This window comes from Harmonia axyridis, chromosome 1, assembly GCF_914767665.1.
Source record: "Harmonia axyridis chromosome 1, icHarAxyr1.1, whole genome shotgun sequence".
Taxonomy (NCBI): Eukaryota; Metazoa; Arthropoda; class Insecta; order Coleoptera; family Coccinellidae; genus Harmonia; species Harmonia axyridis.
In genome coordinates this window covers 2,587,245-2,875,602 of record NC_059501.1, presented here as the reverse complement: position 1 = coordinate 2,875,602, position 288,358 = coordinate 2,587,245, and the positions used below count along the sequence as shown (strand labels likewise).

Genomic DNA, 288,358 nt, shown 5'->3' with positions numbered 1-288,358 from the left:
TATATTAATAAAAATGAACTGTTTCCAAACATGTTTTCTTGTGGTCTAGCAGACAGAATATGAAAGAAATTATTTCTTATCAATTTAAAAAAAAACATAGTCGTCTAGTTTTTGTGAAATGTCATTATTTGTTTAGTATTTGGTGTTCAATGACAGTTTAGTACTAGAATATTTTTGGTATTCGTGAATGTTTTAATTATTGCTTAGACTTAATTTATTATTTTTGTCCACCCTGTTCCAATTGAAATCAACATGTGATACATTTTTGCAATCAGCTCAGCTAGAGTTCTCGGAAAATTGAGACAAAATGTGGGTGTTCCATTTGAAAAAAAAATTACGGTGACGTCATTACTCGAAAGTAATTCACCCTGTATATTAGACTATTATTTTAAAATATGGTAAATTAAAATAAAAAAATCTACGTGTTTCAGGAATATTTCTTAAAATGGTCTGTTTAGCTTAAAATGAATTTGTTCCATACTTTACGGACACAGTGTATAGAGGCAAAAAAACTAGAAAAACTGAAATCGTCGTCATCTATGGATGATTTGATGAAAAATTGACGTTAAAAAGTGTATCTTTGATTTAAATTCTTTGTATTAGTTAGCTCCTACCTCTCCTAACCTCTTTTAATTATCAGATATTATTTTCTTAAGTTCGAGTATGTTTTTATGAAAAACACATTAAGATTTAGAGCTCCTTAAAGGCTGAAAAACAACATAGAATATCTGTTAGCAAAATAAGAAGCTACGATCTTATTCATAAAATCAAAATGAAGGCTATACCATCAAAAAGTGAAAGTTATTCACAAAACAACAAAATAAAAATGCAAATCAAATTACAGTCCACAGAATCTGAATGCTGATGAGCAAATACCCTTTGAAGACGGTGTAACAGAACCAACGAGTCCAGCATCATTAATTAACTCAGAGTGGTACATCATTAACGACATTTCCTACTAGAAAATCACAAGAACCCTAAGGGTGATTATTGCACTTTGTGCGAGGGTAGAAAAAAAGAACAGAAGTCCAAACGGTGACAATAGAGGATGATGATCGTCCAGCTAAAAGGGGTAATAAATTGTCCGAACTGTCGTGGGCAAAATGAAATCAAAAAATCGCTTAAAGAATGGGCTACCGTACAGACTCTGGGTCAGTCGTTAAAGTCTGCATTTGAAGAATTATTTAACCCATTGTGTTGTTTGGTATATCTGTTGAATCTGCGATTTCTGAAGACGCACATGGTCAGCCGCTGTCTGTATGACGCCATTCAGAGGGTAGATTTATGTGATGTGCGCCCTTTGTGTCGATATTCGATCTGTCTTTGGTCTTTGGTACCTTCTTGTGTAGTTTTGGTCTTCGACAACCTTCTCGGTTGCAGGTTTTTTCAAGGAATTTGTCCTGGTCGAGAAGTCGGGTTTAAGGGTTGGTAGGGTGGGATGGCTTTTTAGCCCGAGGTGAACCTTTGAAGTTGCGTAAAAAATTGAAAAAAGAACTATAAAGAATTCCTTGAGAATCAAGAATTTTCTTTGGGAAAGTGTAAAATAATTGGTTTCGCATAACACAGACCGAAAAAACTTAATTTAACAAATAAAATGTTAAAAAAAAAATATTTCATTATAAAGCTCATAAACAGAATCCCAAAAAATTTCACCCAAAAAACTAGGATAAGAATGTACCATTTTCGAGATAATCGAGTACAAAACGAACATCATCCACAAAAATCTACAAAAATTAATTCTTCAAATTTTCCCATTATTGATAAATGAAACTACAAATTTGGCGTTGTGTGAAATGTTTTTAAATGGCATTCAATTGAACATTTCAGAGAGAAAATTTATCAGACACTTAAACAATGAGAAATATTCACAGAATTTTGTTTATTGTATATATTATTATAGTATATTTCAGAAACGTTCAGTTAAATGCCATCTGAAAGCGTTATAATACACTACGTCGATTTTTAATTTAAATTTTCATTTGAATTTGAAACAATAATTTCTGTAGATTTTTGTGGATAGTATTCACATTGTAGGTACTCTATTATCACGTAAATGGTATATTCTATGGAAATAATTCAGACATCTGTTTTTTAATGAAGCTCTGTTGATTTCAGAATTGAAACAATTTTTCCGAAAAAAAAAACACCGTGGTGTAGATTTTCATTAAGAAGAGTATCATCGCACCCCTATATCTACGCCAACGAACAGTTTTGGCAGAAGACACTTAGCTAATTTGAAACATAACATCATCAAGACTTCAATATCTAAAAATTAAAACGATGTATGTAATGATACTAGAGTTATAAGGAAAAAACTATTTTAGATATTTCAGTAAAATCTAGACCACCCTGTATTTTTTACCGAAGTATCCTCATTTTCTCTCTATGACAACCACAATCTTCAGTAGATATTGATCTCGAAAAAATTTGACTGTATAAATGAGGAAAAACATCTGTTATTGAGTTTTTATTTTACCTACATTGTAACTTCAATAATAATGTTGGAAATGAATTTCAATTTAGCATGACGATCATTTCATTTGTTTTTGACAAGCTAATTTGATAGCTCGAGTATGATTGATCGAAATTGATACCCAGAAATAAAGCATATATTCGTGAAAAAGGGAATATGAAATTAAATATTTCAAATCGGAAAGAAATAGACTCAAAATAAACAGTTATTTATTTTTGTTACTTATTAATGTATTCTGAGAGAAATTTAAGAAGGATTATTGGGCGAAATTCTTCAGGTAATTTAATTGATTAACCATTCGTGAAATTGTAGACAAAAATGGTAAAACCAAATACTGTTCAATACCTACCTATTCTTGTATTATGTAAAGAAAATTCACTTTGAAATTTTTCTACAATAGGACAAACAATGAGTCGATCATCTGAATAATGAGCATTGATTTTGGTAAACAATTTAACAATTTCCAAAAGATGCTGAATCATGTATCTCATCATAAGAAATATCAAGTTTTAAATTTGAGATTTCGATTTCGATTTGTATGTTTTCTATTGGATAATGTTATATGAGTATTCGAAATAAATTTAAACAACAATGATATACTTTCAATTTCAAATTAGAACGAAAAAATTGAAGGAACTCATAAAAATATTTTGAATTCGATTCAATGACAAAATTCATACTTATTTTGATTGTCCATTTATGTTAGTTCGTGCTTCCGATGGTCAAAACATGCAAACACCCAAAAATAATTTATATGTTTGAAGAATAATTATCTTTTTCCCCATTTCATCATGTTGTTTTTATGGTCGTGTCCTCAGACCATAAATTTTGGCGTTCTGTTACACCTCATAATAATGCAAATTCTACCAATACAATCAAATGTCCTTGTAAAGCACAAAAACATTCAAAATTCATGCAAAAAACCGTCGAGAGTGAATTTTGACATTCGTCATGTTTCCTATCTTCTTTTTAGCGATGACCTCCAAGTTTTTGTGTAAAAACATTAGCGAGACTGTCTTGCATAATAGAAAACTTTTTGACTTCGTAACTTCGGCACATAAATAAATCAAAGAGAATAACGACAATGCAATTTTTTCATAAAATACCCAAATTGTTGGAACCACCCTCAATAAACAGCTGTCATAAAAAAACCTCGAATTTGCATACAACGCAAGTCGAGTTAGGTTTATGTAGAGCAAGGATGGTCCATAAATCACCAAAACTTTTACCCTATTCTTGTCAGTTTTAAATTGTAGCACTGTCTGGTCTACTATTGCATCACAAAGGGCTGAGAGAAAGGCTGGTACAGTTTAATACCTTGAAAATATGGGAATTCGTACTTTTGGAACGGTTAGGGAGAAAGCTTATTCTAAGAATTTCGCAAATTTCTTTTCTTCGACACCTGACATAGTTTCAGAAATATTGTCGGGTTGTTACAATTTTGCATAATACTCTCGAGCCATTTTCGGAGATAAATTAAAATATATGGCCGTTTGAAGTTTATGGATCTTTTTTTGCACGCGCTGGAAGTTTTCAGTTTTCTTAGAAAAATTTTTGTGAGAAAGTTCCTACATGAAGAATTTATACCATTTTTCCAACTGATACGAGTATGTGGATTACAAAGAAGTCTGATGTTCATCGATTAGTCCATTATTTCAGAAATTATAAGCTGAAAACTGAAATTTTCAAAAAAATTTCAAGAATTTTCTCAACACTGCCAACACTCCTTGAGACAAGATACGGACTAGAATCTTCGATATGACTGAGATCAGAGCTAGATCATTGAAAAACGATCAAGTTCGAGGGTGCTGTGACCAATATTTTAAGATATATAACGTAGTAGAAATTAGGTTTTTAGTGTTTTTTTTTCCAAATTTCAAGTTGTAATTTTCATGAAGCTTGAGGTTGACGATGAATCTGTCAGCAGAATAAGCATAAACGAAACCAAATCAGCTGATTTTCGTACTCAACCGAAAATTTTTCGGTCGAAAAATTGCACTCAAATATTCAATACCTAGACCTCACAAAATTCTTTTTGAGAAAGTTTCTACATGGAAATTTATACCATTTTTCCAATTGATACGATTACTTAGATCACAAATAAGCTTGAAGTTAAGCGATTAGTCCATTATTTCAGAAATTATAAGCTGAAAACTGAAATTTTCGAAAAAATTTCAAGAATTTTCTGGATGCTGCCAACTCTCCTTGAGACAAGATACGAACTTGAATCTTCGATATGACTGAGATCAGAGCTCGATCTATGAAAAACGATCACATTTGAGGGAGCTGTGGCCAATATTATAAGAAATAACGATTCAATAGTAAAAATTAGGTTTTTACTATTTTTTTCAAAATTTCAAATTTTTATAAAGCATGAGGTTGACTATGCATCGGTCAGCAGAGTTAGCATAAACGATGCCCAATTAGCTGATTTTAGTACTCAACCGAAAATTTTTTAGTCGAAAAATTCCACTCAAATATTCAATACCTTGAAAAAAATTTTTTTTGAGAAAGTTCCTACATGGAAAATTTATACCATTCTTCCAAATGATACGATTACGTAGATCACAAAAAAATATGGAGTTCAGCGATTAGTCTATTATTTCAGAAATTATAAGCTGAAAACTGAAATAAAAAAAATCATAATTAGTATCTATTCCTTTGCCCCTCCTTTTTGCATTTTTTTTAATAACCAATTTTCTACACTTGAACATAAAGTGAAAACACTAATAAAAATAGCGACTGGTCTTCTATTATGTCCAAAGTCCATCAAATGAAATGATACTAATGAGTATTCTATTACCATTACCCTTTATTCAGATAACATAGTCTCTTCTCTCTTACACAATGGTTTCATCCCAATTACTGAAAAGTCAAAAATCACGTTTCTGCTTGATCAGTTTCGGTGAATACTTATTGCATGCGGCTTTACCAAAAACAATTGCACTATTACCATTACCCTTTATTCAGATAACATAGTCTCTTCCTTCTTACACAATGGTTTCATCCCAATTACTGAAAAGTCAAAAATCACGTATCTGCTTGATCAGTTTCAGTGAATACTTATTGCGTATGGCTTTACCATAAACAATTGCACTAACTATACTTTTTTGTTTAATTGTATGAGTCATTTGGTTAATGGTTATTTCCGGTTCTTAATTTCTTTGAAATTTACTAGATGTTAAAGATATGTCAAAGACGTCGATAGGTACCTAATTAAGACGTCGGTAATAGTTATCTCTGTAGCGAGTTGAGAAAAGTATTGATTTTCTTAGCCAAAGTTTCGAAAAATATTTTTTCCCAATTTCTTTTATAATTTTGAGTATAATGTGACTTTTCGTATTTAATTTAAGAAGGTACTGTTATGCATTTTTTTAATAAAATATTTAGAGTCAGTAATAAGACATAGTAAAGTTGACATCACTTGAATCAAGTTATTAAATATCAAATCAGAAAATATAAAAATGGAAGACGTCAATAAGAAGAAACAAATAAAAGGGCAGAAGTTTAAAATTAAAAGAAATTGAAAAAATTACATATTTACATAAATAATAATATAAAAGGAACTGGAAGCGATTCATGTTGGTGGAAACGATCAAAATATACAGAAATCCATAAGGAATAATTCGACGAAATAGAAAAGGAGATTATTTTCAATAATTTTTTGAGATAAGTGATTTTATTGTTTTGTTGTTATAATATATGAAGTTTGTTAATTCTAATTTAGAGTAGGTTGGATTGGTTGATTGTTATTGTTTCTACAGAATTTTTTGTGAACCCAACTGAGAGAAACTGAGAACTGAGTTTAGCATATTTTTTTTAGTAGAAATTTGAAATATCAAAATTTATTTTTGTTTGTTATTGGATATAATATCAAATTTTAAATTGAATAATCTATTCGAAAATATAAAACAATACGGTCGATACATAACAGTACCTACTTAAAAAGTCCCTAGCAGCGTACCTCCTTATGTGCTTCAAAATTTTCTAGTGAATTTGGATATATGTCTTTATTTGTTAATTAAATATGGTAACAATGCTTGTTTAGTGTCTTGTTTCGTATCTTTAATTGACTTAAGAAGATCGTTACATACCGGCAAAATCAAGAAAACGGATAAAAACTCAACAAACTTTGTAGATTATTCATTTTAGCAATTATTGTTTTGCATTGTAGCACGATTCCTTGTGAACATTAGAAACCGTCCTCAGTTACTTGATTTTTTTGTTTTTTTATAGGGTGTCAGATGAGAATGTGTACGAATATTCAGATGTTGCCTCATATTTTCTGAAAATTTCCTCTTTTTATTAATTTTAATTTTGAGAGAACTTACAGAACTTCTTATGGTATCCTAATTGAACGAGAAATTGCAATGTTTTGGTATGAAACTATCAATGATAATATTTATGCCAAATTTCAGTTGAATATATTGTGAAGTGTAGATACTATAAGAGAAAAACTAGAAAAATTTTCTAACTTTAACACACTATATCTCGAAACCAAATGAGAATCGTATAATAACATATGAGTTTTTGAATTATTTTCACCTTCACAATACGCTCCTGGAATTTGACCCGTTCCTCCCCACTCCCCCTGTATAAAAAAAACGAAGTAGTTACTTAAGTAAGTTTTTTTTAAAAGGACGTCATCTGAACAGTTATGTTCATGGGAAATCAAGGTAACGGGTGTTTTTTTTCGAGGTATATAACTTTAAGATGGCATTATTGTTCAAGATGGCGACCGATTCAACAGCTGTCTAGTGATTTATTCTCAGTTTGGTTTGGCAAACGCCTGAACAATGCTTGCAAATAGTGCAATTTTATTTCGAAAATAATAGTTCTGTGCGGAATACGTATCGCGCACTTCGTCCATTTTATTTTGTTTAGCGATGAAGCGCACTTCTGCTTGAATGGCTACGTCAACAAACAAAACAGCCGCATTTGGAGTGAAGCTAATCCTCAAGTGTATGTCGAAACACCGTTACATCCAGAAAAACTGACTGTTTGGTGCGCTTTAAGGGCTGGTGGAATCATTGGTCCGTACTTCTTCAAAAACGATGATGGCCAGAACGTTACAGTCAATGGTGATCGGTATAGAGCCATGATTACTAACTTTTTCATTCCTGAATTGAACAACCATGATGTCCAGGAGCTGTGGTTCCAACAAGACGGCGCAACATGTTACACAGCTCGTGCCATAATCGATTTATTGAAATACACGTTTGGTGACCGCCTAATTTCACGTTTTGGACCTGTGAATTGGCCTCCAAGATCTTGTGATTTAACACCGCTAGACTACTTTCTGTGGGGCTATGTAAAGTCATTGGTCTATGCGGATAAGCCACAAACCCTTGACCATTTGGAAGACAACATTCGCCGTGTTATTGCCGATATACTGCCACAAATTTTGGAAAAGTCATCGAAAATTGGACGTCCAGATTGAACTACATCCGAGCCAGCCGTGGCGGTCATATACCAGAAATCATATTCAAAATGTAATGCCACAAGATTATTTTGCGGATAAATAAAATTCATGTCAATCGAATAATCCATCGTTGTTTTATTGCAATTTAAAGTTCTATAGCTCTAAAAAAAACACCCTTTACAATAAAAAAAAAGGACCAATATTGACCGAAGGGTTCAAGAAAAAATGAACTATGAACTTCGTCGAGATTTTGTCAATCCCCATAATTTTGTCAGTGTATAGGTATTAGGCTTTTCATTTTTGGGAGCTTCATCGCCATTATCTAAGAATAATATATTCATTTTTTTTAATGCAATCCAAATTCGATAAAATTCGGTAGACAAATATTAGCATTATCAAACTAGCTTTCACTATAAAAATTATATATATTTTTTTATTTGAATTAACGTGTCTCGACACTTAGGCAATTGACACATGGTACAATTTTCTTTTCCTCTGAGTATAAGAGATATAATTAATTCATAATTAAAACTGAAATTACACATATCAATTTCGATCCAACCTCATTTTAATTCGACCCATCATCATTATCAGGCATACTTCCTCACGTCTTATAAACACCAACATCCATTTAATCTCTCATCCCCTATAAAGCCCAAGGCCTGGCGCGTGACCAGGTAAAAAACTGCCAAAAAACTTATCGCACCGTAAGGGTTACACACACCAACCACCCCTAACTAACCGCCACCGAAGACACGCTGTATCGGTGGCTCCTTTTTATTAAGTTATTCGAGGTTAACCGCTTATTACAAACTGTAGTTTTATAGCGCGGGTTTTCAGGGCACGCGACCAGGTACAAAAGGGGTTGTTTTCCCTTTTTTTACGCACCGGAAGAGTTTTTAATGAATCGGAAGCCTTTAACCCCATTATTTGGCGTAATGGACGCCATTGAACGTGGAGCGTCTAATCGAGAGTGATTCCTGTCGATATTTTCCATTTATTTCCTACCCCCTTCGACAGGAAAGGGGTTGTTTGGGCCACATTAAGACATTGTTACCCGTGTAATGGCCAATTGAAAGGGTTGATCTGGTTTCATACGGATCTCTTTTGACGAACGACATTTCGACAGCCCCGAATTGACTAATGGTAGATTGGAATTGATGGGTTTTTGATGGGGGTGAGTTTTAATAGACGTGGATAATTTTTTTTTTTTTTACTTTCGGTTTGGGTGGTTAATTGGGCAAGGTGTAGGTATGTTACCTCCATCTTTCCTATTGGTTTTTGTGAATTCGGGAAATGAGGTAATCTTGGCTAATTTTGAAAGGGCGTAGGTATTTGAAATTCAAAATGATTCAACTTTGAGTTGGCAAAATTAACAGATTATTTCGTTTTCTGTAAGTTATTGAGTTATTACAATTTTTTTGACTGGTCAATACTTTAGTTGATTTCTTGTACTGAAGGCCAATATTCAATTTTATGTTTTCAACAGAATATAATTTTATTTTTAGTTTATCGTATAATTCTCAAGAATTGTACTTTTTTTTGTTGAGGTTGAGTAAAAGTAACTATGCTAAACTTCGCCTCTTGATATGTATTTTTCCTTTCTTTGATGAAGGCAATTTATTATTATTATATATGCACAGGATGTCCCAAATTCAAGGACCCTTGCTTTATTTTTTTTTGATATATAATGAGTTATCAGAAAGCAGATAATTGATATCTTGATTCGTTCAAGAGTAACAGAGTTTTTATTAAATATTTCGCTATATTTGGTTCCTTTCGAAGATATTTTAAAAATTCAGTAATTTTCTAATTTTCAAAATATTCTTTTGACGAAATAATTAACGTTTTCACCTTCCAAGGACACAAAATAACTTAAACTGTTTACCCTGAGAAAGTATAAATTACAACTTTATTTACCTAACCCAGTACTTTACAAACTATCTTTCGGTATCAATTACAGACAAGCAAATACAATAAACATGTCTAGTTATGGCACCCTTTTAGCTTGAATTTTCGTTATTGGGGTATGCAAATTCTTTGTAAAAGAAGGTGTTGTATTGCGGTCTTCGAAATTGGATTAGAGTTTCTTTTTAATAGCCCCCCATAGCGTCTCAACCTTCTGTAAATTGGTTGACAAAAAGGTTGAGTTACAGAAGGAAGGGTTTGAAAATCACCGACAAATGAGATACTTTTATTGGGTATCTTTGATATTGGCAAGTTTGCAACGTTTCGTGCTCAAAACTAATTTAAATGGGATCTTATGATTTGCTACTTTGGTAAAGGGTTGGGAAAATGGGACATTTTTATTATGCAAAGCAATAGCAGACAGTTGAGAATGTTGAAATATTGGTGTTAGGTTGGTTGGTCGAAACGAAATATTGTTACCTTTTAGATTTTTAAATAAGTTGAAGTGCTATTTGAGTAAAATTTGGTGAAGGGTTGAAGAAATGAGACATTTCTATTTTGAAAAGCAATAGCAGAAATTTGTCAGTTGAGAAAATTGAAATGTTGTTGAAAAATATCAGTCAGGTTGGTAGAAACCAAATGTTACAATATTGTTACCTATTCGATTTTTATGAATAAATTGAAATGCTCTTTGGCTTGAAGGTAAATGATGAAAAAAATAGCAACTCTTTCAGAAAAATTCATTATTTCCTCTTTTTATCGCAGAAAACCTGTGAAAATAATGTGAAAAATACATAAGATATAATAACCCGTTTTAAAATCGATATCAATTACAGACAAGCAAATACAATAAATATACCAGGTACAGAACCCTTTTCACTACAATTTTCGTTATTGGGGCATGCAAATTCTTTGAAAAATAGAGTGTTGCATTGCGGTCTTTGAAATTGGATTAGAGTTTCTTTTTAATAGCCCCCCATTGCGTCCTAACCTTCAGTAAATTGGTTGACAATAAGGTTAAGTTATGCAAAGAAGGGTTTGAAAATCACCGACAAATTTCCAAGAAACTTTTATTGGGATATCTTTGATATTGGCAAGTTTACAACATTTCGTGCTCACAACTAATTTAAATGGGATCTTATGATTCACTACTCCGGTAAAGGGTTGGAGAAATGGGACATTTTTATTTTGCAAAGCAATAGCAGAAGTTTGACAGTTAAGAATGTTTAAATATTGCTGTCAGGTTGGTTGGTCGAAACCAAATAATGTTACCTGTTAGATTTTTTAATATTCGAGTAGAATCTGGTAAAGGGTTGAAGAAAATAGACATTTTTATTCTGAAAAACGAAAGCAGAAATTTGACAGTTGAGAAAATTGAAATGTTGTTGAAAAATATCAGTCAGATTGTTCGAAACCAAATGTTAGAATATTGTTACCTATTCGATTTTTATGAATAAATTGAAGTGCTCTTTGGCTTGAAGGTAAATAATGAAAAAATAGCAAATCTTTCAGAAAAACTCATTATTTCCTCTTTTTATCGCAGAAAACCTGTGAAAACAATGTGAAAAAATACATAAGATATAATATCACGTTTTAATTTAGATATCAATCACAGACAAGCAAATACAATAAATATGCCAGGTACAGAACCCTTTTCACTACAATTTTCGTTATTGGAGCATGCAAATTCTTTGAAAAAGAGAGTGTTGCATTGCGGTCATTGAAATTGGATGAGAGTTTCTTCTTAATAACCCCCAATTGCGTCTCAACCTTCAGTAAATTGGTTGACAATAAGGTTAAGTCATAGAAGGAAGGGTTTGAAAATTACCGACAAATTTCCAAGAAACTTTAATAGGGATATCTTTGATATTGGCAAGTTTACAACGTTTCGTGCTTAAAACTAATTTAAATGGGATCTTATGATTGACTACTTCGGTAAAGAGTTGAAGAAATGGGTTATTTTTAGTTTTCAAAGCAATAGCAGAAATTTGGCAGTTAAGAATATTTAAATATTGCTGTCAGGTTGGTTGGTCGAAACCAATACAATATTGTTACCTATTAGATTTTTATGAATAAATTGAAGTGCTCTTCGGCTTGCAGGTAAATAATGAAAAAAATAGCAAATCTTTCAGAAAAATTCATTATTTCCTCTTTTTATCGCAGAAAACCTGTGAAAATAATGTAAAAAATACATAAGATATAATATCACGTTTTAATTTAGATATCAATTACAGACAAGCAAATACAATAAATATGCCAGGTACAGAACCCTTTTCACTACAATTTTCGTTATTGTGGCATGCAAATTTTTTGAAAAAGAGAGTGTTGCATTGCGGTCATAGAAATTGGATTAGAGTTTCTTTTAAATAGCCCCCCATAGCGACTCAACCTTCAGTAAAATGGTTTACAATGAGGTCAAGTTACACAAGAAAGGGTTTGAAAATCACCGACAAATTTCAGAGAAACTTTTATTGCGGTATCTTTGATATTGGCAAGTTTGCAACTTTTCGTGCTTGAAACTGATTTAAATGGGATCTTATGAATCACTACTTCGGTAAAGGGTTGGAGAAATGGGACATCTTCATTTTGGAAAGCAATAGCAGAAGTTTTACAGTGAAGAATGTTTAAATATTAGTCAGGTTACCTGTTCGATTTTTAAATAAAAGTGCTGTTTGAGTAAAATGTGAATGATGAAAAATATAGCAAATCTTACAGAAAAATTCATTATTTCCTCATCTTATCACATTGTGGAGTATGAACCCTTAAAAATATTTTGATTCCTTATGCAATATTAAGACATTTTTGGATAAATCTCAAAATTAATGATGCAATATAACCGGCAAAGATCTACTACAAGAGTTACAATTCTTGCGAAGATAATGTCGTATATTCTCTTATCAGTTTACTGCAATACATTATTGAAAATAATTTACAACAGTTACATAGCTAGGTATAGGAATATTCTTGACTATGTCAGTTTCGGTAGCGACAGCGAAGCTATCTTTTTTAAAATTAAAGTTAGGTATAATCTCAACTCGAATATAAACATAATATTTTCAAATTATTGTTTCATTAAAGAATCACTTGGTGAAATGAGAATTTTAGAATCTCTGCATAATAATTACGTAAAGGCAATTTTTCATTTACCATCTTTTAATTTTGAATTTGAGTCACCATAAATAAAAACAAAAAGGGACGCAATTATAATAATTGCCCAGTGGCGCAACTTATGCTGGGCGCAGCCCTGCTAATGATTTTCTGATTTTTATTGGAACCAGAAACGAATCGATACACATTAATTTCATTTCCTATTTTTTAGTAATTAGGTGGAAATTATTTCTTTCAAATCAAGAGAAACCATTGGAAAATGCAAAAATGGTTCATGAACGTGAACAGCAATAACTGTTTTCAATCGGTAAAATATGCTGACCGTTCTTGATTCTTGATATACTATTATTTTGGAGATTACCTTTTTTAAATCATTTATGAGTTCAGTTTAAGTTCCTTTTAGGATTTACCAAAACTCGTCTTTATCGTTATTTTAATTTACCTACAGTGTAACACCAAAATTCCATATTTTATTTCATCCATCAAAATTGAAAGTTTTCTCCATCAATTCTCCATTCAGAAACATTATATTCAGAAAAATTATGTGTTCGTTCATTTCGCCCAAAATTTGATTTGAATTTGAAGGTAATAAAAAATAAGGTTAAATGTAACGAAGTCACCGTTACCTCTGAACCTTTCTTTTCTACTCACCTCTGTTTAGAGACAGCTAGGTAGGTGAGTAGAATAGAAGGTGCCTACAATTGTAACCACGCCGGAAGGGTTGGTTTCCACCCCTTTGCTCCTTTTGTATGAGGCTAATAGCCGGAAAACATTGAATGGTACAGCTATGATGACTATAATGTGCAACAGAAGGGTTTCATCCATTGTACAACGTTTAAGGAAAAATAGGATTAGGTAAATGCTTTCTGTTGTTGGTGTTCCGTTGAAAATCGAAGATTTTATCTGGAAGGTATCCGTTGATTGTGAATCTGTATGGGAGAATACATTTGAATGAATTTATACATTTTGAACGTTTGTTCACCTAATAGATCGCTGCGTTATTTCATCCTAATGTTCATTATCAAATAAATCACAACAAAATAATTTCTATATTTGTGGAAATTATTTTGTTTTATTTTATGTGTTTCTAAATTTAGTATTTTGAGCCGTGAATGTCTCAAACGATGATTTTCGAATCAATATCCAATGGATTTTGTCTTTACTTATACAAATTAGTTAGAGATATAATAAAAAGAAGTCATTTCCACTGATCTTAAGATTAGTGGAAATTTCTTTTCATTTCATGTCAAATTTTGGGGGGGGGTGGCAGTCCCCCTGCACCCCCTAACATCGCCATCGAATCAGAACCTCATTTAACAAAATTGAAAGAAGAAAAGTTGGAGGAAAAATAGACAAATGAAATAAAATATACAATTCACATATTTAGGGATGTAGTCCCTACTTGATGGAAATTTATTATCGAATGAAATAAAACAAAATTAATCTCAAAAAATATAAATATTTGCGGAAATTAATTTCATTTTATTTCTCTACTTTTTTGCACGTCAAACTTTTGCCCTTTTACATTTGAAAAAAAAAAAACAAAAAACGAACACCCTAATTGCACTAATTACAAGCCGTCCATCAAAATAAATTGGCCAAAAACACATGTTGGTCCAAACTTATCAAACCGAAAATGACCAAATTCGCGATATCAACAGTCAAAGACAGAAAATACAGGCCCACATTAAGATTACACAAAACCAAGCTGCTAGAACCATTACAACCCTCGAAAAACCCACCCCAATTTGGACCTTTGATAAACGTCCTTCTTATCTCCGACGTAAACATTCCTCAAGGAAGCCAGGAAGAGAGAGATGCTTGAACACACGTGTGTGTGTGCCGAACATACGCAATAGGTGCTGCTCCGGCAGGTGGCCAGAGGGGTTGGAGGGTTGAACGGGGGTGTTTGGCTTTCCTGGAAGCCCTTTCGGCGGGTCTGACGTCACTTCCCGTATGCTCTGGCCCTCGGCCAACGTAGGCAAAGTTGAGGTTTGCATATTCACGTGTGTGTTAGAGTGAGGGGGTGCAGAGGGGGTTGGGGATGCTGGGAGAGCGAAGGGTGGTGAAAGTGGAGCGCCCAATTCGACAGTTCGATGGGTTGAAGGTCAGGGTTAGATTTTGTGGTGGTTGGTGATTTGCATCATGAGCGTGTTGAAGTTGAATTGTTTTGTTGGTTTGAATAAGGGATGATTATTGATTTCGAGCCTATCGAAGCGTTTTTGTCACTATTTCCACTAGCAAAAGGCGTTTCAGAATGTCCTAAACAACTATGTACCCGTATTATTATACAGGGTCGTCCAGTATGCTATAATTTTGGCATATGAGCAACTTTTTCATGATAACAACTTCCTTTAAACATATATCCTATTAAAGGATACTTTTCGATATTGATAATATTCAATTCCATGAGATCCTTCAACATTATATTTCCAAAAATCAGTCTATATATGTATTTAATTTTTGAGGATGTTGTGTCCTCATTTATTCGGTCAAATTTCGCAAGACCAATATCTGGCTACTGAAGAATTGTGGTTGCTATAGAAAGAAAATGAGTATTCATCGGTAAATAAAATATACAGGGTGGTCCAGATTTTAGTACAATAACTTTGGCATCGGATAGAACAAATTTTTTCAGAGCTTCAGTGAAAAAAAAAGGTTTCTTGAATTTTTTTCATAGAACCATTTTCTAGATAATCGAGTACAAAGCAAACACTATATCCACAAAAATCTACAAAAATTAATTATCTCATTAGATAATTAAACATGTTTGTGAATGTTTTTTATTGTTTTAGTGTCTGATAAATTTTCTTTCTGAAATGTTCAATTAAATGTCATCTGAAATGAATTCATGACTTATTTAATGTGTTTGAATATTTTAAATCACCCTGTATAATGTCATATATATCGAAAGCGGCAAAATAACAGATTTTCAGTATGCTTTAATTATTTTTATGTACTCATTCCCAATTATCAGTGTTTCTGACTTTGAAAGTCAATTGAGTTATAATTGTGAATTTTTTACTTCAGATTTTTGTTCAGAATTACCTTGGAAGTTTATGGGAAATACTGTGAAAAATCTCATTAATAAGTTGAATCAAGTCAGTATTTTTTCATTTCATTATTAAACATATTATACAGAGTGATCCTACATTGGAGGTACAAACGGAAATGACAGATTGCTCGAATCATTTTGTGAAGAAAAAAGGTTTATGAACATTGGACAGCAAATGTTTTGTTTTCGAGACAGAGAGTAGGTATTGAAGTTTGATTTTTTTCAAGTTATTCTTCTGACAGCACCTTCCCTTCAAAGATATTTCACTTAAATTTGGCATAGATATTCCAATTCAAATTTGGTGTAATTTTGAATTCAAATCTACAGAATGCTATTTTTTCTGGAAGAGTGCTGAACCACTGGTGGCTTAGGAAAATGTTAAAAGTTACTTTGGTCCAGTACTACTTATTTTAGTTTCCTGTAGTTTTGTCGTATCTGCTTTCGATTTCAAGAAAAAAAAATTCAAAATCTCTAGTAATCAAAAAAATCCAAATTCTTATAAATATCTAGTTAGTAGTAGTGAATTAATTATAAGTTTTGGTGATTGTCCAATCTGTAGCGAAGATTTATCAAGATTCGATAAACAGGTATGATAATCACAAAAAAGGAGGAGAACAAGAAACACCCTGTATCTTGAAAACAAAGCGTTTGATTATAGGATTTTTTATTAAAATTAACCTAGAAATCTCTCATTCTTGTTTGTGAGAATATCTTATAACCTTAGTCCATCCTCACTAATTTTCCACAAGATTTTATATTAATACTAGCTGCCCGCCCCGACTTCGCTTGTTCTGATAGGCAACCCAAAAAACATCCTGCGAGGTATCAAATTATACTCTATGATTGTTCACTCAATCGGAGGAAAAAGGAAAGCCTGTTTTTTTCTTTTCCGTACGTTTTTTCCGGAAATATTTTGTTGTATAAACCCTCACATAACAGTAATGAACACAACAAAAAACGATTTATCCAATTTAGTTCAGTCGTTCGAACGTGATTCTCTTACATAATATCCATATCTTTCATATACTAATATAGATTAAATTTTTTTTTCTGTATATAAATAGGTACGTTCTCGACATCGATATTTCCATTTATCAGCACTGAAAATACAGTGAAATTTTTATTATGTATAAAGCATAAAGATATTCTTGTGAAATCCAAATTAATGGAATCCATATATTTGATATCTCTACTGTTATTAGATTAAATTAAGGGGACTGATGAATTATAACATTTCATTTTACTACCGGATACATAAAAATATGATTATGCAATTTTGAGCTATGTATTTTCAACTGCCTACTGAAATTAACATGAATATTACCGAACGAAAATATCTGGGTGCACAAGCCACAGAACTTATTGAGTGACTTGGCAAAATCTAACTAAGGTTTCGTATATTTGGCCTTTCAAGATTTTGTTTTCTTGATAATTTGAAAGCTACGGATTCGATAGAAATAAAATTTATCATTTAAAGACAGAGTACCAATTCAAACCTACACGCAAAATGTTGCTCTAATAATAATTGTGAATTATCTTTCTCACCGCATTGTTTATTGTTCTGATTTTAATAAAGTGACTTCACAATAGACTTGATATTGAAGCTCATTGCAATTAATGAATAATTTTTTCTTTTAAATAATTTGAGGAGTAATCATCATTTTACAATAGAGTTTTATTCAATAAGTTACATCAGAATGTGCAAAATGAATGATTTTGTGTAAAAGGTAACAGAATCAGTTTTTCACAGAAATGTTCCATTTTCGACTAACATTTGAATATCTTTTTTTCTGAATAAGATTATCACCTATATTTTACCTTTTCGAAATCCTCACAGAAAAGGTAACTTTTCAATTTAATATGCACAAAAGGTCCAGTGCTTTTTTTACATCACCTAACATCGAATTCTCCAAAACGTGAAATTTAAACATTTTTTTCCAGAATCCCTGCATAATATTTTAGCTATTTTTCCAAGCATAAATTGAAGCAATCATTCAACAATATTAACGGAAAAAAATGGTTCGAAAAGTATTTAATTATACCTATGGCATGAGAGAAAGTATTTACAGTGAAAAATTCAACATTTTCATCAACATCAAATATCTCGAAAACTGACTTTCAAATGAACGATTTTCTCACATCAGGTAGAGCACATTCTATCTACATTCCGTTTTTGTTTGACGTGGTCTTTTTGGGACACCCTGTATATGAATAAAATTATTCATGGATTGAATCAAAGTGAAAGCCCCTAAAAGTCTTCCAGGACGATTTTCAGCTATTCCTTACCATAGTATATACTATGTCCTTACCTCACCAATCTGCAGAAATCGATCGGATGTGAGTAGCAACCTTCCATTCCTGAAGAGGAAGCGAAAGCCATCGAAACACATGTGCTATCCATACCATTGACCTGTCGCAACCCTTAGGAGATTTACCACTTTCCCTGCTCCACTTTAGCCTAATAATATGTCAAGAAACGTTTCTTCTGTTCTTTCGGAAGAGATCAACGGTTCCGAAGTCGAACCAGTGGCGTTACTAATCTAATTTTCCACTTCATATGTTGGAGTTTAAGGAGGTTTGATACTTAGGAGTTTATAATTAGTTATAATCAACTATTTTTCAAGGAGGAAATAAAAACTGAATGAAAACACCTCAAATTTTTCACGATGATATTCTCCTCTTTCGACGCAAAATAATTCGACATGAGAGAAAAAAGAATTGTGAAAAGGAGAGCTTCAAAGAAGCTTTGAATTTAAAGTTGTTATTACGCCATCAATATGTATCATTTTTTGACATATCTTATGTAATTTGAGTCATTTAATCTTAGAAAGATAGACGCTCCAACAAAGTTAAGAAAGTATTTCATCAAAATTGTACCTACTCGTTTGTGAAAGCTTGGAGGAATTTAAGAAGAAATCATGAACGTTATTATTCAGTTAATCAACTCACTATTCGTCTTATTGTTGACAAAATTTAAAGTGAATTTTCCTTACACGATACAAAAGTACTAGTACGACAAATAAATACACACACATAAGAAAATATTGAATATTTTCCATACATAACAGCTTAATATAACATTTCGAATTGAAAAAACCATAATTTAAATATTGTATTATCGCTATGCGAAACCCAATTAAAAACTTAATATAAATTTAGTCCAATTAGTGATTAGAGAAGTAGGTATAGGGAAATTTTCCGATGTTCTTATAATTAAATGTTCGTATCAGATGTTTTATTTTAAATTCTACTAAACCTTGGATGTACGACACTGGAAGACGTGTTCCACTTTGCATTTTTTCTTCCCCAATATGGTTTCTTATTGACAACTCATAAATTAGATTTTATTTACCAAACATACTTCAGAGATGGGACACATTTTGTTATTTCAACCATTTGTACTTCTCTAAACATATCTACATATTTAGTCATAATTGCCTAAGTAGCGTATGATATGTATAACTGAGGGCAATATGTTCCAATTCAAATTAAAAAAAAACATTTGTTATACATGCAATAAGTTAATATGAATCATAAAAATTCTGCATTTTAATTTCAGTTTTTATAACTTAGCGTAAAAATAATAAATATCTCATAAACTAAATGAAAAATGTCTAATTGACAATGATAATGATAATAATCCTATTATAACTTCTTGAAAAAAAAATCATAGAAAATATATGTTGAACTATATATTAAATTAACAAAACAGTTGTAAGAATTTTTTACCAGGAATGTCCAGAAGTTCATTATCACGGATAATAAACCATTTTTATGGACTCATAAATCATAAGTTATTTTCTACCTGTTTTTTGCTCCAGAAATGTTATGGTGCATACCTTATTGAATAACATCTTATTTAAAGTACACCTAATTATATTTTCAACAAGAAGAGAAGTATGAACTGGAGCTCTGAAGGATCTTTTCAAGTTGTGAACTTTCCACATAATTGGGGTGTTTATAGCCAAATTGAAGGTGATAATTCTTCAATCCACTACGATAAATTTGATAAAAGTTGACATCGTGTTATTTTTCTGATCGTTTCGTTAAAAGTTGAAAATTTCAAGTTGGGCAATTATTAATTCGATAGGCCAATGAAATCAACAATTCAAATTGAAAATATCAGTCAAGTTCAATCCCTTTTTTCAAGTGGACGAATATAGCATTAATGTGATCACTTGAAGTTGGAAATATCTCCATATCGTTGCATCGTTATAGATATAATTAGCAGATAAAATAGCCAATTTTGTTATAAGTTGAAGATTTCACAAGTTGTGCAATTGATACAACAGTTTGAATAATTATAAACTCCATACACTCTGCAGCCAAAAACTGGATTACCTACAATTTTTGAACCATAAACCAGACGCCCTTAAGATTTATGGACCAATTTTGCATATTTATTAGTTTAAATCACCACCATATTTTTGGGCAACCTTGTCGAATATACACATTTGTTTAAACTACTACTTCAGATCTAATCAGTAGATGAAAAGATACAGATCATGTATCTTATATCAATGATCAAAAGATACAATAATAATAACAAATCATCAAGATAAGATTTTTAATCGATAATTTTCACAGGAATGACACTTATGGTATCCTTAAGTACATAATTGATAAAGACTTTTAAGCCCAAAAACTGGTCCACCTACAATTTCTGAACCATAAAACTTGACGCTCCTAAGATTTATAGACCAATTTTGCATATTTATTACTCCAAATCACCAACATATTTTTGGGCAACCTTGTCGAAGTTATATAAGTGTAAAAATTAGATCATGTCAATGGATGACAAATCAAAGAATATCAATGATTAAAAGATATTAAATTAATAACAAATCAACAACATAAGGTTTTTAATCGAAAATTTTCACATGAGTGACACTTATGGTATCCTCAAGTACATAATTGATAAAGACTTTTAAGCCCAAAAACTGGTCCACCTACAATTTCTGAACCATAAAACTTGACGCTCCTAAGATTTATAGACCAATTTTGCATATTTATTACTCCAAATCACCAACATATTTTTGGGCAACCTTGTCGAAGTTATATAACAGTAAACATTAGATCATGTCAATGTATGACAAATCAAAGAATATCAATGATTAAAAAATATCAAATTAATAACAAATCATCAACATAAGATTTTCAATCGAAAATTTTCACATCAGTAACACTTATGGTATCCTCAAGTACATAATTGATAAAGACTTTTGAGCCCAAAAACTGGTCCACCTAAAATTTCTGAACCATAAAACCGACGCCCTCAAGATTTATAGACCAATTTCGCATATTTATTACTCCAAATAACCAACATATTTTTGGGCAACCTTGTCAAAGTTATATAAGTGTAAACATTAGATCATGTCAATGGATGACAGATCCGCAACTTCAAAGATAAAAATCGCCATGATGATAGCCAACATTCTTAAAGGACACGGCACATAAAGAAGAAGAGAATGGATAACAAATCAAAGAATATCAATGATTAAAAAATATCAAATTAATAACAAATCATCAACATAAGATTTTCAATGGAAAATTTTCACATCACTGACACTTATGGTATCCTCAAGTACACAATTAATAAAGACTTTTAAGCCCAAAAACTGGTCCACCTACAATTTCTGAACCATAAAACTTGACGCCCTTAAGATTTATAGACCAATTTTGCATATTTATTACTCCAAATCACCAACATATTTTTGGGCAACCTTGTCAAAGTTATATAAGAGTAAACACTACACCGCTCTTTCCCAGAGCTGTTATGCTCCAGTTAGAGAAATACTTTATTACACGAAAAAAAAAGTTATTTTTACCTACGTAGCCAGCTTTTAGGGGCGGCAGCGATAATGAGTGAGCTAACGACGAATCCAGTGGACCACCCCCTTTTCAAACTTAGGCCTTTTGAAGTGCCCGACCAACTGACCATCACGAATTATGGTATAATTTAATGCAGGCTAATTTAACAGGCCTCTGATGGTATTTTGGCGTTCTAGGTGCGCTGTGGGGGGCACACACAATGCCAGATTGATAGGTTCGAAGATGAGCTTGGCTGAAAAGCTGATAGGAAGGTAGAAAGACAATTAAATTAGACAATTTGGGATGTATGGTTTTCTTTTGTTGTTATTCTCGAGAATTGTGTTTGTTGTCTTTCCGGAGAAGTTTGGAACCAATATCTTTTCTTGGAGATCGATCAGCTACTTTTTTCTAGGTGATATTTAATATGGATATTTTTGAATATTTTAGAATAGTAAAAATGAGAATAATTTGTATATTTTTTTTAATATCAATTAAATGTAATTTCTACCAAAAGTCAATCAAATATTTTTTATATTTATATTTACATATTGAACTCCGTTTTAGATTTAAGCTATCAATGATTGAAATCTTAGTCTGATTCTTCAACAAAACGGAGAGTCTTATGATGTAAAACAATAGAATATGACGAATTCAGGACTAAAACTACAATAACTTTAATTTCATATAGAAGTGTGGATACTTTTAATAACACCAGCTGGAAGAGTGCGGTCGATAGACATTTGATTGCAAGATCAATAAATTTAGTTTATCTCTCTCTCTATCCCTTTTAATAAGATGCCAACTATTTTACAAAAAGAGAAAGAACTGATGTGAAGTAGAACTTTTCACATTAGCAACTGATTTCTGAATTTCAGTTCGATATCCTATAATTATACAGGGTGTTAATGAATAAATGCTACAAACTTCAGGTGGGGCCCATTCTTCATGAAACAGTATTTACAGTTCGCTAAATAATTTTTGTTCGTAAATGCTTTATATTCTGAAATACGGGGTGTTAATTTTTCTCTTGAAAACAGGCTATTTATTTGTTGCTCTTAAACCGGTGTTTCAAGAGGTAGTTATTGTGCTTCTATTGACATTCATTGAGAATTTTATGTTCATCATTGGCGGACATAGTGAGACTAATTCTCTTTTTGTTTTAAAGAAAAATTGACAAGCCAGTGAGATATTTCAAGCTGAAAATCATTTTTGAAATCCTCGTTCAATTTGTGACTATAAATTTGTCATGGTTTTTTTGGTATTGGTTGCCATTTTTATGCAAAAAAATAAAACATCTTAACGCGTATTTTTTTTATGAATTATCTATTATGAGATACTTCTTGATGTATTTCAAAGTTAAGGTGTATTATTTTTTGCCTAAAAAAGGCATCAGATATTTTTGTCACAAATTCAACGAGCTATCCAAAAATGATTTTCTGTTTGAAAGATCTCGGTGGTGTATGTTATATTTGTGTATTATTCTTTTCGGTTACTCATTCTGATCCATGTAAACCTTTAAAATTTATCAAATTGTTATCTTCCACTCAAAATATTCAGTTTCAAAGTTAAAACAAGGAGCAAGAATTATGATAATGACTGATGAACGACGTACACTAGGTATGGTAGATAAACAAAAATTCGAAATTGAAAAAATCTTCACTTAATAAACAGAATAAATGGTATTATGCAGAGTGTTCCAGAATAACTTCAGAAACTCTATTTGGGTCTTCATGGTCCTAATTGTATAACTTACCATCTAGTGAAATAAAAAAGACAACTAATTTGAGAAGCAAGAAAAATAGAAATTATCAAAAATAAAACATTAATTGAACTGGATTGGTATGAGTTCAGAGCAGTTGTATAGGACAAAAATGTTGATTTCCTTCTTTTTATTGTGGATATTTGATTTAGAGCAGTAGAATGTAAAATTTCAGTGAGAATTTAGTCTCTCTGTTTTTGCACTGTGTGGTGTGCAAGCTTGCCTAGTCTGAATACTTTTGTCAAATAAATTGAGTTCCCGGGAACATAAATCCGCAATAACTTACCAAAATACAGGGTGCACTCCGAAAAACTCAGAAGTCAAATCCATTTTTAAAAAATTTTGTATTTTAAAGATTTTGTTTATTTGTTTTGAAAACGCTTGGGAAAATCAAATTGAAGAAAACGATCTTATTCAAAACCAAAAAAGGATACCGCACACATTATCAGATAAAGTGGCTCATTGTAAAATTGGCTGAATTTTTCATATGTTATCTATACATCAAGTCATTCCAAACACATTGTTCAATAGGCACAAGTTTTTCTGTAGGCTAATTTTGATACTAGAGGCTCTGAAAGCTCTCATTTGTTCTCCATTGTTAAACAAAACAAAACGTTATCCTCGATAATCTTCACTATTCTGAGTAAACAACCTGTGAACGGTCTTAAATATATGATATACTATTAAAAGCATTGTTCTTCGGTGTTCTTTGGTACATTTGGTCAGTTATACAGTGTGTCCCAGATTTGTTAAGTTCAATTATTCGAAAATGGTTACAAATTGCCTTAGCGATCTTTAATCAGAAAATCTTTAGGAATCCTATTCTACATCACATTCGAAAAAATTTACTCACTATTCCTTTCAAAAGAATAATTCATATCTTAAAAATCCCTGACGTGACAATAATAGATTTTAGAAGAGAATCTTTTCAAGGACATATTATAGATTAATTGAACTTAAAAAATTGTGAATAGCTGAGACAAACTGTATAATTAACCAAATGTAACATGTTTCTGACTTCATCTCGTATAATTAATTAATTTCAATTCCCATCGACTCGACTCATAATTATAATTAATGTCGTTGATACACGTCAACCAAGACCATAGAATAACATACATCCAATTCCAATTCACCACCTCCTCTAATGGCCTACGAAAAAAAACCACCCCCATCGTTTTTTGATGATCTCCATCAAACTCATCCCCTTACAAAAGAAACATTAACCACATACATCCTTGTCCTTAACAGCAACAACAGCGTCGTAAAGGGCAGCCTAGACTGCAAAAGGAGGACGCGTGTAGAAAATGGCAGTTGCAAGTCGAATTGCATGCTGCCCCCCCCCCCCTCTCTAGCTCTGGCCTCTGTCCACTTCTGCCCTAATTTATGGCCTTCTCTGGACGCGGTCCACAAAGGGTGCACCACGCAGGAGACGTAAATTGCCTGCAGCCGGCCCATAAAAAATTCACGGACTTGCCGATACCTTCATCGATAATCTTTTCTCATTTTGGACGTGTCCGATGGTTTTTCGTTTCGATGAATGGCTAACACATTTTTTTTTTTTTTTTGAAAGGGTCGCTGAACGAAACGGTTACGGAGCGGCTTAAAATGGGTCAAATGGGCCCCTTTTGTTGCACGTTTTGATGTATATGCAAGTTGAGGTGGTCAGCGGAGAGAGAGTTTTAACCCTCAGTTTGCAACTGCAAAGTTTGAAGGTCTGAAATGGGCTTGATTGTTGAATTCGTTTCTGTAATGTTAGAATACGTCTACTATTTAAAATTAAAAAACCATTTAAGAATTAAACACAAGTTTTAGACAAATTATGGCACTTTTTGAGTAACATTTCGTCACAATTTTTGTATACACACCGGCAAAATTAGAGGAAAAATTTCTACGAAATTTGTAGTTCATTTTTTCTTGAACCTTTTGGCCAATTTCTGCAAATATTGTTTTGAATTGTTGCTTAATTTATCAGGAACATAACTAATTTTTATGTATGTAAGTTAGGATGGTCAGCAGAGAGAGAGTTTTAACCCTCAGTTTGCAACTGCAATGTTTGAGTTTCTGAAATGGGCTTGATTGTTGAATTCGCTCTTGTAATGTTGGAATACGTCTATTATTTCAAATTAAAAACTCATTTAGGAATTAAATACAAGTTTTAGACAAATTATGGCACTCTTTGGGCAACATTTCGTCACAATGTTTGTAAACACACCGGCAAAGTTAGGGGAAAAATTTGTACGAAATTTGTAGTTCATTTTTTCTTGAACCTTTTGGCCAATTTCAGCAATTATTGTTTTGAATTGTGGCTTAATTTATCAGGAACATAACTAATTTTGATGTATGCAAGTTGAGGTGGTCAGCGGAGAGAGAGTTTCAACCCTCAGTTTGCAACTGCAAAGTTTGAAGGTCTGAAATGGGCTTGATTGTTGAATTTGCTCTTGTAATGTTGGAATACGTCTACTATTTCAAATTAAAAACGCAGTAAAGAATTAAACACAAGTTTTAGACAAATTATTGCACTTTTTGAGTAACATTTCGTCACAATTTTTGTATACACACCGGCAAAATTAGAGGAAAAATTTCTACGAAATTTGTAGTTCATTTTTTCTTAAACCTTTTGGCCAATTTCTGCAAATATTGTTTTGAATTGTTGCTTAATTTATAAGGAACATAACTAATTTTTATGTATGTAAGTTAGGATGGTCAGCAGAGAGAGAGTTTTAACCCTCAGTTTGCAACTGCAATGTTTGAGTTTCTGAAATGGGCTTGATTGTTGAATTCGCTCTTGTAATGTTGGAATACGTCTATTATTTCAAATTAAAAACTCATTTAGGAATTAAATACAAGTTTTAGACAAATTATGGCACTCTTTGGGCAACATTTCGTCACAATGTTTGTAAACACACCGGCAAAGTTAGGGGAAAAATTTGTACGAAATTTGTAGTTCATTTTTTCTTGAACCTTTTGGCCAATTTCAGCAATTATTGTTTTGAATTGTGGCTTAATTTATCAGGAACATAACTAATTTTGATGTATGCAAGTTGAGGTGGTCAGCGGAGAGAGAGTTTCAACCCTCAGTTTGCAACTGCAAAGTTTGAAGGTCTGAAATGGGCTTGATTGTTGAATTTGCTCTTGTAATGTTGGAATACGTCTACTATTTCAAATTAAAAAACCATTTAAGAATTAAACACAAGTTTTAGACAAATTATGGCACTTTTTGAGTAACATTTCGTCACAATTTTGTATACACACCGGCAAAATCATGAGAAAAGTTTCTACGAAATTTGTAGTTCATTTTTTCTTGAACCTTTTGGCCAATTTCAGCAATTATTGTTTTGAATTGTGGCTTAATTTATCAGAAACATAACTAATTTTGATGTATGCAAGTTGAGATGGTCAGCAGAGAGAGAGAGGTCTAACCCCCAGTTTGCAACTGCAAATTTTCAGGTTCTAAAATAGGCTTGATCATTGAATTCGGTTCTGTGATGTTGGAATACGTCTATTATTTCAAATTTGAAACTTATTTAGGAAATAAACACAAGTTTTCGGTAAATTATGGCACTTTTTGAGTAACATTTCGTCACAAGTTTTGTAAACACACCGGCAAAATTAGGAGAAAATGTTCTACGAAATTTGTAGTTTATTTCTTTTTGAACCTTTTGGCCAATTTCAGCATTTTTTTTTATTGTGGCTTGATTCATCAGGAACATAACTGATCAAATGTTGTCCTCAGTTACTTTATTTTTTGTTTTATACAACAAGTAAGTAGACGTGGATCTTTTTTTTTGGAGTTGGCGTGGTAATCGCAAAAAAAATTCGTCAGGTACAAATGAATCGAAGCGTAGATTTCTTTACCTTGGGGGGGTAATAAAAAAAATTGACTACAACGTTTACTTATATCTGTAATGTGAGAAAAAGAAGTTTGATGAAGAAGTTTGAACCAAATTACTCCAAATATTTTTTTTTATTGCCAATTCGGTTGTTCTTACCTTATACTGGATGTTCCTAAATTAGAGATACAGAGGAAAATGAGAGATTCCTTGGATAATTTCAAGAATAAAAAGTCCCATGAATATGGGAATATAAAGCAAACGCTTTATTTTCGAGATAGAGGGTGTTTCTAGAGTGTCGTATTCTTTAGTGATACCATAGTATAAGTCCTTATACTATGGTGATACTTTATAATAATTTGGATTTTCCTGAGGATTACTAGAGAGCTGTTTGGAATTTTTTTTTCGAAATCGATAGCAGATACGATAAAACTATAACAAAACAAAAAGTGTAGTACTGGACCAGAGTTCCTTTTTACATTTTTCTAAATTACCAGTGGTTCACCAAAAAATAGTTCTGGAGGAAAGAAGCAGGCACCCTTCCAGAAAAATATCACCCTGTAGTTTTGCATTCAAAATTAGCATATCACATGATGAAAACTATAAATTGTAATATCTATGGCTAATTCGAATTAAATATTTTGTGAAGGAAAGGTTTTATGAGAAAAAAACTTGAACTTTAACATTAACATATGATTTTCCATAAAGAGATCACATTGATTGCTTTGCAATTTTTTCATATTTCAAGCGTAGTCTTCTAATAGGTACTTCTACGTTCTACAAGTCTTTCTGGAGTTGTTTTCCATCTAAGGGGTAGTTTCTGTTCAGCAGGAATACCGAAAACAGATTTCATAGAGACATTCTGAAAATAAATAAATTTTATATCCATCCAATCTAGACAGGGAGCACCTCTTCAATGACCTATTTATCTCAATTGACATTTTAAGTAGATACACAATTGATATAATCAGAAAGTAAATTTGGAAACATAGGGTAATACAAATCTATTTTTATTAGTCAAGATAGCAGTCATAATGAAATGCATATTTTTTGTCATTAGTTTTCTTCATCAATCAGAACTATCATTGAATGTAATCATGTACCTAAACCTAATTATTATCGTTGGTACTCGAATTAAGTATGTTTATTCAGATTATGCCTTATCTTTAAACTATATTAGTATTAACAGATTAATGTTCCTATTGGTATGATCTGTAGTGTTTTCATACGAAATTCAAATTAATGAATAAAAATAAAAATATTGTTCATGAAAATTAATGTTTCAGAATAAGAACTTCTCAAATTTTATATTCTTGAAATTAATTCTCGATGCCTCAGAAAACATTTGTGACACTAGGCTGAAATTAAAATAAAATCGAAAACATTAATTACATACAATTCAGCTGAATAGTTCCTTAATTAGAAAGAAAAACAAGATTTTCCTGAATGTTTCTTCTGTGCTCAAGACTAGTATGAATTGATTAGACGTCACTTTGACATGTAGCATAAAAATTGGAGAACGTAGACAATCACAGAAATGATTATAATAGAAACAATCATCGTAATCTTCAATTTAATCAGTGTAGTGTATTTATAAAGGGTGTTTTTTTAGAGCTATAGAACTTTGAATTGCAATAAAACAACGATGGATTATTCGATTGACATGAATTTTATTTATCCGCATGATAATTTTGTGGCATTACATTTTAAATATGATTTCTGGCATATGACCGCCACGGTTGGCTCGGATGTAGTCCAATCTGGACGTCCAATTTTCGATGACTTATTCCAACATTTGTGGCCGTATATCGGCAATAACACGGCGAATGTTGTCTTCCAAATGGTCAAGGGTTTGTGGCTTATCAGCATAAACCAATGACTTTACATAGCCCCACAGAAAGTAGTCTAGCGGTGTTAAATCACAAGATCTTGGAGGCGAATTCACAGACCCAAAACGTGAAATTAGGCGGTCACCAAACGTGTCTTTCAATAAATCGATTGTGGCACGAGCTGTGTGACATGTTGCGCCGTCTTGTTGGAACCACAGCTCCTGGACACCATGGTTGTTCAATTCAGGAATGAAATCCTGGCTCTATACCGATTACCATTGACTCTAACGTTCTGGCCATCATCGTTTTTGAAGAAGTACGGACCAATGATTCCACCAGCCCATAAAGCGCACCAAACAGTCAGTTTTTCTGGATGTAACGGAGTTTCGACATACACTTGAGGATTAGCTTCACCCCAAATGCGGCAATTTTGTTTGTTGACGTAGCCATTCAACCAGAAGTGCGCTTCATCGCTAAACAAAATAAAATGGACGTAGTGCGCGATACGTATTCCGCACAGAACTATTATTTTCGAAATAAAATTGCACTATTTGAAAGCGTTCTTCAGGCGTGAGTCCATTCATGATGAATTGCCAAACCAAACTGAGAATAAATCACATGACAGCTGTTAAATCGGTCGCCATCTTGAACAGTAATACCAACTTAAAGTTATATACCTCGAAAAAAAACACCCTATAGAAACGATCATCGTAATCTTCAATTTAATCAGTGAATATACGAATTGTTATTCGAATTTGAATTTTAAACGCAAATTAAAATAACAAATCATCTCAAGAACAAAAGCGTCAACTTCATACCACAGAATAACGAGGCGAAGGCAGATTTTTACCCCCCAACATCACGAAATTTACGATTTGGCTCGTGCTTTCCATAGCCTCCTATGCCCTACACGTTGCGAGCCACCCCAATCGCTTTTTTTTAAAGAAAGACCCGTTTTTTACCGAAGTTCATTCCTCACCTGATATCATTTGAATACATCCGTCACAGAGGGTCATATTTTGGCTGCAATGTGCTCGTTTTTTAGCTTCAGCACGGGTCTTTTGTGTCCTTGGGTCGGGACAAAAGATATGATAATAAGATAGCGGTCTGAACATTTTTTTTTCACGGATCTGAGTTTTGAAGTGTAGCACGTTCTGGAGTGGGCAGGGTGTAACGGAAAAATAAATTATTTTTGGCGATTGTTGGTGTTGCAGAAGTTTAGGTTGGTAATAAGGGATGATACCCTTGTTCCGAAGTTATTCTTTAAGGGGGATTTTAAATTTTTGAGTATTTTTTTGAATGCGAATAGATTTGTTTGATATTTTGAAAGTGGTTGTTCGGTAAGACACAAAAATAACTGAAAAGTTTACACTCTAATATTAAAATTGATTATTCCTGATAAAACTTATGTTCCTGGGAAAGTTGGGCATACTAAATGAAGTACCTATAAAAACACGTTGAAAATTTTACAAGAATTTTTTAACCTACGCATTACTATATCTATCTTACTGCCTTGTAATATTTTCCTAATAAATGCTTTTCAATAACTTTCTACTATAAAAAAGTAAATATTTCTATACAAAGAGTATCTATATCACAAAAAATTTAAGTGTTATTTTAAGAATGAAAAAAATTTCGTAATTGTTGTGCCATAATTTTTTCGAAAATATAAAAAACAATTTATCATCACAAATTGACTGATTATAAAGGATTTTCAATGAGAGGTTCTATTTTGATATTAAAAAAAAACGAGAATATTTTAAAAGAGATCAATGAATGTTGATTTCATTGTAAGTGGGAAGGTCTGCCATTAAAATGGAAAACGATATTACCAAAAGAATGACAAGGCTACACTTGTAATATAACACCATATCCTTGTCATGAAATTTTCTATTAACAATTCGCACATTTCTGGCTGAAGCCCTCGATAAATCCACAAATTCTTTCTTAAAGGTCTTAAATTGATTGTAGAGCATTGGTATAGACCTTATTTATCACGTGGCTCTAAATGAAAAAACCTAAAGGTGTTGTAAACAAGATCTTGGTGGCCAATTGTAATTACCTCATCGTGAAATACAACAACCAAGGAACTTTTCTTATAAAATTACAACTATTTCGCTGCTTGTGTGACACGTAGTGCCGTCTTGTTGAAACATCCACATCAATATTTTTCGATTACGGCAATAAAAAATCATGAATCCTAGCTCGGTAGCAATCCATTCACAGTAACACTTGCATCAGCCTCATTTTCGAATAAGTAAGGTCCCACTGGCGCAAAAATCGCCATCAAACAGTGACAGATTTATAATGGGGAGACTTTTCAAAAATCATTCTTGGATTGTCCTAGCCCCAAAAGCAACAATTCTGCTATTTTAACGTAGCCTCCGAGGTAAAAATGAGCCTCATCACTCTCAGCCGTTCTTGAGCGACGCTGATGGTTTCAATTCTTCACATCCCTAACTTGTCCCAACAACTCAAATTATTTCACCAGTTTCACTATTGCCAGCGGAGGAGCAAAGTAAAAAACCTAAAAGTTCTCTAGTTTTGCGAATAGTGATCGCAAAATTTTCACCATTTTTGTAGTGAATTTTAACAATTTCTGTGCGTTGTTGAAGCGTATATCGTTCTATTCTTAGTAATGGCGTAGTGTTCATTTATCAGGTGTCAAAACATGACAGATTCAAAAGTGACAGCTACCCAGATAGCGGACTATTCAAAATGAAACCTATAATTGGAAAACTTGGTTCAAAATTCGAAAAACACAGACATTATGACCAAATTATAGAGCAATTGGTTCGAAGAGAAAACTTTCCAAAATACAGAAATGGAGATCGTGATAATACAGGGCATTGTTCGGGAAACAAGCGCTCAAATGGAATCGCAAAAATTATTGAAAAAAAGAAGATATTTCAATCATTTTATATTTATTTTACAAAAGTGCGATAACATCAAGTTAAAAAGCATACTAAATTTTTATCAATAAACAGATAAAAAGTAAAAACAACAAGATTAGATTCAATAACATACTCTTCAAAATTCCACGTTCTTGAACGGATATTCATCAGACTCCATCAGATCCAGGGCTGGCACGGCCCTATAATCCATATTCATCGCATCTATAGCTGCAATATCCTCATCATCCAATTTAAAATCGAAAATATCCAGATTCAGCCTCAACCTCTCCTTATTCGTTGATTTCGGGATAGGTACACTCCCTATATCAACCAAGTAGCGAAGAATAACTTGCGAAGAAGTTTTACCATGCTTTTCTGCTATTTTGACAAAGGTAGGGTGATCAAAAGCTATCTCCGGTTGACCTGGTTTGGCCCAAGTTCTTGCTGGAGACCCGAAAGGGCTATAAGCTGTGATCACAATGTTGCGGTCTTTGCAGAACTTTGTCAGCTTCTTCTGGTTGAGATGGGGGTTCACCTCCACCTGTAACAATGAATTTTTTCATCAAGTTTAATGCCTAAACTTCGAATATAATTGAAAACATGATTCTTTTGGAATTAATATATAAAGGGTGTTTTTTTTTAGAGCTATAAAACTTGCAAAATTGCAATAAAACAACGATGGATTATTCGATTGACATGAATTTTATTTATCCGCAAGATAATCTTGTGGCATTACATTTTAAATATGATTTCTGGCATATGATGCCACGGCTGGCTCGGATGTAGTCCAATCTGGACGTCCAATTTTCGATTACTTTTTCCAACATTTGTGGCCGTATATCGGCAATGACACGGCGAATGTTGTCTTCCAAATGGTCAAGGGTTTGTGGCTTATCCGCATAGACCAATGACTTTACATAGCCGCACAGAAAGTAGTCTAGCGGTGTTAAATACAAGATCTTGGAGGCCAATTCACAGGTCCAAAACGTGAAATTAGGCGGTCACCAAACGAGTCTTTCAATAAATCGATTGTGGCACGAGCTGTGTGACATGTTGCGCAGTCTTGTTGGAACCACAGCTCCTGGAAATCATGGTTGTTCAATTCAGGAATGAAAAAGTTAGTAATCATGGCTCTATACCGATCACCATTGACTGTAACGTTCTGGCCATCATCGTTTTCGAAGAAGTACGAACCAATGATTCCACCAGCCCATAAAGCGCACCAAACAGTCAGTTTTTCTGGATGTAACGGTGTTTCGACATACACTTAAGGATTAGCTTCACTCCAAATGCGGCAGTTTTGTTTGTTGACGTAGCCATTCAACCAGAAGTGCGCTTCATCGCTGAACAAAATAAAATGGACGTAGTGCGCGATACGTATTCCGCACAGAACCATTATTTTCGAAATAAAATTGCACTATTTGCAAGCGTTGTTCAGGCGTGAGTCTATTCATAATGAATTGCCAAACCAAACTGAGAATAAATCACTTGACAGCTGTTAAATCGCTTGCCATCTTGAACAGTAATGCCAACTTAAAGTTATATACCTCGAAAAAAACACCCGTTACAACATATTCTATTGGAAATATGTATAATTTCGATCAGGCTCAAGATATTCAACACTTGTTTGCTGTTGAAGACAATTCTTCATAGGTGCTATCAAAATTAACCTCTCTTGATGATGACTAAAGATTGAAAATAATACCTCGACGATAATTTTTTTGGAAGGAATACATATACAAAAATAAACTTAGAAGCTAGACAACAGCTTACCTGATTGGTAACAGGTAATATTTTAGCCATATCCAAGATCCTCAACACCTGCTTGCTGTTGAAGTTAGACAACCCAATGCTTTTAGCCAAACCCAACTTCACACACTCCTCCATGCCTTTCCAAGTCTCTGTAAAATCGTGCTTGATGACCTCTGTCTTCCCAAATGGTTTTCTTGGGTCCATCTCGGTCTGTTTCTGGGCCACAGGCCAATGGACGAGGTAGAGGTCGACGTAGTCGAGCCCCAGGTTCTCCAAGGACTTTTTGCAAGTTGGCACCACTTGGTCATATTCGTGGAACGTGTTCCAAAGCTTGGTGGTGATGAAGATGTCTTCTCGTTTGACTGTGCCGTCGTTTATTTTGTCTCTTATGGCCTCTCCGACCTCTTTTTCGTTGCCGTACAGCATGGCGCAGTCAATGTGGCGGTAGCCGATGTCTATGGCGTATCTTATGGCTTCTTTGGCTTCGCCTTCTAGGGACTGAAAGGAAGGAGTATGATTGAACATGAAAAGAAATGTAAGGTCAATGAAATCAAACTGCTTGTTGAAAATTTAGGATATTGCATTAAAGTTTCTGTTACCTTAAGAAAACCCTAATTTCGTGAATGTAGTGTGTTTCAGGTTGAAATATATAGATGTCAAAAAAATTTTGTAGCCACAATTACAAACCTACAATATTTGCAAGAGTAGAGGTATCTACATTTTGGCTAAAACTAGAACTTCTAAAAATTTCAAAAATTCATCATACTTGTGACCACTATGTGTATCAACTGCTTGGTATATTCTCTGCATGAAGTAGGAATATTTTATATTTACAATTCCACCCTATATCCTACTCAGATGTCGATACCAATATTTGGACATTTTAATTGACTTGGAACTATTAGGGTACAACTTTGTTTCCCGCTTTAGATGGCTTTAGCGGTAAGTGTTAGTTGAAATAAATACATCATAGATGTCATCAAATAAGTTTAGATATTTGTAAACATAACGTCATCGAAATATTAGTCGATTTGTGTCTGTATAATAAAATTATTCGCGATTAACTAGCCAAATTCTCTTCATTTGCGGGTGGTTTTAATTTTCTGCTTTAATATGGAGAAATCTGCAGCTGAGGCTCATCGAATGCTCTCAAATACCTATGGTGAGGCCGCTATTAGTGAAAGAACGTGCCGAGAGTGGTTTCAACGCTTCAAGAACGGTGATTTCCACGTCGAAGACCAGCATGGCGGTGAAAGAGAGAAGGTTTTCGAAGATGCAGAATGGGAGGCATTACTTGATCAAGACTCGTGTCAAACCCAACAATAATTAGCAGGATCATTGGGAGTGACGCAACAAGCCATTTCAAAACGCCTGAAAGTCATGGGAATGATTCAGAAACAAGGAAATTGGGTGCCGTATGAATTCAGCCAAGAAATGTTGAACGGCGGGTATTTTCTTGTGAACAGCTGCTTGCAAGGCGAAGACGGAAATAATTTCTGCATCGCATTGTGACTAAAGACGAAAAATGGGTTCATTACGCTTATCTCAAGAGCAGAAAATCATCGGTATATGCCGGCCATGCTTCCACGTCGACGGCCAAACCGAATATTCACAGTTGCAATATCATGCTCATTATTTGGTAGGACCAGCTCGGCGTAGTGTATTATGAGTTGTTAAAACCGACTGAAATAATCACAGGCGATCGTTATCGAAGGCAATTAATGCGTTTGAGCCGAACATTAAAGTACAAACAGCCGCAATTCACCGAGAGACATGATAGAGTGTTTTTTCAGCATGATAATGCTCGACTCCATGTTGCGAAAGTGGTCAATACATACTTGGAATCGTTTAAATGGGAAGTCCTACGCCACTCGCCGTATTCTCCAGACATTGCTCCCTCTGACTATCACTTGTTTCGATCAATGGCACACGTCCTGACTGACCAGCAATTCCGGTCTTATGAAGAAGTAAAAAATTGGATCGTTTCGTGGATCGCTTCAAAAGATGACCAGTTTCTTCAACGCGTTATATACGCTGCCCGAAAGATGGGAGAAAGTAATGGCTAGCGATGAACAATACTTTGAATCATAAATGTATAACCAGTTTTTCATAATAAAGCCTCGAATCGAAGTGACTATTTCGATTTTGATGAAACTTGCTAAGGATATTCACTTTAGGGTATAAATGTCAAATTTCAGCCCTTTTGAATATAGGCACACAAGGATAAATTAGAATTCCAATATAAAATAGCTGACATATTGCAGCTTTTTTGTGATCAAAAAAAAAAATTTGGAAGTTATTAAATTTCTTGTGTCGCTACAAGATACGAGGAGTTGCTACAAAACATCAGTTTTAAAAGCATTCAGGTTTACTTACCAACCAAGTTCCCAAGCCTAATTGTGGCATTTTCCTACCGTTATTCAAAGTAATGCAAGGTGCTTTACCAGTCGCCATCTTCTGTAAATAAATGAGAAAATAAGTGTAAAACAAGAATTAAAATATTCATCTCTTTAAGAGTACAACTTTCCAAACTAAAATCTACATTAAACCGGAAAAAGTGATATTGTATACCAATTTATAATTTCTGCACAATTCAAAACCTAAGTAATCTTCCTTTTGATACCGCACTGACTAAAACCTGTTGAATTAGATCCGACAACATAAATAAAACGATTTTAACTATTTGACCTTGTCCATAACACATGATTCATTCTCAGAAACGCGTTTCAGTTTAACTAAGTATGTACCTATGTAAATTAACTTACATTTTGTTCGTCAGTTGAAATAAATTGTAAATATTGAAGGAAGCTCTCATCTAGCTCTCTCCAGAGACTGAATGAGAGATTCTGTTAGTGTATTACTCAAAAACTGGAATGAATAAGACTGAGTAATACTCGATAAAATTACAATAGAAGTAATCAATACATATAGGAGATAGTTGAGATTATCAACTCACTTGTGGGTACACATTGGCGTGGTTATAAAATTCCCTAAGAAGTAAAAAAGAGTTCATATATACTAATATAGAGTTTTCCAATAAAAAGTTTGATTTTAATAATAAAAAAAAGAGTGAATCAATGGATATTTATTCCATTGTAAAGAGGATGGAAAACGATTGTTCCTAAAATTGGAGGTACGAAGAAAAATGAAAAATTCCTTGCATAATTTTAAGAATTGAATGTCATTTGCATAGGCCCGCAAATGTTTTATTTTCGAGATACAGGGTGTGTCTTGTAGTCCCACTTTTTTGTGATGCATATAACAGTTTATGGAATTTTTATTGATCTTCTCTACAGATTGGGTAAATAAGTACCAAAACTTATAATCAATTATTTATTCATCACAGCACACTGGATCTTATGATAATTTTAATTTTCCTAAGAATTACTGAAGAATTGTTCGACAAGAACCGACAAGAAACCAATAAGTGTAGTACTGGACCACAGTTTCTTTTTACATATTTTTTTAACTACCGCAGTGGTTCACAAAAAAAAGTTCTGGTGAAAAGAAGCGCGCACTCTTCCAGAAAAAATATCATTCTGTAGATTTGCATTCAAAATTAAAATATCACATGATGGAAACTCCAAATTGGAATATCTACCAAATTTAAGTTGGATATCTTGTGAAGGGAAGGTGCTATGAGAAAAAAACTTATATATTATTATTATATTAAGTCACTGTATTAAGGATGAGTTGGAGGTGCCATCTAATGATAGCCATCGAAATAATGACTTATTATTCATTGTGATGGTTTTTGGAAATGAGCGATAATTTCAGGTTAACATACTAAACTCAATCATTGAATTATTCGTTTACTCTTCTTTGTTTTTATTCGATTTCTTTTCGATCCTATAATTTAAAAATCTTCTTAGTCATTTCAAATTTACGGTGACTCGATGAACCTTTATTAAGTCATTGTATTCAAAACTACAATGACTTAATTATAATTGAGAAACTGCATTCAAAATTATTGATAGCTGCTATCTATTGCTCGGTAACCGAACTTTATAGAAGGACATTACATCTTTGTACAGTTACCTTCTTCTTCAAGTACCTATGCGTACAGTTACCTATAAACTATTAATTAGTTCAGGTTGTTTTGTCTAGAGGACGACATAATAGCCTGACGTTTACATAAACCTATAATAACATTAATATATTGATTTAATTATTTACCCTGGTCACTTTTCATTGTATGGTGAAATTTGATTTCAGGGTTGTTTCTGAATATATTTATTGTTTAAAGATTTAAACTGTCAATTGATAGGCAACGTTTCGGGCAGTGCCCTTTTTGTCATTGATCTATGTTCTTTGACAGTATATATAACCTTCAAATTCAAAACAAACCTAACCTGAATAAATCCAAATTTCTCAAATTTCTACTTTCAACTTAGATATTAATGTTCTAAGAATTTCAACCATATCTTGGAAAGATAATCGCATATCATTATCTTCCTCCATTTCTTATCAGAATGTCTGCCAATACTGGATCTGAAAAAGTTCAACGACAATGTAGTTTTTATGTTACCAGGAAAAAACGCAAATGTAGGATGTTGGTAAAAGAATCTGAAATATACTGTTGCGAACATCAACCGATCAATGAATCCACATCGATAAGTGCTGATGAGCCTGGGGTCAGAATTCCTTGTCCTTATGATAGAAAACAGTGAGTATATTCAGTTTCTTGAAGAGTTGAATAGTTGCATTTTGAAGAAACTTAACTTACAACTTTTTCAGTACATGTTATGCACATAAGTTGAGGAAACATCTAAAAATATGTAATTCGAGGCCAAAGGAGAGTCAGCCATTTATTGTGAAGGGTATAAATTCAGGTTCTCCTGAAATCAGTGAAAACAATGATACAATTACATTATCGAGTACACCGGTTGAAGAAATAAAAAGCGTAATTGAGAAAATGAATAGAATATGCAAAGGTGGTTTCTTATTTGATCCAGTTAGAGATTATTACTCCAATAGATTTTTATTGTAGAAGAATCAGTGAATATAGAAGAGAAGATATGTAAACACAAGGTGGTGGAAGATGAGATGATGAACCCTATTTATGGAGACAAAACAAAAAAACATTTAAAGCAAGTTTCTTCAGTATTAGGTTTACTTTCTGAGTATGAATTGCTGAATCCGAAGACATGTTATATTGAATTTGGAGCTGGTAGAGGTAAATAAATACTCTTGAATAATCACATGGACCAACAAAATTTCAGATTCTGCACCCAAAAATTAACAAGAAGCAGTTGAAAAATGGCAGATATCAAAATGTGTCTTGGCTTATCGACGTCTCTCTCTGGCCTCTCAATCTCCTCGTTCTAACTCACTTTTTGTTTATACAGGTGCTTTGAGTTACTGGATTTCAAAAGCAACCACTGATGAAACAAACATTCTTCTTATAGAGAAAGCTTCACCAAAACATAAAAAAGATAACAAACTGGATAAAACTTCAGATAATGTTCAGAGAGTTAGGGCGGATATAAGTGATCTGGTTCTAGATGAGTTGGAACTTGTGAATAAATCTGAACATATAGTTGGAGTAACTAAACACCTATGTGGTGCAGCTACAGGTAATTTTCAACAATTTTTCTGTGTATAATATTCCATTTTTTCATAATGTAATCAAAACATCCTTTAATAATTACACTATGCTTTGGTTTCCTGAACAGACTGTACATAATGCAAGAAAACTTTAATTTCAGATTTCACAATAAGATGTTTGGCTCATTCAACGAAAAACAAACAAAAACTGCTTGGTTTTCTTATGACCTTTTGCTGTCACCACAGATGCACATGGTCCTCTTTCACTGGAAGGGAGTATTTCGAAGTGAGTTGATTTGTCCCAATCTGGAGTAGTCTATTTACTATTGTCCTATTGGCTGACAATCCCATATATTAAACCTTTCAAAGCGAGAAACATTAATTTGATTTTAAAAAATTCTAATAATTCAAACCTTCATCACTTGATGAGAAATGAACTGGATTGGGGAACTTACGATAATGCAGACATGTGTGTCATTTGCATTTTCCGTTTTATGAGAACATTGTTTTGCAGAGAATTTCAACATTTTTTAATAAAACGTAATAGTTATTTTGAAAGTTTGAACATATTCATTTTTCTTATAACGGGTGTTTTTTTTCGAGGTATATAACTTTAAGTTGGCATTACTGTTCAAGATGGAGACCAATTTAACAGCTGTCAAGTGATTTATTCTCAGTTTGGTTTGGCAATTCATCATGAATAGACTCACGCCTGAACAACCCTTGCAAATGGTGCAATTTTTATTTCGAAAATAATGGTTCTGTGCGAAATACGTATCGCGCACTACGTCCATTTTATTTTGTTTAACGATGAAGCGCACTTCTGGTTGAATGGCTACGTCAACAAACAAAACTGCCGCATTTGTAGTGAAGCTAATCCTCAAGTGTATGTCGAAACACCGTTACATCCAGAAAAACTGACTGTTTGGTGCGCTTTATGGGCTGGTGGAATCATTGGTCCGTACTTCTTCAAAAACGATGAAAGCCATAACGTTACAGTCAATGGTGATCGGTATAGAGCCATGATTACTAACTTTTTTATTCCTGAATTGAACAACCATGATGTCCAGGAGCTGTGGTTCCAACAAGACGGCGCAACACGTCACACAGCTCGTGCCACAATCGATTTATTGAAAGACACGTTTGGTGACCGCCTAATTTCACGTTTTGAACCTGTGAATTGACCTCCAAGATCTTGTGATTTAACACCGCTAGAGTACTTTCTGTGGGGCTATGTAAAGTCATTGGTCTATGCGGATAAGCCACAAACCCTTGACCATTTGGAAGACAACATTCGTTGTGTTATTGCCGATATACGCCACAAATGTTGGAAAAAGTCATCGAAAATTGGACGTCCAGATTGGACTACATCCGAGCCAGCCGTCATATGCCAGAAATCATATTTAAAATGTAATGCCACAAGATTATCTTGCGGATAAATAAAATTCAGGTCAATCGAATAATCCATCGTTGTTTTATTGCAATTTAAAGTTCTATAGCTCTAAAAAAACACCCTTTATATGGCACCTGTTTTTTTTTATGCATCAAAGTGACGCCACTATTCTTCAAAATTGCATTTGAGCTGCCTCTTTTTTTATTACTTTCTCTTCAAGAAATCTTCAATTTATTGATCATCATCTATGTTTTCTTTTTATTCTCAATTCATTTTCAGAAACTAGGTCTAACAGAAAATGACTTCAGAATTATGTGTGGCTTGGTTAGTTGGGCTACTTGCGGCACGGGTCTTAGTAGAGAAAGGAGAGAGGAATTATCCAAAAAATCTCCAGAAGAATTGGAAAAAGACGAAAAGTAAGTAAAAGAACAGTATTTCTCTTGCATACTTTCCACCCATAATATTTTTGTTCATTTTATAACATTTCAGAAGTCTTCTAGGACTTAGTGTACAGGAAAAGGAACAAATAGGACTTAAGTGCAAAAACCTTATGAATTGGGGACGGTTGCAATTTATAAAGGATATTGGTTTCAACTGTGCATTGCATTATTATGTAAAGTGTGAAGTAACTCCTGAAAATGTTTGTATAGTGGCAACAAATAAAGATTTTAAAAATTGAGTCTGGATTTTAGAATTGTTCAATGGAAAATTACCCAAGAAATGTTTCCAAGAGATTAAATTTGACAAATTGAATTCTGTAAGATTTTGATAATGGATTTCCTCTTGGACACATTTTTAGGTCCTCGGGAAGTTCATTAAACAATATAATACCCGCATAAGAAGGGTGTTCCCCCATTATCATGAGTCTATGTATCGGATAACAGATATTGAATTTTCAATTAACATAGTTGTGCATAGAACCGCACTGCTCATAATATTCCAAATTTTTAAACATAAAAACTAGCACTCTATAAATGAAGAGAGCATAAACAGTGAGAATACGATTCCTCTTGAAGACTCCTTTGCAAGATTGACGGTAAGCCAGACCAAATACAGTTCTGATAACCCTCTTCTGAATATGAAAAACCTTCAGGGTGTTTGAGTTCACACCATAGCATATCAAACCGAACCTCATCAAGCTCTCAAAGTTGGCGAAATAAAAAATTTTGAGGGAATTCACGTCTAAGTTCCGACTTATTATTTTCAAACTATATGAGACAGAATTTAATTTTTTTCCTAAACGAATTATAGGGTGGTGCCAATTCAAGTTTTCGTCTATGGAGTTATCTAAAAACTTTGTAGTCCGATCTTGAGCCTCTCTTGGAAAATTGGCAATGTGAAAGTATTAGGAAAATTCAATTTGGTTCATATTAAACAATGGTATTCACACGCTGTCATTGTTTGGAATTTTATTCATTGCTATATACAGTAATTACAAAATTAAATTAAACTACACAATATTATTACAAATGACGATTTCAACAATAAATAATTATATCATGAAATACTGGAACTATTTTCATATCACTGTATTACACTTGAAACTTTAGGAATTATACCTACTAAAAGCATTAGCTTAGCAGCATCCTCGTGCGAGACACGAACTTCTGATCTTGCTCCATCAGAATCTGGCATCATCTGAAATTTTGAACAAGTATTTGCATTTTTTTCAAAATGTATCTGAAAAACTGACCTTATCTGCTATATGCTTGAAGATTACGCCATTACCATTTACATAGAAGGTTGAAAATCCGTCATACCACCTAAAAAAAGAATTGCTCGATATAAAAAACTGAAAATTGTTAAACAAGAAGTGAATTCAATAATTTTTTGTTGATTCTCCTTTCTTCATAATTACGATTATGCATCAAATATCATAGCACTTACGTGTCAGATTGCTCTATAATATTCTTCAAATTCCATATTTTATATTTCCAAAATTTCATCATCACAGACAACCCTGATACACCCCTGACTCGCCATCTAACTTTTATTGTTGAATCTTCTGGGTGTTGGGTAATCTTCAACACCTCTAATTTCACATATGCATATTTTAAATGACCAACAGTACGTAATAGAGCTACGTCTTTAATGAAATGGTACAAACCTCTGCAAAAAAATTATAAAAATAAAATTTCAAAACTTGTATGTAGCCTATAGTATGTTTATATATACATACTTACACCGTTTTGGTTCCTCTTATATTATTCTCATATATTAAATCTGGATGATAAATACTATAATCCAAAGGCTCAATGAATAATTTTGGCAGAGTCCTACTCAAGACTTCAAAAATTTTATTCAAATCTTCAGGTTTTGGTTTATCTAATGGGGAACTAGACTCTTGCTTTAGACTTGGACTTGCCTCATTGGTGTAAACTAAATGCTCTTCTTTTTTGTCCCCACATGGTACAGATTGTGCTAATTTGTTTAAATAATACCTTTCCACTGGTATATGTTCTTTAATAACAACATCACTAGCAAGTTCTCTATTGTCAGAGATCAGTGAATGACTTCTGCCCCCCTGTGGGACATCTGATCTGTCTTTGTAATTTACACAAGTAGCTATTTGAGATACATATTTTATATTTAAGTAATCCTAAAAAGAGAGTTATGAAACAAATTTTGAATATCTAATATGGACATTATTCATGTTAAAGTGCTAGAATTGAAAAAATACCGATTTCAAGGGTATCAATTGCAGTGATTCGTTCAACAAGGGTCTAGCTTCCAAGGACTGCTTTTTAATTAAAGTTGAATTTATGTGCCTCACTTTTCCGACAGCGTTTCGTATGCAATTTGCCATTATTGATATCAATCCTCTTTTTTAACAGAACAACAAATCATTACTTGGAAAGCATACAAAATAATTATCCTATTAATCTTCGAAAGTTTTACTTTAGACTTTCGGAAATTGAAATTTAATTTTAAGGTTGTGTTCGTATTTCATAGAGATTAAAAGTTAAGTGTTATCCTTTATTTTAATTTTATGGACACGCTTTTTTTATTGAGAAATTTTTTTAATTGAACCAGTTTTTTTCATCCGAAGCAAAGCTTATGATTTTTAAGACTTCTCTAACCATAACTTGAGTTCTGAATTATTACACCTCTCATTTTCAGTTTTTTGGCTCATTGTAAACTCATTAACAATTTCTTATTCCCTCTTTTTTGAAAATTACAAGAAATCTGATAAGATAAATGTAAAAAAATTCAAACTCCGTCATATTCTTCTATGGTATGTTTATATATATGTCTGCAATTCATATTGTGATTATAATTTTGCACTGATTCTCCAACATTAATAATTTTCTTTATTATCCATTGTATTCATCATCGGTGAGTACATTTTTAGTAATTTTTTGGAATTTCTGATGGAAAAATTAGAATAATTAAAAATAAGCGTTTTATTTTTCAGATTGTAATGAACAAAGATACGTACCGAATGTCAAAAATAAGGTAACCCCAACATACTAAACGTTATCCATTAAAAGCCGATTGAAGAGTTCAAAAACCGAATTGATCCATACATTAATCAACATTGCGAGAATAATATGTTAAAAAGTTGCTAAAATTCATATACTCTGGAAAATTTCACTCTATTTTGTTGTCTGTCTGTTTCAAGAAATTTTCATTGAAAAGAAAAAATATCATCATGGCTAGCGTATCATATCATATTGCCAATCTGCTGGAAAAAATGCAGTCTTCTGATAAAGATTTTCGTTTTATGGCTACAAATGATCTTATGTCTGAACTACAAAAAGACAGTATCAAATTAGACGATGATTCAGAAAGAAAAGTTGTACGAATGCTACTAAAACTACTCGAAGATAAGAATGGTGAAGTCCAAAACCTTGCTGTTAAATGCCTGGGACCTTTGGTGAACAAAGTTAAAGAAGTACAGGTTGAGTCGATTGTTGAGACTTTATGTACAAACATGATATCTGATAAAGAGCAGTTACGTGATATATCTAGCATTGGACTCAAAACAGTCATCTCTGAACTCCCCCAAGCAACAGGGGGTCTTTCTGGAAATATTTGCAGAAAAATCACTGGAAGATTAGTAACTGCTATTGACAGGGAAGATGTATCTGTCCAGTTAGAGGCCTTGGATATAATATCAGATCTTTTGTTCCGTTTTGGTACAGTTCTTCAAAGCTTCCATGCCATGATTCTAATGTCCCTTTTACCGCAGCTGGGTTCTCAAAGACAGGCTATAAGAAAACGTACAATCACTGCATGCAGTAATCTCATACTCTCTTGCAATTCAAGCCTCTACTACAAACTCATAGAGCATCTATACAACGGACTTTGTTCAGATGTGCCAAGTTCCCAAATGAGAACCTATGTTCAGTGTGTCGCTGCCGTTTGTAGGCAATCTGGCCAGAAATTCGGTGAGTTCATTCCAAAATTCGTACCTCTGATATTAAGCTGTAGTGAGGTAGACGATGATGAACTCAGGGAGTTCTCTCTGCAAGCATTTGAAAGTTTCGTTACTAGATGTCCGAAAGAAATCATCGAATACATACCGAACATCATAAACTTATCTCTCAAATATATGACTTATGATCCAAATTACAATTATGATGAGGATGAGATGAACATGGAGGATATGGAAGGTTGCGAAGATGAAGACGACCCTGAAGAAAATGATGAGTATAGTGATGATGATGATATGAGTTGGAAAGTCAGGAGATCTGCTGCCAAATGTCTGGAATCTGTAATAACTACTAGGCATGATTTATTGTCGGATTTCTATGAGAGTTTGTCTCCTGCCTTGATCAGCAGGTTCAAGGAAAGGGAGGAGAATGTTAAATCGGATATCTTCCACGCTTACATAGCCCTATTAAAACAGACCAGATCGAACCTCAGTCACAACGTGGACCCCAACTCTATGGAACAGGAGGAAATGCCGGTTTTCTTGTTACAGAAACAGGTACCTCTTCTCATTAAAGGTCTTCAGAACCAGATGAAGGAGAAGAGCATGAAGACTCGACAAGACTGTTTCCATCTACTCAAGGAACTGTGCAACGCCGTGCCTGGCGCTTTGACCAATGAAATCGGTAATATAATACCTGGTTTACTCTATTCCTTAGGGGAGAAGAACGTCAGCAGCAACATGAAAATCGAGTCACTCTCGTTCATCCACTCCCTATTAACATCCCATTATCCGGAATGTTTCCATGCGTACATTCATGTGCTGTTACCCCCGATCATAACTGCCGTAGGAGACAGCTTCTACAAGATCACAGCCGAGGCCCTCAATGTGCTACAGGAACTAGTGAAGGTGATCCGTCCTTTGAACACAAAGTCCAAATTCGACTATGAGCCGTACGTCCCACAAATTTACCAGTGCACTCTGGTACGGCTCAAGGCGGCCGACATAGACCAGGAGGTTAAGGAGAAAGCCATTTCCACCATGGGCCAAATAATATGCAACTTTGGCGACGAATTGCAACACGAGCTCCCAGCCTGTCTTCCCATCTACATCGATCGTTTGAAGAATGAAATTACCAGACTGACCTGCGTTAAAGCTCTGACCAAGATAGCAGGTTCCCCCCTCGAAATACAGCTTCCGATACTGAACGAGGCGATACCAATCCTTGGATCGTTCCTCAGGAAGAACCAGAGGGCGCTCAAGCTCGGTTCTCTCCAGCTACTCAACGTCTTGCTGGTCAAGTACCAAAAGAACGTTTACGTGGATTTGTTAGACTGCGTGGTAGTAGAACTACCACCGTTGCTGGATGAGGCCGATCTGCATATCACCCAATGGACTTTGGTACTTCTGAAGACCATAGCCGAGTTATATCCCACGGCTCTCAAAGACGTCAATAGCGCCATCTTGCCGCAGGTGATGAAGCTGGTGAAGTCTCCCCTGTTACAGGGTTCGGCCCTGAACGCATTGCTGGATTTCTTCCGTGCTTTGATCCGTTGCAACCTTCCGGATCTGACGTTCAACCACCTGATCCAGAAGTTTGTAGATCCAATCACCAAGAAGACTCCCTGCACCCTGCACAAACAGGCGTTCTACTCGCTGGCCAAGTGCGTTGCCGCCATAACTGTCACCTGTCAGGAGCACGTCCTTCCCCTAGTGCCTCAGTTCATACGAGAAATCGAGAAAGCCGAAAACGACACCCAGCATATGTTCGCCCTATTGGTGGTTGGTGAGATCGGCAGAGAGATAGACTTGACCTCGATGCCTAACCTTAAAAAGGCCATATTGAACTCTTTCACGGTAGTTTCGGAAGAGGTTAAATCAGCGGCTAGTTATGCTTTAGGCAGTATAGCTATAGGTAATCTGGAGCAGTATCTGCCATTCTTGATGAAAGAGACTGAGGAACAGCCTAGGAGGCAGTATCTCCTTTTACATGCCCTGAAGGAGGTTATAACATGTTTGTCAGCCACTCCAGCAGGAATCCAACAGCTGCTACCTTTCGTTCAGGGGATCTGGAGGCAGTTATACACCCATTGTGAGTGTAGAGAGGAGGGTACAAGAAATGTAGTAGCCGAATGTCTCGGTAAGTTAACTTTGATTGATCCCGCAAATCGCTTGCCCTTACTTACTGCCTCCCTCACCTCTACATCCGCCTTGATGAGAACGACTGTAGTCACAGCTATCAAATTCACCATAAGTGACCAACCTTCGCCCATCGATCCCCTGTTACGCCACTGCATAGCCCACTTCCTGAATGCCTTGGAAGACGAAGACCTGAATGTAAGACGTGTAGCCTTGGTGGCCTTCAACTCTGCGGCGCACAACAAGCCATCTTTGATCAGGGACCTGCTCAGTCAGGTGGTGCCCCATCTATACAAAGAAACCAAAGTGAGACAAGAACTGATAAGAGAGGTAGAAATGGGTCCGTTCAAACACTCAGTGGACGATGGTTTGGATATAAGAAAGGCGGCTTTCGAATGTATGTACACCATATTGGACTCCTGTTTAGACAGGATTGATATCTTTGATTTCATCGATCACGTAGAAGGTGGCCTCAAAGACCACTACGATATCAAGATGCTGACATACCTGATGGTTGCCAGACTGGCACAAATCTGTCCCGGTGCTGTGCTCCAACGTGTAGACAGGCTAATAGAACCCATCAGAATGACCTGTGTTCAAAAGGTTAAGGCTAATTCGGTGAAGCAAGAATATGAGAAGCAGGACGAGTTGAAGAGATCTGCTTTGAGGGCGGTGCATGCTCTGTTAAGCATACCAGATGCCGACAAGAACCCCCAGCTGGTTGAATTCGTAACCCAGATCAAGAGCATCTCGGAATTGGAACTCATATTCGAATCGATCAAGAGGGATTCCTCTTCCAACCATAATGAATGTGTATTAATGGATCAGAGTTAGATGTATTCCTAATAGGTTTTGTGCTTTGTTCAGTTCATTGGATAGAGTTAAATGTGAATTGATAACTTATTCGATATGATCAATAAATTTTAAGATTATATTTTAAGATGTTTGTATTTTTTTGTGCCGATATTTTTGGTACTGAAGGCAGGTGTAGATTAGATAATGAATCTCAAACTGTCTTGTGGAAGAATGTAGAGTCATTTTCTTTGTGATGTAATGTACCGAACTGGTGAGAGACTAGACTTTAGGAAGAACTCATTCTTATGTAATCTATATTTTTATCTCTCGGTTTTTTTCAAATTGTTACGAATTTCTTTTCAATAAATCAGTTTTAAAATGATCCAATCGTAGTTGGTAATTTTTTACACACTTTTCTTTTGGCAAATACCTCTTTGATCTATTTACAACAGGCTCTGATAATTTTTATATCTCTTGTTATTTTATTCATCTCCAATGATTTAAATTTAATATATAATGATTTTCATAATAAAATGAAACTAATTTTGAATACCTCAGTATGCAGAATTTCATCTAGATGTTTAAAATATTAAAAAATTAGTCAAAGTTACAAGTCATTTACAACATTTCAAAAGTCTCAGATTATATCTCAAAGAGTAAAGAAGTTATTACATACAATAACACATTTTACACATTCAAAGAAATTCAAATAATTATTTGATTTTCACATTTCAGTAAGAACCAATATACCTAGATATCCATAATTTCTCAGAAGAGAAACAAAACTTATAATATTTAAAAATGTTTTTTTGCTGTCTCGAAATATTTTCAAGAAGGACTATGAGTGTATCAGAATTCATTTAAAATACTACCTCCCACAAAAATAAGACGATAATGTGGGACATAATTTATTTCTTAAAAAATATAATAAATTAATTAAATTAAGAACAAACACAGGTGTCTTCCAAATTCAATCTCAGCCAATTCAGGTACTTTGTAACTCTGGTGTACACACCTGGATACCCTGGTCTTCCACAGCCTATACCCCAAGATACAATTCCTGAAATAGTAAGCAAGTTAAACGAATTGGTCTTTCAACACAAATGATGCTTATGGTCGATTTTCGAAACTTACCTACAACTTCGTATTTGTCCTTGTTTTGTATAACCAGAGGTCCTCCACTGTCACCTTGACAAGAATCCATGGATCCTCGGCCTGCGCAGAGCATATATGGGGTTATCCTTGAAGCCCTATATTTCATAGCACGGCACTGGGATAGTGTAAGTATAGGAACTTGGACTTCTTGCACCACATTTGGGAGCATGCCTCCCTCTGATGTTCTGCCCCAACCTATTACAGTACCCACCTTGCCGGAGGGATCAGAAACTAAAAAAAATCAATGGTTGGTTTTTACATTGTAGGGGTAGTTTATGTATAGGGTGTTTTTTTTTTCGAGGTATATAACTTTAAGTTTGCATTACTGTTCAAGATGGCAACCGATTTAACAGCTGTCAAGTGATTTATTCTCAGTTTGGTTTGGCAATTCATCATGATTAGACTCACGCCTGAACAACGCTTGCAAATAGTGCAATTTTATTTCGAAAATAATGGTTCTGTGCGGAATACGTATCGCGCACTACGTCCATTTTATTTTGTTTAGCGATGAAGCGCACTTCTAGTTGAATGGCTACGTCAACAAACAAAACTGCCGCATTTGGAGTGAAGCTAATCCTCAAGTGTATGTCGAAACACCGTTACATCCAGAAAAACTGACTGTTTGGTGCGCTTTATGGGCTGGTGGAATCATTGGTCCGTACTTCTTCAAAAACGATGATGGCCAGAACGTTACAGTCAATGGTGATCGGTATAGAGCCATGATTACTAACTTTTTCATTCCTGAATTGAACAACCATGATGTCCAGGAGCTGTGGTTCCAACAAGACGGCGCAACATGTCACACAGCTCGTGCCACAATCGATTTATTGAAAGACACGTTTGGTGACCGCCTAATTTCACATTTTGGACCTGTGAATTGGCCTCCAAGATCTTGTGATTTAACACCGCTAGACTACTTTCTGTGGGGCTATGTAAAGTCATTGGTCTATGCGGATAAGCCACAAACCCTTGACCATTTGGAAGACAACATTCGCCGAGTAATTGCCGATTTACGGCCACAAATGTTGGAAAAAGTCATCGAAAATTGGACGTCCAGATTGGACTACATCCAAGCCAGCCGTGGCGGTCATATGCCAGAAATCATATTTAATATGTAATGCCACAAGATTAATATGCGGATAAATAAAATTCATGTCAATCGAATAATCCATCGTTGTTTTATTGCAATTTAAAGTTCTATAGCTCCAAAAAAAAACACCCTTTATAAATTGTTTATGATTAGTGATTACTTAACGTTAGGGGGTTGTGTGAATATATGTGAAATATTTTATGCGCTTCTTCAAATTCATTCAAATGTGTATCAGGTATCAGTTTCGAGCGTCGAGAATGGCCTTAAATTGAATTTGATTGATGAAGAATTTGAAGTCACAATCAGTTCTGTTCGGCCTGCTGCCGTATACAACTTGTACCACTGACTTACAATTTTCAGGATAGGTTCATGGTACGAATGTCTAATTATTCTATTAGCATTGTTAAGAGGCTTTAGACCTTCCAATTCATCTTTACTCACTTTTCGGTAAACACACAGCTTTGATGTTCTTTCCAAAATCCACAGGTTTTCTCAATTTGATCAGGGCTATGTCGTGGTTGTAGGAATCTGTATCGAAATTTCTATGTCTGATTATTTCGGCAACTGCTCTCATCTTGGCTGGAGCATCGGTCATTGTAGACTGATCGTGGTCCCCTAAAATGACTCTTATTTTGGAACGTTTCAATCTGGAAGAAACAGGAAATTTTTGTAGTAGTAAGTTGTGGAGCACTATGAAGAATATTTGGTTAGCTTATAAGACATTTTGGTTTTCTGGGCTTTTCAAGCGTGGTCCAGTCCAGAAGATACCTTCAGAAGTTTTAAGTTATATCATTTCATGACCTATATAACTTTGAAGATGTTTACTTCCGTAGGGGAGACCATGGTGAAAATCCCGGAATTTTAAAAATCTGTTCAAGACTCACTTTCTAACGCAATGAGCAGCCGTAAGTATATAATCCTTGGAGATAACAGATCCTCCGCAGTGGAAACGTCCTTCATATACAATCCTGGCGATCCATGGATATCGATTAGGGCTTGTCGGGCGACCACCAACTATCCTATCCTCTTGGTTGGACACTCCACATTCTGAAAAGATACTCAAAAGAATTATAACCCAGCAAACACAAATACTAACATTCTTAAGTCATGTTGGTGGCTTCAAGGAGGCTACTTATTATTATTTGAATTGGGGTCGTTTTGGTTCGGTAAGCCTTCCGGAAACTGCGACCATGCAGATCTTTTGTTCTCTACCCTACTCATTCATAGAAACCCAGGGAGGTCGTCAACGACGTTAATAAAATTGACAACCTCCTTAGGGGCCTTGGCCGTTACCTCTTCTGGTATCCAGGACCGGCTTACCCATGTGAATAGTTCTTAGGCCAGCCAGCTCCGCACACTTGCATATCAAGTGTTCGGCTGTTTCTGCTTCCGATCCACAGATCCTGCAAATCTCGTCTGCTGACTTTCCCATACGGTAAAAATGATGTTTGTACCGACAGTGCCCCGTCAGCTGTCCCACCATCACCCGAAGAACGGCTCGCGACAGCTTCAGGAGCTTTTTGGCGTAGGTAGGTGAAACCTCACGAATTTCTTTGCCTGAACAAGTCTAGGAGTGTTAGTCCAGTGGATTGTCCTGCTGTTCAACTCCCATAGCTGGACCGCAGCTTTATATTGGTCTTTTCCTATCCCACAGAAAGGCTCAGGTCCAGCAGGTATTAACCTTGATGCACTTTTTGCAAGTTCATCAGCTCTTTCATTTTCTTCAACCCCACAGTGCCCTGGTACCCATAGTAGAGTCACCTTATTTCCTCTGGCCAGTTGCTTTATGGAGTTACGGCACTCCCAAGTCAGCAAAGACCCCTGACAACACGATTTCAGGGATCTCAGCGTGGTTTGGCTGTCCGTGGTGATGTAGATATGCGCCCCTTTGAGGTTCATTTTGAGGCAGGCTACTTCCTCACTTCTACAATTTTCTCTTGTTCTAATTATTTTTTGCCTTGGCTTGCAATGGCAAGACTTTCTGAGATCAGTTGATCAAGAGTTTCTTCCTCCTCTTAACAAAACCTGCACTCGTCAGTTTCTGGTAACCCTATATTCTCATTAGGTGCTTGCTGAGGTAGCAATACCTTCTTAGGAATCCAGTGAGGAGGTGTAGCATGTTCTTTATGAGGTCCACAAAGAACTTGTTGGAGTAATCTATCCCTGAAAGAGTATTTCTCTTTCTGATTCTTCTTTCTTTCAAAACTTTTTTTAAAGCATTTTTCTATACCACAGTAAGGAGCCAGTAAAAGTTGTTCGTCCTACCTTTCTGGCAAGAATATTGGCCTCTTCGATCGTTTTCTTTGATTCTTCAGTGACCAGAAACTCACACTGAGGAAAACCATTTTTTTTTGTCTAATTCATTGATTTTCCTTTGGCAAACTCTTATCAACTTCGAATCGATGACATGGCAGCTCCTTTGAGCTGCCATCAACTCGACTATTTTATTTTTAGGGTTGTTTCCACGTATCTTTCATTTGCTAATAATTCTGCATGCAAAAAACTGGATAGTGAGCACTTGGTGCCTGTCCAAGAGGTGGTTTTAAGAACCTACCTGTTCACCATTTGATTAAGGTATTTCTTTCGAAAGTTTTGGTGTATAAACTTACCGCAGGTGCAATTTTTTTCTCTTGCTCCATCGTCATCTTCGTCGCTGTCATCATCGTCTGTTATTGATGGGATACCGCCGAAAATGTTGAAGATGCTGGAGATCTGGTTGAAGAGCAGTTTTCCGTGCCTTGTAGATATTTCAGACGTTTCGGTTCTGTTTGTCAATGGAAAGGTCTGCAAGAGAAAATTTACATTTATACTATATTACAATTTAGGTTGTGGTGACTTTTGCGAGCATGTGAGATGGCGCCACACACTGCTCAATTCTCGGGAAAACGGCACTGTTCATTTAATAATTACACCGAAATAGATATCTAGATATCATTGTAAATTTAGAAAGCCAGGCATTTGAAGTTAGGGATTTTACAATAGTCGATTTTAATAATGAACATAAATTAACATTATGCTTAAATTGACTCTGAACTCTAGGGCACTGGGACGTAAAATCAAGAGATTTCAACAGTGTGGGAATACCTTAAGGAATTGCAGAATAAATAATAAAAATGGAAAGTTGCTTCAAAGTAAAATATTCTGAACTTCCCATAAAATTCATACACTCACTATTGAACAAATAAAGGAAATTCTTAAACATTTGATCAAATGCTCACAAAAGAACCTGTCGATTAAAGAACCCCTGCTATCAATGAGCTAGATTCAGACCATTTATCAGTATTTTCGGTGATACAAATTAAAAAAATTATAGTTCAATAGTTTGGAAATCACCAAATCAATTATATACCTGAAATATGTATAGCTGTTAAAAACCTCATATTATCAATTCAAAATTTCTTCAAATCTTCGACAAATGAAAGCCACAGACTTAATGGAACTCATTCGAAATAGAATTAGGAAACGCCTTCAAAATAATAAAAACATATTGATCAAAAATGCTTAAAGGCAGAGTCGGCTTCATAAGATCAGGGCCCTCGCAAGGGACATCAACGCCCGCGTGCGGAACATATTTTGGCGCCCCTGCGGGCGCCCATGCCAGAGGGCAGACCAAACCCACTTTAAATTCTCTTACAAAACTCGAAATAACTCAATTTTGTGGTTTTCTAGGGAGGAACTGATTGCGAATAGGAATTCAGCATACAAAATTCTTCATAATATCAAATTTTGAAGTCGATCTGAATAAAAAATTTATTTTTGCGAAAAAATATTCGAAAAATTGGCTGAAAGACTGCGCGGTCGATAGCCATTTGATTAACATGATCAATAAATTTAGTTTCTCTCTCTCACTATTCGAAAAATTTTCCTATTCAATTCAAACATTTCATTATAGTTCCAGAGAGATTTCCGCTTTATATTAAATTTTGAAGCAGATCCGGTCATAAACTCTCTTAGTGGAATTTTTCAAATTGCATTTTCTTCTAGAATTCACTGGTGTCATCTATGAAGAGTAGCTCGAACCCGTTATTGGTGAGGGGGAAAGTATCACAGGAATCTATACGTATTTGGCCGCGGGAATAATTAGTTCAGTAAAATGGGGGTAGATGGCTTAGGTATAGCCAAATTGTTCACTGATTCAAATTTTTGATTTTTTTAGGGAAAATGACATAATTCGATTGTTACTAGTTCTGTATTAGGTCAAAAACATATTTTCCGCGTTATTTGAGGGGTTTTCAGATCGTAGATGCCGAAGTAGGTATCGATTCTTAGCAGAGAAGTGTTTCTACATAATTAAATCATAATTTTCTTGCGAAATTGGGAATATTTCAGTTTTGAACTATGTTTAAAAAACTGATTGCGGGTTAGTGTTCAGCATGGAAAATTCTTCAAGATCTCAAATTTTGAAGATGATCCGACAACATTTATGATTTTTATGAACCATAATTCATCAAAAAAAAATTTGTTGAAATTTATTCAAAGGAATGTCGCAATTTTGGGACATGTAAATCTGTGCTTGCCCAGTTTACAATACACAAATTTTGGCCATCAGAGAGAAGACCAAACCCCTTGAAAAAATCCCTCCCACAAAACTCCAATTAACTCAGTTTTGGGGAATTCTATGGATGAACTGATTACAAATGGAAATTCAGCGTGAAAAATTCTTCTTGATATCAAATTTTGAAGTTGATCTGAATCAAAATCTTTTTTTGGCGAAAAACTATCCAAGGTTATATTATGATGGTTTTAGAGGGTTTCAAGGTCGTAGATTCCAAATTTGTCATTGATTCTTAACAGGAATTTTTTTCTACACCTTGAGAGCACAGTTTTTACACAACTGGATAGTCTCAGTTGTGGGGCAGGCATACTCATTTTAGAAGCCTCATATTTATGCCACCAGAGGGCAGACCATACTCCCTTTAAATTTTCTCACAAAATTCGGAATAACTCAATTTTGGTGACTCCTAGAGAGGAACTGATTGCAAAAACGGATTCAGCAGAAAAAATTCTTCGAAATATCAAATTTTAAAGTCGATCTGAACCAAAAACTTTTTTTGGCGAAAAAATATCCAAGGTTATAGTCTTGGTTTTTCCGAAAAAATCGACCGATCGAATTCAAACATTTTATGATAGTTTTAGAGGGTTTCGGGGTCGTAGAATCCGAATTAGGCATCCATTCTTACCAGAAAAATTTTTCTACACCATAAAAGCACAGTTTTCATACAACTGTTGAGGGCATCTTTTTTCCCATTCACAAGTTTCAGATTTATGCCACCAGAGGCCGTTACATCTAAAACCTCTAAGTGATACTAGATGGTCAAGTAGAATTGATGCTAAAGTTTCATTTTTTTCAAATATGTGATAGCCTTTTAGAAATAGCAGAAAATGATACTTTTAACATAGAAACTAGACATAAAGCAAGTTCTCTTTCATTAAATATTCATTCTTTTAAATTTATTTGAAGTATAATAATTTCTTATGATGTTTCATTCCAGATTAATATTGTTAGCTAAATGATGCAAAGTGTAGCGATTGACATCAAAGTGTGCCAAAACTATTTGAAGAATTTAGTTGATCATTTCAAAAATTACAGGGATGATAATGTTCTCGAGGAAAAACTTGCAGAAGCTGGAAAACTAGCGGCTGCTCTTGAGATAGATCAAGGTTTTTCTCCATTATAAACTGTAACACGAAAGTATAAACCAAAATTGTTCGATTATGAACAGACGGATGAGGCACCTCAAGATCCAAAAATCGCTTTAAAAATACATTTCTTTTTGAAAATAATTGATCAAACACTAAGTTCCTTAAATAGAAGGTTTGATATGATATCTGATTACGATAACGTTTTTTGTTATATTTGTGATATTCTTAAATTAAATGACAAATATCTATTAAAATGCTGTCATGCTCTTCAGAGTTCATTTTTTTGCGCAGTGTATTACCACCGATGAGAAATCAAAATCAATGCATCCAAAACTAACTGTATACTCTTGTTTGCTTACATGTAAAAATATTTCTGAACCGAATTTGACGAAACTTTGATAAACCAAACCAAATTTCACCATTTGAAATAAAAAACAATTTTTTTCAATCAAGTCCATAGTTTGAACAATTGAGATTTTCTCTAAATAAATCCGCTATTTGCACTCACCTGATTAACATCGGCAGAACAGTCGCAAGTCGCCAAAAATGCGCACAAAAAAATCGCACTAAAGGCGTAACCCACAACCATATTTGCCCGCTATGTCGTCCAGCATAATAAAGCGCGTCACCAGCAAATTTTTTTCGGCATCTTCGACTGTCGTCTGCACATTGTCTTGCGGAGGACCGCAGCGAGATGAGAATAAAGCTTTCACCGTCAACCGAAGACTGCTGGCTTTCCAGCAGAGACCAAAAGAAGAAAGTACGGGCACGCTTGACGAATCAGTGGCTGTGATAAACCCGATGACTGTTATTATTAGATTATTATTTTTCCTAAATTGGCGGCAGTTTGAAAGTTGGGGCTTTTGCGCCACGAAGCGGCGTTTTTCGCGAAAACGGTGGTAATTTCTGATAATTTATCGATCGTCTCGAGCTAGCAACTTTTACTTTCATCTCGAGAAAGCATCCGATCCAGTGGAGGCTCGTGAGGGGAGGCAGGTAGTAGGAATCTAATAATAAAATGAATTTCTACTTTAGTCCAAAAAATTTTTATTTTTTTTCTTTTTTTGAAAGAACAGGTAATAATAATAATTTATTCCATTTTTCACTATATGAACCTAATAATATAGGACCTATAGGGGGCTATATGTTGCCCGTACATAGAATGGCCCTTACTTCCACCCACTTATACCCATTTATGTTCCCTGGTTCTCGTATTTATTTTAGTCTCTTTATACACTTTTATTTCAATTATGTCTTTAGGCTTTTCTATCACAAAAACATAATTTCTGCATTTCAACAATTTACTAATCAACTCTTATTTGTCTATCATCTTTTTCACTTGCTTTTTAAACACTTGAGTTCTTTGAAGTAACGCATTAAAATACTTTTTTGCATAACTTATTTAACTCATTTTTCCTTCACTTAATGTATTTCTTGGCATTTCAACACTTCTATTTCTTGTATAGAAGGTTTTTATCGAGGTATACAACTTTAAGTTGGCATTACTGTTCAAGATAGCGACCGATTTAACAGCTGTCAAGTGATTTATTCACAGTTTGGTTTGGCAATTCATCATGAATAGACTCACGCCTGAACAACGCTTGCAAATAGTGCAATTTTATTTTGAAAATAATGGTTCTGTGCGGAATACGAATCGCGCACTACGTCCATTTTATTTTGTTTAGCGATGAAGCGCATTTGGAGTGAAGCTAATCCTCAAGTGTATGTCGAAACACCGTTACATCCAGAAAAACTGACTGTTTGGTGCGCTTTATGGGCTGGTGGAATCATTGGTCCGTACTTCTTCAAAAACGATGATGGCCAGAACGTTACAGTCAATGGTGATCGGTATAGAGCCATGATTACTAACTTTTTCATTCCTGAATTAAACAACCATGATGTCCAGATTCGTTATCAGTGTGTCAAACCTTAGCGTTTGAAATTCGAAAGACCCAGACATTTTCCTAAAATTTGAAGCGATCTGTTCGAGGAACGAGCTGCCACTGAACTGATCGCCGGACAAATATGCGAATATTATTTTTCACCTGTTGATTCTCAAACAATAGAGGTGATTCAATATATGAAGAGTTCAAGTTATACAAATCGTAGATTCTGAGATATTCACAAGACATGGCAAATATTTAATTGAACGATTAAAGATTTCTCTCTTCTATCGATTTATCTAGGAGAAACTAGATAAATAAATCGATGTGTGGAAAAGTAATAAATAAAATTGCATTATTCTTCATGATTACGCGTGCCAAGAATATAAAAGTAGGTATATCTGCTGCATTTTACAGCTGACTTAGTCTCGCTAGGTTGGAAATTGCAGAGGTTTTTGTATTAGTAGAAAATAGTTATTGGATATTTTCTTGTGGCTATCGATTTCACCAAATTGTCTATTCAATCTAAAACGTGAAAAATTATCGGTAATTGCAAATACTGTACAAGCAAAGCAAGACTGCTTCATCGGCAAAAACGGTTAAAATTAGGTGCTCCAGGGTTAGAAATTTGGCTCTAATGAAGAAGTGATTGTTGAGGTTGAAGAATGGTTCTGTGCGGAATACGTATCGCGCACTACGTCCATTTTATTTTGTTTATCGATGAAGCGCACTTCTGGTTGAATGGCTAAGTCAACAAACAAAACTGCCGCATTTGGAGAGAAGCTAATCCTCAAAGTGTATGTCGAAACACCGTTACATCCAGAAAAACTGACTGTTTGGTGCGCTTTATGGGCTGGTGGAATCATTGGTCCGTACTTCTTCAAAAACGATGATGGCCAGAACGTTACAGTCGATGGTGATCGGTATAGATCCATGATTACTAACTTTTCCATTCCTGAATTGAACAACCATGATGTCCAGGAGCTGTGGTTCCAACAAGACGGCGCAACATGTCACACAGCTCGTGCTACAATCAATTTATTGAAAGACACGTTTGGTGACCGCCTAATTTCACGTTTTGGACCTGTGAATTGGCCTCCAAGATCTTGTGATTTAACTCCGCTAGACTTCTTTCTATGGGGCTATGTAAAGTCATTGGTCTATGCGGATAAGTAACAAACCCTTGACCAATTGGAAGACAACATTCGCCGTGTTATTGCCGATATACGGCCATAAATGTTGGAAAAAGTCATCGAAAATTGGACGTCCAGATTGGACTACATCCGAGCCAGCCATGGCCATGCCAGAAATCAAATTTAAAATGTAATGCCACAAGATAATCTTGCGGATAAATAAAATTCAGGTCAATCGAATAATCCATCGTTGTTTTATTGCAATTTAAATTTCTATAGCTTTAAAAAAACACCCTTTAGATACGATTATTTCGTTTCACAAAATCTAAGGAGGCTTTGTAACCAACTACCTATTTATTATTTCCATTTTTTTCGCATCTCAAGTCAACATTGACAAAACTCCGTTTATAGAATAAAAAAAAATATATCGGTCGTTTTCGAGAAAACTATGAGGTTACCAAGATAAGTGAATCACCCTGTACCTGCTGCTCAACGATATATCTGGAAAAGCTGAATTTGATTATGCCCAAAAAGAATACCCATACCAAATTTCGATAATATCGGATAAAATTTGTAGAAGTTTAGGCTGTTACAAGAATTTTTGCGAATACACAGACCGACAGACTGATACGGGACTAAAGTTGTTCATGGTCTGTATGTATTTCACGAGCGGAAATTTTGAAAACGGTATAGAAGACAGTTGTGGCAATAATGATTCATATTATTCACCACAGACTATAACAGATTTTTGTAACCTAGAATAATTGTTAAAACATTAGAATAAAAATTCAGTCAATGAGATTCCATTAGCATAAGCATTTCAAAACAGTGAAATTGACGGCCGCCTACATATAACTTTCGTTATGAATAAACGTACTATCACTTTACGCAAGACTGAATACTTGCATTTTTAACCTTGACCTCAAACACATGAAAGTATTACACTTCGACATCAATTGAACAATTACAGAGTGTAGCAATTCAAGTGCAGATTACATACGGGACATCTAGTATGCTGAGAAAGCTGTAAAAGACGAAGGCGCAGATATTTTTAATATACAGGTTTTTCCAATGAGAGGTTTCATTTTGAAGAGCCCGCTATTTGGGCGGCTGTCACTTTTGAAGCTGCCATTTTTTGACATTTGAGTAGATTGAGTAAAAACTACGCTATAACTAAAAATGGAACGATACATGCTTCAACAACGCATTGAAAATGTTAAAATTCGCTACAAAAATGGGGAAAATGTTACTGTGTTATGAAATAAAATGAAAAGTTATAAATATTCTCAAAAAATAATTTTTAAGACTTATTTCTGCTATAAAGCAAATACACTCACGGTTTACATTATCCTGCAGCCTGTTATTACAACAATCAGTAGGTGCTGAGGGATTTACAATGAAGGAGAGTTGAACAGAAAGCTATAAAATCCGGAAAATTATCAGATTACATAAAATATTATCACAAAAGGAATAAAATTAGGACCGTATTTCAAAAAACTAACATAACACATGAATTTTTTCGTTTTCTATTCTTTGAAAAAGTGTGCCATTCAGTGTAAAAATTGAATTCATATGACTGAATTATGTATTTTTCATGCCAATAACGATATTTCTCTAAAACGTGTAAAACATATATATTTCGAAGTATAAAGGAAAAAACTCAATAATCTGAGTACTGCCCTGAAAATATTCAAATTACATCAATCGCTTTGAAGGACTGCATGAAGTAAATAAACCGACATAATTTGGACAAAATCGGACTGCTGATTCCTAAGTTATGGAGATTAGATTAGATAATTAGGCCAATTTGCATGAATCACCCTGTATCTCCGAAACTAACAGTCTTAGGATACACAACAAGCTACTTTTCTGAAAGGCTGGATGACCACTAGGCTATGACCAGTCACTCATGTTACACCCTGTATAATTGTTAGAATAGTATTAATTTTAAACAGGGCCGTCGCTAGAGAGGTGGCAGGGTGGGCTTTTTTCGATTTATTGGAGCAAAAAAAAAACACATGCATTCATCAGGCTTGTCAGCGTTCGCTTTGCTAAACGTTGCCGAATTTTATTGCCACTTGAAGCCGCTTTTGGATTATTTCTCTTTTCAATTATCCGATCAGAATGTTGATTCCTCAGAATGGAATGAAAAATATACGAAACAACGATTCCATTTCACTATTTCCAATTTATCCTTCTTAAGTAAGGGATAGTTAGTTTTATTATTTCATACCACATTCCATTATATTATAACATTTTTCATTTTTTATATCAAATTAACTAGTGTGGGGCGTGGGTGCATTCGAATTTAAAATAATGGCTCATCCGCATAATACGATTGTTTTAGTCAATAATTTAAATAAAAAAAACAAAATGTTCAAGCTTTTTATATATAAAGTCAAAACTGAGCAGAAGAACCTGAAACCGCAGGACCCGCTCTAGAGGGGCGGCAAATAATGGAAGGCGGCATTATCTACTTTTTCCGAGAAATCTGGGTTTTTGGAAGAATGATTTAAATTTTTTTTTTATTTCAACAAATTTCACATATGATTTTTTGTGTCTCTGTCTAGGGCGGCAGTTTTGCTAGCGACGCCGACGGCTCTGAATTTAAAAATTCTCCACCTTCTTCAACAATTCCAAAGACAAAGATTTCCCCCCATCAACAACTTCATCAGTCGCATTCACATTAATGTTTATCATTTCGATCGCAATCCCCAGAATGAGGACGAACGAAAGTAGAAATTTGAAAGTGAAAATACGCTCGTGATATATTTTGCCGCTCTGGTGATGGCGCCGTGAGAAGAATCGAAAACGTCGCCAGATTTTTCCGGGTCTGCCGGAAATACAAACGAAAGCGTTCCGGTTATTTTTTTCGTATGTTTTCGTGGGTCCTCATCGCAACTGCGGGCTGCGGGTAGGTTTATTAACTGTTATTTATGGTCGATATAATCGACTTTCTTGCGTGTGTTCTCAGAATTTGGCCTCAAGCAGAGCATCGCAAGCTATTATTCATGTTAATTAGCGGAATATTATCTCGCGGATAAATATACGGTGTGTCCCAATATTGGGAATAAGTATTTAGTTCATCGCGTTCTATTTATAGATATTTTCTACTGTTGATAAATTGAAAAACAACATCTCTAAGACATAACTTCAGGGGTTTTCGAGAGTTAGATACGCTCTATTGGTGTGTCGTCACACACCGCCATTTTTGGTTCTCCTGTCAGTGTCCGGAATCCAAACAAATAAATTGTCATTCAAATTAGTACGGTGTCGTTGAAGGAATTGGCTTATTTTCATAATTAAGAGTATTTGAGAAACGATTTCAAAAGTAACTGATAGACATAAGGAACGGGGTTAATACCAGTAAGTTTGAATCCTGTATCATTCCCCAGATTTTGTAAAAAGCCGTGTTTATTAGTTGAACTTCAAGTTCAATCGTTGCTTAAATAATCTTATTTATTAAAATAAGCCAATTTCTTCAACGACAACGTACTAATTTGAACGACAATTTGTTTGTTTGGATTCCGAACACTGACAGGAGGACTAAAATGGCGGTGTGTGACGTCATCACTAATAGAGCGTATTATTTATGCGCCAACTGCGCTCTAGGGAACCACTTCTCTTTAAAATATTTTCAGATCTCTACAACTTCCAGTTACACCGGAAACAGAATACTACTTATTCCCTATTTGAAATGGTACACCCAGTATATAATTGCATCAATAGATAACGTATTGCTTATTTGATAACAATTTCAGCAATGTGCCATGAATTGGGTGAAAACTCAACGCTTCATGAGTAAATGGGATGAAAAATATGGTGGCGGCAAGGACTCACATTTTTTGAATATTTCTACAGAAACGGTTTTTTTCGAATAAACCTTTTTCATTTTCGATCCTGCAAATACGTAGTATTATGAGACTGTTTGCGTTTTGGACCAAAAATGTACAGGGTATCTATAAGAAGATCATCAACTTGGACAACTCATATTCATCAAAAATCAAGATTTTCAAACAGTCTTTTAACGTAGGTATCTGCAGGATCGAAAATGAAAAATTTTTTTCGAAAGAATTTGTTTCTATAGTAAAATTAAAAAAAAGTGAGTTCTAGTTACCACCATTTATTCATATACAGGGTGTAACATGAGTGACTGGCCATAACCTAGTGGTGAACGCACGTCATATAGGCCTTTCAGAAAAGTAGCTTGTTTTGTATCCTAAGACTGTTAGTTTCGGAGATACAGGGTGATTCATGCAAATTGGCCTAAATTTCTGATCTCCATAACTTGCAAATCAGCAATCCGATTTTGTTCAAATTTTATGAGTTTATTTACTTCATGCAGCCCTCCAAATAATTTCAATATTTTCAGGGCAGTACTCAGATTATTGAGTTTTTTCCTTTAGACTTCGAAATCTATATTTTTAATACATTTTAGAGAAATATCGTTATTGGCATGAAAAAATACATAATTCACTCTAATGAATTCAATCTTTCACCGAATGGCACACTTTTTTCGAAGCAGTAGCAAACGAAAGAATTCATGTGTTATATAACTTTTTTGAAATACGGTCCTGTTTTTATCTCTTAATTTTTCGGATCTTATAGCTTTCTGTTCAACTCTTTTCCATTGTAAACCCTCAGCACCTACTGATTGTTGTAACAAGCTGCTTAAAATATCAATTAGAAGTATGTTTGATGAAACTGAATTCTTTTTGAAACTAGATATCAAAAAATTCGAAAAATACAGGCATTGTGACGGAGCTTATTGAAAAGTCCCACTATTAATTTGAATAATTTTTCAACATCTGATGTAATAAGTAGATACTTAATAATTTTGGAAATTATAAACGTAAAACTTCACCATGGATTCAGAGGTACCCTGATCATATAGGCTTGAATAGCGGTTTTAAGATCATTTCTAGTTTAATGTCAATAACAACCAACGGTACTTTTGCCCCAATTCCACAAAACCCATCGAAATGGCCAGTGTGTGGACATTCATTTCAGTATGATTTCTTTGAGAGGTGTAATTTTTTTGATTGTGTGTTCTGGATGGGTGAGATTAACGAAATCTTATTTTTCTCGACAATCCAACAAATTCCGTAGATAAGTTCACTATTTCCAGATTCAGAGAATTAGTATTTCACCTAAAATTTCGATGAATAAAATATTCAATACTTTAATTCTTTTTCTGTAGTTGTTTACAATTTTTTCAAATTGATTCATTATCTCTTGTTTTCGGAAATTTATAAACAATGTATGTTTTTAGGCAAGTTCTTCTCCTCACAAATACGAAAAAGGACTCTTTGGATTTCTGTTTTCCCCCTGTCAGTGCAGTAAGTTTTTGTAGACCAATTTAAAGTATTGTACCTCAAATTAAATTTTCTCTCTAGAATGCGGCATCAAGAATCTCGAAGCAAGATTTCTGGGCGGGGAGTACACAAAAGGTCATGAATTTCCATGGTTGGCTATGATACAGATCAAAGGTTTTGCAGCAACTACAGCAACTCTAATAAACAGCCGCTATGTTATAACAGCAGCTTCGGAACTTATTGGGTATATAATATTTATATTAAATTGATTTCACGGCATTCAGACAATTTTTTTAGTCTGGAAAAAGAACCTTCCCGAGCGGGACTCGAACCCGCAACCTCCGAATAACTAGTTCGACGCTCTAGCCACTGAGCCATCGAGGAAGCTGAAGATTCTCCGCAAAGTACCTCCCCGCTCGGGGAGGTACTTTTTCCCGAATTGAAAAATTGTCTGAATGCCGTGAAATTAATCTAATATGTTAATACACAAACATTAAACCGTATAAATTAGTTCAGAATGCCTCGTCAAAATAATATTCTCCTCTTTCAATTTTTCCCTTACCCATTAGAGGTGGAAATTAATTTGCTTAAATCAAGGAAAAAATAATAGGATCGTCTAAAACTACCATAGACATTTCGAAAATTTACAACTACCGATATCCGACAATAATAAGTATAGTCTTCAAACTGTAAAATATACTTACCGTGCTTGATCCTTAATATACTATATTAATCACTCACATTTTCAGATTGACTCCTTACGACATCAAAATCACTTTTGGACAATACGATAGGTGTTTTCCTGATGTCTCTTCAACTAATGTTAGTGTTGAAAAAATTCTTATTCACCCAGATTTCAATCCCAGTAGTCGCGCGCACAATATAGCACTAATCAAAACTACAGGCCCAATTTTATTCGAGAGAAGGATATCTCCCATTTGTTTGGGATTCCCAGGCAAGTAAAAAAAAATTATATCTGATTCAATGTTCCAATTTAATATCTTGTTTTTAAGATTTTTGTCTAAAATTTTCAATCATTCTTATTTTGTTCATCTCTTTCTTTTATTAAAAAACCTGCACATCATTTTCAAAGGTACCAAGTATCTAGGTCAAGTAGCCACCGTAGCAGGATGGGATCAATCGAAAAGTCCTCAAGAGACAACTTCACCTTCGTGCCGCCCTAAAAAAGTTGGTTTACCCGTCTTAGGAGCTTCTGAATGTTTATTGAGCAGCAAAGAACAGAATCCAGGTGATGATAAGGGTTGCCTTGGAATTTTGGGTGCTCCAAGTATCGTTTGTGAGGTAAATTTTTATCCGATGTACATTTCAAGAAATTTAATAAAAATTTTTACAGGGGGACGCAGGAAGTCCAGTGATGTATCGATCGTACGACGGAGTATACGAGCTTATAGGCAAGTAAAAATTTCTGGTTGGTTATTGGTGTTCCCCAGGGCTCAATACTAGTCCCAAAATTCTTTTTCATAGCTCCAATTGGAAGCTTTTATACCATTGATTTTACAAAAATAGCTTAAAGAACCCTTTCTTACAGGAATTATGACCGACACCAATGATTGTAGTTCCAAACCCAGCACAGCATTCTACACTAGAATAGATGAACACTTATCGTGGATAACAAAAAGCACCAAAGAAGGATGTTATTGCTTGAAAATTTGATTGAGAAGAATTATAAAATGAGATGATAGGAACAATATTAAAATCATGAACTTCAAATTATTTAATCATAATCATATTACAGTAGAATAAACTTTTTTTTCTGGAGAAAATTGAAAGAATCTTTCAAAAAATGGAATGAAAACTAAATTTCAATGCAATTATTCACAATCATCTTAAATGATTAAACAATTAAAAACCCTGTTGGTACTGTTTTGACTCCATCCTCTGTTGTATGATCTCCAATTGTCGTTTGGCTTCGCATTGAGGGAAGTTGTTCAAATCGTAGTATTGTGGAGCAATCTTCAATAACCAGTCCGCTGAAACAATGTTTAACCCGATAAAGAAACTACCAAAAAGGCTGACTATGGATTTTATTCAAGCTTTACTAAAAAATATTGACAATTGTTAGTCAGAATATTTAACTTTGTGTTCGATTTCGAAAGACTGAAATTTGCATGGTATTGCTTATTGTTATATTATTCGAGTGATCAAACCAATATTGAAAAGTTAGTACTTACGTTTTATATCTGTGACTGTCCTGATGTAATTTTTTGTGGTGAGGACAAACTCATTATATATCACCCACTCGGGTTTGTGGTCTAGGCAAGTGGACGGGTGCAATTGAACTATTTGGTTATCTTTGATGGTCAGATAGTGCCCAGTCCTCTCCAAATGTGCTACCTAAAATAAACAAATCGACATATAGTCAAACCTAACCTGAGTAAACGCAATCAGTTACGTACCTGCATGAAAAATCCGTTGACCAAAGCTTTCCTGATGTTAATGTAATAGTCTTTGCTGGTGAAATCTGTAGATGTCCTTTTAAGACTGAAGCGGTCCATTATTCGAGAAAGCTGTTGTCGTACGTTATCGGCGGATTTGAGGGAACGGTAATTGACGAAATTGTCATAGCACCACTGGGGGTCTTCCATACCTAAGGCAAAAAATTGTTGTACTCCAAAAAAATTTTTTCATGATATGAATTTTTGAGTTTTCTCTTTAGATGATTGGTAGTAAGTATTATTATTGTATAAATATCTTTATTCAAACAACGAAAGTATTCTGTCAAATTTTGACATGTATCGTTTGAAGGTTGGTACTAACTATGAATCATATAGTTTTAATACTAGCACCGCCATTTGTGCATCAGACCAGGGACTTTTCAATTGGCCTAATATGGTGGCAAAAACAAGTAACGGGTGTTTTTTTTTCGAGGTATAAAACTTTAAGTTGGCATTACTGTTCAAGATGGCGACCGATTTAACAGCTGCCAAGTGGCTCAGTTTGGTTTGGCAAGTTCATCATGAATAGACTCACGCCTGAACAACGCTTGCAAATAGTGCAATTTTATTTCGGAAATAATGGTTCTGTGAGGAATACGTATCGCGCACTACGTTAATTTTATTTTGTTTAGCGATGAAGCGCACTTCTGGTTGAATGGCTATGTCAACAAACAAAACTGTCGCATTTGGAGTGAAGCTAATCTTCAAGTGTATGTCGAAACACTGTTACATCCAGAAAAACTGACTGTTTGGTGCGCTTTATGGGCTGGTGGAATCATTGGTCGTACTTCTTCAAAAACGATTATGGCCAGAACGTTACAGTCAATGGTGATCGGTATAGAGCCATGATTACTAACTTTTTCATTCCTGAATTGAACAACCATGATGTCCAGGAGCTGTGGTTCCAACAAGACGGCGCAATATGTCACACAGCTCGTGCCACAATCGATTTATTGAAAGACATGTTTGGTGACCGCCTAATTTCACGTTTTGGACCTGTGAATTGGCCTCCAAGATCTTGTGATTTAACACCGCTAGACTGCTTTCTGTGGGGCTATGTAAAGTCATTGGTCTATGCGGATAAGCCACAAACCCTTGACCATTTGGAAGATAACAGTCGCCGTGTTATCGCCGATATACGGCCACAAATGTTGGAAAAAGTCATCGAAAAATGGACGTCCAGATTGGACTACATCCGAGCCAGCCGTGGCGGTCATATGCCAGAAATCATATTTAAAATGTAATGCGACAAGATTATCTTGCGGATAAAAAAAATTCATGTCAATTGAATAATCCATCGTTGTTTTATTGCAATTTAAAGTTCTATAGCTCTAAAAAAAACACCCTTTACTACCTAAAAAAAAGACTTAGCAAAAAGTATACTCACTCTGTTTGAAGGCATGATAGACGTTCAGCAAAGTCAGGTGATCACCGTCGATGTGGGCGAACCTCATTTTGGCGTCGTCTGCTGCCTTCTTGGCCTCGTTTGGTCTGACGAAACACTGCGGGACTAAATATTGGAGCGGGGCAGTCGCCCGTATCCAACAGATATAGTGGGGCTCACTAGTGCGATTCCTACAGAGCTACCTTTCAATCAGATGACACGCATTCGGGCAATATCACACTGGCAGCGCGCACAGTCGTAATGTTGCCCAAAAGGTCGCAATCATTTTTCAACGTTCATGCTACTCGGTTAATCTGATGGTTTTTTTTTTTTTTGATTAGGTAGCCTTCAGAACAGGATGCAAATTTGTCTCGATTGATTTTAACGAGTAATGAAGCTAGTATCACTTATGTGAAAATTTCAACATAAAATCCCTTTTGGAGGTGTCTTCTCTCGTGTCAGAGCAAGCAATAAAACAGCCATATTGCTCTTAGAAATGACCCAGCCCAACATAAAAACTGTTTGATTGTTTTGGAATTATTTGATTGGGTGAATGGCAAAATAGATAGAAAAGTTATCTTGGCAAATTCACCTTTTTTCAGAAATGAAATAATTAGCAAATCTTTTTATAGTTGGAGATGACTAAAAAAAAGTAACAAAGGTGTATCTCAAAAAATAGTTCTGATAGACAACATAGAGAAACATTGCCAAAACAATCAGCACCAAAATTTATGTTGGGACTATGTAATGAATACAATTAGAAAAAAAATAAAAATATCAATACTGTGTTCATTTATTGTAGAACGTGACTCATCTAAAATAGGTTAATTTCCAATAGAAATAGCGGAACTTCATCTTTTATGATATCTATTTAGCTTTTGTTATTGGTTGGAAATGTCTAAGCTAATTTGTTCAAGGACGCCTCTGTTCTTTCATTAAATTTCATAAAAATCATAACTAAAATTTCAATTTTGCATCTCTCTGATAAGTAAAATTTGCAAAGGTACTACAATATATGAACAAACTATTGATCAAACTATCTTAAAATCATCTTTTTAAATTTCACCACACGCAAATTCGACATTTGAAATGACGCTGAAAATTTTGAAATTTCAAGCTGAAAGCATAGATAGGTTTGTTCACAAAGATGATTTGAAATTTTGTATTGTGTCAACATTATTCAGAAAATGCCGAAGGCAACTGTAAAGCCTAAATTAGGGTCTTTATTGGCAATCCTCATGCCGAACAAAGTAAAAATGCCCATTTTCAAATAGAAATTGTAAAGACATGAAAAATTATTGTTACAGGTGTTAAACTTTTAACACCTGGTATCTCCGAAACCAGCAATATTTGTATAAGGCATGTTGGGCACAATCATCATTTTTTGAGATCTAGGATCTACAATTCAATCATTCTCAATAAATCACCCTGTAGAAAGTGAAATATTGAAATACCGTTAAACTTCAAGTTCACACATAGACCAGGAGTACATCATAAAGGGCTTAAATTCTCTTAAAACCGCTTAAGAGTCTCATACGAAAATCCATACCAAATTTTATAAAAATCAAATTCAAAGCTCACCCTATATCTGGAAAAATTGAAATTCATACGAGATTTTCTATGACCCAAACTACACAATACTTACACCAAATTTAGTTGGAATTGTTCAGAAATTACGAACATACAGAGTTCAGAATGGTGTAAAGTGTTTTTTTCAAGCCGAAATTTTGAAATCGAAGAACAAAACCATGTAAGATGTAAAAACATGTCTTTAATCTGAATTTTGAGAAAAAGGAGGAAGTATTAGAAGAAGGAAATGGACAACAACAATACGCCAACAAATAGGCAAACCTAGAAAACAGAAGAGTGAAAAAAATTTCAAATCAAGAACTTCATAAAAACCACAAACTGGAAACTAAACACCCAAATTTTCGCTAGATAAAAATCCAGAGGATTCAGTGTGAACAAACCTACAATCTTAGCCAGACGAAGGTCCCTCTTCGCACCAACAAAGTTCGGAAGAAGAACCTTCCCGTAAAAGCCTCCGCAAAATAATTAACGAGAATCCGGCATGCAAGAAAAATCTACACTCCAAAAATATACCTGACAACATGGCCGTAATCGACAGAATCTCGTTGGAACAGTTGTGGTTACAGCTGGCTATCAGCATCTTGGCCAGCTGGGGATCCAGCGGGAACTCCGCCATTACGGCCCCCAAGTCGGTGAGGTTGCCGTCGTCGTCGAGGGCGGCCAGGTAATTGAGCAGTTCCAGCGCCCTCATCAGCGTTTCGGGGGCAGGGGGGTCCATGAAATCGAAGTGGACCAGATCGTCTATGCCCAGCTTCTTCAGCTGCAACACCACCGAGCCGAGGTTGGACCTCAAGATCTCGGGATAGGTGTTGTCCTGCATCTCGTTCTTGAACGCCTTCTCCGTGTAGAGTCTGAAGCACTTTCCGGGACGGGTACGACCTGCACGACCGGCCCTAGAAGAGAGTATTATTAACCTCTCTATACCGTTAACGACATAAGCAGACGAAAATTTCAGGGAGTAAAATTTTTCTCCTCAAACTACACTGCGCATAAAAATTAACGCACATTCTGAAAATCTCAATTTTAATGAAAGTTAACTCTACATTGACTTTATAACTTATTTTTTATGTTCTCTCGGGAAGGTTTTGAACGAAACAAGACACATTAAATGGAAGAAAAATTCAGGATTTCACCGAATCTTATGTGAAAGAAGAGAAATAAACAATTTTCAAAATACTGGAATGCTGATAAGTGATTTAATACTTGGTATTTCCACCCCTTGCGTTAATTAAAGCTCGGCAACGACGGTTCATACTCAAAATGAGTGATCTTAAAATGTTCTGATCTAATCCTTTCCAGATTTCTCTGAGTTGGATTCCTAAGTCATTAAGAGTAGCTGGATGATTTTCTGAACTTCTCAGCCTTCTATTGAGGTTGTCCCAAACCTGTTCAAGCGGATTGAGATCTGGACTTCTTGCTGGCCATTCCATTCGAGAGACTTCAAACTCTTCAAGGTACTCCTGAGCGATGTGCGTATGATGGGGTCTGGCATTATCGTCCATTCAAATGAAATTTTCACCAATGTATGGGGCAAATGGCACTACATGCTCTTCAAGAATGTTCCTTATATACCTATCAGCATTCATAGCTCTATTATCAACGACCATTAGGTCTGTGCGAGCAGTCAAAGATATTCCACCCCATAGCATAATCGATCCTCCCCCGAAACCAGTAGTATTCAGGAAATTGCACTGAGCATATCTTTCATGTGGACGTCTGTATACAAGGGAATCTAGACTCATCTGTGAAGAGAACTCTTTCCCAATCATCCTCTTCCCAATGGATATGCTCTCTCGCAAAATCCAAACGCGCTCTTCGATGGGCTGGGGTAAGAGCTGGGTCTCTTGCCGCGACACGAGGCCTTAAATCATATTCTCTGAGGCGATTTCTTATTGTCTGAGTGCTAATTTGCACCCCATGAGTTTGCTCAAGCTGATTTTGAAGGAGGCGAGCGGTTACAAACCGTTGTCTCAACGAAGAAACTCTCAAGTAACGTTCTTGAATGGCAGTTGTTACCCGTGGTCTACCCTGTCCTGGTCTTCGGACATTCATACCTGTCTCCCTGAATCGCTGCAACATTCTGGAAACACTTGTATGGGAAACTCCAAACCTTTCTGCAATTCTTGTGTATGTCCACCCTTCTTCTCGCAAAACTACCGCTTGGGCACATTCCTCTTGGGTCAAATTGCGTGTTTCGCGTTGCATAGCGATCAAGTGTAGAAAATCAAACGAAAGAAAAACTATTGATCACTAGAATTGATCGAGAACAACTGATTTCAGAATGGAGCCAATACATTCAAAATCTGATAACCTCTTCTTTTTTTATTCCTGCTGGGAAAAAACATCTGTATTGAAGAAAAACGTTGAAAGTGGATAAAATATGCATGCATAATTCTGATAAAAAGAATTATCATTGAGAACACCTTCAGTTGTAGAATAAATTTGAGATTTCCATAATGTGCGTTAATTTTTTTGCGCAGTGTATTTTTATTGAAAATAATAAACCAAAAAGTGAATCCCTCTTGAATTACTTCTACATTTCGATATCCAACAAATCCTTAGGAATTTTTCAAATTATTTTATTCGAAAGATCCACTCACCTTTGCTGTGCTGAAGCTTTACTGATGGGAGAGACAAGCAATGACTCTACACGAATCCTGGGATTATAGACTTTCTGTTTGGCGAATCCAGGATCTATGACAAACACTACTCCATCAATTGTCAAAGATGTTTCGGCGATATTTGTAGACACCACCACTTTCCTTCCAATTGCCCCGTTTGGTTTATTTGGAGGTGCCTCTTCGAAAATTCTCTGTTGGAGATTGGGTGGAAGAGTAGAGTATAAAGGTATGCACTTGAGTTCTCCCACTTCTGGACCTAGATTATCGATTTCCCTTTTGATTCTTTTGCATGCCACTTCAATTTCTTCCTGACCTACAAGATAAAATTTAACATGGATATTTAAGATAATTACTTCAATATAATTCAAACTATTTACCTGTTAAGAACAGCAATATATCACCAGGAACCTCTTCACACATGTGGATCTGAATGACAGTCCTTATAGCGGCTTCTAAGTAATCACGTTCTGGTTCTGGCGTATAAAAGATTTCGACGGGATGTGTTCTACCGGGTACAGTCATGAGAGGTGCGTTATCGAAATACTGTTGGAATTTTCCGGCATCAAGTGTGGCAGACATAATAACTAATTTCAAGTCTGATCTTTGTTTAATAACCTCCTTAAGAACTCCCATGAGAATGTCTGTAGCCAAAGTTCTTTCGTGAGCTTCATCAAGAAGAATGCATTGATAGCCCTCAAGCATTGGATCACTCATTCCTTCTCGCAGAAGCATACCGTCGGTCATGTACCTTGAAATTGTCTAATTGAGTATCATATGCTTTGAATAGAAATTTCGTACTTTTTTTTTTTTACAAGCACACTTACTTCAAGATAGTCTTCGGAGATGACATATCTTCAAAACGAATGCTATAACCAACTTCCTGTCCTAAAGCAACATCCATTTCTTCGGATACACGCTGGGCAACAGACATAGCTGCTACCCTCCTTGGTTGTGTACAAGAGACGCCTTTTGTACCCACAGACCTGGCATATTCAACACACCACTGAGGAATTTGTGTAGTTTTACCAGAACCAGTCTCACCAACTAATACAATACATTGATGTTCTGCTAATAACCTCATAAAATCTGCTTTATATTCAAATACGGGTAAACCAATGCGTTTTCGGAACAGTTCATGATATTTTTGAGTGTAAGGAAGTCCTGTGTATGGGTTTGTTAGTGCACTTGTAGAAGATGAACCTCCTGTTGTACCAGTCGGTATTCCTCTTTCTTCCCTGCATAAATGGTGAAAAATGTATCAATGAACTTCATGAGCATGCTGAAGATAGCACAATAATTTACCTTTTCTTTTTGATAAAAGGATCCATCACTTCTATTCTACGTTTAGACATATTATTTGTTTACACAATCTTCTATAAAAAATGAAAAGAAAATGTTATTAAATACTCAAAAATATTTCCGAAATCTGTTCGTATGATAGAATCACAGAATTGTATAGTTCATGAGCATCTACTACAGAGTGCAGTGCTTTCTGCGTTTTAAAATGTCACTTGTTTAATGTTTTTGTTTAATAAAGTAAGGAATTCCAAAATACTTACTACTTTGAACTAAATTTATTTTAATTTTATTTAATTATTGATAACCAATAGTGGAATGAATTAAATATTTTGTTTCTAATGATTCTTGTTGAAAGAGCTCTGTGTAATCGAATTCATTCAAAATTATGTTTAAGAAGATTCTAAATCAAATCTATAATTTCATTTTTATAATTTCGAAATATGAATGGGGCTCATAGAAATTAATTATAGAGTTCAGTCATTGAAATATAATATAAGATATCCATCTATTCGGTGGAACCACAGATTACTAGTCTAGTTAGTCTGTGGTGGAACTGTCAACAATTCGTTGTTCCAACCTCACTTAATAGAATGTTTTCAATTCAGTTGTCTTAATTCTGAGTTTAATTTTTATCAATTTTGTTTTTAACTAACAGATCTTAATGATTTTACCTACTGCCGAAATGCTCATTTGATATGTATTATTAATTCTTGATTTCTCACAAATCAACACTTTCGAAATGAATAACTGCAAAGATATTGGATCACAACCTGAAGAAGGGAAACCTTTGATTTCTGTCAATTCAGCAGGTAATTTCTATGGGAAATTTCATATTGGAAAGTATTTCACGACTCTATTTTTCAGAACTTTATTTTCTTATTCAAAAATGTTTATCAAATGGCCCTTTGAAAAAAACTTCAGAAGTTCTCATGAAGGAACTTGAAGAACATAAAGTAAGTAATTGTTTAGATACCTTTTAAAATAGCTAATTTCGTTATAGAGTTTTTCAAGTATTCTCAAAATATGGAAATGGAACTGAATTTTTAGTATGACGATAATAGTGAGATCTTTAATTTACAGATATATGAAAAGCGACTCGACTGGATGGGAAATGAACATGATAGATCCTTTGAAGATATGGTAAATTGACAAATAAACTAGTGATACTCTAATACTGAAATTAATTACTTTTAGGAACATCAATTTCCATTTATAAGACCAGATTATTTGCTCAAAATATGCAGTCATATAGCGAATACTTCAAGCAAAGATACTTCATCTCTCACTAGTAAAAATGTTAAATCTATGCTTAAATTTAAACCAAAAAAGTTGGGAGATAGTGACCACAACTTCAAACAATTATTTACTATTATTACCAGACTCCATGGTGTTCCTATTCGAGATAAAAATTTGAGATCTAATATTGGTTTGTATTTCTTATCTATTATTTTTAGTAGAATGGAATAAGTTTGAAATAAGGTCCAATCTGATGAGTCAAAGTTTCAAGAAGTTATGAATGATATAGTATATCCAAAATCACTTGAACTAGTCCATAAAAACGTTTGGCCAATGATGTCCCTTTGATACCCTAATCTGCTAAATACCAGGGTTTATTTGAAAGTATTGTTAGGCAATACCCCCAAAAGAATTTCTGGAAACTTGGACAACCCTTGTATAATCAAAATATTCAGCTTTCTGCAAGTGTCTTTGCATATACTATACATTAGCATTGAAAATTCGGCTCAACAGTTTTATTTTGGATGTTTTAGTACTAGTACTACATTTGAATTACTTAAATTTATCTTCATTCTATTTCAGTTAATTTTATCAGAGGAAGAGAAGTTATTGGTACTATTCCTAGAAATAAATCTATAATGCCTAGAATGTATTCCAGCATGCAATTACAAAGAAAAACCATAGGGCATCTTTCAGCTGTCTACTGCCTAGTGTTTGATGCTACAGGACGTTATATTTTAACGGTAGGATAATGAAAACATTCATCATTTATAATTCTGTTTTTGTTTTCATCAAAAGCTTTTTCAATAAAAACCATTTTGTTTCAGGGAGCTGATGATCTCCTTGTAAAACTCTGGTGTGCTTATACTGGACGTCTCTTGAAGACATTTAGGGGGGCTCAATATGAAATTTCTGACATTTCAGTCAACTTGGAGAATACTTTGTTGGCTGCTGGATCACTAGATCATGTCTTGAGGGTGTGGAATCTACAGACAGGTGCTCCTGTTGCCACCTTAACAGGACACACTGCAATGATAACAACAGTCAATTTTTGTCCTTCCAGTTGTTGGAATTTGAGATATTTAGTCAGTACCGGTTCGGATGGTGCTGTTGCCTTCTGGACTTATTTTCATGAGCCAAATGGCACAATAACTTTCAAGTGAGTATTAAATTCCCAAATTTGGTGATAACTAACATACAGAGGTTCTTAAATTGGGGATACAAACAAAAACAAGAGATTCCCCGTTTAATTTCTAGACAAAAAAGTCTCATGAACATGGGCTCTCAAAAGATTTGTTTTTGAGTTACAAATTCTTAAAATTTGATTTTTTTTTCAAGTTTTTTCTCATAGCATCTGCAATTTACAATACATATAACTGAAAGTGGACATAGATATTCCAATCATGTGATATATGTCAATTTCAATTGCAAATCTACAAGGTGACTTTTTCTGGAACAGTACCAGCTTATTTCCTCCAGAACTTATTTTTGTCGACTGGTAGTTTGAAAAAATGTAAAAAAAACTGAACTGTTCGGTTTTCTGTTTTATTTGCTACAGAATTCAAGAAAGAAATCTTAGTTTTTTATTTAAAAAGATTCCATAACTTCTTATATTCATCATATACAAGTAGGACTACAAGAAACGTCTTGAAAACAAAGTGTTTGCAGGCCCATTATTATAGGACTTTTTTTCGAAAAATTTTTCCAATTAATCTCTCATTTTAGTTTGTACTCCAAATTTATGAGCAATCTGTAAAACATTGACAAGCAGAGTGTTCAGCAGATTTAGAAAATTCTGGAGTTTTCAGCAATAGTCTAACGGAATTAGATAAAATATTGACTCGGTCTTTATTTGATGGAATTTCAATAAAAATTCAGTGAATCGGAGAATTTAATGTAAAGGGTGTTTTTTTTAGAGCTATAGAACTTTAAATTGCAATAAAACAACGATGGATTATTCGATTGACATGAATTTTATTTATCCGCAAGATAATCTTGTGGAATTACATTTTAAATATGATTTTTGGCATATGACCGCCACCGCTGGCTCGGATGTAGTCCAATCTGGACGTCCAATTTTTGATGATTTTTCCAACATTTGTGGCCGTATATCGGCAATAACACGGCGAATGTTGTCTTCCAAATGGTCAAGGGTTTGTGGCTTATCCGCATAGACCAATGACTTTACATAGCCCCACAGAAAGTAGTCTAGCGGTGTTAAATCACAAGATCTTGGAGGCCAATTCACAGGTCCAAAACGTGGAATTAGGTGGTCACCAAACGTGTCTTTCAATAAATCGATTGTGGCACGAGCTGTGTGACATGTTACGCCGTCTTGTTGGAGCCACAGCTCCTGGACATCATGTTTGTTCAATTCAGAAATGAAAAAGTTAGTAATCATGGCTCTACACCGATCACCATTGACTGTAACGTTCTGGCCATCATCGTTTTTGAAGAAGTACGGACCAATGATTCCACTAGCCCATAAGGCGCACCAAACAGTCAGTTTTTCTGGATGTAACGGTGTTTCGACATGCACTTGAGGATTAGCTTCATTCCAAATGCGGCAGTTTTGTTTGTTGACGTAGCCATTCAACCAGAAGTGCGCTTCATCACTAAACAAAATAAAATGGACGTAGTGCGCGATACGTATTCCGCACAGAACCATTATTTTCGAAATAAAATTGCACTCTTTGCAAGCGTTGTTCAGGCGTGAGTCTATTCATAAATTGACAATGCCAAACCAAACTGAGAATAAATCACTTGACAGCTGTTAAATCGGTCGCCATCTTGAACAGTAATGCCAACTTAAAGTTATATACCTTGAAAAAAAAACACCCGTTATAATTGTTGTACGAAAGGCTCATTCTGATAGTGGTTTTTTCAAAAACTCACCACCATGTGGCTCATTTTTGAATTTCCGAAGAATATCAATGCCTTCTGCACTTTTATTATAAATAACTATTATACTATTTAATTATTTATTGCAAACTTGTTTAAAAGACTGAAAGTCCATTTCAAGTGTTTTCTTGTGGAGGTATGATCATTGTCTTGGCAGAGATTTCTCAGTTCTTTCTGAACTGTGTCCATGTTGGTTTGATGTTGAAAATTTCATTTTTCTAGGGCCAATCCCAACATGTATCAAGAGAAAATGCGTCCCGGAGGTGCGAAAATGTTATCAGCAGCCTTCAGTCCCGGTGGCTCTTTTTTAGCAACGGGTTCGGTGGATCACAATGTCAGGGTTTATTACATGAAGGGGGACGAGGGACCTCAGAGGATACTGGAGAGCGAGCAGCACACAGACAGGGTAGACTCGATAGAATGGGCCCATTCCGGGATAAAGTTCATCTCCGGTAGCAAAGATGGCAGTGCCATCGTTTGGTACTTTGAGGACCAGCAGTGGAAGCACATCTTCATACACATGGGTACCAAATTGGACGGGTAAGTGAAATTTTATGATTTCATATCTTTTATTATATGTTCTGGCAGAATTTTATGTTGGAATTATGGCTTTCACATTCTTTCAAATAGAGAATAACCTTTAAGGGCCAATAGTAAATCCACCCAGGTCTATGATCTACAACCAACATAATGTCTGTCAAACTGACGTCAACCTAGAATCTGCAAATGGACATCGATTGTCAAAATCATATAACCTCTAAAAAAATTACATATTCTGATGTCTACTGTCAGATATGATAACAGTATACAGGTTAGAATTTTCGAAAAACGGAGACAATTTTAAAAAATCAAAGATTTGACTTATAAATGCTGTAACTAAACTTTCTCTGCTTTATATACAGCAGTGACAACGACAATATTAATAATATTCATCTTTATTTCCGAATGAGCTTACATTAAAGATAATTAGAACAAAACTAAAAAGAAATTGCGTTCTTGAAAAAAACATAAGTTATATCATATCGAGGAATTTCAATATGGTATAGGATTCTAGTTCGATCAAGTATTTTCCGATCTCTCTTTTGAAGAAACTTTTAGTCTGGGAGCCAGGTGCAAATTTGGTTGATTATCTCCTCTCGAGAGATACTTGGTGAGATGCATCAGATAATAGTAATAAAAAGCCTCGTGAACGTCAGCTACGACTCGGTTGGGGGGGAGAGCGGCGGCAGCCCCCCAAACACGAAGAAAAAAAATACATTCAGTCATTTCCTCCCAACTGAAAATTTGTCAAATTGTAGCTAACCCAATATCTAGACGAAAAAATACAATCAGCTGGCTATAGCATGGTGGATTATACGTCAGCTGGTGCCTCAAACATGAAAAAAAAATTATATTTTCAATGACAGCTCTGTCAGCGACTCTGATACTGAATCAGAGAGTGGAAGTAACTAAATATTATTGTGCAACATGTGGAGAAAGTCCTTTTCTCGCGAGTGTGGCACTCTTTGATTCATTATCAGAGTCGCTGTCAGAGCTGTCATTGAAAATATTTTTTTTTTGCATGTTTGAGGCACCAGCTGACGTATAATCCACCATGCTATAGCCAGCTGATTGTATTTTTTCGTCTAGATATTGAGTTAGCTACAATTTGACAAATTTTCAGTTGGGAGGAAATGACTGAATGTATTTTTTTTTCTTTGTGTTTGGGGGACTGCCGCCGCTCTCCCCCCCCAGCAGAGTCGCAGCTGACGTTCAGGAGGCTTTTTATTACTATTACCTGATGCATTCTACTAATTACCGTTTGAGAGGAACTTGGTCATGTATATCTGTTACTGGCTCCCGGACTATTTGAGTTCTAAGGTTCTGCAATCGGTAAGTTAGTTTGTTGTAATGAGCTCCCTCCTCTGTGGGTGCAAGTCTATGGGTTGGATATATGATTTCATTGGACAAACATACTTGGCATGTGCGCGAGACCTCTAGTGGTTGCCCATCACGCTACCTCTAAAGGGCAAGGTTTTCAAGATTTGAAATTGAAAGCCCGGGATCCAGATGTTCTCGAGAACGTTGATCATGTTCTCGAGAATTCTGATCCTCTTCTCGAGAATTTTGATCATTTTCTCGAGAACTCTGATCCAGAACACACCTGATTCGAATGGTTTCAAGAATTTGTATTCGTTTCTCCCTAATTTCTCACTAATTAAAATCTTCTTCTTTCGCATCTTCCAGGTCTCTATCAGCGGAGGACGCCAAGAAGCTAAAGGTCACCATGGTGGCGTGGGACATAACGGACGAACTGTTCGTAACGGCGGTGAGTGATCACACCCTAAAGGTGTGGAACGCTTCGAACGGTCAGCTGCAGAGGGTGCTGACGGGACACACGGACGACTTCTTCGTGTTGGAGTGTCACCCCTACGACAGGGGCGTGATGCTGAGCGCAGGTCACGACGGTCAGGTGTTCATCTGGGACATATTGAGAGGCGAGATCATATCCAGGTTCATAAACTCCATAGAGGGACAGGGTGTGGGGGCGATCTATGATGGAAAGTGGTCTCCGGATGGCACGATGGTCGCCTTGTCCGATTCCCACGGCAGGCTGATCACTTTCGGGTTCGGGCCGGGCAGCAAGACTTTGCAGCAGGTGAGTTGGGGTTTTGTAACGTTACGTTTGAACACCTTAAGTGTTAAAACATTGTTGAAGTTCCATGATTAAATGCCATAACCTACCGAACACAAATGACATAAGAAATGTCAAAAAATAATACACAGTATTGCCATTATGACTGTTTTAAATTGTAAAGGGGTTTTTTTTTAGAGCTATAGAACTTTAAATTGCAATAAAACAACGATAGATTATTCGATTGACATGAATTTTATTTATCCGCAAGATAATCTTGTGGCATCACATTTTAAATATAATTTCTGGCATATGACCGCCACGGCTGGCTCGGATGTAGTCCAATCTGGACGTCCAATTTTCGATGACTTTTTCCAACATTTGTGGCCGTATATCGGCAATAACACGGCGAATGTTGTCTTCCAAATGGTCAAGAGTTTGTGGCTTATCCGCATAGACCAATGACTTTACATAGCCCCACAGAAAGTAGTCTAGCGGTGTTAAATCACAAGATCTTGGAGGCCAATTCACAGGTCCAAAAAGTGAAATTATAGGCGGTCACCAAACGTGTCTTTCAATAAATCGATTGTGGCACGAGCTGTGTGACATGTTACGCCGTCTTGTTGGAGCCACAGCTCCTGGACATCATGGTTGTTCAATTCAGGAATGAAAAAGTTAGTAATCATGGCTCTATACCGATCACCATTGACTGTAACGTTCTGGCCATCATCGTTTTTGAAGAAGTACGGACCAATGATTCCACCAGCCCATAAAGCGCACCAAACAGTCAGTTTTTCTGGATGTTACGGTGTTTCGACATACACTTGAGGATTAGCTTCACTCCAAATGCGGCAATTTTGTTTGTTGACGTAGCCATTCAACCAGAGGTGCGCTTCATCGCTAAACAAAATAAAATAGACGTAGTGCGCGATACGTATTCCGCACAGAATCATTATTTTCGAAATAAAATTGCACTATTTGCAAGCGTTGTTCAGGCGTGAGTCGAGTCATGATGAATTGCCAAACCAAACTGAGAATAAACCACTTGACAGCTGTTGAATCGGTCGCCATCTTGAACAGTAATGCCAACTTAAAGTTATATACCTCAAAAAAAAACACCCTTTATCTTATAATTGGGTGCCAGAAAGGTAGAAACAGGTCAATTACTTTCATTGGGTTCATTTCTTCTGCTTTTTTGTGTTCCCACCTGCAGCTATAGTAAATATTTCTTTGATTTTCAGTTACCTAAAGAACTCTTCTTCCACACCGACTATCGACCTCTGATTCGAGACGCCGACCAAAACGTGCTGGACGAACAGACTCAAATGCCTCCTCATCTGATGCCACCTCCGTTCCTTGTCGATATAGATGGCAATCCTTACCCACCGGCTCTTCAAAGGTTGGTGCCAGGCAGGGAACATTGCCAGAGCGAACAACTAGTGCCTAATATAGTTCTATCGATGGAATGTAAGTGTTGAGTCTTTGACTTGTCAATTTATAATCCTTCATGAAATCCTTCCTTGAAATAAATTATTTCTAGTAGCTAAGAATTTCGCATCTAGAATGAGGAGATTTCAAGTAATTTTTCATAATTTTGTTTCAAGACGGACAAGAAGTTCTTCAAGGGGTCCCTGATGATTTACCAGGCGCTGGTAGGTCAGTAGGACATAATGCAGAAAATGGAAGGTCTTTTCCTTTAAGGACTAATAATAGGAGGTAAGGATTGGCTTTTGAATACTTTCAATCCGTTTGTAGATAAGTGAGATTAGGATAAGTAAAAGAAATTGGATTGTATTTTTAACAGAAGTAGAGATGGTGAGGGCCTTCGACATAGCAGTGGTGAATGGCAAAGGAGTAATGGTAACAATTGGGAAGACGTTTGTCTCATTCCACCGTTGAAACCATCAGTTTTACTGAAGGCTCAAAGAGATATGTAAGTATGCTAATGTAAGGAGCATGCAAGGCTTGTCATAAATGTATGGGTAGATTGACTAGAAAATTCATGAGATGCACAAACGAAGGCTCTACAAATTTTATCACCATATGGGGAAATCAACAGGTTTTCCTTGAAACAGCTGTTTTTAAGAAAAATGTTTATCAAAGATCCGGAAAACATATCTTTCAAGAAATCTGGCTAGCTGTTTTTCATACCCTGTATATCACTGGTCCATTTCACATAATATTGTTCGAGAAAGAAATTAATTCCAATATGACTCACCTTAACTTTGTTATATCAAATATTCCGAGTGACCGCAATTTGAAAAAAAAAAACCTGTCATGCTAAAAATCCAGAAAACCATCAATATTCTCAAAATCAAGATTGGTATGAAGTATCTTTTCATGTAAAAACTGTAGGATTTCACTTATGCCTACTTATGCGTTTCGTCCCTGGCACACACACCGGACTCATCAGTGTGACTTTGGTATATTTTTGTGTGCCGTGTCACAGACGCTTGGGGAATTTATTATTATCGGGAGCCGCCGGGACTCGAACCCGACACCTTGTCGCATCTCGGTGAGTGAGTCTACACTCTTAACCTCTAGGCCACCGAGTGCTGTGTTTATTGTTGCTATGTGGAGCTTTATGAGAAGCCGCCACAAAACCAAAGGAGAGAAAAAACATGTTTCTTATTGAAACAATTAAGTTGAGTCCCTTCCAAGAAAAACTGAACACCCTATATGGCCCAAGATATTTTTATTACGTAGTGCTGAAGCAATATAGTAATTCTTTGAAAAGTTAGATTTCCATCTCTTCTCCAACTAGAGATATGGAGCACCCTGACAGTGTTGCAGGACCTTATATACAAATAGATATATCCAAGTGCGCATTCCCGCCAATTCTCTAATTGGCCGATTGAAAGTCTTCAGTGTGCAACCCCCTCCTCCTAATATCAGTTTCATTCATTTTCAGAGAGCATATCTCCCAAGCTGAGGTTGACGAATACCACAAACAACTGTGCTCAAGGCCACACATGATTAACACATCACATCACAATGCCATAACTAAAACGAACGAGACAAAGAATACCAAAAGAATAATAAAAAAAACCCGGGTAAGTCTGCACAGTAAAACAACGCTTAACTTAGTCAAATAAATTTTCTCAATGTTTTTTTCCCTATATTTCATGATTCAAATACACTGCGCAAAAAAATTAACGCACATTATAGAAATCTCAAATTTATTCTACAACTGAAGGTGTTCTCAATGATAATTATTTTTATCAGAATTATGCATGCATATGTTATCCACTTTCAACGTTTTTCTTCAATACAGATGTTTTTTCCCAGCAGGAATAAAAAAAGATGAGATTATCAGATTTTGAATGTATTGGCTCCATTCTGAAATCAGTTGTTCTCGATCAATTCTAGTGATCAATAGTTTTTCTTTCGTTTGATTTTCTACACTCGATCGCTGTGCAACGCGAAACACGCAATTTGACCCAAGAGGAATGTGCCCAAGCGGTAGTTTTGCGAGAAGAAGGGTGGACTTACACAAGAATTGCAGAAAGGTTTGGAGTTTCCCATACAAGTGTGTCCAGAATGTTGCAGCGATTCAGGGAGACAGGTATGAATGTCCGAAGACCAGGACAGGGTAGACCACGGGTAACAACTGCCATTCAAGAACGCTACTTGAGAGTTTCTTCGTTGAGACAACGGTTTGCAACCGCTCGCCTCCTTCAAAATCAGCTTGAGCAAACTCATGCAAATTAGCACTCAGAGAATATGATTTAAGGTCTCGTGTCGCGGCAAGAGGCCCAGCTCTTACCCCAGCCCATCGAAGAGCTGATTATGGACGATAATGCCAGACCCCATCGTGCGCGCATCGTTCAGGAGTACCTTGAAGAGGTTGAAGTCCAGATTTCAATCCGATTGAGCAGGTTGAGAAGTTCAGAAAATCATCCAGCTACTCTTAATGACTTAGGAATCCAACTCAGAGAAATCTGGGAAGGATTAGATCAGAACATTTTAAGATTACTCATTTTGAGTATGAACCGTCGTTGCCGAGCTGTAATTAACGCAAGGGGTGGAAATACCAAGTATTAAATCACTTATCAGCATTCCAGTATTTTGAAAATTGTTTATTTCTCTTCTTTCACATAAGATTCGGTGAAATCCTGAATTTTTCTTCCATTTAATGTGTCTTGTTTCGTTCAAAACCTTCCCGAGAGAACATGAAAAATAAGTTATAAAGTCAACGTAGAGTTAACTTTCATTGAAATTGAGATTTTAAGAATGTGCGTTAATTTTTTTGCGAGGTTCAATTCTCCAAAAACGTCTAATAAGCACTGGAACATGGTACACCCAATAAATTGAATTATTCGTTATAGGTTATCCCTGTGATCACCTATCATCCAGAAACCTCAGAGGAAGAAGAAGAGTTGGATGACTGGGAAGATTCATCGGAATACTCTGATTGGGTTCTCGATGAAGGTGTTCATTTGGAGCCACCGAAGCGTTCTAAGAGGAAGCAGGTGACTCACAAGTTCACCGAGGAATCAGAGGAGGAAGAGGAGGAGGAAGAAGAAGAAGAAGAGGAGCGGATTCAGAAACCCCAAAAAAGGACGGCGCCTCCAAGGCAAGATGAGCCTTCGACTTCTAGAGGTGGTAGAGGGAGTTCGGCCTCTGAACCCTCACCTCCCCCACGTAAGAAGGTCAAAAAGGTTCAAAAGCCACACGAGGTGCCAGAGAAGTATAAGCCCAGCGAATGGTTGGCGGAAACGAAGCCAAGAAAGTCACCTTACTTTCCTCAGATGGGTGACGAGTTGGTTTATTTTGTCAATGGGCATAAATTATATGTTGACGCTGTTTTAGCCAAAGATATATATCCTATTAATTTGAGGAATTTACCTTGGTATAGGATAGACCTTAAGGTAATTATTACAATCACATAAATTTCCAATTTAATTTGATGCACAATTTTTCCAACAATCTGTATTTCTGTTATTTCATATAAGGAGGTTAAGGAGACACCCTGTCGTAACAACCATTTTGGAACTAGACTACTTGTTTATTTCTCTGACAGGTGACAGTTATGTCCATTTAGCCACGCCTCCGTATTAGAGAATTAACCTCTTATACTATATTTCTTCTTCATATCTTTTTGTCTCCTATTTTCATTTATATTTCTGGTCTGAATTTTTCATGTCCAATAGGAGAGCCCTTGAGAAAAGGCGTCAAAATAAACCTGAAGGTATTTCAAGCTCTGACCCACAAGCTCAGAAATAGCACTGAAAAAAAGCATAGTGTAATAAGGGTTGGTTAAATGTAAGATAAATATCCTCCCAACCAGTTTTTACCCTCAATTAATTCAGCTGTATAGTTTAGTTTAGAAACACTTGCTACGCAAGCGTCTACCTAAACTGCACTTGTTTCGTTTCAGGAATACGAATTCGTGAAAATAGTAGGTATAAGGTACGAGATCAAGCCGCCTAGGATATGCTGTCTGAAGCTTGCTCTCCTTGATGCCAATGGCAAAGTGACAGGCAGATATATGACTGTCAAATACCACGATGTACCTGATGTTCTAGACTTCTTTGTCTTGAAACAGTCCTTTGACGTTGCCGTGTCCAGAAATTGGTCAGTCGGGGATAAGTAAGTTTTCGTTTTATATGTGTTTCATATTCAAATTCATTTTTAATGAAAAATAATAACACCTGTTGAAGCCACATTGTGACGGAACAATTATACTAACGGGTGTTTTTTTTAGAGGTATATAACTTTAAGTTGGCATTACTGTTCAAGATAGCGACCGATTTGACAGCTGTCAAGTGATTTATTCTCAGTTTGGTTTGGCAATTCATCATGAATAGACTCACGCCTAAAAAACGCTTGCAAATAGTGCAATTTTATTTCGAAAATAATGGTTCTGTGCGGAATACGTATCGCGCACTACGTACATTTTATTTTGTTTAGCGATGAAGCGCACTTCTGGTTGAATGGCTACGTCAACAAACAAAACTGCCGCATTTGGAGTGAAGCTAATCCTCAAGTGTATGTCGAAACACCGTTACATCCAGAAAAACTGACTGTTTGGTGCGCTTTATGGGCTGGTGGAATCATTGGTCCTGTACTTCTTCAAAAACGATGATGGCCAGAACGTTACAGTCAATGGTGATCGGTATAGAGCCATGATTACTAACTTTTTCATTCCTGAATTGAACAACCATGATGTCCAGGAGCTGTGGTTCCAACAAGACGGCGCAACATGTCACACAGCTCGTGCCACAATCGATTTATTGAAAGACACGTTTGGTGACCGCCTAATTTCACGTCTTGGACCTGTGAATTGGCCTCCAAGATCTCGTGATTTAACACCGCTAGACTAATTTCTGTGGGGCTATGTAAAGTCATTGGTCTATGCGGATAAGCCACAAACCCTTGACCATTTGGAAGACAACATTCGCCGTGTTATTGCCGATATACGGCCACAAATGTTGGAAAAAGTCATCGAAAATTGGACGTCCAGATTGGACGTCCAGATTGGACTACATCCGAGCCAGCCGTAGCGTTCATATGCCAGAAATCATATTTGAAATGTAATGCCACAAGATTATCTTGCGGATAAATAAAATTCATGTCAATCGAATAATCCATCGTTGTTTTATTGCAATTTAAAGTTCTATAGCTCTAAAAAAACACCCTTTATTCTGTATTACGTTAAAAAGTTTGTGGAAATTAAATTTCAAGTTTTTTTTGTTTATCCTCGCATTCTTATTGATGTTTTATTGTTGCAGATTTCGATGTATGATTTATGATGAGTGGTGGTTAGGTGAAATAATATCTTCTTCGTTGGAAGAACAACCTAACTCACCTTTCCTTTGCTACAAAATAAAATGGAACAATGGGGAAACAGAACAAATGAGTCCTTGGGACTTTGAACCAGTAGATGAAAACAGTAAGTAGCTTAAACTGTTTGTTGAAAACATTTTTTTAATTTATTTTAAATATTTAGATTTGTCTTTTATCAAACGATTGTAAAGAAATTTCATTTATTTAGAAAAATATTATTGGAATATTTGTCAAAAAAGTACCAATTAGCTAATGAAACACAAAATATGTATTACTAGTGAGTTTATGTATGTATATAGTAACGAATACCACGATTATTGTTTACAGGGGTTCCAAACCATCCCTCTGAAGCTGTTCCAGTATTGGAGGAAGAACTCAAGGCGATATTGTACAAATCAAGTCCAGAGGATTGGAATAACACCGAAGTGGCCGTAGCTAATCAAAATATATTAGAAGGTTTATCGAGGATCATGGAACTGGCCATTGCCGAGCCTTTTCTGGTGCCCGTTGACCTAAATCAATACCCCGATTACTCCTACGTGATCGAATACCCCATAGATTTATCGAGCATAAGGTCCAGGTTTGAGTATAATTTTTATCGAAGAATCACTGCCGCTCAGTTTGACATAAGGTATTTGGCCTCAAACGCGGAGAAGTTCAACGAAAAACACACAGTGATTGTGAAGAACGCCAGGATATTGACGGACCTCTGTCTCAAAGTCGTCAAGTAAGTATGAAATTCTAATATTTTGAACACATCTGATTCGTTTGTGGTATGAATAAACTCGCAAAGATCGTCACGTAAGCAAAAAGCGTTATGCCACCATTTCTCTCTTTTCTTCTTTGTCTTCCTATTGATTAGAATAGGATTGACTTTATTTTGATTAGACTGGATCAATTTGTGGGCTTCTATGATTTAATTCAATATAACAACATTACTAACCAATCAGGTAGACTTCTAGATTTGGGTTTCGAAAGTTGAATGTAGGGTACAATTCAGATGACAGCCCATTTGTCACAGAGGATGGCATCTAAGATGCATAGAAAACCTGGTGTGTCTACTTATACCTGTAAAACTTTCAGACAAAACGTGAGATTTTTCAGATTTATACTTACTTGATTTCGAAGGATCGCGTTTTTTTCAGATGGCGCATACGTCGTTTACATTTGACATTTCTCTCAATTCTCGACTCTCGTGAACCAAGGGCGTAGATCTTTTTTTTCTTGGGGGGGATAATCGAAAAAAAAATTTTTGACAACAACTTTTACTCTTATCTGTAATGTTAAAAAAAGAAGCTTGATAACGAAGTTTGAACCAAATTACTCGAAATAATTTTTTTTATCACTAATTCGGTTGTTCTTACCTTATACTGGGTGTTCTCAAATTAGAGTTAGGAAGGAAAATGAGAAATTACTTGGATAATTTTGAGAAAAACAAGTTTCATGAATATGAGCACACAAACACTTTGCTTTCAATATACAGGTTGTTTCTAGTGTGTCTTACTTTTTGTGATGCTTATATCAGTTTATCAAATATTCATTAATCTTCGCTACAGATTGGGTAAATAAATACCAAAACTTATAATTAATTCATTCATTAGAGCTTACTAGCTGGATCTTTATAATAATTTGGATTTTCCTGAGGATTACTAGAGATTTTTTCTCGAAATCGATAGCAGATATGACAAAACAAACCAAAAAGTGTAGTACTGGACCAGAGTTTTTTTCTACATTTTTCAAAACTAACAGCCATTCACCAAAATATAGTTTTGGAGGAAGGAAGCAGGCATCCTTCCAGAAAAAATATCACCTTGTACATTTGCATTCAAAATTAGCTTATCACATGGTGAAAACTTCAAACTGGAATATCTATGGCCAATTCAAATTAAATATCTTGTGAAGGGAAGGTTATACGAGAAAAATACTTGAACTTTAACACATGTATCTCAAAACAAAATGTTTAGGGACTCATATTATAGGACTTTTTTTCTTAAAATGATCCGGAAATCTGTCATTTTCATTTGTATCTCCAATTTAGGAACACTGTGTAATTACCCCCAGTATCCCCTATTTCTAGGCTCTTGTCGTGAACTTTGAGTATAGAACAATAATATTTTATATTCTATGGTCTGTCATTATATTCCATTCATTTGAGTAAAAATTCGATATGAACTGAATTGTAATTTATTGTGAATGTTTGCAGTGTCTAAAATCTGTATTTCCTTTTTAAACGGCACCTGGCAGATAGCGGGAATTCAAAAAATTTTGAAGAGCGCCACCTTACAGAACTCTGGTTAAGCTGAACACCAAAGTAACAGGTGGATCTCTCAAAAAGTCTGAAACAAAATCGAATCAGTAAACACACCAGGTATTCTATGCATCTTAATCGGCACTTAGAATTGATTTTGGTGAAATTCAATTTTCTTACAGCTTTCCTCTACTCTACTCATTGATTCTTAATACTGACCTATGGATTTTAACCTCTGTATAACAGGGGTTTTTGTAGTGAGGAATCGATATAAAAAAAGTACATGTTAAATGTTTTTCAGGCAATGCAACATGGTTGTGGATGTATCGGAGGAGTACAGATCGATGGTGGAGTCCTACATATCTTCGGATAACGAAGTGGACATGTTGAATCAACCCTCTACGTCCAGCAGTAGGCCAACGAGGGGGAAAACGCGAACTAGAAGTTCAGTGAATAACAGAGAGTGGAAGACTGACGCACTAACCTTTATGAATCAAATTTGGGATTCCCCGGATTCGCTGCCTTTCAAACAGCCCGTCAATAAATTCAGATATCCAGGTAAATAATAATAATAATAATAAATCGACTTTATTCAACAAATGTACATACATTTGCCCTGAAAAGGCGAAGATTAGCTAAAGCTACTCTTAAACTCTTCCTTTTCAGTTAACAAGATAAAAACAAAATAAAACAAAAATAATATAAAAAATAACATTTTACAATTTGAATAATATTGATTTGATTATCAGTAGAAGAGAAAAAATAAAAACAAATAAACTAGTAAATACTATAATATATAAATACAATGCAACAACAATGTGGCTAGTTTTGCTGATCCAGCAGTTCATTTTTAATGACTTTTCTAAATTTGGTTATTGGTATTGAGAGTTCTCTTAAATTTCCATAACAACCTAACTTCGCTTTTGGCGAGTAGGTAATTTTTGAGCGTTCGTAACTTTGAAAGAAGAGTTCCGGAGACTTCAAATTTTTACCAGTTAAGTTCGTTAATTGATAAAATCTGCCTAATAGTTTGAGTTATGGCTATTTGAAATGTAATTTTCCAAAGTAGGTGGTTGTAAAGTAATTTCACTGAGGCTCATGCAAAAAAAAAAAAAATGGAAGAAAAACCTATCCAACTAATGAAAAAAATAATTGACTCACCTCTTTTGATTTCAGATTACTATGATATAATACAGAATCCAATGGATCTGGGTAAAGTTAGGGAAAACCTGGAAAATGACCAATATGATACACCATACGACTTCAGTGAACATATGAAGCTCATATTTTCAAACTCGAGAAGATACAACACAAACACCAAATCTAAGGTAATGTAACCCAAATCAATTCTCAAATAATAAACTATGGAGATTTGATTCCGGATCATTAGAAAAATGTATCTTATAAACAATATCAATCCCAACCATTTGAACTACTTGATACCTAATGGTGTATCTTGCTAGCTGTATCAGTCGTTCCTAATGAAGGGCGTTTTTTTTAGAGCTATAGAACTTTAAATTGCAATAAAACAACGATGGATCATTCGATTGACATGAATTTTATTTATCCGAAAGATAATCTTGTGGCATTATATTTTAAATATGATTTCTGGCATATGACCGCCACGGCTGGCTCGGATGTAGTCCAATCTGGATGTCCAATTTTCGATGACTTTTTCCAACATTTGTGGCCGTATATCGGCAATAACACGGCGAATGTTGTCTTCCAAATGGTCAAGGGTTTGTGGCTTATCCGCAAAGACCAATGACTTTACATAGCCCCACAGAAAGTAGTCTAGCGGTGTTAAATCACAAGATCTTGGAGGCCAATTCACAGGTCCAAAACGTGAAATTAGGCCGTCACCAAACGTGTCTTTCAATAAATCGATTGTGGCACGAGCTGTGTGACATGTTGCGCCGTCTTGCTGAAACCACAGCTCCTGGACATCATGGTTGTTCAATTCAGGAATGAAAAAGTTAGTAATCATGGCTCTATACCGATCACCATTGACTGTAACGTTCTGGCCATCATCGTTTTTGAAGAAGTACGGACCAATGATTCCACCAGCCCATAAAGCGCACCAAACAGTCAGTTTTTCTGGATGTAACGGTGTCTCGACATGCACTTGAGGATTAGCTTCACTCCAAATGCGGCAGTTTTGTTTGTTGACGTAGCCATTCAACCAGAAGTGCGCTTCATCGCTAAACAAAATAAAATGGACGTAGTGCGCGATACGTATTCCGCACAGAACCATTATTTTCGAAATGAAATTGCACTATTTGCAAGCGTTGTTCAGGCGTGAGTCTATTCACGATGAATTGCCAAACCAAACTGAGAATAAATCACTTGACAGCTGTTAAATCGGTGGCCATCTTGAACAGTAATGCCAACTTAAAGTTATATACCTCGAAAAAAAAACACCCGTTACCTAATACCGTTTCTAATCTCAATCATTTATAGATCTACCTGATGACCGCACGGCTATCTTCTGCTTTCGAGGAGTACCACAAGAGGGTGTTGGAGAAATGGAGTCAAGACAGGAGGAAACACACCAACGAGTCCCCGAGCGAAAGTTCCAGATCAACGGACGACGAAGAATCCTCGTCCCGATCAGGCTGGCGGTCGCACAAAGGAAAGGAGCCTCTCAGGATGCCTAGCATCGATGAAGAAGAAACGACCTACACCTCTTCTTCGGACAGCCGCAGCATGAAGGGCGACGAGGACTTCGAGGACTTCCTACCTCTCAACCACATAGCGTCCAACAAGGCCTCGACTTCCAGGGCTCGACCGACGCGCAAGACGAAAGTGAGAACGACACTTTCCACCGACTCTGACGCAAGCTTCAAGGTCGCGAGCACTTCCAAGGTCGTTCCTATGAGCAGCAACGATTCGGGTACTTCAAGGTTGTCGAATAACTCCTGTTCGGACAGCGACGATGATGACCCGTTGTCTTCTTACTGCAAGCGGCCGAAAAGGAAGGTTAGGATCCCGAAATATGCCGATTTAAACAGTTCAGACAGTGAAGCCGCCGCCGTGTTGAACCTGACCAGGAGCAAGAGGTTGACCTCGAAACCGTTGAAGTATATGTCCGATTCGGAAAGTGAAATAGAGGAACGGAGTAAGAGGAGGAAATGTAACGGAGAGCAGTCTAAGTTTTTAACGTCAGTGAGTAGCAGGGGGAGGATCAGGAAGTTGACGCCTAGGGCGCAGGCGTTGATGAAGAAATAGTGTTGGTTTTTCTGAAACAGTAGAGAATTTCCTTGATGCTGTTCGAATCGATTCAACTGAAGTGTATATAGTCCCCGAGAGATTGTTGTTGGATATTTTAGTACGATTCTATTATTTATGTGTATAGTGTTTCTTTATTTATTTTAGGCAGCCGACCAATTCGTGTTGTGTAGGTTAGTTTTTATCTTCCTGTTTGTCTCAGGTGCAAGGCGGAAATGAGACATTACGATTTCACTTTGATGATTGTTAGACGGAACAGATCGATTTTTCCTAAATCAAACCGATATAAACTTGAATGAAAATTGCATATCGTGCATTATGGATTTATTGTAAATAGTTTAGTAAATGAGAACATTTATGGAAATTCTCTATTTTTTCACATGTTCATAAAAAGACTATGTTGCTGAAACTGCCATTTTAGAATATGTTAGATAAGTTTAAGCCAAAAATAAAATTAGTTTTTTTTAATAGCGTTTTTGTCATTCAGTTTCTTTATTTTCAGGAAAAATAAATATATCTAATACTTCATTCAATAGTCCCGGGCATAAAACACATTTAGTTTGTAGAAAGATTTGTCTTTGCTTTTGAAATAGGCTTCAACCTCTGCAATCACTTCTTCATTGAAGCCAAATTTCTTTCTCTGGAACAACCTTACTTGTACAGGGTGGGCAAATAAGCTAGGTAAGCGGCTTTATCTTAGGATGCACTCATCGTAAAGACTTGCGGTAAAAATTTTTACCACTGAAGTTTACAAGAAAACACACTGGAAATTGTTTTGAAGTTCATACCTCTACCTCTAGGGGGCGTAATAGCTATCGTCGAGTAGAAAAAAGAATTTTACTCGAAAATGTTTCATATGAAGTTGAAGAAAAAATATCATCACTCTAATCCTTCTACAATTCTCTATCTTTCTGAATTATCAATTTCGATTTTGCGACATCAAATAAGGGTAGGTGAAAGGGAGAAATCTGACTGATTGAAGTGCCTGTAACTTCAGTTTGGCTCAACAATTTTGAGCAAATTAGATCTTGTTTGAAAGATAATATCTTGTTGATTGAGGACAAAATATACTCATGATAAATTTGTTTTTGCTGCTTTCGATAGGGGGTGCTAAATCAAATGTTCATTGTTTTGTTCATTTTACTTCGAAATTTCAAATGTAATGATATGATTTTCTTAACAGAAACAGAAATTCCATCAAATTTGCATGAAAAAACCTGCAGGTCGCAAAGCGATAGTTTCAGGTGTTCTGAAGTTATGGCCGAAAGAAGATATTCTTCAACAGATGCACGGCGAAAAACAAATTGTGTCTTCAAGTTCTGACAGAAACAGAAATCCCATCGAATGAAGAATTCGATATTAAAATTAATTCTTTACGACCGCCACGCTGCATTCGAAAACTTTTGAACATATAATGTGCTAGAGACTATACATTTTCAGGGTTTGAATATATAAGTTTCTTTAATCGTCAAAATCTTTTCATGGTTCTTAAATTTTGTTTCTGAATAATTGGAAAAGTATCCATTCAAAAAAAAATCCTGTAATGATATTAATGGGAGATAGAAAAAATTGTATCTGTTTGAAATTTTTTTCTGAAAATTTGTGTTCTTAAAGTTTGATGATAAAATTAGTGATCCAAAAATTCCATCATGTAGCTTATAAACGAGACGAAATAATAAAGCTTTTCTGGTTTGATAATCCAGATTTTGATTGATTTTGAACAGATTTTTCATCAAAAAATTTTTTGGAGAGAGGATCGAACAAATGCCAAAATGCAAGGACAGAATTTTCATGGGGTTTCCAGCATAGGATATTACTTAGTGTCAAGTTCTTGGCAAGTAAATGCTGCATTTTTTTTTAAATTTTAATAGAAAGACCCAAAGATTTTATGCAGCATAATCTTTATCAATAATTTAGTTTCAATATAAGGGCATATATTGAAAGGCGAAATACTAATTACCATTCCATAATCATCATCATGGCTCTTAAAATATAGTCCATTTCTTAAAATTTTTTCTTACCGATTATTGATGTCAAAATTGTTTATTAGGAATTGCCTTTTTATCATTGGACAATGCAGAATAAAAATTTGAAAAGGATGTTTTCTTATTGGTTAGAAAAAAAAAAGAATTGTTGTCTTGGCATAGACTATTTATTGCAATAAAATGAATTATAAAAAGTACGGAGTAATATTTCGGCTTGGTATTAACCTTTCGCTGTCAGGAACAGCATAAAACAACTTTGCTTCCATTGAATCTGCCGATTGGAATTGTAAAATACTTGCAATATTGCCACATCGATAACAGTAATTGGGGGCTGACCAAACAGTAACCAATTTCTGATCAAACATATATTTAAAACCTGAAATAATCCACTATTATCAAAAACAGATTCAACAGTTGGTTTCTGAATCTTACCTTCATTTACTAATTGATGCGCCCTACATATAAGACTCAAATCGTTGATTTGCATGAAGTGATGCGTTACTTTTGGACCAAATAAATATCCTGCTCCTCTAGGACTAGTCGCCCTGTAATTCATAAGTATGAAGCACAACTATTAAACTATTTCATCTGGCATAAATTTACCAAGTATCTATATCTTCAGGATCTGACCAAACTAAATCACAGAATGCACCTTTGTGTGGAATTTCTCTATTCCTGTCTAAAACTCTTATCTGGTCTATTGTTTTGATATCTGGACTCAAGCCACCATGAACACAAAATATTTTTTCATCAACTAACTGTAAGAAATCCAGATATTAAAATTTTAATGGAAAATTCTTGAATTGACTTACAGCAGAAACAGTCAACATATCGAATACCATACAGCAGTATTTCCAAGCATTAGTATTACCATATTTTGTAAGGCACTCATCGTAAAATCCATATACTTGAGTAATCTGCCTGCTTTCGTGATTTCCTCTTAATAAAGTTATTCTACTTGGATATTTAGCTTTCAAAGTTAACAGACGCGTGAATGTTTCTAAGCTATAATAACCGCGATCAACAAAATCTCCTAAGAACACATAATTTGTATCAGGAACTTGGCCCCCGCATCGGAACAGCTCTTCCAGATCATAAAACTGCCCATGAATATCACCACATATAGTAACAGGCATTTGTACAGGCTGAACATTTGATTCTTCGTGCAATATATTACAGACAATATCACATAGTTTCTTTAGATCCGTTTCAGGTAAATATTTACATTGTTTGGCTATCTCAATCCAGTTGTCCAGATCAGACATTTTGGAATGTCCTTACGTGTAAGTGTTAACCAAAAAGCGGAATATATAAAAGATTGAGAGTCTGGACGCTCAGAGATTCAATTTCCACCCTCCTCAATCCAGTTCCATTTTTCCTACAAGAACCTTACACAAGCAAAATTAAACAGAACGAAACAATAGAGGTTGACATTCATATTTCAACTGTATTTGTGATTTGACAGAGACGTTGACGTCTTATATGTGAGCTAGTTATTTTTTTATACCGTAATTCAATTTGATACCTTTGAATTTAGGGTACATAAGAGAGGAAACTAAATATTTCGAGCTGGAATGAAGTTGTGTTAGGTTTAATAGCAATATTTTATGAATTAGAACTTCTAAGACGATTTTTAACCTATGGGACATCCAAGTGTAAGGTTATTTAGAAAAGGCGCGTTTTTCAATTCAAGTGCCCGCCATGTTACCTAAACTTATGAAAGTAATGCCACCTGTTCTTTTTTCGCAAGCCAAATTTGGAAGTGTTTTCAGGTACAGTTGTTCGCGATCGAATCAATTCATTCTTCCAGGTGACAGTGTGTACCGTTCACTGTTTTAGCTCTACTAGAATCAGTAACCTTGGATGCCCTCTTGATTCCTTCGCGTTCTTAAAATTCCTCATTCTGCTGGAGCATTCCAACGGAAAAGATAAGGATGACGATATCAGATTCATCGCACCGCGAGATGTGGTCTTTTTGGGTTTCCTAGCTTCACCTACCGTTGTACGCTGAGGAATTTTAGGTAAGGGGGGCGTCGAAGAAGTAAACGAACTAAATTGACGATATGACATGTGGTTTATTTTATTTCGGCAATGGGCCTTTGGAATTGTCGATTGGAAAATTCTGAGTAGAATTTGCACAGTTCACAAATCTTTTTCGGACTAATGCACCGTTGAAAGTGTTCTTTTCTCAAATCTTTACCCCGTATCACACTAGGATCCCACTATGCGTTCAGTTGCCTGCTTTATAAATTCTAATAACCTCTGAATGACATTTTGCGGTTTCAATTTTAGCACCAATTGAATTTTATAGGGGTGCAGCTTCAGATCTTTGTGAAAAATGCGGTGTAGCGATGATAGATGTACATTCTAAGCATGCTTCCGAATGGAGAGGTCGGGATCATCACGAACAGAACTCATTCCACGTTCTCTTCTCAATTGTTTTGGGCGTCCGGGTTTTGGTTTATCTATTATTGGAACGGTCTCCTGAAACTTTTTAATTCATTTCCGAATAGGCCAATAAATTTCGCATGTAGCTCGAGGAGATTTTAAGTGGCTTTTCATTATTATGTTTAAGTTGGCATTACTGTTCAAGATGGCGACCGATTTAACAGCTGTCAGGTGATTTATTCTCAGTTTGGTTTGGCAAATCATCATGAATAGACTCACGCCTGAACAACGCTTGGAAATAGTGCAATTTTATTTCGAAAATAATGGTTCTGTGCGGAATACGTATCGCGCACTACGTCCATTTTATCGTCGACAAAATCGTCCATCAGAGCAGTTAATTCGATTAACCATGGAACGTTTTCGCACCAAGTTTACTCTTATTGATAACTCGCATCCCCAGAGACGTCGTAAGGTGCGTACAGAAGAAGCTATTGCTGCTGTAGAGCGTAGCATTGAGGAAGACCCGAACGAGTCTATCCGCCATCGAGCACAGGAATTGGATCTGTGTCCATCCACTTTATGGAAGATTTTGCGGAAGGATCTTGGTTTGCGTGCATACAAAATCTAACTCGTGCAAGAATTGAAGCCAAACGATCATCAATTAAGGCGTAGATTCGTCGAATGGGCCCAAAATGAGATTGCCGTTGTTCCCGATTTTCATGAGCGAATTTTGTTTAGCGATGAAGCGCACTTCTGGTTGAATGGCTACGTCAAGAAACAAAACTGCCGCATTTGGAGTGAAGCTAACCCTCAAGTGTATGTCGCAACACCGTTACATCCAGAAAAACTGACTGTTTGGTGCGCTTTATGGGCTGGTGGAATCATTGGTCCGTACTTCTTCAAAAACGATGATGGCCGGAACGTTACAGTCAATGGTGATCGGTATAGAGCCATGATTACTGACTTTTTCATTCCTGAATTGAACAACCATGATGTCCAGGAGCTTTGGTTCCAATAAGACGGCGCAACATGTCACACAGCTCGTGCCACAATCGATTTATTGAAAGACATGTTTGGTGACCGCCTAATTTCATGTTTTGGACCTGTGAATTGGCCTCCAAGATCTTGTGATTTAACACCGCTAGACTTCTTTCTGTGGGGCTATGTAAAGTCATTGGTCTATGCGGATAAGCCACAAACCCTTGACCATTTGGAAGACAACATTCGCCGTGTTATTGCCGATATACGGCCACAAATGTGGAAAAAAGTCATCGAAAATTGGACGTCCAGATTGGACTACATCCGAGCCAGCCGTGGCGGTCATATGCCAGAAATCATATTTGAAATGTAATGCCACAAGATTATCTTGCGGATAAATAAAATTCATGTCAATCAAATAATCCATCGTTGTTTTATTGCAATTTAAAGTTCTATAGCTCTAAAAAAAAACACTCTTTACAATATTTGTCTAGAAATTAATTCCAATATGACTCACCATAACTTTGTTATATCAAATTATCCGAGTGACTAATATTGAAAAAAAAACCCGCCATAAATACCCGCTAAATATCTAGAAAACCACCAATATTCTCCAAGTGAAGATTGGTATGATGTATCTCTTTTTTTCAAACGGAAGAAGTGAGAAATATGGGTAGATTGGCTAGAAAATTCATAAGACGCACAAACGAAGGCGTAAGACGCATATACGTACGAGCTCTCAAATTATCTGTCTCCAAGTCGCTACTTTTCTCAATTTTTTTTCATCAAGGCGCTTTAATTACCGTACTACCCGCGTACAAAGTACCACCGGCGGTGGTACCGTCGGTTCTCATGGCAAGAAAGGTGGGCCTGATCGTGGTACCAGCGAGAGGTGTCCAGATCTCAGTAGGACAAGAGGTGGAAGGCTATCGGGTTGATTCTAGAGTACGTTTTTTCTCGATTATCGTGGTCCTCTTTGCGTATGTTTTGAATGGGAATTCGGCTTGCTCATCGTTAATATGAGTGACCTGGTGAACCAGTGAGTGATAGTGGGTTTCGTTTATTTTTTTTTTTTTTTGTTGGGATAATTTGGCCGTTCTGGAGTAATAAGATGGTGAGTGAGGTCCTTGGTATCTGTTATTATTATTTTTTATTTTTTTTGAGATGGTCGTGGGCTATTTGTGCGTATTTCTATGAGGTATCTTTGTTTTGACGTGTGGCCTTCTGTGAAGTTCCCTGAGTGCCTTGGGCCTATGTGAAATGAAGGAAATTCAGAGACCTTTCACTAGGATTTGCAGCTTTATTTTGTTATATGTATGTTGACTATTTCAGATTCGTTTTTATTACATTCCTATCCTTATTTGTACTACAAATAATTCGAGATTTCGATTACGATCAATGTATTTTAAAGGTTGAAATTCCAAAAAAATGATGCAGAATAAGTGTGTGAAATATCTTCATTATATCGACTACAGCTGAATTAGATTGATAACTATTAATTTCAATCAATTGGAAAGAACAGAAAAAGATACGAACAGTATTATCAAACGTAAATTGGTTTTATTTTATAATTCAAAAACCATTTAAGGAAGAACGTTTTAGCTATGTTGATTCTTAAATTTCAGGATTTCATGCTCTTCTATTAGTTTTATTGGTATCATTTTAAATCGTTCTAGAAGTATTTTTTTAAATATCATTGAAATTTTGACAGTTTTAGGATATTCAGTTCCAAGTCTCAAAAATGTCATTCTTCACACATAGGTAATATTTACTTTTATTTTGCGCCGCGGGGAGTTCAGAAATATAAGTTATTGTATTTTTTAAATATCTGTAAATTTTTTCGTAAACAGAATTTTTTTTGAAAATTTGCATTCTCTTGACGACTTGGAGAGATTTTTTTCATAAAACGAAACAGTTATGAAAAAACAGCAAAACTTTGGAAAGTTTTCAAAAGAAATAAATACTTTTTTAACCATTTTTCAAACTACCAAACTGCCAAATTTGAGCTGAATATATCGAGAAAAACAAATGCTATGATATGAATTTGGAACAGTAAAACTTTAACATCCTGTATCTCGAAAATAAGATTTGTTTTACTTGAAACCACTCAAGACGTTGTCATTTGTACCTTCAGTTTAGGTACACCTGTATATTTATCGAGAAATTTGACGCCTTGATTTTTTACCTTCAAAAATGGATCAGATTCTGAAGAATCTACCTATATTATGTACAATAATAAACCTAAAAAATCAAGGAAAAGAATTTTTAAACCACCCTAAAAGTTTTTCACTTGACGATTCAGAATTTAAAAAATCGAAAGAGATTTTCTCGGAAACTAAGAGAGCTATTCCATCAAATTTGGTACGAAAATCAGCTATAATACCGTATTGGTCCTTGATTGAGATGACTTCAGATGAAAAACAGATTACGATTTCGTATCGTTAAGATCGGAGCTAAAACTAGTTGATTTATTAGGCGCAATCTTCAAACAAACAATTGACAATTAAAACAAACGTACTGCTTTATGGTACTAATTAAAGCTGTATTTCTCACATAGATTAACATCTCTTACTTTGTTGGGAAAAATGAAGAAATCTTGGGAGATATTAAACAATGGCGTTTCCAATAAAGGTATACTTGTCATTAAACGCCAAGATCAATGCATAGATGATGATGATGGTGATGAAACGATTATTTAAGAAGTACAGAGATATCTGTTTCAATGACGGAATTTTTTTAGATTTTCGTTTGAAAAAATGTTCATTTTCATTAATTTATTTTTAATGATTTTTTTGGCATTGGAAACTTGTAGTGGACGCCTTAAGAGGGAACTAGTTATAAGGTTGGTAAGATAAAAAAAATGAGTATACTATAGGCAATAATTATGAAACCCATCAAGGTTTTATCTAATAAAACCTTTGCAATCGTTCGTCAACCAAAAAAGCATCTTTATTGATTTTCGAATCTTTTTTTGTCCGCGAAAATGTTGAAAATCTCAAATAATTTGTCGAAAAAAAGAGATATGTGGAAAGAAAATTGATAGATTCATAGAATTTCTGCAGTAATTCAACAAATCTCATCGAATAACCTCCTCTTTACCCTGATTTGCACCCAGCAGATTTTTTCTCTATTCAAAATTCAAACTGCCACTTCGAGTTATCCGTATTCAGTCTATAAAATACCCGAGAAAATACAAAAAAGAGAATTTGAGGCGAAAACGTAAGTGTCTTTCTAAAAATGCATTAAACTTTTTTTTTGATTGGATTATTAGTTGATGTATTTTTTCAACTTGGAATGAGTCTTCTTGGAAGACAATATATGTATTACATATATCGTCTTCCAAGAATTGAAAATATGCCTTATTTGTGGAAATCTATTACATAATATGTAATAGATTTCCATGAGTAATGCATATTTTCAATAGAGTATTGGGTTTCCTGGTTTTCCATTCGTGGTCTATTCGGTTTTTCAAAAGACGTTTTGCTGTAGGCATTTTCAGAGGTTTTTAAGAACCATAGAAACTAGTTTTAAACAAAACATTAGGTGAAAAATCGACTAGACTGTGGCTAAATTCCCGCAATATTCACTGGTATTCATTTTGAATAAATGAATATATAAAAATCTGGCCGTCATAACTAACCTCCAACATTATAATAAAAATTTTGTGCTTTATTGACCAATTTTGAGTACTTTTTTGTTTCGAAAATTTGTTTTTCTATTGATTTCAAATCTGCATGTTCTATCAACAAGAAAATTTGCATTTGGATGTGAAATTTAATATCAAGCGCAATCAGAACCACAGAGAATTCAAGAAGTATTTCGAAAAAAATTACCTTATATTTCTGAGATCACAAAACTAACGGAGTTCAAACTTTAGAAGTCGATATGATATTAGTTATTTATAATACAAGTGTAGAAGACATTGGTATTCTTCCACGAGTTCAAAATTCAAAAACGAGCCACAAGTGGCAAGTTTTTGAATGAACGAGTGGTAGAATGAGCCTTCTGTACGAGTATTATACATTATTTTCTCTAATTCATTGCATTTTCATTGAAATTAATGAAATATTTCCATAAATATAATTTAGTGATTCTTGCATTGAAAAATGTTGGTTGGCAGAACTGATTTATTTAAGGCAAATTGATGAATTGACAGATAAAGCCGTGGCGGAAAGTTCAGAGTACCAACATATAATAAGAAAATAAAACCATGAAAACTGTGCGTTTCTGATATATTCTCGCACGATTTTGTTCTACAAGATGTGGAAGAATGAACGGAATAACCATAGAATTAGAGAAAAAAAATTTTCAGCTTCGTACAAAGTGCACAGATTACAGATAATATAATGTTATCTGTAATCTGTGGCGAAGTGTCACGTCAGAATCATAGATAATTCAAGCACAATATCGAAAAAACCAAATATTTCATTGACAACAGAACCCACAGTGCTAAGATTTTGGAAGTGAATATAAAGTAACAATGGTCTTGTTTTTTTTTTGTAATGAAACGGATAATATTCTAGACAATTTAAAAAAAAATTGACTAGGCTGACAAGACTTCAAAGAGTTCGATACAAGACGAGAAAATCAGCGCCAATTGATAAAATAAATACTGAGAAAAAGTCGATCCATTTCAATAGTCTTCCCTCAAAGACAAATAGGTACAATGAAGTGAAAAGTCTGCAATTTTTTTGCATTTCTTCGCTCTAAAACTTTCAAGTCGTAAAATGGTGGAAATAGAAATTTCATAATGAACCCATAGATCGTCATATGGGAAAGAGTTGTCCAATTAAACATAGCCATATCTGCAGGTCTCTTAGAGAAACCTAACATGAAGGTAACAGAAGTGTTGGAATCAACTCAACATTGTAACTTACAGATGAAAACTGTGGGCGAGCTCAACAAAGTTTGTGTTTGATAGCTATGATCATGAATAATAGTATATTATTCAACGAGCGGTAATGTAGGTCATAACTCACGCAGATGATGTTTGCAGCACGAGCCGCAGGCGAGTGCTGTAATTCATCAAGTGAGTTATGACCATTACCGCAAGTTGAATACTATACTTTATCTACGACTATATCAATAAATACTAAGAAAAAAATACAGACTTAGAATTAAGACAGAAGGAACGGGAAATAAACATAATGTGCTCGATCCCGTACAAGAGAGATGGGAACTTAGTGCTACCAATCACAATCGAACTAGCTTCGGCTAGCTCGAATCCAGTACATAGTACAGACATAGAAACCTTAATAATTGCCAATAAAAATGCATTAAAATATACCAAAAAATATTCCCTGTAAACGATTACGATTTTACTGCTACACCAATCTTGAAAATTTTTTCAAACTCCTTTATATTTTTTCGGGCAATTAATTCTGTATGGTAACATTAGCTGTTTGTCTTTTGGAAATGTATACCTTTATAATATTTCATCTTCACTATCTGAATTAATCGTTTTCAGCAAAACATTCACAATAATTAGATATCAACTTAATTTGAAAACGTCAAAAGTGACATTCCCTCGGACATTCCTCCCCTCAATAACAATAATGGAATGTTCCCTTTCGGCCAATCGAACAGAAGCAGAGAGTTATAAGTAGTGAGTTATTATAAATCACGCTGTTTGTTAATAGATACTATTAATTGCTCAAAAGCAGTTGAATAATGAGTTTATAATTCAATAGGAGTAGATAAAGATATTTATTCAATTCAAGAGTTATTGTAATACAATAAGATTGAAATTCGTTGAATATTTGTTGATCTACAGAAAGAAAAAAATTCAGACAATGAATATTGCTCCAATTTCATAATAAATTCATACAGGGTTTTCTTGAAAATGTTTACATTTTTAATTACATTTATTCTATTAGGAAGAACGTTCATTAATTTTATTCCAAGATAAAGAGGAAATTTTTTTGTCGTAGTCAAATTATGGTAGGGATAAAAGAAATGTTCTTTTTTTCTAGTCATTGAACTAACATTTTTGATTATACCGGATTATATATTGATGACCGGATTATACAGGGGGATTCACCTCGATAGCCTATTAGACGTTTATGGAAAACTAATCATAATTTTATGCATGTTGGGGTTTGAAACAATTATCTTAGTCCCTCAAAAATATGTTCAGATCACTACAATTTCCGGTTATACCTGAAACAGACTACTACCTCCTTATTTCAAATGGCACACCCAGTATATTATTGCATTATTAGATAGCTTTTTCGATGACAATTTCAGCAAGATGCCATATCTTGGGTAAAAGCTCAAGGGTTCATGAGTTTATGAAAAAAAATATGACGAGGACATTTTTTCAATATTTCTATAGAGAAAGTTTTTTTCGAAAGAACCTTTTTAATTTGAGATTCTGCTAATACGCAGTATTATAGGAGTGTTTGCGATTTGGACTAAAAATGTAGAGGGTGATGTTTATGAGAAGATCATGAACTTGAACAACTCAAATTCAAAACTCAAGATTTTTGAATTAGAACCTATTTATTTTATTATTTCAGTCAATTCTATGTATAAAAAGAGGGGGATCACCTAAGCAAACCCTAACTTATGTAAAAAATTTCAAAAATGAAGTTCGTAAATTACTTCTTGACCTTGAACCATATTCTTTAGATGATTATTTAAATTAAAATTTTTCTGTATAGTGTATCATTTTCTGTAAGCTTTGTTATGTTTGACTTGTTTTATTTTCTGGATGTAAATTTTGATTATGAAAATAAATATGATTATTATTATGAATTTGCACATCCAAACGATTCTCAACAATTATTGCATAATTATTGAAAAAAACAGAGGTGCTGTATATTTTGACTGAAATTACGATATTTTCCTTATAGACCATAGAGTACCTAGTACAGGTGTATAATGAAAGGACAAAATTTTTCGTATATTACCTCTTTTGTCGATATAAAATCGTATTTTTCGAAGCAAAAGCAACATACAGGGTGTTTAAAAGTATTCCTTGAGTAATATTTTGTTGGGGACTGTATGACTGTAGAAATAACGGTTTCTGGTCACATATTTGTATTTTTTAATACTGAATTCTAATATGGTGTAGAATTCTAGAAAAAAAAATAATAAAATGGAAGAAACTTCCAAAGTTGGAGATATTTATTCTTGGTTGGCAAATTGAATCAAATTATTTGATTGACATTCTCAGCATAACGGTGAAAAAGTAAAGTTCAAAAATCGAACAAAACATTGTTTTACGTGTCTATAGCAAAAAAAATTCATTCGGAATTTGATGATTTTGAGAAAGTGCTCAACAAAGAGTGCGTTAGTTAGCGGTGTTCATAAATTTCATTGACGTTATTTCAATCAATGAATATCGAGTGTAAATTGCTATTCTGAGATGGCATTACATCATCGGTGCCTAACGGTATTCTTGTGTTGGTCGTAACCATGTGACCAGTTGACTAGTCCCGTTGGGAATTGTAGGCACCGATCAAACAAGGAATTTGCCAATTTCGGTTCATTGTTTTTTATAATGAACCTTTGGAAATGTTCGAGAATAAAATTTGAACTTCCTGAATTCCTGACAAAAAAAAGTCAGTTGATTTTCAAGAAAACGATAGGGTTGATATTTTTCTATTTCCAATTATCAAATAACGAAATAACTATAAGTTATTTCGTTATCAAATTATCAAATAATGAAATAACTGTTTAGTTATTTCGTTATTTGATAATAACTGGTGAATTTTTTTCCAGAAACTCGTTATTATGATTCGAATGCAAAATATTTTCTTTCCAAAATTCTGATCTTTTGCGACGGATTCAATTTTTCAAACGCTATCTAACGGTGAAATAATACTCAAGCGGTCGTTCCCTGAACAGATCGCTCTATAATTTCGTCATAATTTTTGTAATTTGATGACGAATCTGTCTTCAAATTTGAATCTGTCAGACGATAATCCTCAGACGGAAGTAGAAATATTTAGGATAGGTTTGGCTCTCGAATGTCGTCGATTAGTTCGTTAATACGTAAAAACCGACCTATTGAACGCTCGTCATTCATGCTCCTTGGAGACCACACCTGCTTATATACAGTTCTGCAGTACCAAAATCTCCTGACTTCAAGTCGGTGCCTTTCTAGATTTTTATATTTTTGAAAATATTCTGATATATGTAGGTATAGATATACAGGGCGAGTCTTTGACTTGTACATATATTTTAACCGAAGATTCCTGAGGTCAAAAGAAACACTTTTTCCTTTATAGTTTTCTCCGATTCGGCCCGGTTACAAAGATACAGGCTGTTGAAAATCGATAAAAAAATGTTATTTTCGGCTATATCTCGTAAATGGTTCTATTGAAGGAAATGATTTTTGGAACATAGCTTTTCCTTGATGTGATACATCTTCTCCGAACACAAGATTGCCTACAAATCTTTCAGTTTCTTCATTATGAACATTACATCACATAAAAATACCAGAAATTCGAAGAACCCAACTCTTAAAAGTTATTTGAACGTTCATTGAAGAATGAAAAAAGTGTTTCTTTCGACCTCAATAATCTTCGGTTAAAATATATGTACTAGTCAAAGACTCACCCTGTATAGTTAGGCTTTTGAGATGAAGCAATACAAAATTACTTCAAATAACAAACCATGTGTAGATGTAATCTCAGCATTAGCAGAGGAAACGTAAACAGGGCATCATACATTTCAACGTATGATACAAGAGCACAGATAAAAACCTCAGCAAAAACTCTGTCTCCCCGTATAAGTGTAGTGATTGGTTTGTGTATTTGTTTACATAATAAGCTGACATATATTTGTATTGAAGGAATTTCTCTTCATCTAAACAAAATTAAATTTGAATCCAAAAAAATAATAAGAATCAGAAAGGTGTAATAAATGTTAGTTTCCATTATATTGTTTTGGAGTTAGCTACCCATTCTAAAAAAGAATCTGAAACTGATTGGATAGCTTGGAAACCACCATGAAATTTATAAATTGGACAAGTTTTCACCAAGTAGTCAATGGTTTCTTCTACACCACACTCACATAGTGGGCTATCAATAGAATGCCATTTGAAGAGCATACTATTTCAACGACCATGACCAGTCTTAAGTCGAAGATAAAATACACCAAATTTTCCTAGGAAGATTGAAACCTGGAACTTTCTCTGAAGGATCAACGATTTGACTTTTTTTGAAGATATTACAAGAACTCCATACAGAACGCCAAATTTCTTTGTCACTTTCATCAGATTGAAGGAAGGTATTAATCCATAAAGGTTTGAGTGACTTTAATCTGTCAATTCTAGTATCAGGTAGGTAGGAAAAATTGGAAATAAATTTGAGTAGAAATGAAATTTTTTCCAAGATTTCTTGACTGAGACCTGTCTACGAATATGAGGCGGAAATATGTGTGATAGCACTGGTAACCAATGTAAAGGTGTTAATTCTATTGTTTGAATGTCATTCACGAAGAAAATCACTTTTTGGGGCTCTACTGCAGCTCAATTTGTCAAACATTCCGGATTTCCACAATTTTAAAATTTTTACTCATAACAAAATAAAACAAACATACTAATTTATAGGTACTGCATTAAAATTTCTTCCTTCCGTTATTGTAACTTGTATAACCGTTACTGTCATAAGAACGATAAAAAGTGCACTGTTCATAGCCGCCTCATTCTCAGCTAGAATATTCAAATAAGTGAAACGATGGTAATTATCAAACGGTAATAAATGCATGAGCATGCTAAACAATACTTTTTCAACCAATTAAATGGGAATAATTTAACACATAGCGTTTTTCTAATCCATTTCATATCAGCAAATAACGGAGGAAAGTGTTTGTGTACTTATAGGAGAGAGTCTGATTTTCAATTTGAAGCGTCATCTGGAACTTCGTGTACGCAAGTTGCGAGTGAAAATGAAAATTTTATACAGGTTTTCTTTTAGGTTATCGTGATTTTCTGCCTCAGTTCTTGAACATTCTATAAAAACGTTCATGGGGCACCTATCCACATAATGTTCCTGCCCAACGTTGCTTAGTGCACTCGATAAGTTGAATTTAGTGTATTGATAGAACACTGGTTTTTTATGGGAAAAATTATGTGCAAACAAAGCGACAAAAATTAATGAAAGGTGATATGCTGACTTTAAACATTGTAGAAGAACCACCGATGATGCTGAATGATTTGGTTGTTTAAGAAAGTATCAAAATAGTTCACGAAATAGTTTTGGGCTTTCGTGAATTGAAGTTGCCCAAGATAACTGTGGAATTGAAGATATCAGAAGGCAAGGGTTTCACTTTTTTACGTGAAAATTTGTTCATGAAAAAGCTTTGTTTAAAGTGGGTACTGAGCTTGCTCACCGGTGATCAAAAGCACAGCATTTATTTTTTCAAATCAATTAATTTCAATAAAAGATGGATTTTATTCAAAATAGTGCCTATATAATATACTTAGGAACTTAGGTACCGGGTTTTTCACCATAATTTGACCCTCCTCCCTCTAACTTTGTTACTAAAAGAGGTACAAAAAAATGTTTTCTACAAAAGTTTCACAAAATCGACTAGTGTTTTTTGAAATTATTTCCCAAAACGAGATATATACAGAGTGGGCAACGTATGATTGCAACTTCATTTTTTCGAATGGAACGCCCTGTATATTTTTCTAAATTTGACTAGCTCTTTTTTCCCTGATTACAAATATATAACATATGTTTTCTATCTCTCTTATTTTGAGTAACAAAGAGTTTCAAATTTTAAGAACCACCTGGCATGCTCAGTAATCAGTTTTCAGGCTGCCATTACTCAAAATGCCATTTTTTGAGTTATCTCGTTGACAAAGATATGACATACATATTTCATTATAAATTGGCATTGGATGATTTGGATGCAACTCCATATATTCTCTCATTGTAGCTCTCTTATTTTTATTGTTCTTCACATAAAGTGAAAATATTTCAAATTTTTCCGCTTCTGTTTAATGCATATTCGATAAATAGTTTTATTCAATGACAAACATATGTTATATAGCGTTGCCAACGAGATAACTCAAAAAAGGGCATTTTGAATTATCGCAGCTTTCCACTTGAAAAATGATTACTTAGCTTACCAGGTGGTTCTTACAATTTGAAACTCAGTGGTACTCAGAATAAGAGAGATGAGCCAAACATAATATGTCATATATTCGAACTCAGGGGAAAAAGGGCTAGTCAAATATAGAAGAATATACGGGGTGTTCCATTTGAAAAAATGAAGTTGCAATCAATATTTTGCCCACTCTGTATATATTTCGTTTTATGAAATCATTTTAAAAAACACTAGTCGATTTGTTTTCGAGATACAAGATGTTAAATTTAAATTTTTTTGAATTTTTTTTTCTCATAGAACCTTTCCTTCACAAGATATTAAAAGTTTTCATCATACGATATGCTCATTTTGAATGAAAATCTACAGGATGATATTTTCTCTGGAATAGTGCCCGCTCTTTCCTCCAGAACTTATTTTTGGTGGACCAGTGATAGTTCAGAAAAATGTAAAAGAAAACTTTGATCCAGTACTAAACTTTTTGGTTTCTCGTAGTTTTGGCGTATCTGCTACTGATTTCGATGTAAAATTTCAAACAATTCTCTAGTACCTAATCCTCCGAAAATCCAAATTATTATAAATATTCAGTTAGTAAGTTGTGATGAATGAATTAATTATAAGTTTTGGTACTTATTTACCCAATTTGTAGTGCAGATTAAGACAAATGGTACACTCTGTATCTCGAAAACAAAACGTTTGCGGGCCCATGCTTATGCGAATTTTTATTATTATCCTAGGAATCTCTCATTTTCCTTTGTACCTCCAATTTAGGAACAGCCTGTATGTTCGTGACATGTCACTTTAAAAGTTGATTTTGTAATAATATTATAGTCAAGTTATGGTGCTATCTACCCAATGAACACCTAGAAATTCTTATTTTTCCAATTTGTATGTGCATAATTATGGATAGCATCAAGAAGAAATCATTCTTGGTTCGCGTTCGGTATTTTTCTCATTTTCATTAATTTAGAGTTCGTAAACTCTATCTAGAATTCAAAATAATGGATGAGTTAGGTTGTCAAAGAACAAGCTGGTGAATGTCTGTCGCACAAAGCTTGAGCTAGGAATTCCGGTTTAAAAATATGCAAGCCAAATATCAAGGCAAGGTTGTAGCTATTAATTATATACCTGTATTATGTTTCTTTCGATCTCAAACGCGGAGAAATGTCGTCGAAACTGACGCACCTCTAAATACAAGAACCATCGTGTATTTTCACATCCGTTTTATAGTTATTACAAGTTTTGGCTTTGTCAGTTTATGACTTGGCAAGTTGAGTCACAGAACAGTTAGTTATCCGAAAGATTGCCGAAAACTATTGAGCCAAAATATGCAATAAGTTTTCATAGTCGGGCTAAAGACCTTCTGAGCATTCGTTTGAATTCATATTCATGTACACTGCACAAAAAAATTAACGCACATTCTGAAAATCTCAATTTAATTAAAGTTAACTCTACATTGACTTTATAACTTATTTTTTATGTTCTCTCGGGAAGGTTTTGAAAGAAACAAGACACATTAAATGGAAGAAAAATTCAGGATTTCACCGAATCTTATGTGAAAGAAGAGAAATAAACAATTTTCAAAATACTGGAATGCTGATAAGTGATTTAATACTTGGTATTTCCACCCCTTGCGTTAATTACAGTTCGGCAACGACGGTTCATACTCAAAATGAGTGATCTTATAATGTTCTGATCTAATCTTTCCCAGATTTCTCTGAGTTGGATTTCTAAGTCATTAAGAGTAGCTGGATGATTTTCTGAACTTCTCGGTCTTCTATTGAGGTTGTCCCAAACCTGCTCAATCGGATTGAGATCTGGACTTCTTGCTGGCCATTCCATTCGATAGACTTCAACCTCTTCAAGGTACTCCTGAACGATGCGCGCACGATGGGGTCTGGCATTATCGTCCATAAAAATGAAATTTTCACCAATGTATGGGTCAAATGGCACTACATGCTCTTCAAGAATGTTCCTTATATACCTATCAGCATTCATAGCTCCATTATCAACGACCACTAGGTCTGTGCGAGCAGTCAAAGATATTCCACCCTATACCATAATCGATTCTCCCCCGAAACCAGTAGTATTCAGAAAATTGCACTGAGCATATCAGTCATGTGGACGTCTGTATACAAGGAACGTCGATCACAATGGTAGAGGCAGAATCTAGACTCATCTGTGAAGAGAACTCTTTCCCGATCAGCCTCTTCCCAATGGATATGCTCTCTCGCAAAATCCAATCTTCGATGGGCTGGGGTAAGAGCTGGGCCTCTTGCCGCGACACGAGGCCTTAAATCATATTCCCTGAGGCGATTTCTTATTGTCTGAGTGCTAATTTGCACCCCATCAGTTTGCTCAAGCTGATTTTGAAGGAGGCGAGCGGTTGCAAACCGTTGTCTCAACGAAGAAACTCTGAAGTAACGTTCTTGAATGGCAGTTGTTACCCGTGGTCTACCCTGTCCTGGTCTTCGGACATTCATACCTGTCTCCCTGAATCGCTGCAACATTCTGGACACACTTGTATAAACGAGAAAAAAGTGCCTGCTGTTGATCTGGAACAAGTGCGCAAGAGCATTTTGAGTCATTAAAATCTTGAACCATTTCTATATAATAATGTGTATGATTCTATATAATAATGTGTATGAGAATTGATTCAGTTTGGTCCAGTTCTTTCATAATGAGCTAGGAAAAACTATTGTTATTTTGAGCGAAAATAGAACATTTATACCATTATTTTACCAATTCAAATTGAAGGTCAGCTGAGACCGCTCCTTCATGCTTAATAACAAGATTTGAACCGTTTATTTCTGTGCTTCGTTAGCCAATAAAATCGTGGGAAAGTAAAAGTGTGGAATTCAGGAATGAATATGAGGTGTAAAAATGAATCTGAGAATGTTGATGATACGACGATCATCTTTCATTGCCAGTATCATCTCCTCTGTTTTGAAAATTGGTTAGCAGTTTCATATTGAATAACTCTATGATAGATAATGCTTGGAATTTGAAACGTAAGTAAAGGGTGTTTTTTTCGAGGTATATAACTTTAAAATGGCATTACTGTTCAAGATGGCGACCGATTTAACAGTTGTTAAGTGATTTATTCTCAGTTAAGTTTGGCAATTCATCATGAATTAGCGATGAAGCGCACTTCTGGTTGAATGGCTACGTCAACAAACAAAAATGCCGCATTTGGAGTGAAGCTAATCCTCAAGTGTATGTCGAAACACCGTTACATCCAGAAAAGCTGACTGTTTGGTGCGCTTTATGGGCTGGTGGAATCATTGTTCCGTACTTCTTCAAAAACGATGATGGCCAGAACGTTACAGTCAATGTTGATCGGTATAGAGCCATGATTACTAACTTTTTCATTCCTGAATTGAACAACCATGATGTCCAGGAGCTGTGGTTCCAACAAGACGACGCAACATGTCACACAGCTCGTGCCACAATCGATTTATTGAAAGACACGTTTGGTGACCGCCTAATTTCACGTTTTGGACCTGTGAATTGGCCTCCAAGATCTTGTGATTTAACACCGCTAGACTACTTTCTGTGGGGCTATGTAAAGTCATTGGTCTATGCGGATAAGCCACAAACCCTTGATCATTTGGAAGACAACATTCGCCGTGTTATTACAGATATACGGCCACAAATGTTGAAAAAAGTCATCGAAAATTGGACGTCCAGATTGGACTACATCCGAGCCAGCCGTGGCGGTCATATGCCAGAAATCATATTTAAAATGTAGTGCCACAAGATAAAATTCATGTCAATCGAATAATCCATCGTTGTTTTATTGCAATTTAAAGTTCTATAGCTCTAAAAAAACACCCTTTACATGGAGTAGGTACTTACTCTTTAAGGTCAATATGTTGAAGAATAAGGTCAAATTTCTAAGAAAAAATGAGCTTTTTCTGGTTGGACTCATTGAGTGAAGTGTTACATGATAGTTTCTCAGCGGCAAAGTTCTATCAGATGTCTTGTTGTTTCGACTATTTCGCCCATGACATAATCGAAGAGCAATTCAACAAATGTTATTTCTGAATTCAAATCAAATTTTTGAAGCAAAAATTTTTCATATCTACCTACCAATCGAAACTACCTACAAAACTTAATTAATCATATTCCACAAATTACTAGATCGTTTCAACTAAACAAAAGGAGTAAAATAATAGATACCGTAGATTACTGTATTGAAGCTATAAAAATATCTTCCATCTATCTTTGCAGCAGCCAGAACAACCAAGCTAAAACCATTATTCAACCTGCCTTAGGCAGAATGTCATTGGTTTCTACTCTAATAGACATTGTGTCGGTCGGTTTCATTGGAGAGACTGAAAAAAAATTCCACTTAATGTCGCTATTATTTGCTTTAATATTAGAAATTGTTGAAATGAGGTGTCGACATTTTCGACACGTCGGGAAGATCACGTTTTTTCTTCTTCTTCTTCTTGGTGTTGGTGACCTCAATATCCCATCAAATGGACCAATCTTACCGCATAAGAATTCCAGAGGCGTTCTTAAAATCTGAATTGATATTGATAATAAGAGTTGACGCAGATGAGAAAGTTCATGACGATGATCAAACTGCCTTCAGGCTTTTTTCGTTTGTAATATTATAGGTTAGGATACATTACGATGTTGATAGGAATTATAGAGAAAATATAATTGTGATAATCATGATAAATATTATGGAAATAGGTAATAGAATGTCATGACGAGTTTCCGATTGAAATAACAGTTTAATTATAATAGAAGAGTTATATTTGGTACAGATGAAGAAAATAGGAAGAGTTACACAAAAAACTGGTATTTGAGCGTCTATTAGTAATAAATATATTGGAAATACTCATTATAGTAGGTAATACCTACTTGTTCTTAGGCTCTTTTAAAAGCAACTCATTAAAAAGTAAAACATATAATTAGGTATCAAAGATACCAGTTCTACACAAGAAGAAATTATTATTTCCCTGACTTTTATAGAATACCCAATTGCCAAGAAAAATAACTAGTGTATCAAAAGATGACGGTAACTAGTTCATGAAAAATTAAATATATAATAAGCATCCAAATTTTCATTGTATAGTAAATTCTCAACGAATAGTTAATTGTATAGTAAATTCTCAACGTATAATAAATTGTAAATTCTCAACGAGAAATACGAGATAAGCGGAAAGAACTCAATATTACTTTCAGTTGTGATTCATCTTGATGTGCTCTTCATAAGTTGAAATGTTCACTGATACCCAAGTGATTTTGAACATTCAAACATTTTCAACACTGCGGTATTCGAAAAAATATATGTTCAATTTATTGTGTCAATCGCACAGCATATTTGAAATAATATACTAACAAACAATTAGTGAACCAAATGACAGAGAATGCGCAGATTCTGCGTAGATATAGAGACCAGACCAGACCAGATTGGTGCTACAAAAATCACAGCACTCAATTTGTTCATACCCAATTTTGAATTTTGCTCAAACTGGAAAAATATTTGTGTCACAATTCTTATAAAAATGTCTTATATGCGTGAATTATAATTTGCAATATGTTATCCAATTAAAAGTTTATTGTTTCAATTTACATCGAGTTACAGTCATTTTATTATACTGCGAATAACAATAAATTAATTGAAATTCAATGAAAGTCAGTAATTAGATTGGTTTTTATAATCATTGTACATATATTGAAAGAACTCCCGATTGAAGCTCATCATAAAAAAATGACTGAAAAAAAAACCAATGAAAAAAGTCGAGGTATGGTTTTTATCGAAATAAGTAGTATATTTTAATTTCAATTGATTACAATTTGAGATAGTTATGAATTACTTCGCATGATAGCTTTGAAAAGAAAGTGTCAATAACACAAATTAAAATAATTATCTTGGTTATATTGTTCTTGTAGTGGTAAAATGATATTGCGAAATGAATTTTCTATGACTTACTGAACACAAATGACATAAGAAACGTCAAAAAATAATAGACAGTGTTGACGTTTCAACCATTCTAAATTAAATAATTCTTATTGGAAGATCCTGTACATTAAACACAAAATGAAGATACCTCGGACGAAAATGTGGTAAATTCAACCTTAACTCAAATCTGTCCTCTTTAACCTTTTTCAGAAACATCTATCTTCTTTGCAGGTCAACTGGTTGCTACCATTCCAACTTTGGTTGATATCAACTCTGGCCTTGGCCCAAGACAATTTTAGACCATGCAGCGAACTGTCCAAAGAATTCAAATTTCCCTGCAGATGTGCTCTGGGCTCTATAGAAACAGTATTGGGTGGAAACCCTTCGATTTACGTGAATTGCGATAGTGTGGTGTTCTCCAGCGACCTGCCCAGCTTGCCATATGGGGCTCCCATAGTTTCTTTCAGTCAGAGACATGCCGGACATCAGGCATTACCGTCCCAGGTGAGATAGAATGCGGAAACAGTTTGCTTCTACTTTCAACAACGATTAGTGATAAAAAGAATCGAGTTGAAGTCATGAGAAATTGCGAGCTTGGCCATCAGGCAATTAGTATTGAATATCCATCTGGAAATTGTAACTCCAATTAGTTATATGGGAATCTACCATCCAGATGTTGAACCCGCCCAAAGCTGCTTAGAAAATATCGATGCCAACATTCGTTTTCTATAATTGTAGGATTTTAACTTCAGAGGACTGTTTACAAATTTCAGATGGTTGAATTACTTCAAATCCTAATTTCGATGTAGTTTTACAGGCCGGTCTATCTTGGTGTTTTCTTTTTGAATGATAAGTGGATCTTCCTTCTTTGGATGCATTTGAACTCGATTTTGTAGAAATTTCTTTGAATTTCGAATGACTTGAAAATCTTGATTGTCGCTTTGCATACAGAAAATCTTAGGAATGAGTAATTGAATGTTCACTAGACGCTGAGATATACAAAAAAGGATTTGAAGTACAGGACAGGGTTTGAAGTATACAACGTGGTCCAACGAAATCTTTAACACCTTGATTTTCCGGCTTTAAAATGAAAAAGTAGAAATTCGCTTGGACCTGTCAATTTCTGTCTCGAGAATTTTGAGATTCTTGAATTTTCTATGTTTTTGAAGACATATGAAATGTTATATGAAAATTTCGCATACAGCTTGCATTTGTAGCTTATACAGGGTGTTTCCAAATTAGAAGTGAACCTTGGATGACGTGTTAGTATGACTCATTTGCTGTCGTTTGAGTCATATTTAGTGATAGTGATATTTAGTACTTCATTTTCGTCAAAAAGGAATGGTGGAGTTCATTTCAAACATAATTTTCTACGAAATTGATGTATTTCTCCATCAGCGTGTAGAATATAGTATTAAAAGAAAAATATACTGGTCTTAAGTATTATCTTTAATCAGCTATCCATTTTGGCAGAAGACTTACCAGAATACCATCATCAGGCTGTTCTGAAATGACACTCATGTATAAAAGGGAATGACATACCTACATACAAAACAAAATCTTACTGTCATGACACACAGCAACAAGCTATTTTTCATTCAAGGAAAGCCTGATGATGGTAGAGGGTGCTTTTTTAGAGCTATAGAACTTTAAATTGCAATAAAACAACGATGGATTATTCGATTGACATGAATTTTATTTATCCGCAAGATAATCTTGTGGCATTACATTTTAAATATGATTTCTGACATATGACCGCCACGGCTGGCTCGGATGTAGTCCAATCTGGATTGTGGCCGTATATCGGCAATAACACGGCGAATGTTGTCTTCCAAATGGTCAAGGGTTTGTGGCTTATCCGCATAGACCAATGATTTTACACAGCCCCACAGAAAGTAGTCTAGCGGTGTTAAGTCACAAGATCTTGGAGGCCAATTCACAGGTCCAAAACGTGTCTTTCAATAAATCGATTGTGGCACGAGCTGTGTGACATGTTGCGCCGTCTTGTTGAAACCACAGCTCCTGGACATCATGGTTGTTCAATTCAGGAATGAAAAAGTTAGTAATCATGGCTCTATACCGATCACCATTGACTGTAACGTTCTGGCCATCATCGTTTTTGAAGAAGTACGGACCAATGATTCCACCAGCCCATAAAGCGCACCAAACAGTCAGTTTTTCTGGATATAACGGTGTTTCGATATACACTTGAGAATTAGCTTCACTCCAAATGCGGCAGATTTATTTGTTGACGTAGCCATTCAACCAGAAGTGCGCTTCATCGCTAAACAAAATAAAATGGACGTAGTGCGCGATACGTATTCCGATCAGAACCATTATTTTCGAAATAAAATTGCACTATTTGCAAGCGTTGTTCAGGCGTGAGTCTATTCACGATGAATTGCCAAACCAAACTGAGAATAAATCACTTGACAGCTGTTAAATCGATCGCCATATTGAACAGTAATGCCAACCTAAAGTTATATACTTCGAAAAAAAACACCCGTTATCTTGTGATGAAAATAATTCAAAATTCAAATCAAACTTGGTCAACGTAGAAAGAATTGACGAAAAATGAAGTAAGGTGAGAAATTTTTGGAGAAACACAAGAACTGTAATATCTCAGAAACTGTTGATTTTCGGTTATCAATAAAGATGGCTCAATTGACAGTAAATGAGTGATAATAACACCTCCTTCAAGGTTCATGTTCAATTTGGAAACACCCTGTATACCCAAAAGCAAATTTGAATCAACATTGCGAATTTTCGGTTTCGATATTAAGAGGAAAATTTCGAAATGTTCCTATTCTATCTAAAACGGGACTAACTCCTTTCAGGTTTTCGCATCCACCAGCATGCCGCTGAGAAGGATTGACCTATCCAACAATGCGTTGAGGAAGCTAACGGATAATTCTTTGTCCGGATTCAGGTCAACTTTGGTTGAGTTGCGTCTTGCCGACAATCTTCTGGGAGACACGCTGAACCCCATATTTTCCAGCAACGAATTCCACGGATTGTCCCAGTTGAAAATCCTGGATCTTAGCGGGAACAGGATAAGGGCCATCGAAGAGGGTATTTTCGAGGGCTGCAGGGAGTTGAAAGTGAGTTCACCCCATCTTCGAAAAAGTGGAGTTGAGATCTTATTCTTTGAATTTTTTTTAGGAGGTTTACTTGGATAGGAACAGCATGACTTCGGTACCGAGTTCTTCGTTGAATGGACCTAGGAATCTGAGGATTTTATCTTTGAAGAGCAACAGAATCGGTAATGTTGTGTATATACAATTGGAAAACTGCTATTTGATGAATTTTTCGAATGAATAACTCAACTAATTCAGGGATTTTTTCCCAAAACATCTCTCTCAAAAGAGTAAAACTCAAAAAAAACTTCAAAATACAATTAAAAGCATACGCTCTATTAGTGATGATGTTACACACCACCATTTTAGTTCTCCTGTCAGTGTTCAGAATCCAAACAAACAAATTGTCATTCAAATTAGTACGGTGTCGTTGAAGGAATTGGCTTATTTTAATAAATAAGATTATTTAAGGAACGATTTTACTGTTAACTGATAGACAGAAGGAACGAGATTAATGCCAGTAAGTTCGAACTTGAAGTTCAACTAATAAACACGGCTTTTTACAAAATCTGGGGAATGATACAGGATTCCAACTTACTAGTATTAACCTCGTTCCTTCTGTCTTTCAATTAATACTGAAATCGTTCCTCAAATACTCTTATTTATGAAAATAAGCCAATTCCTTCAACGACACCGTAGGTACTAATTTGAATGAAAATTTATTTGTTTGGATTCCGAACACTGACAGGAGAACCAAAAATGACGGTGTGTGACGTCACACTAATAGAGCGTATTGTGGCGTCTGGGATGTCACTTGAAAGTATAAACAACCAAGTGTCATATACGGAAGCGTTTGTTTTCACTACAGATGCATAGAATCCCTGGTGTGTGTACTGATTCGCTTTTGTTTCAGACTTTTTGAGATATCCACCTGTTGCTTTGGTGTTCAGCTTTCAGCTTCACCAGAGTTCTGTAAGGAGGCGCTCTTCAGAAATATTCGAATTCTGTCTGGCGATGTTTGAAAATGAAATACTGATTTTAGACTTTACAAACTTCCACAATAAATTACAATTCAGTTCCTATCGAATTTTCAATGAAATGAATGGAATATAATGACAGAGTATAGAAGATTGTTACGAGAATAGAATATAAAATTATATTGTTCTATACTCAAAGCTCACGAGAGCCGAGATTCGAGAGAAATGTCAAATATAAACGAAGAAAGCGCCATCGGAAACATACGCGATCCCTCGAAATCAAGTAGGTATAGATCTGAAAAATCTCCCGTTTTGTCTGAAAGTTTTACAGGTATAAGTAGACATACCAGGTTTTCTATGCATCTTAGGCTGGACATTTTCTAAAAAAATCAGTAAATTTTCTCTAAGCTACCATCTCTCCAGGACGCAAGATATGGACTTGAAGTCTCATCGTGTTTTAGATCAGAATTCGATCTTCAAAAAACGTTTTTTAACAATTTCGTTGCGTTGCTGTAGAGTGTATCTTTCCATTTTAAGTAATGACGTAGTTTTGAATTGTCAAATGTCAATATGTAGATGATAGCTTCAAAAGTGACAGATGCCCAGACAGCGGGGTGTTAAAATTGAAACCTATTATATTATTTAAAAACCCTTCAGAATTGAATTCCAGAGATGAATATTCTATAGAGTTTATCTTCATAACTTTCTTCTTCTAGGTGACCTGAAGGGTGGTCCTCTTTTTCCATCTCAACAAAACTTGGAACAGTTGATCTTAGATGACAATGTGGTTTCCATGGTTGAAAGCGGCACCTTTTCCGGTCTTAAAAACCTGAAAGTCCTTCGATTGTCCAAGAATAAATTGAAAAAATTCAACAGCGACGCCTTGGAAGGTATCGAGAACGTCGAGGAAATCGACTTTTCGCAGAATTTCATTGAAGATTTTCCAACAATTGCCATTTCATCATTACAGCAACTTCGTTTCCTGAATCTCTCATCTAATCTGATACAGGTAAACAAAATTAGAGCGTATAGTTCTTTTCCCGACAAAAAAGTACAATGTGGAACTACCGTAGTCATATTGGAGTTCTTCGTGGTTCTATTCTGGGTCCAGTAATATTTGAATGTTTCTCTTTTTCAGGAAATACATCAGAATAATTTGGCCCCCTTCGTGAATCTCAATGTGTTGGATTTGAGCAGAAATAGCATAGCAAATTTGGGACCTGGAACTTTCCTTGGTTTGAGGAAATTGAAGAAAATCGACATTAGCGTAAACTCCTTGCGAACGGTTAGTCGACGCTATAATTTTTCTGTATATTATACTCAAACTAACGTTTATTATCCAAGATATTTACATCAAGCATGTAGAAGATTATGTTTTTGTCCAAATAATGACAAACATTCATTAAAATTTGATGAAATTTATTTATCCAGTTTATTATCATCAAATCACTTTCCAGGTTGAAGATGACGCCTTCGAAGGTTTAGACGAACTTGAAGAACTCAATCTAAAAGACAATAATATACTCCTGATACCAGCATCAGCCCTTGGCAGACTGCCAAAACTGACTTCCCTCCAATTGGACTACAACAGAATTGCGGCTTTATCAGGTGACATATTGAAGTCGATAGCGAACCAAGTTACCAACCTAGTAATATCCAAGAACATAATCAGAGAACTGCCCCAAGCTTCTTTCCAATACTTCCAACAATTAGAGAAGTTGGACTTGAGTAGAAACCTCATCGCAAACCTGAACTCCAATGCATTTTTAGGCTTGGAGAACACTTTGTATCATCTGGACTTGTCTAGGAATAGGATATCAGCATTTTCAGGAAGTCCGTTGTCGTTGACCAAACTGAAGACTTTAGACCTGAGTGAGAACAACTTGTCTCAGTTGACAAAGAGCACTTTTAACCTCCTAACTTCTCTTTCGAGTCTCAACCTGAGCAATAACCAGTTGAAGATGATACCTGCAGATTTATTGCAGAAAGCAACCTCTTTAGAAACGATAGACCTAAGCTCGACTTCGTTGAAGGTTTTACCCCCACAACTCTTCAGTAAGCTAAATTTCTTAAAGGAGGTATTCTTATCCTACAACTTAATAACAGAGGTAGCAACTGGAGTCTTCTCCAACTTGCCCAACCTAACAACAATTGATTTATCGAACAACAATATCAACAACATCCGACAAGGTGCTTTTGTTAATGTGATGAGTGTGAAGAAGTTGATCCTAAAACACAACCATCTGAGCTCTTTTAAAGGCGAGATTTTTAACACCGGGACGAGTTTGGAAGTCTTGGATATATCGAATAACCGTCTTAGCTACCTGTATCCATCCTCCTTCAGGATTCATCCAAGGTTGAGGGAGATCCACGCTTCCAACAACAAGTTTGTGTTTTTCCCTGCTGAGCTCATAGCTACCTTGCAGTTCTTAGAATACATCGATCTGTCCAAGAATTCGCTGAAGACGGTAGATGAGTTGGACTTCGCCAGGCTTCCAAGGCTTAGATCCTTGAATTTGGCTCATAACCAGATAGAGTCTATTAGCGAGATGGCCTTCCATAACTCCACGCAACTTCAAATAGTTGATTTGAGTGACAACAGCCTGGATAGACTCGGTGAAAGAACATTTGAAGGCCTTATCAGGCTTCAGATGTTGAACCTGGATGATAACCTCTTCTCGGACCTTCCAGAAACTGTGTTCGATAGAAGCAGGGTTGAGATGTTGGAGAGCATAAGTTTGGCAGGAAATAAGTTCAAAGAGGCACCCTTGGAATCCTTGAAAAAACAATATTTCTTCATATCTTCCGTTGACTTATCACGAAACCAGATAAAAGAGGTATCTGGAGAAGACAGCATCATGGTGAACATCAAAAAGTTTGATTTATCCTTTAACCCTCTATCAAAAAGGTCGATCAGGAACATCCTAGGGGAACCAAAGACAGTAAGAGAGTTGAACCTGGCTGGAACTGGGATAACAGAGGTGGTACGCTTGGAAACCCCCTTCCTGAACAGTCTGAATTTGTCACACAACAACATCACCAGTCTTCCAGATCAAGTGTTCGATCGTACCACCCTCCTGGAGTCTCTAGATCTATCCGACAATTCGATAGAGAATATATCGGACCTTCAGCTGAGGTCTTTGAAGTCCCTCAGAGTCCTCGACTTATCACACAACCCTATACAGGTAGTATCGCAACAAGACTTCGAAGGTTTTGATGCAGAAAGCTTGAGGTCCCTTAGGATCCACGATTTGAACGAGTGTACCAGATTGGAGAAGGGTGCTTTTAAGTCTTTCTCAAACCTCAACCATCTGGATGCTTTTGGATACCCCAAACTAGGGTATCTGGATCTGCACGGTTTCTTGCAGAAGTTGGTGTCGATAGAAAGGATAAATATAGAGAGCAAAGATGCTGCTGTTGGTGGCGACCAATTCAGTCCAGTCCTACACCCTAGGCTGAAGGAATTGGGGATCAGCGGGTCCAGGTTGAGAAGTATATCTTCTGGTACTTTCTCTACACTGAAAGGAGAATATGTGACGATAAAATTGAGGAATACTTCGGTCACTGCTTTGCCACCAGCACTCTTCTTCGCGGTGCCAAGATCGTCTAAGATTATTTTGGATGTTACTGGAAGCCAGTTGAGTACATTGAGCCCTCAGTTTTTGTCTTCATTAGAAGACAGACGTGGTGATCTGAAGATCGTAGGTTTGGAGAGTAATCCTATAATTTGTGACTGTGGTTCCAGGGCCTTGAGACGGTGGTTGCCGCATCACATGACTAATTTAAGGTGTGTAGGTCCTGATTACCTTAAAGGGAAGTTACTGGCTGATATAGGAGACGATGAACTCACTTGCGACCATAGAGCTTTCACTTCAACGACGTCCCATCCTAGTCCAAGCACTGTCAGCACTCAAAGAACCACAAGGTATCAAGCCAGAACCACAGAACCCGAGATAATATGGTCTTTGGCGACTACGCCAAAGCCAAAGCCTAAACCCAAACCTAAGCAACCAGCAATCGGACAGTTCACCTTGAACAACGAAGACACATTGATCATAAGCATAGTAGGAGGTGTTATCGCTTTCATAGCCATCCTGATCATCATCATCTGCATTATTCGACTCAAGATGTCCAGTCAACAGTTCAAGCATGGGCAGGACGGCACCCCCATGGGTCAGATCATGGGCCCGGGAAGTTCTTGTGCGTGTAGTGTTAAAGGCGTACCGCCATTGTATGGTTTGCCTCCCTCTTATGCCACGTTGCCATACAAGATACAGGGTGCGCCTTCGCTGAGACCTTCGAACTATTCTACGTTAGGGCGTTTGCCCTACCAGCACAGTCAGCAACCATACATGATTTCCGGTCTGGTCGGAGATGAAAAGATCTATCGGTAATCATGTGATCGCGACTTGTTCAGATTTGTATTTATTGAACTTTGTGTTGTAGGGGTGTCCCGAAATTAAGTGAACTACAGTGAATGTTACAGAAAGTTGATATGAGGTTATTCCTCATATATCCTTAGAAAGTATGCCTTACCCCAAACATTTTGTCTTTTAAATATGACTTTTCGATTTGAATTTTGAGTTGTAGTTTTTGATTGGGGTCCTGATAGAACTGTAACCCGTAGTCTTCCATTTTTTTATGTAACTTTCTGTCATTTCTGTTAAGAAATCTTTCAGGTATCAATTCTTCTTATCCAAGATTCAACTATCAAGGTGTGAAACTGTAAGAAGTTCAGAAGGAAGATGTTCAATTTTATTTCTGATATAGCAGATTCCTTGAAATATATCGACTTAATTTCGGGACACCTGTGAACGAGGAGCTGAGAGACTTGTCATTCGAGGTACAAAGTACTTTTTAGGGTTCCTCCGAGTCAAATTTTGCTCAGAGGCATAGGTTTAAATTTTAGTGTTGAAAATTTTAAGACCAGCTGTATTTATATTGACTGCCATGCAGTGGGTCTAGGGTGCTATGAATACCGATGATAAGATCTGAGTTGAAAAATTGTATAAATAATAACAAGAAGAAAAAATAAGAAAGAATGAGTGAAATAACTATTGAACATAATGAGTAGGAATTAACAAATTTTTCAATTTGTTATGTATTTGTAATAGTTTTATACTTTGTTTGAAAAATAAATCACATTACGAAACACCTTTTTATTTATAATTTTCCTCTTTTTCCTCAATGTGTTTTAGTTTTCTTCTTATTTACCAAATTGAATAATCTTCTTAACAAAAATTTCAAAATGAAGATTGATAAAATTACTGAGCAAACCATGAAAGTTATGACATCTAAGAGAAGATACTGAAATATGTTCAAATCCAAGGCTGCTACTCTCAAATGTCCAGCACCCTTATGCCTTATGACATGTTCAACGTGAAAAATCAAATTTTCTGCAGAGGTTAGAGGCTTATCCTTCATTATCAGTGATCTTCTTTCTGCATTAGCCTTGTATCTGAAAAATTTAAAAATGTTGAAGTCAACTCATCCAGAACATTGCAGAATAACTTTCAACAATTTTGACTTTGGTAAGGTTAGATTTGCAGGTAATTCATCCAAAGAATCATTCAAGATATTTAAATATGAGAAAAAAATCCATTTTGAAAACCCTTTAGATCTTACTTGGGATTCCTCAATAACTCTTCTAGGTCCTCTCGGAATTTTTCCTCTGTGAGTTCTCTGAAGGGTATATTCCTAGCATAACCGTTCAAAGTTGCTCTGATAGAGTTCACGTATTGGTCAGCGAATACTGGTAGGGCTAACACAGGAACCCCGTGGTAGACTGCTTCCATCGAACTAAAAATACCACCGTGTGTGATGAGGAGCTTGATGTTTCTGTGTGCTGCGAATTGGAATGAAAAATTAGTATGCAATGGGAAAGACTGTCAAAAGATTGCATAGAAACTACGAAGAAGCATCTGTTGGATGAACTGGAACTATATTTTAATGAGAAAAACAATTCGGACCCAGTAAAGAAGTCAATGCGAAGATTCAGCTTGTTCTTACTAAGATCTAAATCCTTTTTGAGTCTTGTAGTGATCCACCCTTGGCAGACTCCTCCAGAGTATTTTTCTCTTTCTCTAAAACTCCTTTTCTGGCAAGTATATTGGCCTCTTCGATTCGTTTTATGCTTGTGTTATCAGGATTCATAATTCATACTAAAAAGGCAAAAAGAACTTACCTAAAACGTCATTTTGTGGAAACCACTTCCTAACCACAACATTCGTAGGTTTATTCTTCAAACTTTCATCTTCAAACTTCCAGAACACTGTTTCTTTCAACTCTGCGAAGGTCCTCAAGAGAAAATCCCTGGTCTGGCTTGGAATATTCTTGCTCTTTAAGTTGGAACCCATACTGAAGTAAACTACGCCCTGCTCCGCTTCATCGAGCAATCTTTGCAGGTCTTCTGGTAAGGCTTTTGGGGCTTTGATATGAAACCCACCTATGGTTACCATGCTTGGAACCTTTGGTACTGGCTCATACACGCTCAGATCCGAATTTAGAAGCACCAAAGACACGTTGTACATCATACTGTCCAGACTCGGTGCCTGCGGATAATATTTGTGAAGGAGTTGTTCTTGCTGAGGGTGCACCAAGAACTCTCGTAGAATTAAGTTATAGACGTACATAAGGGAGTTCCACAAGCGTTGAAAAAAGGACATGGTGCAACTGTAGGGTAGATGGACGTTTGGAACGTAAGATGGAGGTTCAGGGTTGCCTTGGTAGGGGTTGGTCCAGTAGTTGGCATCCATGGCGCTGTAAACAATGAGAGGAGCTTCGAAGTGGTGAGCAATGTACTTCAATGCTTCTGTTTGAAGTTGTTCTAAGATGACTAGATCGAATTCTTGCTTGGTGTTCATGAATTCCTGGAATTTAGAGTGGTTGAAGACGTTCTCCATGATCGCCATAGTCATTTGGTGGATTTCTAAGGGTTTCAAGAGGTCTTTTGACACTCGGTTGAACATATTGGGCTGGTGGTCTGTAGAAAGATAAATAACATCCAATTAGCAGATTTCTGTTTTCATGATCAGACTGAATGAACCACTTTCTGAACACAAGTGACATAAGAAATGTCAAAAAAATAATATACAGTGTTGCCATTGTAACCATAATTATTATTGTAACGGGTGTTTTTTTTCGAGGTATATAACTTCAAGTTGGCATTACTGTTCAAGATGGCGACCGATTTAACAGCTGTCAAGTGATTCATTCTCAGTTTGGTTTGGCAATCCATCATGAATAGACTCACGCCTGAACAACGCTTGCAAATAGTGCAATTTTATTTCAAAAATAATGGTTCTGTGCGAAATATGTATCGCGCACTACGTCCATTTTATTTTGTTTAGCGATGAAGCGCACTTCTTGTTGAATGGCTACGTCAACAAACAAAACTGCCGCATTTGGAGTGGAGCTAATCCTCAAGTGTATGTCGAAACACCGTTACATCCAGAAAAACTCTTGGTTTGGTGCGCTTTAACGGCTGGTGGAATCATTGGTCCTTACTTCTTCAAAAACGATGATGGCCAGAACGTTACAGTCAATGGTGATCGGTATAGAGCCATGATTACTAACTTTTTCATTCCTGAATTGAACAACCATGATGTCCAGGAGCTGTGGTTCCAACAAGACGGCGCAACATGTCACATAGCTCGTGCCACAATCGATTTATTGAAAGACACGTTTGGTGACCGCCTAATTTCCCGTTTTGGACCTGTGAATTGGCCTCCAAGATCTTGTGATTTAACACTGCTAGACTACTTTCTGTGGGGCTATGTAAAGTCATTGGTCTATGCGGATAAGCCACAAACCCTTGACCATTTGGAAGACAACATTCGCCGTGTAATTGCCGATATACGGCCACAAATGTTGGAAAAAGTCATCGAAAATTGGACGTCCAGATTGGACTACATCCGAGCCAGCCGTGGCGGTCATATGCCAGAAATCATATTTAAAATGTAATGTCACAAGATTATCTTGCGGATAAATAAAATTCATGTCAATCGAATAATCCATCGTTGTTTTATTGCAATTTAAAGTTCTATAGCTCCAAAAAAAACACCCTTTATCATTCGTATTGGAAAAACCTCGCTCTCAATGCAACGCTCTGTTGGGAATTTGCTGGTTTCTTGGAAACGAATGAGCAAATATTATGTAATTTAAGTTTAACCATAAACGTACTCACCGTTGGTGAATTTTTCGTAAATACCATCGAGAACTACGTCCCTGTAATTTTTTGGGGGGTTATTTTCTCCAAAAACACTAACAACAGTCACTTCGTGTCCTCTTGCTGCTAAAATTTTCATCAACGTGCTACCTGCCATATATTGGCTGGGACCGGGTAAAATAAACACCCCGAGTATTTTAGCGCAGTCTATATTTGACAAAAAACACGCAAATATGCATAATTGTTTCGAATTGAAGCGCCCCATGTTTGAAACTCAATTGATGCTGGAATCAAGAGCTACATAACAGAATGGTCAAGCTAATCTGAGGGGTCACGATCAAATTGAGAGGATTCGTATTAATCATATTCCTTATCGAAAATTCCATGGACTCGTATATGTCTTTAGCTTCATCGAATTTTATCCACCCCTGGCTAAATAGTTCCCTACTCAACATTGTTACAGCTATAGCGTAAGAGGTGGCAGCACCAAAATAAAATACAGACGTCCCGTCATTCTCCCGACCAATGAGAACACTGTCTCTCGGTCCCGTGACTCGACTGGTTTTTTATTGGTTTCTGCGTTTTCATTTAGTACTCCAAGTTGTGAAATATCAAATAGTGAACTTGTGGATAGCTTTGTCACGAACTTTGTCTTTTCGCAGAATTATAGTGTTAAACTTAGAGAAAAGTAAGTAGTACGTGTATATGCCGTCCATTTCTTATAAGAAACACGTTTTGTGCATCTGCCAAGTTCCATCCAAGTGCCCACGAAATATCGATACGTAGTTGAACGATCTGGCTGTCGCCATTTTCCTTGTGATCTTAATATTTACGTATTTATCCCATTTCTCTTCGATTTCAGCCTGTTTCCGCAGTGAATCGAGTTAATTTTGTGATTCCGGAAATAATTTTCTATTTTGTTACAGTCTGGTGTGTACTGGTTTGAATTGGCAATATTACAATTCAAGATAATGACAGTAGGCACCTTCTTACACTTGTTTTTGTTATATCCTATTTGTTTTTTTCGTTTGTTTGGATCACAGTTAACGAGTGTGGGGCATCAGAGGTTGCCTTTTGTGTTATATTAACATACTTTGGACAAAGAATTGCCCTGATGGGATCTTGACAGATAAAGAAAACAATCAGATATAATCTACTGGTGGAACAGCCTCAATCAAATTGGGTAGGAAGATAAAGAATTCAATATTCATTTGGCAGCTTCTCAAGGGTATTCTGGTACACCTTGAGCATACAATTCTTTGTAATTAATCACTTCCTTATAATGTTCCATTGGTAGATCCATCTTGTTTAATTCGACTTTTTAAAATTACAATTATTTTAATTATTGCATTCATATGTAATTTGGATTATAAGAAACATGAGTCATCGTTTTTTCAGGAACAATTTGTATTATATTCAATATTTTTTTTGTTATGGTGAATGCAATATTGCTACATTTACATGAATATATTATTATGATTTTTAAATCAGAAAAGCAGCCTCTGTGTTTTTATTCAATGTAGGTATGGGAATTAATTCAAATATCTATGGTTAGATCTATGATTGATATTACATACAATATGAAAAAGATCATTGAATTTATGGGCGATTCATTTTGAATAATAAATAGGTATTAAGTTGATTTAAATTTGTAAAATCCTAGAGTGTGTAATGATCATGCTGAAAAACATTGGTACAACTTCTAAAATTTGTGTATAGTTTTGTGAAGTTCTATTTATTTTCAGGTGCATGCTTCCTTACTTTTGTGATTCACCTTTTCTTGTTGCCCTACAGACTAGGATTTCAAGATAGGTTCATCAATTGAGCATGGTGAGTCACATTTTAATTTTCACTCCTTCATTCAATCAAGATTACTCTATTTCTTCTGATTGAGGTATTCTGTTTGTAACAATATTTTCTATGGGTATGAAAATATGGTCTTTTCTCATTTTGAAAATGAAAAATTCATGGTTATATTTGAATTATCTTCATCGAGATGAAACTTTAAATGAACATTTTCTAAAATAAACAAACTAACCTGATCTATTGCTTTATTCGAATTTCATTTATGAAGAAGAATTGTATAATTCATATAATAATGTTCTTGAAGTAAGGTCAGTTTTTTTTCATACTTAAGTGATACTGTCGGCATTGAATCCATAGCAGTTTATATGTTAATAGAATAGATATGATTTGAAGACTTCAAATGCTTTACTTCATAACATCAATTATAAATTATTACCATCAAAAGGAAATAATATGAATAAATACGTTTTACTTCGAAAAAAATTCTACCATTATTCGAAAACTTTAAAATAAAAAATATAGTTTTTCATTTGATATTTTCAGCCAACATATTTTTTCGTAAATAAGTGTCGAAACACCTTAAATTAAGGCACATGATAATTTTTGATAAAATCCAGAAGATTTTGAATAGAATTACAAAAAATAATATTTTGCAACTTTTCGTGAACCTCCTTAGAAACATGAATTGCTTGGCAGGTCAAACCAACTTTTCATTCAATAATTGGAATGTTTACAAGGAAGTGACACAATATATTTCGTTGACCCACTTCTTACCCAATAACCAATGCCCCTCTTCAAGGACAAATGGGAACAATCTCAAATAGTTGACAGCGAGACTTCTGATGAGATTGTAGAAATTCTTTCTGCCGCCAAGTTGGCACAACTACCCTTTATAATAACTCTGCATTTGAGCGTAATATTTCATCTTTGTTTACATTGTTAAATTTTCATTTTTTACTGATCCATAGCATAGATTTGTAATGATTTAATAAATACCTTTAATTCCAATTAACAAATTTGGCAGCAAAAAGAAAATTTAACTTTTTTCATTTCATAAAGGTTTAATTAGGCTACTTGATGAAGGATATTCAGTATAAATATAAAAAAAATTGACAACTTTGTGTATATTCCAAGACAAAAATAAACCAAATATATCATAAAGATATATTATTGTGGAGGAATAGACAAAAAGTTGTCAACTTTTTGATATTCATGTCTTCATTTCGTTTATCAAATAGGCTATTCAACAACAGCCAATTAGTAGAATTTCTATAAACAAAAAAAAATTTGAAATCACAAATTCATTAGACTTCTGTAACAAGAAACTTAAACCACTAAAGGTCTGTCCCCACTATCCGTCTATTACCATAGTCAACTTGATTTTGAAAGCTGCAAGAATGACAGGTATGTGGCACTTGATTGTTAATATTTTCAAGGTACGTCACTTATACTACGTTTCATAGAATTGCGATTTTGCGAAATTATGAATATTCACACATCACCGAATAATTTGAAAAAAATGTTCTTATAGCCAAAAAAAAACATCTATAAACACAAAACACTTCGAAATCACAAATTTAATGATAAAAAACACAACAAAAGTACAACGAACCTACTGCACTAAAGCTCCGTCCCCACTACCCGTCTATCACCATGGTCGGCTTGATCTTGAACAGCTGCGAGAACGACTGGTAGCTCAGATCGGGCTGGTTCCTGTAGTACTCCTCCTCGCTCTGCACGTGGGTGGAGGAGTACGGCGGAAAGCTCATCCCTCGAACACGCTCCCCCAGGTTCTCGCCCGCGTACGAAAGCAAAGGCGAAACCTCCACCTCTGCTTCGTCCAGACCCTGCCCGCCAAAGCTCTCGACGTAGGTCTTGTGCACGCTCAGCAGGTCAGTGCGGGCGGTGAGGGGGCACTCGTACCGGCCAGAATTGGGGTTCTTGATCGGGCTGAACTCGTCGTAGCCGACTTCCCACGTGACGAAGCCTCGGGAGTATCTGAAGGCCTCGAAGACGAACCTGTCGACAGGAGAAAAAAAGATGTAACTAGTTTTGCAACGAGAGGTTTCATTTTGGTATATTCATAAAGTTAATCTCATCAAAAAACGAGAACATTTCTGTGAAAAATCAATGTTTATTTTATTTTAAAATGCAGAATAATAATAATAGTATTTATTCACCATCAAATTTTACATGGTTCTTCAAAATAACAATCGAATCGAATAACAATAATAATAGAAACATAAGAATTCTTCTTAAGAATAAAATGCATCCTTCACCAATACTTGATTAATTTTGCTCTTGAAGTTTTTTACGATAAATTCTTTTCTCTAATTCTGTGGTTATTCCGTGCATTCTTCCACATCTTGTAGAACAAAATCGTGCGAGAATATATCAGAAACGCACAGTTTTCATGGTTATATTTTATTATTATATGTTGGTACTTCGAACTTTCCGCCACGGCTTTATCTGTCAATTCATCAATTTGCCTTAAAGAAATCAGTTCTGCCAACCAACATTTTTCAATGCGAAAATCACTAAATGATATTTATGGAAATATTTCATTAATTTCAATAAGAATGCAATGAATTAGAGAGTGTATAATACTCGTACAGAAAGCTCATTCTACCACTCGTTCATTCAAAAACTCGCCACTTCGTGGCTCGTTTTTGAATTTTGAACTCGTGGAAGAATATCAATGCCTTCTGCACTTGTATTATAAATAACTATATTTCATTAGGGAGCCTGTTGAAAAGCTTTATTCCCCAATAGCTCGAAATATTCTGAGTGTTCTTTTTCCTTTGTACAATGTTATAACTCAATATTATAATTTTAAAGCAAATCTGAAAATCGAAGGAACAACATTCAACGTTAATTATTGAATCAATTCTACGAATTTCATCCTTAAGGGTGTACACTACCTTCAGCACAAGGTTCTTCAGTGCAGATTCATTCCGATTCTGTATGACAATCTTTTGACCGATGTTTTAAATCCTTGGAAAAACCTTTCGTATTACAGTTTAGAATCCATCTTTAAGGTCCTGAATCGATTGTGCACCCTTGACATAAACCTTAGCTTTCATGTGGCTCCCCAAAAAAATCTAAAGGTGTTAAATCCCAAGATCACGGTGGCCAATTGTGATCATTTCTTTGGGAAATAACAGGATAGTATTTTCAACAGAAGCAACGAAACAATCGCAACTATGCAATAAAAATTGCGATTGTTTCGTTGCTTGTGTTGAAAATATACTTCATCCACATCAATATCTTCCAATTTCGACCATATAAAAAATCATTAATCATAGCCAAGATCGACAAACCTGGGTTTTCGTCAACACTAAGGGCTACAGCAGCAATGTTCTCAGTTGTTCTTCAATGGCGCACACGGCTTCGATTCTTCACATCACTAACCCGTCCCAATAGCTCAAATTTTGCTTTAGTTTTGCGAATCGTGACAGCAAAATTTTCACTATTTTTGTAGTCAATTTTAACAATTTAAATGCGTTATTGAAGCGTGTATCGAACCATTTTCAGTAATGGCGCAGTTTCACTTTCAAACGTCAAAATATGACAGTTTCAAAAGTGACAGCTGCCCAGATAGCGGGCCATTCAAAACGAAACCTCTTATTGGATCACCCTATATGACGTTCTGTTCGAACAAGGTGGCGTTGAAAAACGGCTCTTACGTTCGTCGGCGAGATGAAGAGGCTGAGGGAGAGGGGAGAAAGGAGGTCAATGGCGTCGGTAGAATGGGGTCATCGGGCGCTCGGAATTCTGTTGTTGGAACGAACGCGTGTGGTCGAAAGTAGGATTTCGTTGGAGTGTACCGTGTCCTTGGGAATGCGGAAGCGGTGCTGCGAGGGGCACTGCCATCGAAGCGACAGGTACCTGAAGGTGCCTTCTGCGAGTAACGTTTCGAAAATGTCCCCCCCATGACCAGACTTTACGTCAAAAGAATTGATTGCTCAATTCAAGTCACCAAAATGACAAACTATTATGGAAAAGCTTCGAAAACCATCCTCCAAATATGTCCTGATACTTGTTTTTCTGTGAAAGATTGTATTCGCTCGTAATAAAGAAATTTATGTTCTGAAAATCTATATTTTAATCGAAATACCCGAAGGTCCTACCCGAAAACTTTCATCTAGATGAGGTTAGATTCATTGTGAGAATCAATGGGATAGCCTTTCAGAAGTGCGCTGCTACTTTGATCTTTTATTTTATACTCTACATAACAATATAAAGGTTGTTTTTTTTTAGAGCTATAGAACTTTAAATTGCAATAAAACAACGATGGATTATTCGATTGACATGAATTTTATTTATCCGCAAGATAATCTTGTGGCATTACATTTTGAATATGATTTCTGGCATATGACCGCCACGGCTGGCTCGGATGTAGTCCAATCTGGACGTCCAATTTTCGACGACTTTTTCCAACATTTGTGGCCGTATATCGGCAATAACACGGCGAATGTTGTCTTCCAAATGGTCAAGGGTTTGTGGCTTGTCCGCATAGACCAATGACTTTACATTGCCCCACAGAAAGTAGTCTAGCGGTGTTAAATCACAAGATCTTGGAGGCCAATTCACAGGTCCAAAACGTGAAATTAGGCAGTAACCAAACGTGTCTTTCAATAAATCGATTGTGGCACGAGCTGTGTGACATGTTGCGCTGTTTTGTTGGAACCACAGCTCCTGGACATCATGGTTGTTCAATTCAGGAATGAAAAAGTTAGTAATCATGGCTCTATACCGATCACCATTGACTGTAACGTTCTGGCCATCATCGTTTTTGAAGAAGTACGGACCAATGATTCCATCAGCCAATAAAGCGCACTAAACAGTCAGTTTTTCTGGATGTAACGGTGTTTCGACGTACACTTGAGGATTAGCTTCACTCCAAATGCAGCAGTTTTGTTTGTTGACGTAGCCATTCAACCAGAAGTGCGCTTCATCGCTAAACAAAATAAAATGGACGTAGTGCGCGATACGTATTCCGCACAGAACCATTATTTTCGAAATGAAATTGCAAGCGTTGTTCAGGCGTGAGTCTATTCATGATGAAATGCCAAATCAAACTGAGAATAAAAAGCTGAGCTTCGACTTGATGGGGACTGTTGAAGGGACTTTGTCGGCAGATACATTTTGCAGACTCTGCAAATCGGACTTGGAAATAACCGAACAGAAACAGTGCAATTGTCCAAGGGTGCTTTGATCCAAACGACTTTGAAACTTTGCGTTTAGTCAAGTTAGTGCAGCAAAAAATAACGTTGTCGAGAACCTTTTCCTAGGAATCTGTCACTTGTCAATCAGCTAAAAACAAACTACCAGTTAATAGCTCAAGCAACTCACCTCTCCACCTTGATGGCGTTCGGACTGGTCGGCTTCCTCTTCACCCCCTCCTCGTCCACGAACGCCACCTTCTTCTTGGCAACGTGAGGCCTCAGCTTCACCGACGCCATCTCCATCATGAAGTCCAGCGAGAACATGTGTATGCAGATGCTGGCCGAGTGGAACTTCAACTCTCCCTCGTCGTCCGTCTGGCAGGCCAGCTCGTCGCTGATCTCCGAGTACTCGACCACGCTGTAGTTGCCGTCCACCTTGCACACGTTGCCGACGTTCTGCTTGGCCTTGTGCTTCCTTATCACCTTGGCGGCGCAGTCCGTCTTGGTCTCCAGGCAGTAGCCGACGAAGATGGGATCCGCCACCTTGGCCATCACGTTGTCCACGGGGAAGACGTAGACGTAGTGGACGCCGCGTCTTTTCATGTCGTCGAAGATGCCGTTTTTTTCCATGGCCTTGTAGAGGCCTCCGGTGCCGTCTGGTGCCATTGCCACCAGGTGCTTTTCGGCGAGGATGATCTTGCCTTCGTAGTTGAAGCAGGGGTTCATGCCTGGCTATTGAAATTGTTATAGTGTCTTCAGGTGTTTCGGAGATTTTGGTGTTACTATTAGCTTCTCAAGAATAGAAAACTCGGCCAGATTTTTCGTTAATTTCGGTCAACCTTTTTTAGTTTAAGGATTTGCAAATTTCATAAGGAAGGCTTAGCAATTACTTCTCTAGGTGTTTCCCAAGAAAGAGTTGTTGGAATCGTAGCTTCAGAAATCGGAGGATAACTAACAGAAACCATGGTGTTGGAATTGGAGATCATGGATTAGCTTTGGTATTATTATTTGAGCTGATGTTGTGGGAGGAATTAACTATGAAAACAGAAGCGAATTGAGAAAGGCCAAGTTGATTTCATTTAAACAAGATCGCAACTTCAAATGAAAGAAATTGGAAAGGCTTATGTTGATTGATTGATTCTCTCAAAAGAACCCAGTCTAGAAATTGAAGTTCTAAGATAGCATTATTCAAGGGTCTTTAATCCGAGTACTGAAGAAAGCTGAGAAGATTATTATTGTAGAAGCTTTGGCGATATTATCAGATTGGATCCTATTAGAGCAGATCAGAAACAGCTTCAAAAGCTGTTTTGAAGACAATGGTGAAATGCGTTTTTCTGTGGAGTTGAAGAGAATTCGAAAAAAATCAAAGTACAACTAGACCTCAACATAAAACTTGCCTTGTTTGAACAGCACCACGTCCTCTTTCCTCATATCGAAATACATGTTTTCCTCCAAGAACTCCAACAGCTTATCATGGGTCGCCTCACTGGTCAACACGTATAACGGCAATGACACATCATCCTTTCCTGTAGCCTTCCCGCTCAGCTCCTGCAGCCTTATGATTCTCTCCATGTGGATCTGCATGATGGTCTTCCCCGAAGGCAGGTTTATAGAGATCATCCCTTTGGGCACGTCCAGGCCCAACCTGGTGCCTTGCCCGCCTGACAGCACAAGAGCAGCTACCTTCCCCTCTCCTATAGCCTTAAGGCCGTTGTTCCAGTACTCCTGGATCTTGTCCTCTCCGCAAGTGAGAGCAGAGCCGAACTCTGAGATTGGCACCGGCTCTATGATCTTGCCGCTCATGGTTTCCTGCTGCTCCATGACTTCCAAGGCTTCGCTGTACATGTTGCTGGCCTCGTGGAAGTCGATGGAGGCCAGCTGGTCGAATAGTGACTTCTTGTGTTCGGGTGTTAGCTGGTCGTAGAATCTGAGGAGATGCTCTTGGTCGTTGTCGTCCAGGGCGTTCTTTACGTCTATCATCTTGTTGCAGGTGCCGCAGGCCTTACTAACGTCCATTTGCATCTCTCATCTTCGCTGGAATTTTGACAGTTTTGACGGTTTGTGAAGTGTCGAAGTGTTTCTGTGATTTTCGAATTTTGACGTTTGTGTTCGATGAAGCCATAGAGTAATACTCAGAATTTAATTTTATGTTTGTAGAGGGTTCTGTTTTGGCAGTTTTTGTGTTAATGGTCGGATAGAAGTGAATTTGTCCTCAGTGAGAATTATCAGTTTGACTGACGGAAACAATTTTTTTTTTTTTATGGATTTTGATTTTATTTTTTATTTTTATTGGACAAATACATGGCTGTGAAATTTATACACGTATCTTTTGAAGGTTAGGGTTAACTAAAAATCAGATGGGTTTAATGCTAACAGCGTTATCTATGTGTCAACCTACGAACTTTTCAGCCCAATACATCGTCATGAAATTTTATGGTTACAAGCTCTGAAAAAATATGAATTGTTCCACCTTCACCTTATACCTTATAATGAGTACTTGAACAATGCAAAAGACCTTTGACTACTCGAAAACTGGTTATTTCGATTATGAATGTTCATTGTTGCAACACCGTTTTTGTCATATTTACATTTCACAGAATTGCATTTCTTTTATGCATATTCCAAGTTCCTCAACGTTTACCACTTTGAAACTGCTTGACACAGTTTACGATATTGATGTTTTCCGAAGATGCATTTTTTCCATATCATAAAAATGTTTTCAATTTGATAACCTTATAACTATTATAAAAACGTATTCTGATTCATCGCGAAGTGAATTTTCATCGAGCCAAATCATTTTTTGTCCATGTGTGTATGAAATGATCATTTTGATGATTTTATCTTTAGTTTATTTTTCGTTTTCAAGTTTTAGGCAATTTAAAATCCAATTTGCAGAACGACAAGTCCACGTCTTAGTGAGTTGATTAACTATACTGCGCAAAAAAATTAACGCACATTCTGAAAATCTTAATTTTAATGAAAGTTAACTCTACATTGACTTTATAATTTATTTTTTATGTTCTCTCGGGAAGGTTTTGAACGAAACAAGACACATTAAATGGAAGAAAAATTCAGGATTTCACCGAATATTATGTGAAAGAAGAGAAATAAACAATTTTCAAAATACTGGAATGCTGATAAGTGATTTAATACTTGATATTTCCACCCCTTGCGTTAATTACAGCTCGGCAACGACGGTTCATACTCAAAATGAGTGATCTTGAAATGTTCTGATCTAATCCTTCCCAGACTTCTCTGAGTTGGATTCCTAAGTCATTAAGAGTAGCTGGATGATTTTCTGAACTTCTCAGCCTTCTATTGAGGTTGTCCCAAACCTGCTCAATCGGATTGAGATCTGGACTTCTTGCTGGCCATTCCATTCGAGAGACTTCAATCTCTTCAAGGTACTCCTGAACGATGCGCGCACGATGGGGTCTGGCATTATCGTCCATAAAAATGAGATTTTCACCAATGTATGGGGCAAATGGCACTACATGCTTTCCAAGAATGTTATAGCTCTATTATAAACGACCACTAGGTCTGTGCGAGCAATCAAAAATATTCCACCCCATACCATAATCGATCCTCCCCCGAAACCAGTACTATTCAGGAAATTGCACCGAGCATATCTTTCATGTGGACGTCTGTATACAAGGGAAAGTCGACCACAATGGTAGAGGCGAATCTAGATTCATCTTTTTTTATTCCTGCTTGGAAAAAACATCTGTATTGAAGAAAAACGTTGAAAGTGGATAACATATGCATGCATAATTCTGATAAAAATAATTATCATTGAGAACACCTTCAGTTGTTAAATAAATTTGAGATTTCCATAATCTGCGTTAATTTTTTTGCGCAGTGTATATTATGTCGTCCGTGAATTCTTAAATTACATTCAGTATTTACAAATGAGCACTGATTTTGATAAAAACAAATTGACTATTTCTAAACGTTGTTGAAACCTAACCTATTGAAGACAAATGACATAAGAAATGTCAAAAGATAATATACAGTGTTGCCGTTATAACCTCTGCAAATTTCATCATTCTCGTTGATAATAATAAGTTTGACGAGCAGTTGATCGCACGGAATATTCACTCGACCAAGACGATTGACAAATGACATTTACGAAACTACGTCTTAATTTTGGAACGATCGCCTTCCAACGTTGCAGATCTCTTCGAATCGCCCGTTACAAAGAATTTCGTTCGCGAATCATCGCCTATACTTTTCCAGGCCGAGTGAAAGGGGGAATATACGCTTTGGCCTGTTACGTTTTCGCGAAGAAAAAAACTCGTTTAATGTCAACCAGTCTGGCGTTATCTTATTAACTTGTTTTCGTTTGATGTCGCCACGGTATAATTGATGCCATTATTTTATGATTGGCGAGCCTGTTCGACACCACTGAAAGCGACGTGACAGACGCACAGAATAACGTCCTTAATTGGGGTTAGATTTACGCCGTCTTCGCATGAAAGTAGTTCAATGTTATTCTGTGACGAATATATACAGGGTGATTCACCGGGATGGCTTATTAGACGTTTATGGAAAACTAATCATAATTGTGAGCCGAAAATTTGCATATTGGGGTTTGAGACAATGATCTTTCTGCCTAAAATATTTTCAGATCTCTACAACTTCCGATTATACCGGAAATAGACTACTACTTTCTTATTTCAAATGGCACACCCAGTATATTATTGCAATATTAGATAGCTTTTTTGATGACAATTTTGGCAATATGCCATACCTTGGGTAAAAACTCATGAACCGTTGAGATGATTAGTTTTCCATAAACGTCTAATAGACCATCCCGGTGAATCACCCTGTATATATATATAGGTGCAATCGTTCTGTATTTATTACAGCGTGATGGCTTCCAATGGATCGCCCCTCAGGTGTTGTTATTTATAAGGGTGGAATTGGATCTTTTGTGTCGGGTAAACACCTGTTCGGATTTTACCTGGGATGCAACCTTGAGGGTTTTTGTATTTTCACCTGAAACATTTTTATGTTCTGTTCCTTTACTTTGTTGCGTATATATAGGGTTTGCCTATAGGAATGATACAATTTAAAATGGTTATAATGGAAACACTCTGTGTTATTTTTTTTGACATTTCTTATGTCATTCGTTTTATGTGGGGTATGCCATTTAATCATCGAAAAATACATGCTTCAACGTTCAGAAATTGTTAAATTGTGTTTTATCAAAATTAGTGCTCAGTAGTGAATACTGAGAGAAATTCAAGAATAATTTATGGACGACAATATTCTCTTGAATGACTCATTATTTGTCGTATTGTAGACCAATTTAAAAGCGCTTTTCTTTAGAAACAAAATTACTGGTACTGGGCCATATTTTGTACCAATTTCGAGTTCTCTTGAATTTGACGTTTACGTCTTGTCATCAATTTTATTTTATACAATTGACAGTTGTTTACAATTATTCAAGGAACAAGGTACACCATTCTTCTTCAATTCTGATTTATCACTGCAGCTATCTAAATTCTGAGAATGTTCATAGTGAAAACGAAAGTTGTCAGTTTGATAAAAGTGCTCGTAACCCTTTTTGCTACCTTTCAAGGATAACTGACACAAGGCAGATTTCAATGAGTACTTTCATCAAAATAAGAAGGATTAAATCACGGTGCTTTTTCCTTGAATTCAACCTAGGCAAGAGGCTAGGGCAAACCAAAAAAAGGAATAATATATAGGGTGTTGTTCTCTTTGGAACTTTGCACAGAATAACATTTCGTGTTAATAAGGGGTTGTCCATTAATCACGTGATCTTTTTTCAGCATTTTTTAACCCCCCCTCCCCCATTGGTGATACGTAGTGAGGTTTAAGACCACCCCCCCCTCCCCCTTCTCAACATCACGTGTATTTTTAGTACCTACAACGAATCTTAAAATTTTCTGAATATTATCTTAATTTAAATACAGGTATAAACTATAATCTTATTTTATTCTGAAATTAAGGACCATAATAAAAATGTCTACACCAGGTTGCAAGTTTTTTTTGATTGCCATAACAATAATAATAAACGAAGAGTGTAATCATAGGAAAAACATGTATTGTACTAGTACATGAATATATTTAATGTAGTCAAGGTCACTACACGCCGCGCCGTGTCGCTTAATATTTGTTTAAAAATCGCGCGTTTGACGAAAAAATAAATACACGTGATATCTTACTACACCCCCCCTCCCCCTTGTGATATTTTCGTGATTTTTATCAAACCCCTCCCCCCCTTTCAAGCCTCACATGATTAATGGACAACCCCTAACAGTTTCAAAACAGAAAAATCAGGCAGTAACAGGCCATAGTCCCCGGTCTACCATAGTAAAACACATTTTATTGGCAAAATTCGATTTTATTATTCAACATAGTTGCCAACGAGGGCGATGCAGCGATTATATCGATCTTTCAACTTTTCGATACCATTTCTGTAGTACGATTTGTCTTTCGCTTCAAAATAGGCGTCAGTTTCGGTGATTTCTTCTTCATTGGCGCGAAATTTTTTTCCAGTGAGTATTCTTTTGAGGTCTGAGAACAGGAAAAAGTTGCTGGGTGGCCGATCTGGCGAATACAGTGGATGCAGAAGCAATTCGAAGCCCAATTTATGCAATTTTGCCATTGTTTTCATTGGGACACGGTGAATTGTCTTGATGAAACAGCACCTTTTTTTTTCTTTAAATGGGGCCGTTTTTTAACGATTTCATTCATTGTCACATATCAACGCAAAAATTCAGGTTTATTCCACTTAAACAGCTTCAAACACTACTCAGAATCATTAACTCGTTGTGAGCTCGCGTAGCACCCACTTTGCTCACAGCTTTCTCGTGAATAATATGATGTACACGTTCAGATGGTATCTTCACAATGTCTGCTATCGCGATCAACTTCACTTTACGGTCGTCCATAATTATTTCGTGAACTTTTTTGATTTTTTCGTCGGTGACAGCCTCTTTTGGGCGTCCAATGCGTTCGCCGTCTTCGGTGCTCATTTCACTACATTTAAACTTAGCATACCAATCAATGATGATTGATTTTCCTGGTGCAGACCCCGGAAACTCTTAATCGAGCCAAGATTTTGCTTCAACTGAATTTTTTCAGTTCAAAAAGCAATATTTTATCTGCACACGAAGATCTTTTTTTTCAAATAACTAGAGTAGCTACACTCACAACGCAATATCTCACAAACTAATTGTCGGACTGCTGTCAAATTTTGACACGTATAGTTTGAAGGTTGATACAAACTAAAAATCATATGGATTTAATACTAGCACAGCCATCTGTGCATCAGACCGGGGACTTTTCAATTGGCCTAATATATCGAAAAAAAAAATGGGGAAAGCACCGACATGAAGTCATGAGACAATAAAATACAATCATAATAATGCATTTTCAATAACGAATAACCACATAGTAAGTCATGTTAAAAAACAACATATATACATCATATATACACGTATACGACAAATATATCGCGTATATCGGTCTGGTAAACAAAGGACGCATACTTCGACATCCCCTAAGTCTTTGTCGCAGTGTTTAAGGCCTTGTAGTTGGCGACCGATGTGCTGCGGGTTAACGGTTCCTTTGTGCGTTCTTCGCGCGAATGGTGATTCATGCCCTGGACGTAAAGAAACAAGTTCTCTATCTCGGAGAAGCACAGAATGGGATGTGTCGCAACGCGAAAACTCACGACCGTGGACGCCCACGTGGATCTAAAATACACGGGAATATATATCCGCGTAAAAATCCAGGAAGTCAAGACATGACTGATTTCGGGGCAGTCCGAGCCGTGTTTTGATCCGCGAGCTCTCGCGCCAGTGGCGTAGGTTGATAGGTTAGTGAATTGAACTTCGCTGGGGTTTTTGGTTGTCTGAAAGTTGTGATGAAGTGGTTGAAAACCGACTGGTTAAGGTTAGGTTAGAAATTCTAAGAAAGTCTGAAGGCAGGCAATATTAATATACAGGGTTAGAACTATTTTGGAGGGGCACTACAGGGATATCGAAAACTGTTGGGAATACAGGGTGGCTTGAATTACAAAAAAGTTGCGTTATTTAGGGATGAGTGTGTTGGTGTTAACAGATTCAAAATATCTCCAATGGTTCCCGGGATATGCTGAAAAAACAAAAAATCGGGATTTTCTTTTTTTCTGTATAACTCATTTGTTTTGGAAGATAACTTCACGAAATTCGGTTTTAAGCCATTATCCAATATAGAGATTCTAATGGTGTCGTTAGTATTTTTCTGTTTTCCATTAATTCAGAGAGGAAGTTCAAATTTGCGTAGCTAGACTTGATATTTTTGTAGAATGTGATACATTGTTGAATTCATAATTTTTTTCTTAATCACCTCATAAGGAGAACCAATATGGCGTCTATGAAAAAATATGAGATGAACAAATTTAGTATTATTTTTGCCCACTGAACCCAAAATTAAAAAACTTTTTTTTGCGTCGATTTCCCGATACCTGTCGTCCCGCGTTGGCGCGCGCCACTGGCCCAGCTGGCTATTAATAAGCCGACGCTTAAACTGCCAACGGGCGACCTCGCTCGTCGCGGCGCTTTTCCCGGCGTCCGCAAAGGTCAAAGACTGCTCCCGGCGAGATCGGGCGGGCGTTAAGGGGGGTTCACGCCCGGGCGCGAAGTCGTAAGGGCTGGCACTTGAACCGTCTCGCTTTTTTTGTCGCCCGGCTTTGTGGATTATTCGATTATGGGTCGTTCTGTCCTTCCATTTCTTTTTTTAAGGGTATTTTCTTGGGAAATGTTTTGAACGCTTTAGGCGGGTTGAAGGTCGGTGTGGATTTCGTTGATGCTTTTTTTTTTTTTTCGAGAGTTGTTGGCGATGTGCGGGCGTTTAAAATGCGTCGGGTGGTGAATATGGCATCTTTTGATAGGACGCTGAGTAATATTTGTTGACCTTGTTGTTTAGTTCTTCGCTTATCAAGATGTAGTGTTATATGGGTAGTGGGCGTTAATTTAATAGAATCTGGGCGTTATCTTTGACGATGTCTACACTCTAAGTATCGAAAATTGTAGAGTGATATATACAAAAAAAAGTCAACGGATTATCAGAATATTGAAAAATTTCCAGGAGAAAATGATGAAGATTTGGAATCGTCCGAGGAAAAGTTTTTCGGAACTTCTGTAATTGTACAGTTTTTGAAAAATCCAATAATCTAAGAAAAAATCCGCCCAGTCATGCTTAGCCTCTTTCGAAACAATAAAATCCATTTGAATTGAATCATTTTATCCGATCAATAAGTTTAAAAGACAAAAAAAGTCAATTTGAGAAAACTCTTCAATTGATTGAAAGAATTTGAATGATTTTTTTTTCGAAAAATGTATTCGATACAACAATTGTTTCGACAACTAGATATTAGCTTCTTCAGGTGCGTTATTTCACTTTCTATCAATTCAACATTAGTTAAATGCCGTCTAGAAGAGACCGAAACAATTTTTGAAAAAATTAAGTTTTTTAAATGCTTGAACCGTTTTCTTCACGTATTCACATATTCTGATACCAGAGAGAAAATAGTAAGAATAGAGCAACAGTGTCTCCATGTTTTCTATCGTCTGATGAAAGATATTCATTCAATAAAAACGAATATAAACACTTTAAATTTCCACAGATTTTTATTGTTTTGACCATTTCACCGTCTTAGCAGCTTTACCAAGAATTGGTGACATTGCAATGTGTTATTTTTCAAAATATATTTTCAACTATACAGGGTTAGAACTGATTAGAGGGGCACTACAGGGATATCGAAAACCGTTAGAAAGATAAGGTGGCTTAAATTGCAAAAAAGTTGCGTTATTTAGGGACCCTGCATAAATACAAAAACGAAGAGTATCTATAGCCAATAAAATAATTTATTTATGGCATCCCTAATTGGTCGCAAATATTCTGGGCCTAGACAAGGTCTAGAGATAACACAATTTGTCTCGTAACTTAGGTTAAAGAGTGGGGATGACGCGTCATCCGTTATCCATATCGCCATTGGCCAAGGTCTACAGATGACAGTATCTTTTAACCAATCAGCGTCAACCATTCGTGACGTCAACGTTATCTCTTCAAGTTGAAAGTTACGAGGCAAACTGTCATCTGTCATCAAACTGTCTTGCGCCTGGGGTAGTATATAAATTGATCTGCTACAATCTGGAATTTCCAAAAATCTTTTTGAGGATGTTCAAAAGAGGTGACCTATTCACGTCTGCTTGATTATTCAACAAAATCTGTCTTGAACTATATCTCCATCTATATTATTAAAAGTTGAACACATTTGATATAAACTGACAAAATTAGCAATTCAAACAAACAAGACGTCTACAAAACTCCACTCTTTCACCGTTAAGGCAAACTCCTGAATCTATTTTGGGATGATACCTGGGCGTGAATGTTCATAATTCAATTGTGCAGCACATTTATCAACCATAAGTCCCCCCCACCTAGTCCTTCGTTCACTTTACAAGTGGACGTTAAATCGGGCGTTAGTGGGCGTTTAAAACGACTCGGTCGAAAGAGTTCTCGACTCGACTTCTGATTCAGTATTTCCTTTAATGAAACTGTCAGTGTTCCGATTGAATTTTGATCAGTTCATGTTTTGGTTAGCGGTGCCATCTTTAAGTGCTATTTTTGGGGGTGTGCGGGCGTTGAAAACATGCATAGGGCGAGAATTCATGAGTGTTTGGTTCGAATGGCAAGGCTAGACTTTGAGGTACGGTATACTGCCGCCTTCTTTCAGTTCTTGATTCATTTTCGATATAGAGTTGTGTTGTCATGTTTTTATATCGAACGATTACGATGAGAAAGTGGGCGTTACGTCATAAGTTAGAGGGCGTTAACATGAATTTCCTCTATTATCTGTTAATTTTTCCATAATTTATCAATTTTTGTTCTACTTGCGAATAAGTTTTGGCGAGATTTGTACAGGGTGTCTCAAATACGATGCTCACTGAAAACATCTCGAGAACTCTAAGATATGAGGGAAAATCTTTAAAATTCCCTGATTTATTCTTTCGAAATGAGAAATAATAATATATCAAGAAGCAGATCATAGATATATTGATTCGTTTTCGAATTGAAAGGGCGTTTCTGAAAAATATTTCAAATATTTCGCCACCTATATCTTGGATTCTGTTTGAAATACTCGAAAAATTCCAAAAAGTTATTTTCAGTAATTTTTATGGTGCACATGAAACTTATAATCTTAGATCTTAGAAACTAATTACGTTTTAGGGTTAAAGAGAAGAGTTGGTGTTTTCTGAAAGGGACATCCTATATATGATGAAAATTATACAATAGACACAAAACAAACTTGACAACGAATCAAGATATCTATGATCTGCTTTTGATATCTTATTATTTCGAAAAAAGAAGTCAGGGTTCCTTGAAATTTTTTTTTCTAACTGTAATAGTTCTCGAGATGATCCTCGGTGAGCATTGAATTTGGGACACCCTATAAAGCTTAAAGCTTACGGGAATTGGTTCGGACAATATGATGATATTTTCGAAGCTAAAAGTTGTTTTTGTTGATAATTTTGTTTACTCGGACCTCATGATTGTTGTAAATAAATCAGGAAGTTTCAAAAACATTCTCAATCGTATTCGTAAACTTTTGCATCGTTCTTTCACGTTTCTGCGTACTTGATCTTCGTACGTAGCTGATTTTGACGTACTCAACGTCACGTAACGTAAGCATGGTGGTGCATCTCCTCGAAAATGTAAACTTCCGTTTGTGTTTTTAGTTTCCGATTCTTTTACACAGCAAAACATTTTCGAATCGAATAACAAACGAAATTAAGAATTGAACGCTTGTTCCAATGAATTTTCTTTCATTATTCCTTTCGGGCAGGGTTGCCATTGAAATACCCCAAATGATGTCAAAAATTCTCCCAAAATCGTGATATTTTTCGAAAAATCCTCCAAATTTTTATATGTCGCTACGTTACATCACTGAGCGTCAATTACTATAATAATAATTAATTTTCGATTAATCAATTAAGTTCCTAATATATGTATACACAGAATATAATGAAATAAATGTTAAAATTACTCTGAATACAAAAAAAATGTACATGAAAAATGGCTATTAGACACTGAAAACAATGGAATTTATAGGTTAATATCTTAAAATAAAAAAACCGAAACCACCAAAAAAATACCCCAAGAAATATTATCCTTCTAAATTTCCCCTGAGTGTCCAAGATTCCCCCAAATTTAGGGAAAAATACTCCAATTTGGCAACCCTGCGTTCGGGTGGGGATAAAGTTGCAGTAAGGCACAGTTTCGCTTGCGGCCTTTGCTATTTCTAAGGCTAATTTGGAGGGGAGGTCAAAAAATCTTCCTAAGGCACGTTTTCGCTTGCCGCCTATTCTATTTCTAAAGGTGAATTTTGTAACTGAACTTTATTGGCAAACAATTCGAAATGCATCCGCATGATATTGTATTCGTTTTGCTTTCAAAAAATGAGATAATGACGCTGCAAGGGTCGGTTCTGCTCACGGCCTGTGTTATTTCTTAGGGTGGTTTTCGAAACTGAACTCTAAAGGTGAAAAATTCGAATTATATTACATTCAGAGCTTCTTTCGTGGAAGTGGCTGAGAAAAGGAAAATTATGTCTTATCTATTCAAATGCGTAACAAATATACTATAATTAGAATTATCTGCGAATAAAGTTCAGTATCAAAAATCACCCTAAGAAATAGGAATAGGTTGCAAGCAAAACTGTGCTTTATGACTTCAAAATGAAGGATTTCATCGACAGCTGTTGGCATGGGTTGGCTTGGCTTACACCTGTCGTTTGGGATTTGATCTTTTTAGGGTCTCTGGAGTCTAGAATAAAGGGTGCTGGGAGTTGAGAAGACTACCTAAGGATGTGGGAGGTATAAATAAGGATTTGTTTCGAAAGTTTCAACTGGTAGAAATAAACAGAGAGAGTCCCAGGGTGCTTGTAACAAACATATAGCAGATTTTTGAAATGCGTCTGTATCATGATGAATTTTAAAAATTTCTCGAATGCTTTCAGCAAATTTTAAAAAAAGTAGAAACCGTATAAACCTTTCAATTTTAGAAGTTGTCTGTTGGTTTTCCATCAGATTTTAATGTTAATTTGGATATTTCATTTACTGTGATAATTTCAAGAAACGATCTAATTTTTATACAGTAATCACCAATAATAGATCAAATGAAATGATCTTGTAATGATATGAAGACAAAGAATAGGAGTTTTGAGAATTATCTCCAATTTTGTAAAAACTTTTCTATTATTTGGATCGAGATTTTTCCTATCTGTTCTCCTCCTACTATTATAAGTTTTACTTAGATTCATTGAGAAATAATGAAACATTGAAACATCTTATCAATTTGTATTTTTTTTTAGATTTGTAATTCTAGTCTTTTATTTTATAAGTTGTAGCTTCTTGCATATCTCGAGGCAAATTTGAGTCCACAAATTTATTTGAAGTGGACATTTCACAATATTAATAAAATAATGAAATATGAACATAACGAAGAAAGAAATACTCAAGTATGTATTCCCCTCAATCTTTTCAAAACTGGCATTTCTATTATCAGTTATAAATTGATTGGAGAAACGACGAAACATTTTGTGAAAGTTGTAGTACTTTGTTCATTTCATTTGTAATCTTATCTTATTATTTAGAATCTCGAAAGTCCTAAGTACTAACGAATTATTACTTGAAGGGTCTACAAACTTTATTTGAACCTAATTATCAATTCGAAAGTTCTACTAACGAATTTCGGGACTTATTTGAGAATGAAATAATCTCCAAACTTTAATTGGACCTAGGGAACATTTCACCAGTTTTGGTTTTTCCAATATCAGCCGATTGAAAGCTGAAGTACTTTGTACCTACATCTTATTATTTAAATCACAAATTCGAAAGTTTCAGTATCGAATTCATGATACTTATTTGAAATTAACGAGTCTATAATATTTATTTGAAACTAGTGAGAACATTTCACTAACTTAACTTATCTGAAGGGAAGTTATATCAATATAATCACCCATTGAAAACCACTTTGTTATCAGAATAATCGTATCGGCCTGAAATATTACTTCTATTGTATTTTTCATATAATTTCCAATAAAATCTCTATTTGCCACATTGACATTTATCGGAAATAACCTCTATTTATCGTCTGCATCTATGGTTAATATAGTTTTCATTTTCTTCTTCTTCTAATGATCAATCATTGAATGCTTGGAGGAAGCATAGAAGTTGTGATATCCAGGGTTGCCAGATTGTAGGATTTCTCCCAAAAAATAAGAAATCTTTTAGTATGTTCTGTTTGCGACTTTTTCTGTAAGTTAAATTTATTTTCCGAGGAATAATAGCGGGGATTTCATTGCAACAATTATCTAAATTAATGTTATCGAGTAAAATAAAAAAGGTTTCTATAAATGAATTCAATGACACGCGAAGCATTGCCCCAAGCCAGAAGTAAACACAAAGTTTATTTGGAAATCCTTAAAAATTTATTTTAAGACGACCTTGCCTCTCTACCCGTGTCGTCGATTAACGATAATTCACCTCGCTCGAGTAGTTTTTCATCACCTCGCCATCCTCTTGCGACATAAAGGGAACAAAGCTCTTTTGTCTACATCCGCGAGCCAGCCAGGTCATTCCTCGAAAAATTACGAATCAGTTTCCAAAACAAAAAAAAAATCTGAAATACGCATTTGTCGATAAACAAAACCCCGGGCACGTGAACAGAGCGATGGGAGTACTTGGAGTTTGATCCGTACAGCGTCAGAGTAGAGGGGATCCAGCCTATCGCCGACCAATCAACGCACCTCTGACGTTCATCAATGACAAGGCAACGTCGCCTCGCGTTTCGACAGTGCTCATTTCATTTCTGTGCTTCAGAAACACCGAGAACGTCGAGCCGTACGGTTCTCTCCGCTTTCTAGTGTAAATATCAGTCTGTGGTGCGTGAAAGGTTCACGAGTGTCCCATTTAGACATCAGTTCGGTGGTTTCGAATCAGCTGGGAGCTTTTCAGTGCGACGATTCGGATAAATTCAATGTGTTGAGTGTTTTATCAGTGCTTCCAAAGTTGTTGTGACGAAGGCACCCGTGCCTGATTGTGCAATCGCCAGGCTCAAGGCTTCGAAATTGGTCGTTTTAAGGTATGTACGACGTTCTAGATTATCTATGCAATTGTCCCCCTTAGATGTTGGGTAATGACTCAACGGGTTTCATGCTGCACGTTTTCTTTTCTACTGGAATTTCCGTCTGTCTGCGCGCATGTTTCCTGGGTTTTGACACGCATCATGCTTTTTGTCCCAGCGAGAAACGCTACGTCATGTTATGTTCGATGACGCACTTCCTTGTTTGTCCCACTGTTTGGAAAGTAACCCGCATTTTTCAACTCCATTGGACGCTTTGTGGGGGTCTGCTCGTTTCTCAAGGCGAAAATCTAAATTCGATACTGTTCCTCTTTTTGACAATAATTGGCACGTACGAATAATAATTCCTTCGACATTGAATTTTATGTTCTACGACCATCGAAATTAATATTCCGCAATCGTTGAGGTTAGGGTATCTGCTGGTAATGGCTTGAAATTGAAGTGTTTTTGGACGAGTTTCCAACATCCAGAGTAAATAACGATGTTTACGTAAAGCGATAATAGTTGTGTTTTTATTTATGTTTTTGTACACGTGAACTCCCCATGAGTAAGATTGAGGCGGATTGATCTGGTATGATTCATTTGCTTACTATCGATGCTGTTTCGTAGTAATAATTTCCCATATTATTTCCGTGAATCATTCAGCACATCGATATTCATAAATTTGATTTGCGATAGTTTCGATTCTATGAGCCAAACAAGTGTCATTTTTAATAACCGTTGAATATCCAATGCGTAGTTGGTTCTCTATGCTATATTTAAAAAAGTTCTTCTGTTTTCAACGTCTTGCTTGATTCAAATTGTTGCACGTCCTCGGGATTTTTAAAAAAAGATGCGGGATATTCTCGGTTGCAGTTTGTTGAACTTCGATCGTTGTTTATTAAGCGGGCTTTGATGATTCATGGTAGAAACTCCCAGTCATTTCCGTTGTTTTGGGTGCCTTGTTCATGGGTCTTTTTGGTTTACACGATGTTTTTGTCAGATGAGGTTTATTTTTTCCATCATTCGTTTGAAATCGATTCATTAATTTTCGAGGCGAAATAGAAATAATTTCTTCGATTTAAAATGCTTTTACCAAGAATTATTGCTGTTTGTACAATTCATGGTGACAAAAAACTAAGGTTACACTTACCTGTCAACTCATTTTTCCTAAGATTTGAAGTCATAATTCAGAAGTTCTCTGAATTTTTCATGAATTTTATAATATTTACACGTTTTGATCCATTTTCTATATTCTGTATGATTGACTTTGTCGTTACTTGGTGAAAATTCATTTAATTAATATTAAACGTTATTCTAGTTTCCACTACAATAGCAGTGTCAGATTTTCAATATAGAAATTTTATAAGAAATCTGAAGTTGCTTCTGGTAGCGAAACAATTGTTATTCCCACAATAAAATAGTGAAAATCAAAATTGTATTCAATAGTTTCTGATTTACATTTGTTCAGTCCATAGAGCGTCGATGCTTAAATTGTGATTGAAAATTCTCGAATGAGATTCAAATGTATTTTTCAAATTTAATTATCTGCCTCTTATCCTGTATCTGTTGTTTTTTATGATGGAAAGTTTTGTTATCATATTTCTTTGTTTTTTCTGCCATTAGGCTTTTTTGTAGACATTTGCTCACTAATCAAATTGTTCAGTAAACTTGTTCTTCACATTCATTGTTCCTTTTGTTCTGTTTGTGCTTGATTCACTGTAACTGTTGATATTTTTGTTTACTTCCGTATATTCTTGTTTGTTTAGTATATTATTTTGTATATCTCTTATTAAACTATCATTAGCTGTTTGATTCTGTTATTATCTGCTCGCGTTTCTTGGTTTTATTGGCAGGAAATACCAACACTGCTCAGTTAAAACGGAATTAGGGATTATTCTTCACCGATTTTTATGGTGTTTTCACATAATTCACATTGTAGTATATCACTTAATTTGCTAATAAAAAAAATATTAAAATCGGCAAATTTTTGTTTCTCGCTAAAAAAGATTAATGATATGGCATATCTACAAAGCTAGGCAAAACTCCAATTTTGTGAAAAGTTTTAAGAAGACTCTAAAAAGTACTTTATTTCGACGAAAGTTGGAACTATTGTAATTATCCTAACTTCTACTGATTATTCAATCGTTCTGGCAACACCGCACATTGCCCTCCTCCAGGCAAACATCGAAAAGTCACGTCTTGATCTTGCCTTTGTTTTTGCATGTGTTTTGACTACAACCCCCTCAAATCTTGCTTCGAAGCGAAACGCCTTAAAAAATCCCACCTGTTTGATTCCCAGCCCACCCCTCGGTTCTGTATACATCCCGTACCAGCCAACCACCCCCTATTCCGCGAGAGAAACATCTAAACCCCCCCTTCCCCCTTGTCAGTCTGGAGCGACCCGCGGGACCTCCGCCGGCGTGGCGTTTTTGTTTACCTCTGTCGGACAGATGTGCACCTATGACGTTGGGGGGAGGGGGTTTTTAGGAGGGCGAACGGAGCTACAAATACGCGTCGTTTGGGCCCGCCAGACGGTGGCTTGGCGGCCGGGGTCGTTGACTGTTTCGGGCCGGGCGGACGCGAAAGGGTTGATGGAGGGGGAGAAGGAGAGTGGTGGTTGCTCGCTGTAGGACGGGGTGGGGGGAATCGGCGACACCTGTGGCGTACCTAATTTCGGGCGTTCGCGTTTATCTGTAATTAGCGCTAGTTGTAGTGCCCGTCATTGACTCTTTCTGTTGTGATTGAAGGAAATTAGGTGGTGTCCAGTGTTGCCGGGTCTGGGAATTTTTCCGTAGAAATGGGGAAATTCGGTATCGGTTTGGGGACTGGAGAAAAATTTCCTAAAAACAAGGACAATGTTGCCAGGTCTGAGAATTTTTCCGTAGAAATAGGGAAATTTCGTGTCGTTTGGGGACTGGAGAAAAACTTCCTAAAAGCAAGGAATATCTGTAAAGATATGTTGTTTTTATTTATCTCTTCATCTCCCTTAATTTCTAAAACATAGCTTTTGCGGCCCCTGTTAATATGACTTTTTCTTTTGAAATGATCTTTAGGAATACCCAGTGTAAAGTACTAGTTGAGACATAGAATTCTGCGAACTTTATTCATGAATATGAAGTCTAATGAAGCGACAATACCTAGTAGTGAATCTTCGTGTGAATTCGAACAGGTAATTAAAACAAAGAAACGGTACGTACGTCGCCATTGTTCTTTCATGGTATCTATCGATATTATGCGAGTTCTCGTTTTCGTATGAGCGATATCGACGAAGTGACTTTCACTGTCATTAACAATCGTTTTCATTGGAAAACTCGTTCGAAATGACCTTGCCACCGATATGTCATCGATATTCGTCATTTCGTCTCAATCATTATCGCATTATGGCGTTTTCTGAGTATTTTCGATTAGGAATGCATCAAATATTGGGGATATCTCGAAAATTTATCCACCATAAATAAATACCTACGTAATTTTATCGTTCTTAAATGGTGAAAGTATCTTGACGATCAAGGATTATGTTATCCGGTGCCTTGACTTGTTGACATGACAAAATTGTTGATTTTATAATAATACATTTATATTTGTATATAATTGATATTTATCATTCTAGCGTTTCAAAAAGGCACGTAATTTTAAATTATCTGAAATATCAACAATTTCTTTGTCCCAAGTGTTGATTTCAACAAGGAGAAATTAGACCATTCCTCATTTTTTCTCTAATTCTGTGGTTATTCCGTTCATTCTTCCACATCTTGTAGAACAAAATCGTGCGAGAATATATCAGAAACGCACAGTTTTCATGGTTATATTTTATTATTATATGTTGGTACTCCGAACTTTCCGCTACGGCCTTATCTGTCAATTCATCAAATTGCCTTAAAGAAATCAGTTCTGCCAACCAACATTTTTCAATGCAAAAATCACTAAATGATATTTATGGAAGTATTTCATTAATTTCAATAAAAATGCAATGAATTAGAGAAAATAATGTATAATACTCGTACAGAAGACTCTTTCTACCACTCGTTCATTCAAAGCTCGCCACTTCGTGGCTCGTTTTTGAATTTTGAACTCGTGGAAGAATATCAATGCCTTCTGCACTTGTATTTTAAATAACTATTATAAATTTTTTTTTATTGTAATATGAGGTGTAGTGAAAAAAATTTCATTATTTTTTGCATGAAGAACAATGATTTCCATAGTTAAAATTATCCAATTTAGATCGATAACTTGTTGTCATTTTGAAGGTGACATCATAACGCTTCTGTCATAGAAGCCCTCGTCCTTATTGGCAAAAAATTGAGACAGTCGATTTTCACAAGATTCTATTGAAGCGAATTTTTCACCAGCAAAATTGTTCTCCGTGGACAGCAACAGATGGTAATCACATGGTTCCAGCATATTTATCTTTGCTAGTGTCGATCTTGGATGCGAGCTCAAACTAAGCTAAGTGAACTAATCACAAAACTGTCAGAAAAGTTTTTGTAGTATGAAAGATACAGATAACTAAACTATTGGAGAGATAATGGATTTCTTTCGACTACACCTGATAATTTCAAATTAATACGTGTGCCTGTTCGAATGTACACAATTTTGTATAATTCTTTGAAGATATACAATTTCTGGCCCACCATATGCAACAATAAACGGAAACGTTTCGAGTGAACCTTTCTCTCATTGCGTTATGGAACGCGTTCGCACGTTTACGTTACAGTTACGTCACAGTTTCTCTCAGATTATAACCTCATCACAACCGAAAACGTTTTAGGCGAAAATCGAAATCGAAAATTTTCGCGTGTTTTTCTCGATCGAAAAAGTTCCTCGTATCTCTTCTCGTCGTCGGCTTTATATTTCCGTTATATGTATATGCATATCTCCCGCATTCCCCCGTTTCATTTGGAAAGTGGAATTGTTAATCCTTCGATCTAGGAGGCTACGGCGTTCCGCGGGCGTTCTCGCGCTTCTCGAAACTTTCTCCCGGAAAGATCGTGGGACGGACAACAACCGTGCCTGCCGAATTTTTTTTTTCGGTTCGCCGGCCGGTTTCGCAACGCCACGCCACCGATTCGGTCACGCGCATCTGGGTCTTCCGGCTTTTGATTTTTTTTTTCGCGATTTTCCGGCGTCTATGAATATTTTATGCGTAGGAGAGAAATCATTTCTCTAATTGTGTGTATGTATGTTTTTATCTTAATGTTTCTTAATTCTGTATTAAAAAAAGTGTTACTTTTCGATGGCACTAAAGCCACGAAACAATCCCTTCTCCAATTGAAATATGGCTATTTTTTAAACGTTTCGACATTAGGTGTGTGTACAGGGTGGGCAAATAAGCGAGGTAAGCGGCTATATCTCTGGATCCACTCATCGTAGAGACTTGCGGTAAAAAATTTTACCACTAAAGTGTAAAAGAAAGCACACTGGAAATTGTTTTGAAGTTCATACCTCTACCGCTAGGGGGCGTGATAGCTATCGTCGAGTAGAAAAATGAATGTTACTCGAAAATGTTTTATATGAAGTTGAAGAAAAAATATCATCACTGTAATCCTTGTGAAATTCTCTATGTTTTTGAATTGTCACTTTCGATTTTACATCAAATAAGGGTAGGGGAAAGGGAGAAATCTGACTGATTGAAATGCCTGTAACTTCAGTTTGGCTCAACATTTTTGAGCAAATTAGATCTCGTCTGAAAGATAATATGTTGTTGATTGAGAACAAAATATACTCATGATAAATATGTTTTTGCTGCTTTCGATAGGGGGCGCTTATTCAGAAGTGCATTGTTTTGTTCATTTTACTTCGAAATTTCAAATGTAATGATAGGATAATCTTAACTGTAACAGAAATTCCATTATATTTGCATGAAAAACCCTGGAGGTTGCAAAGCGATAGTTTCAGGCGTTCTGAAGTAATGGCCGAAAAAAGATATTCTTCAACTGATGCACTGAAAAACACTGAAAATGATGTTGCCAGACTGTCCAATCAATCTTATTACTGCTTACAAAACAGATTTTGGGATTCTATTTAGAACGACTCGTTATAGGACGGCAGAATAATTATGATCCATTCAAATTCTTAAGAAATCAATGTTTTATAATACAAGTGCTGATACACGTAATTGGAGCAAAGGAAAATGAAATCGGAAACGACCAAATCCAATTATTACGAAAGAAACAAGTACGCATAATCATAATAAGTAGATAAATCTCCAAACACATCATCAGAGTTGACAACACAAACTTAGAAATTGCCTGGACAATATTTTTGACTGAATAACGGATAAGCCTATTCTAACAACCAGCTCGAAAAAAGAAACAGCTGTAATTCCAAATCGGAGAGCGTAATCCAGATTACCATAACTCGTAGAAAGTTCTTGCATAATTCAACCGTCAACTATGCCACCGATACTACAACGCGTGCGTTTTCCTCGACCATAGATGGCGATTTCTTCTTCTTTCCTTCTTGAACATATGCAGATTGAACGCGGAGGGCCGGACGTGGCGTCGCCGACGTAGCGGTGCAACTCGACGACGGACGGAGCATTTATGCGAGAGAAATGCACGCCAGTGAATCGCGAAAGGAGGTCATTACGTCATCGGCCCGTCGGGGGAGACCCCGCGACCTTGCGGGCGTACGTCGAGGATCTAGTCGTCGTCGCCGTCGCGTGTGCAAGTGCGCGATGACGCGCCCCACTTTCCTGATTTTCACGTTTTACATAATCGTGGCTTTTTTCGCGACTCGCGACGCCACTGAAGGGTTCCTTCCAGTGTGGTGCTTGTTGAAGAAATGATTTTTTCGAAAAAAGAAACAACTGCACCAGAATAACTTTTAATTGTTTTTGAAATGTTGAAGGTTTAGTCGATCGAACTTAGTAACACTTCAGTCAATAGGTTACAGGCCCAACCAGTAAAAACGCATATTTCCTTCAGAAACCTGAATTTATTCGTCAACGTTGTCACCTTCTGGAGTGATGCATGTACTTCAAAGGTCCTCTAACTTTTCTGTAGGAAAATTTGTCTCTTGTAGAGATCTCAGAGTAATAAATATAGATAGAGGGAGCATATGTCATTTTCATTAAGCAAATTTTGTCCCCAATTGACCATATTCACCGTCGCCATATTGTTGTGCGACAATACCAACTACCCAGTGTTCCCAACGAAGAAATATTGAGTTTACTAGAAAAATTCCACAATATAAAGTTTATAAGTGAAGTTTATGTGTACCTTTTCTGACAACTACGCCAGATAGGCTTGTTTGGGCAATATTTCGCAAAAATTTCACCTTTTGGAAATAAAAACATTAGTGAAAGACGGTTTTATGAACAAATTAACTGTGGCCGAGTGTATAAATGAAGGCTTCGCTCCATTTTTGGAAATAGTCAGTGGAAGAATAATCTCTATGGCTGATAGTATTTTTGATATTAGCGGTATTTTTCTAGTTAACTCAATATTTCTCTGTTGGGAACACTGGGTAGTTGGTATTGTCGCACATCAATATGGCGACGGTGAATATGGTCAATTATCAAATTTGACGCGAAGCGCGCGGAAATGAAAACATATCAGTGATACGATATTCACTCAATTCGCGAGTTTCTCCACAAAGATCGCAAAGATGTTCCATGGTGAATCAACGTTTCATATTAACTCAAAATATATTGAAACAAATACCTAAATATATCAGAAATTCAGAAAACAAACTTCAAGCGCGCCAAACGACGTTAGACAACCGATGAAACTAGGAGAGCAGAAGTTGCCAAACCTTGGATTTCAGCAGGTAGATGCAGAAAATAATAAATATTCTACTTATTATAACTTCGACAATTAGGAAAAATATCGGATTCCAAATATTCAACTTTGCATATTTAATTGAGAATCACTCAAATAAATATATTTCATTCAATATAATATACATTAGTAACGATATAGTAAAATTGTGGATTTGAAAATATATCACAATACGACAACGTAATCTAACCATATTGGGGACATGTAAAAATTGAAAATAATAAATATTCTGTTTATTATAAATTCGAAAAAACCCGCCACTTCGTGGCTCGGTTTTCGAATTTCGAACTCGTGGAAGAAAATCAATGCCTTCTGCACTTGTATTAAAAATAACTATAAACTGAAGGAAATTATGAGAAAAATCTCAATATCCTTTATAATATGAAGGCTGTGAAGCTAAATTTTCATGTACATAATTGGTTCATTCGAATCTCGTTCATATTTTAGGCGAGGCCTTCTCGCAACAACTTGCGTGTTCTTAATTGAAGCCTTTCTGGCGAGCGCGTCTTTTTCGTCGGCCGAGATCAAAGCGATCCGCCGACTCCTCGACCGTCCCGCTAATGATCTCTCCGGCTCTTCCTCCTCGAACGGGACGGTCCCGTTAGCGGCGGTGCGGAAGGGGGGTTCCGCAGAACCGGAAAAACGTCCGAAGAAAGCGAAACATCATCGGGCGCGCACACGTTCGTTCGCGCGTTTCGCGAACGCCAAGACTTACTACCGGTCGTGCCGTTATTTGTGAAGGGCGCAAGAAACGCGGCTTTACCGTTCGAAGTGTTCCGATGGTCCTTCGAACTCGGATCGTCGAGGTCGTTTTCGCCGAAAATGAGGCCCCTTTATAGAATGCGCTCTATTAGTGTGACGTCACACACCGCCATTTTTGGTTTTCCTGTCAGTGTTCGGAATCCAAACAAATAAATTGTCATTCAAATTAGTACGGTGTCGTTGAAGAATTGGCTTATTTTCATAAATAAGAGTATTTGAGGAACGATTTCAGTATTAATTGATAGACAGAAGGAACGAGGTTATTACCAGTAAGTTTGAATCCTGTATCATTCCCCAGATTTTGTAAAAAGCCGTGTTTATTAGTTGAACTTCAAGTTCAACTTACTGGCATTAATCTCGTTCCTTGTGTCTATCAATTGATAGTAAAATCGTTCCTTAAATAATCTTATTTATCAAAATAAGCCAATTTCTTCAACGACAACGTACTAATTTGAATGACAATTTGTTTGTTTGGATTCCGAACACTGACAGGAGAACTAATATGGCGGTGTGTGACGTCATCACTAATAGAGCGTATTCCTCCAGAACAAATTCTTGACAATTGGTTTCCTCGATTTTTGAGCAAATGGCCAACTTTATAGAGTGAAAATAAGACGGTTGGCGTCTTCTTTCTCGTCTGCTTATTATTATGGCGATAGGACTGCTATAAATTTGAGATTTAGGGATGGCCGATGTCGATAATTCATCTCAGATCTCAGAATCCTTAGAAAATAACAGCCTTCATTCTGGGATGTAAGTATGACTGGCTGTTTGGGTGCAGGTAAACCGACCTTTGGGATAATAGGGGGCCCCCAGATCCTATGACCACAACCGTAGATCGTTGTTGTTTTGTAGACCTTCGATTTTATCTTTCCGAGAGTTATTGGACGTTTCGTAGAAGATATTTTCTGTTGAAAACCTTTTGGGCAATGACAATATTCTCGAGTGACCGTTTCAGATTTTTGTTGAGAAGTTTCTGTAATAAATCGTTCGGGGAGGAAGAAATATCAATTTTCACTGTTAACGTTTTGGAATGCTTAGATAAAAATATCGAATATAGACATTCGTTCGAGTTCAAAAGCTTCTCTTGAAGTATTAGAAGTATTTCCATGATATTTGGTATAAAAATTGATCCTTGAATGCTGAAGGCAAATTGAAATCTCATCAATGTCAAATGTATTTTATGATCCTGTTGCCAAGATTATACCAATATTTTTACCGCAAAGTTTCAGCACTTATAGTCTCAGAGTTGAAATGTTTCTCCAAGCCGAGCTTAATTCAATCTTAAGAAGAGGAGGTCGGTAGATTTTACTGGCTTTGCTTCAAAGACAGCCAATTAGTTTGATAGTAGCTTTCAACTTGGAATAATTTGGCTAAAATGTGAGTGCTTTCAACTCCGTAGACAAATGGGAGACGTATGCAATCATTACATTTTAGGATCGGTTATAATCCATGAAAAGTTTGTAAGCTTATTCAAATTTTTCCTGAACCATATTCATAATTGCACTTTCAGCAGCATTTACCAAATTTGTTGGTGTCCCCCACATCTGAACATCATCCTCGCTATCCATTTCAACTATTTTTGGAAGATAAGTAGATATTGAACCGACTTAAGTAATCATAATGTGACTTAAGTCAGAGATTGTAATCGAAAACCGCGATTCATTCAAAAAATCCATAATGTATGATGTTGATTTTGATTGCGATTTCAAAAAAAATATATATACCTCGTAGTAAAAGCACATTTCCAAACTTTTGATACACAATGTACTATACCACGAAGTTTGAGTGTTTATAATTTCAGATATAATGTTGAAGACAGAAGAAAAAAATGATAAAATTACAGGTTTTTTTAGTCTTGATCTAGACGGTTTTTCACCTGACGTTTTACTTACTGCTTAGCTAAACATCTTCGAAGCTTTCTAGGTGGTAAGCGAAACGTCAGGTGAAAAACCGTTTAGACCAATGCTAAACAGACTGGAATTTTCTAATAAATTTTGAGATTTCAAATATTGCCCTACGATGATTTTAATTTAATCTGAGGGGATGAGGTCTGGAGATGTAGCCGGCCATTGCACCACGTTGCTGCAAAGAGTATTTTTTCTCTTGATATGTCTCTAAAGATTGGAAAACATTCTCATTCGAACTCTACCAGTTGGTTATAATTTTTTTTCGCCTACATCCTCGAGTATCATCCGGTTACATAAACGCCATTAGAAACGAGCATTGGTCGTATTTTTTACCCACCTTTTATTATCGCGGTCATCCTCAATAAATCACGCGGTGCGCCTCCTACTCGACCTTTATCGGTACCGATTCCGAGTGATTAAACTCGGTTCTATATCGTCCTCCTCCGGTCTTTACCCCTGCGTCCTGCCCGCAGGGACGCCCGGTCTGATTGATGAACGCTCAGCTGCCTCTGCCTAGCTCGCGCGGATTCCTAGATCCGTTCGCTCAGATAGGAGAGGACCCTAGAGAGAGAGTGAGAGACAGAGAGACGGCACGGAACGATTTCTCGGAATGTGGGACGCGTCGACGAACGGCTTTACGTAATGCCCCTGAGCTCACGGGGATCTCGTAACAACGGTAATGCGTCGCCTACACGAGACCGTAACCGCCGCTGTGTTCGCCTCGTGTGAATCTATGGTTGTGAGGTGTTTTTTTTTCGATTAAATATAACTAGCGTTCATTTGAATTCGTGATCAAGAGTGCCGTGGAGAAATTAGAGTGGATTTTCTGTGATTACAAGTAGTGCTGAGTTTGTACCATATTACTAACATTTGTTTACATACTTAGAATTTCGAAATTATTTGGTACAAGCTGAGCGCTACTTGTAATCACAGACAATCCACTCTAATATCTTCGCAGCAGTCTTGATCACGAATTTAAATGAAAGCTCGTTAGAATCTTCGTTGTCGATGTCCATTTATGATCTCTATGGATGTGCAATCGTCATCGAAGTTTCCTAATACGCTCTATTAGTGTGACGTCGCACACCGCCATTTTAGTTCTCCTGTCAGTGTTCGGAATCCAAACAAACAAATTGTCATTCTAATTAGTATGTTGTCCTTGAAGAAATTGGCTTATTTTGATAACTAAGATTATTTAAGGAACAATTTTACTATTAATTGATAGACAGAAGGAACGAGATTAATGCCAGTAAGTTCGAACTTGAAGTTCAACTAATAAACATGGCTTGTTACAAAATCTGGGGAATGATACAGAATTCGAACTTACTGGTATTAACCTCGTTCCTTCTGTCTATCAATTAATACTGAAATCGTTCCTTAAATGCTCTTATTTATGAAAATAAGCCAATTCCTTCAACGACACCGTACTAATTTGAATGACAATTTATTTGTTTGGATTCCGAACACTGACAGGAGAACCCTAAATGGCGGTGTGTGAAGTCACACTAATATAGCGTATATTGTTTTAAATGTCAAATCTATGTATTCTTCGGAACTACCTATCATAATGATAATAAGTTTATTCGTTCGAAAACTACAAATAAACTTAAAATCATGTCATTGTAGTTCTTTTATCTTTTAGAAGTGCGATCCTTTGGTTGGGCGATCGTCGTCGATGGTTTTAGATCATAGATGTTTGGTTGTCGATGTCCATATATGAACTCTATGGATGTGAAATCGTCATCGAGGTTTCCTATTGTTTTAAATGTCAAATCTTCAAATGTTCTTTGGAACTACCGATTCTTTGGTTGGGCGATCGTCGTCGATGGTTTTCGATCATAGATGCTTTCCGCGAGCCTTTCGAGAGTTATCATAGATCTTTTGTTGTCGCTTTCTACAGGCTGTTCTCAAATTGGAAGTACTAAAGAAAATAAAAGATTCCTCGGATAATTTTAAAAACAAAAAGTCCTATAACAATAGGCCTGCAAACGCTTTGTTTTTGGAGATACAGGGTGTTTGTTTGAAGTTATTCATTTAAATTATATTCCAATTTTTAATACATGGTTGAGGTCAGCTCATAAGGAACAAGAAATAACAAATACGTAGTTCTATGGTCTCAACTCGATATCCCTGACCGCTACCGTCATCCTCATTCTATTTCCACATCCCTGTGTTCACGGTAAGTTCAAATTGTACAGACAGCAATCAGCTGATATATAACCATAGAAATACAGTCCAGTAGTTCATAACCTAGTTTCATTTTACATTGTCATTATTGTTTGTTCTTATTCAATATAAGGATAAATATCCAAGTGTTTTATCAGAACCTAAGGGTATATTAATCCGTGGTGAAAATAGAACATTATTTTTGCATAGCTCGCCCTTAACAGTGTTTCTTCCTACCTCTTTGTAATGATTATACCATTTTATCGAATATTTATTAATCTTCGCTACATATTGCTAAATAAGTACCAAAACTTACGATTAATTCATTCATCACAGCTTACTAACTGAATCTTAATAAAAAATTTTATTTTCCTGATTGATTATTAGATATTTTATTGGATTTTTTTTCTCGAAATCGCTAGCAGATACGACAAAACTTCAATCAATTTTCATAACCCTTGAAAACAAAGCGTTTTTGGCCTATGTTGATAGGTCTTTTTTTCTTAAAATGATCTGAGGAATCTGTCATTTCCGTTTGCACCTCTAATTTGGGAACACCCTGTTTATAACGATTCAAAATAAAATTACCGAAACAAACCAATTTTGAAAAAAGGAAAAAATGAAAACGTCTAATTTGAATTACTATCACAAGCTTTAATTTCACGTTTTTTGCTTTATTGTTAAATTCATCATTGTAACTTGTTGGTTGAAAGTACGATATTAATTCATTTGTTAGTCCGTTGAAATCTACTTTGTTTTCTTTAGATATATCGACACAATAACTTGCGGGCTCCTATCTTATCCAGATTTCATTGTTTTCTCTCTTATTTTCTCAAGTTATCTCCCACGCCAACATGGGATTGATAATTTCGACAGATTTCAGTTTGTTTCTTCATGGTTATCGCGTTTGTTGCCTGGTATTGTTGATACTGAGATTATTCGATATGTTCCAGACAGCAGCTTCAACATGGAATCTACTGCGTCACATATTTGAATCTTGATTTTTGGTCAACAAGCTTTCTGAAATTTGAAATTGTCATTTTGAAGGAACGTTCACCTCGAACTATCGGAAATTCTGAAGATAAATTAGTATCCTTTATAAGTTTTGGATGAAATGATACACACAATTGCGTCAATAATCATTTTGAATTGTATAGAAAATGTCGAAAAACCATGCTTTAGATTCTAAATAGAGTTTTACATTGAATTTGTATATTCTTCATTTCTACGAAATCAAAATGTAAACATTGTATAGGATTAAATTGCGTAAAATACTGAACACAAATGACAAAAGAATTATCAAAATATCACGCAGTGTTACCTTTATAACCGTTTCAAGAGGTGGAAAACGCTATACATAAATTCCAATACGCTCTATTAGTGTGACGTCACAACCGCCATTTTTGGTCCTCCTGTCAGTGTTCGGAATCCAAACAAACAAATTGTCATTCAAATTAGTACGGTTGTGTTGAAGGAATTGGCTTATTTTCATAAATAAGAATATTTGAGGAACGATTTTAGTATTAATTGATAGACAGAAGGAACGAGGTTAATACCAATAAGTTTGAATCCTGTATCATTCTCCAGATTTAGTAAAAAGCCGTGTTTATTAGTTGAACTTAAAGTTCGAACTTACTGGCATTAATCTCGTGCCTTCTGTCTATCAATTAATAGTAAAATCGTTCCTTAAATAATCTTATTTATCAAAATGAGCCAATTTCTTCAACGACAACGTACTAATTTGAATGACAATTTGTTTGTTTGGATTCTGAACACTGACAGGAGAACCAAAAATGACGGTGTAAGATGTCATCACTAATAGAGCGTATTGGGCATTAAGAGAAATTTTGAATTTAATTATTTTGCAATATTATAGAGTTGCTGCTGACTTTTTGGCAGTTATGTCTCAGGAATGAAAAACCTTCTTGTTTAATTCACGTTTTTTTTTCGTTCAATTGCACCTTGTTTCTAGGAATTCCATGCAACCAAATATTATTATTGTTCCATTCGGAATCTTCTATCGCTCTCCTTGTTATTCGCTAATATCATTCGAATCGCGGTATCTCTCGAAATATTGTTTTGGACAACGATCAAGGTCGTCGAGCTCGAAAATGCGCGTCGACGAGCCCGAAACTGCGAAATGTACGATGAACCTGCTGCCGTCGTCTGACGGGTGGGGGCGTTGTTTTAAGGGAGACCACGCACGAGGCGACAAATCCGACGACGCCCGCCGAACGTGTCTCCCGGGGCGTCGTTAATATTAAACGCTTTATGACGCTAAGCCTTTATCTTTATCGCGTCCATTTCTGAGCTTGACGCACCTCGCTCGAAACGCGCGAATTTTCTCCTTTAAAAAAAAGTTGATCAACAGAATTTGATTTTTTTTTTGACACGTGACATAAATCGAATTAGGAAGGGCAGTGTTTATGACAGGTATGATCAATACCCAAAGTAATAAATATAGATAGAGGGAGCATATGTCATTTTTAGTAAGCTAATTTTGTCCCCAACATGAACTATCAAATTTGACATAAAGCGCGCGGAAATGAAAACATATCAGTGATACGATTTTTCACTCAATTCGCGAGTTTCTCCACAAAGAACGCACTTCTTATGTCCCATAGTGAAACTACGTTTCATAGTGGCTCAAAATATATTGAAATAAATACCTAAATATATCAGAAATTCAGAAAACAAACTTCAGACGACGCGACGTGAAACAACTGATGACAGTAGGAGAGCAAAAGTTGCCAAACCTTGGATTTCAGCAGGTAGATACAGAAAATAATGAATATTCTGCTTATTATAAATTCTACAATTTGGAAAAATATCGGATTCCAGATATTCAAATTTACATATTTAATCGGTAATCACTGAAATAAATATATTTCATTCAATATAATATACATTTATAACGATATAGTGAAATTGTGGATTTGAAAATATATCACAATCCGAAAACGTAATCTAACCATATTGGGAACATGTAAAAGTGCGTATACTATACTTCCTCCATCTATGTTTATTACTCTATGGTCGACCCGCATTTTGACATTCCACGCGAAAAAGTTAGGTTGAATTTCCTGTTCGGTTCGAGCGTCAAAAATAGACTTGAAGCATGCACACTTCAAGCACCGAACTTCTATGAAATAGCCTGAAAAGGCATAGTTCAGTACAATACGTAGCTAGAAATAATTTTAAGAATGATGATTTATTCACTGAAATTACCATTAAATATGTAATGAAACAAAATCATAAGTCAAAATGTACTAGAAATAGAAACTGCTAAACCTTGGTCGTTTTAATTTTCTGACCGCCCTCGTATACTCCAACACGCGTGTTTATCAATCTACGTCCTTCGGTCGTCGGAATCGTAAACATTGCCCATCAAAACACGATTTTGTTTTGGAAACAGACATAATCGATTTTGTTTATAGGAACTTGACGAATCTTTTTTTTCTACGATATCTTTTTGAAATACCCCCGTACCGGGCGCTTTATCACCATGTTGAAATCATTTTTAGTCCTCTCAAAAAAAAAAATTGATAAAAACACTGTGTTGTAGGTAGATTTATTGAGTAATTGTATTCTGTGATTAAGTTTATTTTGCTGTGAATTGCTGTGATTAAGTTTATTTGTAACAGAGAGTTCTCAAATGAACATAATTATTATTATTATTGTAGTAGGCTTTGAGCACTTTCTTCCAGTTACAGCAGTTTTTAAATTTTTGTATTTCTTTTCGTATCTGATACATAATTGTATGGTCTCATTTGTTGCTTGTTTTATCCCAACAATGTCATAATTATTGAATATCTTTGAATGCAAAATTGTTTTCTGGGTAGTAGGTAAAATGCTGTATACTATATTCATCTTACGATATTTGATAGGTTTTGAAACTTTCCATCTCATAGCATAATTCGAATTTTTACGATAATTAGATTGTAAATATGTATTAACATTGAGACGATGATTCACTTAGAATTTTCGAACCTTCAGCCACTGATGCAACACCTAAAACAGCGTCTATATATCGACTCTGATTTGGCAACATACAGAAATCTGCCATTAACTCTGGTATTTTTTCGAGTATATTCATACTCATCGACCTCTGAAAGTAATTATCAGTTCGCGACTCCGTTCCAAAGCCCGCTTCGTAATTATAGATAAATCACGTGCTGAGATCATTGAAAACGAATTCCCGCAAAAAATCCACTAGAACTACCGCGAACGGTCGAAGCGCCCTCTGGGAAACATTCGTTAAACTTGACCCGGGTGAAAACGGTCGCCATGGTTTCGGACCGAACGTCAGTTTTGAAATATCAGGAATCGTGCAGAGGCGTAGAAGTGTGACTGTCGATTCCCAACGTCGAAAAACTAAAGTCCGTTGAGAGAATCAACGACGTTTCACAGTCGATTGCATAAAGGCCAGGCGGTTTCAAGATGATTCTCTGACGAAGCTCGGATATTGCCCCCTATTGCCTGGGTCACCGTAAGGGTGGTGAGTACAAGGCCGTTTGAAGATCGTACCGAAAATTTTTTGTATTGTAGAATCTTAAAATGCAGTCTCATCTCACAATATGGATGTAACGTTTTGAAGGAACAATCGGTAGCACCTTGTGTTTGTCAAGCTTGGATTTGTTATGTTGGAATGATTTGTAGGAAATTACAAACAACTTTTCGAATTGCAGCGTTTTTGTTATATTTTTGTTTGTAGTTATTGTTGCCTCGAATATCTTTGACATATAAGTGAGGCTTTCCTTCGATTGAACGATTTCAAGCCTCTGGAGGTTTTGACAATGAGGTTAGGTTTGAAATTCTGGTTTTTCGTTTTTAGATGACTAACCTTTTTTGGACAAGATGAGTTTTATCTTCAGCCACTTTGCTCTTATTTTTTTTTTGTACAATTATGTTGAAATGAAACTATAATTTATTAGTTTTCGTAATGATAAGACGTCAGGGAAGTAAAACGTCGTTGACAAACTGTCAAAACAATCCTTTTACTGCTCACAAAACAAAATTTGAAATTTTTATTTCGAACGTTTTAACTTATGCTGGGAGATTATGATTCATTCAAATCTTATGAAATAAATGTAGATAAACATGATCTTATTGCGGATGAAATAAAAACGAACAATCTAAATAAGTACATCGGTAACATAGCAAAGGATTACATGACAAATTTTTAAAATTGCCAGGTTTTGTGTGCGTTTTCAAAGTGGATGCAGTTGGAATCTCGGATTCGTCATCGATGACGTCATACCACTGCTAGAACGATAAATATATTTCGTTATTCATGTTTAGCACATTTTCAACAAAAAATATACAGGGTTTTCGGTGAATAAGAGTTTTTTCGGTAATATAATGGACCGTTTTAAGTGAATCACTTTGTTTAAGCAATAAAATAATTTGCTGTGTCAATAAAAAATGTATCAGTCTCTAATGCAATGTTTTATACCTAAAAATTCCTTGTTTAATATTGGGTGTATTTTATAATAACTAATATACTTTTATCTGTTGAATCCTGTAACTGAACTTGTATCAATAATTCCTTTCGTGAATTTAAAAAAATAAGCTCATTTCCGAAATTTATGATATTATCAACGTTTTCCTATTACCTGACTTTCTATGAATTGTTTCAAATGTAAGAGAGTTCTATGGCTCAACATAGAATCGATCGTTTCGCGATTCCTCCGAATGATCGAGCTTCTGCCGTCGAATCGAAAGCAATAAAAGCTTTAGGTTATCTCGTACGGTTCAATTTTCTGGCACACCAGTCGAAGAAGACGGGGTCAAATTCCGGAATTACCGAGATATCCGAGCAGATAAACGATCTGGCGTCGTAGCGGCTTAACAACACATTATCACGTTCTTATGCGGAACTGTGTTCCAGATCTGGATGTCGAGGCGGCCATTTCGGCATCGTGATTATTATCGAAAGGAATTCGAATTCTTTCGGCTTGTTCTGTTTATTATTTTCGACGATTAACTTTTGTGATCCTTGCAGGAAAAAATGTAACCTCTTATGTATATACAGGGTGTTCCTGAATTGGAGGTACAAACGTAAATGACAGGTTCCTCGGATCATTTCAAGAAAAAAAAGTTCTACAGGGTATTTTTTTAGAGCTATACATGGGGGGCTATGTACATAGTAAAGTAGTCTAGCGGGGTTGAATCACAAGATCTTGGAGGCCAATTTACAGGTCCAAAACGTGAAATTAGGTGGTCACCAAACGTGTCTTTCAATAAATCGATTGTGGCACGAGCTGTGTGACATGTTGCGCCGTCTTGTTGGAACCACAGCTCCTGGACATCATGGTTGTTCAATTCAGGAATGAAAAAGTTAGTAATCATGACTCTATACCGATCACCATTGACTGTAACGTTCTGGCCATCATCGTTTTTGAAGAAGTACGGACCAATGATTCCACCAGCCCATAAAGCGCACCAAACAATTAGTTTTTTTCTGGGTGTAACGGTGTTTCAACATACACTTGAGGATTAGCTTCACTCCAAATGCGACAGTTTTGTTTGTTGACGTAGTCATTCAACGAGAAGTGCGCTTCATCGCTAAACAAAATAAAATGGACGTAGTGCGCGATACGTATTCCGCACAGAACCATTATTTTCGAAATAAAATTGCACTATTTGCAAGCGTTGTTCAGGCGTGAGTCTATTAATGATGAATTACCAAACCAAACTGAGAATAAGTCACTTGACAGCTGTTAAATCGGTCGCCATCTTGAACAGTAATGCCAAGTTAATGCCGTTTTAATAAATCAGTAAATTTATTTATTTATTCATTTTTTTAGAATTACTTGTAGTGTATTTCGTACTGAAAGCTAAATTTCTCTTCTTCTTCCTTACAGAAAAGCATCTCCTTGACAGAGGATCGTTCGTGACAAAGGGTCCACAAAATACGCGCTAGGCCTGGTGACGTCACCGGATACCACGTTTCTTCAGGGACGTTGCTGAGAAAGCGATAAGATAGAGGAGATACAGAAGCCGGATACTAGGATGGAGCGAGAGTCGAACCAGATGCAGACCCTCTGCAGATCGGGCTGTGGCTTCTACGGCAGTCCGGCCACCGATGGGCTGTGTTCGCTGTGCTACAAGGTGAGTTCTTTTGGTCTTACCTTCCTTTTTGGCGTTTGGCTGTTTGCGGAAAATACGTATCATATTTATTTCCCAATACACAACTAGCAGCGTTTGAAGCAATATGTAACAATGAATGAAACATGGCTCCATGATTTCACGCTGGAGTTCAATCGACAGTCAACTGCACGCGATGAAGCGACTCCAAAACGTGAAAAGACGCAACAGTCGGCTGGCAAAGTTGTGGCATCAGTATTTTGGGATGCGCATGGCATAATATTCATCGACTATCTTGAAAAGAAGAAAACCGTCACCAGCGACTATCACATAGCGTTATTGGAGCGTTTGAAGGACGAAATTACGGAAAAACGTCACCATTTGCTTGGCCTACTTGACATCTAGCAGTATTTCGCGTTTCTCTAGTTCTAGTCTCGTTATTATAAATCAACGCAATACATTTTTCTTTCAGGAGGCCCTCAAAAAGAAACAGCAACTTCCAAACACACCTTCAAGTCACTGCAACGCTTTGAGCATGGCTTCCGCAGCTACGCCAACGAATCACATTAATCCTATAAATCCTCTGATGTCTCACGCCGATTTCAACCATGATGATGTGAGTATTATTTCCTTTATAATTTCTTTCATCACTGGTCGAAAAACAGCAATTTTACTAGCGGCAACTCTGATTGAAATTGTCAAGAAACGCTCAAGAGACAGACATGGAAAGTTTCTATCTGAAATCTCAAAATGTACAATTCTTATGTGTTAAAATATGACAAATCAAATTAGGAAGGGCACTGTCCATGATTGCAATAAGTTTGTTAACAAGCATCAAAATATCAGTACTGAAATAGAAGTTCGAAAAGGTCCAAAACAGACGAGAAAGAAACCAAGTGTAACACCAGGTTTAGCTTAACCGAGAGCTTAACAGACCATTTCAAGAAATAATCCTGAAACACGTCGATTTTTGATTTCAATTCACTTTGTTTTAAAATGATAATCTAATATACAGGGTGAATTAATTTCGAGTAATGTTTTTTTAATGAAAAACCCCCATTTTGTTTATATTTTTCGATTACTCTAGCTGAGCTGATTCCAAAAATGTATCACATGTTGATTCCAATTGGTACAGGGTGGACAAAAATACAATAGTTTTGTGTGTGCTCATAAAGTAACGCGTAGCATTCTTTATTAGTTGAATCAACAATATTATCAAAAATACTTATTGTTCAGCGGCAATTGGTTTGAATGTAACACCCTGTAGTTTGTTACATTTTTAGATTAATAAAAACTATCTGTTTCCAAACATATTTGGTACTTTGTTCCCTTCTTTCTTTCTTCTTGTGGTCTAGCAGACAGAATATGAAAGAAATTAAAACATTCACGAATACCAAAAATATTGTAGTACTAAACTAATTACTAAACAAATAATGACATTTCACAAAAAACTAGACGACTATTTTTTTTTTAATTGATAAGAAATAATTTTTTTCATATTCTGTCTGCTAGACCACAAGTATCGAACATGTTTGGAAACAGATCGTTTTTATTAATCTAAAAATGTAACAATAAACTACAGAGTGTTACATTCAAACCAATTGCCGCTAAACAATAAGTATTTTTTATAATTTTGTTAATTTAACTAATAAAATATGTTATGCGTTACTTTATGAGCACACACTAAACTATTGTATTTTTGTCCACCCTGTACCAATTGGAATCAACATGTGATACATTTTTGGAATCAGTTCAGCTAGAGTAATCGGAAAATTGAGACAAAATGGGGTGTTCCATTAAAAAAAAAAATGACGGTGAAGTCATTACTCGAATGTAATTCACCCTGTATATTAGATCATTATTTTAAAATACGGTACATTAAAATCAAAAATCGACGTGTTTCAGGATTATTTCTTAAAATGATCTGTTTAGCTAAAAATGAATTTGTTCCATACTTCACGGACACAGTGTATATTTTTTGAAAGCTAGGAACACGGTATAAAAAAAAAACCGTCGCGCCCACAGACGATCCAAAACTGTCCCGAATCGGTATCCGTGGCAACCGCGTCGGCTCTCTCTCATTCCCCTGTCAAAATGACAGACATTTCGTCATCCCATCGTCCAAATCCAGAGTATGTCACAGAGCCATTTGCCGTCGAAGAAGAGCAGCAGTCAGGAATTACCGAGCCGCCCTAGCAGTACCCTGGTGCCGGGCGCTGCCGTCCAAGACCGCCCGGGCGGCCAGCAGGGTAGCGCCCACGATGTCGCCAGCATCAGCAGCCTGAGTCCAGTCACGGAGGGAAGGGTGTCAAACCACACCGGCTTCGTCCTCGAATCGGTATGACCTTGAGATTTTGGACGGTTGATAGTGCGGTCGAGTGAATTTTCGGTAATGTTCGTCATTCGTTATTTCGATTTGGAAATGTTTATATATGGGTATGGTGTTTCATATAATATCATATAAGTTATATCGTTTCAATACCTTCAGTTGATTTTCCTTGATTCAGTTCCTATATTAAATGAAGTCTCATAGTACCAGATATGTTTTTCCAACAATATTTTGGTTTCCCAAGTCTGCAACACTATAAAATATTAGTCAGATCTTATAATGTCGATGTAATCTCATTGAAATTTCATTAATAATGTTTGGAATCGATATTTATTTGGGTATGATGTAATGTTCATCATATTCTCTGATTTGGTTCCTATATTAAATGCAGTCTCATAGTACCAGATATGTCCTTCAATATTATTTGGGTTTCCCATGTCTGCAACATTTCTATTTACAAAATATTAGTTAGATCGTATGAGTCTTACCTTTTTTTGATAACTATTCCGTTTTTATTGTTTGGAATCGATATTTATTTGGGTATGATGTAACTCTTGTCATATTCTTTTATTTGGTTCCTATAGTAAATTCAGTCTCATAGTACCAGATATGTCTTTCAACAATATTTGGGTTTCCCATGTCTGCAACATTTCTATTTACAAAATATTAGTTAGATCGTATGAGTCTTACCTTTTTTTATTACTATTTCGTTTTTATTGTTTGGAATCGATATTTATTTGGGTATGATGTTAATTTTTGTCATATTCTTTGATTTGGTTCCTATAGTAAACGCAGTCTCATAGTACCAGATATGTCCTTCAACAATATTTGGGTTTCCCATGTCTGCAACATTTCTATTTACAAAATATTAGTTAGATCGTATGAGTCTTACCTTTTTTTGATAGCTATTACGTTTTTATTGTTTGGAATCGATATTTATTTGGGTATGATGTTATTTTTGTCATATTCTTTGATTTGGTTCCTATAGTAAACGCAGTCTCATAGTACCAGATATGTCTTTCAACAATATTTGGGTTTCCCATGTCTGCAACATTTCTATTTACAAAATATTAGTTAGATCGTATGAGTCTTACCTTTTTTTATTACTATTTCGTTTTTATTGTTTGGAATCAATATTCATTTGGGTATGATGTTATTTTTGTCATATTCTTTGATTTGGTTCCTATAATAAACGCAGTCTCATAGTACCAGATATGTTCTTCAACAATATTTGGGTTTCCCATGTCTGCAACATTTCTATTTACAAAATATTAGTTAGATCATATGAGTCTTACCTTTTTTGGTTACTATTCCATTTTTATTTTTTGGAATCGTCATTTATTGGGGTATGATGTACCTTTTGTCATATTCTTTTATTTGGTTCCTACATTAAATGCAGTCTCATAGTACCAGATATGTCCGTCCAACAATATTTGGGTTTCCCATGTCTGCAACATTTCTATACAATAAATAACTAGTTTTATCCTTGTGTACATTTTAAGACATTTTTCTCAGAAAGTGATTGTTCTAAACATGTTGATACTCTTTTCCTGTCTCGTTGCTACAAATACCGGAACTCTGGTAGATTCTTAAACATAAACTTTGATGACTTAATTGCCCGAAAAAAAAATAGAATCCGAAGATAACCATCAACGTGGAGCTTAGCGTACCTTGAAATTATTCGAACTACCCGATAAACCGACAATATATCTCTCGAGGAATGTGTTAATTTAGCAAACACGAATGCGTCGACGGAAAACGACATTGGACTGATCGATATTTAATTCTTATATGGAAATCCCAATGTCGCACTTATGAAAATTGCCGCCGCTTGTCTTATTATTATTAGTATTTTTCACTCTTTATCTCTACCGTTCAATGACGCACACCTATCTTTGTCGACGTTCTCCGCAAGGATAACAGGTTGTTTGGCACAATCGTTCGTTTCATTTTTGAGCGCTCGATCTCCGAGAACCGATATCGCTCTATAATTCCGTCACAATGTCTGTAATTTCGAATTTTGAGCCTGGCATGGTCTCAAACTATAGGGGGGTGACATTTATGACGAATCTGAGCTCTAATTCGATTCTGTCCGTCCGTCTGTATACATCAATACTTTTAACAGAGTGCTGTCGTTCCACCAAAACATGTACATATATTGTTTTTTCTCGTTTACAGTAAATTACGGCGACTGATTTTTTTATTTTTCTGTTCTAGGCCGTAGATCAATCACAAGCAGCCGCCATCTCAACTCCTGAATCTTTAAATGTGCCCGCAGAAGCATCTCCAAGTGCTGTCCCCGGAGTATCAACGGACAGCACGGAGGAAGACAAAGATGGAGACAAGGACAAGAAGAAGAAGAACAGATGCCGCGTATGTCGCAAGAAGGTCGGCTTGACTGGTAAGCGAGACAGATTTTTTTGACGATTTTGAATCCCCCTAGTTTTCACTTGTAGCTGATCTTGATTTGCTTCCTCTTGCTTACTTTTTTGTAGTGGTCTTCATCAAAACTGATTGTAATCGCGTCAAATTTCAAAATGACAAATCCGTTGTATTATATGAAAAAGAAAATCCCTTCTATGGTAGACAGCTGACATAATAATATATGTCAAATTTCCATAACCTTTAAAAAATTACCTATCCTGATGTCTTCTTTCTTCTATGGTAGACAGCTGACATAATATCTGTCAAATTTCCATAACCTTTGAAAAATTACCTATCCTGATGTCTACTGTCATCAGATACTCCAGGAAGGCCATGGTAACTGGTTTTGGGAAAACGTTGTACCTTTTCTATAGTTCCCTTATTTTTCAATTTTTCCATTAATTTCTATAATGTCCAAATCTAACAAATTATCATTAAAATTGAATTGTGGCTTAGTGAGCCAAGGCTAGATTTACCATTATCTTTGTAATAAAAATCGATATAGCTAAGCAACTATGCAGTTATTCATTTACAAATAACTTCCTGCATAATTGTTATTAAAATGAAAAATAAGTTAAATATTAAACGTTACTATATTTTCTTCATTCTGTGTAAATGTGAAAATTCCGAGCTGAGAAGAAATCCTGAGTTTTGCCACCCCCCAATATTTATTGGGTGAAAACCAAAAACTAACCTCTCTAAGGCAAGTCCTTTCCATCCTATACGGTATATGTTCGCTGAAGATTTTTTTCATTTTCAGTTTTGGTGTTGGTTTTTTTTTTCAATTTCCTAATCTTATTGGAGTATTTGTTGTTATTGTCTTTTGTATTGTCGATTTCATCTGTTTGTGTTATTTTAGGTTTCGAATGCAGGTGTGGGGGGCTATTCTGTGGTATCCACCGGTACAGCGACAAACACGATTGCGACTTCGACTACAGAGAGCTGGGAGCTAAAGAAATTAGGCGTAATAATCCTGTAGTTGTAGGAGAGAAGATCCAGAAAATATGAGCCCCGCCACAGTTTTAAGTGCCACATTGCGCCGACACAGTGAAAATTGGACGCTAATAAGGTGCTTATAGTGTAAAAGGACAAGTGATGAATTTTTCCCCCTCCCTGGCTGCAGCAAAAAAAGATGCTCAGCAAATAGTACTTTTACAATTTGCCACAACTGTCATTAGTATAACTTTCAACTAATAAATTTATATAGATCTATGTCATTTTTAGCTTCTTTCCTTATTATTTTTTTGTTGTGTATATAGTTGACTTGAATCGCATGATAATATTCTAAATAATGTAGAGAAACGTCATCCCCAGACGTACGTTTGTAAATTGTACGATCGAAAAAACATCGCAACAAAATTATGGATTTTTCATTGTGCTTATAATCGAGATTCAGTTGATTTAGTCAGGTATATAGTGTGAGTTATTCGAATTTTTGGATTACAAAAATGTTTCCGTTGAGAGTTAATGCCAGGCAGTCTAGATGTCGCTAGATTCGCTTGAAACAAAGTGACGAGATAAAGGATGAGGTTATTTGAAACTTAGTTTTATTTTATTGTGCAAATAATATAGAGTGATATTTCAAATATACATGGACTAAAATAATAAGGCGTTAATGGTGTTTTTGTTTAATAAATGTTGCCTACCCTGTGGAAAATGTCGTGTCGTCTTCAAGTGAGGGGATGTTGATTTGGCGCTCTCGGATTTATCAATTTTTCAATCGACACCACACGTTTCCAGCTTTACTGATTGACTGTTTTGTTTTTCCGAGTTTTTGTTAGTGGCATGGTTGAGTTTTACAGTGGTTTCATTTAAAACAAAAAAAAAGTTAGTTCAAAATGGTTTTTACATTTATTAACTGGTGTTTTCGTTGGTCCAGCCCTAGCCGTTGTCTGTTCATTTTCGCCTCTTATAAAAACAGATAAGGACTGAAAACTTGCATTCTGCATCTTGGAAGTTGGACAAAAGGGATGCAAACAATCTCAATTTTAATTAACAAAATGTTTGGTATTGAAGCAAGAACAAGATCAAACCTGTGAAAATTTAAATATTACGTTGTTCTACATAACAAAAAATGAAAAGTTTTCACAAAAGAAGAGTTCCAAATGATAGAAACAAAAAAGTAGTCGAAGGCTTTCCCCATAGTCCAGCTGTCAAGATCATTAAAAAAAATTACATAATTATTAATTTAAAATAATTAAAAAAATTTGAATACCTCTTAGATTTAGTTCAAACGATATTGAAGATGCTGGACCAGCGAAAACTAGTGTTACAGTATTGGGGAAATCAAAACTTCAATTGCACATCACAATGCTATATTGCGTCTAGTTGTTCCAAGTTTTTGTACAGAATGTTTTATTCGTGTGCATAAATTTGAATGAGTATAAGACAGAAAAATGTGTGTGTAGAATTCCGGATATTTTTGAGAAACAGTAGGAAATTATTTAGTTATAAATTTATTATTGTTGAAATGATTGAATTTTGATAATTTCATTCATGCTCATACAGAGATAGTTTTCTGTTGGTTTATAATTCCGTTTTCTGAATATCCTTTTTAGTTAACTGAAAATCTCAAGAAAAAATTCAAAGCTGAAGGAAATTTTTCTTGATAATTTTCACGGTTGAAATAATATCCCAATGGTTGAAATTATGTTCTGATTTTTTTGAATCTGCTTTGTATTGTATCAATATTTGCATCTTCTTCATCAGTCATTATCAAATTCAATATTGTCATGTAGAAATTATGTAACCATGTATTTCGTCACATATATTTTCAAATTAGTGTGGATCAGATAAAAAACTGTATTTATAAATATATCAATAACGATATGTTAGTCATATAAACTTTTTCTTCTGTAGAATATTTCAGTTTGATAAACATACATCCAAAACTCAGGGGACAACTGGCATATGTAGTTTTCAATTCTAATAGCTTGTACTTCTTTCTTATTTTGGATATTCTTTCTTTAAATTTTTGTTTTCAGTAAAAGAGCTTGTCGATGTATTTGAACTTTTGAAACATTTTTTTCGTCAATATTGACTAATGTAGAAGTAAATATAATTGGTATATCTTTTTAGAGTTATTCCAAATCTATTGTTTCACAGGGGAACTTACAAGTTTCATTGTTTCTTTGATATTGTGGAATTCCAAATGTAACTATTATATTATTTTATTATATGTTAAAATTTACATGGAGTTTCTTCACAATCCCATTTTAAAAATTAATACCTATATATACTATGAATATTATAGATGAATATTTTTTTTAGTTAATCAAGTATTTTGATCTTCGATTGTAGGTAATCATTTAACAGAAGTTAGTATTCATTTCTTATTTTTTCTCGAATGTCTTGATTTTCGAATTTTGAGCTAGAGGTAGTCTCAAATGATTGAGTTTGACTCGCTGAATAAGAATTTGAGGTCAAATCACATCTTTCCGAACTTCACATGTACACACAATGATTCCTGAATGAAATGTGCTAGGGGCTTAAAATTTTTAGAATCTGAATATCTTAAGTTGGTTGATGGAATAAATCTGGAGTTATACCACTTGAAAATTTGATTTTCACAATCACAAATGAAAATTTATTGATTTGAAAAGTGAATGATTTATATGATTTTGGGAAGCCTGCAAAAACTTCTTTTTTTAAGAAAACTAACGGGTGTTTTTTTTTCGAGGTATATAACTTTAAGTTGGCATTACTGTTCAAGATGGCGACCGATTTAACAGCTGTCAAGTGATTTATTCTCAGTTTGGTTTGGCAATTCATCATGAATAGACTCACGCCTGAACAACGCTTGCAAATAGTGCAATTTTATTTCGAAAATAATGGTTCTGTGCGGAATACGTATCGCGCACTACGTCCATTTTATTTTGTTTAGCGATGAAGCGCACTTCTGGTTGAATGGCTACGTCAACAAACAAAACTGCCGCATTTGGAGTGAAGCTAATCTTCAAGTGTATGTCGAAACACCGTTACATCCAGAAAAACTGACTGTTTGGTGCGCTTTATGGGCTGGTGGAATCATTGGTCCGTACTTCTTCAAAAACGATGATGGTCAGAACGTTACAGTCAATGGTGATCGGTATAGAGCCATGATTACTAACTTTTTCATTCCTGAATTGAACAACCATGATGTCCAGGAGCTGTGGTTCCAACAAGACGGCGCAACATGTCACACAGCTCGTGCCACAATCGATTTATTGAAAGACACATTTGGTGACCGCCTAATTTCACGTTTTGGACCTGTGAATTGGCCTCCAAGATCTTGTGATTTAACACCGCTAGACTACTTTCTGTGGAGCTATGTAAAGTCATTGGTCTATGCGGATAAGCCACAAACCCTTGACCATTTGGAAGACAACATTCGCCGTGTTATTGCCGATATACGGCCACAAATGTTGGAAAAAGTCATCGAAAATTGGACGTCCGGATTGGACTACATCCGAGCCAGCCGTGGCGGTCATATGCCAGAAATCATATTTAAAATGTAATGCCACAAGATTATCTTGCGGATAAATAAAATTCATGTGAATCGAATAATCCATCGTTGTTTTATTGCAATTTAATGTTCTATAGCTCTAAAAAAAACACCCTTTATTTGAAACTTTGTTGAATTACCACTGGATGGACTAATTGTATATTAATATGTTAGCAATTTGCAGTGTTTTCTATATTATAATATTTTCCAAATTGAGTTGAGTCTACACTTATTGTCTTCAAACATGATGTTGGCGTATTTGGGGAAGCAGGTTGAAATAAGACAATCGGAAATAATAAAAATTATTATGATCAACAGGTTTTAAATTGGATACAATCTGATATTACAAAATTACAGGTTATGTTTTAACAGCGATAAAATTATAGAAAAGAAGATCTATACGAATTGCACAATGTCTCGACAACGGTGTATACTTGTTCAAAGTTGGGCCTGTTTTCGGGTTTGTATTCCCAGCATCTCAGCATCAGACGGTACATCTCTTCGGGGGTGTTTTCAGAGGCAGGCATTCTGTAACCTGAAAAAAAGTTGTAAATATTTCTTAGGAATGAGGAGCAGACAGAATTTTACGTTATTTGAATTATCAGAACAAAGTTCTAACTGGGAGAAATCGTCACGTAAGGATAAAGCGTTATATTCTTGTGATCTCTTATGTTTTACCTGCGTCTATCCTTTCTCTCGCCTTTGCATTGCTCATGCCACTATAGGGTGTACCACCCCTAGAAAATATCTCCCAGCACAAGATGCCGTAGCTCCAGACGTCGCAGAGGGAAGTGTATTTGCCTGAAATAGAAAAGTTCTTATTGACTTTTACAATTCATTTTCAAGATTTCAACAACCCACCGAAGTTGAGAGCTTCTGGTGCTGTCCATTTGATTGGTATTTGTTTCATACCGTCTGATACTATGTATTCTTCTTCTTCACGGGACATGCCGAAATCTGATATCTTCACTACGTTGTTGTAGCCTTGAAACATGTTTTATTAATTAGATTTTTAGTTGGAGAGTTTTTGATTTTATAGTAGGTAGGTGTACAAGGTGAAAACCATACTTTTCTAATAGATAGCGCTATTAGTAAGATGCCAAAGGCTTTACAGTGTTGACAAGTCGGTAATCGGTATCTCGAGCTGTAATATCAATGTGTTAGAAAGAATGCCGAGAGTCAAAAGGAGAGTGATAAAGTTTTTCCCTTTTTCCTTCTACAAGCATTGAAAGTCCAATTAGAAACAAGAAAAGAGTACATCCTCTACCTTTCCAAATCTTCGCCTTCAGTGTCTGCATTATACCCGTTGCGTATCTTTATTTAACTAAAGGGAATTCATTCTTGTTCCTGGCATTGGATATCTTCAATATCGAGACGTATCGTTGCCAATACTGTATAAACGTTTAAAAATTTAATGATCAAAATTAGAGTGAAGTAAGTGTGCGTCATCAATAAAAAAGTGGTTTTCTCTATGTATACCTTATCCTGAAGAAGTTGATTCTTTTTTTAGACTCACCGATCAAGCAATTTCTAGCAGCAAGATCCCTGTGAATGCAATTTTTCGATTCCAAATACCTCATGCCTGCAGCGACATCTAGACACATTTTCATCAGGTGACCGTCGTTCAAATTTGCACCTTGTTTTCTCAAAAAGGTTAACAACGAACCACCTAAAAAATATTAATTTGATGATCAGAAACAAAAACACACGTTACAGAAAAGTAAGATCACTTGAATGATAGATAATAAAGCATCAACAATGTTTTTGACGAATTTCTTAGACACAGAATTTAAAAAAAAAACATTAAAAGTAATTTAATTCAAACTGTGAGAACCATAGCAAATTCAAGATTAATATCGAAAAAAAATGAGGAAGGCACTGATATGAAGTCAGTAGATGTCTAGCTCTCGTTCATTAATGGCCTTAGATATATCTTCATACAGTTATGTGGTCTCCAAAGGCGCACTTGACGCTCTCAAAAGCTCCTGAATTCACGTCAATGTTTTCCTCATATTTTTTTTTACAAGTATATGTAGTTTGATAGATCTTTATTGCAGATCATTATTCATTGAAAATCTTTCTTATACGTACCAGGTACGAGCTCCATTACTATCATGATTGGTTGTTTCTGTACACATATCCCAATCAACTTGACTATATTAGGATGATCGTACTGCTTCAAGATACGACCTTCTTGCAAGAATTTCTTCTTGTGGTCTTCCGGTAAGGTTCCACGGCAGGTTTTCACTGCTAATACTTCGTTGCTGTTTTTCAGTTGGGCTCTGTACACATCTCCAAAGTTACCCTGAAGAAATAGCAATCTTAAGAAAGATCAGAAACTCGATTTTGAATTTGTCTGGTAGGAATGGTTACGGCAAATATTTAGAGGATTTTTTGAAGACAGAATGCAAATAGATCTCACCCTTCCTATTTTGTCCAGTAGAATGACATCGTCATTGTTCAACTCCCACATTTCTCTTGGAATCGGCTTCAACAACAAAGCCCCAGATCTACCAGTCACTGGAAGACTACTTGTGAATTGGTACAGAATTAGCTCCCTTATACTCGGAAAAGCTGGCCCTTCAAACCTGAATTGACCCTGGAAAAATTATTTCTTTTTATTCTATTGAAAGGATACAGTCGGTTGGTGTCAGGTCTGGTCGTGTGAGTGGCCATTCCCAACTGAATTTTTAAAGTTGCCGTTTTTGGTTCTTACCTCCGCCGTAGTCTGGACTATGAAGTGTTTGTGACCACCCCAACATACCGAAAGAACAGTTTGGGATTCGTCGTTTCTTGTGGTCTCCCTGACGAGAAAGTCTCCATCGTTTACGAGCAGCCTGACCACCTCCTCTCTGGGTAGTACCCCGTGAAACCATTCTTCTTCCACTAGTGATTTGTTGGTCGTCAACGTAACCTAAAAATGTCGTTAATCAAAGATTCATTTCTTCTAAGAGGTGAAGACGTGAAGCTCACAAACATTGATATATTAGCTGCTAAGAACAGCAATAGCTCAATTAAAAAGTAGAATTGGTTAGGGTATATCTTGGAGACAATCATGTGCAACATGCTGACATCAGTATTTTTTCTGATAGCAATGGGTACAAACGTTCAAGCAGATAAAACAATGATATAAGAAGAAAAATAGGTAGAAATTTAGAATTCGATAACTTCGAGCTCTTTCCACTGAAGAGTTTGTTGATGATTACTAAAGATATGCTCAATCTGATTTGACATGGTAAGCTTGCCCGTGAATACACTGCCTTTTGATACCTTCAAATCCACCGCCAACTCACGTAAGCAGATGACAATCCTAGAGATTTTCATCAAAGACCTTTTCACTGCCCAAGAGTGACAATTTGGTGAGCTATAAGATCTTGAGACTTAAATTTTTCAAAGAAGGCATCCCAAATAACTCTCAAAACAGCCATGCCAAAAACTTATCATTACATGTATTGCCAGCCGAAGCCAATATTTGGACGATATAATTTTCAAAACTTGTGACAGCTTGTTGAGGCTCACTCTGTATGGAAATAACGCACCTTCCGAACTCTTGAATTTCAGTTTATGGCTCTCTTATGAGGTATTTCAAAGCTAGGGTTTGGGTCGAAGGCACACATACCATTTCAGAATAAATTTTGGATAAGAATGAAGACTTTTGTATTGAACAAGGAAAACTCACATGCTTCAAAAAAAGATAAAGAGAAGAATGAAGCGAAGAGTTTGCTCTGCTGAATTTCGAAAACACACTGACTCATAAAATTTTAGATGGAAATTGCGACGACACAATGCAGAATGAAGATCTGGTGTTAATAAGGCTCAAACATATAGCACAATCACGACAAGTCTCACTCAGCAGAAATCGAGCAAAGACCATGCTAACACCAAGTTTCAATACCCATGTGCTGCTGACAGGCTCTGCACCCTCGCTATGAGTAGAAGAATCCCTTCTACTCTTGGTCCTAGGGGGAGCCACTGGAGAAGACGGGGCAGACTTTCTCCGAAACGGTTTCCGGAGTATTTTCACTATTTTTTTGGGACCAAAACCCTTTTTGAACACCGTGCTTTGTGGGCTCTGGCTCTACACACATAAAATAAGGTCATTGGGAGGTAAATTTATATCAAATACAGTTCACTATTGAATGACTTTTTGTTGGCCGTGGTGCTCTCTATTATCTTGAACTATATTTCGAAATTTATGTTGCCTTTCGGTCGAATGGTAATTAATTATATGAAAAATATCAAATTTCGATAAATGAAGATGTAATAACCTTAAAATACATGCGCGTCAAAGGGCTAAGTACTGACCTGTTCGGACGTGCTTTCGTTTGGAAAAGTGGGATTGTCTATGGACAGGTCGCAACCTGATGGCACTTCTTCGCAACCCAATTCGTTCAGGGCGCTCTTGATTAGATCCGTCTGCTTCAGCATCTTCCTCTCAGAACATTTCAACTCTTCGATCTCCTTCTTAGGGTTGTCTAGAATACTGGCTATCCTAGAAGAAATCACTCGTTTTTCAAGCTGTAGATGTTTAAAATGTATCTTAACTTAATACTGAGAAGATGATAGGGTACACAATAATTAGTTAGTACTCAGAAATAAGTCTTATGGAAGAGAACCATAAATATTCTTAAGGTATTAAAGTAAGGTAGGTAAACTTTCATAACATCATAACTCGATAGGGTTCAAATTGTAAGAGCATAGTGCCAAAATTAGAAGAGAACTTATGTTCAAGAATGTCTTGCAGATGGCATGAGGTTAGCTTCACTCACACATTTAACCATCTTATATCAGTAAAACATGTTGAACTTCTTCGCTAAGGTAGCAGGCTTTTGCTGCCCTAGGAAGGACCTAATGACAATAAAATCATCAGAGATTCTTTGGGGAGAAAAAAAGAACACCTGCTCAACTGGTCACAGAATGCCTCACCATTCCAAATCAACGCAAAAAATGTTTCAGATAGAAACTTGAAGGAATGAGAATGTAAGCTCTGATAGCGGGATAATGAATCTTAAGATAGCTAAGAAATGCAAGCCTTTACACAATTAAATCAATCAAGCCAGTTCTAAATCCTCACATAATGATAGCTAAGACTATCATAGACTTTGTCAAAGTTGCCAATATAGAAGACAACTTCTTCGGTAATTGGTGAGCAGGGTATAGAACAAAAGATCAAACTGGTCGCAGTTTTGAAAGGCTGAAAAGCCAGTCAAGCTGCACTTTCATTCTAGAAGGTAACTCACACAAGCTCTAAGCTTCTGAGAGGTTTCACAGAGGTCTAGGAGAGTCAGGACAGCAAACCATAAACATAAAATACAACCTATACCAAATGCTTCAACTAGTAACTCACCTGGTGTTGAGTTCCTGACTTGAGGAAGTCTTTCCGTTGACTGCAGGCGTCTCCTGGACGTTGTTGGCGCTTGAAAGGGTTGCTCTCTTCTCCTCGCTCTCTTTGATACCGGTCTCTAGGTCCGCCAACTTGTTCCTCAGCCAGTCCACCGTCAGGTTGTCCACAGTGAGCTGATTGGGCAGGAACTTGACCGTCGAATCCTCGGTTAGGCTCTCATCGAAGGCGAACTTGACTTGCTCTACCGGCCCAGTTCTGTAAACAATCGACTCGGATTTGAGATCTTTTTGGCAAGCGTCTCCAAGGCGAGCCGTCGGAGTAGCGTTTATTTTAGATTCGATGTTAGAGCGTAGACTCTGACACACCTGTAGATTTTGGACGCGGAAATGTGTAGGGATGGAAGTGTGTTATTTTATAAAACAGTAGTAGTGGCCAATTCGCATTGACGTGGAGGAAATTAAATCTGAAGTCTCCAGAACAACCGAAATTAAAATAGACGGAAGAACATTTATAACATAGACGCCTGGTTTTGGGAATAAAGATCGAATGAAATGATCAAATTATTTAGATGGTAGTGAAAATAGCAAAAGAACCATTTGATCAATCGATTGTTTTTCATTTAATTCTTCAAGTTATGCTAAAGTAGACTTACTTGAACTTTTCCGTGAAGTCTTTGTATTCTTCGGTTGGCTTTATGGAATCCAGAGCATTTCCCACTTTCTTCTGGATCTTTTTGAACTTCTCCGAAGACCAATCCGACAAACCGGAAACGTCTACTAGAATCTGTTTCCTGCAACATAAAACATTGATTAGTTAAAGGGTTGATAGAGAAATTGTTTTACGGGTGGATAAAATAATTATTTATTAGTCCATACGCATCTAAAGGGTGTTTCTTTTTAGAGCTATAGAACTTTCAATTGCAATAAAACAACGATGGATTATTCGATTGACATGAATTTTATTTATCCGCAAGATAATCTTGTGGCATTATATTTTAAATATGATTTCTGGCATATGACCGCCACGGCTGGCTCGGATGTAGTCCAATCTGGACGTCCAATTTTCGATGACTTTTTCCAACTTTTGTGGCCGTATATCGGCAATAACACGGCGAATGATGTCTTCCAAATGGTCAAGAATTTTTGGCTTATCCGCAAAGACCAATGACTTTACATAGCCCCACAGAAAGTAGTCTAGCGGTGTTAAATCAAAAGATCTTGGAGGCCAATTCACAGGTCCAAAACGTGAAATTAGGCGGTCACCAAACGTGTCTTTCAATAAATCGCTTGTGGCACGAGCTGTGTGACATGTTGCGCCATCTTGTTGGAACCACAGCTCCTGGACATCATGGTTGTTCAATTCAGGAATGAAAAAGTTAGTAATCATAGCTCTATACCGATCACCATTGACTGTAACGTTCTGACCATCATCGTTTTTGAAGAAGTACGGACCAATGATTCCACCAGCCGATAAAGCGCACCAAACAGTCAGTTTTTCTGGATGTAACGGTGTTTAGACATACACTTGAGGATTAGCTTCACTCCAAATGCGGCAGTTTTGTTTGTTGACGTAGCCATTCAACCAGAAGTGCGCTTCATCGCTGATGGACGTAGTGCGCGATACGTATTCCGCACAGAACCATTATTTTCGAAATAAAATTGCACTATTTGCAAGCGTTGTTCAGGCGTGAGTCTATTCATAATAAATTGCCAAACCAGACTGAGAATAAATCACTTGACAGCTGTTAAATCGGTCGTCATCTTGAACAGTAATACCTCGAAAAAAACCACCCGTTACAAAGAAACGCAATGACCAAGATCAAATAGTTTCATATCATGTCATAAACAAAACAAAATAAAATACATCCATGTATAAGAACATTCACACAGAAAACAGTTAATGACAAAATTTTTTTTCTCCATGTGAGCAATGATGTTGAAATCCTCTCCATTCGTACAGTGTCCTCTGGAGTGATAGTTCCCTCACTTTCCTAACGAAAGCAAGTGGTTTTAGCAATTCTACAGAGTTAGTATGGTTTGGTCTTTGCTGTGTCTTCTCTATACCCAAATATGGTATAGTAAAATTTTCCTTGTCTCGAGTGTCATAGGAATGGAACTGTGAATGTGGGGGGAGGTAAGATAAGTGAAGGTTCCGTTAGAATACCCTCCGTCCTGAATACCCCTCTTCAGCTTTCTGTAGGGTGAAGTACGAAAAAAATTCGAAAAGTTTTTTTTTTGGAGAATTAGTACCCTTTGGTCTTCGCTGGACTGGCCTCACACGGCAATGCCAAATGCAATCCAGCTATGAAAGGTCGAGAAATAAGTGAACTTTGCCGTCCTCAAGTCTATCTGTTTCATTCTTCTAATCATGAAGTGACGATAACCGCTTACAGAGTCCGTCAAAGTGGGCACCCCAACTGAAAGAAGAATGAAGTGTCAGTCCAAGGTAGCAAACAGAGTCATCTCTTGGCTCTCTATTGGTGAAAATGACTCTCTGAGTTTTCTCACTATTCAGTAAAAGGTCATTCAGAGAGAACCATCTATGTGCGCTCTGCTCTCATGACTCTGCCTTTCTCCGTAGTTGTTGGCGATTCCCATCTCTATTCATCAAGCCAATATCATCAGCGTAACCACACAATTCATCGGTCATTGATGTATATAAGGAACAACACAGGTCCGAGAAACGAACCCTGGGGAACACCCATTTGAATCTTCATATCCTCCGATACATCACCACTCCATTCTAAAACTTGACATCTGTTTATAACGGGTGTTTTTTTTTCGAGGTATATAACTTTGAGTTGGCATTACTGTTCAAGATGGCGACCGATTTAACAGCTATCAAGTGATTTATTCTCAGTTTGGTTTGGCAATTCATCATGAATAGACTCACTAATAGTGCAATTTTATTTCGAAAATAATGGTTCTGTGCGGAATACGTATCGCGCACTACGTCCATTTTATTTTGTTTAGCGATGAAGCGCACTTCTGGTTGAAAGGCTACGTCAACAAACAAAACTGCCGCATTTAGAGTGAAGCTAATTCTCAAGTGTATGTCGAAACACCGTTACATTCAGAAAAACTGACTGTTTGGTGCGCTTTATGGGCTGGTGGAATCATTCGTCCTTACTCCTTCAAAAACGATGATGGCCAGAACGTTACAATCAATGGTGATCGGTATAGAGTACTAACTTTTTCATTCCTGAATTGAACAACCATGATGTCCAGGAGCTGTGGTTCCAACAAGATGGCGCAACATGTCACACAGCTCGTGCCACAATCGATTTATTGAAAGACACGTTTGGTGACCGCCTAATTTCACGTTTTGGACCTGTGAATTGGCCTCCAAGATCTTGTGATTTAACACCGCTAGACTACTTTCTATGGGGCTATGTGAAGACATTGGTCTATGCGGATAAGCCACAAACCCTTGACCATTTGGAAGACAACATTCGCCATGTTTAATGCCGATATACGGCCACAAATGTTGGAAAAAGTCATCGAAAATTGGACGTCTAGATTGGACTACATCCGAGCCAGCCGTGGCGGATGAATAAAATTCATGTCAATCAAATAATATATCGTTGTTTTATTGCAATTTAAAGTTCTATAGCTCTAAAAAAAAACACCCTTTACTTAATGCATTGGCTTATTCATAGCCTTCAGTACCATCCAGTATGGCATCCAACAGTGTCCATGCTCTGCTATGGATATGGAAGGTGTACATGGCAGCGAACTTTGAGTGTAATTATGAGAATCCATGAGTTATCTTGGGATGCAACACTGTAATATTCCGAGAGACAAAATTGGCTGAGAACGTTCACTATCAAATTTCTACTGACCACATTATACATCATAAAGTGACATGCTTTGGATTCATTACTTTCTGATCAATCAACCGTAAATTATTTAACCTCAAATGGGACACTTTTGGCTATTAACGAAGCCATCGGTCTCAAAATAAACGAGCATAATCACCGAATCTGATGTTGTGCGTGAAATCGACAAGCACTTTCAGTGCTTTGAAAAACGTTAATGGAACACCCATCATAATGTTGCGATTCAGTTTTGTTACCGATTTACTACCGTCGTCGGCGCCCACCAAACGATATCTGATTGTTTATGCATAAACGATGCATTTAATGTGCATTATAAAACAGTTCAGAACGTAATCTGGCACAAGTCCAGGAATATAATAAATTTCGATGTGCTCCGTTCCCAAGGCGTTCGTGCTAAGTCATTCAATTTCGAAGACGAGATACGCCAGAAAAACAAGTCTTTAAAGGTTCAGAGATAAAGATGCTACCAGTATCAATAAATCAAATTATCCATGAATAAAACAAGATTTCAAAAACACATTATATAAATAAATACAAGTTAACTCTTTAATCTAGTTTGAGCTAGTCAAATCGTATATTCATTTTTGTTTGGTTTGATATCTACTTTCTCTTTTGTGAGAATAACTTGAATGGTTTGATAATTCAGATAGGTACTAACAAATTTTGTTCATCTGGAATTATTATGAATGGAAGATCTCCCACAAGGATAAGTTTTGTAAAAATATGAAGTCATGTAATCGGTCACTTATAGAAGTCCCAGAAGGAATAATATCCTCATATCTATTTTTTATACAACAAAATCACCATAACCTAAAACCTACTCTCTAACCATGTACATATCAGCGAATTTGGGTAGTGATCAAATGATTGATAAAGAAAGCAGCGAGCAAATAAATCTTTACGATGCTAAAAAGAAAACGAGACTGAGAAGAGGAATGCATAAAAAAAGTATACCAGCAAATACAGATGTTTCAAACACCACAATAGGATTTGGTGTTCGAGTATATGGGGCAGGCACCAAGTGCGCACATTCGTTAGACGCCTGTTAAACTATCTGTAAGGCAGAAATACTTTAAATCGAAAGAAGCGTGGAAACGATCCAAGTAAAAAGTTATTACAAATGTCAAATTCTTTTAGTGAAGCTGCTATTAAAATAATGATCTCCAATATGTTATCCAAGTTAATATGTGAGTGCAACAGAAAAATCAACGAATAAGGCAAAATAATAAGGACTTATCATTTTGGGTTCCTGATGGTTACTCGAGAATCAAAGGAAACTAAGAAGATAATAAAATTGCCAGGAAAAAAGCACTGATACTTTTTACTGGCTAGAAACCTTCCGGTGGTATGAGAATAGATAAATAGAAGAAAAAATATCGAGAAGAGAAGGAAGCAAAAAAAACTCTGGTGGAATCTTGCAGAGATCACTCAAAAAGCTCCAGGATATACTACACCTCCTCACTGAATTCCTCACAGGGAATTGTCGCCTTAGGAAACACCTCATGAGAATGGGTCTAGCAGAAAATGACTAGTGCAGATTCTGTGGGGAGGAGAAAGAAACTCCGGATCACCTGGTGACAGAATGCCTCGCCATCACTAGCCAACGCAAAATCTTCTTTGAACAAGAAACTTGTTGAAGTAAGGAATAAGCCTCTTTGAAGCCATCCCAGATATTCTAAAGTTCATTAGAAATCTACAACTGGAAAGCGAGCTGTAGACCACGTTATGGCAAAAATAGCTCTGATGGGGGCCCCATAGACCATAAGGTCGCAGTAAAATGGAACCTCCTCAATTTATCTTAAAACTGTAAGATACAAAAAGGATCTATATCCTAGTAAGAGCCTACACCTGAGATTCATTTGAAGTCTGGAACTGAAAGGCCAGCTGTCAATAGTGCATTGGTGAAACTAGCATAGATGGGGAAAATAGATCTTAATCTGAAACCCCTAGTATAATCAACCAATCAATATGGTCTCAGTATTGACCGCTGTTTTAATTCTACTTCAATGTGCGATAATGTAATGTGAACAGGACAGGCTGAAGGAAAATATTAGCCTCTTTCTGATAAGATGAAACTTGGACTCACCATATGAGTATAAAATCTTCCTGTATGTTCTGCTGCCTCTCCAAAAGACCGGGTAGCAGCACTGTCCTAAAATCCTTCTCGAATTCCACAGCCTCGCAAAGGAGCAGAACATATTCGTTGTGCGTGAGATGTAGTTTTCTACAGGCTTTTTGGTATTTGTCCCTGACTTCGTCTAGTTTCTTACCTCCTCTTCCAGCTGAAACAAGGTGGGACTTGAGATTAATTTTGAAAAGAATAACCTGAAGAAGTGACAGCAATTTTGAAGCAATATATGAAATTTTTTCGAGAATAAACTCACCTTTAACATAATATTCCTCAAATCTCGTCCTCATCAATTTGTACAATTCTAAGTATTTCTGGTATTCTAACTTCTTCTTTGTTACTTCCTCCGTAATCTGAAATTATGGTCTTTATTAGAACTGAGTTCAAACTGTTATATTCGAAATTAAACAAAACATAACGTTGGGTTAAAATGACACTGTATTTCAATTTAGTAGGTATGGCATCGCCAGTGCCATACCCCTCTTTTCTGGTTAGTACCAAGCTTCAAAAGATGCTTGTTGACATTTCGGAATACATAGTTAACTTTTGTAGTAACTCTGCCTGTCCAAGAGGTGGCGTTATGAGTGTCGCACCACACGCTACTGAAGCCCCGGCGGCTTTATGAGAGTTGTCGAGTTGCAGCAGAGTCACCTCTCCACGACGATGTGAGAGGATGTCTTGGAGATCGTTGGATTGCCTAACTGAACTGAAGAGTCCACCAGCGATCTCGGGACGAAACACAACAGAAATTTGGTTCTAATGAAGAATCAATTTCGATATTTCGAAAACAAAGACGAATCTTTTTAAAAACAAAAAAAAGGTATTGAAAAGTAAGAGGAGTACTGAAGTACATTGAGGGTGACTCTGTTGATGAATATAGTAGAAATTAAAAAAAAAAATTGTTTTTAATTTTTAAGTGGCGGAATTATTGAGTGAAATGTTTTGTTAGCATATTGAGCGACCATTTGACTCTAATGCGTTTGCGGTGTTGACTGAAGATCATTTCCATTGCGTCTCATGAATAAAACAGAGTAGCACATGTTGTTTTGAATAATCTCAAGTACATAGGTGTGTAGACTTGATGACGCTCTTCATGGTAACTTTTACGTATTTCGTTCTTTTGCATGTGTGTGAAACCTGAATATAAATCCACTCAGTGGTTTCGCAGGAAAGGCCAGATGATTTTTTTTGCCACTAATTTTGACGATATAAAGAATCGAAAGAATAATATGAATTTGCTTCGAGACACTTTAGGAGAAAATAACAGAAAGAACTGCTTTGGAGGCGATATAGTATATTTGAAGTAAATACGCATTTACTTTGTTACCAAATTCCTGTTAGTTTTTCAAAGAGTGTTATTTCTTCTCTTAATGTAATCTTTCGTATGCATTATTTTCATTCATGAATATAGTCTGATATCTGAAAAATTCATGAAAACCCCACAAAATATCCAAATCGATGCCAACTGTTCACGTTGCTGATAAGAAGTGAAGGTAATAATTATGACATTTTATGTAAACTAACCTAATGCATCTGATATATTTCCACAATGACATATACCTACTCAAGGTTTTCCGATCGATGTTGTAACGTACGAAAGAACCGTTTTTCATTTTATTACAAGGATATCGATCGCATGAATGGAGAATAGAGAAGTATGCGAAGTGAAGTAATAGACATAACTTGACAGTGTCTTAACAAACTGAATTTGAGAAGGATTTTTTTCTGTATAGGATTTTCCAATAAGAATGAGACAATTCTAAATGGTTATAACGACATTACTATGTAACGAATGTTTTTTGTCGAGGTATATAACTTTAAGTTATCACTACTGTTCAAGATGGCAACCGATTTAACAGATGTCAAGTGATTTATTCTCAGTATGGTTTGGCAATTCATCATGAATAGACTCACGCCTGAACAACTCTTGCAAATAGTGCAATTTTATTTCGAAAATAATGGTTCTGTGCGGAATACGTATCGCGCACTACGTCCATTTTATTTTGTTAAGCGATCAAGCGCACTTCTGGTTGAATGGCTACGTCAACAAACAAAACTGCCGCATTTGAAGTGAAGCTAATTCTCGAGTGTATGTCGAAACACCGTTACATCCAGAAAAACTGACTGTTTGGTGAGCTTTATGGGCTGGTGGAATCACTGGTCCGTACTTCTTCAAAAACGATGATGGCCAGAAAGTTATAGTCAATGGTGATCGGTATAGAGCCATGATTACTAACTTTTTCATTCCTGAATTGAACAACCATGATGTCCAGAAGCTGTGGTTCCAACAAGACGGCGCAACATGTCACACAGCTCGTGCCACAATCGATTTATTGAAAGACACGTTTGGTGACCGCCTAATTTCACCCTTTGGACCTGTGAATTGTCCTCCAAGATCTTGTGATTTAACACCGCTAGACTACTTTCTGTGGGGCTATGTAAAGTCATTGGTCTATGCGGATAAGCCACAAACCCTTGACCATTTGGAAGACAACATTCGCCGTGTTATTGCCGATATACGGCCACAAATGTTGGAAAAAGTCATCGAAAATTGGACGTCCAGATTGGACTACATCCGAGCCAGCCGTGGCGGTCATATGCCAGAAATCATATTTAAAATGTAATGCCACAAGATTATCTTGCGGATAAATAAAATTCATGTGAATCGAATAATCCATCGTTGTTTTATTGCAATTTTAAGTTCTATAGTTCTAAAAAAAACACCCTTTACTTTTGTATCGTGTAAAGAAAATTCACTATTAAATACAAGTTAAGATATTCAGTTTTTTGCATAAAAACGGCTCTCATACAAAAAAAGGCATGAGTGATTTTCTTGTCAAAAATATAAACAAGAAATTCCAAAATGTTTTGAAATAGCCCAGTGACGTACCTACTATGTTTTTTTCATTCCAAAAAAGGGCTTATCACCAGAATGCTTGCCAATGATGATTGATAAAATTCTGTACTACATGTGTCATTATTTTTTCATGTAAAATCCCCTGCTTAAGTTTGTCGCCCTCATGCACCAACACGCTATATATCTATCATACAGGACCGCATCAAGAAAAAATATTAGTCATAAATTTATTTTCGACCCAATGGTAAAAACCAGGAAGACACATCCGAACCAATAAGGTGAAATAGCGAAAAAGTACGTGACCAAAGTCCCAGTATTAAAGAACCAGAAGCCCAACAGAACAATCCGATGTCTCGTGCATAAATATTCAATTGAGCCACTTAAGACTGCAAAGTGTTGCCCCAAGCTACACGGAGTTCCACTTTGAAAACTTAGAACGGATGCCTTGACCACTAGATTGTTGTATTGGTTGTATTTCCGTTATCTGTATTGTTTTTGCCACCACAAGTTGTTCGTTCAACAGGGGCGTGTCGTCAGATTTTGTTTGATGAATTAAGTGACAATACTTAGTTATCTTCTTTGCACGACTCTGATAGAATTTAGGACATTCAAATTTTGTGTCGACAATTTATATTGTCATCCGGGAAAGTATAGGTTCTACTACTAGATAAACAATGTTAAATTGAAATATAAAAACATCACTTTTGATTCTTCAGTAATAAAGTGAAAATATATTCATTAAAATCGTGAAAAAAAAAAGATGGAATTGTGCAAAAAACGCTATGAGCGTCACGAGCGTAATGAAATATCATTGAATTGAATGGAATCTAGCATTTTATAGTCAGCGCCTAACGGGTTCAATTAAATCACAAATCCAAATTTGAGGTTACGATCGCCTCTAGTTGTATAAGATCATTTGGGCCTATTTTTATACTCTTCAAACAGGCCTTAAGATGAACAGATTGAGAGATGACAACTGTCTTCGATGGGTGAAACATACCTTTCTTGATACTTAATATAGCTACTATTTTAGTTCTTTTATAAAATCAGCGTGACTTTCGTAAGCTATATATAAAGGAGAAGATAGGGGATATGATATGCTTTTTGGTATTTGAGATAAAAGGTTTTCCATTCGAGGTTTCCCTTTGAATAGCCCGTCCTTACTAGAAATGGAACGATACACGCGTCAACAACGCATTGAAATTGTCATAATTCACTACAAAAATGATGAAAATTTTACAATTCGCGAAACTAAAGCAATTTTGGGTCGTTTTGAAAAACCTTCTTGGCCTGCAAGATGAAACTGGTGAAAATATTTCCGTCCTTCCTCTATACAATGGAATAAACTAAACATCCACTGATTTCTCTTGAAATACACTTTTTTTTCAATATCGAAATGAAATCTCTTATTGGAAAACCCTTTATATACTTAATATACAAATATCAGTTAATTTATAAATAAGTGTGACTTTCGATACATATCTTTAGACAACAAGATAACGGATCTGAGATATTTTTTGGTATCTTATATACAATTCGGCATCTCAAATAGTTTTGTTCCTTTTATAGAATATCTGCAGGGTCGGTACGAATATTTTGGCGCCTGAAGCGAAACAGTTTTCGGCTACCCTACTGAAAAAGCATCAATAAGTTTGTTCTTCCAATGAGGAATCTTGCGTGAAAAAACATTAACTAGTTTCGAAAGCAAAATCGTAGGAATTTTTCATATGTTGAATGTGTAAACATCAGCTTCAAAATACTTAACTCGAAAGAGAAGGTAGTGCTGTTTTTCGTCTTTGTGAAGTACATAATGATTTTATCCCTCTTTCAATGAGGGCACTAGGGAATTCTGTTTATATTGGTTGGGCTTCCACGTATTTATACAGGCGGCTTCGTAAAGGAGGTTCAGAGATTCTTATCCAAGGGAATGTTGATAAGCGCAACAGAGTGGACAACCTTGAGTTATTTTTACAAATCAAGAATGAAATATGAAAAGGCGGCCAGCAAATTGGGCCGAATTGCCGCCCCTCAAATAGAGGCACCTGAAACGGTCGCTTCACTGTTTCTGTATCTGATATAATAAAGGGTGTTTTTTTTTGAGCTATAGAACTTTAAATTGCAATAAAACAACGATGGATTATTCGATTGACATGAATTTTATTTATCCGCAAGATAATCTTGTGGCATTACATTTTAAATATGATTTCTGGTATATGACTGCCACGGCTGGCTCGGATGTAGTCCAATCTGGACGTCCAATTTTCGATGACTTTTTCCAACATTTGGCAATAACACGTCGAATGTTGTCTTCCAAATGGTCAAGGGTTTGTGGCTTATCCGCATAGACCAATGACTTTACATAGCCCCACCGAAAGTAGTCTAGCGATGTTAAATCACAAGATCTTGGAGGCCAATTCACAGGTCCAAAACGTGAAATTAGGCGGTCACCAAACGTGTCCTTCAATAAATCGATTGTGGCACGAGCTGTGTGACATGTTGCGCCGTCTTGTTGGAACCACAGCTCCTGGACATCATGGTTGTTCAATTCAGGAATGGAAAGGTTAGTAATCATGGCTCTACACCGATCACCATTGACTGTAACGTTCTGGCAATAATCGTTTTTGGAGAAGTACGGACTAATGATTCCACCAGCCCATAAAGCGCACCAAACAGTCAGTTTTTCTGGATGTAACGGTGTTTCGACATACACTTGAGGATTAGCTTCACTCCAAATGCAGCAGTTTTGTTTGTTGACGTAGCCATTCAACCAGAAGTGCGCTTCATCGGTAAACAAAATAAAATGGACGTAGTGCGCGATACGTATTCCGCACAGAACCATTATTTTCGAAATGAAATTGCACTATTTGAAAGCGTTGTCCAGGCGTGAGTCTATTCATGATGAATTTCCAAACCAAACTGACAATAAATCAAAAAAAACACTTGACAGCTGTTAAATCGGTCGCCATCTTGAACAGTAATGCCAACTTAAAATTATATACCTCAAAAAAAAAACACCCGTTAGTTACTTTTATTCAAAAAATGAAAGGAACTAAAATAGTTTTCTGATGGCTATGCTGCCAGCTTAAGTGGCTCTAGACAACGAATGAATGAATTTTAAATAATGTTTTGAAATTCTTTAATTCCCAAAACGTTAACTGTCGAAATTTCAAGGGGAATTCCAAGAAATTTATCCTGTTTATGTTTATGAATGAAAACAATAAATCAACCAAAGAAACACGTCATAATCCGGAAGACCAAAACCACAACCGATTTAATCTTTCAAAAAATCCGGCGCCAACCTACCATTATCCCTAATACCTCCACGTTCAAATGAATCAATTGAAGACATTTCTGGGCGTGCTAATATACAAGATCCTTTTCGAGGACCACCTTGAGCTGACGACGGTTCCGCCGCCGCTGTCCTCGTAGCTTTTCTTGGAAGAGAAATCTATTTTATGATCGATGACGAATTCCGGGGGACCGACAAAGTGAGGCGAAACGAGAATATCGGACATTCCGCCGTCTTCGTGAATGGGAACAAATCGAGAAAACCGAAACACGTCGACGAAGACGACGACGGTCGAGAACCGACGTGGAGGAGCGGTGCCGCCGTGGTAAGTTTCGTGCCTTTTGTTTGTAAACGATTTGTCTCCGGAAATTTGCATAAAGGTCGCCCGCTCACGGCGTGCACCAACGCCATCTTGTTACGTAACTTGGAGTAGACGTGTATGGGTAGTTTACGTTGCCTGAGAGTTGTAGGCAGGAAAGAGCAAATAGGTATTCCAACCGTTCGTAAAGGGTGTTTTTTTTAGAGCTATAATACTTTAAATTGCAGTGAAACAACGATGGATTATTCGATTGACATGAATTTTATTTATCCGCAAGATAATCTTGTGGCATTACATTTTAAATATGATTTCTGGCATATGACCGCCACGGCTGGCTCGGATGTAGTCCAATCTGGACGTCCAATTCTCGATGACTTTTTCCAACATTTGTGGCCGTAAATCGGCAATAACACGGAGAATGTTGTCTTCCAAATGGTCAAGGGTTTGTGGCTTATCCGCATAGACCAATGACTTTACATAGCCCCACACAAAGTTCTAGCGGTGTTGAATCACAAGATCTTGGAGGCCAATTCATAGGTCCAAAACGTGAAATTAGGCGTTCACCAAAAGTGTCTTTCAATAAATCGATTGTGGCACGAGCTGTGTGACATGTTGCGCCGTCTTGTTGGAACCACAGCTCCTGGACATCATGGTTGTTCAATTCAGGAATGAAAAAGTTAGTAATCATGGCTCTATACCGATCACCATTGACTGTAACGTTCTGGCCATCATAGTTTTTGAAGAAGTACGGACCAATGATTCCACCAGCCCATAAAGCGCACCAATCAGTCAGTTTTTCTGGATGTAACGGTGTTTCGACATACACTTGAAGATTAGCTTCACTCCAAATGCGGCAGTTTTGTTTGTTAACGTAGCCATTCAACCAGAAGTGCGCTTCATCGCTAAACAAAAATAAAATGGACGTAGTGCGCGATACGTATTCCACACAGAACCATTATTTTCGAAATTAAATTGCACTACTTGCAAGCGTTGTTCAGGTGTGAGTCTTTTCGTGATGAATTGCCAAACCAAACTGAGAATAAGTCACTCGACAGCTGTTAAATCGGTCGACATCTTGAACAGTAATGCCAACTTAAAGTTATATACCTCGAAAAAAAACACCCTACAGCTCATTTTTATCAATCTAAAAATGTAACAAACTACAGGCATACAATAAGTATTTTTGATAATATTGTAAATTTAACTAATAAAGAATGTTACTTTATGAGCAGACACAAAACTATTGTATTTTTGTCCACCCTGTACCAATTGGAATCAACATGTGATACATTTTTGGAATCAGCTCAGCTAGAGTAATCGGAAAATTGAGACAAAATGGGGGTGTTCCATTCAAAAAAATGACAGTGACGTCATTAGGTACTCGAAAGTAATTCACCCTGTATATTAGATTATTATTTTAAAATACGCTAAATTAAAATCAAAAATCGACGTTTTTCAGGATTATTTCTTAAAATGGTCTGTTTAGCTAAAAATTAACCTTTTCAGGTTACATTGTTTTATCTTGTGTGCAGAGTGGTACAAAGAACCTATACTCGTTAAAGAACTACCTTTTCTACATTTCAAAGATCTGTGATGTGTAATTGATATGCCTACTCGATTGTACTAACGAATGAATATTTGTTTGCAATAACAGTTTACCAAATTTAGTTTATCATAGGAGGTATCTTACAAGTGTCTGTTGATAAACAATAAAATAAACAATCGTCGATCAATGGAATGTCAATGTGGTATGTTAAGGCCGGCTCAATGGAAAACTTTCCGCATCTTCAATCTTCGCAGTGTTCCTGCACAAAGTGCCAAACCCCAAAATGCACAAAAGTACAGGTTACCCATCACTTTGGGTCAACGTTTCATATATCATTTTCGAATTCCCGAAAATTAACGGCCCTAGACAACCCCCTTGGGGTACCCCAATCGTAACAACGCACAACATCATATCAGAATCAAAATTTCCAAAGACGACATTTCCGAAGATCACCAAATCCAAACCAAACACGTAAGTTGGTCGGTTGTTTCTCTTTCTCTCCTCTACCAGAAGAAGTTTCTTAAGGCGATGCCACTCCTCCCGGCTCGGCCGAAGGTGAACCGGTGAACTGGCGAATTTCAACGTCCTGAAAATGTCGACAGGATGATCCTCAAGATTACCGACCGATTTTATCGCATAGTTGCATCGACGGTTTCGGTTTTGGATCTATGGGTTGGTCCTCAACCTCGTACGTGGCTGGAAAGGTTGCGGTTGTCTATATATTCGTAGGTTACGTCGACGGAGACACGTTTTGGTTACACGAGGTGGCACGTAGCCGAAAGGCCGATGTGTCACTTCTTCGTCTTGTATCCTGATTATAACATAGGGCAACAAAAAAAAAAAATAATTTATGCCTGGGGCCCTGGGCTGATTTTAACTATATTTGGGACGCTAAATCTGTACATGCAATCCGTTTTTCTCTATCAGCTCTACTTTTTTAGATACATCAACTTATCCACCAATGTCGGTTTCATTCAGTAAATTCATTTATGAGAGTTCTGAAATTATTATATATGGTGTTTTTTTCGAGGTATATAACTTTAAGTTGGCATTTCTGTTCAAGATGGCGACCGATTTGACAGCTGTCAAGTGATTTATTCTCAGTTTGGTTTGGCAATTTATCATGAATAGACTCACGCCTGAACAACGCTTGCAAATAAGGCAATTTTATTTCGAAAATAATGGTTCTGTGCGGAATACGTATCGCGCGCTACGTCCATTTTATTTTGGTTAGCGATGAAGCGCACTTCTGGTTGAATGGTTACGTCAACAAACAAAACTGCCGTATTTGGAGTGAAGCTAATCCTCAAGTGTATGTCGACACACCGTTACATCCAGAAAAACTGACTCTTTGGTGTGCTTTATGGGCTGGTGGAATCATTGGTCCGTACTTCTTCAAAAACGATGATTGGCCAGAACGTTACAGTCAATGGTGATCGGTAAAGAGCCATGATTACTAACTTCTTCATTCCTGAATTGAACAACCATGATGTCCAGGAGCTGTGGTTCCAACAAGACGGCGCAACATGTCACACAGCTCGTGCTGTGTTATCTTGCGGATAAATAAAATTCATGTCAATCGAATAATCCATCGTTGTTTTATTGCAATTTAAAGTTCTAGAGCTCTAAAAAAAACACCCTTTAGTTTTTACTTGTCAAGTGTCAAAGTAGGACAGCTACCTAGATAGCGGGCTATTCAAAATGAAACCTCTTATTGGCAAACCCCTCATTTCTAAATTCGTTTACTTCTGTGGTAGGTTAGGAATTTTTCAACACCTCCTAGTCAAACCTTCACAAACATCAATGAAGCAGATTCGTTAGTGTAAATGTGTAAATAGAAGGATGACGTTGATTTTGGATGTATGCCACAAAATGTTTCTTCTGCTTCATTTCCAGCACATGTTATTTTTACAACTGGAGATCGTACGGAATGAGCATTGTGATTGTCAAATAACGGAAGACCTACTGTATATCCTAAATATCATTCAAACATAAATAAAACGGATGTAGATCTCTTCGTTCGCGCGAATACAGGCGTCGAGTAGATGCTGGATGTGTGCCATGAATGATGTCTGCTCTCAAGAGATATACTTTTAATTGAATTGATGTTGGTCGTCATCCGAAATGACGCAGGTTGTGGATCGAATCTTCTTCTTAAGATGAAGGTACTATTTAATTTGCAGTATGCGTGTTCATTTCTCGTAATTTTCCATTTGGACTGTACAGTGCATTCCATTTTGGGTGAAACAGCCAGGTTTCTCGCTTGTTATTTACGATAGAGCCTTGCGGTTTTCACGTTCCTGTCCTACTTTTTCGTGAAACTCAAGTTGGTCTAATCAGATTTTGCATAACTGTTTCCGTTCAAGAGATACAGGGTGATTTTGGAAATTGATACTTTTCGGACCCCTCCTTTATCTCCGAAGTTTTTTGAAATAATGCTGAGCTGAAAACTACGTCTGAATCAGAATTCTGCGTAGAATCCAGTGGCGACTCAATATTTTTTTTCGGGGTATGGTTTTGAAGATTCAACACAAACTTATATTTTTTTTAATGGAACACCATGTATATCATTACTTCGTTGAATTTGTTATTTTTTTCCCTTCAAAATGATATATGATACTATGTAGGTAGGATGTTCAGAAATGTTAAAAAAACACTAAAACATCAAATAATGATGATTTTTTTGTTAATGGGCGATGGATTTCCCATAGAAAAGAAGAATCAATAATGATAACAATAATTTATAGCGATGACAGCTAGATCAGATTGGTTTTTTCCCTCCAATGCCTACTTGATAAAACATTGCTCCCAAATGCATAGTAGCCATAATAACAACGAGGATGTTTGTGTCATCAATGACCTACTACTTTTAAAATCGAAAGTGATAATCCTCTTATTGAAACAGAGAGAATTCATGGCTCATTTACAAAAAATCATCATTATTTGACGTTTTAGTGTTTTTTTAACATTTCTGAACATCCTACCTACATAGTATCATATATCATTTTGAAGGGAAAAAAATGACGAATTCAACGAAGTAATGATACACATGATGTTCCATTAAAAAAACATAAGTTTGTGTTGAATCTTCAAAACCATAACCCGAAAAAAAATATTGAGTATGCCACTGGATTCTACGCAGAATTCTGATTCAGACGTAGTTTTTACCTCAGCATTATTGCTAATAACTTCGGAGATAAAGGAGGGGTCCGAAAAGTATCAATTTCCAAAATCTCCCTGTATCTCTTGAACGGCAACAGTTATGCAAAATCTGATCAGACCAACTTGAGTTTCACGAAAAAGTAGGACAGGAACGTGAAAACCGCAAGGCTCTATCTTAAATAACAAGCGAGAAACCTGGCTGTCTCACCCAAAATGGGATGCACTGTACATTCACAACGTATCTAGTGTCAAGCATCTCAGCATCTGGTATTATGATAATTTATCTAACAGTGAGGATTTTGTTTACAATAAATGAGATTTCATATACTCGTATTCCGAATGTTTTCAATTTCAAATTGTCTACTAAGAGTTTGATTTTAGCGCATATCATTACCACATTAGTGTGCTAATGAAGGTTACCATGACATTTAAATGGCTGTTAAATCAAAATCATTATGTGACAGTTGTAAATAAAGTAGTAAGACAACAAAGATCGGTTGCTGCCGCGCAAACAATAACCAGTGATCCACAAATAGACACCTTCAACTTGAAGCAAAGAAATATTTATGTTGTCATCAGCGACGTCGAAATCAACCCAAGAAAAGAATCCGAAAGTCAGTTGATCTCGCTTCCGAGAAGAGCATATTATACAGATCTAGACACTCATTATCTGAAATCTCACTAAGTTTAACTTATAAACTTCTATTGGAAGAGAATTTAAGAGTGCGTTGAAGAAGTAGCAAAACGAAGATTGGGTGCAGCCGCCGAAGAAGAAATCAGCGACCTACAAACAGTTAAAGAGATATTAGGTTGTCATCGACGTTTGAATTCATTAGGTTTAAATCCACCAAAATAACCGTCAAACCACGAAGAACAACAATCATGATTAGCTTCTGAACATCTTGTATTTATCTTAGAAGACCTGATCTACATTTAGGTCCGTCCTGTTTAAAGCCTCCGCACCGGACCAAAACGCAACCGCCTGGAACGCAGTCACCTCCAAAAATAACCCTTCCCAATTTAAACCAACTCACGCTAGTCAACTGGTGTTGTATCCTGTTGTACTCCTCCTGATACAGCTTCCTGATCTTCCTCTTCTCAGCATACAACCCATTCAAGGCATCCAACGCCCTCGTCTCCACAGCGTCAGCATTCTGCCTAATCAACTTCCCGGCACTGTCCAGCTCCTCCATCATGGACCTCCACGTGGAGGCCACCAAGCTACCGCACAGATCATCACCCTTGTCCATCTTCAGCCCCTGGCTGGCCACTGCACTCAACGCCACTGCGTATTCCTTGTCGCACTTCACTTTGGACACCAGGCATCGTTTCATGAGTTCGAGCAGTCTGAGCTCGGCGTCCTGGCGCGTCACTATGGCGTCGTGGGAGGACCTGCCTTGGAGGTTGGTGGAGAAACCTACCCTCACCATGTCTGGAGGGTTTGGGGTTAGGTTATCGAGGCCATCTACGCCACTGTCGCGGCCGGTCTGTGGCAGATCGATTTCCGATGGTTATTAACTGTATTAGCTGCCCGAAGCGCGATTCTCGTGTTCGTTTTTCGATCGATCGAGCTGTTGCGATGCTACGTGGTCGAGTTTGGGTCGGTCACTGGCTATTTTTGAGTCAAGTATGCGCGTAAGCGCAGCGCGGGTCGTTTTTACCTGAGTGGTGGAGCGCGCTGCGACATTCGCGCTTGTTTGGAACAACAAAGAGAGACAGGACGGGGTGTATACCTGTTTTGAATCGAATAATAACGTTCTATTTCCACTTTTTAACTTTATGAATTAAATTTTTTACCAGTAGGTTTATTTGATGAGAATGATTATTGACACTTTTGATTAACAAAGATTTTTATAAATTCGATAATTGTTTCATCATCTTAGCGGCTTTATCAAGAATTGGTTACATTGCAAAATACATTCTAAACTATATACAGGGTGATTCAATGCGATTACCTAGCAGGGCGGTATTATAAAGGATGGTTGAAGTCAACGAACAAATAAATATGAGGTAATGGACATTGAGTGTTTTCTTTAGAGCTATAGAACTTTAAATTGCAATAAAACAACGATGGATTATTCGATTGACATGAATTTTATTTATCCGCAAGATAATCTTGTGGCATTACATTTTAAATATGATTTCTGGCATATGACCGCCAAGGCTGGTTTGGATGTAGTCCAATCTGGACGTCCAATTTTCGATGACTTTTTCCAACATTTGTGGCCGCATATCGGCAATAACACGGCGAATGTTGTTTTCCAAATGGTCAAGGGTTTCTGGCTTATCCGCATAGACCAATGACTTTACATAGCCCCACAGAAAGTAGTCTAGCGGTGTTAAATCACAAGATCTTGGAGGACAATTCACAGGTCCAAAACGTGAAATTAGGCAGTCACCAAACGTGTCTTTAAATAAATCGATTGTGGCACGAGCTGTGTGACATGTTGCGCCGTCTTGTTGGAACCACAGCTCCTGGACATCATGTTTGTTCAATTCAGGAATGAAAAAGTTAGTAATCATAGCTCTATACCGATCACCATTGACTGTAACGTTCTGGCCATCATCGTTTTTGAAGAAGTACAGACCAATGATTCCACCAGCCCATAAAGCGCACCAAACAGTCAGTTTTTCTGAATGTAACGGTGTTTCGACATACACTTGAGGATTAGCTTCACTCCAAATGCGGCAGTTTTGTTTGTTGACCTAGCCATTCAACCAGAAGTGCGCTTCATCGCTAATGGACGTAGTGCGCGATACGTATTCCGCACAGAACCATTATTCTCTGAATCAAATTGCACTATTTGCAAGCGTTGTTCAGGCGTGAGTCCATTCATGATGAATTGCCAAACCAAACTGAGAATAAATCACTTGACAGCTGTTAAATCGGTCGCCATATTGAACAGAAATGCCAACTTGAAGTTATATACCTCGAAAAAAAACACCCTATACAACTAACACAAAAAATGACTTTATAATACCTGTCCTAAGGACTAAACACCTAATTTTAGTTTTTTTTTCTGTTTTCCGGAACTCACAGACAACTCCCACTCAGTGAGAAATTGCGGTGACTGAAGACGAAAAATGGGTTCATTGCTATAATCCCAAGCACAGAAAATCATGAGGCCAAACCGAATATTCACGGTTCCAAGGTCTTGCTCAGTATTTGGTGGGACCAGCTCGGCGTAGTGTATTATGAGTTGTTAAAATCGACTGAAACGATCGTTATCGCGAACGCAATTAATGCGTTTGACCAGAGCATTGAAAAACAAATGGCCGCAATACAGCGAAAGACATGATAAAGTGATTTTACAATTGACAATGCTCGATCTCATGTTGTGAAAGTGGTGAAGACATACTTGGAAACGTTGAAATTGGAAGTCCTATCCCACCCGCCGTATTCTTCAAACGTTGCTTCCTCGGACTATAACTTGTTTCGATCAATGGCACACGGCCTGGCTGACCATCACTGACCATCGATTCATGGATCGCTTCAAAAGATGACCAGTTTTTCCAACGCGTTTTTCGTATGCTGGGAGAAAAAAGTGGCCAGCTTGTAGCTGTTTATATCAAGGGATTCTAATAGTGTTAAACGGTGACTTTTGTTGTCCATATGTAGAATCTTGAAATTGGTGTTAAAATGATAGATATCCAGATTCTGCTAAATGATCTGCATATGAAGAAAAAGTTTTATCATTGATGTGACTCCTTTGAGGTTCTTGGATTATTTTCTTGAACGTTCTTCCCGATTGTCTAATATACAGCATTGAACAATCATTGCAAATTAACTTATAAACCCCTGATTTCATATTTTTTTCTATCCGGTCTTCATTATAATTTAGAATCGAGATTTTTGTCACAGTGGTTTTCTTGAAAATAATTCATCGGAATCTTCATGTAGAAATCAGTAAATCTTGCTTTCAATAGATGTTATCCCGTAGGTCTTTACTTAACAATTTAAAACTACTTTCAATCAAATAATGATTTCCAATCGGTAAAAGCATCAATCAAAATGACAGTTGCGAATTGACCCAGAAACATCTTGAAGAATTCACTCTCTATTGGAATGATCTTGACCTCGAATACCTATGATGAAGAAATACATGATTTTGGGGATCATGTATAAATTACATGGAGAGTTTCAAGTACATATTGTCACTTCAGAAAATATGAATACCCACATAGGTAAAGAAAAAATAAAACTTCAAGTAGAATATCTGAAAAAATATGCCCTATATTTCCGTTACAACAAATCGGACTGTATTGATAAAATCAGTTGGCATAATTATGAGAACTGATCATGCCAAATCTCAAGAAGATATTATCATCATCTAGATAAAATATCTGACATCATAGATCATAATAAATCGCCTTTCATTTAAAACATTCAATTATTGAAGATTGGAACATCGTATTGGCCTTTGGATATTTTTTATTTAATTATTGCGTATTTGGAACAAATATGGGTTTGACGTTGAAATTTGACCAACACTCAGAGTAATAAACATAGATAGAAGGAGCATATGTTATTTTCAGTAAGCAAATTTTGTCCCCAACATGAACTATCAAATTTGACATGAAGCGCTCGGAAATGAAAACATATCAGTAATACGATATTTCACGCAATTCTCGAGTTTCTACACATAGAACGCACTTCTTATGTCCCATAGAAATCAACGTTTCATATTAACTCAAAATATATTGAAATAAATACCTAAATATATTAGAAATTCAGAAAATAAACTTCAAGCGCGCCAAACGACGCGAAACAACCAATGACACAAGGAGAGCAAAAGTTGCCAAACCTTGATTTTCAGCAGGTAGATACAGAAAATAATAAATATTCTGCTTGTTGTAAATTTAACAATTAGGAAAAATATGAGAATCCAAATATTCAAATTTGCATATTTAATCGGGAAGCACTCAAATAAATATATTTCATTCAATATAATATACATTCATAACGATATAGTAAAATTGTGGATTTGAAAATACATCACAATCCGACAACCTAATCTAACCATGTTGGGGACATGTATAAATTGCGTATACTCCCTCTATCTATGTTTATTACTCTATGGTCCTTCTGGTAGTAACGCTCCTGTTATTTTACGTTTTAAATTCTCGTCCGAGTCTCAATTGAAGCTCCGGACTAAATTCTGGGAATGCGATGTTGGATCATTAATAATTGTTGTATTTAGTCTCTACAAAGTCTCATCAATTAACCCGCTCACTTGACGACCAATCTATATCTCTTAGTGTGGGCAGTATAAGTAGGACAAGTATAGTGGCAATTAGAAATTTTCGATTGAGAAGTACGCTCTTTGAACTCCCCGTTTATATACTCTCGTATAAAGTATCTACGTATAATCGGCTCAGAGATCTGAAATGTTGACATTTCCTGTTGCACCTGCACACAGGCATTCCTTCGAGTCGATTATTACTACTCAGAATTCGAAAGACACATCTTGTGGAATATCCAAGCTGTTTGTCGCCTGAATAGGCTATTTCTGCATCGATTGGCGATTGGTAGCTTTATGCAGTTGTTTTTAAATTATCGGAATAATTTAATAAATTCGGTCTTATTAAAAAAAAAAAACGAAATAATTTCCACAGTTTTTTTTTGTTATGATCGATTTAACTATTTTATGGTCTATTGTTGTGGAACTGAGAACATTTCTTCTCGGAAATGTTTGTAATATTATGTTTTTCTAGATTTAAACTTAAATTTTCGGATTTGGATATTTTTTTTGTAGATAACTCTCAATCAATTGCTAATGCTAAATATTCCAAAGTTTTAGTAGAATTATCTTCTAGATTATGTTTGAATTATTCTTTCAATAGTTTGGTTTGATTGGGATTTAATTTCATATTTAATAAATTTTGTAATGAATTTGTGGTTTGAAAACGAATTTAGTTTTGTGTTTCTGTTTTGGTTTTTTGTTTGATATGGATGAGGTTTTCTAATTGTTTATTTCGGTTTGAAAGTTTTTTGTAGATAATATTATTGACATGTTTTCTAGTGCCTATTTATATCAACAATATGAAATTCAAGAGAATGTAATCTACGAGTTAACTAAGGGTCGGCGTTAGGGCTTAAACAGTCAAGCTCTATTTGAGGGGCGGCAATTCGGCCCAGTTAGCTGGCCGCCCATCTTGTTTCATCCTTGATTATTAAAAACAACATAAGGTTATTCCGCTCCGTTGCGTTTGACAACATTCCCTGCAATAAAATTTTCCAAACCGTCTGTATAATAAATAACACATGGCACCTCAACAAATATTAACAGGATTCCTTATTATCATCATTGAAATATGGATAAAATCATTAGGTATTTTACAAAAACGATAAATAACACTACCTTCACTTTCAAATTATTTGATAGCAGATGTTTATTCAACATATGGATATTTTCTACTATTTTCAAAAACGGTGATTTTGACGTCGAAGACCAGCATGGCGGTGGAAGAGAAAAGGTTTTCGAAAAGGCAGAATGGGAGGCATTACTTGATGAAGACCCGTGTCAAACGCAACAAAAATTGGCAGGATCATTGGGACTGACGCAACAAACCATTACAAAACGCCTGGAAGTCATGGGAATGATTCAGAAACAAGGAAATTGGGTGCCGAACGATTTGAAGCCGAGAGATGTTAAAAGGCGTTTGTTTTCTTGTAGACAGCTTGCAAGGCAAAGACGGAAGGGATTTCTACATCGCATTGTGACTGAAAAAGAAAAATGGGTTCATTACAATAATCCCAAGCGCAGAAAAACATGGGGATATCCCGGCCATGTTTCCACGTCGACGGCCAAACCGAATTTTCACGGTTCCAAGGTCATGCTCAGTATTTGGTGGGACCAGCTCGGCGTAATATATTATGAGTTGTTAAAACCAACTGAAACAATCACAGGCTATCATTATCGAACGCAATTAATAAGTTTGAGCCGAGCATTGAAAAACAAATGGCCGCAATACAACGGGAGACATGATAAAGTAATTTCACAGCATGATAATGCTCGACACCATGTTGCGAAAGTGGTCAAGACATACTTGAAAACGTAAAAATGGGAAGTCCTACCCCACTCACCGTATTCTCCAGACGTTGCTCCCTCGAACCATCACTTGTTTCGATAGAAGGCACACGGCCTGGCTTACCAGCACTTCCAGTTTTATGAAGATGTAAAAAATTGGATCGATTCGTGGATCGCTTCAAAAGCTTTCAACGCGGCATTCGTACGCGGCCAGAAAGATGGGAGAAAGTAGTGGCCATCCATGAACAATATTTTGAATCATAAATGTATTACCAGTTTTTCATAATAAAGCCGCGAATTTCGGAAAAAAACGGCAGAAGCAAAGTTGTACGCCTACATATTTCTGACAGCTGCATCGATACGAACCACAGAACCGACCAATCCACCCCACAGAACACCGGGACAAGCCCAAACGTCAAACTCCCTCCTCGCAATGTCAAAATGACCGTTTCAATCCACACCGTCCAGAACCATGCAGAACATCAGTGTATCCAGCTCGAAATCCAGACGAACCATCTACTCCAGTTTCGTGTTCCCTACCGGCAACAATGAGAGGCGGTCGGGTGACCTCAAGTCCTCCAGCTTCTGTGGCTTTGCCGAAGAACTGAACGGCAGGCTCGCCAACCTGGGAAGGCACCAGGATTCAGGCACGCAGACCAGCAAGACCATCTTGGAACTGGCGCAGATTGAGTCGGGCAGCATGTCGCCAGATAGTCTAAATGCGAGTCCGAAGGCCAAGACGAAGATCCTGAGGAATACCAACACCCAGACTAGTGTTGAGGCGTTGGACTCTTCAGAGGGGTATGCTAGTTGTGAGAACGACAGGGTCTTTGAGTGAGTACTTGGTTGTTATTGTTGGTGTTATAGCTATCTGTCACTGATTCTTCCTCTGCCTTCCATATACAGGATGTTGTATAAGTTTTATGACAAACTTGGACTGATTATAGCTGCACTGATTCTGAAAAAAAAAATTACATGAACGAAGGTCCGATTGCAATCGCTTTCCAATTCAGAAACTCTTATTGCAGGTACATTTGCCTATACCACAGAAGGTTTTGTTCTTTTTCTGGCAAGGTTTTTAGCTTCATCATTTTCTTTAATCCCGAGTGATCGGGAATCCAGCTGAACAGATTTATGTTTGCCTATTTCATTACCAAGACCGTGGTGTCTTTCCTCGCTTTGGATTCATCACGTGCAGTCCTCTAGGGTTTATTAGGATAGAACAGCTCCAAACACTCCGAATAATCATCAATTTATTGTTGTTTTTGGTCAATTGTGAGCTCGCGCGCAAACAACTTTGAATAGAGCTCTCGCATACCCAAATATTCATTCAGATATGCCCAACACGTTTTTTCGATATCTTTAAAGTCTCGGCTATGTCGACCAAGTCCACTTTTCAGTAATTTAAAATTTTTTTGTAGACTTAGTTGACGTTTTCGTCGGCAGCAGTCTCTTTGGGGCGTCATCCAAAACTATTTTGTGGACTTTTTTGATATTTTTGCCAGTGAGAGCCTCTTTAGGGCGTCTAGTGCGTGCATCGTTCCTGGTGCTCACTACACCTCGTTTAAACTTAGCAATAAACCACTTTTCACTGGTTAATATTCCTGGTGCAGAGTACGAATAATATTTATCAAGCCAAGTCTTGACTCCAACGGCATTGTTTCTCCAAAAATCAATGTTTCATTCACACACGAATCCCTATTTATGAATTTTTTTTAACGAAGGAAAGTTGCTTAACTCAAAATGCTACATAGGCGTACAACTTTGCTTTCGTCGTTTTTTTCCGAAATTCGAGGCTTTATTGTAACAAACTTGAATCGTTTATGATTCAAAGTATTGTCCATCGCTGGCTACTACTTTCTTCCATCTTTCGGACAGCGTACGAATCCCGCGTTGAAAAAAACTGGCTATCTTTCGAATCGATCCAATTTTTCACTTCTTCATAAGACCGGAAGTGCTGATCAACTAGGCCGTGCGCCATGGATCGAGATAAGTGATAGTCCGAGAGAGCAACGTCTGGAAAATACAGCGGGTGGGGTAGGAATTTCCATTTCAACGTTTCTATCATATGTATGTCTTGGCCACTTTCGCAACATGGGGTCGAGCATTGTCATGCTGTTAAATCACTTTATCATCTCTCTTGTTGTATTGCGGCCGTTTGTCTTTCAATGCTCGGCTCAAACGCATTAATTGCGTTCGATGACGATCGCCTGTGATTGTTTCAGTCGGTTTTAACGACTCATAATAAACTACGCCAAGCTGGTCCCACCAAATACTGAGCATGATCTTGAAACCGTGAATATTCGGTTTGGCTGTCGGCGTGGAAGCATGACCTGGATATCCACATGATTTTCTGCGCTTGGAATATTGCAGAATCCCTTCCATCTTTGCCTTGAAAGCAGCTGTTCACAAGCAAACAAATGACGTACAACATCTCACGGCTTTAACTCCTACGGCACCCAATTTCCTTGTTTCTGAATCATTTCCATGACTTTCAGGCGTTTTGAAATGGTTTGTTGTGTCACTCTTAATGATCCTGTCAATTTTTGTAGCGTTTGACACGAGTCTTGATCATTTGATGCTTCCAATTCTGCATCTTTGGAAACCTTATCTCTTCCACCGCCATGCTGATCTTCGACGTCAAAATCACCGTTCTTGATGCTTTGAAACCATTCTCGGTACGTTCTTCCACTAATAGCGGCCTCACCATAGGTATTTGAGAGTATTCTATGCGCCTCAGCCGCAGATTTCCTTATATTGAAGTAGAAAATTGAAACCTCCTGCAAATGAGGAGAATTTGGCTCGTAAGCTGATATATTTAATCGACAATAATTTCATGATGCAGACACAAATCGACTAATATTTGGATGGCGTTATGTTTAAAATCATCTAAGCTTATTGTATGACATCTACGATCTATTTATTTCGACTACCACTTACCGCTACAGTTATATCTTACGAACTAATAGTCCAATAGCTGTCAAATTTATACACGTATCTTTTGAAGGTTAGGGATAACGGATAACTTAAAATCATATGGATTCAATACTAGTAGCGCCATCTGTGTCATCCTACCTACTAGCTAGTTCTCCCCCACTCTCAACATCTTTTCTCCCGAAGGTTCGTCGAGAGCAGATCCTCCCAACCCCCTCCCAACTCCGCCAACCTGGAGGAAGAAGACGACGACGACGACGTCGCCGGCGTCACCGTCGTCCGTCACCGACGCCCGAAGGAGAGATGCGCCACCCCCTTCGTCGAGACCCACCACCCGAACTACGTTCCCGACGTCACCGACGCCGACAAGAGCCGTTCCGTCACCCCCTCCAACTCGTCGGAACGAGTCGAGACGGCCGGCAAGACGACCGCCACCACCAACTCGAGCTCGGTCTCGAGCAGCTCGCCGAGATCGTCGACGCGAGGAGTCAAGACGACGACGACGCCCGGCGTCGTCACCTACATGGCGCCCACGATCTCGAGCGAGAACAAGAACGCTCAGCACGTGATCAGGAGGCTGAACAGGCTGTTCGACGCGCCGAAACGCGGCAGGTCGTCGAGTCCGAGATTCGCCGGGACGCCGGACGTCCCCGGCGCCAAGGTGAGCGGCGGCGTGCCGTACGTCGAGCGGAGCGTCAGCACGGTGAGCTACGACGCCGCCAGGTGCGCAAGGCCGACGCCCTCGTCCAAGTCCAGCATGGAGGGTAGCGTCGGCGAGTCGTCGGTGGATTTTCTCTACGATAAGGTGAGGTTTGTGAACGTGCTACACCACTTTTTGTGAAGAAAGTACTGAAAATTGATCGTTTTGTGGTGATTTCTCTGCCAGCTCGAAAGATGGCGCCGCACGCTGCGTAGTTCTCGGAAGAACGCCACTGTTTAGGATTTAAATCCTACCGTTACACGGCAAAGTCCCTACGCTCTGCATTGGGGGTAGGAGTTATTTAGCAGGGCCTACTGAGTTTCGATACTGATGATTCCAGCAGTGGTCCCGGAATAAAACACCGCAATAAATGGTATTTTTTTAGAGCTATAGAACTTTAAATTGCAATAAAACAACGATGGATGATTCGATTGACATGATTTTATTTACCCGCAAGATAATCTTGTGGCATTACATTTTAAATATGATTTCTGGCATATGACCGCCACGACTGGCTCGGATGTAGTCCAATCTAGACGTCCAATTTTCGATTACTTTTTCCAACATTTGTGGCCGTATATCGGCAATAACACGGCGAATGTTGTCTCCCGAATGGTCAAGGGTTTGTGGCTTATCCGCATAGACCAATGACTTTACATAGCCCCACAGAAAGTAGTCTAGCGGTGTTAAATCACAAGATCTTGGAAGCCAATTCACAGGTCCAAAACGTGAAATTAGGCGGTCACCAAACGTGTCTTTCAATAAATCGATTGTGGCAAGAGCTGTGTGACATGTTGCGCCTTTTTGTTGGAACCACAGCTCCTGGACATCATGGTTGTTCAATTCAGGAATGAAAAAGTTAGTAATCATGGCTCTATACCGATCACCATTGACTGTAACGTTCTGGCTATCATCGTTTTTAAAAAAGTACAGACCAATGATTCCACCAGCCCATAAAGCGCACCAAACAGTCAGTTTTTCTGGATGTAACGGTGTTTCGACATACACTTGAGGATTAGCTTCACTCCAAATGCGGCAGTTTTGATTGTTGACGTAGCCATTCAACCAGAAGTGCGCTTCATCGCTAAACAAAATAAAATGGACGTAGTGCGCGATACGTATTCCGCACAGAACTATTATTTTCGAAATAAAATTGCACTATTTGCAAGCGTTGTTCAAGCGTGTGTCTATTCATGATGAATTGCCAAACCAAACTGAGAATAAATCACTTGACAGCTGTTAAATCGGTCGCTATCTTGAACAGTAATGCCAACTTAAAGTTATACACCTCGAAAAAAACACCCTATAGAAGATACAACAAAATTTTTCTCTACCGAAAATTAGAGAATAAAAGAAGGAGAGGTCCTTCTTAAGAGAAGGAAAAAATAAGTTTTCTTCTTATACCGTAGTTCTTCTTTCTGTCAGACGTCGTATTATGAGTTTGTAGCATGGCGGTAGAACGGAAAAGTTAATACGTCCTATTTCGAAGGTGGAACAATCGATAAATATTGTCTGAGTAACTAACTCTTGCCATAGTATAAAACGTATTCACTACTCCTATTGACCAATTTTCGATACTTTCTAATTTTGACAATATGCAATATCCATATCATTTCACCAACAGGTGTACCTAGTTTATATTATTTAATTATTTCTATACCAGAATATTCATAATGCTAACCTACATATTCAAAAACATTTTTTGCAGGAAACACTTAGAAAAGGATCTGATGAAAACATAATTTTATCTTCCGACAATCTGATGAGCACCCCATTAGCAAAAATCAAGGATCCAGATTGGTAACTATTTCCTTATTCCGTCAACGAAACACAGAATCACGAATCAACTAAGTTAGAATAATTCTGGGAGTCGAAATAACAATTTCAAGTCTTATGCAAAATTGCCTCCTCAGAATCATAAGGAATTTAGGAAACCAATTGCGCTCTTGGAGATCCCATATAGCTATCTCTCCAAACTCGAAATAAGAATAGAACGATCGGTTCGGAGAACAAGCGCTCAAAAGTTCAAAAAAGAAAATTAAATTCCTATTCACATTCGTAGGAACACATGCATTCAAGGCCTCGCCGAGATCATAGACTGCTGCAGGATGACCGACCTGGACCAGATCTACCCTCACATGACCATCATCTACCAGAAGCTGATAGAACTACTGAGGAGTCCCAGGTCGCATGTATGCAGGACGTCTTGTCAGGCAGCCGGCAACCTGTTCGAGTTCGTCAGAGACACCAGAAGACCGGTAAGGCTAATTTTCATCTTAAATCAGGTTGATTTGGACGATGAAATTGCGCATTACCATATCAGTAACAATTGAATTTGTCAGTTCTTGATAATAACGTCTATTAAAATATCTTTCAACATTGTTTTGTGTCCTCGCCTGAACTCAAGCGGCGCAACGTGCCTCTAGCTTTGTTGTGATATCACTGTTATTAAAGATTTGTCTCATTTATTTTCATTACTAGCATTAAAATTTGACGATTTATATCATTACATTACTTAAGTAAATTAATTTTGTAATTGGTAACTTAGAAGTACTAGTATATTACCTTATAGGGTATTTGAAGCAGCATAAATTGACTTGGCGCTCAATCATTGGTTCATTTACCAGATTTAGGAATACATCCAATCTCCATCATAAGTTAGACCAAGGTCTAAATTTTAGCTTTTAGCTAGGTATTCTGTAAAATGTCACGTTTCAACCGTCTGATTCTTCGTCCCCTTCCAGGAGTTCGACGAGGTGGTGGATCTGCTCCTGTTCAAGACCGCGGATGCCAACAAGTTCATACGTCAGGACGCCAACCTTGCCCTGGACTGCATGGTCACCCACATACCCACCGCTCACGCCATAAGGGCGTTGTGTTCCAAGGGACCCGCCCACAAGAACTACCTGGTTCGCACGGCCACCGTACGTCTCATCGTGTGTGCGGTGGTGATAGCTGGTCCGGAGAGCGTCTTGAACCCCGCCAACAGCGAGCAGACGAGGAAGAAGATCTTCTATCACATGCCCAAGTTCGTCGAAGACAAGAATCTGGAAGTGAGGTAGGTCGGACGCACCTACACCAAGCTATTTTTTAGTGTTGATAGAGTCAGATGATTCCGTGCTTTTTGGATCTAGTCAGCTTTTCACTACAAATGCGGTAGCCATCTTCAGAGGTTTCTTGGTCATATGTTTGCTCAATGTTTTCTATCCACACTCCCCTAGGCCTCTCTGAAGCTTAGAGCTAGTAGGAGCTAGGAAAGCTTCGTTTCTGTGTCCAGCGCCAGCAATGCGAATTGCTCTGAAGCGTTATTTGTTGTCCTGACGCGGTAATCATATTTTCTCCATGAGGATGGGGTAGGAGATTAATCCCCTCCACTTCTAACAGAATCAGCTCGAGTACGATTTAATGCCGGCAACCACTATGAACGATCGGTGTCTTCTCTGTGTTGTTTCTGCCTTCCAGCACAAGATATTATGTACGCCTTCTTTCTTATTCAGATGGTCCAAGAAGGCATTTCAGATGTTCCTCACAGTGAGATCAGATAATGAAGGCGTCATTGATATATCATAGCCAAGTTGAACGCTTCTTTTGAACATTTGAAATGCAATAAACTCTGAAGATGCTTTACGCAATTGAAGAGGAACTTCAGATAAAAAACGAACTAGACCAAGGCTGGAAGCATGGAATTTTCTAACTCTATCGAGCAGTCTGGTCATAAGAGTCTTCAGCACTATATGATTTATAGTTCTTTGAACCCTTGTTATTGACATAAAATTGGGTATCTTTACTTAATTCTCAAAACCTTAATATCAGTCGTATTGTTGTAGAAAGTTTGGAGAGAGGCTGTACAAAGTTCTGTCTAAAGAGTTCAGATTCGACCTCTATTTGAAAAAGTACCTGGACAAGGAAGAAGTGTTGAACATGAAGAAAAACATAAGAAATATGACGTTTAAAAGTTAGTCCCCCCCTTTTTTTGTGCCTCATGCCAAGAAGATAAAGTACGAAGCTTCACAGCTCAGTCTTGAATATTTCGGACTGTGCCTTAACCTATACAGACAGGAGTTAGAAATGAAGAACAATTACGATAAAAAAGGAATATATATTTCCACACATAAGGACCAACATCATCAATATACTTATACAATAATAAATGCCTCTGTTTTTCATTTCACATTATAAATAGTTTTTACCCTGATATGATTATTCGGATTCCTCCATTCTGGTTACACCGATACCATCTAATTCATCTCTTTAAAACCTACTACATACATTGGACGCCCCTCCCATCTTCAGGAACTCACAAATTGATCGTGACAGGCGATGCAATTCGAGACGATCAAATCTTCTATCTCCAGTCCGCTTAACATCTGCTCTCTTGTTAGCATACACTCGTAACTGTTATCATGTGTGACAAACACGACTTTCTGTCTTCTGGTTTGTAACATGTTACCTATCACTAGCTGAAAAAAAATTATTCGTTATGAAGAGTGAACCTTTCTCTTTTTGAACTTTTTTTCAGAGAATCATATTGTATAAGAATTGTTTTGGTGATGTTTATTGTTATCAAATTGTCATCTCTGAATTTGTCATTAGTGTCACTTATCATTAAATCCTAAACCTGGAATGCCAAGGCAATAAAAAAAATCCCCAAAACAATTCTTAGTTAATAATGTCTATTTTATTGTATTCTCTTTATTTATTTTTTCTACTAAACACTAACTACTCACCTTATGTTTATACTTATTCAAGGCTTCCCTGGCTTTCCTAATTAAAATATTTTCATCAGTTTCCAACTTGAAGGATACCACATAGGCATGAGGTACCCATAGGCTAACTAGAGGTGCTAACATCTTTGGCACTAGTTGTAGTTGGATATTTGGAACACCAGCAGCAGACTGGATTTTGTGAGTAGGCTAGAAAAATAATGAGAATAATAATGTCTACAATTAACATACAATGTGAACTTTTTGGGAAAACTCTAGAAATTAAAAAAATTTCTTTCTTACAGAGCTTAAATAGTTTTCCTACATGAAGAGTTTACACTTTATTGAGAATAGACTATTTGACTTATTTTTCAAATTCTCCTAAAAGGTTTTTGATATTTTTCAATTTCAATTATCGAATAAATATCAATCAAAAAGTGAAATTTTGAATTTTACTTTTTGATTTTAAGAAGTCACTCACTGCTACGCCAACGACATCACTTGGAAGTATAAACAATAAAGTGCTATATGCATTATTGATTGAATTGTTTTTTACACATCGATTTACATATTTTTGGTCAAATTGATGTATAAGGATGTCAATAAAGAAGATAATATTTTTTAACTGCCAGATAGCTTACTGTGGCAAAATTTCAAATTGTAATTGAACATAGTAAACTCACAATTTCACTTGAAGGAATATAAAAATCTGAAACAGCTGCAGCTAAATACAACAAGGCCCTGTTGCCAAATATTGTCAAACATTCACACGCTGCTCTCAACAGCCAGAAGTAGTCGGACAAAGTTGTAAAAGTGATGTATAATATCCTCCCCCCTTCTTGAACAGTCTTGTAACTTTCAAGAATGGGTGCTAGTACATCTACGTTATCTGGTTTTACTGAAACGAATTTAATGTTCGGGTGTTATCTTGAATGTACGAGGACTGAAACTTTACCTGATATGGTTGTATTTGGACCGCTGTTTTGGATAAGTAACATATCCATAAATTTTTGGCCGTTGAAATGTCTAGTAAACGGTTCTAGACTCTTCGCTCTGTATAAGAATATAACGGAATAATCATGTTCCAAAAAGTACTCTGTTGATGCTGCTCCTCTAGTGCCTGCACTGAAATTGTCGACAAATCGTACTGTGTTATGTTCTAGGGGTATAGTGGTGCCGCCAGACTGAAACAATGTCAATTTAGTCTGAGTTTTGTCGATGATTCATTCATATCTTACTGTAACAAGAACAATCCTTCGACCAGATTTGTTGTGCCTTTCACAGAATTCTTTGAGTAAGGACCTATTGTCTTCGAAGTCTGATGGTGGTAGGTGAGTAGCATAAAAGTCTTCCCACTGAGAGGCCATTTCTTTAAGTTTTAATTAAAATTGAAATAAATTCTTCTAAGTATCTACCAAATTTCGTTTATTTTGGTTAAAACATCAATATCTGTAATAATACTGTTTGCTGAAAATTTCTCGCATTCCCAGGAAAAATATTCAAATAATGATTAAAAATTGCATAATTTGAAACCCATTTGCTTTCACCACCAAATTTAATAATCCCAGTTCAAGGTTTCCGAATCTTTCTGGTTGTACTTTGAAATGAAGTTCCTAATTCTAGTAGGTTAGTTTACATTTGTATGACGTTTTTGACAACCATTTCGTGGATTTTAATAATTTCATAGAAATAAAAGTCTTTTTTATCACGGTTGGCAATAAGCAGCTATTAATAACCGTAATCTCTAATAAAGAGGGAAATATCAATGAATGTGTGAAATTTTCAGGATGACTTATAGAGGTTTACCACTGTTTTCATCTCAGCTAATAAAATATATTATAGACCATTCAGAACAACTTTGGTATTGTGTCGGTCTGTGTGTCCGCAAATCCTTGTAACAGTCACAAACTATACATTATTATCTGATTCTAATGGAATTTAGAATGAGTATTCAGTTCGGGCCGTAAATGGACCCATAAAAACAGCTTTGCTAAATTTTATTTATTCGACCAGTTGAATTTTGGTAAAATTTGGAATCGGTGTTATGGTTGAGACAAAAAAAAAGGCTGATCCATGATTCCATGAATCAATTAGATGAAACCTAAAGGTGTTACATCACTAGATCTCGGATTGTGATCACCTCTTCGAGAAATAAAGACTGCCAAGAAACTTTCCTCGCCAAATTCCGAGATTGTTTCGTTGCTTGTGTGGCACGTAGCGCCGACTTGTTGAAAATAAACATCGTCCAATACCTTCTAATTCCAGCCCTAAAAAAATCATTGATCATATCCTTAATTCCAAAGATCGACGAGGAATCGTCGTTGTTTTTGAGCAACGCGCACGGTTTCGATTCTTCACATCACTAACTTGACCCAAGAGCTCAAATTTTTCCACCAGTTTCATTATTGCTGGCTGGTGATTCACTACGACCCAAAAGTGCTTTAGTTTTGCGAACTGTAACTACAAAATTTTCAACCATTTTTGTAGTGCGTTGTTTCATTTTTAGTAATGAAGTAGTTTTTACTTGTCAAATGTCGATAGATGACAGTTTCAAAAGTGACATCAGTCGAGATAGCGGGATATTCAAAATGAAAAACTCATTATTGGAAAACCCTATATGAAACTGCATTCTTTTCTTCAGATTCACAGTATCACATACAGGTAATAATGTTTTATACCTCAGTGATGTATTTTGTTTATTTACCGAAATAAACTCCATTATTATTATTATTTCTTCAGATTGAAAATTCGATTCCAAAAATGCGAAAATAATACAATTACATTTCGAATAAAACATTAATTGAAAAGAATCAAATTCAATGAGAATATTCAAAAATTCCTCAATGTATTACAGTTTTTCCTTGCCTTACTAACCCGCAACTGTTGCTGTAGTGTTGTATTTATTGATATAAAAAACAATCGAATCTCTCGGAAAATTTTGACTATTTATCTCCACCAGGAAAAATGATTATCATTTTGATGTCTTATGAATTTGTTGAAACTGATAGTTATCAAACGGTGGTTTATAGGTATTTGTTATCGATATATGGGTCGTTTGTAGCATGTGTTTTATAAAAAGACAACATTTGTGTTTTCCGATAAGGGAAATAGATCACAAACGGATTGTTGTGATATTCGGCTAGTAATTCTTTTCAAAGTCGATCAACAATCATGTTTACCAATGCCGTATTGGCCCCGTGTTTGATTTTGCCATTTTTGTATTTCGCGCAGTGCGATAAATTATTGGCGGTAACAACGGTATTTTCATTTAATTCTTTTGCATTCATTATCTGGATCTGATTATCGTTGAATTTCAGTTGGTGCGTCATGGAGAGAGGTTAGGATCTTATGACGCTTTCGATCCTAAAGATCCTTACTTGGATTTAAGGATGGACAATCCTGCGAACGAGTTGCTCAATGTAAGTCGAACAATTTTCTAAAAACTTAGAAATAAGGAATTTGTAAATTTTTGTTGTATTCTGACTCATATAAATTTGAATGCGCCTATTGCACATTATAGGAACTATAGTTCCTATACTTTGCCTATTGCTCTTTGTAAATCACAGAATTTTATACAGGTATGTGCAGTCCAAAGGCTCAAAAGCTCCTGATTTCACGTCAGTACTTTCCTTATGTTTTCGATATTCTTCTTGAAAATTCCATATTTCTGGTAATATTATTGGAACCAAATTTTGCACGAGGATTCAAATGGTTATTCTATATATGTACGAGAGATTTCAACAAGATCAAATCTGTAATCACGGTAATATTACATTTTTAGCATTTTCTTCCCAAATATTCTACTTGAATTTTTCATTGCTCTGATTATCATCTTGATACACAGTGGTGTAGAATTTCAATAGGAAAAGGATCATCGCGCCCCTATATCTACGCCACTGGATAATGTTGGTCGGGTACACTCACCTAATTCGGAACATTATATTATCTAGACTTAAATACCTAAAAACCAAAACAATGAATGTAATATTACTAGAGTTATAAGTAAAAAACTAATTTTTTTTTCCAAACTACGCTGTATTTTTATACTCGCGGGGAAGAAAGATTCCACTGCCAGGTAACGACATACCGGTCTGCCTTCAAAAGTATAAACTTCTGAAACTTCAAGAAATTATAATAACACTGCGCAAAAAAAACGCACATTATGGAAATCTCAAATTTATTCTACAACTGAAGGTGTTCTCAATGATAATTATTTTTAACAGAATGATGCATGCATACGTTATCCAATTTCAACGTTTTTCTTCAATACAGATGTTTTTTCCCAGCAGGAATAAAAAAAGATGAGATTTTCAGATTTTGAATGTATTGGCTCCATTCTGAGATCAGTTGTTCTCGATCAATTCTAGTGATCAATAGTTTTTCTTTCGTTTGATTTTCTACACTCGATCGCTATGCAACGCGAAAAACGCAATTTGACCCAAGAGGAATGTGCCCAAGCGGTAGTTTTGCGAGAAGAAGGGTGGACATACACAAGAATTGCAGAAAGGTTTGGAGTTTCCCATACAAGTGTGTCCAGAATGTTGCAGCGATGCTGGGAGACAGGTATGAATGTCCGAATACCAGGACAGGGTAGACCACGGGTAACAACTGCCATTCAAGAACGTTACTTGAGAGTTTCTTCGTTGAGACAACGGTTTGCAACCGCTCGCCTCCTTCAAAATCAGCTTGAGCAAACTCATGGGGTGTAAATTAGCACTCAGACAATAAGAAATCGCCTCAGAGAATATGATTTATGGCATCGTGTCGCGGCAAGAGGCCCAGCTCTCACCCCAGCCCATCGAATGGCGCGTTTGGATTTTGCGAGAGAGTATATCCATTGGGAAGAGGCTGATTGGGAAAGAGTGCACTGAGCATATCTTTCATGTGGACGTCTGTATACAAGGGAACGTCGATCACAATGGTAGAGGCAGAATCTAGACTCATCTGTGAAGAGAACTCTTTCCCAATCAGCCTCTTCCCAATGGATATGCTCTCTCGCAAAATCCAATAAGGACATTCATACCTGTCTCCCTGAATCGCTGCAACATTCTGGACACACTTGTATGGGAAACTCCAAACCTTTCTGCAATTCTTGTGTATGTCCACCCTTCTTCTCGCAAAACTACCGCTTGGGCACATTCCTCTAGGGTCAAATTGCGTGTTTCGCGTTGCATAGCGATCGAGTGTAGAAAATCAAACGAAAGAAAAACTATTGATCACTAGAATTGATCGAGAACAACTGATTTCAGAATGGAGCCAGTACATTCAAAATCTGTTAATCTCATATTTTTTTATTCCTGTTGGGAAAAAATATATGTATTGAAGAAAAACGTTTGAAAGTAGATAACAAATGCATGCATAATTCTGATAAAAATAATTATCATTGAGAACACCGCCAGTTGTAGAATAAATTTGAGATTTCCCTAATGTGCGTTAATTCTTTTGCGCAGTGTAATTTGAGTGGTAAAGCAAACGTCGTCATCCTACACACATAACAAGATTCTCCGTACCCAACCTAACCTTCCCTTCGAAATAACATGCAAGATTTGACAAAAGTACCTTTGCAGCTAGGTGTCCAAGAGCTCTACGACGTCGGTAGATGGATGAGGAAGCACTATTCGCACTTTCTACCTCTAAAATACGACGCCAACGACATCTACGTCCAGTCCATCGACTTCAACAGGTGTCTGATGTCAGCCGAAGCGCTGTTGGCAGCCCTGTACCCACCAGTTGGCGAGGAAAGGTGGAACCGCAACCTCCTCTGGCAACCTGTCCCTATCCACACCACCCTTGTCAGAAACGACATCATGCTACAGTGGACTGCCTGCCCCTACTACACTCTGAACTCCCGCAAGGCCTTGGCCCTTAAGTATAAGATAAAGAAAGAAAATGCAAAGCTCTTCGAGTACCTCAGCAAGGAAACAGGATCGGAAGTCGACCTACACAACATCCTTCTCCTTTACAACGTCCTCAAAGGCGAGGAAATGATCCATCTCCCGATGCCCATCTGGACCCGCGGCATCATCAAAGACATCACCCCCCTGGTGGAGGTGGAGTTCCAGATCAACTCCTTGGATAAGGCGTTGAAAACGCTGAGAGCTGGCACGTTGGTCCACAGGATGCTGAGGCAGTTCGAGAGGGCGGTGTCCGGCAGGTTGGGCGAGAAGGGCGACACCTTCAGGAAGTTCATGCTGTACTCCACTGCGGACATGCCCATATACTACCTGGCGGATAGCCTAGGCGTGCGCAACCTAGGTTTGGTCACGTACGGCTTCAGCATGTACTACGAGCTGAGGAGGGACGTGGTGGGCGATCATTACGTGGACGTCTTCTTCAGGAACTCGACGGACGTGGGGTCGGAGACGTACGAGGCTGATGTGAGGGGTTACGAGGGTACGATGAGGTACGAGGTTTTCAGGGAGTTGGCTGAGAAGTTTAGCATCAGTCCAGAGGGGTGGTTGAGTCTGTGCGCCGACCTGACGGCCGGCAATTCGACCAAGAGATGAATTCGTTAGGTTTAACGAAAGTTTGTGTCGTCTTTTTGTTTTAGTTTGTTTTTATAATTTTTTGTTGTATCAACTGCTAGAAAATGTTGAGTTGTATTCGATTCTTCCCTAATTTAGATAAATTTGATTAATTTATTTATATATGTTTTTATTTGTCCTTATTTGAATTTTAGGGGGTGGTTATTTTTCTTTGAAACTGTTTGCCTAAGGTTTAGCAGAGTGATCGCCGACAATGATTACATTTTTTTAGGTAAAGAAACTAAAAATTGAGCAAATTTTCCGTGAAGTACATTTCTTTTACAGTTTTCATGTATTATTCGAAAATGTCCACTTTCAGATTGAACTGAACTAATCGAGTGATTCTCCAAATTCATTTTTTCTGTTTCCAAAAACATATTTTCTACAAGCCTAAAGATATCATTTTCATTATTATTATCAATCAACCTGTTGAAACTACAACAAAATATGTTGGGTATATTAAAGGCTCACACAAACCAGTGTGGCAAATGTGGATATTCGTTCCTCATCTAAGTTTGGACCCTAATAATTCTTTCTCGATTGATAGTTTGATAATCGAAAGTAACGATTTTCGATTGATAGTTTGATAATCGGTACTACCGATTATCAAACAAACGTGGCAAATGCGAATATTCGTAACGCATCTGAGTCTGCATACTAATAGTTCATTCTCGATTGATAGCTTGATAATCGAAAGTAACGATTCTCGATTGATAGTTTGATAATCGAAAGTAACGATTATCGATTGATAGTTACCGATTATCAAATAAACGCAGCAAATGCGAATATTCGTACCTCATCTGAGGCTGGATCCTAATGATTTATTCTCGATTGATAGTTTGATAATCGAAAGTAAAGATTATCGACTGATAGTTTGATAATCGGTAGTACCGATTATCAGATTACCACAAACCAACGCGACAAAAGCGAATATTCGTATCGCATCTGAGTCTGGATCCTGATAATTAATTCTCGATTGATAGTTTGATAATCGGTAGTGAAGAAATTACAAAATATATAGAGTTAAAATGTCGAAAACTAATTTTTGGAGGATGCAAAAGCCCTGTTTTCTTCGATGAATTCTCTGTTACAGATAAGATGTTTACTAAATAGAATAAAAATTGGAACAAGTAATGAAAATGTCAGCGAGGATCGAACGTCCACATGGTTTTTGAAAGAAGGCTCTACTAAGATTAACAAGAATACAACTTTGATATCTTAATATTTGGAATTGATCAAAGATGGAAAAATCGTGGGTGAGTTATCTTTCAAAAAATTCTTTTCCGAGTTTTTTCTTTTAATTGTCTTTACTAAAAGAAGGAAAAAGAATTGAAAGCGATCTATTAAACCTTTCAATGTTTTGTACATAACAATCATTTTCATTCTCTAATGGCGAAATTGAGTAAAATTTGAAAAAGAAAATTTCGCTAGTAACTTACAGTAACAAAATTATTGGTAGGTTGGATAGTTTCTTCCATTTTCTGGTCCTCAAATATAATCATTATTAGATTAGTAACTTTGAGACTTGTTGTTGAAGGATTAAATCAAAATCATGTTTTCTGTCCATAATGAAAAAACTTCGAAAAATAATTTTTCAGGGTGGGTTAGACCTTACCTATATATCTACTGGAACTTTTCTCAGATGTAGACTTATGCAGTTGGAAGTGTGCTGAAGGAGATACGAAAAAAGCTGGAAAAACATTCAATTTTCGGAGGAGACTATTTTATATAACTCTTAATTATACGTTTTATAGTTTTAAAAATATATTGATTAATTATATGGGTTTCAATGTTGAACGAAAATTTGCATTTTCAGCTAGATAATTGATACTGGCGGTGATGGTGACAAAACAAAAACAAATCTAAGCTTCTTTTGGAAATATAATCAACAGTTTCCTAGTCTAGTACTGCTTTCTAGCGCATATAATGGCAATAAACCAGTTTAATGGAGTAATTTTTTTTATTTCATTTTCCATCCAAGATTTTTCTATTTCTAAGCAAAATCCGAACTGTACCAAAGTATATCGAATCGAAATGATATACACGTTTTGCTTTTTTAAATTTTTTTTTTTATATTTCCGTGAACACGTCTTTTTGTCCAAATGTAATTTTCGAATTTTGATTGCGCTTACGTGTAACGCATCCGCCAAATTATATTTCTAGGAAATTTTTTCGCAAAAATAAATTTTTTATTCAGATCGACTTCAAAATTTGAGATTATGAAGAATTTTGTATGCTGAATTCCTATGCGCAATCAGTTCCTCCTTAGAATACCTCAAAATTGAGTTATTTCGAGTTTTGTAAGGAAATTTAAAGTGGGTTTGGTCTGCCCTCTGGTGGCATAAATCTGAAACTTGTGAATGGGAAAAAGAGGCCCCCAACAGTTGTATGAAAACTGTGCTTTTATGGTGTAGAAAAATTTTTCTGGTAAGAATGGATGCCTAATTCGGATTCTACGACCCCGAAACCCTCTAAAACCATCATAAAATGTTTGAATTCGATGAGTCGATTTTTTCGGAAAAACCAAGACTATAACCTTGGATATTTTTTCGCCAAAAAAAGTTTTTGGTTCAGATCGACTTTAAAATTTGATATTTCGAAGAATTTTTTCTGCTGAATCCGTTTTTGCAATTAGTTCCTCTCTAGGAGTCACCAAAATTGAGTTATTCCGAATTTTGTGAGGGAGTATGGTCTGCCCTCTGGTGGCATAAATATGAGGCTTGTAAAATGAGTATGCCTGCCCCACAACTGAAACTTTCCAGTTGTGTAAAAACTGTGCTTTCAAGGTGTAGAAAAAATTTCTTGTTAAGAATCAATGACAAATTTGGAATCTACGACCTTGAAACCCTCTAAAACTATCATAATATAACCTTGGATAGTTTTTCGCCAAAAAAAGATTTTGATTCAGATCAACTTCAAAATTTGATATCAAAAAAAATTTTTCACGCTGAATTTCCATTTGTAATCAGTTCATCCATAGAATTCCCCAAAACTGAGTTAATTGGAGTTTTGTGGGAGGGATTTTTTAAAGGGGGTTTGGTCTTCTCTCTGATGGCCAAAATTTGTGGATTGTAAACTGGGCAAGCATAGATTTACATGTCCCAAAATTGCGACATTCCTTTGAATAAATTTCAACAATTTTTTTTTTATGAATTTAGGGTTCATAAATGTTGTCGGATCATCTTCAAAATTTGAGATCTTGACGAATTTCCATGCTGAATACTAACCCACAATCAGTTTTTTTGACATAGTTCAAAACTGAAATATTCTCAATTTTGCAAGAAAATTATGATTTAATTATGTAGAAACATTTCTCTTCGGCATCTACGATCTGAAAACCCCTTAAATAACGCGGAAAACATGTTTCTGGCCTAATACAGAACTAGTAACAATCGAATTATGTCAGTTTTTCCTAAAAAAATTAAAAATTTGAATCAGTGACTCGGTGGTGGCATCTGAGAAGAATAGCTCAAACCCATAGACCTATAATAACATTATTATAGGTCTTTGGGCTAGGACTCGATTATGTGGCGCCATCTAGGAAAAGTAGCTTCAATCAATTGTTTGTAGGGACCTAACGTCACAGGATTCTATTCAAGGTTTGCTGCGCCATTAATTAGTTCAGTGAATTGTGTATAGATGATTTAGAGACAAAAGCTCTACTGAAAAGAATTTTTGGAATTTTAAAGAAAAACTGAAATAATTGATGTGTCGTCACTTCTGTATTAGGTCTGAGTGCATAAACCTATTTAAACTGTGAATTTATCTTCTCTTGACCTTAATGATTAAAATTCATCGGTAAAAATATTCTCCAATCGAATTCTCTTGAAAAATTTCCCTCAAAACTAGAAATAGATACTTTTTAAAAGCAAACAGATTGCAGATTTGTTTTCGGTATGGTCAAATGTTCCTTCTAACAAATTGTACTTCATACATCATTAACTACTAACATTTCAATGAAATTTGGTATGGAAAAGGATTTACCTAGCCATCTTGTGGTATTCGTACGAATATGTTCAATTAAAAGTATATAATTACCTATTCATTAAGGGACAACATTTTACAAAAAAGTGATTTCCATAAGTGTCATCTATGTAAATAATTCATCTATAGGCTGAAGGGACCAATTAATTTGCCAGATCAATGAAGGAAGTTCTATCTTCAAATTAAACCTAAAATTTAGAGACATATTAGTGTAATTTATATATAGACATAATTATGCCGAAGAGGCACGATAGAACTCTGTGCCAAGTTCGAATTCTACAACTAGTACTATAGATTTCTGAATTTTAAAAATGCATATACTTACATGAAATATTGAAAAACTGAGCCAATATAAGAGTCATTAATATCTATTTTGGTCTAAAGTAAATAAAACAATATGTGCATACTTGAATCATTAGTAATTGGACTTTAATGACTTCATTTCAGAACCGATGGATTGATGTCCATTTTTTGTTTTAATATCTTAATATAGGTGGAAGTATTTCAGTAGGAATTAGATATACCTTATATCTCTGATAATGTGACATTGTTTCGTTTTAGGAATGAAATTCAAATTATTCAAAAGTCTCTTAGATCTCCAGGATAATCCAAGGCCTTTCGCCTATTTGAAACTCATACAAAAATTCCTTTTTCTACATCCTGGAGAAGGAAAACCATTCACGATGAACTTATTGGTCAAACATTTCCTTCTATTCTCTCTTGTAATCATTCCAATCCTTGTTGGTGTTTATTCCGAAATTTATAAAAGTATTTCAGGTTTGTTCTTCATTCGATTTTATAATCAGTTACCATTGTTTCCCATTTTGGTACATTGATGTTTTTTCATGAGCACCTTCTACACTTGATATAAAGTTAAAACTTTCATACGTGTGCTATACAGGGTTATCCTAAATTGTATGTTCAAACGTCAACGATAGATTCCTTGGATCATTGTAAGAAAAAGGTCCTACAAATAGGGTGTTACAGTTTAATTTTTTTCAAAGTGGCATAAATATTCCAATTTGAAATTTTCATCATGTGATATGCTAATTTTGAATGCAAATATACAGAAATATTTTTCTGGAACAATGTACGCTTCTTTCCACCAGAATGTTTTATTGGTAGACCACTGATAGTTCAGAAAAATGTGAAAAGAAACTTTGGTCCAGTACGACATTTTTTGAATTCTTGTAGTTTTGTCATATCAGCTACCGATTTCAAGGGAATAATTTCAAACAATTTTCTAGTTATCCTTAGGAAAATCCAAATTATTATAAAGATCCAGTTAGTATCGCCCTCGAAGGCAACTATATTGGATAATAAAATAAGATTTTACCAATTTTTTTTGTTCTATGCAGGCCTGCGAACTTTTCCACTAAATCTAACATTTCAGATAGGATGTTCTCAGAAACATTGGAAGCAGTGTACTACCTAAGTTATATCATCTCGTTTGTGATGATAGGGGCAACCTACATAATGTTTGGAAACAGGTTATGGCGTGTTATTGATAGAATTGAAACTAACCGATATGGTATGCCTCCAGTACTTCTGGAGGAGTTCACACAATCCAATAAGAGAACCTTGATCATCTTCTTCGTATTTTTCGTCTTGGATGGCTTATTGTCAGTTCGCTACTATGTGAACAATATGTTTTGCGAAATGCGAATCAAAACCAACGATACCAGACATAGGTGTGGATACCACACTTACACTTGGTATCCCTTTGAAGAAAACGCTTTTGTCAACGAATGGATCATAAGAGTTTGGTTTGCTATCGGTGAGATATTAATTTTTGCTGTATACGTGACGACATTTGGTATTATGGTTGGGATGACAAAGATGGTCCCAATGAGATTGCAGCATCTGAGGAGCAAAGTGGAACGCATCACGGATACCGATATCCAACAGAATTCGTCAAAGTATGTCAAGCTTATTGCGGAGTATTATGGAGACATCATATAGTGAGTTTGAAGCACTTCTTTGTTGCGGAATTTCATAAACTTATCATTTTTCTTCATTACACATTAATTCGATCAAAAAAGTACTGGGAATTGATCATTCGAAAAAAGTAGTGAATCGGCATATACTGGGTGTCCCAAGTAATCGTAATGCAATATCTAGCTCATCTGACAAGATAATAAAAAAAAAATTGCTTCCTCAAAGTACCTTCCCAATGATGCATAAAAAAGATTTTTACATTTGACAGCCCCGTGGTAGCTACCCCTTACTTTTTATTCTCAAATGGCACCCCCTCTATATTGTCAGTGAAAATTGCGTGTCATTCTATTTGGAATACAACGATAGCACATACTTGGTATTTTTTCAGTATAATAACAACAAAAACCTTAATATTTTGTAACTTCTTTTACATGTTTGTACAAATTACACATAGAAGAATTTTCTGTTTCAAAAAAACCGATATTTTTTATAACAATGTATATTATAACGTTTCTTGAATTGCATAGTAGGTATTTTGGTTGCAATTCATACTTCACAAAATGTTAATATTGTTGTTGATTAATAATTAAATACCATAGAATAACAAGCAATTTTCACTGACAATATACAGGGGAGTAGGTATCATTTGAAAATGAAAAGTGAGGGGTAACTACCACAGGGCTGTCAAGGTACTTATATGTTATACAAAGGAACTCTTTTATTCTCTTATTATCTTGTCAAATAAGCTAGATATTGTATACGATAACCTGATGGGACACCCAGTATGTGACTATTGCGTCCTTGCAGACCACAAAGCTGTATATTGATTTACTATGACATAATTGCTGTCTATTGATTCAAACAGAGTGTCCCAAATTCGATGCTCCCTGAAAGAACTGTTAAACTCAGGGAGAAAAATGAATTACATTTGGTGTTTTGTAAATGGGACACTATAATATTCGAAAAAGTTTTTCGACTTCATTTTCTTGATGCGACACTTGTTATATAAATATTATATAATTTTTTCTGATATTTAATATCCTTTCAAGTCTATAGTAGGTGAAGTCTCAGTTCTATCTCAAATTAAACCTGATATTTAGAGACATATCAGTGTAAATTACAGACATAATTATTTTAAAGAAACACGAGAAAGCTCTGTGCCAAGTTTGAATTCTATATCTACTATTATGGATTTCTGAATTTTAAAAATGCATATACATACATGAAATATTTAAAAAACTGAGCCAATATGAGCATCATTAATATCCATTTTGGTCTAAAGTAAATAAAACAATATGTGCATACTCAAATTGTTAGTGATTGGACTTTAATGACTTCATTTCAAAATCGATGGAATGTTGCCCATTTTTTTTCAATATCTTAATATAGGTGGAAGTAATTCAGTTGAAATTAGTTATTCCTTATATCTCTGATAATGTAACACAGTTTCGTTTTAGGAATGAAATTCAAATTGTTCAAAAGTCTCTTAGATCTCCAGGATAATTCAAGGCCTTTCGCCTATTTGAAACTCATACAAAAATTCCTTTTTCTACATCCTGGAGAAGGAAAACAATTCACGATGAACTTATTAGTCAAACATTTCCTTCTATTCTCTCTTGTAACCATTCCAATCGTTGTTGGTGTTTACTCAGAAATTTATAAAAGTATTTCAGGTTTGTTCTGCATTCGATTTTATAATCAGTCACCACCATTTTTCACTTTGGTACATTTTTTTTTCATGAGCACCCTTTACACTTGATATAAAGTTATAACTTTCATACGTGTACTGTATAGAATAATTATTGGAGGTATTAACGTAAATGTCAGATTCCTTGGATCACTTTAAGAAAAAAGTCCTATAAACATTGGCTCGGAAACGCTTCGTTTTCGAGATCCAGTTTGATTTTTTTCGAAGTGTTTTTCTCGTAGCATCTTTCCGTCACAAGATATTTGACTTAAATTTGGCAAAGATATTCCAATTTAGAATTTTCATCTTGTGATATGCTAACTTTGAATGCAAATCCACAGGGTGATATTTTTCTGCACGCTTCTTTCCTTTAGATTTTTTTTTGGGTGGACCACTAGTAGTTATGAAAAATGTAAAAAAGAAACGTTGGTCCAGTACCACATTTTTTGGTTTTGTATTTGTGTTGTATCTGCTACCGATTTCAAGAAAAACATTTTGATCTGATTGATCTGATTTGTTTTCCTCTACGATTTCGTGCCAATTTCGAACAATTCTCTAGTAATCTTCAGGAAAATACACATAATTATAAAGATCCAGTTATTATCGCCCTCGATGGAAAATATATTGAATAATAAAATGAAATTTTATAAAAATTTTTTTTTCTATGCCAGCCTGCGAACTTTTCTACTAAATCTAACGTTTCAGGTAGGATGTTCTCAGAAACATTGGAAGTATTATACTTCCTATGTTTAATGATCTCGTTTATAGTAATAGGGGCAACCTACTTAATGTTTGGAAACAGATTATGGCGTGTTATTGATAGAATTGAAACTAACCGATATGGTATGCCTCCAGTACTTCTGGAGGAGTTCACACAATCCAATAAGAGAACCTTGATCATCTTCTTCGTATTTTTCACCTTGGAAGTCTTATTGGCAGTTCGCTACTATATGAGCAATATGTTTTGCGAAATGCGAATCAAAACCAACGATACCAGATTTAGGTGTGGATATCACACTTACACTTGGTATCCCTTTGAAGAAAACGCTTTTGTCAACGAATGGATCATAAGAGTTTGGTTTGCTAGCGCAGAGATATTAGTTCTTCCTGTATACGCTACAACTTATTGTATTATGATTGGGATGACAAAGATGGTCCCACTGAGATTGCAGCATCTGAGGAGCAAAGTGGAACGCATCACGTATACCGATATCCAACAGAATTCGTCAAAGTATGTCAAGCTTATTGCGGAGTATTATGGAGACATCATATAGTGAGTTTGAAGCACTACTTTATTGCGGAATTTCATAGATTTATCGCTAAACATTAATTCGATCAAAAAAGTACTAGGAATTGACCATTGGAAAAATTCTAGAAAAGCAGTGAATCGGCATATATGCAACTATTCCGTGCTTGCAGGCCACAAAGCTAAATATTGATGTACTACAACATAATTGCTGTCTATTGATTTTAACAGGGTGTCCCAAATTCGGTGCTCACTTAAAGCATCTCGAGAACTTTAAGATTAATGAGAGTTGTTGTTTTTTCAGACGGAGCACCCTTTATGCAGTTTTTAAGCAGCAGATTTGTCGAAAAGCATCACTTTACCGGTTATTCAAGAATCTCATACGTTTCCAAGATCTTGAGTTTCTCGACTTCATGTTTTTGATACGACACCTTTTATATAAATATTCTTCATTCATTTCAAGATTTAACTCATTGTGTGTCTATTGTAACGGGTGTTTTTTTTCGAGGTATATAACTTTAAGTTGGCATTACTGTTCAAGATGGCGACCGATTTAACAGCTGTCAAGTGATTTATTCTCAGTTTGGTTTGGCAATTCATCATGAATAGACTCACGCCTGAACAACGCTTGCAAATAGTGCAATTTTATTTCGAAAATAATGGTTCTGTGCTAAATACGTATCGCGCCCTACGTCCATTTTATATTGTTTAGCGATGAAGCGCACTTGAAGTGAAGCTTATCCTCAAGTGTACGTCGAAACACCGTTACATCCAGAAAAACTGACTGTGTGGTGCGCTTTATGGGCTGGTGGAATCATTGGTCCGTACTTCTTCAAAAACGATGATGGCCAGAACGTTACAGTCAATGGTGATCGGTATAGAGCCATGATTTCTAACTTTTTCATTCCTGAATTGAACAACCATGATGTCCAGGAGCTGTGGTTCCAACAAGACGGCGCAACATTTCACATATCTCGTGCCACAATCGATTTATTGAAAGACACGTTTGGTGACCGCCTAATTATACGTTTTGGACCTGTGAATTGGCCTCCAAGATCTTGTGATTTAACACCGCTGGACTACTTTCTGTGGGGCTATGTAGAGTCATTGGTCTATGCGGATAAGCCATAAACCTTTGACCATTTGGAAGACAACATTCGCCGTGTTATTGCCGATATACGGCCACAATGTTGGAAAAAGTAATCGAAAATTGGACGTCCAGATTGGACTACTTCCGAGCCAGCTGTGGCGGTCATATGCCAGAAATCATATTTGAAATGTAATGCCACAAGATTTTCTTGCGGATAAATAAAATTCATGTCAATCGAAGAATCCATCGTTGTTTTATTGCAATTTGAAGTTCTATAGCTCTAAAAAAACAACCTTTATAAATTTAATCAAGTCATATATTGGTTTTCCCTCTCTCATCTATATCTCTAAAACGATAATTGATTTCTACGATCTGTTATGAGTATCATATAAACCATAAATATTATCTACTGAACAAAACGTTTTAGAATTTTTCTAATGTCTCCAACAGAAATCAAGATATAGCGAAACAGTCATTTTTCAGAATCATCCTGTAACTCGAGAACGAATCAAGATATCTATGATCTGCTTTCTGTTATTTCGAAAAAATTGATCGGGGCGCCTTGAAATGTCATAGTTCTCGAGATGCCTTTAGTGAGCATCGAATTCGGGACATCCTGTACAGTGTGTCAATTTGAGAAGGTACCTCCTTAAATATCTCGGCCCCCATGCAAAATTAGAAGAAATACAAAAAGAGGTAAACTCTTTGGTTCACTATGGTTGATTCCAATCAATTTTATCAATCTTAAATGTTTTGAAGGTAATTCGATGGCCTTTTCAAAAATGCCGACACTTGACCTTTTTTCTTAATACTTTCGAAAAATAAAAACATGAGTCTCCACCAACGACATTACCCTCACCGTATGTGGAAGATATTGATGTAGACAACGCTTATTGGCAACAAGACGGCGCTACGTGCCACACAGGGAACGAAACAATCACAATTTTGAAAAAAAAGTTTCAATATCGTGTTATGTCTCTATATCTTGTGATTCAACTCCTTTAGACTTCATTCTTGGTTTATGCCAATGCTCCACAATCGATTCAAGACCTTGAAGATGGAATTCGTTAGGATATCGATGATATACAGCCACAAATGTGCGAATTAGTAATGGAAAATTTTATGAAAATGAATCTATCTATGACAGCCATTTGGCTGATATTTTTTCATCGTTAATGGCATACCTTCTTCTTCACAATGAAATTAACATCTAAGGATTTATCTTAAAATATACTCGTTTGATTTTAGTATCAAAACTTTTATTGAAAAACCCTTTATAAAATCATTTCGAACAATTTCGAAAATTGTTTACATGCATCATACTAGTGAGTCTTACCTTATCGTTTGGGGAATGACAATAAGCTCGATGATGTAAATTCCCGGTACTTTTTTACAAGAAGTAGAGTGCATAAATTGTTTATATTATGTTATAGTTGTATTAATGAGCTGAACCATTCTCTTGGCTATACCATGACTGTCAGCTACACAACAACGAAGCTTTTGTTCCCAATGTCAGGATACATAGTTTTAATGGTAAGGATTTTTTTGTAACAGTTTATTTGTATATATGTATTGTTATTATTATGTGATTGTTTCAGCTACGTTACGAAGAGACACCAGCGTTAGTCATACTTTTTCTAACGGAGGTGGTTTTGTGCACAATGGGGCAGAATTGGGAAGAAGAGGTAAAGCACAATTCAACAGACTTCTACAAATTATTATTAAAAAAATTTAGGAAAAATCCTTGGACGGCATTATTCAGTTGATCGACTTACTATTCGTGGTATTGTAAATAAATTCGAAAATTTATTTTCTTCACACGAGAGAGAGTACCGGTACTAAGTACTGAGCCATAATTGGTACCATTTTCGAATTTGTCACATATTCCGAGATATTAATACACTGCGCAAAAAAATTAACGCACATTTTGAAAATCTCAATTTTAATGAAAGTTAACTCTACATTGACTTTATAACTTATTTTTTATGTTCTCTCGGGAAGGTTTTGAACGAAACAAGACACATTAAATGGAAGAAAAATTCAGGATTCCACCGAATCTTATGTGAAAGAAGAGAGATAAACAATTTTCAAAATACTGGAATGCTGATAAGTGATTTAATACTTGGTATTTCCACCCCTTGCGTTAATTACAGCTCGGCAACGACGGTTCATATTCAAAATGAGTGATCTTAAAATGTTTTGATCTAATCCTTCCCAGAGTTGGATTCCTAAGTCATTAAGAGTAGCTGAATGATTTTCTGAACTTCTCAGCCTTCTATTGAGGTTGTCACAAACCTGCTCAATCGGATTGAGATCTGGACTTCTTGCTGGCCATTCCATTCGAGAGACTTCAACCTCTTCAAGGTACTCCTGAACGATGCGCGCACGATGGGGTCTGGCATTATTGTCCATAAAAATGAAATTGTTCTTCAAGAATGTTCCTTATATACCTATCAGCATTCATAACTCCATTTTCAACGACCACTAGATCTGTGCGAGCAGTCAAAGATATTCCACCCCATACCATAATCGATCCTCCCCCGAAACCAGTAGTATTCAGGAAATTGCACTGAGCATATCTTTCATGTGGACGTCTGTATACAAGGGAACGTCGATCACAATGGTAGAGGCAGAATCTAGACTCATCTGTGAAGAGAACTCTTTCCCAATCAGCCTCTTCTCAATGGATATGCTCTCTCGCAAAATCCAAACTCGCCCTTCGATGGACTGGAGTAAGAGCTGGGCCTCTTGCCGAGACAAAAGGCCTTGAATCATATTCTCTGAGGCGATTTCTTATTGTTTAAGTGCTAATTTGCACCCCATGAGTTTGCTCCAGCTGATTTTGAAGGATGCAAGCGGTTGCAAACCGTTGTCTCAACGAAGAAACTCTCAAGTAACGTTCTTGAATGGCAGTTGTTACCCGTGGTCTACCCTGTCCTGGTCTTCGGACATTCATACCTGTCTCCCTGAATCACTGCAACATACTGGACACACTTGTATGGGAAACTCCAAACCTTTCTGCAATTCTAGAGTATGTCCACCCTTCTTCTCGCAAAACTACCTCTTGGATCAAATTGCGTGTTTCGCGTTGCATGGCGATCGAGTGTAGAAAATCAAACGAAAGAAAAACTATTGATCGCGAACAACTGATTTCAGAATGGAGCCAATACATTCAAAATCTGATAATCTCATATTTTTTTTATTCCTGCTGGGAAAAAACATCTGTATTGAAGAAAAACGTTGAAAGTGAATAACATATGCATGCATAATTCCGATAAAAATAATTGTCATTGAGAACACCTTCAGTTGTAGAATAAATTTGAGATTTCCCTGATGTGCGTTAATTTTTTTGCGCAGTGTATGTTTAAAACATATGAATTTTTTATATGTATAGAAGGGCAATTGAAAAATAAGGTTGTTTATAGAAAAAATTACAAGAGAGCAAAGGCCTTTGAGGCAGTTGTACCCTTAGAGATCACTGAACTGTATAGCCTAAAGTCATCGTGTTGTCGTCCGGCCGGATAGAATTAAATTTTTTTTGGCTGATGTTAATTCCTCATGGCGTATTAATCATGGAGATTGTTCTCAATTTTCAGCACGAAAAATTAATGGTATCTGTTTCCAATTTGCCATGGTATTTGATGACACCAAAGGAGAGGAAGGAATATTTGCTTTTATTGGGTACTCTTCAGAATCCAATCCATCTCATAGCACAACCTTTCGTCTATATCAACAATGAAACGTTACTATCTGTAAGTAGTGATGCATCGTTGATTTATCATATTGAAAATTTGATGAATTTTCTAGGAAATCCGGAACACTTACAGTATCCTTACGTTTTTGTCCAGAACCACCTAGGAACTCCTTTGAAATATTTCTTCACTTGAGTTAGATCAACAACAAAAAAGCACTTTAATGCTCTGTAATCACTATGTTCTAAAATAATTAAAATAAAAATTGATCACGATCACTATCTCATCAGCATAAATATAGAAATATTTTTTTCCTATATACTATCAGCTCTAGATTTGGAGGTACAGTTTAATTGATGGTAGTTTTTAGAATCTTGGAGATTCTACACCCAATAATTGAATAGGAGTAGTTGAAAAATTGCAGACACTGAAATGTCTGTTGTCATGTGTACCTAATGATTAGACGTAACTAGAATCGCTGGTTATAACGGGTGTTTTTTTTTCGAGGTATATAACTTTGAGTTGGCACTACTGTTCAAGATGGCGACCGATTTAACAGCTGTCAAGTGATTTATTCTCAGTTCGGTTTGGCAATTCATCATGAATAGACTCACGCCTGAACAACGCTTGCAAATAGTGCAATTTCATTTCGAAAATAATGGTTCTGTGCGGAATACGTATCGCGTACTACGTCCATTTTATTTTGTTTAGTCATGAAGCGCACTTCTGGTTGAATGGCTACGTCAACAAAAAAAACTGCCGCATTTGGAGTGAAGCTAACCGTCAAGTGTATGTCGAAACACTGTTACATCTAGAAAAACTGACTGTTTGGTGCGCTTTATGGGCTGGTGGAATCATTGGTCTGTACTTCTTCAAAAACGATGATGGCCAGAACGTTACAGTCAATGGTGATCGGTATAGAGCCATGATTACTAACTTTTTCATTCCTGAATTGAACAACCATGATGTCCAGGAGCTGTAGTTCCAACAAAACGGCGCAACATGTCACACAGCTCGTGCCACAATCGATTTATTGAATGACACGTTTGGTGACCGCCTAATTTCACGTTTTGGACCTGTGAATTGGCCTCCAAGATCTTGTGATTTAACACCATTGGACTACTTTCTGTGGGGCTATGTGAAGTCATTGGTCTATGCGGAAAAGTCACAAACCCTTGACCATTCGGAAGGCAACATTCGCCGTGTTATTGCCGATATACGGCCACAAATGTTGGAAAAAGTCATCGTAAATTGGACGTCCAGATTGGACTACATCGGAGCCAGTCGTGGCGGTCATATGCCAGAAATCATATTTAAAATGTAATGCCACAAGATTATCTTGCGGATAAATAAAATTCATGTCAATCGAATAATTCATCGTTGTTTTATTGCAATTTAAAGTTCTATAGCTCTAAAAAAAAACACCCTTTATTAATGATGAATGATTTAAAAAAACCTATAATGATTCTCCGAAATCATACGATTACAGTCGATTCATTACTGCATTGCAATAGTCCTAAATACTGTAAAATCGATATTTACTGTGGAAAAAAGAGTCGACAATCCAGTTGAGATGTATTGACCTTCTTCTGATGTTTTTGTTTCAACTTGTAACTTCAAATTCATAAAATATTACAAGAAAGTCAATATAAAAATTCTTCTTTTTCCCAATCGGGATCATATAAATTGAAGTTGTTAAATATATGTCTTCAGAACAGCAATTACCTAACTTCAACTATTCTTTCGAAATCCTATTCGATGAAATTTTAGATTGGAGTTACGCGATAAAAAATGAAATTAGATATAATAGAAAAGCTTCAGAGCCTTCAAGATGACGTGAGACCTTTTATAGCCCTGAAATATATTCAGAGAGTGATTAAGATGTATCCTGAGAAGGGAGAACCATTCAGCAGAATCCAGTTGATGAAACATTGGGCCGTGGTACTCGCTTGTACACTTCCGTTACTTGTTGGTATTCACATGCACGTGTACCAAGCATTTTCAGGTTTGTTCGCTATATCTACTATCACATCATTTGAAATTCTTGTTCTCAGAAAATATCAGAAATCAATTCTGGAAAATATTCTAACTGACGAAGAAACTGCAAAACCCAGAAGGAGCTGTTCGCATTTAAATTTTTTTTTTTGGTAAAAAATAGATAGTAAAGGGTGTTTTTTTTAGAGCTACAGAACTTTAAATTGCAATAAAACAACGATGGATTATTCGATTGACATGAATTTTATTTATCCGCGAGATAATCTTGTGGCATTACATTTTAAATACGATTTATGGCATATGACCGCCACGGCTGGCTCGGATGTAGTCCAATCTGGACGTCCAATTTTCGATGACTTTTTCCAACATTTGTGGCCGTATATCGGCAATAACACGGCGAATGTTGTCTTCCAAATGGTCAAGGGTTTGTGGCTTATCCGCATAGACCAATGACTTTACATAGCCCCACAGAAAGTAGTCTAGCGGTGTTAAATCACAAGATTTGGAGGCCAATTCACAGGTCCAAAACGTGAAATTAGTCGGTCACCAAACGTGTCTTTCAATAAATCGATTTTGGCACGAGCTGTGTGACATTTTGCGCCGTCTTGTTGGAACCACAGCTCCTGGACATCATAGTTGTTTAATTCAGGAATGAAAAAGTTAGTAATCATGGCTTTATACCGATCACCATTGACTGTAACGTTCTGGCCATCATCGTTTTTGAAGAAGTACGGATCAATGATTCCACCAGCCCATAAAGCGCACCAAACAGTCAGTTTTTCTGGATGTAACGGTGTTTCGACATGCACTTGAGGATTAGCTTCACTCCAAATGCGGCAGTTTTGTTTGTTGACGTAGCCATTCAACCAGAAGTGCGCTTCATCGCTAAACAAAATAAAATGGACGTAGAGCGCGATACGTATTCCGCACAGAAACATTATTTTTGAAATAAAATTGCACCATTTGCAAGCGTTGTTCAGGCGTGAGTCTATTCATGATGAATTGCCAAACCAAACTGAGAATAAGTCACTTGAACAGTAATGCCAACTTAAATTTATATGCCTCGAAAAAATACACCCGTTATTTACTTAATTTAGTAGAGAAAATCATCAATATGCAAGGAATCTGTTCGGTAGGTTGATTTATTTCTTGCGTACTCCACAAAGTTCATCTACCACTCATCTGAGTCAAACTTTTCAGATGGCTTGGTGCAAGAAGCAGTCGGAAGCCTCTACTACTCGAGCTCCATCATCTCCTATGTCATGATAGGCGCAGCCTACAATTTCTTTGGTAACAAATTGTGGTTAACGATCAGCAGGATAGAATCTGCTAAATTTGGCAGACCCCAAGCTCTTGTAGATGAATGTAGGCGATCGAATAAAATCACATTGTTTGTCGCAGTTTCAGTGATCATATTGGAAGGCTCCCTATCAGTTTACTATTACATAACAGATAATCTTTGCGAATCTAGAGTCAAAACTAACGACAGAAGATACAGATGTGGATATGATACAGCCGTCTGGTATCCTTTTGAGGAGGATACCTTCGTCAAAGAGTGGGTGTTGAAATTATGGTGGAATATGGGGGAGCTCATCATACTCCCAGTCATAGTCACAACTATATTTTCTTTCATGGAAATGTTGAGGTTCATCACAATCAGGATGCGAGATTTGAAGAGTAAAATTGAGTCTATTGATAAGAGTACTATCCGAAATTCGTCAGAGCACATCAAGTCTGCTGCGACGTATTATATAGAAATCTTAGAGTGAGTTCGTTTCATTTTTACATTTGAATTTTGTACTCAAAAAATGTTCAATTCATAAAATATCATTTGAATTCGTGTGGGGCTATTGGTACGTATGTATGAGGTTCTTGATGATTCTATATAAGATTCAATTGTTTCAGATGTATACAGGAACTCAATTATTCCTTAGGATATCCTTTCATCTTCGCCTCTATTTGTTCAACACTAGTGTTATCTTTAGTTGGATATGTGGTAATTTTGGTAAGGATTGTTTTATTCTAAGTTTGTGTATCATACGAATAGCTTAATATCAATTTTTTTTTAGGGGAAACAATATACAGAGTTTCCAGTTCTGTTGATACTTTATAGTGGTATTGCTATTTTGTGCCATTTTGGACAAACCTGGGAAGATGAGGTATTTTAATTTATATTTTGTTCTCATTTTAAGCTGAAACGACTTTTTGGGCAATGTTTTCTGACACTTCCTTCACAGATAGAGAGTTTCCAAATGACAAAGCAATTATTAGAGCCAAATTTGTATTCTTTAAAATGTCATTAGTGCTTTTTTATAAAAAAATTAACGGAAATGTATTTAGTACTAGCGAAAAAAGCTGATTTTGTTGCGAATTTTATTCACTTATTCATTTTTTAACTGTGTCCTGAACTGCTTGAATAATTATTGAGTCTGATGAATTGAATGCAGAAATTTTTCTCAGAATGAATAGGTATGTAAAATATACTCTATGTAGAGAACGAATTTGATTTAATTATTTCGAATCAAAAGCATTATAATGTTCGTCTTTGAATCATGCAGGCAATTAAAAATTTCAGCATGAAAAATTAGTTACTTCTGTCAACAACTTGCCTTGGTATATGATGACACCTAAGATGAGAAAGGATTATTTGCTTTTATTAGGAACTATACAGATACCTATTCATCTTATAGCACACCCTCATATTCCAATCAACAATAACCTATTACTTGCTGTGAGTAATGCTCAAATATTATTGAAATTTAATACATATTAAACATCAAGAATATAATACGTTTAGTATTCTGATGACCTGTTTTTTTCATTAATCTTTTTTTTTTTAGATTTCTAGGACCACTTACAGTGCATTGACTTTTTTGATGCATTCTACGGAATAAAATAATGGCTTCAAGAATGATGCACTATATTTATTCACAGTTATCATACTTAAAGATAAATGCACAATTTAAATTTTTCTGGATTCTATAGGTTGTTCACAATTTGAAGTGTTAATAATAATGGAATATTATAACAATTTATTGCTTCACTTATTTTAAATAGGGTTCTCTGATAAGAGGTTTCATTTTGGTATAAAAAAAATTTCCGAAACTTATTGCATTTTTGAAAAAACAAAGCGTTGGGTGAAAAGCGAAAAAAATCAGAGTATTTAGTCGAGACGAAATAATAGTTATTTGTTTTATTAGGCAGCAAAGTAGTATTGACTGCAAAGGCTAAGAATTCAGCCAAGGCAGCCAATCTACATTGCTGCCGAGTTAAACATATAATTTTTTCTTCGATTGTTTATAATGATACATGCAGGATATTTGCATTTTATTACAAATCCGACAATCTTCTAATTTTTCCTGAAGTGATAAACTAAAACGGATTTTGTAGAAATAACAATTGTTGGAATGTTTGGTTGCTATGGAAATTTATATGTCCATGATAATTATAGTTTGACAACTTATTAAATATCTGACATTTTTTTGGAGAAATATCGGATATATACAAATTGACAAAAACTCTGCAACACCCAGAAGGAGCTGTTTAAATTCAATTTTTTTTTGGTTGTAAACGTAGGAAAAACGCTGGTTTTTGAACTCAATATCTTCAAAACGCGTGATATTTTTGAAAACCGACGCTTTTCGAAAAATCTAGGGTAAAAAACTGCTAGGTATATATTGACGGTATTATTGGCGGTGCCATAATTGACGATCTCTGATTAGCCGAATTTCGATCTCACCTGAAAAATTTTTTGTCCAAAAATTTTCGTAAAATTTTCCATACCTAACCCTTAGAAAATTGAAAAAAAAATAAAAGTTCCTTCATGGTAATATTGTATCATTTTATTGATTGATTCGACTATGTAGATTACGAAAGAGCTCGCAATTGGGCGATCAGTACATTATTTCATAAATTATTGGCAAAAATCTGAAATTTTCAAAGGAAAAATTGCTAATATTCCCGAAGCTGCCACTTCTTCTGGACGTGGGCTACGTACTTGAAACCTCACTATGTTTAGGAGCGTAACTTGAAGATCAAGAAACGCTTTATTTATTGGGTCTTTGACAAATAATTTAGGAGATATAACGATTTTTTGAGGAAAATTCAATTTTTTCCCAAATTTCAAATTCCTCAAAACTGTGAGCTCTATGAAAAATCGGTGAGCGGTGTCAGAATTGACGATCAACTGCATCATTGAAATTTGTGAGGAAAATGATACAAAACACCGAAAACAACAGGTAAGTGTATACTGATGACAAATGAAAAACTCACAGATGGAAAACAAGGGGGACGCTGACAAAAAGAGTAGATAAAGGAAAATAATAAACCTCGGACATAGACGTGCTCGTAGTGCAATAAAAGTAATCATCTTGAAAGCGATAATAAAATCATAAACCGTAAAAGGGTCTGATTTCTTGCTACCGTGTCGTTTTTGGAGAAAATTAAAAAGAGTATTTGTTCATTCTATGGAATAATTTTCGTTCTTCAGCTTTCAGAGAATTCTGAAATTTTATTTTGGAAATCTTGGGGGGGGGGTGGTAATTACCCCCAGTACCCCCCATTTATATGCCCTTGAGAACAATCGAGTCGGTATCAAAAAAAATACTATTATTTCGAGTAAATTTTGGATCAAGCTTCGTTATCAAACCTTTTTTTTTCACATTACAGATATGAGTAAACGTTGTCACCAAAATAGTATATTGTGCAACAAGTGGGGAAAGTCCAAGTTTTCTCGCGAAAAGGAGTTTCTCCACATGTTGCACACTATACTTTTCCTACAACTGCACAAATTTCAATAATTCAAGAAATGGACTTGATTCAAATCAAAATGGCCTTCGTTGACAGTATGTGCTAATTTATTGCGTTTCTATAGAAACGACTCAAATGCCCAATTTCATTGGTCTACCAAGCGAGGTGTTGGCAAAGTACCGTGGGGAATAATATTTCCCACAGTATGAGCAATACATAGTTTTGGAATTGAGTAAGCTGTGGAGAAAAAGCTACTTTTCAATGCAGTTGTAGGAAAAATTTTTTTTCGATTCCCTCCCCAAGAAAAAGAGATCTACGCCCTTGCCAAAACATGAACCTCAATCTGGAGCAAAAACGCATTTCACCCTTACAAGCTTCCCGAGTTCTTAAACCCAAAAAAAAAAAATTTTTTACGAAAAAATCCCGCAACCTGAAACCGGCTAATGAAATTTCACACGATATATTCCATTTCTCCCTGCAGTAAATCGTGCATCAACAATACCGCAAAACCACGAAATGGCGTATTATTCCCCCTCTGGCGTTCCCTTTTCGGGAGTACAAAGAACGCGATCTGAGAACATCGCGTTCTCATCTTCAGAAACGTCCAAACAGCCGGAAAAAAGCGATACAAGAGTGGAAACCTTTGTCGGTACGGCTGTCATCCGAAGAGAGAGAGTGAATAACATTTTCTGTTTGTTCGCAGAAGAGATACACCGATGCATATAGCCTGGATCGAAATTCAATTTCCTTCTATTAATTCTGTTTAAACAGAAAATCTATCACCTTTCGACAACGTGGAAAGCTAGCGTCGCATAAATGTTGGGTTTCTTTGGCTTTTTTCCGCCATCTCGCTATGATTGAGTGGTATTCTTCGGGTATACTGGATGGATATCGGGTCTAGAAACTTCCGATCATACTCGTTTGTAGCAATTTATTGTCGACACAAAGGAAAACAACATTTCAATTGAAATCGTGCGTTCGCATTGCTCTTCAACAGACCAATTGAAGGGTCTCCAGTCTAATTTTTGGCAAAATTCGATTCTATTAGTCAACATAGTTGCCTTCGAGGGGGATACAGCTATTATAGCGATCCTCCAACTTTTCGATACAATTTTTGAGTATGATTTGTCTTTCGCTTCAAAATGGGCCTCAGTTTCGGCGATTACTACTTCATTGGCGCTAAATTTCTATCTAGCGAGAATTCTTTTGAGTTCTGAGAACAGGAAAAAGTCACTGGGGGCCAGATCTGGCGATTGCGGTGGTTACAGAAGCAATTCGAAGCCCAATTCATGCAATTTTGCCATTGTTATCGTTGATTTTCTTCTTCAAATGGGGCCTTTTTTTACCGATTTAATTTCTTCCCTCAAAAATCAATATTTCATCAGCACACTAAATTCTTTTTTCCATCTTTCTTCAAATAACAAAAGTAGCAACACTCACAAAGCAATATCTCACAAACTAATGGTCGGACTGCTGTCAAATTTTGACAGGTATCGTTTGAAGTTTGGTACTAAATAAAAATTATATGGACTTATTATTAGCACCGCCATCTGTGCATCAGACCGAATCTGATCTGAACTTCATTAAAATAGGGGACAGCCATGAGCATGACCCTAGAGGTAGATGATTTTTTAGGCCAGATTATTGTAGGCTGATTTTATCCCAAAAGGGTCCCTTGTATACAGGGTGATTCACCGATGCATATAGCCTGGATCGAAATTCAATTTCCTTCTATTAATTCTGTTTGAACAGAAAATCTATCACCTTTCGACAACGTGGAAAGCTAGCGTCGCATAAATGTTGGGTTCCTTCGGCTTTTTTTCCGCCATCTCGCTATGATTGAGTGGTATTCTTGGCGTATACTGGATGGATATCGGGTCTAGAAACTTCCGATCATAGTCGTCTGTAGCAATTTATTGTCAACAAAAAGGCAAACAACATTTCAATTGAAATCGTGCGTTTTCATTGCTCTTTAACAGATCAATTGAAAAGTCTCCAGTCTAATTTTTGGCAAAATTCGATTTTATTATTCAACATAAAGGGTGTTTTTTTAGAGCTATAGAACTTTAAATTGCAATAAAATAACGATGGATTATTCGATTGACATGAATTTTATTTATCCGCAATATTATCTTGTGGCATTACATTTTGAATATGATTTCTGGCATATGACCGCCACGGCTGGCTCGGATGTAGTCCAATCTGGACGTCCAATTTTCGATGACTTTTTCCAACATTTGTGGCCGTATATCGGCAATAACTGGACGAATGTTGTCTTCCAAATGGTCAAGGGTTTGTGGCTTATCCGCATAGACCAATGACTTTACATAGCCCCACAGAAAGTACTCTAGCGGTGTTAAATCACAAGATCTTGGAGGCCAATTCACAGGTCCAAAACGTGAAATTAGGCGGTCACCAAACGTGTCTTTCAATAAATCGATTGTGGCACGAGCTGTGTGACATGTTGCGCCATCTTGTTGGAACCACAGCTCCTGGACATCATGGTTGTTCAATTCAGGAATGAAAAAGTTAGTAATCGTGGCTCTATACCGATCACCATTGACTGTAACGTTCTGGCCATCATCGTTTTTGAAGAAGTATGGACCAATGATTCCACCAGCCCATAAAGCGCACCAAACAGTCATTTTTTCTGGATGTAACGGTGTTTCGACATACACTTGAGGATTAGCTTCACTCCAAATGCGGCAGTTTTGTTTGTTGATGTAGCCATTCAACCAGAAGTGCGCTTCATCGCTAAACAAAATTCGCTTATGAAAATCGGGAACAACGGCAATCCCATTTTGGGCCCATTCGACGAATCTACTCCTTACTTGATGATCGTTTGGCTTCAATTCTTGCACGAGTTGGATTTTGTAAGCACGCAAACCAAGATCCTTCCCTAAAATCTTCCATAAAGTGGATGGACACAGATCCAATTCTTGTGCTCGATGGCGGATAGACTCATTCGGGTCTTCCTCAATGCTACGCTCTACAGCAGCAATAGCTTCTTCTGTACGCACCGTACGGCGTCTCTGGGGATGCAAGTTATCAATAAGAGTGGTGTGAAAACGTTCCATGGTTAATCGAATTAACTGCTCTGATGGACGATTTTGTCGACGATAAAACGGACGTAGTGCGGGATACGTATTCCGCACAGAACCATTATTTTCGAAATAAAATTGCACTATTTGCAAGCGTTGTTCGGGCGTGAATCTATTCATGATGAATTGCCAAACCAAACATAGAATATATCATTTGACAGCTGTCGAATCGGTCGCCATCTTGAACATTAATGCCAACTTAAAGTTATATACCTCGAAAAAAAACACCCTTTAGGAGTTGCGTACACTCCTTTTATCTATGTTTATTACTCAATAAATGGTTCCACACGACTTCGTTGTCCCACTCGGTATACCTACAGTCCCGTCTGTCGATCGATCCGGAATATGCGTTGGCATTCGCAAAAATCCGGGTTTCCAATCGACAACAATCCGTTGAAATTGGGTGGAACTGTAGGATATTAAAGAACGACTGTCGATTTACATAAGTGGACTGGCTGTTTTCACTGGATATGTTTACAGTCCCTTCGGAGTTTATTCAACTGATAGAAATTCATTTTCGATTCAGTTGATTCCCATCATTTCGGGATATCTGGTGACCTTTGCACGCCGAATTGGAGACATCGAGGTCATCCTGATGGTGGTTATTCTACAGGGTTGTTTCCACTGAAAATGGTGACACTGCATACAGATGAGTTATTCAGCAAGAAAGTAGCTACTCTTAGGAATGAAGTGTGAGAATTCAGCAATAAATTTCCAATGCCTGGTTATGATGTATATTATACGAAACTTTTCGTTCTTATTGAAATATTTTATGAGAAGTTAAAATTTTTTTAGAATCTCACATTCTCTAATGTTCTTCTCAGACCCTAACAATCGGATAATAGAAAAAACCAAAATAATTATCTAAGAAATACGTTAACCATTACTGAATTGAAATATTTTTTTTATTCAGCATATTATATTATATTACATATAAATAAGGTTCATTAATTAATACTCAATGATATATTAACCTCAACTATATTTTTTTCCTTCAAATGGATATTTATTCAGCATTATTAATATAAGTTATGCGTAAATGAATGAAGTGTAATAATAAATGACGATTACTGGTGGGATTTCAAATAAATTATTTATTTCCATGAAACTAATATTTGTTTGTCCATATATCAAATAAATAATAAATTAACTATAATGCATTTTCGATAATATCAAATAAACACTTCTCTCAGTGTTCTATCTATATCCTAAGCACTTTCCCCAAGTCAATATTCACAAGTAACCTCCAAAACCCTCAAACCTCCCAAACTCAAAACAGCCACAACTCCAGCACGTCTCGAACCGACATCCGTAGCCCATAAATAGAACCATGCAGAACACTCAAGACCTTCAATTAGACCGTGAATGCTCTGTGACCGACCCGTAATTCAATCTCGGCAAACATATCTGGGCATAAATTTGGATTTATTCGTTTCCGGGAACTTCAACCGACTAAAACAGCAAAATTAGCAAAGTTACGGAAGTAAATGGACCATCTGAGCCTCTAGGGTTCATCTCGGGATTGTCCGAACTTTTGCTTTAAATAGTTTAGGGGATAAAGTAAACATTATCATTATTCAATTTGCGAATGTAGTGCCTGAATCATACACCCTGTCTCGCTGCCGGGGCTTTGTTTTCAACTTTTCGACGGTATCGATCAGGAAAGTTTTTGGAGGTGACTATGTTTAGAGTAATCCTCGGGAGTTTACTTTTAAATGGTGGCCGGAATGCTAAACCGGTTTTGAATATTTAGTCAATATCAATTAAACTTTGTAATTTTTTTCAACAGGGAGACTGACTTCATTTTACTATACAGGATAAATCTTTGACTTGTACCAAATTCATGGTCTAGTGAGGGAATCTCAGAATTAATTAATTTGGCGAAAACCGCAACCATATATAGGGTGTTTTTTTTCGAGGTATATAACTTTAAGTTGGCATTACTGTTCAAGATGGTGACCAATTTAACAGTTGTCAAGTGATTTATTCTCAGTTCAACGCTTGCAAAGAGTGCAATTTTATTTCGAAAACAATGGTTCTGTGCGGAATACTTATTGCGCACTACTTCCATTTTATCGTCGACAAAATCGTCCATCAGAGCAGTTAATTCGATTAACCATGCAACGTTTTCGCACCACGTTTACTCTTATTGATAACTAGCATCCCCAGAGACGCCGTACGGTGCGTACAGAAGAAGCTATTCCTGCTGTAGAGCGTAGCATTGAGGAAGACCCGAATGAGTCTATCCGCCATCGAGCACAGGAATTGGATCTGTGTCCATCCACTTTATAGAAGATTTTGCGGAAGGATCTTGGTTTGCGTGCTTACGAAATCCAACTCGTGCAAGAATTGAAGCTAAATGATCATCAAGTAAGGCGTAGATTCGTCGAATGGCCCAAAATGAAATTGCCGTTGTTCCCGATTTTCATAAGCGAATTTTGTTTAGCGATGAAGCACACTTTTGATTGAATGGCCACGTCAACAAACAGAACTGCCGCATTTGGAGTGAAGCTAATCCTCAAGTGTATGTCGAAACATCGTTACATCCAGAAAAACTGACTGTTTGGTGCGCTTTATGAGCTGGTGGAATCATTGGTCCGTACTTCTTCAAAAACGATGATGGCCAGAACGTTACAGTCAATGGTGATCGGTATAGAGCCATGATTACTAACTTTTTCATTCCTGAATTGAACAACCATGATGTCCAGGAGCTGTGGTTCAAACAAGACGGCGCAACATGTCACACAGCTCGTGCCACAATCGATTTATTGAAAGACACGTTTGGTGACCGCCTAATTTCACGTTTTGGACCTGGGAATTGGCTTCCAAGATGTTGTGATTTAACACCGCTAGACTACTTTCTGTGGGGCTTAGTAAAGTCATTGATCTATACGGATAAGTCACAAACCCTTGACCATTTGGAAGACAACATTCGCCGTGTTATTGCCGATATAAGGCCACAAATGTTGGAAAAAGTCATCGAAAATTGGACGTCCAGATTGGACTACATCCGAGCCAGCCGTGGCGGTCATATACCAGAAATCATATTTAAAATGTAATGCCACAAGATTATCTTGCGGATAAATAAAATTCATGTCAATCGAATAATCCATCGTTGTTTTATTGCAATTTAAAGTTCTATAGCTCTAAAAAAACACCCCTCACAGCTTGCAAGATGCACCATTAGGTATCAAGTAGTTCAAATGGTTGGGATTGATATTGTTTATAAGAGACATATTTCTAATGATCGGGAATCAAATCTCCACGGTTTATTATTTGAAAATTGATTTGGGTCACATTACCTTAGATTTGGTGTTTGTGTTGTATCTTCTTGAGTTTGAAAATATGAGCTTCATATGTTCGCTGAAGTCGTATGGTGTATCATATTGGTCATTCTCCAGGTTTTCCCTAACTTTACCCAGATCCATTGGATTCTGTATTATATCATAGTAATCTGGAATCAAAAGAGATGAGTCATTAATTTTTTTCATTAGTCGGATAGATTTTCCTTCCATTTTTTGATGGAACTACCCTCACAAAATTTTCCATGAGCTTTAGTGAAATTATTTTACAACCACCTGCTGAAATAACATTTTAAATGGCCATAACTCAAACTATTAGGCAGATTTGACCGATTAACGAACTTAACTGGTAAAAATTTGAAGTCTCCAGAACTCTTCTATCAAAGTTACCAACGCTCAAAAATTACCTACTCGCCAAAAGAGAAGTTAGGCTTATGTTATGGAAAGTTCTATAGCTCTAAAAAAACACCCTTTACGTATATGTACTTCATACGAAACCAATGACAGCCAAATCCCAATACGTCCCCCGAAACCCCGAAGGTGGAAAACAGCTAAATCACGCTTCATAAATTAGAACGCATACCTCTTTCCTCTCCACACACACAAACATACTCCCCTAGCGTCAGCAAAGCCGGCGGAAAAGGGTTTTCCACCTACGCTTTTCCTCTCTTCCCAACCTCACCCAACAGTCCCCGGTCTGTGTAAACTCCACCTTGTAGATTCTTCACCGGGGGGATTTCTTAGTTTCGAAAATTGAATATCAGATCGCAAACAGGGCGAAAGTATATTAATTAATCTTTACACGTATAACAATGCTTAATCATTCACGGTTCTCGGGAACTTTTAACTGGTACTAGGGGGGGCTGTAGGACGTTGTGTAGGTGTGTGGTTGACGTTGACTGACACTCGCTTAGTGGATTAAGAGGAGGTCGTCATTGAGGGTTCTGTTAAGAATTTCGTATTGTGTGAATTGGGTGAAGGATAGTTTGGGATGTTGGGGTTGTGAAGATGGCAACATGATGATCGAATTTTTTATGGATGTTGTATTTTTTGAGATGACTGTCATTGCAACCTTAAACACTTCGTGTTATGTATCAGTTCCTCTAAGGAATTTTACGTTGATGGTTCTTTATTGTTTCAGTTCTAAAGGGTGTTTTTTTTAGAGCTATAGAACTTTAAATTGCAATAAAACAACGATGGATTATTCGATTGACATGAATTTTATTTATCCAAGAGATAATCTTGTGGCATTACATTTTAAATATAATAATGGAAGAGCTGAAGCTTTCAACTTTATTTGAGCGGCAGGTTCAGCAGTGCGCGAGATTCGCCCAAAAACTCTTAGGTGGAAGGATTGACTGCCCATTTCTGCTCTCTCGGGTGAACATTCACGTCCCGAGGATGGCAGCCAGGAGTTCTCCAACATTTAGTCTACCCACGCCTCGGACCAACATACTCCAGCGGGCACCTGTGTATAGGCTTTGTGATTGTGCTAACAAAGTCAATATAAGTCTATTGTAATTGTTTATTTAAAGTTTTTTTTTTTTTTTACTTCTTTATAACTATCATTTTTTGGAGTACTTGCCATTTCGTTTAGTTTTTTAGGGAATTCACATGTATTTTCTTTAAGTTGATGTAATTTGTTACCCTGTTACTGGGAAATTTCCTGTTGGGTAAATAAAGTTATTATTTATTATTATTTATTATTATTATTATTATTAAATATGATTTCTGGCATATGACCGCCACGGATGGCTCGGATGTAGTCCAATCTCGACGTCCAATTTTCAATGACTTTTTCCAACATTTGTGGCCGTATTTCGGCAATAACATGGCGAATGTTGTCTTCCAAATGGTCAAGGGTTTGTGGCTTATCCGCATAGACCAATGACTTCACATAACCCCACAGAAAGTAGTCTAGCGGTGTTAAATCACAAGATCTTGGAGGCCAATTCACAGGTCCAAAACGTGAAATTAGGCGGTCACCAAACGTGTCTTTCAATAAGTCGATTGTTACACGAGTTGTGTGACATGTTGCGCCGTCTTGTTGGAACCATAGCTCCTGGACATCATGGTTGTTTAAGTCAGGAATGAAAAAGTTAGTAATCATGGCTCTATACCGATAACCATTAACTGTAACGTTCTGTCCATCATCGTTTTTGAAGAAGTACAGACCAATGATTCCACCAGCCCATAAAGCGCACCAAATAGTCAGTTTTTCTGGATGTAACGGTGTTTCGACATACACTTGAGTATTAGCTTCACTCCAAATGCGGCAATTTTGTTTGTTGACGTAGTCATTCAACCAGAAGTGCGCTTCATCGCTCGACAAAATAAAATGGACGTAGTGCGCGATATTTATTCCGCATAGAACCATTATTTTCGAAATAAAATTGCACTATTTGCAAGCGTTGTTCAGGCGTGAGTCTACTCATGAATTGCCAAACCAAACTGAGGATAAATCACTTGACAGCTGTTGAATCGGTCGCCATCTTGAACAGTAATGCCAACTTAAAGTTATATACCTCGAAAAAAACACCCTATATAATGTCATGGAAAGCCAAAAAGATTGAAGAAAGTATTCCCGTCTCTTGTTTCAGCACAATAAAAATTATAGTAGTAATATGTGGTCTCTAGGGGTGCAATTGATAAATGAATCAACAAGCGCTTTTGAATCTACGAGCTTTCATCCTAATATTTTGTCTCAGACAAGATCACAAAAAATATTACAAAATGGCGAAGGCGCCAGTTTTCACAGAATTGCATTTTGTTGAATTGTGATGAATTGATGCCTATGGCAAAAATGACAGACTTTTAAGTGAAATCATACAAATTTTAATGATGCGCATATTAATTTGGTGAATTAAAATGTCTATAACTGGATGTTTGAAACAGTTTTGCTTATAGTATAAGTTTCAGTACTTCTGGAAAACCAAAGTGCCTCCGATTGAAGATCTTACCTGTAGCATTTGAATTATAGCAGAGCATTGTCAGAAAGTTTCGGGCTCTTATTCAGCATTGGTGAATTATATATATATATATATATATATATATATATATATATATATATATATATATATATATATATGACTAACGTTGAGTTCCAAGACATTTTGTACATATGGATAGATTGTATACATCCGATAGTATATAGGTTCATTTCACCATATATAAGTTTAAGAAAGCTTTGGTAACATCAAACTTGATGTACTCTTTATTGGTCAATTTATATATCAATTTTTGCATGTAATGTCCAGTTCCGAGACCTACCCTAAAAAAGTTATTTTATGTTGGAAAGTTTTTTAGAAATTTTATTTTCGCAGTCACGTTTCCTTCATGAAACGCCCATTATTCCACAATTCGTTTTCAAAATCTCTTAAAATGAAGAAAAGTCGAGTAAGAAATATCAGTTGAAAAGTCATAACGAAACAAAGTACATGTATATAGGTTAACAGTGTTGATAGGACTTTCGGTGTCTGAAACACTTTTCTAACTTTGCCAACGTTTCGTAGACATATTTCCACTCCCTCCGGGCTGAAATTAATTCAATAAATGAACAAAGGTTTTTCTGTTCCATTTGGATTCCCCGTTTATTATGACATATCCCAATTGTTTCATAATTATGATTGGAATTTATTTAGCGTATCGTATTCTAAATCTAATTTTTTCTATGATATTGAATTCCAAAAATGACTTCCTTATAAAACAGTTCAACAGCAATGATCTTAACAACACATGACAAAAAAAGACAAGTACGTATACTGTGAATAAACATTTCCCTGTTTACCATAATATCAGATGAACTGTTATAAATATTTCATTGCCATCAAGTTTTCGATCATCATTCATTAATCCACTGAAAAAAAAAATACGAAAAATATGAGTACTGCTATTGAATGTTGGCTGTTAGCATCTGGGACTTCGGTTTATTGCTTAATCACTATGTAATATTCTACTTTTATCTTCATTCAGACATGTATACTATTCTGGATGAGAAAATTCGGATTTTTTATATTGGGTATAAACGAACTTCACGAATTGAATATTTTTGTGGAAAATATTCTTCTGATCTTGACTCTCTGCCAGGATTCATATAAATCTGAATGATTACTGATGTCAAAAACTTCACCCTCATCTGGAAAAATATTGGAAAAACTCTAAAAACTATGTAGTTGTTTCATATCTATCAGTTTATCGATCGCCTTCGAATTATCTCACTTCGCGTAAAAATACGCGATCAAAATGAATATACATCTATTTAATGGTGTTTTTGGAGACATCAGTTTCCCGCGAAATATTCAATGACGTAACATATCTTCTTCCTTCCTTCTATTCAGATATGTTATCAATTTATGGACGAGGGACACTAATTTCCGAAATTTGTACTTATGAAAAGGGGCCAACTCCATCCCATTCAGTTTTGAGCGCTCGCCTCGAGGTTTATCGCTTTATTATTTCGTCACAATGTCAATTTCCGAGTTCTCAGCAGTGAATAGTCCAAACAATTTAGCTCGACTCACTACAATTAATACACTATAACTTTTGAACTTATATAGGTACGCGAAATTTGCCGGGAAGGTTCGGATCTCGAATGCCGCAGTTGAGTTCGTTTAATAAGCAGAATCTGAATAGGGGTTCCGTAAATATGGCCGTTCGAAATTTTGTATTTTTTTAATTTCGAAACCACAGGCACATTTGCGAGGGAAATTTGCATTCAGATGTAGAATGACCATATAAAGCTTCGTGCAAAATATCTTGTTGATCACTTGATCAGAACCATAGAAACTCTGTGACCACAGAACTGACGGAGTTGAGATTTTGGGTATTGATATAAAATAGCAATGCTAAGCTCCTCGCCAAATTTCAAGCTGATCGCATAATGAGAACAATAAAAAATTAACCTCGGAGTCGACATAGAAATGATTGGGATATATTTATGTACCTCTTTTTAATGTTGAATTTCGGGACCGCCACCAGATGTCTTTAATACTTCTAGCGAATTCTCCAATTAGCGGCAATATCAAAGATGTTGTAAATCAATGTTTTCACCACGTCGGTTTATGAAATGGACGATGCTATTCCTCCTCTTATCGCATTTTTCACGTAAGCAGATCACTGGATTTTGTTGCTTATCCTTCAACCAAAATTGGAACGTGTCCCATCAATATGATGGTATATTCCACAGACTATTCAAATATGTTATTGGAAAAACTATCGAACCAAGGCGAGTAAACTTATTGAGGAAAAACAGTTTTTTCAAAAATTTTTTTCTGCAAATTTGACTGGTTTTCAAAATAAGTTCTACAGACAATTTATCAGCCTTTGTTTCCTCATTTGAACTTCCGATTTTCTAGAAAGTAGAAATTTTTTCTTGTAAAATATACTTCACAATATTTTTTCATATCTTTTGAATGCTCAATCGATTCTGAATCCGGATATGTAAGTAGAGTTGTTGTTTTATCAATGAAATTCAAATTCAATTCAAGTTGTCAATATCGATTATAATATAATCTGAAATATGAAGCCTGAATTTTCATTCAAAACTTTTAATATTTTCACTCTTGAAAAAAGATGTGATATTATAATATACCTATATCAAAAACAACAAAAATGCTGTGCGAAGAAGTGGGTGGCAGGCATTTTCAACACTTTCTTTGAATAGCATTTTTTGTTACTACATATTTCGAAAGTAACCCTTTTTTCCAAGAGTAAATATATTTATTGCTTTGAATGAAAATTCAGTTTCATATTTTCGCTCATGTTATATTCGAGAATTAATACTTAAAAATTTGACAATGAAATATTTATAGAACCATAGGCAATGTGGATATGAGTATACCTAATATGGAATCTGTATTATGTCAAGAACTCCACGGAATTTTTCGATCGTCTCCGTATTATATTTCTTCGCATAAAAATATGCTAATAAAATAAATGGGTTCTTAACTACATCTGTTCAACATCGTTTGTTTCAATTTCCTGCTGAATGTTTAATTGTCCTAGTTCTGTTCAGATGAAAAAGGTATTTCCTAACCTCGATACAAAACTCTAGAGGATCATTCGTCAGGTCGTTTGAAGAAAAATCTATGAATATATGTCCGGAGTTATGTCGTATCTGAAATCTGGGTGACGAAAATGCTATAATCCTGCTAGTTTTTCCAAAATAAAATTGTAAAGTTGGCTTAATGAAGGTTAATAATAGATATTTTGCTTGTAATTTCCCAATTGTTTTTCGTTAGATATGGTGAATTAATCATATTTCAAGCCTTTTTTCTTTGTCAAAACGACGATTGTATTCATATTTACACCCCATGGCGGCTTCAATCGTTTCTGTCAGCTGTTCCGTTTGAAATATCATATCCTCCATCGGATGTAAACAAAACTAATAAATCCTAGTTTTTGACGAAAACAGATTTTTTTTCAGGAATTCATAATTTACAACGAGAACCAATTAAGAAAATACAAGAAAACTATCCATTATTATGAATAACCTTACCCTCATTAAACCAAATTTACAATTTTATTACGGAAAAACTAGCAGGATTACAGACTTCGTGAGTCCCAGATTCGTAATCTACGACCAGAATCTGTAAAATTATTCAAATTAATACGCTATTTTAAATAACGCGATTGATACATACAATATAGAATTTTGCCGAGATCACAAATATTTGGAAAACTGTTGAACGGAAAATGAGTGAAAAAATATGTAAAAATATGCTGAATGTTCCTGGAATTGAAATACCCCAAAAAATATAGGGTATCTATATAATTTAAAACAATAGTCACCGTCCAATCCGCTTTTGTGTGACACCCCCTATATATTCTTATATACAGGGTGTCTCAGGTGGTAGGCACAAAACCTGTGTTTTTTATTAGGAAATACCCTATATTTCACTCCAGATTTAGGAAGCATGGTTAGAATGAGGCTAATTTTGACGTCTCATGTGCTCAAAATTTTCCGATTTTGAGATATTTCAATTTGTCAATTCGAGCATCTCTGAAAAAAACTCGATAACTCCGACGCAAAAAAATTTGGTGGAATGAGATTTTGGCTGTGAATACTAGAATGAAGGAATCATATATGGGTCATATAATTATTCAAAACTCTGCTGAGAATTTTCGAAATATCGTCATAGGACGTTTCGAATAGTGATGAAAATTGTGAACAGAATTGGTCTTAATATGAGGATTATTTTATTTTCGAAAATATATTTCATTGTAGTTTCGTTACAGAAATTGCATTTATGACAAGGGCGATCCTAGCCTTTAAATTGGGGGGGGGTCGCCGTTATGAACATTTTTTTGATCCTCTGTATAACCGAAAGAGCCTAGATTGAGAAAGTATTCTAATCTCAATTTTCAAATTTCTAGTCGACCCAGTTCCTCAGTAACTTCTTGATTGAACTTGAGTATTCCCAGTTAAAGGTCATAAAAATAAGGTGAAGTTAAATTATTGGGTAAAGTATTTTAAATAATGAGGAAGTCAAGGGAATCATAATTCTTTTCAAATTTAAATATCTTCTCTATATGTACGAAAGAGCCAGGAATGATAAATATTCTAATCTCCATTTCCAAATTTCTAGTCGACCTAGTTCTTCTGTAATATCTAGTTAGGAATTTCCAGTTGAAGGCATAAAAATATGGTGACAATAAAATATTCGGTTTTTCTTTGGTTTTTGATTAAGAAAAATAATAAACTTCAATTGTAAATGAAGTGTTTCGAAAGAAACACCATCTTGAAAAAATCTTAAGAATACAAATAAATGAATTTCAAAGGAACATAAATAAATCTCTAAATAAAACGAACAAATATAAATGAAAATAAATGAATGAAAATGAAGAAACATAAACAACTTTCTTGAAAAGTAAATAAATATATGAAAAAAATAAATAAATATGAATAAAAACGAATGACTATGTATAAATTAAAAATATCACAAATATTCAGTTTGAAAATGAAAGTTTCTTCTTGGAGCCCTTCAGCTGATTGTGAATCCATGTCTTTATTTGTGGTGACGTGCGATTCTGAAGAACAGGAGTTTCTTTTATCACTGTTTGTATCACTTTCAAAGGAGGTAGAGCTTTTCTATTCATATATTCTCCGAAAATACGGAAAATAGCATCCTTCTCCTCTTGGGTCCACCTCACTCTTTTGAGGGTGCCAGATAGGGTATGGGCTATAAAAATGGAAAAAAGAGTTGAAACAATACACAAGTTTCAGTAACTTTTCAAGACGAGAGTGATTCTACTCTAACAACACAAGCAATTTTTTTTCTCAAACATAAATCGTATGATATATCAAGAGAATTTTTTTAAGAGACATTTATTCCACTCCGTAGTGATTCACTTGGTCCTAATGAACATGAATTGTTGAAATTCAAGTTCTTTCATATTATATTTTAGATCTGGAGTGGAAAAATTCAATATACTTCACGAGAGCCCTCGCTGGAGCTCAGCTGTAGATTTGTTTTCGATTGGTAATACTATAATATAAAATATAGTGATGAAATCACTATTTTACGTTCACGGCCGTACCAAAAAAAATTGCTTCGGGAAATGACATTAGTAAAGTCGAAATTTCAAGATGTTTTTGAAAAAAAAACTATTTTGAGGTTGGTGAATTGATTACAATTAGCAGTTCGAATGAAATGTAATTATGTATCTCACCTTTGCTGGAATTCCTCCTATTCCCCCCACTAAGATTTGGAGTTCCTCCTGTTGAATTGATTTCATTTGTAGGAATTGGTTCTTCATCATTGACAACCTCATTTTCGGAGTCATCACTGCTTGCATTTTCATTTTCTCCTTGAGCTGTTTGCAGGAGTTGTGAAATGCCCAAAATGTCCCTACTTATAATGGGCTGACGATAAATGCCCTTGTGTATCTTCTCCGAATGGCCCATGAAGTTCGACAAATCCACTACGTCTTGATTTTCAAGATTCAAAGTAATACACGTAGTGGCTATATGTTTCCTCAAATTGGTGCCACGTAGTCTTGTCGGGTGCTCAGCACCACAAGCTTCAGAGAATTTCCTCATCAAAGTGCAGGCACTCAGATGTGGATGCTTTTTTGTATCCGACCCTGGTGTACCGAATACATAAGGGTTACTCTTGTGGACCCTCATATTTGTTCTGTTTTTTATTATTAATTGGATGCACTCACATAAATGAGTATCCAATAGAACAGGAACCGTCCGATTCAACTTGCCCCTTATAGTGAATCGAACATATTTTTTTGCAATTTCTTTTGATTTCTCTGAAAGTGATTGAAATAGATCATTATTACTTCTCTCAATCGTTTCGTATTTTTCAAATTCGGTAATGCTAATTCTCTCGACTTCTCCAGCGCGTCGTCTATTGAAAACCTGGATAGACGTTAGCGTTGCCTCTGCTAAGTCTATCCAGGCCAATGACGAGAAGCAAATTTTCAATTTCTCAAGGGCGTCTTTTCTCTTCTTGGTCAAATAGTCGCTGAGTTTTTTTATGTCGCCCATTGTGGGTAGCATAACTGTTTTTGTTCTACTCATTTTCAGTTGAGTTTCAGCAACAGTTCTGTTTACATTTATGTTCACTTCTTGAGCGAAAACTTTCAAGAAATATTTAGCATTTTTTCGCATTTCTTCCTTGTGGTTTTTAATGCACTCTGTTATTAATAAATTGCCAATCTGCTTCAGCAGTGTGCCCAAACTGAACGCTACCGAAGGAGCTTCGAAGCAGTTCGTAGTTTCAGTGTACCGGGCACACATATTTATAGCAGATAAAACCATGTCTACAAATTTTGGGTCATATATAGAGGCTAAATTATTTATTTCCTTACTCAGTGCCTTCATTTTAATGAGGAAATTACCAATTAATCGTAATCTCTGCCTTATCATTTGGAAATGTCTCGGTTCTCTATATTTTTCCACCATTTTGTTAGCATAAATGATGATGAGTTCATCATATCTGATTGCTCTACATACATCATCCTCCCTCAGCGGTGGGAATAAATGATTTCTCACAGTTATTGATGCCATAGGATGTATTCTTGATGTGATTTTTTTACTTAGCAAATTTGGCAATCTTTTAATGTCGGAATCAATGCCTGTGCAGGATCTGAAATGCACTCGAAGGGTGGCTTTTGAGAAAAATCCCTTACAGTTTGCACATGCACTGTAATCCCTACCACTTTTATTCCTGCTGCTTTTAGGCCGTCGCGCCACAATCAGCTCACCATCATTTAAATTCTCATTCGTATTAAAAAGGAAATTTCCCCTTTTTCTTATCTGACCAATAATCTTGGCCCTTTCTACGTTACCTTTTGGTAACATAATAAATTTTTTCACCTCCTCCTCACCGCTGTGTTTATTCTCTAGGTGTCGTGAGATTTTTTGCTGTTTCGTATGGCAGTAGAAACAAAAATTTGCCTTCTTGTCTCCTTTTCTTCCGCGGGACTCAGTTACCATCATATTTTCATCATCGCACCCTGGTTCGTTTAACGAGGCAGATAAATGAACTTGGATGCTTTTCGAGAGGGAATTATTATTGGACTCATTCGGTTGCGTTTTCTCCTCAATATTCAGATCCATTTCAGATAGAAAGGAACATGGTGTTGAGCTCCGACTGCCATCTCGTGAGTTATCAGATTGCGTTTCTGAATAAGTAGATAAATTATAATCTGAATCATCATCAGAATTGTCTCCATAAACTGAAAATAATAATAATAATTTAGGAAAAACTTTGAAGTTATAAACATTTAGGTTCACAAGAAAGCGACAGCGCGATGTTTCAGATTTCTCGAATTAGGGAACATATACAGTGTGTAGATAAAAAAGGGGCAAAATCAATAAGTGAGTTATTTAATGTTTTCTTATGATTTCACTCATGACGTCATTTATTTTTACAGGTTGACGTCATATTTTCTTTCAAATAACTACCCCATTTTTTAGCTGCTTTATTATACCTACTTACATGAGGTTGTGCAATAAGTTACGTTAATTACAATCTTTCACACCATTATTTAGGTAAATTGCAGAAAATGTGTGATCTTTTGAAAAAATTTGTTATCTACGGTTTCAATTGTGTACACCATCATTAAGGCAAGTTTGATAAAGGAGAGAAAATATTTGGATTAATAATTAGAAAAAAATCATGCTGTGACTCTGTGAAATATGGTCTTCATGAGCAATGTTACCATAAGATGGTTAATTAAAAACTTGAATTCACCTGAAAGAGCGTTTTGCTTGATAAGATTCAATAACACAGCTCTTAATTTGATTTCTCACGTTATCCACACACTGTATAGAATGTATATAAATATTTATTATATTTTATTATTTACATACAGGGTGATTCACCGCGATGGCCTATTAGAAGTCCAACGTCCAATTAAATATTTGCATATGAAATAAACGATTGACAATAATTAACAATGAAACTAATTTAATTTCAGACTTGTTTCGAATGGTACAATATATACTTTTTATGATTTCATAACAACCATAACCTTAGAAATATTATGAAGATCCATATTTTTATTTTCTTTCAGGAAAGCTCAAGTAATAATTTCTCTAAGAGGTATGGAACATTGGGCAAATGTTGCAGGTCCCATTATTAGGAATTACTGTTCTATACAGGGTGTATCTTGAATGGTTGGCCTTCGCCTAGTAGTGAATGCAAGTCATCCAGGCCTTTCAGAAAAGTAGCTTGTTGCGTATCCCAACTGTTAGTTTCGGAGATACAGGGTGATTCAGGGAAAAATCTCAAAGATCTTATTATTGCCCTAGAAATATCAAAATAACATTGAACGCTCTGAAAGGTTGTTTGATGTGAACAAACCCACAAAATTCAAATAAAATCGGACTGCTGATTTGCGAGTAATGGTTATCCGAAATTGAAGCCGATTTTCATTAATCTTCCTGTACATTACTAACTGTCTTAAGATACACAACAAGCCACTTCTCTAAAAAGCCTGGATAACCTACACTCACCACTAGGCTATAGCCAACCACTCATGTTACACCCTGTATAAGCAAAAGATTCGAAAAATTTCGAAAGAAGGTTTTACAGTAACGATATCTGAACAAATATATTTTTTCATTTTTCAGTATAGATTGTAGAAACAAGTTTCAAGGAATATGGGTATTAATTTAATCAATTAATATTGCTCTCACGAAAATATATGCTTTTTCTGAGAAGGGTATAACTACCTGATAATTCTATCTCATCTTCAGGTTCCACTTGAACTGGTATTCCATGATGTTGCATAATACTCTGTTTGTTTTTGTCAACATTCATATCTGAAGCTTCCATGGTACTATTATCTGAAGCATAATATAATACCGTTTTAATTCAATGGCATGATAACAATGATCACACATAAATATACAGGGATATTCAAGGAAGGTTGATTATTATAAATGAAGTACCTTGAAATTCTGCATATCTGTCTTCCTCCTCTCCACAAACAGTGGAGAAAACAGTATCATCGAAGTTCTTCATAAGAGAAGTAGATGATCGGTTAATTTCCACATATTCTGTTCCAATTGAAAAATCATTGAAATCCTCATAGACTAGAGATTTTTCTGGCGATCTCCGCGGATTAAGCAATATATCTTCTATAATTATTTTCTCTGCAAATCAATAAAGATTCAATATCAGCCCTCGATATAGCTATTAGCTATCAGGTCACTACAGAGGCGTACCCAGGCATAAGCCTTGGGGAGGATATAGAAAAAATTGTTCGCATTTTCCTTCTTTTGAAGAAGTTTTCCAAAGAAGTTTGCTTACTCATAATAAGATTGTGTTATATAAGGTTGTTACATACAATGGATATTCCTCCTGGGGGAATATATCCCCCTTATCCCCCCCTTGGGTACGCCACTGCGTCACTATAAAATTAAAGTTGTTCGTGAATTGAGCTATAATATACATACATATATAATAGTTGAGGATGAAAATAAGACTCAAATGATCTTGTTATCAAAAATATGTGAAGAACAAGTAAGTAGGTACCTTGAAATGCTCCGTCACTACTTTGTTCATCTCTACCCTCAACGGTGGAAACATATTCATGGTTGATGGAGGAAGTAGATGGTCTGTCCATATCCACATATTTTTTTCCAATTTTTGAATCAGTGGAATGATTATCGCCTATAGATTTTTCTACTGATTCTCTTTGTTCGAGCGTTTCTTCTTGAAGAATCCTCTGTTCTTCTCTTTGCTCTGAAAATGAATATGGATTGGATATAAATATTTTATTGCAAACAGTCACTCAGAAAAACTTAATTGTACCCGTTGGGCAAAATTCGATGGTATTGAATAGTAGCCCTGTAGCCATAGGATCTAGGAATTATGGATGGCATATTTTCAACTTCGATTTTTAAAAGATGGATAATGACCAAAACCAATCCCTATTTATTTATTCATTAATGAGTGAAATCTCATTTTGGATTCAATGATTCATTTTTATGAATTTTTATAGTTAATGAATGCTAATTAATAACGATTCGTTTTGAGTTTTTGAAAGCTATATTTCATCAAAACACAATAAAATTGAAAGTTTAACTGACTTTTCATATAGAAAGAAAGAAATGATTAATCAGGTGACATAAAGAATGATACTTTATTAAACTTATATATTCAAATGCTTGATTCTGAAAATAGTGGAAACCCTAATTTCCGATATTTTTTGCCTTTTTACCGAATTTCAGCGAAAATTTGACCGAAATATTACGATTTAAGGTTGAAAATACGTGTCAAATGACCGTGTTATTGAAAATATTTCGAGAAAAAGTAAGTACCTTGAATTGCTTCATCACTACTTTGTTCATCTCTACCCTCAACGGTGGAAACATATTCATGGTTGATGGAGGAAGTAGATGGTCTTTCCATATCCACATATTTTTTTCCAATTTTTGAATCAGTGGAATGATTATTGCCTATAGATTTTTCTACTGATTCTCTTTGTTCGAGCGTTTCATCTTGAAGAATCCTCTGTTCTTCTCTTTGCTCTAAAAATTAATATGGATTGGATATAAATATTTTATTGCAAACAGTCACTCAGAAAAACTTAATTGTACCCGGTGGGCAAAATTCGATGGTATTGAATAGTAGCCCTGTAGCCATAGGATCTAGGAATAATGGATGGCATATTTTCAACTTCGATTTTTAAAAGATGGATAATGACCAAAACCAATCCCTATTTATTTATTCATTAATGAGTGAAATCTCATTTTGGATTCAATGATTCATTTTTATGAATTTTTATAGTTAATGAATGCTAATTAATAACGATTCGTTTTGAATTTTTGAAAGCTATATTTCATCAACACAATAAAATTGAAAGTTTAACTGACTTTTCATATAGAAAGAAATAAATGATTAATCAGGTGACATAAAGAATGATACTTTATTAAACTTATATATTCAAATGCTTGATTCTGAAAATAGTGGAAACCCTAATTTCCGATATTTTTTGCCTTTTTACCGAATTTCAGCTAAAATCTGACCGAAATATTACGATTTAAGGTTGAAAATACGTGTCAAATGACCGTGTTATTGAAAATATTTCGAGAAAAAGTAATTACCTTGAATTGCTTCATCACTACTTTCTTCATCTTTTTTAACAACGGAGGAAACATATTTATGGTTGATGGAGGAAGTAGATGGTCTGTCCATATCCACATATTTTTCTCCAATTTTCGAATCAGTGAAATTATTATCGCTTACAGATTTCTTTACTGATTTTAGCTGTCCAACCATTTCATCTTGAAGTACCCTCAGTTCTTCTTTTTTCTCTGAAAATGAATATAGATTCGATATGAATATATTATTTGTCACTCAGAAAATCTCAACTACAACCTTAAGAAAGGAATATAATGGATGGCATATTTTCAACTTCAATTCTCAAAAGATGAATACCTAATGTCCAAAACGGAATCCCTTTCTCCTTTTGTGTTCAATTCATAAGGGAAAATTCATTTTTGTTTGAATTGATTAATTTTTTCAATTTTTTTTATTCATATGAAATAAAAAATTTAACGATGTTGAATCCGGAGACCTTACTGACCACCAAATAATTTAATTATCAGAAGTTCACAAATTATCATAAATAGGCCCTTGGTTGATTTGCCGTGTGAAACTGAAACTTTTTATGATTTTTGTAGTTTTTAAAGAAATTTATTTATCATATTATATATCTTCGAAAATTGAAAAAACGATTTTATTTATTTTAGAAACATTTGTGGTTTTTAATAAACAACAATTATGTATTATAACTTCTAGACTAAGTAAGCAATAAGAATGAAATAATTATACCAATGGATTTTACCAAAAAAGTGACTGTAGTACTTTTCATTTCACGCCAATTTCCAATTTTCTTCTATAGCTTGAAAACAGTTGAATTTATTATCTGTTCGAGTCCGCAAATGTGCCATTCATCTTTTGCTAGCTCAAAAGTTTTCTGAGATCCCATCACTAGACAACGAATTTGGGACAGCCGATATAGTCAATTGAAATGTTTGGCTCTATATGTACAGGGTGTTTTATTATTAACTGGATTAACATATATGGTCGTGTAGATGACACCGGGAGAATAATTTTTGTCTTATGACATATTTTTTTTTTTTAACGACTTTATTCTTCAATTAGATACAACAAGGCGACATTTAGCTTGAAGCTACTCTTACATGTAACCTCATCATACCATAACATCCATGACCTAGCCGGGATTCGAACCCGGTACCTTCAGCATCACAGCCGTCTCCCAAACCACTGTGCTGCCGAAGGTAGACAACATATATCTCGTTTTCAAAGCGAACTTGAGACACAAAGGGTTCAACGTAATTTCTGAGCAATATTTTATTGAACATGATCAGTATGAACCTTTAAAGTTACGATTTCTGGTCACACCAACTTATTTTTTGGTGCTAAATTCGAAAAAGGTAAAGAACCCTGAAAAAAAATTTCAAACTGGCGGAAAACCTGCAATGTTCGTAATTTTTTTTTTCGGTTGTCAAATTGAATTTCATTTTCCGAATGAACTCAATTTTCCAAGAATTTCAATAAAAAAATCTTTATAAATCGAAAGGAATATAATTGTTGCATGTTTACAGGAAAAAATTATTCACCCGAAATTGATGAAATATTTCACGATTGTCTTGTTTTCATACTTTACACGAATATGAAAACTGAATCGAAAAATATCAAACCTTCCTTCATTAAAGCCATCCAAAATTCTCCTCCGGTCTTCTAACAAAATTGAATTATCCTTGGATGAGTTCAAATTTATAATTCACAGGTAATAACTCAAGGTCGAGAGTTCGACCCCTAACATAGATTCATTGGAATTACAGTGAAATATTTTTGTGATAAATTTTCATTACTATTTGAATTGTTTCGACAGCTCAATTTCAAACTTTTGGCCATCATAGCCCTACCAGTTTTTTTTTTCAATTATGCTAGAGGACCAAAAGAAAAATTTAGATGGCTTTAATGAAGGAACTGTTCGATATTTATCGATTCTTTTTTACTTTCGTGTGAGGTATAGAGATAAGTACAATCATCAAACATTTCATCAATTTCTGTTGATTTTTTTTCGCTTTAGATATGTAAAAAATATTTTGGTTCGATTTATGAAAAAATTTTCTCACAAAAATTATCTTAGAAAATTGAGTTCATTCAGAAAATTAAATTAAATTTAGCAACCGAGTTCTCGTTCGGAAGTTATCGTATAAACGTTCGGCCGGACAGAATCGAATTTGAGGATAGATTTGTCAACAGTGAGTGGAACCTTTTGAAACCATTTCCGGCTCGGAATTCAAAAACTACAGACATCGTGATGAAATGATAGAGCGATCAATTCGGATACAGGCACTCGAAAAAATTTAATTTTATTTTATCAACAATAAGTTTCATTTCGAAATTTCTGATTACGAAACAGGAGGTACAGGGGGTGTTATGGAACTTTGCAGTATTGTGATCAATTAAGAATATTCTATATTCAATTATAGTGGCAAAATTCATATGTATCCCTGGAGATTTTCAAAAAGAAATTTCATTCTAACAACTTATTTTCAATCGATAAAAAATAATTATGGGTGATAATATAAAAAAACAACTCACCTTTTTCTGTTATCAGTACTGCTTCATATTTGGCACCTCTATGTTTTACAATGCAGGCATTATTATCTCCTTTTTTCTTTGAAATATTTTTCATTGAATATATTCCGTAAGTCTGGTCGGGAAAATGAACTAGACCAAACATTTTTGCTTTCCTGGAAAACACAATTTCTTTATTTAACTGTCTCAATTAAGATTATCAATAGATCTTACCTTACAAAAAGATCGAAATATTCAAACACAAGTTTTCACTCCGAAATATTCACAACACAACCAACTTCAGATTAAAAAAATCGAATTTATCTGCTCGTCTATTTTCAGAGTTCTAATATTCACTTGGAGAAATTCAGAATAGATCTGTATTATTCCAACTGTTACTAGGCCCTAGTAACAGAAATTTTTTTATTATCTCGTCAAATGAGCGAGATTTTGCCTATATACGATGACATGAAACACCCGATATTGGTTGTACACAAAAATCTAATACATTCAAATATAAATCGTTTTCAAGTTTTATATCTTCAAAAAAGTAATTTTAAGGTTGAAAAATATCGAATTGTATATTAAGCTCTTACCTTTAATAACTGAATAAACAAAAAGTCCTTAGGTCAAAGGCAAATATAACTTATAAAAAAACTTCAAACACCTTCACTAACTTCACTTAATAATTGAGTCTCAAAAACGTACAAATATCAGTCAGTCAGTAAGCAAGACCGTATAGAAATAGTGAAGAGTACTAGTATTATATAGTAATTACCCCTCCCAAGATTTTCAAAATATGAAATTTCAGAATTCTTGCAGAAACGAAAAACGAAATTTTTTTCCATAAAAATGAACCAATAATCATTTTACTTTCCTTTGAAATCTTCAAGGCAGTCGAAAATCGCACCCTTCAGAGTTTATTAGTTTATTATCGCTTTCAAGATAATTATTTTTATTTCCCTACGAGCACGTCTATTTTCGAGATTTATTATTATCCTTTGTATATCCACTTTGTCGGCGTTGCCTCTGGTTTTGCCAAATGTGATTTTTGTATTCGTCATCGGTATACGCCAGGCCAGTGATTCCTAAAGTGGTCCAGGTTATTGCAAAATATTCAACGCTTTCAAATAATAGCTACCTAAATTTGCATAACGGTCAAAAAAGTTATCCGTCTTTACTGAATTTTAAAGCCGACCCATAAAACGAACCGTAATTCTGTTATGGATAATGCCGACAAAGCATTATCAGAGGTGTCTACAAGCATGAGAGTTGCTAAGTACAGGTCCATTATGCATAAGATATTGTAATTACTGTATTGAATTCGTATAAGATCCTCTTTATTTCCGGAAAGCAATGTATTGATCGAACATCATTTCAACAGTTTCATCAGCGTGATCAGATTGGAATATGATGAATCTATACTGACGTTTGAATTGAGAAGTGCGTGCGTATCTACAAAAAATCACTTTTGGGATATTGATTGAACTTTAAATACTTTCATTTGTGCCATCTACAGATTAAATTTAATTAACATGCATTATCATTTATTTTTTCTTCATATTAATTCAATTGAATCTGTGGATGAAATGAAAGTCTTCAAAGACAAATATCCCAAATGTGCTATTTTGCAGATACGCCCTTTTCAATTGAAAAGTATATTATATTGAATATGAATTGATTCATCGGAACATTCTTGAGTCTAGACATTCCCAACCGTCTCGGTTAGATTTTTTGAAACTACTAAAATCTATCAAATGATTTCTTCCTATTAAAAACTTCCTGAAAATGCAATAATCTACTGAAAAATTGGATATCAACTAAATCTGGTCATACTGAGTTTCATTATATTTTGAGTATCTATTGACACTTTAGCTCAAATGATAGGTACACTGAAATTATCGTACAAAACGCTATTATCGTACATGCGATATCGTACATAGAATTGAGCAGCAAATTATCGTACAAAACGATAATTATCGTACGAACGGCAACGCTGTACTAGGGCTCTTGCAGCAAAAATTCGATAAGAGGGGGAATATCATCATCCACATCTTGAAGAAAACACCAGACGTGGTGTAAACATTTATTTACAACCCTTGTATTGCCGATAACTGGAGAATTCACTACCTATATGGATTGAAGACATCTGGTTACGGTCCCGAAATTCAACATTAAAAAGATGTACCTATATCTGAATCATCTCTATACCGACCCCGAGGAGTCTTTTCAAGCCGGACTTTAATATTTTCAATATTCTGCTTGAATTTTATGTAGAAGCCTCTATTCACACGAAATTTTGCATGAAGATCAAAATTGATAATTTATATATTCAGGCAAAATTTCAACTCGAGCAAATTTGTTGTAACTTATATATTAGGTGTACATTTTTTTAATTCTTCTTGAATTTTCTATTGTTCTGTTTATGCTATCCGCACGAAATTGTGCACGCAGTCTCGAATGATCATTTTATGTATACACGCGAAATCTCCATCTGATCAGATCTGTAATCACAGAGATATCAAGTTTTTAATATCCAATATTCTTCTTGAATTTTCTATGGTTAATTTTTTATGGTTCTCATTATGCGATAAGCTTGAAATTTGGCGAGGAGCTTAGCATTGCTATTTTATATCAATACCCAAAATCTCAACTCAACGTCAGTTCTGTGGTAACAGAGTTTCTATGGTTCTGATCAAGTGATCAACAAGATATTTCGCACGAAGCTTTATATGGTCATTCTACATCTGAATGCAAATTTCCCTCGCAAATGTGACTTTGGTTTCGAAATTCACAAAATACAAAATTTCGAACGGCCATATTTACGGAACCCCTATTCAGGTTCTGCTTATTAAACGAACTCAACTGCGGCATTGGAGATCCGAACCTTCCCTGCAAATTTCGCGTATACAGGGTGTTTCATTGGGAAACGGAAATACTTCATAGGTGCTTAGTTGACACCAAGGCGATTCTGGAGATACCCCATTCATTGGGTCTTACAGTCTTCGTAGGCGAGATACAGAGTGTTTTATGCGTTTTGCCCGTTCCTTTCAGAGGCCATTTCAAACGAACCACCCAGTATATTTTCTTCATATTTGGCAAATATGTTCCTAATTGAGAGCCCAAACGTATCATGCAATAACCACCTCGAAAATTCAGGTCCTGGTTAACAAAAAATTATGAATAGTTTGAATCCTCGTAACAACACCCTGTACATCGGAATTTTGAAAATCTGTTTCGATATTCGGAAACACCACTAAAAACTAAACTGAGAAGTGTAATTCAAATTTTCGCGCAGACAGTTTTACTGCACACATTTTCAAAGTGAAAGTGAAGTTTTCAAGAACTCATCAGGCTTGTCGGCGTTCGCTTTACGTTGCCGGATTTCATGACCACTTGGGGTTCTGCATTATTATCTTTTCAATTCTCTAATCAGACTACCTCGGTAGTGCAGTGGACAGAGATGTCGACTGTGGTGCCGAAGGTACCGGGTTCGAATCCTGGCTAGGTCATGGATGTTGTACATGTCCGGTGATGGTTAGGTTAGAGGCTAATGACCATAGCAGTCGATGCCTTCAATGAAAGAAAAAAAAAAAATCTCTAATCAGAATGTTGATTCCTCAAAAATGGAATGCAAAATATAAGAAAACAATTCTATTTCATCACTTCCAACTGATCCTTCTTGAGAAATATAAGTTTCATTATTTCATACCACATTCCATTATTTTATGATATTCTTCATTTTTTATATCAAATTATCTAGAGTCGAGCGTGGGCGCAATCGAATTAAATAATGGTTCATCCTCATCATCCGATCATTACTCGATAATCTTAAACAAAAATGCCGAAAACAAAACAAAAATTAACAGGGCCCAAATATGTGTTCAACGAGAAGGCGGTGTTTTTGAACATTAACTCGATATTTTATAGCATTTTATCAAATCCGTCTGTTATAAATGTTTCCTATTAATACAACTGTCTTATTTTCACCTTTACGAAAAAATGTTAGATAAGCTTTGTTGCTGAGAATGTTATTACGAATCTAAATGCATGAAAAAATATAGGGTGTTCCATTGAAAAAATATCATTTTATGAAATATTATGACAACGCGTCTATTTTTTTTTTTTCGGCATCGAGAAGGCCACTGAGAATGCTACCAGTTTGCCCATTTAACCGACATCGTAGCATCCATAATAACAGAGTTGGCAATGGTGCCGACTCAATTTGGAACACCCTGTATATGAACATTCAAAATCTCAATTGAATCGGATCTGTAATCACGGCTCTATTTTCAATATTCTCCTTGAAACTTCTATAGTCCATTTGTCATGGTTTTCATAATCTGATATCCATCAGTTGTGTGGTCACGTAAATATTGGTCATTTTTTTGGTTATTCTTTTTTAATTTTCTATTGTGCTGATTAGATGATGAGCATTAAATTTTGCACAAAGCATTTAAATGTCATTTTCCATCCAATTGGAAATCTTTATCGCGATCGAAACTGCAGTTCCGACATCAACAAGAAAATGAAATTTCGAACGTCAATATTTACGGAAACCATAATCGGATTTTATCCATAAACGAACTTAACCGCGGCATTTCTGATCCAAACCTACTCTGAAAATTTTAAGTTTCTAAGACCTTTCATTAGAGAATTATCGTGTACCTATACGGCTGAACGGTCAGAGTTGAATTTGAGGACGGATTCGTCATCAGTGAGTCGAACCTTATCATTTATCCATAAACTTCTTATGGACATTTCCAATGGAAGACCCTGCATACATCACTTTTTTCAAATGCGAGTACATCTGCATCCCATAAGCAATAGAAAGGAATATCCACATATTATTTGCACAAATTCCTGACCCACACATTTCATGAAGAAAAGAACGAATGAAAAAAATATATATTTATTGCGTAATGCGAGATGATAAAAATTTCAACCGAAAATTAATGTCCCGAAACTCAACAATAAAGAGATATATTTCAAAAATATCGCCTGATATCCCATTGAACTGCGTACTACATATTGACATCTTATATTTCCTCATGTCATTTATACATATAGTGAACTTCTACTTGAAGAATTGAAATGCGAAGAAATAGTTAATTTCCCATCTAAAGCGGAAACTTCCACTCATATACCGAGAAATGTTCGGACCAATGGCACATTTAGAACCGAATGTCATTCCGATTCCGAGAAGAATATAATTTCATTGAGAAAACCATTTTCATTCCTTGTGCAAAGATATTTCTGACATGCGGGACAGTCGAAATCGAATGAATAGATTTTATAAGAACGCAATAGAGACGATATCAACGTGATAAACGTCCTGGAACTATGCAGTATATTAGGGTACTGGAAGTCAGCATTATACATATATCAGTTCCAAGACTGTCCCGGAACTATCATTTCGGTCCTGGAAGTCAACATTAGGCATATATCAGTTCCAAGACTGTCCTGGAACTATACATCGGTCTTGGAACTCGCGGTTAGCTGGTAAAAAATGTCTTGGAACTCGACGTTAGTCATATATATATATATATATATATATATATATATATATATATATATAGTTGAATCATACGATAATTTTTTGAATTACATTGATTTCATCAATTTTGGTTACTTCAATGCTTCAATTGTGATGTTTTTCATTTCATTTATGTGATAGATTGCAAACTGACATTTTTAGTTCATCGATTTTGATGTAAAACGTTAAAGCGATGTCTTGTTCAATCATCGAATAAAGCGAGATAGTTATTCATTTATAATCGAAATAGCAGAACTATTGGAAAACGCGCTGTCATCGATGGTGAGTAGCGATAGGTCTGTTTCGATCTTTTGGGCTAACTCAAGGCAATGACCAAAATCCAGTTAACTCGTCGTAATTTTAGTCCTGGGCGACCGCCTACTTTGCCACCCCCTTGCGACGGCCCTGCTGACCCATATCGAGGACGTCTCCAACCGTTCCATCTTCTCCTTTATAAAAACTCCCTGAAACACCCCCAACCCCCTTAGTCACATCTCCTAAACATAACCGTCGTTCAAGACGGTCCCGCCAGAGGCACCCTCCCCCCCATAAACGAACATTTAATATAAACGGGGACGGGCCATTTTTCAACGTGGCCCTCGCGAAACCGCCCCCGACAGCCTTCAGAATCAATTCCGGGCCCGGAATTAAGTAATGGAATATGAATTTTCCGGTGGCGCACTCTCTTAGCGGAAACTCGATTATTCGCCATCTCCTGCTCGTGGCAAAACAGCCGACAACGCGTATGGGCCAATTACGGAACCCGCCCTGTGTTTCCCAGGCTAATTCGATTTTGTTTCGAGTAAGGATACACCCGCAAGTGATTGGGGGCCACTCTGAGATTCAGTGTTGTCGTCACGTCACTTTTCGGACATTCTTGTTTTTACGTTTTTTTTTTGTTGATATTTTTTGTTATTCTGTTGACTCCCAAGTTGTGTCGGCTTGAATGAGAGCGGATTCTTTTACTACTACTGGGTTATTCATGTTGTAGTCCTGGTTTTATCACAGAACCGACATCCGTAGCGTCATATTTTCAGTTCGAGCCTAGGTTAGCAATTTATTAGGCGTACAACTTTGCTTCCGACGTTTGGTAATAGATGGCTGCAGCGATAAGTTGAAGTCGAAATAAACAGATCGTCAATAAGCTTAGATATTCGTAAACATAACGTCATCGAAATATTAGATGATTTGTGCCTGCATCATAAAGTTATTCTCGATTGAAAATCTGCTGCTGAGGCTCATCGAATGCTCTCAAATACCTACGGTGAGACCGCTTTTATTGAAAGAACGTGCCGAGAGTGGTTTCAAAGCTTCAAGAACGTTGATTTTGATGACGAAGACCATAAAAGGAAAAGAGAAGGTTTTAGAAAATGCAGAATTGGAGGCATTACTTGGTTAGACTTGTGTCAAACGCAACAAGATTTTACAGGAACATTGGGAGTGAAGCAACAAGCCATTTCAAAACGCAAAAAAGTCATGGAAATGATTCAGAAACAAAGAAATTGGCTGCCGTACGAGTTGAAGCAGAGATATGTCGAACGGCGTTTTTTTGCTTGTTAACAGCTGCTTGCAAGGCAAATATGGAAGGGAGTTCTGCCTGGAGAAGAAAAATGGGTTCATTACGATAATCCCAAGCGCAGAAAATCATGGGGATATCGGCTATGCTTCCACGGCCAAACCGAATATTCACGGTTCCAAGGTCATGCTCAGTATTTGGTGGGACCAGCTCGGCCTAGTGTATGAGTTGTTAGAACCGACTGAAACAATGATCGATGGATATTGAAAGCAATTAATGAGTGTTGTTTTTGTCTTTGTGAAATCCATAATGATGTATCTCTATTTCGATAAGGGTAATTTCCATGTGTTATTTATTATACAGACGGTTAAGTCAAGGTGGTTTTGAGATTTTTATTGCAGAGATTTTGACGAACGCAGCGGAGCAGAAAAATTTTATGTTGTTTTTGAGAATCAATTATGAAATATGAAAAGGTGACCTGCAAACTGGGCCGACTTGTCCCCCTTTAAAGAGAGGCGCCTGAATCAGTCAGGTTCATTCATATCCTAGTTCAATTTCTATATTTTAGTTTTTTTTTTTCATATTTTTTCACTATATTTTTTTTTTGTTTATGCAATTAATTTAATTTCTTAACATTTGATTGTTCATTCTTTAGCACACTTTAAGTTTCCAAATAGTGGATACAGTGTTGGGTGGTCTCACCTGTTTGTATTTCTGTTTATGTAAATAAATAAATAAATAAATATTGGAAAATTTTTTATATTCATTAAGTTATCGAGTTCGAGAGTATCGAGTATTCGAGACCCCGCCAATTTTGAGACAGGTAATCAAGACGAGCGCGAATGTTATCGAAAAACCTCTAGATAGCCAACAGTATCAAAACGCCCACCCTCCTCCCAAAACCAACGCAAGGGACGGTATACAATCAAGTATCCGACAGCTTATGACAAACACCCCTAATTCGAAATTCATACGGACCGAAATTCTCACTCGGGCATCGGGTCACAGCGCCATATTTAATTTCGGGCATTATCAAAACTCACACACCCCCTCCAACCCCTATAGGATGACGCATACCACCCCCGTAATAAAACGATGAATACTTCACGAGGGCGCGAGCGGTCCACTGTCAGTTACCTGCGATAAAATTAACTGGCCTATTTATTGAATTATTCACGTTTCCATCTCGCCGGATTGTTTTAGCCGCCCTCGGATCAAAGTTAATTATCCCGCGCCCGGGCGTACTCTTCGCGCCGCCAAGGGCGTAGATCTTTTTTTTTTTTGGGGGGGCTAATCGAAAAAATTTTTTGACAACAACGTTTACTCATATCTGTAATGTGAAAAAAATTTGATAACGAAGTTTGAACCAAATTACTCGAAATAATTTTTTTTTATTATACACTGTGTCCGTAGTATGGAACAAATTCTTCTTCTTCTTCTTTACGTGCCGTCTCCTTTAAGAAGGTTGGCTATCATCATGGCGATTTTTACCCTTGAAGTTGCGGATCTGAACAACTCAACAGAGCTACTGTTGTACCACTGCCTTAGGTTGTTCAACCAGGAGATGCGTCTTCTTCCTATACTTCACAAACAAATTCATTTTTAGCTAAACAGACCATTTTGAGAAATAATCCTGAAACACATCGATTTATTATTTTAATTTACCGTATTTTAAAATAATAATCTAATAAACAGGGTGAATTACTTTCGAGTAATGACGTCACTGTCATTTTTTTTAATTTTGTCTCAATTTTTCGAGAACTAATTTCGTTCATATTCTGCCTGCTAGACCACAAGTACCAAACATTTTTGTAAAAAGCTCATTTTTATCAATCTAAAAATGTAACAAACTACAGGGTGTTACATTCAAACCAATTGCCGCTAGACAATAAGTATTTTTGATAATACATATTGTTATTTTAACTAATAAAGAATGTTACGCGTTACTTTATGAGCATACACAAAACTATTGCATTTTGGTCCACCCTGTACCAATTGGAATCAACATGTGATACATTTTTGGAATCCGAAAGTTGTAACAAAATGGGGTTCCATAAAAAAAAATGACAGTGACGTCATTGCTCGAAAGTCATTCACCCTGTATATTAGATTATTATTTTGAAATACGGTAAATTAAAATTAAAAATCGACGTGTTCCAGGATTATTTATTGAAATGGCCTATTTAGCTAAAAATGAATTTGTTCCATGCTTTACGGACATAGTGTATGTAGATGACTAGGTGACAGATGTGGAGAGAGGCGGAAATCTAATTGATCATTTACAATTGGGAGATTTTGTTTGTGCGCTGAGGATATTTCTAAAAACTCCAAGAGGTCCAAACTTTTTCCTTTAACACCTTTGTGTAAAATTTTTGTCTTATTGCAATTAATAAAATGATTGGAGCTGATACAGTGATTGGAAAAACCGGTTGTAGACTAATTTTGAACAATCGATCTTTTATGTTCTTCAATTCTAATTACTTGAGATCGACCGGTCTGAGCCATATCTGTAATGTGAGAAAAAGAAGTTTGATAACGAAATTTGAACCAAATTCTAACAAACTATAACAAACCAAAAAGTGTAGTACTGGACCAGAGTTTCTTTCTACATTTCTCCAAACTAACAGCGGATCACCAAAAAATAGTTTTGAAGGAAAGAATCAGGCACTCTTCTAGAAAAACTATCACCCTGTGGATTTGCATTCAAAATTAGCATATTACATGGAATATCTATGGCCATTTCAAATTAATTATCTTGTGAAGGGGAGGTTCTATGAGAAAAAAACTTAAACTTTAACACCTGTATCTCAAAAACGAAGTGTTATATGAAATCATTCGAGAAATCTGTCATTTTTATTTGTACTTTAGGAACATTTGTAATTTGGAACACAGTGTAGATATAGTCAATTCAAAACTAATGTCTTCACGAATAAATTACAATTTGAATGAAACACAATAAAAGGTACAACACATCCTATACAATTTTTCTATGCGAACTACTCAGTTGAGTTCTTTGATAACTACAGTATTGAAATGTTGTGAGGAGAATGATACAATAAACCGAAAACAACAGGTAAGTGTGTACCGGTGACGAATGAAAAGTAACAGATGTCAAATAAGACACCGACAAAGTGGATAGATAAAGGAAAATAATAAACCTCGGACATAGACGTGCTCGTAGTGCATTAAAAGTACTCATCTTGAAAGCGATAATAAACTCATAAACAGTAAAAGGGTCCGATTTTTTACTGATGTGTGGATTTCAAAATAAAGTAAAATGATTATTATTGGTTCATTTCATGGAAAAATTTTCGTTCTTCGTCTTTGCGAGAATTCGCAATCTTATATTTTGGAAATATTGGGAGGGAGGTAATTACTCCTTGTACCCCCCCCCCCCCCATTTCTACGCCCTTGACTCTTCACGCCACCCCGGAATTTATTTCAATTTATGCCGCTGCCGGTTTGGAGGAGTTCCAGCGTGTATTATTCACTGGATATTGCCTGCTGTCGGGGGTCATATTTGTTCATTTGGCCTCTCAGACTTGGCTGATAACAAGTAACGCCCGTCTGGAGCGCTGCTGGGATAAGGTTAGAGTGGTATGGATGGAATTTGAGGTTAGGAGAACTGGTGGGCACTTGTTAGCGTTTAGAAGTGTCGGCAAATAAGTTTGCTCTATCTGCGTTTGTAGATCGTGAATGAGTAGTGTAGAGAAAATGGGATAGGAATCTTGGAATCTTCTGATGAAGGGTATACCAAATTTTATGCTCACTAAAGCATCTCGATAAAGACTTTGAAATAAAATCTTCAAGGATCTATTTCTTAGAAATAATAACATATCATTAAGGAGATCATATATATCTTGATTCGTTCTCGAGTTACTAGGCGTTTCTGAAAAATGACTGTATCAAATATTTTGCTATATCTTGGTTTATGTTCGAGATATTCGGAAAATTCTTTTTCTCCGATTGACAGCAAATAATGATTTTGCAAACATATATCAATCAGCAAAGTGTTACTTTTTCTACCTAGGCAGCATAGTAACCACTTTCGACATTTTCTGACAATCAATATTTTTTGCCACCTCTCTTTTTTCTGGAGAAGTAAAAACTTCTAAGTCGCTTTCACTGTCCATTATATGAGTAAATCCCATATGCCGTTTTTTTTTTAATTCGAGGCTTTATTGTAAAAAACAGGTTATACAGTTATGGTTCAAAGTATTGTCCATCGATAGCCACTACTTTCACCGATCTTTCGGGTAGCGTACAAATCCCGCGTTGAAAATACTGGTCATCTTTTGATGCGATACACGAATCGATCCAATTTTTTACTTCTTCATAAGAACGGAAGTGCTAGTCAGCCAGGTCGTGTGCCATTGATCGAAACGAGTGATGGTCCGAGGAAGCAACGTCTGGAGAATACGGCGGGTGGGATTAAACTTTCACAACATAGGGTCGAGCATTGTCATGCTGTAAAATCACTTTATCATGTCTAAATGCATTAATTGCGTTCGATAATGAACGCCTGTGATTGTTTCAGTCGGTTTCAACAACTCATAATACACTTCGCCGAGCTGGTCCCACCAAATACTGAGCATGACGTTGGAACCTTGAATATTCGTTTTGGTCGTCGACGTGGAAGCATGGCCGGAATAGTCCCAGGATTTTCGGTGCTTGCGATTATTGTAATGAACCCATTTTTCGTCTCCAGTCCCAATGTGATGCAGAAATCCCTTCCGTCCCTGCCTTGCAAGCAGCTGTTCACAAGCGAACAAACGCCGTTCAACATCTCTCGGTTACAACTCTTACGGAACCCAATTTCCTTGTTTCTGAATCATTCCCATCACTTTCAGTCATTTAGAAATGGCTTGTTGCGTCACTCTCAATGATCCTGGCAATTCTCGTTGCGTTTGACACGAGTCTGGATCGAGTAATGCCTCCAGTTCTGCATTCTGCATAGGTATTTGAGAGCATTCGATGAGCCTCAGCCTCAGATTTCTTCATATTAAAGCAGAAAATTGAAACCTCCCGCAAATGAAGAATAGTTGGCTGGTAAGCTGACATGTTTAATCGAGAATAATTTCATGATGCAGACACAAATCGACTAATATTTCGATGGCATTATGTTTACAAATACCTAAGCTTATTGTTTGACATCTACGATCTATTTATTTCGACTTACCGCTACAGCCTATCTATTGCAAAACGGCGGAATCAAAGTTGTACACCAATATAATATATTAATACATTTCAATATTTTTTTTCTTCAGAAATTTTCCATGGTGAGTGATTTCTATGAAATATATTATTGTGATTCAAAAAGTTTGTTCTAAGGAACTCTATTCCAGGTCTGCCCAAGTGAGCCAAACCCTTAGAATATAGATAGAAGGAACGAAAAGTAAACATTTGTGCTCGATCCCAAATACAAGAGAGATGAAAGTTTAGTGTCACCAATCACAATCGAGCTAGCCGATTATGTATGCGAGCCATAGGCGTGGAGAATTGTTGAATGCTTCATCAGGAATCTTTTTTTCATAACTTCACAATAGCTGAATCATTAAACTGAGAAAAACATTGACTCTTTTGAAACACGAAAGAATTTTCATGAATAAATCTCATTTCAAACTGTTTTTGAGCATTAATTGAGAATTTAGAAATCAATCAAATTATGTTACGCTACTATTATAGTTTCCCGTCAGACCAGGAGTGACGAATGTTGGCATCAAAACAAATGCATCAGTGTCAAGGCGATTTCTGTTCCTCTTAATCATGTTCTAACGCCTAACCTGATCGTTTCGAGTTCCAAAAGTTTGAAATTACAGGACCTCCGCCAAAACGATAACTACATAATGTCCTACATAAAATCCGATCCAAATCCTTTCTGCCCAATACGTACAAAAAAAAATCCAACCCCCTGCACCAAACACACACGCCTCACCGACCACGTTTACGTCCAACCAAAGGAAAAGCTATCGATTGAGATCCACAAGGATGAACACCCCATATCTCCGCAAATCGTTATACGTGACTGAATATAAGCCTCACCCTTCAACCCAATTAACATGACACGATTTCCCTGTAAATTGTTTTAATCCCGGAGCTACTCTTTCAGTTTGCCGCCCCGTTTCTTCGGAGCTAACGTGAAACGACACGTGCAAACGTGTGAGCACGCCTTCGCGCGCTTTTGTCAACGGTACAAAAAGGTTCATAAGGATTTATCTTAAGCTGGTGTTGTTTTTTCGACCCCCTGGCGATTCTCGCGTGGTCGGCTCTGGACGAAATGATGGATTTCGTGGGCAAGGGATGAAACTAGGGGGTGAAGTTGCCTGTACTAGCGTAGCGGGTGTCGATTTTAATATTTCAGGTCTTGAGGTGGATAGAACACGAATGAAGTACCAAAAACAGAAAAAAGAAATACAAAAAAATATAGAGTATTTTCTCTTTGCTAGTGTCCATATTCGAGGCTCGCTAAAACTAAACCGAGTCAACTAATCACTGGACTATCACAGAAGTTTCTGTAGTACAAAATCTCATCTCTCTTAAGCCATCTAGTGGAACCCGATTGGACTAAAGCTTTCTTTTGGGAAAATAATGGCTTTCTTTTTACTACACCGAATATGAGTATACTTCGATGAATTTTTCAGGCTGAAGATATTCAATGCAATGCTTATTTTAGGTGGTTTTAATTATTAAAAAAGCAGGAGCGTGCGAGAAGAAATCACTAATGTCTGGAATGAAAGAGTATTGTAACGTCCCTAGACACCACGGAGGTACGCCTCTGCTTTATCTAAATACTCGAACTACTATCTATAACCAAAGATCGATATCATGTGCAAATATCAAGTCCAACAACAACTTGCCAATCTCTTAGCAAAGAATAAAGTTATATGCAGGAAACTAGACCATCCAAAGTTCATGTGTACTTAACCTAATGGTAACTTGCCTAGCTGTTAGTCACTAATGAATATTTACTGTAAATTGAATCTTTGCAACTAATGAGATGATAATTGATTGCTTTGAATAACTTAAAAACTAAGAACTGAAATGCAGAAGTGCAGTTTAAACCAAGCCTCTCCTAAATAAAATACATATATTTTATGAATAAATCTTATTTCAATCATAAAGTGATTATTGTGTTGTTGGAGGAATAAATATTTTTGAATACACTTTCTCTTTTTTACTTTAAAAATATCTCATCCGTCCAAACCATCCCAACTACCAAGACAAAGTTTTGAAGAAAATATTTTAAATACTTATAGAAATATTTAGGGTTTGAATTTTGTAGAGCTGGTCAGAAAGATTGTTGAAATAAGACCTTAGAAGGATGAAGAGCGAGAAATGTATCAAGCAAGCTATTGGTTTGAATACCACACATTGAACAGGAGTGGTGAGAGAATACAATAATAATAATAATAATAATAATAATAAACTTTATTGATCCTTCCTGACATTAAACAAATGTATAGGACAAGTCATATAAAAATAGTATACAATTTCATAGAGAGAAAAAAAACAAAAAAAAAACAGATTCAAAGAATGGAGTCCCTAAGGAACTCTCCAACACTATAGTAGCATCCTTTAATCAATAGCAACTTTACTTCTCGCTTGAAAGACCTTCCATTCATTGATTTCAACCTACTAGGCAAACGGTTGTACAATTTAATGCCCATAAAGCTCGGTGAGGACTCATATTTAGCTGTACGATGTTTGGGGAAGGCTATGGTATCAGTATGGCGTGTTTCATACCCATGAAAGTCAGAGCATCTCTTGTATTTACTGATGTTAAGGTGGATATAATTGAGGCAATTAAGAATGTAAATACATGGGAAGGGAAGCATACCAAATTGACCGAAAATCGGACGACATGAATCGCATGGCCGAAGTCCGAAAATAAGTCGTACGATACGCTTCTGAGAAATGAAAACTCGACTTGACACTGTCGAGGAGCCCCAAAGAACCACGTTGTAATTTAGATGACTGTAAACCATGCTGTAATAAATAGTGAGTAGCTCCTCGACAGGAAGACAACTCCTGAGACGCAATAAGGCATAGTAAGCACTGTTCAGCCTCCCACAAACATGATCAATGTGGAGATGCCACCTAAGGTTTCCGTCCACATATAAGCCCAGAAATTTCACGTCGTCGGTCGCCCTCAATTCTTCCTGTTTGTGCTTTATAATGAAGGGTTCGACACTCGGGTTATCTTGATTCCGAAACCTAACTATTACCGACTTCGTCATATTGAGAATAAGTGCGTTTCTGTGGCACCAATCAATGAAACACTGTACTATCGTTTCGCACAGCGACTTCAATTCCTGCAAACTTTCCGCTCCAATAGCGATAGAAGTATCATCAGCGAACATTATGAGAGTATGGGCTACAACGTATGCAGGCAGATCATTAATAAATAATAAGAACAGAAGCGGGCCCAGTACAGATCCCTGAGCGACACCCATGTTGTTGGTGTATTCGTCAGATGAACCGTCATTCAATCTCACATAAACTTTTCGATCAGATAGAAAACTCTTGACCCAATCAAGAAACACGCCCCTGAATCCCATCTGATACATCTTATTCAAAATGAAGTCATGTTGCAGCGTGTCGAATGCCTTCGACAGATCAAAAAAAATACCTGCCACGTAGTCACCGCCATCCAGGCAGCTGTAAACATACTCGAAAAATTCACAACCGGCCGATTGTGTCGACCTGCCATGCCTGAAGCCATGTTGTTGACTCGATAGTATGGAATACTTTGTCAAATAATTGTACATGCGATTATATATGACTTTCTCTAAGATTTTTGACAATTGGCTAAGGATGGAGATAGGTCGATAGTTTGTTATATCTTGTGCGTCACCCCTTTTATGGACTGGTATAATCCTCGCCAATTTGAGGATAGTTGGGAAGTGACCAGAGGACACTGATTCATTCAGCAGAGCAGCCAGGGGTTCAGATATTAAAGGAGAAATGAATTTCAGGGCCCTGGCAGATATCATATCAGGACCTGCGCTACTACTATTCTTCAGACAGCAAATGGTGGATGAAACTTCCTCGGCAGTAGCGGGAAAGAAGAAGAAATTACAGTTTAGGGAAGTCTGCAAGGTGCATGAACCAGACAAGAAAACGCCAAAATGTTTAAGTATAGAGACAACATTCACTTCAGTAAAATATTCGGCAAAAGCCTCCGAAACCTTCTGGGGACAGGAGATGAGTTCCCCATCGACCCGTAGTGTAATCTTTTTCTGAGATTTAACTTTGATGTTTAATTCGTTGTTTACTAATTTCCAAACTGTTTTGCAAACGTTATCGGAATTAAGTATAATTTTTTTATTATAATTCAATTTAGAGTGTCTTAATAATTGGTTGTACTCAGTCTTTGCTTTTTTATATAAGTATGAAGTCTCAGGAGTATGCAAGTTTTTAGTGAGCCAGTGAAGGTTCTTCAAATTGTCTCGGGCTGAAATTATCGTTTTATCGATCCAGCCGGGTTTTTGTTGAGAAGATAATAGATGTACATATTTAAGTGGAAAAGCTGCGTCAAATGCGGACTTCAACAAAGTAACAAAATTCTCAAATTTATCTTCAAGTGTGAAAACAGAATGAAGCCCCTGAAAATCGGTACTCCCGATCAATGAATAGAAAGTCTTCCAGTTATTATCCGACATAGTTCTTATCATTTTTCCTCTAGGGGCACAGGACTCACAGTGACGACATATATATTTCAGTAAAATTGCTCTATGGTCACCAATGAACGCTTCGAACACAGTTGCATTAATAAGCCGCAAGTCGGCACTAGTAGCTACATAGTCAACCTTTGTGGAAGAGGTTTGGCCATTCATATTAGTAACAACTCTAGTTGGCTCTCTCGAGGTAACCAATAAATTATGACATGAAAACAAATCATTTAAAGATCGAGATTGTGTTGACAGGGAGAAATAATCTATGTTGAGATCTCCACACAAAAAAATTACATTAGAGACAGTACTACAGTAAGCAAGAACATATTCCAAGGATTTAATAAACAAGTTGAAGTCACCTGAGGGAGGTCTATATACACTAATAACACAGAAAGTATTCTCACCAAATTTAATCTTAACTGCACACAGTTCACAGTGCATTTCCACCGAGTATTTGGCCACATTAAGCTGTTGCACTTGAATTCCCAACTTGACATAAATAACAACACCACCATGTTCACGGATGGGTCTGGTATAAAAAGAGGCTATCTGATAACCAGCCAACGACATGTAGGGTAACCGCACAGAAGAACACCAATGCTCGGCCACACTCAGTAAATCAGGGCTGTAAGAACTAAGTAAAACCTCAAAAGACGATATTTTGTTGGCAATGCTTTGTGCATTTATTTGCATCAGTTCGAACTTTTTTATTTGCATCAGTTCGAACTTTTTAGAACCGCTACTTTCGTCGTCTTCACGATCCGATATGGACTCTACAATGGCGTACTTGTTTGCTGATGTTGACTCTGGAGGGCTATTGCTTCGCTCTGGTTGCTGTTCCGTGAGGTTTACGAAAAAATTTGTTGATTGTGATACCTTCCGGCCAGAAAGCGGGATCCAGTAGCTGGGACTGAAACTCAGATGGAAATGACAGCTTGAAGGAAGAATAGACCTCAGGTTGTTTCGAGTTCAACTTTTCACAGACAAGATTAGGAATCCTGTTATTCAAAAATTTCTTGAGATCAGCTATAGACGTTGCAGGACTCAGTCTGGACACATGTATGTAAGAAAGCTGTTTCTTGGGGACACTGGTCAAGGCATTTGAAGCGGATGATCCAATTATGGGCCTATTATTTCTAGGATTCTTTTCAACACGAGAGACTTCGGCTTTTGATCTACGTTTAGATTTATTAGATTTATTCCCTCTCCCAACAACAAGTACAACAAGTATTCCTGACTTCTCAATGTATTTAAACTTTCTCCGATATGTTCGATTCTACTTTGAATTTTACTTTCTGGTACCAGTAAAGATTTCTGACGATGTTTATTCCTTTTTTGTTCGAATCTTGTTTCTTCAGTATCCTAGTTTCGAGTGTTGTACGTTACCGAATGCCTTTTTGTAGTCAATGAAGCAAGTATGAATATTCTTTTACTGATTTTGACTTGACCCATTTCTTTTCGACCTCTACTGTTGCTGAATTGTCAGTGAAGTGCTATAAATGAAAAAAATTGTACCCTCCAGCAAGCGCACAATTCTTGAACACAGATTTCACGTTATCATTCACGTCTATAATCCCGAATGGGAAATCCTGTTGACATATTCCAAACAATCCTGCGTAGGCCCCATGGCCAGATCCATCAGTGTTTTTCACTATATTTCCGTATTTTTCTATCGAATTTACAAGTCAACACATCGCGTGGGAGAGATGAACACAGATTTGCTTTATGGACACGCATAAAGGTTCGTTACCGTGAAAAAGGATTATCCTGGATAGTTTTTCACGTGCACCAATCCCTAGTTATTCGGGGAAAATCAGATGGGTTTTCATTTTGAGCTGGTGTTGGAATTGTTGTTTTTTTGCGAAATGGGAGCTGATGGAAAAAAAAATTGGGAAATATAGAAACGTTGTAGAGGTGCGATTTGATTTCAAAGAATCGAATGTAATGAAAATGCTGAAAGGCTTGTGATAACACTTCTTCCGAATTGAATATGTATGTGTAGCAATGAATAAACATCGCCTAAGGTGCTATATATTTGAATTTTGCCTGTAAACCGTTTAATTCTCTCGATATTATACGTTTGAGCCACTTATGCTGAATGCAAGTCAAATTTTCGGCATTTGGCAGATAAAAATTGTAATAAGTCTTCAGAAGAACGCCCAGAACGTACATGTACGAAATCATCTTTCGTACATCATAAAATCTCATGAATCGCTCAACAAGTTGGTCATTTATTATATAACGAGAAATAACGGATAATTGTCAATTGTCTCATCAACTTGTCAGAGAAAAGGGTTTTTGAAATCTCTTCTTCATTTTTTATTCACTTCAAAAGCAACCGAATCGACTAATTCTTTTGTATGGTTTTGGATGTGCCAGAACCCTAAAAGCTGAACATCGATCATAAAACCCTTTTAAACCATTTGCAGAATACTCGATATTCATATGCCATATACTCTAACGCAAAAAACCTCAAAAAAATAACCCAAAAGCTGAACATCGATCATAAAACCCTTTTCAACCATTTGCAGAATACTCGATGTTTATATGCCATATACTCTAACGCAAAAAACCTCATGGATTGAATTTTCATCAATGAATCACTGCTGAATCGTAACAAAATCGACCCATTTCTGAAGCTAATGGTGACTGGATATGAAAAATGAATTACTTACAACAATGTCAAGCGATGGTGATCGTGGTCGGAACTCAGAAAAGAGGCCCAGACTTAAACTATAACTTTAACTTTCACGGCCAGGAAGGTGTTGCTGTGTGCTTGTTGGTATTGCCATAGAATTTTTAGAGGTTTTAATTTTCTGCTTTAATATGGAGAAATCTGCGGCTGAGCCTCATCAAATGCTCTCAAATACCTATGGTGAAACCACTATTAGTAAAAAAACGTGCCAAGAGTGGTTTCAACGCTTCAAAAAATGTGATTTCGACGTCGAAGACCAGCATAGCGGTGGAAAAGAGGAGGTTTTTGAAGATGCAGAATTGTAGGCATTACTTGATCAAAACTCGTGTCAAACGCAATAAGAATTGGCAAGATCATTGAGAGTGACGTAACAAGCCATTTCAAATTGACTGAAAGTCATAGTAATGATTCAGAAACAAGGAAATCGGGTGCCGTATGAATTGAAACCGAGAGTTATTGAACGGCGTTCGTTTGCTTGTGAACAGCTGCTTACAAGACAAAGACGGAAGAGGTTTCTGCATCGCATTGTAACTGGGGACGAAAAATGGGTGCATTACCTTATGCTTATGAACCCAAGCGCAGAAAATCATGGGAATATCCCGGCCATGCTTGCACGTCGACGGCCAAATCGAATATTCACAGTTCCAAGCTCATGCTCAGTATTTGGAGGGACCAGATCGGCGTAGTATACTATGAGTTGTTGAAACCGACTGAAACAATCACAAGCGATCGTTATCGAACGCAATTGATGCGTTTGAACCGAGCATTGAAAGTCAAACGGCCGCAATACAACGAGAGACATAATAAAATGATTTTACAGCATGACAATGCTCAACCCCAAGTTGTGAAAGTGGCCAAGACATACTTGGAAACGTTGAAATAGGAAGTCCTACCCTACCCGCCGTATTCTCCAGACGTTGCTCCCTCGGACTATCACTTGTTTCGGCCTGGTTGACCAGAATTTCTGAAGAAGTAAAGAATTAGATCGATTCGTGGATCGCTTCAAAAGATGACCAGTTTCTTGAACACGGAATTCGTACGCTGCCCGAAAGATGGGAGAAAGTAGTGGCTAGCGATGGAAAATATTTTGAATGATGAATGTATAACCAGTTTTCATATTTTAGCCTTGAATTTCGGGAAACTTTACGGAAATAAAGTTGTACGTCTATGTAGAATCACTCATATTCAGTATAAATTAATTGGATTATGACCTAATAAAGAACAAGTCATTCAAAAAAATTATTTCTGTCTCGAATTCCAATACAACTTTGTAACCATAATCAAAGATATAATCTTTCGATCAAGTTTCGCGAAACCTCCATCTACTATAACATAATTAACAACCGGAAGTTCCGAAAATCGCCCTAAGGGCCCAACTGTTGACTCCACAACTTCGCACCACAAGTTCAACTACAACCCCCGCATCATCATCAAGATAAATCGCCCTCATTCGACCGCCCTCCCTCCCATAAATAAACGCGTCTACCGAAACCTTCCAGGTGTAAATAAATACGTAATATCCGACCCCCAACCCCTCAACCTAACAGGTAGAGGCACGCAGAAAAAAAATGACCGACGACCCGATCAAAACCCATCCTTCCGTCCGGCCGAACAGACGATAAAAATGATACTTCCCTGTGCTCTCGCAACGCGCCACCGAAGCCAGCCCGATCCAGTTCAATTAACACGTTCAATCCTGCATAAGCCTCCCCCCACCACCACTTCCACTACCGGTCCGGCCAAGCGTGCAGTCAGAGAGAGGTGGCCCTTGCGAAGAATCGATACGTGTGTATTAAAATGCAACCGACCGAGAACCCATCGCGATACCGCAATAACAAAGCTTATGATGGCCTTCCCCCCGCGTTATCTTACAAAAGGTTCTAGAGAGGCTGGATATTCCATTATAATCTGGGCTCTCTCGTGAGGCCCACGGACGAAATGAAATGGAAGTGGATTGATGCTTTCACGCTAGGTTTGGTTTGGCATATCTGTAGGCATCGATGATACAAGTTGTCGATTGGTCCGTCCTTCACCTTATCGGCTAGGTCTGTTGATGACGTGTGCTGGCTTGATTTGATTCGATTGGGAGGATTTGAATGGGTTAAAATTGGTTGGAGAGGATGTCTGAAAAAAACTTTTAATTCCGGTACATTTAGGTGAACAAAACGAAGGAAGAAGACTCTATTCGGTTCGTTTGGGTAGTTTTGTAGTTATCCTGATGAAGAAGCTTAAAGATCTAGAGAGAAGTTGAAAATATAGGGCATTTTCAAGAATTTTCAAGCTAGGAATAGTTTGATTGGAGAAGATCAAATGCTGAATATGTATTTCTGCGAGGTACAATTTGGATATCAAGACGGAAACCTTTAGCTTTTGAATGCTTCACTCTATTTGGTTCATTTGG

The 288,358-nt window shown here is 36.2% G+C and overlaps 18 protein-coding genes across 27 annotated transcripts; 8 read left to right on the top strand and 10 right to left on the bottom strand.

The window, feature by feature from the left end:
• Positions 1 to 32,101: 32,101 nt before the first annotated feature.
• Positions 32,102 to 36,766, bottom strand: LOC123688875 (aldo-keto reductase family 1 member B7-like). 2 transcript variants are annotated; one of them, XM_045627596.1, is made up of 4 exons: positions 36,610 to 36,766; positions 36,221 to 36,301; positions 33,866 to 34,342; positions 32,102 to 32,633 (listed from the first exon to the last, which is right to left on the bottom strand). In XM_045627596.1, exons 2-4 carry the CDS (start codon positions 36,296 to 36,298, stop codon positions 32,229 to 32,231), a joined length of 960 nt encoding a protein of 319 aa, XP_045483552.1. In that variant the 5' UTR covers positions 36,299 to 36,301; positions 36,610 to 36,766; the 3' UTR covers positions 32,102 to 32,228. The 2 variants fall into 2 exon arrangements, with proteins under 2 accessions (XP_045483552.1, XP_045483553.1); XM_045627597.1 differs by lacking the exon at positions 36,610 to 36,766 and adding an exon at positions 36,416 to 36,552.
• A 1,459-nt stretch (positions 36,767 to 38,225) lies between these two features.
• On the top strand, positions 38,226 to 41,463 carry LOC123680363 (tRNA:m(4)X modification enzyme TRM13 homolog). Its single transcript, XM_045618217.1, has 7 exons — positions 38,226 to 38,510; positions 38,582 to 38,778; positions 38,835 to 39,020; positions 39,193 to 39,420; positions 39,553 to 39,677; positions 41,064 to 41,200; positions 41,274 to 41,463. The coding sequence occupies exons 1-7, from the start codon at positions 38,317 to 38,319 to the stop codon at positions 41,461 to 41,463; spliced, it is 1,257 nt and encodes a 418-aa protein (XP_045474173.1). The 5' UTR covers positions 38,226 to 38,316.
• Positions 41,464 to 42,167: 704 nt separating this feature from the next.
• LOC123672794 lies at positions 42,168 to 43,757 on the bottom strand. Its single transcript, XM_045607122.1, has 5 exons — positions 43,465 to 43,757; positions 42,968 to 43,383; positions 42,672 to 42,893; positions 42,478 to 42,547; positions 42,168 to 42,422 (listed from the first exon to the last, which is right to left on the bottom strand). Exons 1-5 carry the CDS (start codon positions 43,588 to 43,590, stop codon positions 42,309 to 42,311), a joined length of 948 nt encoding a protein of 315 aa, XP_045463078.1. The 5' UTR covers positions 43,591 to 43,757; the 3' UTR covers positions 42,168 to 42,308.
• A 158-nt stretch (positions 43,758 to 43,915) lies between these two features.
• Positions 43,916 to 48,475, top strand: LOC123672720 (cullin-associated NEDD8-dissociated protein 1). The gene is made up of 2 exons (XM_045607011.1): positions 43,916 to 44,120; positions 44,200 to 48,475. The coding sequence occupies exon 2, from the start codon at positions 44,437 to 44,439 to the stop codon at positions 48,130 to 48,132; it is 3,696 nt and encodes a 1,231-aa protein (XP_045462967.1). The 5' UTR covers positions 43,916 to 44,120; positions 44,200 to 44,436; the 3' UTR covers positions 48,133 to 48,475.
• Positions 48,476 to 48,985: 510 nt separating this feature from the next.
• LOC123670592 (coagulation factor IX-like) lies at positions 48,986 to 56,802 on the bottom strand. Its single transcript, XM_045604097.1, has 6 exons — positions 56,490 to 56,802; positions 52,948 to 53,122; positions 51,223 to 51,385; positions 50,780 to 50,985; positions 49,228 to 49,479; positions 48,986 to 49,153 (listed from the first exon to the last, which is right to left on the bottom strand). Exons 1-6 carry the CDS (start codon positions 56,568 to 56,570, stop codon positions 49,035 to 49,037), a joined length of 996 nt encoding a protein of 331 aa, XP_045460053.1. The 5' UTR covers positions 56,571 to 56,802; the 3' UTR covers positions 48,986 to 49,034.
• A 7,111-nt stretch (positions 56,803 to 63,913) lies between these two features.
• On the top strand, positions 63,914 to 66,288 carry LOC123684004 (serine protease 7-like). The gene is made up of 7 exons (XM_045623085.1): positions 63,914 to 64,056; positions 64,270 to 64,336; positions 64,394 to 64,556; positions 65,062 to 65,267; positions 65,406 to 65,614; positions 65,667 to 65,724; positions 65,862 to 66,288. The coding sequence occupies exons 1-7, from the start codon at positions 64,009 to 64,011 to the stop codon at positions 65,984 to 65,986; spliced, it is 876 nt and encodes a 291-aa protein (XP_045479041.1). The 5' UTR covers positions 63,914 to 64,008; the 3' UTR covers positions 65,987 to 66,288.
• On the bottom strand, positions 66,035 to 73,826 carry LOC123684003 (putative pre-mRNA-splicing factor ATP-dependent RNA helicase PRP1). The gene is made up of 9 exons (XM_045623071.1): positions 73,666 to 73,826; positions 73,188 to 73,598; positions 72,741 to 73,111; positions 72,343 to 72,676; positions 70,256 to 70,635; positions 68,156 to 68,278; positions 66,730 to 66,920; positions 66,505 to 66,667; positions 66,035 to 66,303 (listed from the first exon to the last, which is right to left on the bottom strand). Exons 1-9 carry the CDS (start codon positions 73,713 to 73,715, stop codon positions 66,176 to 66,178), a joined length of 2,151 nt encoding a protein of 716 aa, XP_045479027.1. The 5' UTR covers positions 73,716 to 73,826; the 3' UTR covers positions 66,035 to 66,175.
• A 389-nt stretch (positions 73,827 to 74,215) lies between these two features.
• LOC123683249 (bromodomain and WD repeat-containing protein 3) lies at positions 74,216 to 93,146 on the top strand. The gene is made up of 19 exons (XM_045622177.1): positions 74,216 to 74,471; positions 74,527 to 74,615; positions 74,743 to 74,802; positions 74,857 to 75,088; positions 75,481 to 75,641; positions 75,726 to 76,057; positions 78,022 to 78,339; positions 80,026 to 80,437; positions 81,655 to 81,880; positions 82,018 to 82,129; positions 82,218 to 82,346; positions 83,325 to 83,466; positions 84,742 to 85,284; positions 85,794 to 86,005; positions 87,148 to 87,308; positions 87,530 to 87,929; positions 89,752 to 90,008; positions 90,627 to 90,778; positions 91,911 to 93,146. Exons 1-19 carry the CDS (start codon positions 74,402 to 74,404, stop codon positions 92,676 to 92,678), a joined length of 4,776 nt encoding a protein of 1,591 aa, XP_045478133.1. The 5' UTR covers positions 74,216 to 74,401; the 3' UTR covers positions 92,679 to 93,146.
• Positions 93,147 to 94,811: 1,665 nt separating this feature from the next.
• LOC123688873 (serine/threonine-protein phosphatase 6 catalytic subunit) lies at positions 94,812 to 96,505 on the bottom strand. Its single transcript, XM_045627594.1, has 4 exons — positions 95,476 to 96,505; positions 95,267 to 95,421; positions 95,096 to 95,208; positions 94,812 to 95,039 (listed from the first exon to the last, which is right to left on the bottom strand). Exons 1-4 carry the CDS (start codon positions 95,926 to 95,928, stop codon positions 94,849 to 94,851), a joined length of 912 nt encoding a protein of 303 aa, XP_045483550.1. The 5' UTR covers positions 95,929 to 96,505; the 3' UTR covers positions 94,812 to 94,848.
• Positions 96,506 to 98,909: 2,404 nt separating this feature from the next.
• On the top strand, positions 98,910 to 124,218 carry LOC123688719 (protein artichoke). Its single transcript, XM_045627359.1, has 7 exons — positions 98,910 to 99,143; positions 115,242 to 115,514; positions 117,848 to 118,111; positions 118,173 to 118,272; positions 119,781 to 120,073; positions 120,203 to 120,349; positions 120,522 to 124,218. The coding sequence occupies exons 1-7, from the start codon at positions 99,141 to 99,143 to the stop codon at positions 123,456 to 123,458; spliced, it is 4,017 nt and encodes a 1,338-aa protein (XP_045483315.1). The 5' UTR covers positions 98,910 to 99,140; the 3' UTR covers positions 123,459 to 124,218.
• Positions 124,209 to 127,580, bottom strand: LOC123688720 (UDP-glucosyltransferase 2-like). Its single transcript, XM_045627360.1, has 4 exons — positions 127,250 to 127,580; positions 125,249 to 126,046; positions 124,690 to 124,909; positions 124,209 to 124,522 (listed from the first exon to the last, which is right to left on the bottom strand). The coding sequence occupies exons 1-4, from the start codon at positions 127,494 to 127,496 to the stop codon at positions 124,249 to 124,251; spliced, it is 1,539 nt and encodes a 512-aa protein (XP_045483316.1). The 5' UTR covers positions 127,497 to 127,580; the 3' UTR covers positions 124,209 to 124,248.
• Positions 127,581 to 127,765: 185 nt separating this feature from the next.
• Positions 127,766 to 177,003, top strand: LOC123688718 (AN1-type zinc finger protein 6). 4 transcript variants are annotated; one of them, XM_045627355.1, is made up of 6 exons: positions 127,766 to 127,919; positions 128,977 to 129,061; positions 168,838 to 169,084; positions 169,533 to 169,676; positions 173,607 to 173,790; positions 174,673 to 177,003. In XM_045627355.1, exons 3-6 carry the CDS (start codon positions 168,986 to 168,988, stop codon positions 174,819 to 174,821), a joined length of 576 nt encoding a protein of 191 aa, XP_045483311.1. In that variant the 5' UTR covers positions 127,766 to 127,919; positions 128,977 to 129,061; positions 168,838 to 168,985; the 3' UTR covers positions 174,822 to 177,003. The 4 variants fall into 4 exon arrangements, with proteins under 4 accessions (XP_045483311.1, XP_045483312.1, XP_045483313.1 ...); XM_045627356.1 differs by lacking the exons at positions 127,766 to 127,919; positions 128,977 to 129,061 and adding an exon at positions 149,097 to 149,370; XM_045627357.1 differs by lacking the exons at positions 127,766 to 127,919; positions 128,977 to 129,061 and adding an exon at positions 166,311 to 166,469.
• Positions 130,595 to 136,227, bottom strand: LOC123670743 (UDP-N-acetylhexosamine pyrophosphorylase-like protein 1). Its single transcript, XM_045604281.1, has 3 exons — positions 135,603 to 136,227; positions 134,393 to 134,933; positions 130,595 to 131,056 (listed from the first exon to the last, which is right to left on the bottom strand). Exons 1-3 carry the CDS (start codon positions 136,225 to 136,227, stop codon positions 130,675 to 130,677), a joined length of 1,548 nt encoding a protein of 515 aa, XP_045460237.1. The 3' UTR covers positions 130,595 to 130,674.
• A 1,584-nt stretch (positions 177,004 to 178,587) lies between the features above and the next one.
• Positions 178,588 to 202,410, bottom strand: LOC123688717 (tyrosine-protein kinase Fer). Of its 3 annotated transcripts, none has more exons than XM_045627352.1 (14): positions 201,814 to 202,410; positions 189,863 to 189,959; positions 189,565 to 189,760; positions 184,293 to 184,430; positions 183,644 to 183,895; positions 182,602 to 182,788; positions 182,192 to 182,374; positions 181,013 to 181,210; positions 180,719 to 180,895; positions 180,388 to 180,601; positions 179,813 to 179,965; positions 179,158 to 179,280; positions 178,975 to 179,097; positions 178,588 to 178,831 (listed from the first exon to the last, which is right to left on the bottom strand). In XM_045627352.1, the coding sequence occupies exons 1-14, from the start codon at positions 202,207 to 202,209 to the stop codon at positions 178,677 to 178,679; spliced, it is 2,592 nt and encodes an 863-aa protein (XP_045483308.1). In that variant the 5' UTR covers positions 202,210 to 202,410; the 3' UTR covers positions 178,588 to 178,676. The 3 variants fall into 3 exon arrangements, with proteins under 3 accessions (XP_045483308.1, XP_045483310.1, XP_045483309.1); XM_045627354.1 differs by having other exon boundaries at positions 189,565 to 189,776; positions 201,814 to 201,863; XM_045627353.1 differs by lacking the exon at positions 182,192 to 182,374.
• Positions 202,411 to 208,215: 5,805 nt separating this feature from the next.
• Positions 208,216 to 215,595, top strand: LOC123688714. Its single transcript, XM_045627347.1, has 6 exons — positions 208,216 to 208,644; positions 210,931 to 211,549; positions 213,153 to 213,244; positions 213,507 to 213,702; positions 214,189 to 214,502; positions 215,272 to 215,595. The coding sequence occupies exons 1-6, from the start codon at positions 208,283 to 208,285 to the stop codon at positions 215,402 to 215,404; spliced, it is 1,716 nt and encodes a 571-aa protein (XP_045483303.1). The 5' UTR covers positions 208,216 to 208,282; the 3' UTR covers positions 215,405 to 215,595.
• LOC123688716 (phosphopantothenate--cysteine ligase) lies at positions 215,524 to 217,793 on the bottom strand. Its single transcript, XM_045627351.1, has 5 exons — positions 217,386 to 217,793; positions 217,103 to 217,331; positions 216,831 to 217,045; positions 216,172 to 216,357; positions 215,524 to 215,904 (listed from the first exon to the last, which is right to left on the bottom strand). The coding sequence occupies exons 1-5, from the start codon at positions 217,512 to 217,514 to the stop codon at positions 215,734 to 215,736; spliced, it is 930 nt and encodes a 309-aa protein (XP_045483307.1). The 5' UTR covers positions 217,515 to 217,793; the 3' UTR covers positions 215,524 to 215,733.
• LOC123688715 (testicular acid phosphatase homolog) lies at positions 216,211 to 222,790 on the top strand. Of its 3 annotated transcripts, XM_045627349.1 has the most exons (4): positions 216,211 to 216,348; positions 217,311 to 217,478; positions 219,465 to 219,566; positions 221,715 to 222,790. In XM_045627349.1, exons 3-4 carry the CDS (start codon positions 219,537 to 219,539, stop codon positions 222,651 to 222,653), a joined length of 969 nt encoding a protein of 322 aa, XP_045483305.1. In that variant the 5' UTR covers positions 216,211 to 216,348; positions 217,311 to 217,478; positions 219,465 to 219,536; the 3' UTR covers positions 222,654 to 222,790. The 3 variants fall into 3 exon arrangements, with proteins under 3 accessions (XP_045483305.1, XP_045483306.1, XP_045483304.1); XM_045627350.1 differs by lacking the exons at positions 216,211 to 216,348; positions 217,311 to 217,478 and adding an exon at positions 218,784 to 218,808; XM_045627348.1 differs by lacking the exons at positions 216,211 to 216,348; positions 217,311 to 217,478 and adding an exon at positions 219,166 to 219,405.
• Positions 222,791 to 257,345: 34,555 nt separating this feature from the next.
• On the bottom strand, positions 257,346 to 268,295 carry LOC123685398. Of its 2 annotated transcripts, XM_045625073.1 has the most exons (9): positions 266,771 to 268,295; positions 266,561 to 266,712; positions 264,025 to 264,234; positions 263,239 to 263,448; positions 262,451 to 262,660; positions 261,865 to 262,068; positions 261,646 to 261,759; positions 258,126 to 260,144; positions 257,346 to 257,635 (listed from the first exon to the last, which is right to left on the bottom strand). In XM_045625073.1, the coding sequence occupies exons 2-9, from the start codon at positions 266,700 to 266,702 to the stop codon at positions 257,403 to 257,405; spliced, it is 3,342 nt and encodes a 1,113-aa protein (XP_045481029.1). In that variant the 5' UTR covers positions 266,703 to 266,712; positions 266,771 to 268,295; the 3' UTR covers positions 257,346 to 257,402. The 2 variants fall into 2 exon arrangements, with proteins under 2 accessions (XP_045481029.1, XP_045481021.1); XM_045625065.1 differs by having other exon boundaries at positions 266,561 to 268,295.
• Between the last annotated feature and the right edge of the window lie 20,063 nt (positions 268,296 to 288,358).

What these genes read in the sequence shown, in the direction of transcription:
- LOC123688875 (XM_045627596.1), bottom strand. Translation starts at nt 36,298, where the DNA reads ATGGCGACTGGTAAAGCACCTTGCATTACTTTGAATAACGGTAGGAAA. An exon ending in TAGGCTTGGGAACTTGGTTG is followed by an intron (nt 34,343 to 36,220) that starts GTAAGTAAACCT and finishes CCTTCCTTTCAG; the next exon opens with TCCCTAGAAGGCGAAGCCAA. An exon ending in TATTACCTGTTACCAATCAG is followed by an intron (nt 32,634 to 33,865) that starts GTAAGCTGTTGT and finishes TCATTGTTACAG; the next exon opens with GTGGAGGTGAACCCCCATCT.
- LOC123680363 (XM_045618217.1), top strand. Translation starts at nt 38,317, where the DNA reads ATGTCTGCCAATACTGGATCTGAAAAAGTTCAACGACAATGTAGTTTT. An exon ending in TGTCCTTATGATAGAAAACA is followed by an intron (nt 38,511 to 38,581) that starts GTGAGTATATTC and finishes CAACTTTTTCAG; the next exon opens with TACATGTTATGCACATAAGT. An exon ending in CTGGAAGGGAGTATTTCGAA is followed by an intron (nt 39,678 to 41,063) that starts GTGAGTTGATTT and finishes ATTCATTTTCAG; the next exon opens with AAACTAGGTCTAACAGAAAA.
- LOC123672794 (XM_045607122.1), bottom strand. Translation starts at nt 43,590, where the DNA reads ATGGCAAATTGCATACGAAACGCTGTCGGAAAAGTGAGGCACATAAAT. An exon ending in ATAAGAGGAACCAAAACGGT is followed by an intron (nt 42,894 to 42,967) that starts GTAAGTATGTAT and finishes ATTTTTTTGCAG; the next exon opens with AGGTTTGTACCATTTCATTA. An exon ending in ATTATAGAGCAATCTGACAC is followed by an intron (nt 42,548 to 42,671) that starts GTAAGTGCTATG and finishes TTCTTTTTTTAG; the next exon opens with GTGGTATGACGGATTTTCAA.
- LOC123672720 (XM_045607011.1), top strand. Translation starts at nt 44,437, where the DNA reads ATGGCTAGCGTATCATATCATATTGCCAATCTGCTGGAAAAAATGCAG.
- LOC123670592 (XM_045604097.1), bottom strand. Translation starts at nt 56,570, where the DNA reads ATGGTTGTGGGTTACGCCTTTAGTGCGATTTTTTTGTGCGCATTTTTG. An exon ending in GTTCTGCCGATGTTAATCAG is followed by an intron (nt 53,123 to 56,489) that starts GTGAGTGCAAAT and finishes TTTCTCTTGCAG; the next exon opens with ACCTTTCCATTGACAAACAG. An exon ending in GCTGCTCATTGCGTTAGAAA is followed by an intron (nt 50,986 to 51,222) that starts GTGAGTCTTGAA and finishes TGTTTCTTCCAG; the next exon opens with ATTGAAACGTTCCAAAATAA.
- LOC123684004 (XM_045623085.1), top strand. Translation starts at nt 64,009, where the DNA reads ATGATTTCTTTGAGAGGTGTAATTTTTTTGATTGTGTGTTCTGGATGG. An exon ending in TGATTGTGTGTTCTGGATGG is followed by an intron (nt 64,057 to 64,269) that starts GTGAGATTAACG and finishes GTATGTTTTTAG; the next exon opens with GCAAGTTCTTCTCCTCACAA. An exon ending in CATTTGTTTGGGATTCCCAG is followed by an intron (nt 65,268 to 65,405) that starts GCAAGTAAAAAA and finishes TCATTTTCAAAG; the next exon opens with GTACCAAGTATCTAGGTCAA.
- LOC123684003 (XM_045623071.1), bottom strand. Translation starts at nt 73,715, where the DNA reads ATGTCTAAACGTAGAATAGAAGTGATGGATCCTTTTATCAAAAAGAAA. An exon ending in GATTACGGCCATGTTGTCAG is followed by an intron (nt 68,279 to 70,255) that starts GTATATTTTTGG and finishes TCCAATATTTAG; the next exon opens with TCCCGCAGTGTTTCGTCAGA. An exon ending in TCAACGGATTTTTCATGCAG is followed by an intron (nt 66,668 to 66,729) that starts GTACGTAACTGA and finishes TGTTTATTTTAG; the next exon opens with GTAGCACATTTGGAGAGGAC.
- LOC123683249 (XM_045622177.1), top strand. Translation starts at nt 74,402, where the DNA reads ATGAATAACTGCAAAGATATTGGATCACAACCTGAAGAAGGGAAACCT. An exon ending in TTAAGGACTAATAATAGGAG is followed by an intron (nt 82,130 to 82,217) that starts GTAAGGATTGGC and finishes TATTTTTAACAG; the next exon opens with AAGTAGAGATGGTGAGGGCC. An exon ending in TGAACCAGTAGATGAAAACA is followed by an intron (nt 87,309 to 87,529) that starts GTAAGTAGCTTA and finishes TATTGTTTACAG; the next exon opens with GGGTTCCAAACCATCCCTCT.
- LOC123688873 (XM_045627594.1), bottom strand. Translation starts at nt 95,928, where the DNA reads ATGTCTGATCTGGACAACTGGATTGAGATAGCCAAACAATGTAAATAT. An exon ending in ATATGTTGACTGTTTCTGCT is followed by an intron (nt 95,422 to 95,475) that starts GTAAGTCAATTC and finishes GATTTCTTACAG; the next exon opens with TTAGTTGATGAAAAAATATT. An exon ending in GCATCAATTAGTAAATGAAG is followed by an intron (nt 95,040 to 95,095) that starts GTAAGATTCAGA and finishes GGATTATTTCAG; the next exon opens with GTTTTAAATATATGTTTGAT.
- LOC123688719 (XM_045627359.1), top strand. An exon ending in TTTGAAGAGCAACAGAATCG is followed by an intron (nt 118,273 to 119,780) that starts GTAATGTTGTGT and finishes TTCTTCTTCTAG; the next exon opens with GTGACCTGAAGGGTGGTCCT. An exon ending in GCGTAAACTCCTTGCGAACG is followed by an intron (nt 120,350 to 120,521) that starts GTTAGTCGACGC and finishes ATCACTTTCCAG; the next exon opens with GTTGAAGATGACGCCTTCGA.
- LOC123688720 (XM_045627360.1), bottom strand. Translation starts at nt 127,496, where the DNA reads ATGGGGCGCTTCAATTCGAAACAATTATGCATATTTGCGTGTTTTTTG. An exon ending in TTACGAAAAATTCACCAACG is followed by an intron (nt 126,047 to 127,249) that starts GTGAGTACGTTT and finishes ATCTTTCTACAG; the next exon opens with ACCACCAGCCCAATATGTTC. An exon ending in TCCACAAAATGACGTTTTAG is followed by an intron (nt 124,910 to 125,248) that starts GTAAGTTCTTTT and finishes TCCAATTCGCAG; the next exon opens with CACACAGAAACATCAAGCTC.
- LOC123670743 (XM_045604281.1), bottom strand. Translation starts at nt 136,227, where the DNA reads ATGCAAATGGACGTTAGTAAGGCCTGCGGCACCTGCAACAAGATGATA. An exon ending in CGTGGTGCTGTTCAAACAAG is followed by an intron (nt 134,934 to 135,602) that starts GCAAGTTTTATG and finishes TTCAATAGCCAG; the next exon opens with GCATGAACCCCTGCTTCAAC. An exon ending in AACGCCATCAAGGTGGAGAG is followed by an intron (nt 131,057 to 134,392) that starts GTGAGTTGCTTG and finishes TCCTGTCGACAG; the next exon opens with GTTCGTCTTCGAGGCCTTCA.
- LOC123688718 (XM_045627355.1), top strand. Translation starts at nt 168,986, where the DNA reads ATGGAGCGAGAGTCGAACCAGATGCAGACCCTCTGCAGATCGGGCTGT. An exon ending in CCGATTTCAACCATGATGAT is followed by an intron (nt 169,677 to 173,606) that starts GTGAGTATTATT and finishes TTTCTGTTCTAG; the next exon opens with GCCGTAGATCAATCACAAGC. An exon ending in CAAGAAGGTCGGCTTGACTG is followed by an intron (nt 173,791 to 174,672) that starts GTAAGCGAGACA and finishes GTGTTATTTTAG; the next exon opens with GTTTCGAATGCAGGTGTGGG.
- LOC123688717 (XM_045627352.1), bottom strand. Translation starts at nt 202,209, where the DNA reads ATGGTGAGGGTAGGTTTCTCCACCAACCTCCAAGGCAGGTCCTCCCAC. An exon ending in AGTCAGGAACTCAACACCAG is followed by an intron (nt 182,789 to 183,643) that starts GTGAGTTACTAG and finishes GATTTCTTCTAG; the next exon opens with GATAGCCAGTATTCTAGACA. An exon ending in TAGTCCAGACTACGGCGGAG is followed by an intron (nt 180,896 to 181,012) that starts GTAAGAACCAAA and finishes TAATTTTTCCAG; the next exon opens with GGTCAATTCAGGTTTGAAGG.
- LOC123688714 (XM_045627347.1), top strand. Translation starts at nt 208,283, where the DNA reads ATGCAGAACATCAGTGTATCCAGCTCGAAATCCAGACGAACCATCTAC. An exon ending in GAGAACGACAGGGTCTTTGA is followed by an intron (nt 208,645 to 210,930) that starts GTGAGTACTTGG and finishes TTTCTCCCGAAG; the next exon opens with GTTCGTCGAGAGCAGATCCT. An exon ending in AAAATCAAGGATCCAGATTG is followed by an intron (nt 213,245 to 213,506) that starts GTAACTATTTCC and finishes TCACATTCGTAG; the next exon opens with GAACACATGCATTCAAGGCC.
- LOC123688716 (XM_045627351.1), bottom strand. Translation starts at nt 217,514, where the DNA reads ATGGCCTCTCAGTGGGAAGACTTTTATGCTACTCACCTACCACCATCA. An exon ending in TCCAAATACAACCATATCAG is followed by an intron (nt 217,046 to 217,102) that starts GTAAAGTTTCAG and finishes AATTCGTTTCAG; the next exon opens with TAAAACCAGATAACGTAGAT. An exon ending in TGAATAAGTATAAACATAAG is followed by an intron (nt 215,905 to 216,171) that starts GTGAGTAGTTAG and finishes ATTTTTTTTCAG; the next exon opens with CTAGTGATAGGTAACATGTT.
- LOC123688715 (XM_045627348.1), top strand. Translation starts at nt 219,319, where the DNA reads ATGTTTACCAATGCCGTATTGGCCCCGTGTTTGATTTTGCCATTTTTG. An exon ending in AATTATTGGCGGTAACAACG is followed by an intron (nt 219,406 to 219,464) that starts GTATTTTCATTT and finishes GTTGAATTTCAG; the next exon opens with TTGGTGCGTCATGGAGAGAG. An exon ending in CTGCGAACGAGTTGCTCAAT is followed by an intron (nt 219,567 to 221,714) that starts GTAAGTCGAACA and finishes GTACCTTTGCAG; the next exon opens with CTAGGTGTCCAAGAGCTCTA.
- LOC123685398 (XM_045625065.1), bottom strand. Translation starts at nt 266,702, where the DNA reads ATGTTTGGTCTAGTTCATTTTCCCGACCAGACTTACGGAATATATTCA. An exon ending in TAGTGATGAAGCAATTCAAG is followed by an intron (nt 263,449 to 264,024) that starts GTAATTACTTTT and finishes ATTAATTTTTAG; the next exon opens with AGCAAAGAGAAGAACAGAGG. An exon ending in CAGATATGCAGAATTTCAAG is followed by an intron (nt 261,760 to 261,864) that starts GTACTTCATTTA and finishes ATTATGCTTCAG; the next exon opens with ATAATAGTACCATGGAAGCT.